The sequence below is a fragment of the Falco cherrug genome, chromosome 11 (genome assembly GCF_023634085.1).
Source record: "Falco cherrug isolate bFalChe1 chromosome 11, bFalChe1.pri, whole genome shotgun sequence".
Classification (NCBI taxonomy): domain Eukaryota; kingdom Metazoa; phylum Chordata; class Aves; order Falconiformes; family Falconidae; genus Falco; species Falco cherrug.
Genome location: NC_073707.1, coordinates 23,807,307 through 24,052,659, shown reverse-complemented (window position 1 = coordinate 24,052,659; position 245,353 = coordinate 23,807,307). Strand labels below are relative to the sequence as shown.

Below are 245,353 nucleotides of genomic sequence, written 5' to 3'. Positions count from 1 at the left end.
CCGGGAGCTGCAGTGGGGGCGGCCGGGGCCCGGGCCCGCCCGGCTGCCTCACACCCGGCTCCCTCACACCCGGCTCCCTACCCGCGGCCCGCGTCACCCCACGCCCGCTTTTCCGCCGGGAAAACACCTTATGTGCTTAAATATAAAAAACTAAAACCTTTTGCGAGGGCTGAGTGGGAGCAGCCTGCTGCGGCCTCGCCGCTGGGCTGCGCGGGCTGTGTCGGGGGCAGCCCCGGGGCACGGACCTTGGGACGGGACAAGCCCGCGGGCCGTACGGGATGGGTTGCCGGCGGAGGCTTGCGGAGCAGCCATGGAGCCCTGGGGAAGGTGAGGTCTCGGGGCAGCTGCTTTACAGGCGTTTCCTTATGGAACATTTTCCTGCTAGAGGCTGTGGTTCCCTTTGGAAAGCTGTTGCTTCCAAGTGGCTGTCGATAGATGCAGCCTTCTCTGCAGTAGCGTAGAAGTACAGCAAAAGAGGTTGTAAGGGTCAAATCACAGTTTGTACCGTGTCCCAGACAGTTGTTTTTTTCCCAGGAAAGCTTACTCTACCTACTGCAGGCTTTTGGCAGCTGGGGAGGTTTGGGGAAGCAGAACGTTTACTGATGAAGCTCACTGTAGTGGCAACCTGTAGCTGCGGAGGACAAAGGTTTGCGATCCAATTCTTGTTCTCTCATCTCCTGCTGAGCTGGGAGCTATTAAAGTAAGCTTCTGTATTTATATTACATGCCTGGTGTGAGTGCACACACCCCAAGGAAATTAAGACTTCAGAAAGCCATTCTTCATGATGGATGTCCACAGTTTATGTGTATGTTTTCATAGAAAAGGGTCCAAATTGCTTCTCACTTGTTTTACTAAAAACTACTAAAAAAAAAAATTACTAAGAAGCATAGATGGGAGTGTGAGGAGTTAAGAGTAGTATTTGGAGAGGAGAATCAGGCCTGTCCTGTGAAGTGCCCAGTTGTGCTGGTGTTCTGAAATAGACTTAATATCAAGACAACCCTTAATTTTACTATGGAAATGCGTGTGTATTCGGCTACCCTGAGAGACGCTAGTTGCCTGGATACCTTGGATCCTGCTGAGAAGGGTGTTTCTGAAATGGAGGATGGCTGCGAAGTGGCCAGCATAAACGGTCACAAACACTGCACGCCAGCCCCATCCATGTGAACCACGGCAGGGGAGACAAAGCCAAACCTGAGCATCTATTTCATCGAGTTAGCTAATTGCCATCACTGTAACGTGCTGTGACAGCCCTCCCACAATCTGAAGACACGATTTAAACCTTCTTGACAATTACTGTGACACATAACAATAATCTGAGAGATGTACTGTGACTGCAGTCGATTCCTCAGGACAGACAGGACTTTTAAATTACTTGTTTTTCCCTAGTATCTGTGAATCTTGCAGGTTTTCTGTAGTGTGGGGTCTGCTGGGGGCCTTTTTGAGTGTGGGTTTGGGGGCACACTGTGTTTATTTTTACCTGTTCTTTTAACAAGTTGTACATAAGATTCTTTTAACTTAAAAGAACATTGAAAAAGTATTTCTCATTTTGCTTCTTCTGTTCCTGAATAAAGTACTGAACATAAATTAGTTTTAACTTTTTCATGGTTAGGTCATTAAAAAGGTACCAAAATCGGCATGTTCCTTTGTTTTCCAATGAGTTTTAGATTAAAATCATAATAAATTAAGGCCTGATACCAGAAATATTTAAGAGCACAAGGAACTTAATATGCAAGAGCATTCATAAGCTTTAATAATGTGCTACTTACATTAGTAGACTTACAAGTATTATCTAGAAGACCTGATTTTATGCATTCAAATTATATTTACTTTAAAAAAATTCCTTGAAAAATTCACTACTGCTACAACTTTTAGTTCAATCCATTATTTTCATCTTGTGTCTTGTTTACCAATTAGCAATTAGTTAGCTGCAGGTCTGTGGAGGTTGTTCTCAGTACCTTAATGTTCAGAAATTGTTCCTGCTGTACCATCTTTTTTTCCTGGGAGTCAGGACATCAGGACATTTGAGCTCTTCTTCCAAACTGTACTGACTTGGGATTTGATCTTACTAAATTCTTGTACATTATGAATTCTTATTGTATAAGGTATGGAAAATCATACTTAACTGCTTTGCAGAGGCTTCTTAGCAGGGCAGACAAAAATGGATTCAGTGAAACACAAGTGAAACAAAAACAACCCTGAAATGCAGATTAATGCTATTCCTAGTATGCACGCTATCGTTTTGTGTTTGGTGTTTTTTTCCCCCAATTCAAGTTCAGTTATAAGGTGAAATTGTACATGAGAAAAGAACAGGAGTGGCTTCCTACTGCCGTTTAAGTTGTAAGTCTAGTGTTGCTGATTTTAGTGGGAGCTAGAGTATGCTCTTCTGTCTTGATTCCCAGAGTGCTTCCATGGGTACACATGAACTGTTGAATGAAAGGTAGGTTACCCTACCCAGAGCTGCTGGCCACCACGGCCAGGCTAGCTGGTGCCTCAGCCTGAGCCAGTTTGATTAGACTGTCTCAGTTATCTTCTGCATACATGGCACACTGCAGGAGGCATATCCTGCAGAGCACGCACTGCAGGACAGTCAGATTGCCCCAATTCCACTCATGTCCATACGCCTGCTGGCTGGCTGTACATCTGCAGAGGTAATCTGTACTTCAGTGACGTATGTGCTGACTGAATCTCACCCTTTCTGAGCAAAAATAGATGCTTTATAAAGCAAGAGGCACCACGAGGCTGCCAAAAAGCATATTTGTACATATTCAGAGTAAATTGTCTAAACTGGGCTTGTTACATGGTACCCTTTGTACAGCTCCATCCAGGATGGCACACCAAGTCAGACCAGTGATGAACAGCTCTGCTATTTGTAAACATGACACATGCATTCAGTGATATAGACCAGAAGGAAATACTATTCATTGTGCAATCTCCATGGCAGCATAATCACTGTGACCGCAGCAACATGATGACTTGTTTAATTTACAGTAAGGCTGACGTGCTTGCCTCATTTTGTTGTGGTCCAATAATGTTTTGTAAGTCATGTGAGCCCTAGGAGAACCAGTGATTTTTTTAAAATCCAAGTGTGTCAAATGCCTAATTCTGAATGTAACATTGAGCTGTTTTACACTAACTTGAGCTCTCTTCTTGAGCAAATAGAGAAGCAAGTCTCACTTTCAGTCAGTGCAGAATCCATTTAGCATAATCCCCTTGCTGAGGACTTCCACTTAAAGTACTTTCTGAGGAAGAGGCCCGAAGCCTTATCAAGGATAACAATAACCTGGAACAGCTTGGCCTGGAAATGTCTAACCCCCCCATCTTTTTGTCAGCTACTTCTTGCTCTACAGAGTGAAACCATCGGTTCATCTTGCACTGATGGAATAGCCATGAACTGGTTATGACTATGGCCCTTTGCCTGCAAACCACGTTTAACTAAGAGAACAAAGTCCCATGAACTGTCCTGAACAAGGAGATTTAATGCCACTCTACAGGCATGAAGTTCCTTAGCATCCACAGGTGTGAAGCGTCCAATGACCTGCTCCTATCCCGCCGTTCAACCAATATGGTTGGAATGTCTCTATCAGCCCATAATTTTTTCTGCATTGAAAGAAGCACAGAGGAAGTAAACAGTCCGAGTCCTGTAGGTGTCTTAAGTTGTTTAACCTGCAAACTGGCACATCTCCAGTATCTGATGATTGTTGTTAATAAGTTGCAGGGTGTTCACCTTCTATTCATTTTTTCATCCTTCCTGTATTACACAAGAGGTTAACAAGTTACTACACCCAGTCCAAGGCACTCTGAGGAGCTGGGTTCCGCATGACAGTATCTCCGGGAAGGAGAGGACAGGTTTATGTGACAAAGAAAGAAAAGTCAGGTCAGTGAGCCTAAGAGCCTGAAAATTTCTCGGGTACCTAACTAGAGCCTGGCAGGCCTGAATAAACTGAGACTTTCCAGGACACCTAATGGGCCACAGACTTCAGGACTTGCTGTATTTTTTCGGAACTCATTAGAACTAGTGAGATATATACAGTAAAATCAAAGCATTTTAAGTAATATGCATTAAGAAATGAAAGGGGCAATAAGAACTGAGATAGCTAGTTGATTTTTATGAGATACGGGTATTTTCTTGGTGCAGAACTTCTGTACACAAGGTGTGATCTTTGTAAACAGAATGATCTGAAGTTTTCCAAGCTATAAACCAGACGGTGCCATCACAGCTGTGACTTAATTATTAAAACCTACACCTTTGAACCGTAAGCAGCTTTCCATTCTCACTACGAAGAATTACGGTGGGTGATTTCAAGAATACAGGAGCCTGTGACACACTATTATCTCCTTATCACAGTGATTTTCTGTATGTGCCATCTTTAATTGTTCAACTTCATAAGGCATCCCAATTCAGAGCACATATTTTGCTATTAATGTGCAAAACAAGATACATGTATGGGAAGCAGAGCCTTTTGTCTTGAGGTAAGCAGTCTGCAAGAGTAAAGCAGACGTACAAAGCAAGGGGAATTAGGTGATTCTTACCTCCTGTCACATGTCACACACATATAGCCTTTCCCACTCCTTACACTGTCTTAACAGCAAACTGGGTTTTGGGAACGCACCTACACAACCAAGCCAATATTATTTTTTTGATATTGTGGCAAATTGTAACCTCCATGCCCATGACTAGCTATCAACATATACGGGGGGGGGGGGGGGGGGGGGGGCAAACTTCAAGGAAAACGTGCACTACCCTCATCTGTGTATGACAGTTCTGGTCATATTTTATCTCATTTTATAATTCTATAGAGCAGGAGCTACGTCTTATGGGATGCTGAGCAGAGGACCCTGAACATGTATGGGCTCTTTGGCTGCAGTTATCATACCAGTACTGAGTGTTTCTGTGTGTGCCAGTGCAGGCTGAGTAAGCACAACAGTTCAGCCAGCATAAGACATCTCTTTTTCCCTTTCAGAGAGGCAAAAGAGGGATGCAGCTCTCAGCAGCTGTCTTTTTCACCACTCTGGAACTTTGATGGCTTTAGTATGTTAACATCTCCCACTTTCCCTACTTTTTGAGTGGATTGGCTGCCATTCACAGAGACCAATTACCATTTCAAAAGCAACTTTTTGGCACCAGAACTGTTTGTACAGAAAACAGATTAAAGCTAAAATCCAGCTACCACTTTAATTTCAAAACCCAGTAGGACTCTAGACATGTGTTTTACTTGCTTGTCACTGCTATAATAAAAAATATGGGGTATTCATCTGGAACATCCATGTTTATTTTAACATAGATTCATCATATAAATCAACAGGTTTTAAGCTAACAGTAAATGTCTCATAAAATATATTGTATTGCTTTCAGAACCCAGGCTGTCTTCTTTCAAGAAATACAATGAGTCCACATAAAAATAAATGCCAAGGTTTCAATTATAGATTTCTGCAATATTACTTCCTGATGCGGAAGGCTATGCCCCTGTATCATAAACTGATATATAGTTAGTATGTGATACATAATCACATACTAAGTGATATTTACCTATGAAGCATTTATGTGTAAAAATAATTTTGAACAGAACTGTACAAGCAGTTAAAAGTGTCTGTTGAGAACATACCTTCTGTAAAAGCTGTTCAGACCTTAATCCATTGCCATTGACTGTTCAGTAAACACATTCTACACAGCACTGTTGAGCTTTTTACAAATAGAACAGATAAGAGTGCAGCCAAATAATTCCTGATCTGACTGAAAAGAATAATAATCAACAGAAATTAATATACCTATGGTAAGTGCACTGGCTGATACGCCCTTTAAGATAGATACTTGCTTTAATGGAAAGAGGAGTGTACTCAGATCAACTCCTCAACTCCCCCCCCACCCCCCGACCAAGTTTTAACACTTGAGTATTAATTTTTTAATAATCATGAGGTTAGAACCTAGGATTTTCTGGTAACTAGATAGTACAACCATTATACTAAAGGATTTAATACACATTGGAAACTTTTACAATTCACTGGGATACATATTTACTGTATAAAAGGTAAGAAAAATAACCTTACGTGTAAAAATAGTCTACGTACAAAACTACAATTTTACTGGCAAACATGGGAAATAATTATTTATGAATCACTGTCCACAAATTTTGCAGCGTTTTGATTACCATAAACCTCATTAAATAAGGAAACACAGGCAAGTATCTGTGAAGTGACTTGCCTGAAGTCACAGTAAGTGGCTGAAGTAAGAACACAGTCCTGGCTTTCCACTCCCTGTGTCCCAATCACCAATTCGACATGAGTTTAGGCTCCATGCCACAGATCTTCGGTGGGTATAAGCTATAGAAACAGACTGTTTCTATAATATCTATGATTATATCAGAACTACAGCACTATTTGAAAAGTTATATTGATAGTGAATAACTGGCAGAGATAAACTGATACATAGTTAGTATGTGATATATAATCATATACTAAGTGGTATTTACCTATGAAGCATTAATGTGTAAAAATAATTTTGAACAGAACTGTACAAGCAGTTAAAGTATCTGTTGAGAACATACCTTCTGTAAAAGTTGTAAGTTCAGACCTTAATCCATTGCCATTGACTGTTCATATAGCTTTTATCAGTTCACATTTCTAACACAAGGATTTATTTGTAACAAAATGGAAAATTTCTGAATATTCTGTAAATTAAAATTCTGGGTTACAGGAACAACCTACCATTAGTAATCCTTTGTGCATCTCTAAGTTCAATTAAATCACACTGCAGCAAAACATTTCAAGTGCACAAATTCTGACAGCAACTTCTGCAAGAGATTTTATTCTGAAATAAACAAAACCATCGCTACTTGAAAAATCAATCTCAGTGGAAACGTACAGCAAAAAAAACCTGACAGCTAATTTCCAGAAGTGAGGGAAAATTAAAACTGGTAAAATTATTTGTCTGCTTTCATTCCTAAGGGAAGACAGCGTCCAAGGAACACATCTGGTTTCACTGACTGGATGAAGCAAGCAGCACAGACTTAGTGGACAGAGAACCTCATGCTGTGAGTTTTAATGTTTTGCTACAGATTCAGCGTAGCAAAGTATGTCTAGAAATGTAGCAATCTCACATGGAAAGAAAAAAAAATAAATTACAAGCTGCAGCATCCATTCAGGTCTCAGTTCATGTTCCTACATGTAGATTCAATTTTTAGGTAATACAAGTCCTGAAACTTACCTGCAGTGAAACCCATCACAACTGTCTGGATTGCTGCCTCCTGAAAGTGATCTGCAGATTGCGGTCTGTCAGATATCGGGTGATGATACATAAACAGCTGCTTAAAACCCTCCGATGTATAAATGCAAGCAACCAAGGAAAGAACAAAACGGAGAAAAACGAAAACAAACATTCAAAGTTCAGCTTAAGTTTTATTTGGCAGTAAATAAAAATCACTGTGACAATATTCTGTAAGATGATCACAGGAGTGTAATCTTTTGTTAGGTGGCCATTGGATTACAAGGAAAATTGAAAAATATTACTGTATGCTTTTAACATATACACCATCCATAGCCATTACTTTTTTACAATTTTTGTCTGCATTGCAGGCAAAGCTGCACAGTTACAGAATCAGATCAGAGAATTCCCCGTGACATTGTATATTGATTCAGAATAAGCATACGGATCCATTTGCACAGATGTAACTACAAGTTAGGGTTCACTGCAGCATCTGTCTTTGCTCCTTTCTGCAGTATAAACCATACTGTCATTTTAAATGAGTATATCGAAAGTTCATAGGGCAAGCAGAACTTCATCTTAACTAAAAGGTAAAAAGATTTTGCAAGTTTGCAACAATTAAAAGGTAGTTTTTCTTTCCCTTTTCCTGTTTCTCCTAGGTGCTTTTTAAACAAGTTAAAATAATTTACGGCAAATGATCAAGTATGCTGCATCTGAGAAATATTTTCTTTTGTGTATCAAAAAACCTACCAATTTTCTCTTCTGCAACACTGCAGATACAAAAAACCTAACTATTCTTAGTAATATTTCAGGTTGTTACAAAGACTGTGGTAGCCAGTAAGTAATATACTAGAATATGAACGATATGGGAAATGTAATAAGGATTTTGAAGTATTTTATTTTGGCACACTTTCTAGGTATTAAATAAGCTTATCATCATAAGCTCTCTGTGCTGCTACTTCATGTTTAAAGATCAAATGATATTTTTGGAAAGCAGTTAGGTTCCAGCGTTGATTAGTGTAGCAAATGCTAATATGTTAATATGTATTTGAAAAATGCTTTGTATCAGATATTTCAAGACACATTAAAATAATTTTTGAAATGCAAATTATTCACTACTTAATGAGGTAAATGAGCAAAAATGACGGAGAGGGATACAGGGCTAAGAAACATTCCTGAATTCCCTATTCAGGGAAAAACATAAGCCACAAACAGAATTTTGCCAGAGAAATGCTCTCATAAAACCAGTGTCACCTTTCCGATTTCCTTCAAACCAATGCTCTCAAAGGCAGCTGTGAATGAAAAAGTAGGCAGAAGAACCCTAGCTCGTTATAACGTACAGTCCTTGTTGCTATGCTCTCCCATCCTTTTTCCATCCCAATGGCATGGAAAAAAAGTTCCACTTCTTTTTCCATTCCATTTCACAACCACCAAACAACAATCACATAGGTCCACGAGTTGCATGTATACTATTACAGTATAGTGATATCCAAATTTCAGTAATGTCAGCATAGTTTACAGTGGAACTATGCAGGAATTGCAGAGGAAACCAATTCCCCAATCTATTATACAAAACAGTTCGCTGAAAACACGAAGAAATCTCCTGAGAGAAAATCAGCAAAGCAGAAAAAATAAAATGCACCTTTCCTTGAATTTTATTTTGACTCGGCCTCTTCATCCACGAATTCAACTAGCGGAGCGTGTCTGTTGGCCTGGGCACCTTCTTGGAAATTAACCTTTTTTATCACTCCTGCCTTTGGAGCCCTTATGGTATGCTGCACAGAAAAAGATCCATAGTGAACCAGCAGAGTACCTTCCCCACCCCCCACCAGCAAACGCTAATATTACTCTTTGGTGCAATTAGAACAGAACACAATTACTTCCTCTGACATGTAGATTTATTTGAAACCTTCTTATTAAAATGTTATCGTAGTCCTTTTTTAAGTTTTATTTTCTCATCGTTATTTATTCTGGTAAGAATACTGGGGACAAAAATGCTATATAATGTTACATTTTGAAGTATGAACAGTTGAATGTTATTTTACTTCACTAATACTTTTTGTTACTGTAATAAACACCAGGCAGAAATAAAAATTTTTAGTCCAAAATGTTAATCATATAGTAGATTTGTTCCCTTAAGAGGAATCAGCAGATTTACTAAATGTAATTTTGCTTGCTGGCCAGGAGGCATCTTTATTGAGCAGCTATTTTGCAAAATCCATATGAAATACAAATGCAGCTACTAGTGCCAGTAAAGGAACAGCATGTTTATATAGCAATCCCCACATTGGTCTACTTGTTACTGTATCAGGTTAGTTTGCCATTGAAGTTTTGCTTCTTTGTAGTTTTCTACATAAGATTAGTCTAATATCTAATACCAGATACTAAATCCTCACATCTAAGCAAGGATTCATTTTAAGCATAATTTGCTTTTTAAATTTTAGATTTTGTATTTCAATAGCACTGCAAAAAAAGAGAACAGCTCAGATAACAGCAGTCTTGAGATACCAGCTAATTGCAAATAATTTTGGGTGTCAATTTTCCTTAGTGCAGTTGTATTTAATGTAATTTTAGTGTCACTTATAAAAAGGGCATGATAAGGGAAAGGCAAATTTTCTCAACAATGTTAATTCTGCTACCGCAAACTGAAGTTTAAAATAATAGCCAAACCAAACCAGTTCAGGCCACAAAAACTATAATTCAAGCAATCTGAGCCATCATCAAGCAATATGACAAGATATAATGGGCAAAATGCTAGTCCACTGAATGCCGTGTGGGCAATTACAAAGAATCTTTAGCATACTCTTGGTAAAACTTCCAAGTAAATACTAAAAACGATTATAAACAAAGTAAAATCCTGGGCATAGTTACAAAGTCACCATTAGCTGAATTTCTGAATTAAGTAACTGCAGACAGTACAGATGCTTATATCGCAAACAGTGTGAACAAGAGACACACCTAGACAGTCTTCTGCTAGAAAAGTGAAAGGAGGAGAGAGAAGGATTGACAAAGCTAACCAAATTAATGTTAAAACAGCTGCAGAATAGCACGGATTATATAATCATAATTTGTTAATAAAGTAACAGCATATATAATCCTCTAAAATCTAGTCAGAAATAACACTTGTTTTGCAGCATATGAAGTGATACTGACATCTGCAAGCTACACTGCACCAGACTTTAATAATGCAACCAAAACCAATTAAATTCTGGCCAGATGCTTATTTTCTCAGTAATGAAAACCTTTTATATGTCACTTACCTCCATTTTCATAGCTATCATAACCATTAGAGGGTCTCCAATCTGAACCTTATCCCCTGCTTTCACGAACACCTACAATTCAAGAGAAAATTGACAAATTAATCATGCACGTCTGTACCATTAAAGATCATTAGCTGGATCTTGGCTAGCACAATCCACTCAGTGATTGTCGTTTACAAAACAGCCTCATAATTTCTTTGTTATTGTTGAATTGGGTGTCTGGGTTCTCTAGATAATACTCAAGGAAAGTTAGGGGCTACAGAAGAGAGAGAGGTTCAGGAGCAGCTAACAGGACAACCAGGAAGCCATCTGCGTATCAAAGAAACACAAGAGACAATGTACCCTTTCTGGGCTTAAAAGCTTCTATTTTGCTAAAGTGCAGAACTTCTTCTGGAGCCAGTCCCTGAAGTTTTTAAAACAAAATCCAGAAAGAAGACTGCAGGAGCCACCTAGTTTTTTCTGCAGTAACTGATTTAGGGTATTCACTCAGTATGCAAGAGATCCACATTCAACGTACTCCACCCTCTGAAAGGTTCATGACTTTTTATTGCTAGCAGAATCCGTCTGTTAAATGCTCCTGGAAATCTCTTCTATCAAAACTTTGTCACTGTACAGAGGAATACACAACACTTGCTGAGCTAAAGAAAAAAAAAATACAACCAGAAGCAGCAAAACACACAGCTTAACAAAATAGGCATTTCTGAGTATTTCTTTTCTTGCAAGTGCATCTTGCATCTCTCTCTCTTGGTTAAATGAAACCGACCAAACAGCTTGTAACATTTCAGGGAACTTCAACTTAAAAAGTAATTAAGATGAAGAAAAAATTATTTAAGCAGTAGTTAAATACTCAGATCTTCCATAGCTCTAGAAGACTAGAAGCCTGAAAAACGTGGGTGGATGCTGAAAACTCAGAGTAAACAGGGCGTTTTTCAACTGGGAGAAGTCACAGAGCACTGGCATTTCTGGCCCTGATTCTTTCCTGGCAGTACAGAAGCAAGCACCATTTCTGGAAGAGTGGACTTGGATATATATTGGAGAATTAATTTCCTACCTGTATTATTATAATTACCTTTTCAACTGTGCCTGTCATGGGTGCTACAGCACCACTCTGCATTCCCACTGAACTCACTGCAGATAAGTACTTGGGTACAGGAAGGCCGACCTGAGCACTACCTTCCTGCAGAAATAAAATCAATGACATGCGAGTTAACAAAATAATGCCACTAGTGCACATGCTGACACACAAGAAAAGAACAGATCCAGCTTTAGGCAAACCAGTCAGCTGTTTAGGGTGGCAGACTACTGGGGTCAGGGCAGCAAAAGGACTGTCAGCATGCTTATTACTTTTCCAGTGTCCTTAAAAAAGTCCTCTGATTCACCTAACTGTATTTTATCTTCTAAAAGTAATTATTTTTCTCACTCACTGACCATAAGCAACTAACTTACAATTATAGCTAAAAATTCAACAAGTATCAAAACAAGCAGCACAGAATGGTTTGGGTTGGAAGGGAACTTAAAGACCATCCAGTTCCAGCCCCCCCGCCATGGGCAGGGACACCTTCCACTAGACCAGGTTGCTCAAAGCCCCGTCCAAACGGCCTTGAACGCTGCCAGGGATGGGGCAGCCACAGCTGCTCTGGGCAGCCTGTGCCAGTGCCTCACCACCCTCACAGTAAAGAGCTTGAAATTATGATTCTCTCTCATATTCTCTTGCCATTTCTATTGTTCAATTACATGGATGAAACTCTGAAATATTATACTTGTGATAAGAAAGAAAGGAACTTTACCGGAAAGAAGAGATAAATGGTGTTGTCCAAAATGACCAATCTGGACTTACACACTGTTCCATTCACTGAAGACCTCAAGTAAACTGTATCATCTTCATTCACGATCTCTCCAGAAATCAGGAATGTTTTATCTTGAATCTGAAAGTTAAATGCTTTTATAAGGACAAAGGCTAACCTTTCATCAACAATAAACCAGAAGTTAGTATTTGTAGAATACACTCATAACCTGGGATTCTTCACAGATAATTCTGGAACTTAGAAAAAAAAAAAAGCAAAAAACCTTTTTAAATCTTATGTATCCTTAACTTTTCAGTTAACAGACTGTATTCTGTATCCAATGCAATCAGCCCAGAAGATTAGCTAATATGCTCTCCCAGGACAATTGTTTATTATAAACTATGCAATAGCACTCAGCAAAGTACAAAGGTATACTATTTCTCAGGAAAAAGGCAAAGAAAAAAAATCAGAATATTCAGTTTAGTGATGCTATTAGAATCCAGTATTTTTAATTTGTCCTAGCATCTTCTTCAAACTGAAAAATCCATACTATTCAGCTGGCATAATAAGATTCCAGAGTGCTTTCCAAAAGACAGGTATCTTCCTCAGTCTTGGAAGCTTATAATACAAAAACTACAATATAGTCAGTAAACCTATAAAGGAGTGGAGGAGAACAGTGATGGAAACAGTGTCAATTAGACACCAAAACTGCAAAAGACCAAATGGAAGGGTCCTTTATTTGTAGGTAGCCCTTTCATCTTCATCAATGGAAACTGCACCTCTGCCACACCTTCAGAATACAAAGACAGTAAGAATATGAATATAAGTGCATTACATTTAACTGGTATTTTTAGTTCTAAGTCTATCACCGAGCAAATAATCAGAGACTTGCTGGTCTTTCAGGATGTTGCAAGTAAAGATAAAATTTAGTTTTCATTTACATAGTTGCATACTATTTTTCTGCTGAATGAAGACCTTATAACATGCATTGAAAGGATACTATTGATCCAATTCCTCGGGGGAAAAAAATTGTTTGCTTCATCAGTATCCAGAGCAGGGGCACAAATTAGGGCAACACCCTGGGCAGCACTGTCAGTGCTTGTCAGTTCCACGGCCCAACAACCTGCTCTAGTTGATTGGCCTCAGGACAGGTTTTGCAGCACTCCAGAGGCACTGTCCTTCTCATAACCAGTTCCTGATTCTGCTTCTCCATCCCTTATCTCCAGCTTCTCTCCATTCCCATCTCAACCCCCATTCTTCCTTCTTCCCCGAGAGTCTACATTCCCCAACAGTTGCACTTCCCCTCCCCAAAAGGCTTCTATGGTCCTTCCAGCCTCTTTTTATTTTTTGCTGGTATTACTTATACGAGATAAACCTAAAGTATAAAAGCTCTCCTGCATTACATATGTAATCAATACACTCAAAATAACCTGGGTACTACTTGAGGGATGAGGGCTATCTCAGTATTCATATCAGCAGAAATAAGGGTTTGAGTTACCCAACATGTCATTATACACATGAAAGCACAACAATTTTCTCACTATTTTTTTTAGTACGTTCATCTCTACACAGTCTAAGCAGCCCATAAATACTGACTTATTCTCATAATTCCCCTTCTCTGAATATTGGAAATAACAAGCTGGCCCACAGAGAGACTGCATTCTTGGGCATGCAATCATCCTGGGTGCCAAATTTGAGAAAAACCCCATTTGACTCCAGGTGATGCACTTCGCAAAATACAACCCTCATAAGCCACACAACTGGAAACAATCACATATGCACACCCAAAAATACCTAATGTTAAAGGCATCTTTAGTTGTGTCCTATAGGACCTCTATAGCAGAGACAGAGAAAGAAGCCAATTCTATGGGGCATCATTCAGTTTTTTAACCAAATTTACTGCTTCCATCATTTCTCATTTCATTTGGTAATCACTTTCCAATTTCCATCTTCAAAATAAAAAAAGTGTTATCTTACAGATAATGCTCTAGAAAGCTTTTATTTATCCCACAGGAGATCCATCTCATGCACAGAATAAAGCAGAAGTCCTGTGGAAAGAAAGTCTTTTTAAATGCAGATTTAAATCTAATTTCTGATGTTTTAGAAAGACAAATTTAAGGAAAGGGAAAATAAAGATCTTTAAATACTGGGAAAACAAATGCTTTTGTTAGCCTTATTTTCAGAAACATTTTAGTAGCTCTTCCATGCCAATCCAGCATCTAGCACAGATAATTTCAGGCCAAAATAATAGTCTACAACAGCTACAAGCAAACCAGAAGTAGAATCCCGTATCAGTAATTACCAAGCAACTTCAGTAACAGTTAATACTAAGAAAAGTCTACAAGAAACTGAGTCTTCTTTTATCTAAAAAAATTGGACTTGTACCTGCATGTTGTATGACCCTCCTTGATTGTAACTTACAGCTATATCCACAACTGTTCAATAAAACAAAATACATACATGTGAGTAGATTTAATTATAGGATCTAGAAACAATGACATAAAAACAATATTTAGTCTAGCATTCTTGACAAAAAGACACCTACTAATACTAAGAAAAGAACAAGTATTTTCAGATTAGCTCAGTACACACTGCAGATTTCATACTGAATTCTAGAAAATTTTCTTCAAAGATGAACACCTGAAATTATGCCCTGAAATACAGATTTCGGTGCTGAGGACAAAAATGAAGTAAAAAAACTCAATGGCAGTCAGCTCTTTTTAAAATCTCAACCTTACTCATTTAAATTATGAACATTAATAGTGCCATTTGAATTTGGTTTATATCTCCTCAAGATCTAACAGTGCGGATTAAGCATGCAATTCTGTGAACTCTCAGCTTAAATTTCATAAAACTCATACTGCTTCTATTTGCCATTTCTTAGCCTGAATCTTCAAGCACCAGTTAAAATAATGTTATCCATAAAGTACGTCCTCTCCCTCCACGCACTTCTTTATCAACTTACCGTTTTCCCCATCCAGCAGAGACAGTTTTCTAGTATAACATATATTTATTCTTCTACCAGTACTGGATGCAAATGGTGAGAATTTATCTAGAACACAAAATACACAGAAACGTTACTTTCATTCTACTTTGGCAAAACACAGTACTTAGAACTTACACCATAAAATCACTGTCCTATTATTACTACCATCATACATCTATAATTATATCGCACATAAAAGATTGGGGAGCCACTGTAATAGTGACAATCCCTCCTCAAGCTTCAACACCGAATAAACATGCCGTGTAACCTACTGAAAACCTGGCAGTACCAACAGCACTTACTAAGAGTCTTAACTGTTCTCAATGAACACATCCTTGAACAGGACAAGAAAGGATGAGAATTCAAGTGCAACACAGCACAGATGGACCTTTAGGTGAAGGTTTCAACTCTAAGAGTAGTCAAATGTGGCAGCAAATTGCTGGGGAAGACTGAAGGTTTTTCTTTCCCTTGGTGTTTTTGAGAATGGATCACATATACAGCTCTCAGATGCTGCCCGATTAGTTTATCATCTCTTGAAGCAAGGGACTAGTGTATGGAAACCTTTCCAATCCCACTCTCCAATGTTTCCAGGATAGTTAAGTGGAGAAGGAAAGAAAATTAATGAGGTTGTTGGCAGCATGTATTAGATTTATATGAAGTTTTTGTTAACAGTAATCACATGCCCCAGTGGTATAGCCATTAACAGTGTTGAACTCAAGAACGCTCACCTCCCGGAGTCCTGTTCATTCCGTTAAACCCCACTGCCTCTCCCAACCCTAGCAGAGTCAATTTTATCTCTGAAGACCTTGGGCCAACTGTAGGATTAATAGTCGCACATACTCCCCTGTTCATGCTTGTAAAGGGCAGAGTACACAGTGACACCAATTACAAACGCCAAGGTCATTCAGATAGTGCCTGTCTGCAGTGCTGTGGGAAGCAGCCTGTACATTACAGTGGTGATATATTCAGTATCTGTCCCTTAACAAAAGTTACAGTCTGCTCTGCGTGTAAATATCTGACTGAGAGATGCCAGAATGCAGAACCCTGAACAGGCACAAAGCAAAAAGGGAGCACACAAGCTAAATAATTGCACATGAGCTCGCAGCACCGTCTCATCCAGTCACAAATAAAACAACACAAAAGAACGATCCTTACCATCTGACTGATCTCTAAAAGCATCTGTTTGCATCTTCTCTTTCAGTATGAGTCCTAGAGCCGCCTGACACATAACTTCAGGCGGGGTTGCCTTTTTGGTTGGAAATAGTTCATCGTGGTGTTGAGGAATGAAATTAGTGTGCACGTTTCCAGCCTCAAATTGTGGGTGTCCTGACAGGCTCAGTAAGAAATCAATATTAGTGCTTAATCCTACTATCTGTAAAGAAAAAGAAGCATATTGCCAAATTGAAATGAAGTTATGAATGAATATACAGCTTTCTGCTCAATTTATGCATAGATGAATCTTTCTTCAGCCAGCACCAAAACGTTTATCAATAAAATGTAATTAATTCAACTGGTCTGGTTTATTACATATGAAAACACTGCTTTTAAAAAGAAAAGAATAAAAACACAACACAAAAACAAGAGTGGCTTTCTCAAAAGCACTGTTTTCAAAATGCTACCTTTGTCCACTGTGAAGTCAAAGGATGTTTTCCAGCAATAGTAATGGGAAGTAATTTAGGAAAAAAAAAATACTGTTTTGGAAAATCATGCTCGTGAGTATCTAAAAAAACATTCCTAATATGAAAAATGCCTCTTATTAAAAATGAGTTACAATAGTTTCAGATATTTCACATTTGATATTTTAATAGTAACAAAAGGGAACAATGACTTCTATAAATTTATTAAATACTATCCATTTCCTGTACTGCAAAATACCTAAGCAAAAACCATGAACATAGAAATAATTATTTTAGAGGAATCAGTGAAACTGGTAACTATATTGTACTGTCAACTGTCAACTGTCAACATTTATTGACAGAACTACTAAGAAAGTTCTGAAAAAAATTAAGGGAATTCTTTTATCTCTTTCACTTGCAATAATCTTCATTTTTAGCTAAAACAATAGCGGGCCAAACATTTGCAGTACCTCAATCACCTTTATGTTGCTGATTTAAAAGTGTAAATTAATTCTGCACAAATAATATCAGTCTCACCTCAAGTTAAACCTTCTGAATTCCACTTCTGAAAATAGATAAGTGTAGGTTTTATAGGGGGAAAAGGGACCAGTTTTTAAAAAGAACTGACAATATTAGAAATCCTCCGTATTTCTTTATCACCCATATAGTCTAAAATATAGTTGTTAGAAATTACAAGCAAACATTGTCTGACACAAATTCCACCTACAAATTCCTTCGGTTTTGAGAAAGCTCACATTAAAATTGACGATGTTGTTTAGCCTTACTCTTCTACAAAGTCCCAGCTGCATCATCCAGCTGAAGATACCACAAACTTAAGAAAAATCTATGTGTAAAGCTGGACTTCCCACATACTGACTCCACCAATGAAAACAATTTGCAAATTAGGAAAAAATGCAGCTTCTGCAAACAAATAATGAATCTGAAATGGTAGTGGCAATGCAGGCTTCTTCTTGAAAGCCACTTTTGGTTTATTGTAGTATTTTACCCATATTTTGTTAGCTCAAGATGTTCATAAAGTTAGCTCCAGATCTGAAATCATACCAAGTTCTTTTTACTTACATTGTATCGATGCAAACTGTATCGCAACTTTCTCAGTGCTGCTTGACGGTCCTCGGCCCACACAACGAGCTTTGCAATCATTGGATCATAATGAACAGAAACCTCATCACCTAAAATATATTTTAAAAATCCTGTAACACTAAACCAAGCATTTCTGAAAGTTGGTAATGCATAGTACTGCACACCATATGGATTCAACTCTGACACAATTGACGGCCACATTTCTTTATGTCCTTTAAGAACCTTTGATGACGTGACCTGGCATTTCAATTCCAAGGACAACTTCAGTACAGACTATTGCAGAGGTAACATTACTCAACTTCAATTTTCTTTGTTGCAATCAGAACAAAGGATTGACAAATTGCGATGAGAATATAATCAGCATCATCCAATGGACAATAATTTGGATACAGGTAAATAAAGAGGTAAATAAAATATTCAGTAATTGACCAAAAGTACGTAGACAATCACAAGGAAGAATAATGCTGTAGAGATTAGTCTTTGTAACAACACCCTGTCAGACAAACTTGTTTAGGCCAGGGAGGGAAATGCTTATAAAGAAGAGCTTCTGATGTTAAATATTTCTCATCAGACCATTGCCTTCAGTTTTACCTTGTCTGACTCCAGTTTCTATCCTGGTGAAACTATCAGGTGGTGGGGTGGATAAGTGCAACAACGGCCCAGCCCCTGGCATAAAGTTATTATTAGGGTCTTCAGCATATATTCTAGCTTCAAACGCATGGCCCCGGAGTAGAATCTCCTCCTGCATTAAGGGAAGCTTCTCTCCTGCTGCAACCTGAAAACAGTATTTTTTTTAATTCAGGATCAATATTCTGGATTGCCAATGTATGAATTATTAAATATTTTTCTTCTAAACATGAACAACTAGAAAGCACATTAAAAAAAAAGCACAAGGACAAAAAAGTGGTAGGTCATAAAAGGCTAATTCTGAATTTAGTCCTTCCTTTTCTCTGGGAGTAACCAGTCAAAGGATTTTGAATTATTACTGTGTAAACTGACCTCCCAGTATTCCACGCAGCTGAAACATAACCGAAAAACAATCTAATATTTTTCTGCTGGTTATGTCAAAAAATAATTAAATGTTTAAATTAAAGCCTGGTCAACTAAGACAAGATTTTATTAGAGAATAATTGCTCCAAAAGCAGATGATAAAATGGATTAGCGACATATGCTGTTGATTCTTCTGCATACTGTGGGACCTGCACACTTACGGAAATATTTCTTAAAGGGGATTTCTAACAATTTAAGAATGTTTACTGGGGAAGGAAAAATTGTTTTATTACTCAAAGGAATTCACATGGGAAAATACAAGTTCCTATCAAAAAAATTTGTAGTAACATTTCATCTTCTTTTGAAATGTCAGGGATTTTCCATACTCTGCCTTCTGCCACCGAACTCTGGGCTTCAGCAGAGACAGCACAATAGAACTTAGTCTTCAAAGTACTACTATACAGATTCACAAACATAATCTCTCCAAGAACTGACTCATTAAGCCACATGTGAAGACCACCACACTTTTCCACTCTATCTCTTTCTCTTTCTTCCAGTATGGTTTGTTCCCTGCTCCAACTCAGCACTCAATTTCCATTCCCAGATGAGGAACCCAAAAGTTCATCCTTTTCGCATCAGCATTTGCCATTTCAGTTGTTCTTCTGGTTACACTAAACACTCCCCTACCCTATCTTTACTCAAGCTAAATGTGTGCTGCTATCCTCACTTTTGGATTTATCTAACCTAAATCATTTTTCATTGCAGTTCCCTAAGGTCCAAAACTTTTTGTTATCATTTGAAGATGTGATTAATCTCTCTGCAAATTGGGTGTGTGAGGAAATAACCTGTTTCCAGTCCACACAGCTAGACCTTTACTTTAGAATGTCACTACACTGGTAGAACATCAGACGTGTTTTTGTGATGAATCTCCAACAGCCTGATCTGAGAATGACTTTTGGGCCAGAGATACATTTGAACTAGAGTTTTAAAAAATTTTCAGCGTGGCAAGCGAAAGATCAGGACCCTACTCCCGCCACTTTCCACATTCTCTATAATCTCTCTAAATATACTTTAAAAATATTTTTTCTCTACACAACTGAAAGATGAGTTTGTTGGAATTCAAAGCATCTCCACAATGCTCTATAATCAAGTAAAATAATGTAAGATGTTTCTTTGGAGCAAAGGAAATTCTACCCTATTAGCTGAATAGGATCTGAAAACCTATCTGGTCTTTCATAGGCAACGCCAAAGAGTACTATTCACCCGAGAAGAGGAACTCTACATGTAGATTCAATTAACACTTACCCTTAGCTGCCACTCTACCAAGTCTGTTCCAGTGATCATCTCAGTAACAGGGTGCTCTACTTGCAGTCGGGTATTCATCTCCATGAAGTAAAAATTGTGTCGTGAGTCCATAATGAATTCCACTGTTCCTGAAGTATTTAATAAAAGGGCACTTCACCAAAACAAGATGTTTTCAGAATGGACACCTAAGACAATCAATTTATGCCTGGACAAAACTACTATTTCTAAATCAGATACACTGAATTTCATTAAATTCCACACAAGTGATCTTAAAACAGTCACACAACTGAGGTCTGAAAACAGAACGGTTGTTTCCTTGCACATGTATACATCCTGTGCTGTTTAGTAGCCATTCTCCTCACAGCAAGAGCTGCATTTTGTTAGAGCTGTAAGAAGTGCATCAAGATGCTTTTCAGTATTGCATATACGTATTAAGGCACGTAATTATTTTTGAAAAATAAGTATCCCAAGAAAGCAGTGAGAAAAACTCACAAATTATTTTAGCAGCTTGTTTTTCATCTTGGAAATAGTGTGGACTTTGTACAGACAGTGAGTGGTACTTTTCTTTTAAAGGCTTTACTATTATTTATATGCTGAAAGAGAAATTATTTTTCCCTTGCTCTGCTCAAATTTACTAACATTCACAAGGCTCACTTTCCAACAACAACCTAGTTGATAGAATTACCTGCTCTGACACCTTTTCTTTCTGTTCCTCAGCTGACACTGGTCTTAAGCTCAGACCAGGTATGCCGATTTGAATTTGTAATTACATCAAAGTCAACTATGTGATTACTTGCTTAAACCTCAAAAAATCTGGGGGATGTGTGTCATACTCTAAAACAATCAGATCCATTTGCTTTGAGACTTAAAGTCTTATTAAGTTAAAAGCATACCTCTAAGCAGCCATAACTCCACACTTACCAGCTCCCACGTAATTCACTGCTTTAGCTGCTTTGACAGCAGCTTCTCCAAGTCTCTTTCGAACTTCAGAATTAATTCCTGGCTGTAAATAACAGTAATACAAAACCCTATAAATTATTGTGAATTTTGGTGATATTAAACATACTGTGAATTCATATTTTACCGTATTTAGCAACGATAGTGAAATCCTTATTGATGTTACACTTGAAATCTATATAATTATTCCCTGAGAATCATTTTCCTAAAGAAAGTAATTTTTTCAGTTGGAACATTTTCTGCAGCAAAATTAAAACAGGTATTGAGAATTACAAATAAATCACCACCTGCTGAATAAATTTGATGGGGGTTAGCATTTACTCTAAAAATACGTCTGTTCATAAAAAATATTACAAGAACTTTCTGCTCACCCCAGGCGCCTCTTCAATGATCTTCTGATGTCTCCTTTGCACACTGCAGTCTCTTTCAAACAAATGCACTGCGTTGCCATGCTGGTCACCAAACACTTGCACTTCAACATGCCTGTTCCATAATAATACATGTTTCAAGGTATTTCAATAAAACTCCAATCCTGCGACTGACTTCACCAAACAGAGTTTGAATGTGTACACAGTCCTGTATGCTTCAGTAGGACTTCTTATAGATTTAAGTGTCTTCCCTTAAACAGCCAAAAATGCAGAGATGAGACTGTTGTTATGCAGGATTTCAACTCTTTCAGACTTCCGCAATCTCCTAAACAAACTAGCAGCCTAAATGCCAGCTACTGCAGTGAAACCTCGTAGGTCATAGCACAAACAAGATACTTATGTAAAGGCTGCTACCTCTATATTAGTTATTTTATCCACTTCACTATTATTCTGTAGCAACTCACAAGAGGCAGCAGCCCTGGCTCAGGAATAACATTGTTTATTTCAACACACTATTTCAAAGGACAACTATTAGGTGGCAGAACTCCATTCCATGTATAAAACTAACAAAAATCTCTCACTATTCTAATAATCCTCTGATGCTGGCAAAAAAAATTCCCCAGGAATTTAATGAGATTTTTCTCATGCCCATCTGACAGCGTAAGTAGGCCACCAGTTTCTTTAGAAAAAATGCTTTCTTTATAGTGATGCTTCAAGAAAAACAGATGTAAAGTACAAGAGCATCAAATAGACCTCTGTGAGAAGTTCTTTATAAAAAAATCAATCAGCTCAGTTTCACATGTCAGACATGAGCTAAAGACTATGGCTTCTGTTCTAATATCAAAATAGGAAAAGATTAAATAACTAGTTTAGGACACCTGAGGGCAGCAAACACACCATGTCAGCTCGATTCAGGTCTGTAGTTTAAGAACTATAAAGCGATTACTTTTTTTTCTAGATGCCAATTAAGTTTAGAAAGCTCACTCAAGGAGGAATATCAATATTATTAAATGCCACTGTCGTGTCTCCCAAACAGCAGTATTTTAATTCTTACCATTCAAAACAAAGTCACTACAAGAAATTCAATACATTATAAACAATCCTGACTAAAGATCTGTCATAGTGCAAATAAAACATACAAGACCCATTTTCATCCTACTACTAAAACAATTATGTTTATTTAACAGTAGAATAAACATTACAGTGTTTATATTACAACATCTATTTCTCACCTTGGATTATCCACAAATTTCTCAATCAGCATTGCATCATCATTGAAAGACTTCTTTGCTTCTCTCCTAGCTGATTCTAGTTGGTCCAGAAACTCCTTTTCTGAGTGAGCAATTCTCATGCCCTAAAACACAGGAAGAAAGCACATCTAAACGTCTTAAAATATGGTAGACAATAAAAACTCTTGTTGCACAAAAACAGCAAGAAATGAGCTTAACGATAAAAATTTTCCCTTCTTTCTTAAAACTTTAGCAAAATGGTGTATCAACTTCCAGTAAGATAGTTCTACCATGTCCCAGAAGTGCCAGAAGAAGTGTAAAAAAATAGGTATAACTCCACTGGTAAAGATGAGTAGGAAATTCAATTTTATTCTTAAAACATCATAGAAATTTTCCAAGGTTGGCAGAGAAAACTTGATTCCACTACAGAAAAAATACAGTTATTTTGGAAATAATTAGAATTCTCTATCATCGTTTTTATAGAAATTTATTTCAGAGTAAAATCAGATTTAGACAGTGAATTCACCATACATTAAAAAGTGTCTAGACACCAAATACTTAAGTAGTATTTCTAATCACTTCTTATGCAACATTTAAAACTGTTAGCAAAAACAGTCACAGAAACTATCACAGAGTAATTTCACACAAACAAATCCAGAGGACAACCTTTCTGCTTACGTGAATTACTGGAGGCCCATTGAAATAAACAAAACTCTTCTAATTATACCAGCTACTTACCTTGTGCCTGACTGCACCACAAAAGGAACTGAGATTTCATAGTGCTAGATTGGACATTAATAATAAATTTTACTGAAAAGTAGTTTGCCAGTTTCTTTGTTTTCAGATTTCTTTTAGAATACTCTATGACAGATACCGAGACATGCTAACTTTACACCATGTGAGGAACAGATTAGCTCCTTTACCTTTCCTCCACCTCCGCGAACAGCTTTAATCATTACTGGATATCCTATTCTCTTGGCATGATCCTTTAGACACTCATCGGATTGATCTTCTCCATGATAACCTTCAACAACAGGAACGCCAGCAGCAGACATTATAGCTTTGGAAGTGCTTTGACAGAACAGTTTTATGTTTAGAATGATGGTAATATTTTTCTCTTACTTTAAGCTCCAAACTTGTATATGTTCCCAATGTTAATTGTCCTCATAAAAGTAGTTCCTGTGACCTCAACAGGACTACTTACATAAATGGGTTACATACAATTGGATTGTAATTAACCAAATGCTTCAAACAGGGATTTCTTTTTTTCTCTCCAAGCCCTCCACATAAAAGCAGTAATTAGTTGCAGGCTTACTGTTCTTTCCTATCTTTTGACCCACATCATAGAGGCTAAAACCTAACATTTTCAAATTATAACGCCATATCCTGCCAAAACTATATTTAAAGTTGTACAAAGAAAAAACTCTTCATAAGGGATGGATTCACAGCACACACAAAACACTCACACATACAAATGTAATTTCAAATATGCATGCAAAACTAGTTACATTACAGAAGCAGTTTACTCTCACATTAGGAAGTGATTAAAAAAATTCTCTTAAATTAATATTACACAGTTCACGTATTAGTAACAACCGTATTTCCATATTCTTGATTCATACTTCATACCCTGGAAACATTCCTTTGATTTAAGTAACCAAGAATAAGATCCTCTTTAATGAACAAAACTTATCACCCCATTTTACATGATCCATGACAACACCTGATGATAAGGTGTTTCTTTTTCACCGTTCAAGACATTCAATCTGACTGCTAAACCCTCACCTATGTAAGACTGCAATGCCCCAATTCTGGAAAACTAAAATCAGTTCAGTATTTAATTACCAAAATCCTGGTAAGTGAACAATCTTGATTGTTTCTATGTCTATAGGAATCCCACATCTATAAACCAGGAGCTCATTCCTTTGAGGAAAACCATAGAAATAAAACACAATGAAAATGGACAGAATAAATAATTATGGGGCAACCGGTCATTTGTAAACTAATTTAACCCTGCCAAACTGTAAATTGCATAACCAAGTAACAAATCAGAAATAGATACCTCTTAATACCCATATCTCTGATAGCAGATGAAGGCGGACCTATGAAGATGATTCCCTCTTGCTTGCACAACTCTGCAAACTCTGTGTTTTCTGAGAGGAAACCATAACCTGGATGAATAGCCTAAAATAGAATAATGTTACCAGCCTATTTTTATATCAGTTTAGCTTAGAAAACCCTGAAACTTCAATAGAATGCTAAGGAAACACAAAATGGAAACACCATGGGCAAAAATAAAGAACTAAAGAGCACAGAAGTAACAGAAGATTTAAGGTCATGATCTATCTACCTGTGCTGCTGAGACCCTGGCCACCTGTATTATTTTCTCCATTGCCAAGTAACTTTGCTGTGAGGGTGCCGGACCAATGCAAAATGCTTCATCTGCCTGTTACAGGAAAAAATAGACTGTTTATTAGATAATAAAAAGCAAATTTAACTGAATTTCTGAGCTAATTATATTGCTTATCAGACTGCTAGCATGCAACAGTTTAAGTCGCTGCCTCTCTTCATGGAAAGACTCAAGGTGAAACAAATTCTCACTTTCTTCCCAAAATCGAGTCCATTCTCCAACCCCCTGTGGCTACTCTGGAGTCAGAGCACCAAACTTTAATGCACTTCCCCTGAAGTTGTCAGGTGCTGAGACAGAGACTAGGCAAACTTTTCATCGATTTAAAGGAAACTTGGAAGCAGCTCTACGGAAGTGAAAACGAACTGCATTAGCACACAAATCTACTTTCACATTAAACTTATTAATGAGAAATAGTTATGAATGAACATCAATCACAAACTTAATGAATATACCTCACCATTGCTACATGCATGGAATTTCTGTCTGCTTCACTATAAACTGCTACAGACTTCACACCCATTTTCTTTGCTGTTCGCATCACTCTGCAGGCAATTTCTCCTCGGTTTGCAATAAGAATCTTTTCTATGTTGTGACATCCTATTTAAAAAGATGAAGAACAGCAAACAATTTTTAAAAGAAATATATCCTTTAAAAAATTCCTGGAAATAAAACAATTTTAAAATTCAGGTTTCTTTTTCACCATTTGTAGTGTTTATACATTTCTTCCAATAATGAAAAAACCACATGCTTCACCCAAAAGCATTTCCATGCTAGTCTTGGAATTTTTCCTTATAAATGAAACTTACTTCTGCATAAGGACTTAAGTCTTTTCTTCCTTTTAGAATCCAAGAAATATATTCTAACCCTAAAATACCACTTAAACATAAAACTTGATGCTTATCTGTTTACTGTGTACGTTCTGGATCAACTAGAAAACAATTAACACCTGTCCCTGCCCCCTTGCCCCCCAAAACTGACTCACCTTTCTTTGAAGGGCACTACTCCCCACTGATACACAGCCACAAAGAAATAACAAGATATGAATTTTTTGTTGGTTTTCTTCTTTAAACAGTGACTTACAAGCATCTATTAAGTGTCACAAGAGCACTTACAACATGGTAGAAACACAGGACCAGCACAGCCAGAGACCTCACAAGCAGAGCTAAATAGCTTAAAACTAACTAATAATATATGTATCTCTGAGTTCTAGAACATGTATTTTTAGACAACATGACAACAGGATCAGTTTAAATAATGTTGCTAAATACTTTACTTTTCCTCATATATTGTTTGAATACCATTATGCCTAAAAAGCAATTCTCACAGACTTCGCAACAGAAAAGGACTCAGAGGAAAACATCAGAAAAATGAATAGTTTTCATTCAGTTGACTATAACTAAATATGACAGATAACATTATTCAAAATGTTGTTTACACATTAAAAGATGACTTCTGTTAGGTCACCTACAGACTACTGTTTTCGTAAACTGTGTAAGTATTGAATATTTATCTAAAAACCCCACAGTTTTTCAGCAACCGCTGGTCTAAAACTAACTGTAAACCCATCCACATTACAAAAGCAATTAAACCTAGTAACTAAAGAAGTTAAATTCCATACCTGTTGTTGAGGCCCATTTCACAAATCTTTGTAATTCGTTCCACTGCCTGTACAATCACAAACGCACAGAAATGTTACAAAAGTATAAAAAGAAGGGGCAAATGAGCTACTTTTATTTTCAGGTGAGAAGACGACAGCACTAAAACCAGCTCTGAAGCTGTGGATACAACTATTTCCACAGAACATACTCAAGAACAACACGGAAGGTTACACAGGCTTCACCAGATCAAGCATTTTCATTTGTGTTTTCATTTAGACGCGACAGAAATTATCCCCTTGCTTTTTTTAGCAGCATTGAAATATAACATTATAATAATCAACATATCCTATTAAAAAAAAAAAAGGCAAATAAAAGCCAAACACAAGACAACACTCTTAGTGGACAGAACAGCCAGCGGCTGGCATTTATTGCGGAGAAGGCAATTGGTGGTATTTGGGGAAAGGAGACATTAACAACCACCAAAAAAGAGAAGTTTAAAAAGGAGATAGGAATTGCTTATAGAGAGAAAAGGGGCAACAGAAAAGAACACGAAAGGCAGCAAGAAAGAAGAGCTACGAAGAATTCCAGCAATGAAAAGTTAAACCTCAAAGGACTTAACGCTGAAGAGATGGGATAGCGAAGGCTCAGCGGCTGGGAGGAACGGTAAAAGCAGACTCCAGGGCTGTTTCAATTAACATACAGATCAACTCTGGAATCCTGGATCGAGTCCAGCAATTCTTAAACGGTACCAGACAAAAATACAGCACCAAAAGGCAGTATCAGTAACCGGGGGGCAACCGGTGCAGCCCCCCCAGCTGCCGGCAGCTGCGGGCACCGACCCCTGCCACGGGCTCCGCACCAGCTGCTTAAAGCCAAGGGGTGGGGGTGGGTTGTTTGTTTTCTTTCTACAGAGGAGCCCGGGGTACGAGTATATCCCGCCCCGAGCAGCGGGGCCGGCCGGGCCCAGCTCCCCCGCTCCTCCCGCGGCGCAGGGCCCTCTCCCCTCCCGCCTCGGGCAGCCCGGCTCCGGGAAGCCGCTCCCGCCAGGCCCGACAGCCGCCGCCGGCTCCCTCCCGGCCGCGACCTCCGCTGCTCCTCAGCCCCCGCCGTTACCGGCCGCCGCCGCAGAGCGCGGGGAAGGGGCGGGGAGCGCAGCGGCAGCGCCCGCCGGGGCCGCATCCCGCATCCCGCCCCGCACTCACTGACGCCGCAGCGCCCGGAGGCAGCGACAGCCCCGCACGGCCGCCAGCACCAGCGCCATGTTGGCGAGCGCGGGGCCCGGCGGGACGGGGGGTGTGCGCGGCAGCGCGGCCGCCAGTGGCTGCCCGGCGGGGGCGGGCTGAGGCGGGCTCAGGCGGGCCGCGGCCGGGCGGAGCCGCCGGGAGCCGAGCCGAGGCGGGGCGGGAGGGCACCGGGAGGGATGTGCGAGGCGCGGGGTGCTGCTCGGTGCCGAGCGCTCTGGCGAAGGGGTGCAGGGGCTGTGAGGTGGGAGCGCAGCCGGGCCCACCGGCGGGGCTTGGGCAGCGGGAAGCTGGGCAGTAAAACAGCGGGTGAAGTAAACCTCACAGAGACGTGGGGCGCTGCGGGCCGCAGCAGGCTCCTGCCTTGCTTCACCGTGTGCCTTCGGGCGCGGCGCCGGGGGCTGCAACCGGGCAGCGGCACGAAGCGTGCGGGCGGCTGCGAGGGGCGCGGGGCGCTCCGGCACCGCAACGGCCGGGCCCGGGCCCGGCGGCCAGCCCGACACCGCGGCGTGAGCGGGGGCGGCGAGGGAGCGCCGGGCACCCCCCTCCCGGGAGCCGGCCGCGGGCACGGCCCTGCCGCCGCCTCAGCCCGCCAGGCTTGGCGGCCGCCGCGGTGCGGGGCCCGGTACGCCCGCCGGCCCTGCCCCGGCCCTGCCCCTGCCCCGGGGCCCGGCCGCTCCCGGCGCCGCGGAGGGGGGGGGGGGGAGGCCAGTCGCGCCGGTTTACCCAGCCCGGGCTACCAGTAACGTCCAGAGAAACCGTGGCGCTGGCAGGCGGCAATAAAGCACCTCCAAAGCAGGGTGCCACATGGCCGTGATACCAATATTACTCATATACAGAAATAAAACCCCCTCAATCAGTAGCAGTTAGTCAAAACACGGATTTCTAGCTTGTTTCCAAATTGCGGGGGGGGAGGGGCGGAGCGCGGCCCCCGACCCTCGCTGCCAGGGGTGGTGGCTCTCCCTCTAAAGAGGGGACTTTAAACTCAATTATTAACTGAAAATTCCCCTCGTTCCTAGTTCATCCACTTCGTTCAAGACGATGTGCTGACAGCGTAGAAACCGCCTTTTGAAACCCAAATTAAAAAAAAAAAAATAAAATCAGCATGTTTAATTTGTCCCTCAACAGAAGATGGCAGCGTTCTATACAGCTCGCCGCTGAGCGCTGGCAACACTCACAACACACAAACCAGAGGCGGCGGTTACACCCTGAGCAGCAGGAGTAGTGGTAGCTGCAAACTCATTGCAAATCTGCGCTTGATGCGGGCGTCCCACAAGTGTGGCTGCTGAGGCTTGCAAAGTCCAGTGGCATCGCCAGATCCCACACATGCGTATTTGAAAGTGCAAAGTAGTAAAACTGAAATGCAGAAAATAAGTTTTCTCATTGACACCAGTAATATGCTTAATGTGCGTGTACGTAGAGGCACTGTGATGAACCTAGTGATGCACTGGGTAGTAGAACATCATAATTTGTTTGAAATATTAATTCATTTTCCTTGAGGAGGTGGAAAAAAATGTCATTTTGTGGCAAAATGAATGAGGTTAAACATTGGCTGCACCTGTGAATCATATTATCCAGAAATTTCTGGGGTGTAGGAAAGCCCCAGCAAAGCTGAGGTTTAAGAGCAAGATCTGTGTCTGTAATCTGCACAGATCTCCTGAGTCAGACTGAACGCTTTCCTTTTTCCCAACAGCCATTTATTTTGTTTGCGCATGTGGGGAATGAATCCTACTCCTTTTTAAAACTCTGAAGAAAGAGTTAAGTAAGAAACTGGCCAGTTACATTATAATTTAATAAAATACTTGGTGCCTACCAACTCCATAGACAACAGGACCTGCAGAAAGAGGGAAATGCAGGTTTTGTGATGTTTTGTGGCTAGCTGGGAAAGGCCAGATGCTGATGGAAGCCCAGGAGTGTGAGCGTTGCTGTGGCTGACAAACTTCAGGTGTGCATACCCTGCATCACTGGCATGCAATGGCTGCAGCCACTGATGTGAGAAAGAAAGTGCAGTCTCCAAGTGTCTTGGCAGCTTACTAGCGAAGGTTTAACTGCATAGGAATCTTTCTCTCATCACTCCTCAAACTGACGCTTTAGAACAGTACTCCTTTTGTTGTTCTACACACTCTGATGTTAAAGCATTTCTTCAGTGAATCCCAAACTTCTTTGCTTTTGGGACAGTCGGTGGTGTGACTTACAGATGGGTTTTTTTGCCTTAAAAGGAACTTGGTTCGCCATTCCTCCATCTGCCATTCAACCTTGTCAAGAAAGAGAGACCTTGGAGACACCCAGCATCCTTCGAGGGTCTGCTTCAGAGCCGCCCCCACAGGAGATGAACATGCAGAAGGCCCCAAGTAAATCATAGTTCGTCAGCTGAAATGCATCTTCCAAGCGTGTATTTACCAGCCCGGCTTCCAAAACTAAGCCAGGAACCTTGTCCACTAAATAGGCGTATTGCTTAGGTGAACCTGGCACCCGATCTAACACGTTACCAGGCCAAGCAAGTGCGAAGAGCCAAACAAAGCAGCCCCGCTGCCCTGACAGCCCTGCTTTTCTGCTGCAAGGCCATCCAAGGGGCTTGTGAAGTTTTCACCTTGTGATCTTTAAATTCTCCATCATGTAGAGGTGTGCACCGATGCTAGAAATGGCGATAGCGAGTGTATCTGGTATTTTATCTCTGGGCGGCAGGTTCCTGAATCCACTGCCAGCAGCGAGGAGGTAGGTTTCTCTGCCCCATCTTTACCACGCCTTCTGCTTTCCTGCAATCCAGCAACCACCTTTGCTGCTTCTTTAGCAGTTTCAGAGTCTTGTCTCACTCACCACAGAGAAGTTAGCACCCCGCTCCCACAGCTGCCCACCCCGCTGCCGTGCACCTCCCAGCAGCAGTCTCAGAGCTATTGCAGAAGCCGGTACTCAGAATGGGGTCTGGCTGCAGTTATTAGCCAATCTAGATCCAGATCTAGACAGACTTGGTTTCAAGTTTCTCTGAAAAACCTTCAAAGATGAAGCTGAAGAATTTTTGAGTGCAAAATATTGAGATGTTTACCTCATACTGTTGTCCCATGGTTATGATATTTTAAGCTGGCTGTGGGTGTGACAAACAGCAAAGTCACAGAGAATCATAGTTTTGGGTTGGAGAAGGCCTTTAAAGATCATCTAGTCCAGCCCCCATCCTTTGGGGAATTCTTTAGACCAACACAGAAGCTGTTGAATTCTCAAGTTTTGTGTGTGGTGTTTTCTGAGCTATTTATTCCCTCTAGTTTCCATAACTACATGCTGAAAGGAGGCATTCTCCTCTTATCATAATTCCTAAGATTATTATCTGTTAAAGTTTAAACATGAAGTAACAAGCATCCATCACATCTGCTGTGAGTTATGGTCTGTGTTTATAGATTTAGTCATGTAAAGAAACACAGTGAATTCAGATACTTTGGAAATTGTGGGGAGATTAACAGAAAACCACATACTATTTTCAATACCCTTTTTGTATGTGTGTAATGCTGATGAAACACAGATAGACATGTCAGACAAGCTGCCTAAGCCACAGAAGAAATAATCACTAAAGTTATGTTAGGATATAAGTGTATCTGAACCTGTGGTGTGTGCTCAGAGCCTATAGGACTCTGCCTGTTTGTTAGATTGTACTTGTATTTTAAACAGTTTAGGTGAAACAGCACTTGAGAGGTAAAGTAATTGCATAGTAACGCACGCTATCATGACTAAATACAACCTTTATTATAGAAACACCAATAATAGAAAAATAAAGAGCATATCTTACTTTCATAGCAAATTATTTTTTATCAACCATGTATTATAGCAAGCTAGAAGTGATCAACCAAACCATCTTCATCCACTCAGGATGCTGAACTACATCTCTCTTCCTCTTTCAAACACAATTAACAGCTGTTTATTAATTTGGGCTTTTCCATCAGAGAGCTAAAGGGACTGGCAGAAATTAAATCTTGCTTTATCAACTTCTTGGCAATTTGTCTGACATCACCATGCTCATGGGATGCCCTCATACCTGCCTTGGGTGTGCAAGAGACCACAGTGAGTGGTCTGGGCTGAGAGCTACGGCAGGGCACTGGGGAGCTGCGGGGCTGTGCTCACCTCCTGGTCACTGTGAGTGGCCCCACCGCATCCCGACCAGCACAGGCTTACAAGCAAGTTAAGCATAGCTTCCCTGATGGGATGCATCATGACATCACGATCAGTATTTTCTTCAGGGATGCAACCCATCTGAATCCACAGCTGGGGGAAAAAGTGAGCTGGGGCTGTTGCAGATTGTCTTAAGTGTTACTGAATCCTTCTATATTTTGTGTTTGTTTGTGAAACAGTTAGCTATAGGAATATCTTGATTTTAAGAAGTTAGCCTCTACGTTAGCATTGTGTTAGCACTTACTGACCAATGATGTATGGGTTGCTGTGCTGCTTGTTATCAGAGGCTGTTACTTGAAGTCCCTATTCTCTGCACCGTGCTAGCCTTAGTCCTTACTCTCCAGACCATAACCAGAGCACCTAGGTTCTACTGTATATAGGATATATATTGGACACTCGGCAACAAAACTTACTTCTAAGGTGTTCTGAAGTGAACTACCTTCATTATAACACTAAAAAGCACACCTATAGGTCAAGACCACCCTTGCCCCGGTGAAGACCCTTCCTCTGCACAAGTGTAGTAACAGACGAGAATGACACATATTATAATTATATGCAAATCACTAACCAATCATTGTAACTGGGAGCGTAGTACCTTGTAATTTTTGTGTATAAATGTAACAGTGAAATCAGCACAGAGTGTGCTTGATTTGTGGAGATGCCACCTAGCACCCAGCGCTGCAATGAAGAAGCACCTGCTTATCTGCTTCGTGTAGCTGGGTTTTTGTTCCCCGGCTGACAGGGCTGCTGGTCTCACACATTGCTGGTCACTCTGGGACCCAGCTGCAGCCACGTCCCCTCCCACAGCAGACTGCACCCTTCTCTCGGCTCTCTGGGTATACGTGCTCATGCTGACCATATGAAGGGTTTTGGCATGCAGACTTTTAGGGCAGGTTGGTTGGTAAACCCTTGTCCCAAGCAGTGAGCAAGTTACTGAACGAAGGTCTGACTATGGCAAAGAGCAGCCCTGGAAGGGAAGCAATCTGCCAGCCTTAGAAAATACAGTTTTAATTTACATCCATATTGACAGGAAGCAAAGAAGCTGTGCACTGCTGCCCTATTTTACAACTATTATGGCCCAGCTAGTGTATGACTAGTTTACCATAAGAGCTTCTCCTTTGTATGGTGCTCTTTTAAGGAGTTTTTGCTCAAAATGTTTCCTCAGACAAGATACTTAAAAGAGAAACTCTGGCAAGACCATGACCAACTACACCTGTAGAGCCTCCCCACTGGGAGGAGGACCTTCAAGCAGCTCCCTTAGATAGCAAAGTGTCAGCCAAATATCTACCTAAATTCTGGCAGAAAATACAGGCATCAGCTTTAAAAGCTGCACATGACAACTCAGGGAGCAGCTGGGCCATCTAATTCTAATTCAGCACTAAATTCAGAGAGGCAGCCCTCCCTGCTGTGCTGGCACGCTGGCACGCAGCCCCGCTTGCAGGCTGTTGGTGTGGTTTGTGGTCAGGGAAGGGAAGGAGGTGATGGCACGCAGGCTGGGCTGCAGGGAAGAGAAAGGTTGCACTTAGGGGCTGGGATCTCCTCATGCAGAAAGGAATTCTCCAATGGATCCTCTATGAATGTAAAGCACTAACTCCATTGGATTAATTTTGCTGCATTTTGGCAACGTTTCATGGGAGCATCCAATTGTTTCATCGGTTTATACCATGTGCACTTCACTCGTGCTGTCTAGAGCAAGCCCAGGGTTTTATTTATCTAGAACGGGCAGTATGCAGCCTCATAAAAATAGCGAACATAATAGCAATAGAAAGCGTAAGAACAAATCAGGTAAACCTGAATCCAAACATTGTTCAATAACAAGTTTGCTTCACTGTAGAAAGAAAAATGTGTGGGGAAAAAGACATTAACCTTGCATCATCAGTAAAAATGCCAGAGGGTGTCAGAGGATTAAACACAGAATTATCAGTCATAAAGAACAGTTTTCTCTCCTCATGTTGTTGATATCAAACATTGATATCAATGAGGATGGATCAAACATAGAGATTTTTCAGTACAGAACATCACAAGAAAATGCTTGGTATCGTATTAGTAGAAGTAACTGTACTATACAGATCATAAAACCCAACAATCCAAAGAACACATGAAATAGGACACAGTTTTGAATGGGAAAGGTGACTATTGATCACCAGTCAGAACAGCTTAGGCTCAGATCATGTGCGGTCCTGAGCTTTTTAGGTCCTTCTTGTTAAAATGTCCACATGTAACTGTTGGGGACAGTAACATCACTATTGCATATATAGGCTCATTTTTGAAGGGAAGCTCTTTACACATTTACCTTTCCCACTGGACATCTCATCAATTCTTTTGTTTTTTAAAAGGTGATTGCTTTAATCAAGTATACAAATCTGCTTTCTAAACAACAGATTAATAGTATTAACTAACCCTGAGAACTTAGAGGGATTTTATTAAGCCAAAGGCGTGATCAATGCCACTGAGCTCAGTGGGCTGCTTGTCCACTCACTGTGGGGAAAGGTAGGGAGGTGAAAATAAGCTAGGTAAAGTTCACTAAGCGATGTTAACAGTGCTGGTCTTTTACAAAAAAAATAATTGAAATACATTTCAATGTGAGTATTCAACTGAATACAGTTCAAATCACTGTATCCGTATTAAAGGTTTGGGAGTTAGGTGTTGTTTCTTGCGCCACTTTACCTTATAATCATATTCAGCTGCCTCCGTCGCTTGCCGCTCATTCTGACTTCTGTCTTATGTTTCTCCAAGTGCAAAGGTGCTTCAAAAAGGTATTTATCTTTCTTATTTATTGGTTCATTCAGACTCAAAGGGAAAATTTCTGGAGACTGTTAATTACTTCCACAGCTATGTATTATGTCCATTATGGAACCATATGACCATGTTTCCTGCTTGACACAGACCAGCATCTTTTAGTAATTCATGGAACAGAGGGATTTCTTTCCTTTCCTAATTTAAATAAGTAATTTCTCAATGGTTACATACTAGTAAAATATCAAAACTATTTAAAAATACTTAAGGGAAATTAACCTCACAAGATACTATCATCAGTTTTACCCAGTGAAAATCCATTGAGGTTCCATCACGATTAATAATTGCTCAGGATCTGGTCTATTATTCATGGAAATTAAATTAGCTCCCAGCATTTCTATTTTGTTTAGGTCCAGATTAAATTAACAACACGGAACTTTTGCAGATGACTTCAGTCTTTCTTTTGTTTAATGGGTACTACTCCATAGTCCTTTTCCAGGTAAAATTTAAGCCATTGCCCTAACTCCTAAGGGGGAAGTGTGCTCTTATTTGATATTATTTTCTCTTTTGTAAATTTTTTTAGATATAATTTCTTATCATTTTGATGTAATTTTTTGCAGTGAACAGATTGCATGGTGCATGCGTGTGTGTCTGTGTGTGTGTCTGTGCACATTTGTGCATAGGTTCAGCTTTGTAAATCTTCTGTGACAAGGTTTTCCTTGTTACAACAGGGAACATTAGCTGAACCTAATCTCACAAGCAATTACTACTTTCCTGCCTTCATCATTGTCTTAGCAGGAAATAGACTACACAGTATTTCAATTACTGTGCTTTAAAGCAACTCCAAATTATTTCCATATGAAAATCCAGCCGCTGAGCTGGAAGCACACTGGTAGCGTTCTCTCCTGGGCAGAGTTTGCCCGAGGCTGCGCAAGCCCTTATTTCCCACAGAACCCTTGAACTTACAGCGTCAGTGGACTTGCATTTGCTCATGGACCTTGTGCAGGTCTGCCAGAAGTGTGGCCACCGAATCCCTGGCATTTCCATGAGCGTGGTGTCTTCCCAGATGAAGAGAGGTCACAGTGCTGCCATCTCAGCAGAGGGGCAGATTTACTGAGTTCAGTGGCGGTCACTGTAACAGGTCCATGTCTGAATAGGAAGCGGGTGATTCATGAGCTCTAGCAAGACCATGAAATATTAAATTCCTTGAATTTATCAAGGACATTCACGCCAGTCCCCATCCATCGCACTGGCACCCTTAGTACCAGCCCACGTGTCACTGTGCTTTCAGACCCTCGTGTTCGCTCTCTCCATGTCGGGTTGCACACACGTGGCAAAGGGATGCTGTGCCCGGAGCACCCACCGGCGAGCGGGGTGGCTTGGCCAGGCGTGGCAGATGGATGGAGTGACTGCCTCCAGCTGCCTGCCCAGTTCTGCTGCGCAGACAGCTCAGCTGCCCGCCTGTCAGCTCTAGAATCGCGCAGTTTGCAGCATAACACCTAAGGATAAACTTACCAGCATCAGGTTGTTCTGACATGCTGTGCTTTAGGAGGCTGCAGTTCAAGAACTATTGGCCAGAAGTTCAGACATCTTTGCAGCAAGGCTGAGACGAGCAATGACAAGCAATAACATTGGCACATACTGGTCAGGCAGACCCTATATGACCTCAGTTGGGTAATCTTCCCTTATTTGCATACACAGTCACTGGAAACTGGAAAATTTTCTAAAAATACTGCCTCCAGAGTAAGAGTCACATATTTACCACTGTGTCCTTGTGAAGGGCTTCGCAGGAAAAAGCCACGAACTGAGGAAGTGTAACCCTGTTGTAGGGCTGGTGAGAACTTGCTTGTGAAGGGACGTCACACTTACACTTGCTCCGAGACTTCAGCACACACAGTGTTCCCGCAAGGCTTTCACTGAGCTCTGATTTAACGGGGTTGTCTGTAGCTGCGGACCTCTGGTTTATACACACGAAGGTTGCATTACTGGACTCATCTATTTCAATAAATCTAAATGCTATCTTTAACAAACCTGATGGATTTTCTGGGGGATAGTGATACAGCTCGCTTTAAGCTATTGTTAGGCATCTGACTTAGGTGGTCTGAATTGCCTCCTTTGTCAATAATATAAAGAACTTGGGCCCCTCACTTTCGTTGTCTGGACTACATCTAAATTAGATGCTAAGAATAGCTTAAAGTAGACAGTGTGAGTCCTCTCCTTCCCACCTTAAAGAAATCGCTTCCAGAAACTTCCACTAGCTTTAAGCACATGGTGTCATCCCACTTGAAAATGTGGCTTCAGGCCAGCGAGATTGTCAGACAGAAGCTAAAACTCCTCTGACTTCTCTGCTGGCTGCGCACATTCGGAAGAAGGGCACCTCAGATACGCTCATATCCTCTATGCGGCTTTCTTCTGGAGATCAGGAAAGTGGCAAACACAATGACAAACAATCCCAGGATACTCAGGCCCACTGCAATGGGAGCTGCTTTGCTGTTTTTATCAGGAATACATTCTTCTTCTGAAAGTAAAAGATCAGAGAACGTGTTATAACAGAACACCATACTCCTCGACTATAAATCTATATTCCAGAAAAGCTAACAAATATAAAGCCTGAAGTTCTCAAGACCTTGATTTCTTTTCTTTTCTTTTGTTTTTTCTTTTCTTTCTTTTCCCTGAGCTATACTTACTATATTTTCATCTGTGGTGAACATTGTTTCAAGAAAACAATACTTGCCCCTTTTGAAATAGCTACATGCTTTATGGGAGAGTGACTCTGCTCTTTCATGCCCGCAGTAAGTGTTCTGCCATCAAGATCAGCACACATGCAGCAGAAGGTTTTCCTGCTGGTAGCAGATGTGGAGCATCACACTACAAAGTGCAAGTCTAAAAGTAAAGAGCAAGACACACCCTGCATGGACAAAAACGGCTCCTATGTGGCACCTAATTGCTTCTGCCCAGTAAAAAGGATCAAGCCAGAGAAGGAAGCCCATAGTCCAGCACATCATTAGCGCAGCAACGATCCTAGTTAAGGCACTCTTTCCTAAGAAAAAACAAATTCTAATTGTTCTCTGTGTTTAATTCAGATTATTTGTGGATAATTGTGGCTGACTCAGAACATCAAGAGATTAGGAAGGCAGAAGCCTTGGACTTAGCCCAGGGGATTGCTTTAGCAGTATCATTGTAATTTTATTGTACATATGATGAAATCAGAAAAAGTGTTGACACAAATAATATCTTTTAAGAGCCATCCAAAGATACATTCACTCCAAACATACCTCTTAGCTACAGAGGGGGCAAATTCTGACTTCCTCAGCCACCCCCTACCCAAATGAATATTCAAGCCATCCTCTGATTAAATGGAAACTCATTATGTAAAAATGAACTGACAGATTGGGGTAAATTGACGGCTTTCCTACGAAGAGACTGCACCATCTGGGTCACTGACCTAAATGGAATTTTTACCCAAGTAACAATGGCAGGATCAGTCTCGAATTCACAATACAAGTGTAGCCCTGGGAGTGAAGGGAAGGTCTGGGAATGATCACGAATGTGTTATCCTGGAACTGGATCAGACAGACCTACATCTTCCATCTGATCTACAGGAATGGACCTTCCTTGGGCTCCAGGGAAAGAAAGACCTCTAGTATGATGCTTTGAGTGGGACCTGAGTAGCAAACTATCTTCTAAGTCGGGTAGCTTGATCAGCTAAACTCCACAGCATATCCCAGCTCAGCAGTGAATCCAGTTTGTACCCAGATCATGAGGGAGATCCAGCACCCTCCAGCCCTTTCACTCTGTGACTGCTCCAAGGCAGATCTCAGCAGTGCTCCAAGACAAAAGCCTCTGGTGTTATTGCCTCATTCTGATGACTATGCTGGCACAGATTGTAGTTTAGCTTTGGCTTTTCCCCAAGGGAATCTTTATGCTGAAGGTTGGCAGCTAGCCCAGGGAGCATGTGGAGTGCATGACATCACGCCACAGCTCCAGAGCATCCGCACAGCTCTCCCCAAAATCTGATCCAGATGGTGATTTCATGTCATGCAAAGGCACAAAGCCAAAGGCATCAGCCCTCTAGTAGATGCTGCCTTTTAAAAGCTTTGTCTGGTTAATGTAACCTGCTCTTAAGGAAGTGAGCTGAAAAATATTTGCATTTGAGTATTGCAAAAGCCAAAGATGTTTGAATTGGCCATTTGGAAAAAGCCACAGGTGTTTGAACTGGATGAAACCTTGGGCTGTGAACTCTAGAAATTGTTTCTGATACACCAAAGTGTAGTTCAGAAGACACTTCTACAGCTTTCCAGACTCAAACAGGCCAAGGTATTGATGTAATCCTTCTGCAGTCTGTACAAAATTGTTAGGAACTTGAAACCAATGATCATTAGCGTTTTCTTTTTCTTCTCTTTTTAAATGTAAGCAAATCATGAGCAACAGAAGTGAAACTACCATGGACACCCGTGGGGAAGAGACTGGTGATATGTGTAGAGTCATTCCTTCACTGGGGATTTTGCCTTTCAAAACATGCATGTACCGCAGAGGTACATAACAGTTTCATAACTATTTCATGGCCACTGGGGAATTACTTCAGAGGTGGCAGCTGCTATCTCAGCCATTTGATTAAGAGCAAAACTAATTTAATTTTGTATATGGTATTGATTAGCAGAGATTAGCCTGGCCTTGGTGGTCGTGGAGAGGTCTTCCTAAGCTCTGTCTCTGCTAGAGGTGAGGCCATACTAAAAGCTATAATTGAACACACTCATTGTACAAATTCAAATGGGAATGTAGGAACCAGATGGGATCCCATGAGTTGTTCCAGTTCAGTATTATCCCATGAAAACCTATTCATGAGAATGAAAGCATAGATTGGATTCTGTGTGGCTTTTAAGAACTTAAAAGAAAATCATGCAAAATAAAAGGTCCATGTCTTAAGCCCCAAATGTTGTTTCCCATTATATTCTTTTGAGAATAAGAAAGGCAGACAAAATGATGACTTAACAAAAGAAGAATCATCAAACAGAGCCAAACCGCATCAAATGACAGATCTAAACTGAAAAGGTGGCAATATTTTGTAAGCATGCAGAAAGTCAAATGTCAGAAGAAGGGAGCGTTGTATTAGTGCATGTGAAGGGCTGGAGAGCTGATAAGCCTATCTGTCCACCTGAGTTCTTGCATGGAAACATCCTGAGAAGTCACAGATGTACAAGTTGAAAGAAACCACAGGGTCCTATCTAGTCCACCTCTCTGCTTTTTGTAGGATCTTTCATGCATCTCATAGGAAGTAGGGCAGCAGACCATGAGAGTGTCCATACTGTGGGACACAAGGGTTTCCTGGTGCACCCAGAAGTCCTGGACCCCACAGCCTGGCCAGGTCCTGGCTACATCACTGGACAAGAAACAAGGATGACAACACCTCACTTCCCTGTGGAAGGAACCCCAGATGTGGGTGCAGGGTAGAAGCTGTGATGAGCCCCAATACGTTCTGCCAGTGTGGGCAATCCAGAGACCAGAGGAGTCAGTACTGGTCTCTCTCCGTCTTTTAGTGAGCTACATGGTTGCCTCTTTGTGGCTGTACTCAAGAAGACAAACTGCAGAGATGAGCATCACATTTAGTTCTGAAACTGGAAGCATGCCAACCGTGCTTCTCCTCAGAAGCACATTTCATCACATCTAGACACAGCTGCTCTGGAAGCATCATCCTGCATTCAGAAATATCCTTTATTAGCTGGCAGTTTTGCTGCTGCAGCTGTGGGACATCATGAATGTTGAGAGCCTTTCAAAATAGCTAAAATCTGACTATATCAAGAATAGTGACTTTAAACTGACCCTTGGGCAATGCAATGGTGGTGAACACACCTCCACTTGGTCTGGGAGAAAATGGGTGAAGGATAATATTGTGGCTGTAGAGCTGAACATATTTAATGAGGAGGTGAAACAGAAGGTACTGAACGCAGGAAGGAAAGATAATTTTCCGTCTTCCATAGGTACTAGCACTGTGTTGAAATGACTCAGAAAAGGGTGAGAATACAGCAGCAGGCAGGCCACGTTACTTGGGGACCATTACAGAGCTGTGATTGTGCTGTAGGTGTAGCAGAGTCACCGCGTGTGTATGGTGATGATCTAGCAGACCGTACCTGCCAGGCTACCAGCACTGACACGTAGATCTCGGAAGGGTGGAAAAGGGGTCATTCTACTTACCTTTTCCAAACTGGTTACCAACAATATCAAATGCCTGCAGCTGCATATTAACAAAGAGCAGCTGGAAGCCCTTCTCCAAGCCGAAGGTTTGCTTGCTGGCACACTTAAAAGAATTCCCCAGCTTTGTTGTAAACAGCTTCTCATGTATGCTTGCATAATAAAGCATACCTGGAGGCCATAAAGAGAGAGAGAAATAAGAATCCACGCTCACTCTGTTGGAACCAACATCTTTCTGAGATCAAACGGAGGATCCCCATTGCTTTGGCAGAGCAACAATCCCAGATGTAACCAAAGCATGGACACTTTCCCCACAAAGTATCAATTACATTTCTTCCACATTCAAATGAGTGGTTTTTCTTATTTAAATTTAAATAAAAATTTAAATAATTGTCAATGGGCAACTCAGCTGAGCTTGGGTCTGAAAAAGTGGCTAAAATTTCAGGTGCTTTTTCAAATCTTACTTTAACAACCTGAGTGTGCAGGAAGGGGTTAGGATTCTCACAGGAGCAGTCAACTATCTTAGATCTCCAGCGTATTTCCAGACAAGAAAGATACCGCCTCTAGCGTGGGAATCTGACATATCTAGTCTGTATTGCTTTATGTATTAAATATGTTTTTAAACATATTTCAGTGTCACGGTACTTTATGAAAAATATGGCTCAAGTTCAAAGCGTGAAAAGATCTTGTAACCTGGGCATATCCTTCATGCACATCCTCCTTTGAAAGCAGATATACCAGCTTCAGACAAAACCATCCACATCGCCAGCTCTGCATCACTGATCTCAACCGCACCTGCCGGCACAACAGCGCGCAGCATACTCTTGGTCCTCTTCAGTCAGAATCAGTGCGCCAGTACAACAGTACACCAACACACCGGTGTGCACTGATACAGTTAATTCAGTCATTTTTATCTTAGAGAAGATACGGGCTTGCTCACAGCAAAAATACTGCTGGCGGACTGTGAAATGGCAATGTCTGGCAGAGAGGGGGTAACAAACAGCGAGGGACAGCAATGTCTCCTGCCAGCAGCACTGCGAAGGACTCAAAGTATATCTGAGGATTTAAAAACTTACAATTAAGCTGATTAGTTTGCATTTGCTGCAATTTACACTTAGCAGTGCACAGGAAAACCTTGGTCATTTACACTGAGAACATCCCTAGGAGGCATGCCCTCTGGATCAGCTTTTCTTTTACTTTAATTGCTGTAGATCAGAATAGGCTCTGCTTGGGCTAATGAAAGCGCTCATCAGTGAGGAAAAAAATAGGCACTGAGCTTCCAAAAAGCACAGTGGTATTAGGACACACCTGCATGAGCCCATGATTTGTTTTTCTCCTTTAGGGACAAAAGTCAATCCAAATACTTATGAGTAACAGAGAAGTAACATAACATAATCGTTAACCCATCACAGACTTGATATATTGGGAAGAATTTGTGCAAAATTAACGTCAGAAAATCTGAAGCGATGGTTCAGATTTTGTCCCTCTGACTTAAGTGATGTTCTCTTAGCATTTGTTCAAATGGCAAGAAGCAGGGCTATATAGGAAAAAAGAAAACCCAGTCCCCTGAGAAAAGCACAGACAAGGTCTAGGATTTCAGGATGGTTTGAAGAACCTCAGCCTGGGTCCAGCTCTTAATTTTGCTCAACCAAAATGTCAGACATCCCTGTCCATGTTGGTGTATTTGAAATCTGGATCCAGCCCTGCATTTCTGTGATCCAGATACTGTATTAATTTAGTTTGCTAATGAGATTGGAAAGACATGTGCACCTGAACTGGCGTCACAGCATTTTTGTGTGTTTGCAGATAAAAACTTAGAGGACTGTTTTGTATCCTAAATTTAGGTTTGAAGTAATGTCTATTCTGAAAGAGGTGGGGCAGGTGAAGTTTCTGAGGACAAAAGAAAAATTGATCAATTCTGATGCAACTGCACCCTGGTCCCTTCTCTTCCATTTTCATACCATAAGTTTTAAGTGAATGACTTGTTGAAAGCCTGATAAAACACATAATTTGCAAAAGCCATTGTTTTAAAGGTATGAAAGCCTATCCCACACCCAGAACAGTATGATATGAAATTAATACCGTGTAAAAATCACTGACCTTCGGAAGATAACTGTAATCTGGACTCAATTTTACTGACGTAGTACACTGGAGCTTGCTGTAAAAGAAGATACATCTTTTTTCATCCTCGTAATTGTGAAAAACATACAGTTCAATACAGTTCACCAGAGCAAAATGGTCATGAAGAATTTCCCAAAGAAACACATTTTAAAGCATCGCTTTCAAGACCCAAGAACCAACTTGCTTGGATGTATTGCTTTTTCTTTTCCAAATCCTCCATCTAATAGCTAAGACACAGGGTAACGCAACAGTCTCGGCTGCATCACCAGTACTTCTCAGTTCCATGAACCTGGACCACGCAGGTGCCATTTCACACGCTGCTCAGGCCAGATCCTGTGGGAACCAAAAGTAAGAGGGAGCTGAGCAAATTGTATACGTGGCACAAATCGACAGACACGTGATAAGGCCATTTTATTCTTAATCACCTGTTCTGCTTTCATTGCAAGAGCCCACAGCACTCTCTTGAGCAATCCTGCGCTGAATTAACCCGCGCTGACCTGCAGCCTGGCTGCTGGCAGGACCCCAGCCCGCACCTTCAGAAGCACTCGGGACCCTTGGTGCTGCAGCGCGCTTTATGCACAGATGCCCTGTGGGTGAGCAAACCGCAGAAAGCAGCAGTGCCTCTGCGTTCGTCACTGTTTTGAATGGGGAGAGGTCAGCAGCAAGCTGAGAGCTGGGAACTCACCTCATGCCAGTACCACACTCATTTCCTATTTTGCCAACCGCCATCACTACAAACGAGGAAACAGCAACCTGGATGTGCAGGGGAGAAATAACTCTTTTTTTCCCCCCTGCTGACACTGTTGGTTCTGGCTGGCTTTTTTTTGAATGTCTATGGACTGCTGACATGGAAAGCACCTGGTACAACATCAGAGAGCAAAACTTCCAGCTAAGTGTCCTGTCTGCATGTGCCCTAAAACCCCGGTGCAGCCTGAATGCTGTCCTGCCCCGGACTGTCACTCAGGGAGAGCCAGCCCTAGGAGCTTCTCCCTGGAAGTGGTGGTGGAGCACAATGCGAGTCTGTGTAGCAGCCCTGCCGTTCGTTGTCATTCCAGCTGCGAGCACACAGGCACTGGTGAGTGCAGCTGGTGGATAAATGGCAGCAGAAATGAATGTACCCAGTTTTAACGTTACGCAGTTTAAAAGCCAGTAGGATGACTTGGGAAAGTTTAAGAAAGAAATACACCAGAGAAGAGGTTCTCAGCGTTAATCCTACTTAAAGAAGTCAAATATTGCCCTTTTTTTGGTGGTGGCAGCACTATGTTCTGTTTGTTAAGAACTTTGCTTGGGGAAAACACCCGCTCCTACTTGTGGGTGGGTTACAAAACCTCCTTGTTTCAAGTTCTTGGCCAAAGGCAGCTGGCAGGGTTGAGCACCGAGCCAGCCGCTCGCCTCCCGCAGCACCAGCGCCTGACCCAGCTCCTCCTTCACCGGAGAAAATCGGGAGTGCCACCACTCCAGGTTCAAAGTGGTTAGAAAGGCTGTGGGAGCCAAACACATAAAAAAACCAGCAGCAAAATGACTTCTTATTAACCTGAATTTCAAAGTCTGAGCCGAGTCCTGCTATGCTCTTGAGGGTTATCTGTAAGCGAAGGGCGGATTGCCCAGTGCTGTGCCCATAACCACCTCCTTCAGGGCAAGACAGGTCAAGTGCCCCCTGAAGGCTCGCTGCCCTCTCCTTGGCTGCCCAGGCTGGGGCTTTCACGGGTACTTGAATCCCCAGACTTTTTCTAAGGATCCTTGTAACACAGAAAACGCTCCCTTTGTGCAGGAAGGGCACGTTTAAAGCAAACACTCACGTTCTGAACTGAACGTTTGTTTTAAAACAGCTCCTTGATTTTTTACCTCACTTTTCCTCTGTAGCTTTTAGAAAACTTTCTGCTGTAAACTAAGATCAGGACCATTATTAATTGAAATCTCTTCTCTGCTCAAGCATTAATGACTCAGGTGTGGTATAATTTGCCTCTTGGACTTTCTATGGAAATGACTGATGAACCATTTGTACTTTTCTTGATTCCCACTGATTTGAGCTTGAAACCAGGCTGTAAGGTTGACGTTTTGGCTTGGCTAACTGAAGGAGGCAGATAGGCAGTGGTGGCCAGGTGCAGCTCCGAACTGCAATGGAGCTCCGGGACACAGCCCTCATGCCCAATACGCTCAGTCAGAGTCTGATGGGATCCAACCCATGCTGTATTCCTCCCTGCCCATTAACGACCTTATACACGGTATTAACATCTGTCCTTAGCCCTGCCGGCATCATCACCCAGCCCTTATTAGCTTTCAGACAAACAGTACTGCGTGCTGCCTCCCAAAAAGTGTAAACTGTGTAAATGTCTGAGGGAGCGAGAGGATGGCAGCACTCAGCAGTTTTTTCTTGTGGTTACAACAGCAGCATCATTCTTGGCAGCTTGTCTTAAAGACTCACCCACATACGACGTGGTCCTAGTGGGGAACATGGTACCAACAGCCACAATGTCAAAAAAAAAGCTCATTCTCCCATTGTGTGAGCAGGGCCTCTCTCTCACCCAGGTTTCTCTGTGTACTTACAAGTCTCTCTGGTGTGGAGCGTTTTAAGGGCACTTACCTACAATTTTGTTGCTGTAGTTCACTTGTTTGGAAATTTCCACCCAGAAATTAGGCCCCTTCAGCTGCAGATGGACTGTGGCTCCTTAAAATTGCACAGGTCACCCTTTGGATTGAACAGCCACAGCCGGCTTCTAGTTGGGCAGCTGTGATACTTGGCATTTATGGGAATCAAATGAGTCACCTCGTCTGCCCTTAGGTGGTCCCTGAGACACCATTTCCTAACAGCAACCTGCTAGTGCGAGTCAGAGCCCCCGGCACACCCCCCTGTTCTGTGCAGGGACCCCAGCCCAAAGCCGTTCCCTCTGTCCCACTCCAATGCAAACACCAGACCTGGCCATGCCTCCCACTAGATTTTTACCTCTGTAAAAATGCGACTTCTGTGTTGCTCGAGGCCGTGTCTAGACTGTGTTGCTAGCGAACAGCTTTAACACTGTTAACACAAAGGATGGCAAGGCACTGCACTTCCCCTTCATTGCACGTATGAGCCTTTCCAAACTGAAAGTTCAAATAGACAAGACCTGGTTTAACGTTGAAGTTAGCACTGCACTGAGCAGGGGGTTGGACCAGGTGGCCTCCAAAGGGTCGTTTCCAACCTGAATTATTCTGTGCTGCTGTGAATCTAGCCTCTTGGGAACAACAGGAGTGATAGTGCCTTATATACAGGTTTAAAACTAGCATAGAGATGGATAAAACACCTTCTCCCACAGCGCAAGCTGGATCAAAGGCAGCCTAAGCTCCAGCTCCCCAATCCCAAACACTCCTTCTCTCCAAATGCAACAAGTACCTTTGCAAAGGTGAGGTTTATAAACCCTCCGCTGAAAGTTATGCTCAGCTCAGCCTGCACCGTCCCGCAGCTCCCAGATGTCTGTGTCTCATTGGGGTTGACCACCATGTACTCCATCTGCTTCTGTGGAGAGAAGAGACATTGTGGGGCTGCTGCTGAGGAGCCGGGGGGGAAACTTAATCAGAAACATGCAGAGATTTATAGCTGCTTCTCCTCTGCACCCCCTCAGGGCTCTGTGTGGCTGAATGGCCAGGCCAGTGGTGGTGGCAGCCTAATTGCTGTCTGCCAGGGGGTCATTCCCCACTCGTAAACCAGCACTAGCCCTTGTCTGACACACCACCGAGCCGTTCCAGTGCATTAAGCTGGCAGAAATAAGAGTTTTCTGCTCATTCGGGTGAAGTGATATGATTCAGAGCAGGGTCAGATGAGCATCATTTTTGATTTAAAAAGAGAGAGCAGTGGGAATGCATGCCTGAAGGCAGAGGGAAGATCAAGACAGAGGCAGGCAGGGGTTAGATTGGCTTTGACATGTGTTGCTTCCTTGTACCACCCCGGCCTCCTCGTTATGCCCGCACAGTTCATCTCCAGCAGCTGGCAACCCACGCTGTAGTCTGAAACGAGAGCTCTGCAGCCCTGAATGTGGTCTGGCTCCTCCAGTCTCATCTCAAACACACCTTACTTTTGTAATAAACACCTCACCATGCTCTGGTGAGGCTGGGAATCATGCTCCCTCCCTGGCTTCTGCCAGGACGAGGGATGAAAATTACTTTTACCAATACTAGTTACTCATCCCACGTTAGACATATTCAAATGCCAAAAAAGAATATTTGAATTTGTAATGGGGATGGCTTGAAGCATATTAACTCCAGAGCCTGAGGATGTAACCCCACATATTGTATTAATGGAGGCTACAAAACCATAAATCTGAGGGACATCATCACCATTTCGAGTTTTATGACACCTGTTGTTGAATCATTCAGTGGATTACTGCTAGGGGAGGGTACCAGCTCTCCAGGACCCTTGCTCTGATCCAGCCTGGCAGCTCCTGTGATCCTAAAATCTCCACGCACCAGCATAAAGACAACCCACCCCTGAATCCCAAGTCTGTGATTTCTTGCTTTCATTGCAACTTGCAATGGCAAGCCCTTCACTGAAGTCAATTCAGATTTTAAATAGTCTCCCATTCTGGGAAACACCAATAACGCTTAAGGCTGATCCCCCCCCAGGATTGCTACCACACATACACCACTGAAATAAGAAAGCGCCCGTACACCCTACTGACGCCACCATACAAGCCAAAGTACAGCAGCTGAGATGCAGTGGCACAGAGAAGGCCCTCGACTGGTAGCAAACCGCTCACTGTTATCACACAAGCTAACTTCTCAAAATTGCTTTGAAAGAAGAAAAATAAATTCCAGCTAGCGAAGAAACAGTCACTACAAAGCTCAGCCTTGTAGGGCTTTTACCTCACCTTCAGTGAATTTTGAGCCATCAGCTGCAAACCCATGGCCGCTTTGATGCAGGTCCTGGTCCCATTGGAAACTGTGTACGTGCCAGTGGGGATGGGAGAAGGCTGTGGTGCTAAAGTGGGTCTGGCTGTCGTCGTAGTAGGTGGGATGGTTGTTTGAGTTGCTGGAGAAACAGTTGTTGTGTTGGTCGTGGCTGTGGCTGTTGGAGTTCTGGGCACTGTTGTTTGATTTCCTGACCCTGTGGCAGGCTTTACAGTTTGCATGGTGGTGGCTGCGGTAGTCGTGGCAGTAGCTGTCAGTTGCGTGTTTGGTGTTGTATGGTTTATGGTTGCATTTGTGGCTGCTGCTGTTATTTCTGTGCTCACACCTGTTCCAGCTTCCCTGCTGGAGGACGTAGGGTGTATGGTTGTGTTCACCACTGCAGGTGTAACCGTTTCCATTGCCTGGGCTGTAGCCTGACCAGCTGCAGTTGTGTCGTCTGCTGATGTTGTAGATGTCACCATGGGAGATACCTGGCTGGTCACGCGCACGGTGGCTGCTCCTGCCTGGGCTGTCGTGTGATGGCCTGGTGCTGCTGTGGCCTGGTGCTGGTCTGTTGGCTGTGCAGTTGTTCTGTGGCTTGTGGGTGTTGTTTTAGGAGAGCCGGTGCTGTTAAAATGAACGGTGCTGTCTTGATGGGGTGAAGGATGATAAAGGGAAAGTGGCTGAGCAGAAGTAGCCGTATGGTAGAAGGATACGGTTCCTGGAGACAGCTCGGCCCCCAGGGCCACTTCAGCAAAACAGGAGGAAAATGCTGCAAAGAACCAAATAAATCAGTAGTCCAGAAACCTTTACATTTAACATTTCTGTTGATACCCACAACATAGCCGCACCAATTTTGTTATCAAATGGGTGATATTATTTTATTCTTTCTTTGGCTCCAGTCATGATAGGAGAGTGAAAGCAGACACGCTGTGCAATTATCCATAACTTTTCACCACTCCCCCAATCTCCACACCTCTGAATATACCCATTGCAGTGGAAACACGTTGGCTCCCAGCTCCCCACACACTGCCTGTGCTGCTGAAGAGGCCAGAGGATGCCGGGGGTGTGAGCAGACCTTACACAATCCCCAGGCAGCACAAGAATTCCCTTCCAGGCAGTAGTATAGCGAGATTTGCTGGAAACAGATTTCATGGGTCTCAGGAAGATGAAGTAGGTGAAGGGGTGGTTGGTTACTTCCCAAAGAGCGTGGGGAAAGGGAACATTTTGTGTGTGTGAAAGCAGTGAGGCAGTGTAATGGTCTTACAGTGATTCACAATAGTCTGGGAAACCAGTTTGGGAGACAGGGAAATTCCAGATACTTATTTATGTTTTTGTTGTAGCCATGCCAGCTTAAACCCCAAAGTTCCTCCTGCTGGGAGGCACCCAAGGGGATGCTCCAAACAAGGCAAAACCAGCCCTCTTAGTGATGGGACTTGAGCAACGAGAAACAAATCTCAGGGTACAGCATCCAGGGGTGTTTTGGATCACACCTGAAAATAGTCACAGCACCAAAATTATGCTTCCATCTTATAACGTTTAAGAAACACGTCCCTTGCAGAACTGAAAAGGCTCCTAAATGTAAATAACAAAGCAAAGAAGAAGTAGGGAAAGTACACTGTAGAATAGAGGAACGTTACAACTTTTCTGCCTGAGTCTTTGCTTGTAGTAACCAACAACGTTCTGTAAAGATGAAGTCAAGCGAGAAGAAATCATAAATCACTGACATATATGAACTCCTTCCTGTGCATGAAGCTTCAGTTAAAAGCTGAATTAACTGGAAGACAGAGATGAATTCTCCAGTTTGGAGGCAGAAGGGACCCAAAAGTCCAAGACACCTCCTGTTCCTAGCAGTATGGCTCCACAGAGGATGCCCCAACATGTTGTCTAAGAATTTTATTGTACAATGGTTCTTCCAAAGGAATTTCTCACGGATCGATGTCAAAGGTTTGTGGCAGGCAGGTTGCTGAGATTCAGGTTTTAGGATCGATTAAGGCCAGAGGCACATTCAGAGTGGAAATGGCCGAAATCTCACAAGCTCTTCTTTCATTTATTTGTTTGTTTTCACTCAGCATGAACAGACATCTACAACAGTAGCTGTGTTCACAAAATCTCACCATTTTAGTATATATATGCACTACATAAGAATAATAAAACCTTCCGGGTTTTGTCTCAAATTCAAGATCAAACCCAAAGAAATGAGAAAAGGTATATAGATCTGAACCTACACCACAATTTTCCTTTAAAAATGGCTATGCTAGAGAAGAGCAGGTGTATAGGTATATACTCCATATTCCTAAAACTGTCTGGGTTTTGCCTCTGTGCTTTAGAGAAGACACTTGACTGCCAGTGCAGCTGTTACCAAAGAAGTGCAACTTGACACAGTTGAAAAGCCACAGAAAGGACAGGACAGATCCTTCTGTGAATTTTTCAGAAGGAACCTAAAAATGCCATAATTAATATGATACTTCAGTTAATTTTCTCACTTTCCCCTAGACTTCACCACACCTGCTGGCAGGGCTGAAAAGCAGATGACTTGTCTCCTTCTCTGTGTGCCAGTGGAAAATCAGAGCAGTTGCCACATACCAGCTATAGGTAATTGCATCGAAGTGTACTGGCACAACAAAAACAGAAAGGAAGAAGTTGCAGTTTCCACTTTATTTTCCCCTATGAGACTGCAAAATAACCCGCATTCAAATTCAAACAAGTCGTAAATAGTCTGTACTTCTTAGGGTTTTTTTAACAGATTGGTTTTGATTGCTGGCCAGGTAACATCTTATAGACACGGAGAGAAACGTTATTTCACTGACGTTTGAAAGCCACCAATAGCTTTTAAATTAAACTTCATTTTCCCCAAAAGGTCATTTCAACTTAACGATTTATCATTAGAAAAACACTCAGCCTGACAGGGTCACTGAGGGGTGAAGTCAGAAATGTCTTTGGGGTGCCCCGTGGCTTGTGGTCACCGGGTGACCTGCCAGACTGCTCCTCCAGCCTCCACGGCTCTCCCAAGCATCTCGGAGCTTCTCTCGGGGCATGGCCACACTGCTAAGCCTGTTGGCTTGGGTTGTCTTCTCTAAAGGCCTTTGGCTCCATGAGCTCTCAGGGATGGGTGAGGATTGCTCTCTGGTTGCACCTAATGGTCTTGGCTCGTCTTGGGTGGCTCTCGGGGGTAGTTCGGTAGCTCTGCTGTGCGAAGGGGCAGGTGGGCCCCTGGGGTGCCTGACCGACTCACCAGCTAAGGCCTGGGAGGCTTCACCATGGCTCCCACCGCATCGCAGGGAGCCTGGCACAGCTCAGCAACGGTGCTGCCTACACAGCTCCCAGCCCTTTGCATGGCTCTGCTGGAAAAAGGGGCCACAGAACAATGAACCAGCACAGCTCTGCACCCCTCTCTTAGTCTCTGGTTTTTTTTTTTCTTTGTCTATAAAGCTAGCTCAAAACTTCATATGACCAACATTCTGCTCAAGGGATGCATGCTCCCTGCACAAATCTTCCTCAAGCAAGCAGCTGCAATCCCCTCGTCTCACCTCGGCTTCAAAGTCATGTGTTGCAAATGCCAAGGGCTGTGCTCTGCCTAGCAAGCCCCCATGCATGCAGCGCTCCACAACAAAACTCTCAGAAAAGGATCAAGGCAGCTCTCAGAAATTCACTGTTCCCAGTCTGGGCTTGGAGCACCTATTTTCATGCTTTGGTGACAAGTTTCAGTCAATGCCAGCAAAGGAACATCACTGGTCTGCTCCCAGGCATTACGGTGGGAAGTGGAGTGCTCGGTGCCATCATCTGTCTGTGACATTTCTTAGCCTGCCACCCTGCAACGGGCTGGGTTCAAAAAGCCCTTGCTGAGGATTTCTTCCTCTTCTCACCTAACCACATGCTTGTGTTGCTCAGCAAGTTTGTTCCGCTTTATGCTGCCCAGAATAAATGCTCGTGTTCAGCTGACTGATTTTGTGTGGACGCAAAAATGTGCCCCAGCTCCTACAGTCACTGAAAACACTCTCACCGTCTCCAGCTGCTTTTAGTCCTTGAGAAACTGGAAAAAGCACCAGGGTTTTCTGAGAGGCTTTGGTACTGCCAGAGTTTCCTTCCAACATAGGAGCAGTTTCTTAAACCTCCAACCCATCAGACCTTTATCCCTTAAACTCTAGTGATGATTAATTCCCTGTCTGCACTGAAAGACGTGACTTTGTGGCATTAATAAAACGTCACAAAAACTATTTAAAGGAATGATCAAAAATGGATAAGGAACTTTCCAGTCAAAAAGATACTTGCTCACCACTGAGTTATTAGTGTTATTTCTTTCAGTCTGATCTCGCTTTTCTTCCCATATAATTTTGGGGCTACTTCAGCGGACACTGGCTATGGGGTGGGGGTGGGTAAGCAGGGCAGACACAGCAGGGGCTGCTTGTGGCCGAGTTCCTGGGCTGTTTCCCTGCTCACTGTGCTGGGAGGGGGACGGCTGTGTTACTGGTGTGATCCCAGTCTGCCGATGGCAAAACACACTGCAGAAATGCAGCGCCCTGCCAGCGAGCTCCAGCCTTTAGCTATTACACATTACATGCTCTGTCCTTCCTCATCTGGCAGATTTTGTACCGCTGCAGGTGCTGAGGGATGGCTTAACGTGCTGGGACATGTCCTTAATCAGGCTGGCTCCACAGATTTTCACAGAGCAGCACTGAGGATTGAACGGTGACTTTGATGTGCTTTGTCGTTGGGACAAACCCCAGCCTGCCTCCCCCAAGTCCCCCGCTTGCTTTCCTGATCACGCTCTGCATCTTGCAATGCAGACAAATGCATGGCTTAGGCAATGCTTCCTTGGTTTTTCTTCTGCTTGTCTCACTCAAGACTTTCAGTTAGTTCTGCTGCACTGGAAATTATTTTTAGTTAAGAAAAGCAGCCCAAAAAAGTCTGCTTCTGTCACCACAGAGTGCAAGGGAAAATACACAGGAAAACATCAGACTCGGTCTATACCAGCTGCAATCAAATGTAGTTACAGCTCTTTCTTAGCAGTGAGACTTAAGCACCCTTAGTGCTAGCAACAGAACTAAAGTTTTCTGTCTGTTAGGTGCTGTCCTGGCTGCAGGGAAACAAAACTAGCACAGTCTCTCTCATTTTTCTGATAGAACCGATGGAGGATGTTACTCACCACAAGTGAAGGTCAGCAAGATGAACTGCCGTGTGCTCCTCCCCATGGCCAGCACAGCTGCAGGCTTGAGAGATGAAGCTTCTCACCGTGGAGCCAGGTGGAAGGGAAATCAAGGTCTGGGGACTGAAAAGTTTCACTTGATGCAGGGAGCGCTCGGTCACGTGGCTGGAAAGGAGGTGGAGAGAGAGTTCTGTAAACTACTGAAGAAGGAAATAAATTATGGTTAGGAAGGAAAGTGAAAACAGAAAGGGCTGCTGTGCTAACTGTGGGGGCAACAGTCTCTCGCTCTGCAAGGCCACATAAAGCTTCACGCACCTCTCTCCAGTTTTGATAACCTGGTCCAGGCTGCACCTGTACCCCAGTAGAAGGTTACAACCTGTGAATCAGTACTTTCCCTGTGTTCTTTAAAAAAAGTACTTTCTTTAGTTCAAACTCTTTCTTTCATGCTGAGGCATAGAAGGGAGAGTTGTGACCTTGAGCCATCTCTGCAGGGAACGTGCTAGAAGGGAGACAGGGCTAAGCAAAACCCCCGAGGGGCTCTGGTCCCAGCTGGGGACTGTCAGCAGCCTTTGCTGGCTGGTTCAGTCTCGCTCCAAGGACTGAGTTTGTTGAAGGTGCATCAGCTGGGATGGCTCACCATTAGTGTTGCATCTAAACACACTCCTCAGCAAATAGCAACGCCCCACCTGTGTCCTGTAAGTGCCTCCTGCAGACCTGGGACAAGAGCTGCACGGACAGGTCCTGGCATGTATAGCCACACGCCAGAGATCTGCAACAGGAGAGCGTTATGCCTGCTCACATGTGCAGCCGGATTTCCAGCCCTGGGTCTTTGCCACGGGACCTGATTGGTGTGGGGAGACCAAAGCAAGCCCCGTACCTGGGATCTGGTGCGGTCCTAATCCTTCATTCTACCATACCAACACTGCACTGCAGTAACAGGGCAAGGCCAATGACCTGAAAACTCAAGTGAGGTGAAGTTTGCCCCCAGAAACCTGGATATTGGCTGAAAAAGGTTCTAATGTATTTTGCTCTCTCTATTTGCATTCCGTTTCTATATTCCCATTTGTACCTGCTTGCCCTTCTACATGATCCACAACACGCATCTGGGTCAGCTAGCGCTCCCTGACAGACCACTGTAGTCAAAGGTACACAGGTCTCTTGGGGGTAACTACGATAAAGTTATCCTACATCTTCCTTGCCTTACGGCTGCATCATTAGCACACGCAACAAGGACCTGCCAGCGCGAACCTTCGCACTCGGGTCCTAAGAGAGTCCCAGGGATTCAGGAACATGACTAGGGGAGACAGAAAAAACCCCCGCTGTGCCTTTTGTGACGTGCATGTTGGACAAATAAAGTTATATTGCACAAATGTGTGGATTTTTTTTCAGCTGTGATGATGTGCCTTTACTAAGACTTGTTTATTTTGAATAGAAAGAAAGCTCATTTGATTTGTTACTTCGTACAGAGACATCAACCACAATGTTTTGTACTAGTTATCATTTTTATAAATTTCAAACAAAGTGTGGTTCTACACAGGTCAGAATGGCCTAATTACAGGAAGTTCATTTGCACACTTTTTTCTTGTAATAAATTCATACATTCTGTCTTGACTGGAAACAAAGAACAGGTAATTCTGTGCTCTTTCCCTGTCTGATTATCTCTCATCAGTCACAATATACAAATACATCATTATCAACACCATGGAAAATATGTAAGAAAAACAAACTGTACCAATTCTCAGCTGGGGAGAGGAAAACTTAGCAGTTATTTCAGCTCCAGCCGCAAGAAGAAATAAACAATTTGGCTCTTTTTTCTTCTTATTCTTATATATTTCTAATCATATATATATCTGAAGTTAGGCCTAGAGTATTTTTGGAAAGGAAGCGCATGGCCTTTCTCATACCCAATCCTGTTTGAAATCTCAAGAGTCTAAGAAAATTATGGATAATAAAATGGCTTTTCATCACATACACAACCAGAATATAAGACATACGCACAGCTTTGTTGCCATTGGCAAGGAAAGCCAGTGTTGAGACACGGTTTGGCCACAGCTGTTGATGATCAAGACAACCACTGGCCTGATTCTCCACCCAGAGGGGTTAGACGTGAGAGGAGGAGAGGATCAGGCCTGATGACATTTCAGCCTGGTTTACTGAGAGCAAGACTTGCGTACCACAGCAGCTGCCCCCCTACCTGTTTGTCATTGCCACCAGCAAGGAAGGAGTCTGTTGCTCCACTACACCCAACTGAGCAGAGGGCAGAGTTTTGAGGATGTGAAGTCTCTGCGAGTTTCACAGAAGATGGCAGCAGAGCAGAGGGAGGAGATCCAAGTCAAAACCTCAGCCTGGAGGGCAGGTCTCGCTTCCCGGACCCGGAGAGAACAGCCAGGCAGCTGGCACGGACTGGCGGGTCACGCAGCGAGGGCACGATGCTCAACCACAGGTGCTGCCACAGTACAGATTTACCTTGGACCTTGTCTCTTCTACAACTGAAACTTGGTGGCAACCATTACTTTTAAATGACTTTCTGGTCACTATGTTATCTCTGAACAACATTGAAATTAAATTCATATTTGAAAATTATCATTTTATGTCCATCTACCTGAAAATGATAGTGTCAAAGACCTACATACAGAATAAGTATACCTTAATGTACACATTAGTCTTGCTGGACATTACCAAATCATATTCTAGACTGTACGTGGAGACTCATTCCCTTAATTATCAGCTTGCTTGACAGAAATACACTTATTAAAAGGCTATCCTGTCTACAATTAAAAAAAAAAAAAAAGTCATCAAGCCTCATTTTGCCTCATCAGCAAAGCCAGAAGGTTACTTCTTGTTGGCTGCTTTCAGACATGTCAGCAGCCTGATCTGTCATTGAACTTCATGCTTTAAAAAAGCAAAGCCCGCAGCGTGGCACCGCCTCACCATCTGCACCGCAGGCAGCAGGCAAAGCGCCCGCTCACCTCCCAGCAGCAGCGGCAATGGTTGCGGCACGGTCTGAGTTTGGAACGTGAAGAAAGAAACAGGCAGCTGTCTTTGGCCTGCTGGCACTGCAGGAAGGCTAAAGACACAGTTAGTGGTTGTGGGCTCCCTGCTCAGGTTCAGGAGTGTCTGAGGATAACTGTGATACAATCGGCTCCCAAAGACCACTGTGAGCCCAGGGTGCTGTGCCACTGCTGCACACAGCCACAGGGCAGCGAGTTACTTGTCATCCTCAGGACATTCATGGTGCAAAAGTGATTCAGACTTTGGTCCAACGAGATAAAATATGAGATTTCGAGGAAAATAAAAAAAAAAGGGAAAAAAAAATTGTTTTCAAAAGCTAAGTAGGGAGGATAAGTGTTATAATCCAGCCCATACTTTTGCAGTTGTCAGGATGAGATGGTGAGCTGGGAGACAGGAGACACTTCTGCAGCAATCCTCTTGCCTGCTCCAGCTCTAGACTGCCCCACAGGATGCCGCCACTGACACTCATGGAGGACACAGTGGGACACAGGGTGTTGAATGCTTTGCTGTCCCCTGGAGGTGCCCCCCATTTCTGCATACATGCTACAATTTAGCATCAGAATTTGACACATGGGAAATCCAATAGCTCCCATGTTATAGAATAGAAGATATCGAGGCACCAGGGGATATAGGACTATCACACTGTCACCCTCACATAGCAGAGGTAAGAAATGGACTGACAATACCTGATCTTCCATCTTCAGTTCAAACAGAGAGTTCCCACTGCCATGTCACTGTTAGAATGAGATTCCTCCGAAGAAACTCCAAAGTGCAAGTTTGCATCTTTCCATCTGTCAGCAATGTCACAAATCCTAGTTTTGGCAGTTTCATATACCCAGGGTAACCCTTCCCCATCTTGCTCGCTCTCTCCTCTCCCCATCCCACCCCCCCACCCCCACCCCCCCTTCCTAAATGTGCAATCAAAGCTCCCTACCCTTTTCCTCTCCTATACTTCGGGCAGGGGTATACAGAAGCACTGTTATCAGATTGTGCAAAAATTACTGAAAGTAATAAGAAACCAAAATGAACTCATTTTAGGGAGAGGATAAAATAATTGCACTACAAGAAAACATCACTACATGTTTCCTTAGGGGACTGAACGGAATCAGTTCTTCCCTCAAGATACTCATAACTACAGTAGACTAATAGGATTCATGTTCCTGAAAGCCTCTGTGTCATTTTTAAGGTAAATGACTAGCACAAGCCAGAGAAGCTGTAGGACAAAGTCAGCTTCCAAAACGGTACAGAACTCTCAGGTCCTTTAGTCATGAATGGAAAACATCAGAATCACAGAGTTTTGATATTGAGAGTTAGAAGAACCACAGGAATTAACCACCACAGTGCAACTCATAATTAACCAAGAAGCCTTCACAGGCAAACATAATCTGAATAAGCTTTTACGTACTCCAAGGCCATTTCTTGAATGGGACTATCTACCTGCTTCACAGCTATCCTAACTCACACACTAAGATATTTGCAATGCCAGCCTCCACTGAGACACAAAGAAAAACATTCAGGTCCCTGCAAAGATGATAGCAGAAATGATACAGACTCTACTACTATTTTGCTCATAGGTTCAATTACTAAAGAGCAGGTTTTGGTTTTGCTTCATCTCCATTTTTAGTGCTTTCGCCCCCTTTATTATTTACATAGAGCACCACTAGTCTCAGGGTTAAACAAAAAATCCCTAATGATGAAAGCCAATCACTCACTCTTGAGCTTCTAGGGTCATGTTTACCACGCTGATCTTTGCCTGTCTGCAATCCTTTGTCAATACTTATCTAATTTATTAAAGTATTAGCAGCTTATGTGGGACCTAAGACCCAATTACCATCAAAATGCCTTCATGCCTTAACAGCTGCTCTAAATGAGCTAATGGCTTGTATAGGAATAATAATATCTGTAATCACTTTATATTATACATTACATCCTTATGTGGCAGAGATTTGGTACAGTCCTTTAATCAAATGTCCTGGAAATAAGTATTTAACAACAACACTTTATCCACTCATTGGAGCATCTAATGTTCACTGCCTATTTGCAATGCTTAAGTATATTCCAAATGGGGGGTGAAATGTATCTATTCCATAGCCCAGCACACAAAAAAAGCATGCAGTCTACTCAAACATATGACATTAAATGGCATTCAATTGAATTCTCGGCACCAAATGCAAAGGATTGTGATCCAGCAACCACAGACTGTAGAGGGGACAGAGGAATGACTTATATTGTAAAAAGAGTTCAAAATGTTCTTCGTCACAGTAGCTGTCACACATCTTTGCTTCCCTGCTAAGCCCTGCACCTCCACCTCATAGCCAGGAGTTGCCACCTCGTCTCCAACGTAATGCTGTATGCAGCAGGTCATTCACTGTGCTGCTGCAAAAGTGGTCACGTCATTGCTGCACAAAGCCTCTCTGATGATCCAAGCCAGAAGCTTTCTTCCCACAGCCACCCTAAAATGGGATGGTTTTGGTGTTGACCATCATCAGAAAGGGCACATTTGTGATGCATCAGCTGGAATTAAGGAGGACAGGGAAGGCACAGCCAGAGGCAAGCAAATGGAAAAACCTCCAGGCGACCCCATGGTAGAGCAAGAACTCGTAACCATGCATGTATCCCTCTGCAGTGACTCGGTGTTGAAGCAAGGTTGCCAAAAGGTGCGTGCATAGTAACTCTTCAGCTCTGCTGTCGACCTAATTTAGGCCACATCCTCCGAAACAGTCTGATAATCAATGCGAGAAGCATTTTTCTCCTCTAATACTGAAGGTGGGGTTTGATGCTTTCTGGATGTTTAATGCTCCTTTCAAGTTTGATGTTCCCAGCTTCCATGATGTTCTCACGTGTTCATGCTGATAAAGTTTGAGTGAATTGTGAACCTCAGAGCTTGTGAGAAAGGCAACTTTGATCCAGTGTCCACCCAAAGGAAACAGAGATGGATGGGATCCTGAGGAAGGCCAGTCCTGCTGTTCAGCTGCCAGCCCGCTGTTCTGCTGGGAAGCTCTTGGCCACCTCGCTCTCCTTGGTGTCTGACTCTACTGAGGCTGTACTGCAGGAATCGTTGTACATGTCTGAAAAGGAAGACAAGGGCATTGTCACTACAGTAAGTCTAAAGGACATCTACAGTCTTGAGGTTCATTGTTAAAAGCCTGAAATAAAATAAAAAATAAATAATCACAGTTCTATTGCCCTCCCAATTCCTTCACTAAAGGCGAGGGAGGCTCTTTTGGCATGTAACTAACTGTAATGTGCGTGTGGCTTTATTTATTTTTCTTTTGAAGCATTAGACATGCCAAAGAAATAAGAGCTGTAGTTAGGCACTGAGGGTGGAGACAGAACTGACCTGCCGTGGAGGTGAAGGAGCAGCAATTACCAAACTCCCTTTAAACAACAGCAAAGAATCCTGGTTAACTTTCAAAAAAAGGTTTTTCTTCACTTCAACAAACTGACTTAAAAAAAAAATAAAATCAAAGAAACCAGTAACTCAGAATAAAATGCTGGTAGCTCTCTACCACAGGTCCCCAGGGAATGGCTGTGCCAGATTTTGCTTTCTTCTCTTACCAGAAGAAAAGCAGGACACATTTTTGGTAAACTATATTTAAGGATGGGTAAAAATTAATCTAAAATTGTAAAACTTTGATCTGCAGAGTTGCTGAGGCTCAGCTTTTCCAGTGCAACCTGCCTGGCTGTTAGGTCAGAACCAACGCTGAGAAAGGATGACTTTTAGTGCTGATTTGGCTGAAATCTTGCCAGAGCAGCCCTTCCTCCAGCCTTTGGAGCCAGCAGCGAAATATGATGAAAGCAGTAATGGTACAGGCGATTTCAATGTTTTCAAACCTAGACCAGAACTACAGCCCTGATGCTGATCTAAATCCAAAGCCTACGCAAGCCAGGATGAAAGCTATCCTGCAGTCACAACGCACCCTGCCATATGGCACACTTGGGCTAGCTGTAAAGTAGCTAGCCTGGGTACTGGTAGCCACAGGAGTTTGGTGGGAGATTTGCATTCTGCCCAGGAAGGGGAAAACAACTAAACCATGCCAAGGTAAGCTGCTGTGCCTAACTAGCCGTGATACCCGCGGCACCGAACTGCAGGCTAGCTCAGCTGCACCACCAGAGGCTGCAGCACGGACACACACTCAGGCAGAGTCCTTTAATACAGAAAACACACTGGTTATCACATCCTTTTTATCACATCCTTTTTTTGTATGAAAAAGAGAATTAAATGCCAATAATACATTTTCTCTGTTACCTGCATTGCTGTTCTTAATTAGGTTGTTACTTTCCCCCTCTGCTGGCTGCAATATACTGGAAGGAACCCAGTCGCTTTTCTCAGAGACCAGTTTCTTCACTAACCTGAAATTCAGAGAAGAGTCATTGAATTTCCCCACTTCCCTTTCCCTGGGTTGTGTTTCTTAGAGGTGCATGTTGGGCAGCTATTTTCTCAACTAAGGAAGAAGGCAGAGGACCCAGAGCAGTCCTACAGGTAGCTGGTGACTAAGTTTCAGCAGTTTCAGTGACCCAGTATCCCAGATCAAGCTCACTTGCAAGCAGATTGTGTGACAAGGAAGCAGTGGCCTTGGCCTGTGTTTGAGACCCTGGGCCACATTCAGAGCTGAAGAAAATGAATCTCTCATATTGTCCATCCCCCTTCCGTCAATACCATCCTGCGTGGATGTGTTCACTTCCCACCTACTTCATCTGATGGGACTTGCTCCCATCTCAGCTGCATGTCAGCTCTGAGTGAAGGGTCTGACTGCACAGGCACTTCAAGGAGGTCAGCTCTTCTTCCTCCAAACTACCCATGGAAGGAGAATTCAGATGTCCAGCCAGGTCAGTTCCTAACACTCATTTGTAAGCAAGAGAGAATAAATAGACCAAAATTTGTGTGAGCTCAAGAGGGCCAGATTCATTCCATGTTGTCAATCTCATCTTATATCTAAGCTTTTGGGGCTAAAAATGCACTCTGGTTAACTGCTGCAGCTTGGTGGAAGGAATGGGGATTTTATTGATGTACCTTATGGCAGGGTGCTGCCTTTGACAGTTGTCTTTCCAGCTAAAAGGTGTCAAAACCCCAAATATTCCCCTCCATTTCCTTTATGCAAACCTCCGTCCTCTCAAGGCTCGTGTCACAAGCGTTTGGGATGAAAGCCCACCAAAGCTGCTCGTATGTTCATGCCTTCTACTGCCTCTTTCACATTGTGGTCAACGGGGTGAGGGGATTTGGATTTGATTTTGAAGAGGCTTTGACATTCTTCTGAATATTTTCCATCTTTTCCAGGAGGTTATGGCTGTTGTACCTGTTAAATTCGGTGTCTCTGCTGTACTTACCATTGACCGTTCTCTCCTTCCTGCACAAACTGCACCAAATCGCCATCCTCAAATGTAAGAGAATCTGGGAAACAGCTGTCAAAACTGCCTTCTACCCGAAAAAGGTTGGTCCCCTAAAACGGATGAAACAATGCACCAGAAATACAGTCACTGTGGATGAAAGAACACTGTGCGAGAGAGTGAGTTTAGTTAAATGCTGAATTAGACATTTTAATCTGGCAGAGGTTTCTTCTGTAGGGAATTCTGTCAGTTTATTCCTTTTACCATGCCCAGGTTAACTACGACTCAAACTTAGGACAAAAGTATGCTGTGCATTCAGGCTTTAGAATTAACTGGCCAGCCGTTGTTCTGATACAGAAATTAGGTTTGTGACACCAGGTTTAGTTATCTGGAAAAGTCTGAAATTACTTTTTTAAAGGCTCAGCGTTTTTCCTCACTTTTATAACAGGTAAAGCTACAGCTTACAAGTAAGGGTGACTTTTTAGGGTACAAATGATCAACAAAATAGCCTTGGAATAACCTCCCAACACCCCAGATCAAATTCCCACCTTCTGTATTCCCACACATCCATGAATTTAAGACTGGTATGAACCCAAACTTCAACAGGTTAAATTGTGATCTTTAGAGAAGAGGAGGTTGCACTGGGAAAGGCAGCATAATTTGAAAAAGGCATTACATTGTTAGGGTTGGTCTCTTCCTCCAAGTCAGAAGAGTTGGAGAGTTCATCTGTGCTGGAGGGGATCGCTTCAAAATCTTCAAATGTGTCTAGAGATGGCATTTGCCTGCTGGGCCAACCTTTTCAAAGGAGATAAAACAAAAAGTGTTACCTATCAGTCATTAGCCTCTTTCAGACTCAGTCTTTTAAAAACAAACACCACCGGTTCGCTTCCCACTATTCTGCTTACTGAATTGTTTGTACCTTTTTACAGCTTGTTCCCTGATTTTGCCATAAAAATGTCATTGCAACCATTACTCCGTCTCTAAAAACATGTACCACTTGCTGTCATTTGCGGGAAGGCAGACTGTGTGGCCACAGTGTGCGTGCCCATCAGCACCTTGAGTGTTCAGCATTGCTAAATAACTTCAGCTCAGGATGTACGAAAAGCAAGGACCAGGAATATTTCTGAGGAGTGAGAACTGTAGCAAATGATAACTTTTGCCAACATGGTTTTCAGAAGGCCATGCTCATTCAGTTCCCAGATTACCTTCACATGTTTACCCATAAAATGAAGTCCAAAGCCACTGAATTTTGGTTGACTTCTTATCTCCATCTCACGCCAAGGTGATATTACCACCTAAGCAACTTACAAGACTATACCCTGGAGCAGACTGGAAGTGCAGGGAAGGGACGGAGTAAACAACAAGGGCAAAAAGACAACTAGACCTTGGTGGTAGGTAGAGAAGATCTCATTAATATTTCTGCTGTTAACAGACTTATTGCATGCTTTGCACCCAAAACCACCCCAGCCCAGTGGAAGGGACTTAGTGAGAGATATCCAGCCCAAGCACAACAGCTGCTCTCTTTCCTTACAAAGGCATGCCCAGAGGATGTGTCCTGAGGGAAATTCAGGCTAAGCCTTATAAGACCTGCCTGCCTGAGGCTCCCATGATGGAAAAGTAACTCGGCCTCTTCTGTACAGATGGCAATCACGATACAACTTTCCTTCACGCTTGATGTTTGTCCCTTTTCTGATGGGGATGACTACAGTCGAGCTAGAAGGAAACAGACCTTGCATCTACCGAGGGATTCTGCAGCCCTGACAGATATAAACTGAATGGAGTCAGTCGAATCATGATGTGCCTTCCTACTTCATCTACCCGCTGTGCAATAGCTGATTCACAGGGACTTGAGGTGAGCAGCTGCTGAATCAAGTTCTTTCCAGCCTGTGGGCCATTGCTTTTGGCAAGGCAAAGCAGTGCTCTGACAACAAGGCGCCAAGACAGATGGTCACACAGTGGGATTATGCATAATCCAGCACCCACAACCAACCTGGCCTGAGACAATACAAAACACGAGTCAGGCAGTTCAGGCAGTAAACAGAAAAGTTTTGTGATCTGGGAGAAATAGGTTTATCAGTTGATTTATTTATTCCTTCCCCGTGTACATTCCCCCTGCTACAGGCACTGGTTGGTGCAACGTGTGGTCATGCAGCTCTGCAGCCCCTTCTCCCTCCTGTTACACAAGGACTGTGACTCCCCCGACCACTGCGGCTCAGTTACAGGAGAGGCAGCGACCGCCTTCCACCAGGGCAGATCCCCAGCTGTAACCCTGCAGGTGTGGTTAGGTCACCCGCACTTTCCAAGATGTAAACTAGGCTCTGAAGCAGCATTCGTGTGCTCGGCTGTGAGTGTCCCTGCCAAGGTCTATACCAACAAGAGTCACAGAGTTTTAAGGCAGAAGAGGCAATTTCAGTTACAGACCATGCAGCATACAGAACTGGACCCCGTATTCTGCATCGGCTGAATCACACCAGCAAAATAGTAACAACTGTCTAAATGTACAATAATACATAGATGCTAATGCGTTTCAAACTGCTACAGCAATTGTACTTCAAATTCACAGGTTGGAATACAAACACCAGAAGAAAAAGATATCCCCCTTCCCCCTTAGACAAAGCTTCAGTGACCTTTTGCCACTGTCATTTGTAGAAAGCATCCAAAGCAGAAACCTAAACAGCAAGGATTCCTTACAAATACATCCATTGGCTTTCCTCTTCCATTCCAGAACTGCTATCCTCATTTCAGAGACTAAGAAATAGCCTAAGTTTTACGTACTTCAAGCTGTGAAATAACACAGATCAAACTCTGAGCCCTCTCACGTCAGTTAAAAGAATTATTTTCAGCTGTGCCTGACCTACAGAGAACCAGAACCTGGGACATTGTTTCTATACCTTGTTCTTACAATGCTTTCATGGGAAATAATGTTATTTAAAAGAGAAAAATCTCTTTAAGTTATAAAGAGTAACTATTATCATAAATTTACATTACACTCTCAAATTGAGATGAAAAATGTGTTAATTTTGTTTACCTGTCTGTGAAGCAGATCTAGGTACAGGTCTCGCGGTAGAACCAGTATTACATTTAGTCTGGGCCAATATGGTGTTCTCAAAAGCATCTGTGACAGGAAGTACAATTTGTGTCTTCAAGGTGAAACAGTGACCAGACAACCAGTCCAAAGTGAATTCCTGAATCACCTCTGCAACTGGTAGTCTTTTTAACAAACATGTGGACTGGGGTCCAACAGTTACAAAAGAGGAGACACATGACCAGCACAAATGAGTGAAAAGACAGCAGCATTCCACAGAAAAAACTGTAAGTCTGAGAAGGACAGAGAACAGCCAAATGAATCAAACAGAAATACGGATGTTAATTAAGGAAAATAATTGCTGGGTGAACAGTGCAGTGTTCTATTTCGCTACAGCTTGCTCACATGTTTTTAACATCTTCCTTGCAGCATTTCAAATCATTCTGTAGGTGATGATATATGGCTTTGATGCCCATCCATACAGCAACGAGAGGGAACCAGGGAGGCTCTTCTTTCCAGCCAGATGTGAATGATTTCACTCTTGATGAATGCTATGCAATTGTGTGGGGGAAGTTTTTATCTATGTACATCAAATCCTTTGTGTTATTAACTCTGTCAGGGCCCTGGCAATAGCGGTATTATCTTCTGGTAAAGGGGTGATAATGTTCATTGTTTCCTACTTAAAGAAACTCGGTGTCGTGAGGGATGTTGTGCAGTACCACCATGGTTTCAACCAGTGAGGACCAAGTAAGCTTTATCCTACAGACAGTACTTGCACCTTGAAATACCCCCTACCTACCTCTGCAGCCACATGGTATGCTGAGATCAGAAGTATCTGTCAGTGAGGAAAGTGAGGTATGAATACCACAGCTCCTGGTGCTGGGTGCCAGGATGATTCCAAACATAGTGCCAGGGGTCACTGACAAAAGGAAAAACTCTGCAAACAGCAGAACTACTATTTCCCCTGCTGTCTCTGAATTGCTTCTTGCAACCTCTGTGTTCTAATTTCCTCTTCTGTGGGGAGCGACACAGGAGATAGCTCTGGTATGTCACTGATTCCATCACTGACCTGGCCACCTGCCCTTTCTACCAATGTTTTGTGCAAAGCAATACAATCCCAAGAAAGGATTCCTCAGCCGACGTCTCTCTCTCCCCTGTCTTGTAGTAGGGACATCTGACTGCTTTTGCCCCACAAGGCAACATGCTCTGGCAAACGCTTGTGTAAAGGGGAAAGCTGCCAATGGAAGCTGGTGATCTTTTGGTGGCTGGGGAAAAACTTCCCAGTTTAACTCTTTGGTATTGTTTATTAAACAGTAATTGATGAGTCTGTTCCAACAAATAGGTGGAAATTTTGCTTGGCTGAAATGAAACACTGCACCTTAAATGGATACTAATGCACAGTAGCCTCTTCTGTAGTCTTTAGGCTCCTGCTCCTCTTATTAGGTATAGATACTAAGAAGGGAAGAGGGATGCAAGCAGCCAGATGCAGGTGAAGGTGAAAAGTAGCTCCTTCTCTCCCTGCTGCTGCACTCTATGGAGTGAGGTAGAAGCCAGGCAGAAAATCCAGATCCAGATGACAGTCTGTTTAATTTAGACAGTTTAATTTAGGGCCATCCCTAGGTGAAAGCTGGTAAATATAACATGAGTGCAGGGGACAGGCAAGGGGGTGACAAGCTGTGTTTATCACAGTTAAACAGATAATGACACCAAATCCCTAAAGGACTCCAGTGTCGTCTGCCAGCAGTGATGAGATGTTAATTGAGTGAGTAATATCAAAAGAGTGCCGAACAGGTTTTCATGCAGGATGGAAATACTCATACCTTCAAACCCCAGGGGAGTTGGGTCACTCTTTATTTCATGTCTCTTGACTTTAACTGCAGGCACAAGGGGACCTGTGTGAAGTTTGCAGAGTCACAAGGCTGTAAATATTGTTGAAGGAGAAACTTGCTTTCCCATTACCTGGAAACACTACCTGCCTAATACTTTGTTTCACCCGGAAAAATTACCAACCCTTAAATTCTAGGTGGTGAAGATAAAATAAACACTTCTGTGATGTGGAAACAGATCCCTTTTTGCAAAAGACATTAAGACATAATAAATGTTATCTGCTTCCCATCAGGTTTCACAGATGCTTTCTCTCTCGTCCGGGAGATGGCACTAACGCAAGCAACTCACAGTCTCGGTTTTCTGCCCACGAGGCTGGCGGGGAAGAGCCCACAAAAGCCAACGCTCGTGCCCCACAGAAGTCGAGGGCATCTGTCACAGGTCCACGTACAGTGCTCCTCCTGTGTCCTGACTCCACATGTGGAGGACCGGCGATGTGACAGAGCTGAACTGTCAGCAGTGAGGACCAGCACACAGCAGTATGCAGTAGCCTTGAATGTGATGATCCACACACCCTAGCTAGATCTGCACTTGACTGATCCTGAGACAAGGCTCAAGCTTCGGTTCTTTTGTCATCTGAAGTATTTCCTTAAAGCACATGCTTTATTTAACACTTAATTGAAGAGCACTGATTTTGTTTTCTAGCTTTCAAATCATTACAAAAGTAGTTTTCTCAGCATTCCAAGAAATTGCCAACAGCTTTGTGATAGACAGGATCCTAGGACAGGATTTTTTTATATGAAACTGTAAAGAAGTTTTAATTTCCTTGTAATTCACACATGCTCTCTTTGATAAAACACACGAAAGAGCAACCCTTGGTTGCCCATTCTCTTTGTACATAAGTGCTTCTTTCTGTTCCCCAACTTTGGAAATAAATATTAGGAAATAATTCAGTCTTCCCATAACTTAGTAACAGTTACATATTTCTGAAGTTGTTGCCAATGACAGAAAGCTCTAAGAACCTCTTCTCCTGTGCTATACCCATCATTTCCACATAGTGATGTTTTAGTGCTATAATCTGAAGAGGATGGCAAAGAAACATTTGTAGGAAGCCGAAATATCTCATCCTTCCTTTGCCAATAAACCCCACTACACTCTCATTTTGTGACAGCCTCATTGCACAGTCAAGGACACGGTGTGTATCCTTCGTAACTATTTAGAATGCACTAACTACTGTGCAACCTTTTTTTCTGACAAATATATAGCAAAGGTTTTTATACAAATGAATTCAGCTGTTGTTCTTTCTATTTTAGTTTGTGAATTGTCCCGCAAATCTTGAACTTGCAAATCAGTTCCTCCATTCCAGGAACTGCCAAAAGACAGTATATTCAGAATTTGATGTAAGACCATATGTTCTGTTCCCCAAACAGAACTCTGTAACTCTGACACGTAGGCATAGGTGCCTACAACCTCACTGATTTTCAACACAACCAGTTTGCCCAAATGCATGGGTTGCTTTTGAATTTAAATATAAGCACTGGTGCAGTAACTTAAAGCAAATTTTGTAAAAGTGCCTTTTATCAAAATAATCACAGCTCAGAAGTAAAACTTTCAGAAGTTCCCACACAAACTACATAAAGCTCAGTACATTCTGGGCACCTGGCTCCCTTACACACATCTGAAAATTTCCTTGAAAACATAATTTCTAATCATAACTGTGATTATGCTAAATATGCTTAAACCCAGCATCTATTGCTACTTCATTTTTGGCTTGATTTCAGGCTTTCTTACCATCTGATGTCTGTTGAGGCTAAGCAATGAGGAGATTCTCTCCTCCTTGAAAGCAAAAATCCTAAACAGCTTTAAGGAAACAGAGAAATAATTTCTATTGAATTTCACTTTATCCAAACCAGGAAGAAGTTGGAAACCTAACCCCACATCAGCCAAAAATTAATCCAGTTTCCATGGAAACCAGAACCACTCCTTGAAGCCTATTATAGAGAAACTGAGTCACTATATATGCTGGCGGAACACCTTGATATACATTCAAAATGTCTTGGCCTGCCTCCCTGCAGGTGTTCTACTGGTTCTGACTCTTCTTCTAATGGAACCTCCTGCATTTATAAAAACTGAGCCTGATGTACTCACTCTGATAACAGCATTTGGCAGTAAATGTATCAGCCAGCAGGAAGGGAGAAGGGTAGCTAAGCAAGCAGCATGACGGTACCTTTGGTCACAGCAGAAGAATTAACTGTGGTGCTGGTGGAGGAGGCTAGGGAAAAGCGACGGGTAACTTCTCTTTCCTTAGATTCTGGATCTGGGAGGACAGACAGATGCAATGCAGGGCAGAATTAGAGGTTAATAAGCACTAAGGGTAAACAAGGTCCAAAGTAAAGCAGCAGCTGGAAAAGGTAAATAGAAGGTAGGTTGCTCCTCTAAAACAGCCAGGAAAAATGCCCTCAATGAAGTGAAAGCACAGAAAGGAGTTTATATGAACATATTTTCAAAGAAATTCCAATTGTATCAATTTTAATACTTCAGAAAGGAGAGTTATGCCAATTGATATTTTAACAACCAACTACTGTACAACTACAGCTACAAAACACAGAGAGATGAGCATGATGTTTAGAATGGGGTGTGTGTGTTTACAGATGAGGCTTGGATTATTTCAGACACACAACTGCTTGTTCTGTGATGACTGACCTGAAATACACCGAAAACCAAACTGTGGTTTGGAGCTCACATTTGTCATTTCTAGAAGTTAACTGTGTGAATGCCTGAAAGCATCTCTGAGCCTCCATCCTTCACTGTGCAAATCACCTTGGAGAAAGTGAAGGCAACAGAACTTTTTTTTGTTTACTCCAATCAGGATCCTGCCTTTTCTCAAAGCCCATTCAGAAGAAAACACAAATTCTCCAGACTACAGTATGAGATGTGAGTAGCATTTTTTACTCAAAATATTTCATAACCAGATCAGAGGTATAAATGGACTAACTGTTCACCAGCTTCAGAGAGCACATGATGTTTCAAAACACACTGAGGTCATCACACAGCTCTTAGACTGTGTCTACACATCTACAACACATCAGTACACTTCTTGCACCTACCAACTACAGCAGCACCACTTGGGATAAAAAGTTGCCTGCTTACAAATATTTCAGAATTAACTTTTTAGTCACTTCTGCTGAAAACACTCTAAGCTGCGCTCATCAAGTGAGTATGTCCATTGAGACATGAGTAAAGCTATTCACATGCTTCATATCTTAAGTCTCAGTAAGGTACTTGAATGCTTAACTCAACCAGGACACAACCTCAGTTGAAAACGTTATTAGAAATGGCTTTAAATATTCTGTTGAAGGTTTTCAATTTGTCAAAAACTATTTGTGATTTTCATGTTTTGATTTTTAAAAACATCCAAGAAATATTTATGTAAAAATTAAGTAGTTGTTTCTGTTTTCACTGAAAAGTTGCCTGGGGTAGGTCGAGAGTTATTTCACGCAAACCCCTGTGTAGCACATGCTTACATGCTTTGCTGAATCTTTGCCCACATGTTCCTAGATGGTGCCTGTGGTTCAGAGGAATTTTCTGTTTCAGTTGTCCCCTTCCTCTTACCATGTCTATGTTCTTTTCTCTCTCTCTTACTTCTCTCCCTGCTGGTCTCCCCCAGTGTTTAACTGCCATACAGCACTGGAGTAAAATAAATTTCAGGTGATTTGATCTTTCAGGTTTAAATATCCTGTGCAGAACTATACTACTGTGAATATCTCCTTGCCAAGGATCTTAAAGTTCTCTTTCCCATTCTTCATCTTCACATTTTCTTATTGGAATGTTCAGTCACACAATGTTTCGCTTTACTTTTTTTTCCCCATATTTCTGCCTAATAAATGTCACATTCACTGTATGTTTCCAGTGGAGAAGAAATTTGTGTGACTGGTTGAACTGCAATTCCTATAATGTTTTATTATGCCAGAACATCAGGAAACCATATTAGCTCCTTAAAATCTCAGTGATTTTACTGTAGATTGGCTACTGTAAAAAGATTGTAAGTTCTGTACCTGCCAATGCACTTCCTTATCAATTTACTCATAAAAGCATATATATTCAAGTACATCCTTATCCGCACCTCCTAAAAGTCTGAAGAAAAATGACAGGTTAAACTCTGCTCTCAGTGATAATTACAATGGAATGACCCCACATTCAGACTGTTGTAACTGCCCTTATTAAAATACAAAGAAAATTCCACTTTATACTTATAGTGCTGGGCTACATTTATACCACGCTGTGCTCTTAGAGACCCTGTTCCACCTCCAAGGAATATGAGCTTGGTTCTGCAAACAAGGACATTAATCCTGACCCAGGGGTGGGGGAGATGCAGAGCGCTACGAGTGTGGGCTTTCGTACACTCGGGTGCCCGTTCTGGTACAGCTGTCTTGGTGGTCTCTGCACTGATGGAGTGCAGGATGGTAAAGTTTCTCCTCCAGAGTTCAGCTTTCTTTGGCCAAAACACCAAGGTGCTTATATACGTTTTCAACCCCATCATATCCAGCCTGGGCAGACAGTTCAGCAATGCTTTGAGCATTCATGTTCCACTGCCAGTTGATATCCATCAGGCAATTTTGTTTTTCCCCTAGTTAGTCCTGTTATTTTATTGTTTAAACCTTCCCTTTTACGTGTTTTGGACACGAACAGACACAGTGGGTCTGACCCAAAGTATGCTCAGCTCAGTGTGCCATCTTCTGCCATGACCAGTAACAAACCTTAGACAAAGGGGTCAAGAGCATTAAGGACAAGCTTATTGCACTAACTACCTTGTTACCTTCTTCAAGACCAGGTTGGATGGGGCTTTGAGCAACCTGGTCTTGTGGAAGGTGTCCCTGCCCATGGCAGGGGGTTGGAACTAGATGATTTTTAAGGTCCCTTCCAACTCAAACCATTTTGTGATTCTCACAGCTTCCAATCTGCCTTAACAGCCAGTCCATATAGCGCTAACATGGCTTTGCATTGTCACCAGCCCGCAGAAATCACAACACTCTGCAAATCATCCAGCCTATTTGCCAGCTGGTTTCCTTTAGGCCAGGACCGGATTAGTAACTGAACAGCACAACAAAGTGAAATGGGACATCGTGCGATGGAGGTGTTTCACAGGAATCTCAAGTAACCAGACCAAGCAAGTCTTTGAGCTGAGAGCGCCTATAGCTTAGAGGGTATGAACTCTTCCGAACTGTGCTTTGCTGTCTGGAATGCTGAATACAACACATGACACTTCACATGACAAGAAAAATTCAGATAAAAGAGCAAGAAAGGCCCAAACCAAAAGTCCAGATCCAAACTTGCCTGAATTACAGTATTATCCTGCATTTCTGAAATCTGTATTTTGTAATTGACTTCCCCAAGTCACAGGATCTGAAAACCACTCCCTTTTTTGCATTCAGAACATTGAACTGGTTTGTCCATCTTGGATCTTACTACCAAGTGCAGCTTTAACCTTGCATCCAGAATGTTAACTGTGCCGGCTCTTAGTGTGTTCTCATCTACTTTATAACGTTGTCATTTAATGCTACGGTATTTCTCTTTTTATCCTTTCATCTTGCTTCTTCCTCCTTTCCGCTCATCTCCATCACTGCACACTCTGCCTTTCTCTCCCAGAGGAAATATCATTTATCAGAACAGGAGAAAAGCCATATAATAACAATAAAAAGAGTAATTACATCACCTTTTCAGAAAGTGATTGTAAATAGTCATTAAACTTACTTTCTATTCACATTTCTTTCTTTCCTCTAAAGTCTGCTCCTTGTACAGCCGTCACAGGAACATGCAATGCTCTCTACTCATGGTTATTAAGTGTCCTCTAAACATTTATGCACAAAGACTCAGAGCTCACCACTTTACAGTGTCATATAACATAATTAAACAGAAATGGCAATAAACCCCAGATTCTGAATTCCCATTCCACAGTGTAACCACTAGGCCATAGCTGAGCAATATTTGAAAAAACAAAGAGGAAACAAAGAGGTCCAACCAATAAGCAAATTAACACATAAAAACCTCATGCAGCACAACACAGAGATGATATTCTTCCCTTCAATTGCTAAAAGAAGTTAGATTGGTGGTTTAAAACAAATTCACACTTTGGCCCTTGAGAAAAACTGGAAATACATGTTATTTGCACTGTGCACCACTAAAACACCCAACCAGTCAACTCAAAGGTTGCCTTGCCAACACTGCTGTGGGAGCAATTTTTGGTAACAGTTTCTTTGAGAAGCCATATGCGTGCATCAGACAGGAGCATTTTGGTGAGATGCAGCAGCACTTTAGGAAATAGTGATGGATGGCACTATGGGATGGAGAGAATGTTGTGGAAGTGCGGGAGACAGATGGCCAGAGACCAAATGCTGCATGGGGTGATTTTACCTTTGGGTGGAGCTCTGCGGTTGGAAAGACCTTGCAATGTGAATCGCTTTCTAGCAAGCGCTGTGCGCTCAAGGTTAAGGCTGGTGGAAGCATCAACTAGGAGAGAGAGGGAGAGGGAAAAGAAATAAGGAAGGAAGGGTCAGCTGTTCAGCTTATGGGAAAGGAAAGGTTAGCACTGGATGACAACTAAAAATAAACAAATAAATAAATTTTGATTCAGTTCAAGGCTGAACAAGAGCTAATCAATTACAAAAGCGACATGAGGTCAGGGTGATTAAACCAGCTGAGCCAAACAGAGCCCCTGGGTTGAGTTTGGCTCACTGAGTTTTAATGGAGAACAACAAAACAAAGAAAAACACATGAAGGGATGTAGCTCTCATCAAAGGAAAATACAGTTTAGCAGCAAGCTTATTAAAAAGCATCTAGTGCCTTCTACTATGAAAACACACCATTGTGGTTGGAACAGCAAGGTTGTAGGGAGAAATAAGAGAAGAAGCCTTGCAGTGCAGGACATGGACAGACAGCAAGCATTGTGAGCAGTCTCACTTCTGCTATCCAGTATTAGCACCGAAGAGTCTGCTGTCATCAGTCCTGTGACTGATGTGCTCTCAGCCTTACCTGCTGAAGTCTTTCTAACAGCCTCCGAAGCTGGCACACAGTCATGCATTTGATCTCATGACCTGCTGGGATGTAAGGAATGCCATGCCAGCAAAGCTTACATGCCAAGCTCCTACATGAACAAGCCCGCCATGCTGCCTGACAGTCACTTTACAGAGGTAAGTCACAGCCAGATCTATGTCCTGACACTCTGGGTTTGAAAGATCCTCGGTTACGCTGCAGGAAACAGGTGGCCCTAGATCAACCCCCCAGATCCACACACTCCTGCCAGATTCTAGATCTGCCCCTTTTTTTGTGTGTGCAGGTAACACACAGAAGGTTTACAACAAAGGAGCAGGAAAAAAGCCACGTGTTGGCTGCCTGGTTCTGTGTCTTACGATTTATTTAACCAATAGCTTTTTCCTCTTTATTTCATACATTGCCAAGTGAAAATCATTAGAGGGACAAATGAAGACCAGAAGTACAAAGGGAACATGAAGAGACAGTGAACCCACGCTGCAACAAGCAACAAGCAACAGAGAGACAAGCTGTGCTTCCAAAGGAAAGCACATCCCATCACTTCCTGATTTGCAGCCAAGGTAATCCAGGATCCGAGGTGCCTGTAGATGGGTGTGATGAACAGATTTTAACAATACAGAAGTACTGTGTTGGTGAGGTCCAGCTCCTTTGACCCGGTGGCCGGATGGCAGCTTTGGGCCAGGCAGATGAACCTGGTGAGGAACCGCCCCTGAGCAGTGGTTTCATCTGCTCAAGCCCACAGCTGCAACTGGGAAGCATTTGGCTTTCAGACTGCCAGTGTCGGCCTAAGAGCCATTCCCTGCCATGGCTGCTCTCACTGGGAGGCAATCTTTGTAAAGATACTGTAGCTTATAAAGAATCCAGAAGCTGGTATAGAAAATATATTTACTTTCTGTTTGCATAGAGCAAGAAAATCCAGAGTATTCCATTGTAACAATCAGGCGGCAAGTACAACAGTGCATGTGTGTAGGGGTGGGTTTATATGTTAGTTCTTCAGCTATGCAATTACATCACTTCCCTGAGGGACCCCTTAGGATTTCACAAGTCCCCACAGCTTCTCAGCAGCGGCTGACCAGTAGACACTGGTCTCTAAAGACACGTTGTCCCCACCGGAGTTATTTCTAACCTTTTCCTTCATTCTGCAGGTATACCAAATAACCCTGGAAGCCATTCCCAAAAATAGTAAGAACTAGGTCCTGATGGGCAACAGGTTGAACATGAGCCTGCAATGCATACTTCAGGCAAAGGCAGCCAACAGCATCCTGGGCTGCAGTGGGCACAGACTTGCCAGCAGGTCCAGGGAGGTGATGCTTCCCCTCTACCCAGCACAAGTGAGACGCCCCTGGGGTGCCGTGTCCTGTCCTGGGCTCCCCCGTACAGGGAAGGCATGGACACACTTGAGTCAATCCAGTGAAAGGCCGTAAAGGTGATTAAGGGATTGCAGTGGCTGACATGAGGGGGAGAGAGCTGGGACTGTTCAGCCTGAGAAGAAAACGCTCAGGGGAATCTTTTCAAGTAAAGAAGATGGAGTCAGGCACTTTTCAGTAGAGCCCTGTGATAAGATGAGAGGCAACGGGTACAAATTGGAATATGGGAAATACCATTTAAAAATATGAAAAAACCCCATTTTTTCACTGTGAAGGCGGTTAAAGCCTGGGACAGTGTCCCCGAGGCAGTTGCGCAGTCGACATCCTCGGAGCTATTCAGAACTCAGCTGCACACAGCCCTGAGCAACTTGCTTCAGCTGACCCTGCTTTGAGCAGGGCACTCGAGTGGGTGGTCCCCAGAGGTTCCTGCAGGACCTGGCTCCCGTAGGGCTTCAAGTCAGTGAATCTACCGGTCAGGTCCACACACAACACTGGTCTGCACGTAGAGAACTCACCCGCAGGCACTTATCCGTAAGAACAATGAAACTGAAATAGCTTGCCCATAGTGCCCTCCCCCGCTGCGTTACGGAAAGAGAGCTACTGTTAAGTAACCCGTGTTCACGTGAACCGCATCGCTACCGGGAGCGCTACAGTCAGCAGGTGGCACACCCGTTGTGGCAGCCCCCAGCCCCGGCCGCCCCCGGCCCCCGGTGCCTGCCCAGGGCCGCCCGCCCCGCCGGGACCCGGCCGGGGGCGCCCCCGGGGACCCGCAGCCTGGGGGCCGTGCGGAGCCGGGGCTCCCGCCGGCACCGGCACGGGCACCGGCACGGGCACCGGCACGGGCACCGGCACGGGCACCGGCACGGGCGCGCCCCGGTGCGGGGGGGAGCGGCCGCATCCCCGCGGGCGGGGGGCTCCGGCAGGGCTCCAGCCACAGCCCTGGGCACTGGCCGTGAGAAAGCGCGATACAGGAGAATGACAGTCAGCTCACAGGGCAACCCCAGTTCCCACACTCGTGCGTAAGCGGGACCGGTTAGAAAACATCAATAATTCTCCCAGGAATTTGTTTAAAAGGCAGTCTATGAATTTCCAATGAACGACTGCTTTTCAACGTTCCAATTTCTTTCAATTTAAAAAAAAAGTTTATATTTTTTAAAATAAATTTTTACTGAAACAGGTTTTCAACACTGGATTTTTTAATGAAGAATCCATAACTTTCTTCCTGGAATGAAAACTTACCGCAATGAAAAACGTTTTGGTGAATAGGCTATTTTACAAAGAAAAAATAGTCCTTTTTTTTTTTTTTTTTACCATCTCCATTTATAAAGGGGCCTGATGTTACTTTAAGCCTGATTTGGACATTAATCTCTTAAGACCTCACAACTGTCTTTTTTATTTAGTAGAAAATTCTTTGCTCTAATATTTCAAAATGCTACCTAAAAAAGAAACTACTGTTGTAAGATTTTCTGTTCCTGTTACTGCCAGATGAGATCCCATTTCTTCTTGGTGTTCATTTTAACCTACATTGTATGGAATATATTTTACTGTATTTATGCCCTCAGATAATGGCCACATATCCATTTATTTACTACACACTAGAGGAGGCAAAAGAATTTCTTTCACATAAAGAAGAAGATTAGCAAAGTCCACAGACAATCTTAAAATTAAATATGGCTAGAAACCAACTTAGCCAGGATATAGGTTAACATGTGTATACTACTGCCCCCCCAATTCTATTTTTAAAAAACACAAGCAGCATAAAGAGAACTGTAATGCAACAAAAATCAGACTTAAAAAATCATAAACTGATAAAAAAAACCCGCTTTTTGGTGTTCAGGAAGTTTCATGGGACAGTCACTCAGCTTTGTAGCATTGGTTTTTTGATGTTGGGTTTAAACAACATACATCTAAAGTATCCTTATCAAACTCCAGAAATGAGTGGGCAAAATTAAAAATATTACCCTATGGAAGCAAAAAAGCTTCCTCTCAGAACCCCTACCTCTCTTTTGTCTGGCGCTGGGACTGGAATTCCTGTTTTTATTGTTAGATGCCTCCACGTTTGATGTCTCAGATTTGTTTTCATATATACTTGATGACTTCCTGCTATACCTTTGGACAAAAGAAATACAAAAATAGTTACATTCCTGCTTAATACCTAACAGAGCACCGAACACTAAGCATTCTTTTTTACCCTCAGATATGGAAGCTTAAGGAATAAAGGGCAGGTTCTAAAATTGTGTGCTATAAAAGTCTGCGTCTATGCAGGCATGTATGGTAGGAAAAGCCGTTCCAGTCCCTGCCCCCTTTCCACACCACACAGTAAGGGATGTGCTCAGTGAGAATTGAGAAGGGAAAAACGGAGGAATAAGCCTGTTGGCTGTACAAGCTCTCTTTGCAAATCCAACAGATTTGAAGAAAGGGAGTGGGAAACCACGCTGAAAAGAGAAGCCCAGTTTTCCATCCTTTGTAGCATAAGTATACTTAACTCCAGGAGAGAAATGGGTATGGGGTGGTCACATAGAGGTCATAGCATACATAGAGGAACACATGAATTCCACTGACTCCAGGATCCCCCAACTTCTTCGTCTTCTGCTCTTCGGAAACATGAATCCAAGTGGGATATCCCTGTCTACAGCTGAACCACAGACGAGGGGACCCATCTTGCCAGATCTGCACAGATACCACCCTTGTCGTCTGTAATGGGAGTAACCCCCTTGACCCAGGTTTGTAGGGTGTCTGAGCTGCAAGGTTTTCTCATGGTAACCTCATTGTTTTGCAAATGTCTGGTGGGTTAGTTTGGGTGTTTCACTGTTATCTTTGGCAGACCGCTCCTCACATTTCATCGTATCTACACATTTGAAATATTCTTTCCCAAAATGCTTATTATTAACATGTATCAGCAATTGCATTGCTGTTTACAATTAATACGTGAACCATTATGCTTAACATTCCCAGGGTCTCTCTTGCTGTAAGGAAAGGTCCAAGATATCATTAAAAACTTACAAAACATTTGGAATACTAGAGATCTGTGAATACCTTTTATAACTACAAGGCAGCCTGGGACTCATTGCTTTGTATTTCAACCTCTGACCTGTTTCTGATGGAACCTTAACAGGAGGTCTCTGTTACCTCCTGTACTAAATCAAAATTTTGATTTTGCAGTCTGAAGTCATGTACAAAATGGGGCTCAAAATACATATGGGAACAAAGCCAAAGCACACTCACATTTCCTTATTCTTTTTTCTCTGTTCCTTCCCAGCTAGGCTGAGATAACTGTGAAACACACAGCCGACAGAGTTAAAGATTTACAGCTATGAGAAAGACATGAAGAAAACACACAAGCTTCTCTGAAACAGCATCTGCAGTAAAACTCCAGGTGTTTGTGTATATCTATAGGATATTTTTACATGGATGTATGACTAAATCAGTCATTTCCAATAAAGCAGATAGTTAAGCAGCTAGAACAATAGTCTATTTAAGTTTTGTATGTTTAAATAGATTAGAAAACAATACAGAGGGATCATTTCATTATCACTGAAATGCAGCAGCCATACCTTGAGAGAGATACAGCAGCAATAGGCACCATAGGGCATCTCATTTTAGGATTAAACAGTGAAACTTTGGGGAAGAATTTACAGAGAGAGAGTTTAAATAGATTAAACAGGACTTAGGGATGTTTAGTAACTGTCTGTATTAAGGACACTGGCTCTAAATGTCCCTTTTGCCAACACCTCAGCTCCAATCCTGAGTCAGCCCAGCCCTGCCTTATCTCATGGAACTGCAGCCCCAACTGCTGCGGTGGCATATAACCAAGTGACGGGAATGGTCTTTGTCACTGAACAGATAAGGCTCAGGGAGGGGAGAGCGTCCTGCAAACAGATCTCCCCAAGGTCGCAGTACAGGTTTAACAATTCCTAGTAGAATCACTGTTACACATGAGCAACCCAGGAAAGGATGTCTATTGGTTAGATAAAATCTCAATAATTAATTAGCCTCCAAGTACTAGCAAAGCTCTGATGATGCTAGTTGCTCTTTAGCTAATACTGTCTGCCACTGGCTTACTTATAGCACCTTCCACAACTGGGGCTGCTTAGTCATATCAGTCATAAACACAGATGATGCCTATGTGGGTGGGTATCACAAAGCCTAGCTTCTTCCTTCCTCCCTGTCTCCATCCAGCATCCCAAAACAGGATGCAGAAGGGGCTCCACAGTCTGGGGAATTCTGGATCCACTATTTCACATCAGCTAGTGCAAAGCCACCTTGTGCTGCAATTCCACTGTCCCTGCTTCTACCTGAGACACACATGACAGAGGATCAAGGTGGCCTCTGCTCACAATAGCCAATAGGGCACCCTGAACTTTGTTTCATTCATGAAAGCCCGGAGTGTTGCTCTTTCGTGAAGACTTCCCATAACCACCCTGTCCCTGTAATAACTCAGCATCTGGAGCAGAAGCATCTAACCTCTCCTTCTCCAGCACAGTTGACAGAGTGAAGACAACAAGTACTTCATTTTTCCTTTGGTTTAATCCATTCTAGGACAAATAGCTAATCATATGGCTTTTCTTCCTGGAGTTAATTAATTTTCTGCTTACATATTTTGTCTATAAATTCTGGTCTGAAAATTCTCACTTTGAGAGCCTTACAAGAGGGGTATACCTCTGGATTGATTTGAAACATTTTTGTGATTGCATTTCATATTTTACTGGAATAATTTTATCCTATCCCCAAGGTGGGTTTACTGAAAGTTTTTCACCCTTAAATCTTTCCAGCTTAAACCTTAAACAACGCAAATGTAACCAAGCCTAGAGAAAATATGGTGCAAGATTAACAGTATTGCATCTATGTAAAATTTCTTGCATTGAGCTGCACAACTCTCAGAGGCTGGCTGTGTTACCTGGGGTCTCTTGGTTTGGTTGATCCTGCTAAAATTTTACTGTTTCATCCCATACCAGCTTACATTAAATTTGTCCAGCATTTGGGTCATTACAAAAATTTGCTGGCAGCTCCACTTAACATCCTGGAAATGTCCCATTACGTTTTATCTAAACTGGAGTAAATCTGGAGCATATGGTTCTTTTGCAAACCCAAATGATCACCTTTGAAATGAATTCTGCATTCAGAATGAGTTTAGTTTCCCCATGAGCAAAACATTTACCTGCATTTACATGTCTCTTAAGAATTCAAAGACAATCAAGTAAGTTCGTACCCAGGAAGCTAAACACAGAAAACTAAGAATTTATGTACTGCAAAAGCACAAAGGCAAGACAAAAAATGGCCCTGATATGCCACAATAGCTGTGGTTACCTGCTTGCGTTGGAGGAATCCATTGGTGCATGGTATACACTTTCAGTAATTCTTTGGTGCAATTGACTTGCTTCTGTTAAAGAAAAAGTAAAAAGAAATTGCTCCAAGCTGTATAAGTTGCTTCCTTGTTTTCCCATTAATAAATATTACAAACTGTATCAGAAAGTCCCTAGATCAAGGCCTGAAACTGCACTGATAAGAATCCTGAGTTTCTTTGTCAGCAGTTCCTGCTGAAGTGACCGCAGCAGAACTCAGAGCAAAAAGGAGAAAGGATGAAGACAAGAACAGTAACAAAAGACCTGAGTAGTAAGCATTGTAAAGAATTGTTATTATGGGTTGGATTAAATTGCTGAGGCCAATGTGTGTAATTGTTTCCCTCCACTTAAGGAGGTTGTAAGAACTCATTGTCTGTATGAAACAGACAATTAAAATAAAGGTGACCTCTAAAGTTAAAGCCCAGGCACAGGTTTCCACTTCGGACAAAGTCTGCTTAGGAATCTGAAGGATGTGGGTGGAGAGGCTTTGCTGGCATCACTTTAAGGAGAGGGTGTCAATATTTTAGGTACTTATGAGGCTTCAGTCATTCACGGGTTTAGCACATCACAAATCACCTTAAAAGTGACATCTCTGTGAGAGAGGGAAATGTCAATCATGTTTTACAGGGAGATCACGAAGATAAAAAGATGGGATAACTGACTGACATTTAAAGCATAAGGTAGGCGACTAGATTTAAAATAGAAACCCTCAAACACCCAACAAAGCAAAACAAACAACAGGATGGAGAGCAACAGTTGGCATGTCCAGCCACATATGTGGAAGGAGATCTTTTGTGTCAGGTCTTGCAAGAAGGCACAGAGTGAAGACTGGGACCCCATCTGCTCACAGGCTATTGCAAAGGGGTGCGCTTCTAGGGCTGCAGTCTGAGAGGGAGAACAGAGGAAAATCACATTCCTCAGACTAACTGAACGGAATATTTTTCCATGCCATTTCTGAAGTTGAGAAATTTTATTTGATGAAGGACAAGGGTTTAAATTGAACAAATGCTGCAACCATGCAATGGATCCTCACACAGAAAGTCTGCTCTTGCTGGTTTCCCTGGTGGTACTGAATGGCACCGTAACTCATCCCAGCTCCATGTTGTCACACACAGCTACAGAAGGAAAGCAATGTTACCAGATCTCGCTCTGTGTGTCCTACCTCTACATGCTTCCAATTGTCCTGTCAGGACTTTGCGAATCTCAGAAATCCAGGTGTTTTTCAGCTCAACAGAAGATGCCTGAGAACAACAGAGGAAAAGGCAAAACAGATCTAATTAAAGCATGCTGCCAATCAGTTGGCTGCCCTGATCTACATTTGGTCTCGATTTTCCCAAGGAATAGAAGACTGTGGCCAGCAAAGCAGAGCACATTCTTCAAGATGGAAAAGTTGCCATGAATCTAAGATCCTGTCCTTGCTTTTCTGTCCAGCGTTCCAAGTAATTTTCCACTACTTTGTTTCCTCTTTCACCCAAAATCATGACCATTTTCAGAATGGTAAGTTTGTAATTTGAGTGCCAACAAACAGTGAAAAATTCACGAAACTGAAAACTTTTTAAAACACAATTCAACTGAAAGGAAGAATAGTCCTTGGGGAAAAAAAAAAGATTGTTGTTACCTGAATTATATAGACCTCTTCTCTGCCATTATACCAGATCTCAAACTTCTTGTTATCCCCTTTTACATTTTCTGTAATGCCCACAGTGCTCATCTGTTTCAAAATAGAAAAGAAGCAGCTGGAATCTGAAAAACGTCAATAGTCCTTAAACAATTTATCCTCTGAGAAGCATTTTTAAAAGGATGCATTCACTTCTGCACCTTAGGGAGTTATTAAAAGTAACATTCAGAACATGTTGCTTCTCAACATCTGATTTATCATTCATATTTTTTACTGTTATAGAAAAAAAATTAAGTCCTCAAAAGTAACACAAGTTAATATCTGATAATGAATTTATCCTCTTTGCTTTTCTTGCTTGAACTGTGCAACAGTTTTCAACCCTATCCTGGCTCTTGTCCATCTATACAAATTTTGAGTCTGAGGAAGATGGTATTTCAACTTGCCATCACTGACCTATTGAGAGGGAGAGGAAGAGGGCTGGAACAGGGCATTGTGAGATTTAATGACTCATCTGCAAATCCAGACAATACAAAAAATTCAATACAGTTTCGGGAAAATTTTAAAAAGAGGTGAGCAAGTAGCTAAGTGTGTAACTAGGCAAGACAAACAAGGAACTGAAGAACGTAATTCTAGGTTTGTTAAATGATAAGATTCTTAACCCAAATTTTGAAGTCCAGCTGCTACTATGCTTACCAGCTTCCCATCTTCTTCCTGGATTTGTTTCTCTCCCTTGTTCTGATTTGCCTCAGCATTACATTTGAAGATTTAAACAGCTTTAATTATGTCATCATTTCTGCTGTCTCCACAGAAAGAAACTTCAAACCTTTGTATGAATTGGTTCGCTCCTTGAACTAGGTTCTGTTACAATTCCTGTCTGGTTACCCTGCAATAAGTTTGCAGCATTTACACTTGGACAAATGTTAGTTGTCTGAAGTCACACCAGTGGCACACCAGTGTGCTTAAAGGGAAAACTGAGCCTACTTGTAATTTCCATCTTAACAGAAAATGTCCTGACTCATATCTGGAAATGTCACTCTTGCAAATAAAAGGGCACTTCTATTGCACTGTGATTCATTTGTAGCTATTACCGTCACAGAATGTATCTGCTCAAATGATGTCAATAGTAAAGCTTGCAATAGTATGGAACTTAGAGGATGCTTACAGGCAGAACAACGAGAGATGCAGGTCCATTCAGTCTTGCTCCTCCTTATGGAACACTGGCCAAGAACACACAAGGTGCCCATTTGTATCAAGTTGCAAAAACCAAGGTTCATGTCTGGAATTGCAGGACACATGGCTGGGTCTGTCTCCAGATTTTCATTTACTCAGGGGTGCAAGACAGCTCCAGATATGTGTACCTTCCTCAAGTCTCCACATGGAAGCATCCCCATGTTTTGAGAACACCAGATTTCTTTCTTTCCCCACTATTACCATATTTATTACCTTTAACGAATTTTTAAAGCTGTATGAAGCTGTCTTCTCATGGCCATCTGTGTTCTCCTCCCGTTTCTTGCAGAACAGTAGCATCTTTGTATAGAGGAAGAGGTGTCTCTGCATTGGTTTGAATCTAGCCAAATCCTTCACCTTGTTGTGCCCCTTCTTGTGGTCAGTCCAGACATTGAAGGAACCTTGCATCAACAGCTTGCCAAGCTCACTGACATCCCCCTAGCAAGCAAGGAAAAAAGAGAGCCTATATCGTATTCAGACTAGGGTAATCCCAGGCACATTTCTTTCCACTAGTGGTATTTAAGCTTCCAGGCACAGGTATGTGCCTAGGCATCCCTTGTGCTGGAGAGTGGACACATTATAGCTGGAATCCCATCTGCACACGTCTCCTTCCTAAACCTGTGTGGTTTCTTCATATAACCATTAACACACTGTTTTCCACATTCATAAATCCCAGTTTGTCTCTCCATTCATAGTTAGTGTCTAAGGTCTGGTTTAGGACCTCTTTGGATCTGACACACAGGCTGTCTCCTCTGATGACCTCAGAGGAAGCATCTTCTATCAAGAACTAGATTTCAAGACTCCTGACTCCAAAGCAGTATGAAGGCCCAGTGCAGTCCAGATAGTCAGCCAAAGGCCTTGGCTCTGAAAGATCTAGCTTCAGTTTCTGCTCTGCTAGGAGCTTCCTCTATCCCTGGGCAAAACCTTGAAAGATGCTTAGGTGTCTGAAGACACAGATTGATGCCTAGAGGTATGTAGGTGTGTAATTCCCTCCCATTGCAAAATAGACTTTAGAACCCTTGTCAATAGCTTCTCAGCACAGCATCTGCAAACTGCAATGCTGCACAGCCTTGCGCAAAGAGGGAGTAAATGCACCAAGGAGCTGTACAAGTACCTGAGGGCAAGTGAAACTAAGCAGGAACTGGTCCTTTCTAAGTTAAAGCCCTTTTCTGAGGACCATGGATGGGTGAATACTTCACCTGGTATAAATATTTGGCTCAGATGCCACCAGAACAAATATTTATAGCACAGTTCAGTACTAAAGAGTATAGCAATGTATGGATAGAAGACATGGCAACGTCTATATGGTAATGGGCTTCAACAAATAATTATAAACATAATTATCCTAGCAGCAAATTTTTCTAGGAGTGCTTTGTATAATAAATTGAGAGAATACACTCAGTGCATTACTAAACAAACAAATGTTGAAAATCAGTACTTATGTTGATTATAAGATGAGGATGTTGGCTCCAAGTGGGAATGTCTGATTTCTTAAAATATGGATTGCAACCTGCTCTCCCTCCCACTCCACATCCTCTACCGTACATCCAACTGCAAAACCAGGTTTGATTAGGTACTTTTCAACTCCATATCACAGTATTATTAATTCTCCAAAGCATTCAAAAAATCTCAGTAATTGGTATAACCATCTCTCATCTCTAATATTCAGAGTTGGGATTTTTTTTGTGCTTACAGGACTCTGTGTGTTTGTATTTATGTGTGCGTGTGGGTGTAAACTGCAAACCTGTGAAAAGTGCATTGATGAGATGTAAAGCTGAATAAAAACCCAAACAAACATATTGCCTACAGAGTTCTGACAATGGTGAGAGGCTTCTGTCACTCCAGGCACTGTTTGATATGGCACTGAGATCCAAAAGCTCAGTTCAACTCTTGTGATAGGTCCGTCTCTTCAATCTCGGATATAGGATTGTGCTTATAACAAATGAAGTGCGAGGTTACCACTGCAAAGAGAAAGAGGATGGACAGGGATGGCACCCTGCAGCAATCCCGAAAAAGACTGAATATTAGCCCACAAGCACTGGACTCTCTCTTCAGGGTAGGCAGCAAATAGAGAAGTTGACACTGTCTCTGGTAACTTGTGCTAGTGGACAGCAATATTTTGTCCTAAAGGAAGTTTAAAATGGAAGGTTTAATCGCTTTCTCAAATATAATTATTCCCTGTTATAACACTACACTCTATATCACGTTTACAGAGGACAAGAGATACATATGAATGGCTTAGGTGCTGCATAATTCACGGACAAATTACCCAGGCCAGGTTGTATGCAAATGTCAGGACGATAGTAGGAAACATATCTAAAACTTCCTCTCTGCAAGATTTATTCTACTTTTTTGTGGCTTTGCCTAAAACAAACAAACAAACAAACAAGCAACCAAAAAAAACCCCAAACCAACCCCGGACTTACATGTTAGGAATTTCTTACACAAGAATTCAGCTCCTCAAGTCTACATGTGCACAGGTCTGAGAAGCAGAATATCCTATGCAATTAGGAGCATTCATCAGCTGCCATAAAACCTGCTTTTCTGCTGGCATAATTTCCTTCTCTGCAAGGTGCTCTAGGCAAGTATTTCTATCATACCTCTGTGGGAAAGACTCCACAAGATGGGGTATGGTTTCATGAGCTATGGGAGGTGTTTATTTGGCATCACAGCTGAGCAGCTGGGACAGGTGGAACAGGGAGAACAGATTATTGGGTTCATCCTCTTTCACACTTTCACCCAATTCAATAATCACGTAACAAACCATCTCAGGAATGCTGTCGGCATCAGGCTACACAGCAGCCATGTTCCACTTTGTAGAAGAGGCAACAATCTAGTCCTTGGAGGCTATCTGGCATATCATGGAAGGCCGACAAATTCAAAAGTGGAGGCTGAAAAGGAACATGAATGCTCTGGTTCCTGAGTACAAAACTACTCTGAGATTTGAAAGTAAGGAACAGGCGAAAGGATGACCTTTAAGTCACTTTAAGCTGTTGGCTTGTCTCTCTACATGTAAATATTATAAAATTTATATATTTAAATAAAATGTATAGCTGACGTTATTTTCTACATCCAATTACACCAGTATAAAATTCATTTTAAGACCAGTGTTTTCTTTTGTGTTACTGGAATTAAGATTTATTCAGTGAAGATTCAAAAATATACAGCATGTCTGCTCCATCAGAAGAGATAATACTGAAGAATCGTTTAAGAACTGCCAATGGCCGAAGCAGTCAGGTGCTGAATTTGACATTGTAGGTTGAAGAAATTACAAAGCTAATGAACTATTCCGGTTCAGCCAACAAATCTGAACATAGTAGGCTTCTCCTACCTTGAGAACACTTGGAAAAACTGAAAATTAGATGGAAATCATGTCAAAAAGATACTACTAATCTAAACTAAGCAGGAAAGCTTCATGTTATATTCTTAATCTAAACCCAACTCTTGGTGCAAACACATACAGCACAAGATCCCCTGGTCAATTCATAATGGGTGTAGCTCATAGCTGTGCAGAAGGCTGGGGTAAAGTACATGCTTTACTTAAGTTCGTCAGGTTTGGGAGCGCTAAGTTGTGCTTAGGACCTGTGGTGTTTCTCTGACCCACAGGCACTGCAGCTAGTCTGTGTGTGTGCTAATGTAACAAGGCGGCCACTGCTTCGCATTCAACCCAGTACAGCTACTGCAGGATATGAACTCACATTCCCATCTCAAATGTAACGTACAATCCACAGGAGGATCTCCAGCTGTGCACAGCGGTGGATCTATGACATACAGCCAAGCAAGCAGTTAAGTTCTTTTATAAAACAATGCTGACAGAGGGCATAGTTTCCTCAGCTACCAGGTGCAGATACACTTGCACAAGAGAACTACAGAAACTAAAACTCCTGAAGCAACTACATCCTGCAAGACACAAATAACTTCCCACCCAGACACAGTCAGTATAGACTCCAGCACTTTCTCTGAAAGTCACATTCTGCACAAAATACTGTTTTTCTAGTGTCCAGACTAAACCCTGTTATCCTGATCTAATAACTCTTCGAACCCACCTTCTCAGTGCTTTCTTTTTTCTTGACCCTGCAGCCATTTCAAAATGGGCGACCACATCACCCTCAGGCCCCATTTCACCCGGAATGTTTCTCTTTTGTGTGTCAGTCACTTCCACTTCTCACTTAAGGGCTCATTTTATGTAGGCAACACTAGTTCTTGGAAGTCATATGACTGCAATGGAGCTTCAGCAGAGATATACATACATCTGTGGCCTTTGATTTGTACTGTGGTTGTTATTTCACATTTCAGATAATGAGTTTGGCAGTCATTGGGATGGATTCTATTACCAACTTCAAATGGGAGCCAAATTTTCCTTCCTAAGTGCATAGCAGTCATAACTTAAGAAATTTGCTGAAACTTTATGTCCGTCACACTCGCTACCTCTCACCTACCAATGAGGTTTGGGTGTGATTACTCAGAAGGACTGCCTTTGTCCCACTTCTTCCCCACATTCACACCCCCGCCTCCACATGACAGGTATTCTGACACGTATTTTTGGCCACCACAACATGCCACTGAGTGACATCCTTCAAGAATGTGGCACAGACTCCTGCAAAGTTTATCAGCCATGGGCACAGCATGATCGATGATGAGAGGAACACTGGATAGGTCAAAACTAGAGTAAGAGCAACAGCAAATCATACCTCATATCCTGTGATTGCTATCTGGTGCATGGAGTCATTTACTGATTTGATGATATCAAGCACTGTGGCCAGGGCTTCTTCCAATTCAGCAGTACCCTCTGAATTCTTGCTGCACTTCAGCATTTCCTGATTTAAAAAAGATATGAAAACTACTTGAAAACTTCTTATACTAACTAGAAGCCACCCTAAGAAAAACCTTCCTGAAATCTGTACTGCACAGACAAAGTAGCAGAATTATAGGGAAAAAAAATTAAAAAAGATCAAACCCAAACAGGACACTCACCAGAACTGTCATTGAGGGCACACATTTTGACCTTTTGGACATTTTCAAGTTATATGGGTTCATTTAAGATGAGACAGGACCATTCTGACATATTTACAATGAACTTTTTGCATGTCACAGAGTGACATCCAGGTTTTTCTTATTCCACATCTGCTAGAAAAAAACCTCAATCTTAATGTAGTGATTTCAGGTGTTCGAGAATTCACCATCTCCCTCTGCAATTTGTTCCACAAGGTACTTACTACCACCATTAAAAATATAAATTAATTTCTAGTTTGAATTTGGCAGGTTTGGTGTTCCATTCATCAGGTCCTAGCAAGCTCCTGTCAGTTAAACAAACTGCAAGGGAGGAAGTCACTTCCTGTTGTAGGTGCTTGCAGACACGGTCAAATCATCTCACAAATCTCCCTTCCTTAAATTAAATGAGACTTCTTTAATCTAGAAGACAGGTTTTTTCAGTTTTTGGGTTTTTTTGGGGGGCAGAATAGGCCAGATTACTATAAAATTTCCCCACCTTTTAGTCTCTACCTCTACTATCTATAGATCTACATTTGCAAATTTGAAAACCTTTTTTGAGAGAGAGTAATTTTGAAGAACAATGCTGACCTCTAGCAAAAATTCATCAAACATTATATTCTGCTTGAAATAAGGAAAGTTATTCCATTCTTCAACCCTTGCACAAGGAACGAGAGACAAAGTTCTGGACAAGTTAAGAAACATGTGCCCAAAGCAAAGAAACAAACAAAATCTTTTGAGGGCTCAATTTCTGTAACCTCTTCACATAGAAAGACCCTATTTAGAGTTCCAAATATTCAGGGCCAACTACTTACATAGAATAGTACAGTTCCTTACTTCTTATTTCTAGATGTGTCTCTTGCTTGGAAAATTCTAGTCATAGCTCAGGACTTAATTCTTTTCTTGTAACCAACCATTATAACCTATGGAAGCCCTGAAACACACTAAAACCTTCATTATAAATCAAGTTAACTGCCTTGCTTCTTGCTCTTCCGCCTACAGAGGAGCCCTGAACCTGATTCAGATGCACAGATTGCTTTCTCCCCACTGCACTGTAGAGAAAGCAGTTACTGCCAGCGAGTATCCACCTGAGATCAGAGTCAGACTCTATAACTTTGCTAAAAGCATCTAGGGAAGCAAAGTTTAACAGATACAAACCCACAGATGGTAGGTACAGTCTTGAGAAGACGTGAATCTCAGAGTAGCTGGAAGATCCCAAGACTACACAACTGAATTTGAAACCAAAGCCAATCAGGATTCCTACCATTAAACAGAAAAAGTAAGATGACTGTAAGCAAAGGTAGTAAGATAACTGATCACATATAGCGAGTGACCTGTGATTTTGATGCTCAGAATCTGCATCCCTTAATCAGGTGAAAGAATAAATTTTTTGGTTGCTAATGAGACAATAGTTCCAGTGACAGAACCCATAATCAAATAACTACTTTATTAATCATATTGACTTGTCCCTGTCCTATATATCTAACAGTGGAACGAAAGAAGCATTTGGGTGGATGCAGTTTTCACTTCAGAAATGCAAGCTGTGAAGGAACTAAGAAATAAATTCCCGTAATAACAGAACCTCACCAAGAACTGTAAAGGAAGTGAGTTCAGTTTTGTTTCTTTATGCTGACTACAGCATCTACAGAAACTATGCTGCAGAAATATACCTAGGAATTAATCAAGTTTCTACTAACTTTAGTAATCTTTATTATAGTGAGAATTGGACCCCTTCAGCAGGGGTGGCCATTGGCATGCTTTTCATTCAGGCATATCTTTTTTAGCCACATTTTGAGTTTGGAAATTATTTAATCCAAAAGCTGAGGCACTTGTGTTCCTGTAAAACAGGGCTGCAAACAGGTACTGCTTGCAAACCCCAAACACCAGCAGCCTCTCCTCAAGTGCTTGGATGACCAGGGTTTAGAAGGTAAAAGCAGGATGCGTTCCTATAGTACCTGTTGCTCATTTTCTGGGGTGAGAATGGCTCCCTGCTCTCTCTATAGCGATATATATAGTATTAGCTAAACTGATTGAAACCAGAGGGCTGCAATAACTGTGACTCAGAATTTAAATCTAGTCTGCCCATCACTCAAGGCACACAGCTTGTAAGAGTCCTTGTTTGTCACCCATTTTTCAGTGACTCCCATTTTCCTACACTTTTAAATGTCCTGCTGCCAGCAAAGAGTACACCATCTTCACAGATCTCATAATCCCTGACAAAGTAAACATCCCTGCCAATGTGTTGTTGCTAAGTAGAAAACTGGTCTGACCAGCTTCAACCCCAATGGCTGCAACCTGTTTTGCCTGCAAATTTTACTCCTTGATCTAATCTTGGTTTTATTTACAGTCATATTTCAAATTAAAAGTAGAATCTGGTTTACTCCTGCTCTTCTGAAGACCTTGGCATTTTCTCCCTTGTCACAGAATAATTTCAAGAAATAGAGTGAAATTTACTTCTGGATTACGTTGATGTAAATCTACTGGAATCAGTGAAGTTGCATCCTTGTTAATATCACCGTTCAATATTTGGATTCTACAGTTTTGTTTGAAGTCAATAAACAGGTCACAGGAACACTGCACAAGTGAATGACCAGCCAGATCCCCACAGGGCTTAAACTGGCACAGTCTGACCAGTGTCATGGTAGCCATTAGAAAATAAAATTGCAGCCTAAAATCTTTATTGCAAATGACAGTACATGACACTACATTAAGTCCAGAGGCTTAAGAACAGCATGTAATTCACCTTCATGACCTTCCCATAAGGAAGGTCAATAAATACTATTTTTAAGAACTGAGAAGATGAAGCCAGAAATTTAAGCCACTATCTTCAAAAAATGTCATTGGTTTGAGAGCATGTATTTCCCATTGCCCAGTTCAGACCAGAATTTCAAGCGTGGACCACTCATAGTTCCAACCAAATCAACAGGGAAGTTCACATATTCATCCTGTGGAAAAGTTACAGACAATTTGCTCCTAGCTGGGTCTTTAAAATAGATGCACCAAAAGGGAGTGGCTCCTTCCAAAAGGTTTGAGTCACAACCATGGGAAAGCATCAGGTTCAGAGAGCTGGAAGTGTTTTGTTAAACAGGGATGGATGTTAGACACAGGATTTAAAGCGTCAATTCGAGTTTTCAAACTGTATGACCACATACTGATCCAACAGAGCCAAATTAAATTTCTGTTTAAAGATAAATAAATCAATACATAAGACAATAAAATACTATATAAAATATTTACTTTATACAGTATATAGCAGTGTATGTATAATAATAATATACTGTTATTGCTTAGTATATAAGTACTAAGTAACAGCAGTACTTATTCTGAAATAGAAGTCCTCTCTGACTGTTTCCATTTTACATCTTAGCATTAGAAAGTATTTGTTGAAGTGAAAGAGGATTTATTTGAGGTAGTCCTTTAGAAACTAATTCTGATATACAATTTTGTAAGTAAAACAAGCTCTGCATTGCAATTCTCTGCACCGTCATAGAGAACTTACCTTTAACAGCAACTGGTACTTGGTGATTCTCTGGACTGGCTTTAAGAGATAAGCATCTAGTGAGAGCTTATGATCCAATTTACGCTGACACTCCTGTAGGAGACAGCAGGGAAGAAAAATACAATTGTTTCTTGAAACAGAGGCACGACAAGAAGATCGTTATCATTTGGTAGTTTGTGAATTAATAGGGAGATAAAATTGTTCCATCTGCATAGGAGTTTCCAGGTTACTTATGCCACAGTGAAAACATATCTAAACAAGAGCTAATGTTTAGATTCAACTTAGTGTTGAAATCTGTCATGCCCTGCTTATAAGATTGCAATCATCCGGGGTTTGTAAAGAAGCCAGCATTTCTTTGGTTTGGGTATAGCCTGAAGAGTTAGGCTCCAGTCCAGGAAATCTACTTACTTACTTACTCTACCCACCCAGTATCCTGTAGAGAGCACCTTGACACATACCAAGCACCTGCCATCAATATAAGAAGCATGCAGAAAAGTCTGAATATTGCTCTAAGTTTTCTAAAGAAAGAGATACAGAAGGAAAATAAGCTTTGATTGTCTTGAACTGTTAGTCTGCAATGAGATTGTACCTGAAAAAAGATGCTGTCTCCACACTGTCTCCAGAGAGCTTCGGACCTTGGCTTGTTCTGACAATACTTTTCATATATTTGGAGGTCCTCTTTCTGCAAGGAAAGGAGAGTTTAAGTAAGGTAAGAAAAAAGAATCCACAGAGCTTCTGCCTTGAGTTAACTTTTTCTTACTTTCCATGCTAACATGCGGGGATAACTGTATGTAAAAATATACTGGAGCTACCAAACTCATTTTTTATCCTGCAAAGTTAAATACACCTGAAAGTGCAGTTTTTGGGGGTTTTGTCCTCACTTTTTGCACAAAGCTAGGAGACTGCAGACTGTAAGACACATAAGCTAATGGCAAAACTGTTAGCTTCCAGAGAGGTGATAGATGACCCGAAAACAAAAGACATTAGTAATGTAAATTTTGTTGACAATTGGCACAGATTGGTAATTGCTAATAATGCTCACCACTTAGCTAAGGTTTACATGTCCGAGCCACTTTGAAAACAGCACTAGCTCTCAATAGTACAAGAATAAATTAAAAAGTAGCAAGTTTGTCTTCTTGATGTCCCAGGCTAGGCAGGGGGAAGTACTTAAATTCTGTCTGTCCTATTCAAATTAGAAGTAGGTGGATTCACTTGACCTCTATTTACCTTTGACTACATTCCAGGTGTTCTTACTCAAGTCCACGGCGAAAATGTCACTGACTTCAGCGAAAGCAAAGGCAATCTTTATAAAAGCCCAGAGAGGTGTATTTTGAGTTCCCTTGGCTATAGGGGCGGACGCTGACAGACAAGTGTTCCTCTGGCTCAGTCGCTGTGTGCCCACCCAGCACAGCAGCCTTGCCACCACGGAGCAGTGCCGTACAGAGTCCTGAGCAGGGCTGGCTGTGGCTGACGGGCTGAGAGCTTCCCATCTTTGTCTGCACCTACTCTAATGGATATGACCTCAGTGAATCAAAGATTCAGAGCCAAAAATGCATCTTGGCAATTCCTGGCTCTTGCCTCTGTGCTTTCAACCCACTAGACAGTGCCTACACGCTCTTGGTGCGGGGAAAGCATTTTCTTTTGTACAGTTACTAGAAGAAATCAGTATTGCTGCTGTCTTCCTCTATAGACCTAGATGGATGTCACCCTGATGACCCCGATTTGAAAGCAGAGCTATGCCTTGAAAAGGCCATACTTTGTTAAGGATTATGCAATGCAAAAAGTTCTGTTGCAACTCAATACAGTATTAATGGTGCTGTTCCATAGCAAGTGCAGCTTTCTCCACACAGATAGAATTGTTTGTACGTGTTGCCTTGGAGGGAAGTTAGCAGGGGGTAAAACCCACAAAGCTAAAAGTAATAACAAAGTGGAATCAAGCATTACAATTTGTTCCTGGCCCACAGAAACCTAATTGGACTGGGAAAGAACAGAGACAGGAACAGTCAAAAGCACTATCAGGAGTAAGAGAAAATTACCAATTTAAATTTAAAGAAAAGGTACAATAACCACCAATACCAGTAATTTGTCATAGTGGAACCACCCTATGCCAATGCAATCTACTGCTGCCTAAATCAGTGGTATCTGCTCAGGCAGATACTTAAATCTTTAAATACAACTTTAAGATTTGTAATAGTGTAAGGAATAGGAAATTCCTGATGAAATTACTAGAATCAGACTCTAAAATGCCAATAAATAATTAATTGCCTAATTACTCCAACTCCAGTCTTAAATGTTCCACATATCTCTATTTTCATATGCAGAGGTTCTGACTTATTGCTGGTACTTTTACACCACGCTCATCTCTCCTGTAATGCTTTTCCTTTCCATGGTGGTTTGCATCCTGAGATCTCTGTAAGTTTTCACACACATGGTATTTATGCAGAGTTCCAATTATCTTTTTAACTGCTGATTTATGAATAAATTTTGCTTAATTAGAATTTAGCCCTTTGAATCCAACTCACAGGTTTCTGGCCAGCTCCTATAGTCCTGTCAGACCAGCTCCTACAGATAGCTTCCTTTTCTAAATACTTCTTTCTCCCTGAATGACCAAACACCCCAGCTGCTGGCTCCTATTAATTACTCTCTTTTTCCAAGGTTAGCAATATGAATAAGTAAACTGGTAATCCACAGTGAGTCACACCTCACCTGGTACCTGTTGGTAAGCAGTCTGACACACCTTTCCTTTCTTCCTGAGCGTTCTTGCCTGGCTTTGGTAAGCTTTCCTTCTTCCCAGCCCCATGTTTAGCAGATTAGCCCAGAGTGCCTCTCTTTCTGCTGATAAAGCACGGGAAGACCCATCCTGCAAGGTATTCAGTAACATCCCTCCCCTCTTTGAGCACTTGTGCAGTCCTCACCACACAGAGCTTCAAGCAAGGTCAAGCATCTTGGTGATGGTATAATAGCTGCCATGTGGGCAAAGTTGAGCTGGCTTACTTGTGATTTAGTTCATATGAAAATCATACCCTAAGAATGTCAGGTGAAGTGGGAGGGAGGACAAGAGGGGCTTTCTGCCTCATCTTTCACCTGATTCTGCTACTATGTTGCAGGAGAGAAGTTAGAGAGGAGAAAGGCTGGGACTCCACAGACTGTTTCTGCCATCACTTGAGAAAAAGGGTTCACATCCATGGGGACAGCTGACCAGGTGGCACTGGTGGAGGTGGGAGAGTGTGTGGGGATGTGGCAGACTAATGGCTGGCAGGGGATGGAGGGGTTCAGGCACCGGGATGTCCTGCTGCAGCTCTCAGGACTCTTTCAAGCAGCTCTGGAATCAGAGCTGAAGAGTCCCAGCATGATCAGACAGAGTAATATTCTTCAGGTATGAATCTAAAAATCAGTCTGTCTCTAATCACAGGCCCACCATGCTGCTGTGGCAGGATGGTTACACCCACACAAAGAAGGAGAAATGAGAAGTGAATCTGCAACAATGTGAATTTCCTCCCAGAACTTGGTACTACCTTGAGCAGCAGCTTTTTCAGTTCCTCCTATGCCAAAGCAAGCACAGCCATAACTCACGGCACAAGCCAGAAGCCTCCGCTCAGCAGGAAGACATAAAAAAACCTGCCAGATCATGGGGAACACAAACACACAAGCAGACTTCTGTTTGTGCCTCCTAAAGGCACTCCAACAGAAACAACACATTTCTGGACTACATGTGGCTTCTTCTAAAAACAGAATGTAAGGGCAAGTTCTTGAATCAAAGGTGCTACTGTGTGAGCAGAGACATCGCAAGAGAGAGGCTTTTGCTTTCTTAGCGCGAAATTTGAAATGGGGAGAAAGCAAATGCATGATTTAACCTCTTATTCAATAGATTTAGTGTTGTTTGACTAGGCCATAGAAACTGATAAGCAAAGGTGACAGAGGGACTGATTTTCTTTCACTTCACACCTGAACCATAGCTTTAGTGCTGCTAATTTCATATCGGTAGAACAGCGAGGAGAACTGGGCTCAACAGCTGTTTTTACAGACAGACATAAGCTACAACATCTAAACATAGAATTTGAACTTTTGAACTTTCTACAGCATTATAGGATCAACTCTGTATCATGAATTTCTTTTTAGCTCCAATTCCAGGGATATTTGGAAGATACAGTGCATTTTATGCTCCTTGGATTTCAATAGTCTGAATTCTTCAAAGACTGTTTATCCTATTTCACCACAATATTTTCCTGCTCAGCATCTGAATCTTAGGATAACAACATATTCTGTACTAATGTCACTTATTCAAGCTCTAAATGCTTCACTGTTAAAATAATTCAGTGGACTTATAATCACATTTATACTTCTATGATGCTCTTCAGCCTGACCTGCTTGTAAACTGGGGGCATACTCTTTGGAAGTACCACATGTTCATGGCTCCCACTGAAATCTTAGAGATGGGGCAGTGATCAACACCTCTGGCAACTGGGGTATGCATGTTTCACCCAGATCTGTCTGTATTTCATACAGTACCTTGTTAAAAAAAAAGTATTTCACATGTACCCTGGAAAAGCAGCAAATGCTAGATGTAGTATACAGTAGAAGCAGGAGGTAGCTTAGAGTACAGTGAAGAGGACAGATTTTCCTGTTTCTCATGCCATTTCCATGCAAAACAGAGTCTTATTCAAGCAGTTTTGTCAGACTATGAAAATGGCAGCAACCCACTAAACCAGCTTTTTTCATATTAGTAGGGTCTCTGAATGAGTTTTATATAAACAAGCACCTTTTGTTATGTTACAGGAAACCAAACTAACAGTCGTGCTACCTGGAGCGGTGGGAAGGACACAACAGAAGCTCTCGGAGGGAGCTGCAGCAGTTAGGCACTGAAAGTCACAGGAAGAGAAGACACAGACACATGCATCTGACCAAAGCCTGTTGGCTTCAGGCTTTCTCAGAAACTGAGCTCACTCTACTCTTAAACAGCTAACCCTCCCCACTTCATAAGAGAGGGGAGAATCCTACATGGTTGTTGAATTATGTGAACGAGTAAAGGAATCAGCCTCACAGAGTCTTAGGGAGCTGGTGGGGTTTCACCACACAAGCAAGGTGGTAGACTCTGCTGGACCAGTTCCAGGTGTCCTAAGTCCAAGTGTCCTGAACGGCGCAGAGGAAAGACAGGTAAGACAAGGCAGGAACAGGATGTACTGTCTGCGCTCAGAGCAATCTGCTGTGATACCATTCTCTGCTTATTTACAGTAGGGTGGTGTCTGGGCTACACCAGATTGCTGGTATAGATTTGTCTGATATGAAAGGCACGTTAAACATTTGGATCACTGATTCTTCTTTTTGTTTTTAACCAGGGCTTGAAATACATTGGTAAAACACCAGTAACAGATCTCTTCCTGTCAGTAAAACAGGTAAAGGTTCAGATTTCAGAATAGACACTTGTTAACTGTGGCTCAAATTGGGAATATCTGCTTATGTGAGTTTCCCCTCATTCACAAAAGCAGAGTGAAAGGATAGGAGTAAATCTGTAAGTACTGTAGGATAAAACCACAGATATTCATACAAACCTGCAAGAGGATTTACTTACTCTTTTCAAAAAGCATCGGGCAAGAAGCTCAGGGTTTTCAATGCAATTTTCTATTTCCTTAAGGAAAATCCTAAGAGGGAGAAAGGAAAGCAAACAGTAATATAACATCCCACTTGCACTGTGTGCCAGCTTCTGCGTGCATCCAGCTAAAAGACTACATTTTTGTAGTAAAAGGATTCAGTGGGGAAAGTAACAATTCTGACACAAATAAATATATATCTTTTAGAAAAATGGAAGGTGGTTTACAGCTGATTGCCTGAGTCACCAATATTATCAAGTTTTCATCTGCTCACAAGCATCTGATACATCTGGCTCCTTTGGATGTTAAGATTTGTTTCCAATATGTAGCCCAAACACCTGCTTCCCATTTGGTTATGAGGATTTTTCAGAACTGCTAGAAAAGACAGAAAAGCTCTGTCAGATGCAGTTGCTTAATCAGCAAGCAGTACAAATATGGGATATAGTCCAAAGGCTTCTGCAGTGGCAGTCAATCCACTAAGCCTTTAGGGAAAGAAAGACCAGGCTTTTAAAGTGAGGGGAATGTCATTCTCCAAATGGAAGACATGTTCTTTCAAAATAATATGTAAACAGGAAAATATTTTTTTCTACTATGTATCAACTAATCTGGCATAATATTTAAACTTTCAAGAGAGGGATTTTTTGATTTATTTTGTTCAACTGTTTGTTACAACTTACAGGCAATTATTATCCAAAAGAATTCCTAAATTCTCACTTTGGTTACAGCCAGTTTTACTTAATCAAGGCTAGGAAAAGCAGGAAATTTACAGTAGCAGCCCTAAGCTTTTGTTTTGAAAAAGGATCGAAAAGAGGTTCATCTTGTTCATAACTGGTGTGCTGCAGTTAAGCACTAGATCCCCTTGTCCACAGCATGAACAAGGCTTCTGGAAAGGTTTATGATCATGTGAAGAATAAAATCCCTTAAGAAATATGCTATCAAATCTATCATGTCTTCTGATGTGATAACAAAAATATAGGACAAATAAACTGAACACTAAGAAAATATCCTCACAGAGTTTTACCAGAGAATGAACATCAGGATTTTGTCCTGTGACATCTACCAGTGTACCAAGAGAGGTAGTAAAATGCCATGAGGGACGTTCAGAATGGATAATGCCAGGGGAAGTCACTAGTAAATGCACAAAAGGGTATAAACTTTCACAAAAAAAAGATGAAATAGATGATCTCGGAAGTGTTCTCCACACATGGGTTTTATAGGACACACACAGAGGCAAAGTGAGGATGACTTTTCCTGCCTGCAAATGTGTGAATATGACAAAGCACCCCACAGAAAGGGAGTAGAAATGACAGCAGCACTTGAGGGCACAGGACAACCACCAGTTCCCACATGCCTGTTGTGGAATTCGTAGATTTCTGGGAGGTTCCCAAAAAGAATTTCCTTCTTATTCTGAAGTGCAGATGGAATCAGATGTACTAAATTGGGATTGTCCATTTCTGAAGCATACCCCTGCAGAAAAAAGTGGAAAATAAAACCAACCTGTTTTTACCAGGGAATTAGTACTGTGTCTGAGATACTGAAAAGCCCCAAAGCCCATGTGCTTTTTGTTCTCAACAGAGTATACAAAGGCTTCTCCTACGCCTGCTTCTTTGTTGCTCCCATTACTTTCTGATGCTTCTGATTTTCCCCAGAGCTTTTACCCCTGATAGTTGCGCAAACATATTTTTAACCACAAATGGACAGATTACTGGGTCAACGAAAAAGATGAAATTATATCCCTAGGATTCAAAAGCCATTTTGGTCACGTAGGGATGGAAACTGCTAAAGTTGATAGACACTTATCTTTCTGCTATGCAGCTTCATTGCAAAGGGGTTAGTTTGGGTTTATTTGTTGAACAGTAGTATTTGGCTTGATTATTTAGTTGTTTCTTGTAGAAACTGGATTATGTTTATTCAATAAAAACTTCAAGAGAACATTCTGAGCGCAGATTTTATACTCAAGTCATGTATCAATTACCAGAGCCATAAGCTCCCACAGATCAAATCCAATAAAGAAGCAACCACGTGGCTGTGAAAAGAAAATACTCAGTCCTTCAAGTCCCACCCAAATACAAGAATGATTGAGCCCTACTCAGCCTCCGCCCTCCCACAGACTCCACACACACTGAGTATCCTGGTATCCTATGAGTTTCCAAAGGTCAAGAGTTACATTTGCAGGGTGAGCTGTTCTTTTCTGTGTTTGGACACTGCATGGGACAATAAACAAGAGGCGGAAGGGGGCCTTCGTTTTTCTTAATGATTTTCCAAACCTACATTCCCAAAAAATTTAGTGTCTGGCCCCACAGAAATCAAGGGTGATGTTTCTGAGGCCTGTTGGTGAAATTTTGAAAAGGCACCTTATTGACTAGTGCTCTGTCCGTAACTTTGAGAACCATGCAACTTTTATGATGCTGTGGGGTGGGCTCAGGAAAGGTGACTCTTTCTTTAAGCCCTGAGGAAAGACGTTCAAAACAACCTTCTCATTTCCCATCTCCAAGGCTGAGCTATCTTGCTACCAGAGACATAAGGTGGGGGGTGAGAGTTCAGCCCATGAAGGATGTGCATCTGCAGTGATAACTTAGAGGTTAAACACCAGAAGTCATTTCAGAAGATTTTCTTACCTCTATTATACTTTGAAGCTCTTCTACATAAACCCGTTCTGTTTCTATCAGCTCATTGATTATGTGGCTAAAAGACAAGAAAGGTGGAGAGTTATAATGTTTACTAACAGTTCAACGAAGCACACATGAAAGAAAAATGGTATTCCTTGCATGTTCCTGTTTACGCCTCTGACTACACACACAAAACCCAAACCTCTGAAGGTCATTTCTCCATACTTCAATATTGTGCTTTGTTGATAAGCTTGAAAGTCCTAAACATGCCTTGGACTATTATTTTTTCAGCCCATTTTGAACTTCATCTCGGTCGCTTCTGCCATTCTTATACATACAAATCTGAATAAAAAGATTTAAAATGCCCCAGGTGGTTTTCTCTTCTAATAATAACTAACAATACTCAGTAAAAAGGGATTACATTTCCCAAGGCTGTGTTACATTTCTGTTTCGCTTTCTTCTATAAAATAAACAAAATTGGTGGAGCCTCTCTTTACTATGTTGCAAAAACAGGAAACAGAATGATGTCAGAGGTCTGAAAACATGAAAGTAATTTAGAATAAAATACTTATACTATGTTTTGGACATTTCATTTCTAATATTAGTTTAATGCTCCTAGGTAACTTGAGGACATATATTGAAGATAATTGATTTATTTCACAGAAACATGAATGTAACCAATTCACTTTTGGAAAAATAAATAATTAGACTTTAAAATAAAATTGCATGAAATCCCTCAACTTTTTTATGTGTTAATTGTCTCATATTCTCAAGAGAACGTTGTCTTTAATATTCTTATGAACAAAACTTTCAGGGTAGCTCTTCTAGAAGTTTGAGCATTTTCTTCAAGTAGAAAGGGACTAACGCCTAGTATCCCTTTCCTGCTCCATGCTCCACAGGAGTCTGTAACCACACAGCTACATCAAGCCAAAACACATCACCAGAGGGATGCTAGGGAGCAATGTCTAGAGGAATGGGCTATGGTCAGCCATCAGCAGCACACAACATGAGCCTAGTAAAGTTTAGGCAACTACTGGCGTCAATACCAGCATGTGCATTTGTCCAGTATCTCCCTGTACATACATTAGGGTAAGGATGGAATTAGTAATGGCCAGAAAGAAGAAAAGTATCTTGTGCTTGGAGACCCCTCTACCTCATGGGGTACCTGCCACTTTATACATACAATCAATACTATCAATCCCAGGTTTTCTGCTGGAAATGTACTAGTTTAGCACACTACTGCCGAAGACACCATGGTGTGCCTGGAGGGTAGCCTCCAGAGTACATGCTACAGAAACCCTGTTTTTTGGCAAGAACACAGATCTCTGGTATTACGGTAAAAAGCTCTCCAAGAGGTTGGTGGAGATAGAAATCTGCTCCTCTGCTGCCAGAAGCTTGAAGCATTTCTAGGCTGCTTTCTAGAGGAAAATACAAAGACTGCAAGGTCACTTCTATCACACCTGCTCAGAGTTTGCCATATTTATGTCTGGTTACCTGTTTTTTATCTATCACACAAGTCATGTCATCAGCCAGACCCCATTAGCCCTTTACGTCATGAACCACGTTTATACTGTTGCATCCACTGTAAGGGGATTTTGTCATTCTCTTCATTTTTTAAGATGTCCTTTCTGAGATTAATAAATCAATCCTGCTTCTGATAAAGCCTTCTTTAAATGGTTCAGACAGGCATTTGAAAGTAAAATACATCTCGGGCAGCTTGAAATGCAAAAGCACTGACTAAAACCTTACCAGGTTACTAAAATAATTCATTGATTTGCTTCAGGTTTACCCAGTCTTTTTCAAGGCAATATGGTTTTGCAGGCTAGGTGGGGACCAGTTACACTGGCTATTACTGCTTTATGGACCACTGCTTGAGAAACATTATAAAAACTGAAAAAACTAGACTTTACCTTCAACTGACACATAACATTTCAAATTTTGTTGTAAAATAACTAGGATTTCATAGGTACCTTGCCACAATGCCTTAAGTAAAAACAAAATTGCAGAGTGTTTACCACAAGGTAGGGAACTGGGTCAGGGCTGCACCCTGCACACTCTGGGAGCCCTGACTCCAATTAGTTAACCTCCACATTGATCTCAAATTGAGATATTTATGCACAGGAAAGCCACACCTAGCAACGGGGAAAAAAATCTTATCGCCCTTCATGACCCAGCAATACTATTGAACAAACACAAGTGCAAAGTGATTCTGTAGTACTTTGCATGACCTGATAAAGCCACATCATGTTGGACTCTAACCCATGGAAGAACTCTGCCCACATTCCCCAGAATTTGCACACCTTTGAGCTGGAAAATGTGTTTGGGATATGCTGAAAGTACTAGATTACTCCTCATGATATAGCTACATATACTACTTTAATGCACCTTCATGGGAATTGCACAATGGCCTAAGGGGCCATTTGTCCCCAAAATTATTTTACAAATATTAGCACTTGTTTTTACAGTTGACTGAAATAGATAAAACTTTCATGGTTAAATACACTTTTCCTTTTAACAGCTGTTGAAGTTACTGCACAGACCAGATGTAAAGGGAGACAAGCAGATTGCTACTGTTTTAGCATCACTACCACTTGCAGTGCTAAAGAAATCATGAGGACAATTAACAACTTGTTTCTGGAGTAAAAAACTTAGGTTGGCTATCAAAGTGAACTATCATACCTCATCAAGCTCAGGCCACTAACGGTTATCAAGCTACAACACAAGCTCTAGTGGCAGAAACTTGCTGAATCAGACAGATGTTTGGTGGTCACTATCTACTTCAAACTAAGGAGCTGAAATTACATATGTCTGGTTACCAGCTTCCACAGAGAAAATTGGAGATTCAGTTGTCCAGGTAGGCAGCTAATAGTAGATACAATAAAACAGACACAGGCAAGTATAATTTCCTATGCAAACCTTGTATTTGCATTGGGATGATGGTGTGGCCATAGAAACTGTGCATATGTCCTACTTGTGCACACAGCTATGGTCTTTGCACTGGTACACAGAAATATTTCAACTTTGAGCACTCTTCAGAGCCAAAGGATGGTTATATTCTAGGTTCCCATGGTAGACCCAAGAACTACTGCTCTGCACTTATTTAATGAATTGGAGAACAGGTTTGACACTGTTTGAAAGAGCTGTTCCATCAGTTAGAAGTTTTGAAATATAATTTTTAACTTCAACTCTAACCCATAATTATTTTAAGGAAACCTCAAATTATGTTTATTATTTCTGTTCTCCAGATACAGAAGACTTAAAATTTAATGTTGTGGCAATTGGAACCTCACGAGGTTTATTTAATGCTCATGGTTCATATTTCCAAAGAGATTCTGCATTGTTTAAAAAAACAATTTAACAGAGCAGATATGACAAAGTCATCAGAGAAACTTTATGCTTTTCAGTTTTAAATTAATCTTTAAATTAGCCTTACTGTTGAAAGATGTTTATTTACCTGCAAACAAGATATAGATCTTCCAGTTGTTATTTAGTCTGTTACCTAACAGATTACATCAGGACCGACTTCGAAGCAAACCCAATACTTAGTTGACAATTATACCTGAAAAGTAAATAATTTGTCCATAGGTTTCCTAGTAACTGTCATAAACAAACAACAGTCGGTGCCTGTCAAAAGCACAACTCACAGTAATTCAGTAAGTAGAACAGAGGCCTTTAAGGTATTTTACTATCCAGCTTTCTACTAAAGATGAAGCAAAAATGAATTATTTTAATCTTTTCTGAATCCTAGTTTAACATAGAGCACCAGCTCTTGAATCCCCATTGTAAGAAATCTGTTTATTGATTTACTAATTCTGGTTTTGTTTGGAAACATTGCCTATTCAGGGCATTAAAAAAAAATCACGTATGAGGAATGTTTTATTAGAGGAAGTTTGGTAGAACTCCTAAGATACTGCCACTGTACTTACGGGATTGTCATAAAATCTAACACGATTCTCTAAGACTATTTGATTTTATTATTTAACTTAATTGTATATGCAGATTTATATTAAAAGTAAATGCTTTGGCTTTATAAATGTTATGAAGAATTTGTCTAACACTTTCACTTCTTGTAAGGGTGATATTAGCCATTTTATCATCTCAGTTTCAATGACAATGAAACTGAGACAGAATAATGATAATATTCCTTCAGCTCCTGGTTAGAGTTCAAGAGCTTCATATCTCTGAACCGTGAGTCTGTACATAAAGGGTAATCATTTTCCAATACCTACCCTCAGTGAGATAGCAGGATTTGCTGCCCAAGTAAGACTTTCACTACTCAGTTTTTCTGGTGGGTTTGTTGTTTTTTGTTTGTTTGTTTTTAACTGTAGTCTTTTCCCAACCACAAATTTTGTCCACATGAAAAAAGAGAAATATGACCCAACATCCAGCATTCTGTCGGACTCAGCACACATGCTTTAGAGGTATTTCTACACCTGCCTCTCAGTTCCCAGGACCAAGTACATCTCTGAGATTTCCTACTTGTAACATAGGAGCTTTATGCTGAAGATTCCCACTGTCCCCAAGCAGAATACCTCTCTCTCATGCTTCTGCAAAAAGCTGGTGGGTGCAAATTCTATTTCCAAGGCTGCCTGGTTGAAATGACGATATGAACATGATATAATCCATCCATCTATCTGTGCCCATCCTACAGTTTCCCGATGTTATTTCACACGATTACAACACTATTCTTCTGAAAGTGTTATTCTGTATTTCTTTCTTTAACAGGGCTGGTGCTACAGCTGCCACCAGGAACGCTCAGCACAAACCCATCAGAAACGAGCCTTCCTTAGCTCCAGTGCTCCCAGAGTAACTTACCTGAATTGCTCTCTAAATAATAACCAGAGTAGGAAAATCTCAAACACTAAAGGTTGTTCACATAAATCGTTATCTTGTCAAACTGTTAACAATATAAAGCTGTGCACTTGGTCAAGGGCCTTCCACAGGCCTTAGAATTGGACTGACAAAGATGCAATTTAAGAACAGTAAATTAAAGAACTACATAAGTATGTCTTGCTGCTGCAGAAGAAAGCATTGAGAGAGTATAAAGGAGATACTTTTACACTCACTGTGTGAGCATGCGAGGCTGGTAAATGATGAAGTAGAGAGCTCACTATATGGCACAAGGGACTTAATGGCATTTGAGGTACTCTTACAGCCTAGAAAACTGGTAATGACATAATCAGATTTACACCAAGCCATGAGTGGTGAAATGTGAAATGTTTATCTGTTCCAGGATGTCACAGAATCGTTGAATTGTTTAGGTTGGAAAACACCTTTGAGATCATCGAGTCCAACCATTAACCTGGCACTGCCAAGTCCACCACGAAACCATGTCCCTCAGTGACACATCCACTTGTCTTTTAAATACTTCCAGGGATGGTGACTCAACCACCTCCCTGGGCAGCTTGTTCCAATGCTCGACAACCCTTTTGGTGAAGAATTTTTTCCTAATATCCAATATAAACCTCCCCTGGTGTAACTTGAGGCTGTTTCCTTTTGTCCTATTGCTTGTTACTTGGGAGAAGAGACCGACCCCCACCAGCCTACAACCTCCCTTCAGGTAGTTGTAGAGAGCGATAAGGTCTCCCCTGAGCCTCCTTTTCCCCAGGCTAAACCACCCCAGTTCCTCAGCTGCTCCTTGTAACACTTGTGCTCTAGACCTCCACCAGCTCCGTTGCCCTTTGGACACGCTCCAGCACCTCAGTGTCCTTCTTGTCGTGAGGGGCCCAAAACTGAACACAGGGTTCAAGGTGCAGCCCCACCAGTGCCCGGTACAGGGGGACGGTCACTGCCCTGGTCCTGCTGGCCACACTGTTTCTGATACAAGCCGGGACGCTGTTGGCCTCCTTGGCCACCTGGGCACACTGCTGGCTCACGTTCAGCCGGCTGTTGACCAGCACCCCCAGGTCCTTTCCCACCAGGCAGCTTCCCAGCCACTCTGCCCCCAGCCCGCAGCGCTGCGTGGGGTTGGTGTCACCCAAGCGCAGGACCTGACACCTCACACAGGTGGCCTTGGCCCATCGATCCAGCCTGTCCAGACCCCTCTGCAGAGCCTTCCTGCCCTCCAGCAGATCAACGCTCCCACCCAGCCTGGTGTCATCTGCAACCTTACTGAGGGTGCACTCGATCCCCTCGCCCAGATCGCCGATAAAGATATTAAACAGAACTGGCCCCAGTACTGAGCCCTGGAGAACTCCACCTGTGACCAGCCACCAACTGGATGTAACACCATTCACCATCACTCTCTGGGCTCGGCCATCCAGCCAGTTTTTTACCCAGCAGAAAGTACACCCGTCCGAGCCACGAGCAGCCAGTTCCTCCAGGAGAATGCTGTGGGAAATGGTGTCAAAGGCTCTACTGAAGTCCAGGAAGACAACATCCACAGCCCTCCCCTCATCCACGAAGCAGGTCACCTTGCCGCAGAAGGAGATCAGGTTAGTCAGGCAGGACCTGCCCTTCATAAACCTGTGGTGACTGGGTCTGACCACCTGGCTGTCCTGTACATGCCACATGACGGCACTCACGATGATCTGCTCCATAACCTTCCCCAGCACCGAGGTCAGACTGACAGGCCCGTAGCTCTCGTAGTTCTCCAGATCCTCCTTCCAGCCCTTCTTGCACACGGGCACGGCCTGCTCCTGTGCCTTTAAGATTTCCTTCTTGAAGAACGTCCAGCCTTCCAGGACTCCTCTGCCCTCCAGGACTGTCTCCCAAGGGGCTCTGTCAAACAGCCTCCTAAACTGGCCAAAGTCTGCATTCCAGACGTCCAAGGTAGCAGTTGTGCTGATCCCACTCCTTCCTTCTCCAGGAACTGGGAACTGTACGATTTTGTGACCACCTATGCCCAAGACGGCCTCCAACCACCACATCACCCCCAAGTCCTTCTCTGTTCACAAACAACAGAGCCAGTGGGCACCTTCCCTAGCTGGCTCCCTCACCGGCTGGGTCAGGAAGTTCTTCCACACACTCCAGGAACCTCCTGGACTGTTTCCTCCCTGCTGTATTGTGTTTCCAGCAGACATGTGGTACGTTGACAACAAGGGCTAGCGATTCTGAGACTTCTCCCAGCTGCTTACAGGATATTTTGTCTGCTTTTCATCCTGGTTGGGTGGCCTATAACAGACTCACACCATGTCATCTGCCTTGTTGGCCTTCCCCCTGATTCTTACCCATAAACACTCAACCCTATCGTCACCGTCATTAAGCTCTAGACAATCGAACACTCCCTAACGTACAGGGCTACCCCACCGCCTCTCCTTCCTTGCCTATCCCTTCTGAGGAGTTTACAGCCATCCACTGCAGCACTCCGGTGCTGTGAGTCATCCCGCCATGCTTCTGTGATGGCAGCTACATCACCGTTTTCCTGCTGCACGACGGCTTCCAGCGCCTCCTGTTTGCTGCCCATGCTGTGCGTACTGGTGTGGTTGGGTTATTAATCCCGGCACCTTTTTGGTGGGGAGAAGCCTTAATTCCTACCTGACCATTCTCAGGCACTTTCTAACACATCAGTAACCCCCGTGTCCACTGCTGTATGGATCTCCACCTGAGACAGCAGACCGAAGGACCTCGCTAGCACACCATCCCTCAAACACCGGCGTGCTGCCCCCAGGCTCATCTCTAGCAAGCCTGGTTTTATTCCTTTCCCCCTTCAAATCTAGTTTAAAGCTCTTTCAATGAGCTCTGCTAACTCCTGTGCAAAGATCCTTTTCCCCCTTTGAGACGGGTGTACGCCGCCTGCTGCCAGCAGGCCTGTGGTGAACCAATCCACGATCATAAAACGCAAAATTCTGCTGGTGACACCAGGCTCGGGGCCAGGTATCGATCTGTCGGCTCCTCCTGTGTCTTCCCCCCATCGCTCCCTGCAGCTGAAGGGGCAGAGGAGAACACTGCTTGTGCTCCCGATCCCTTAACCAGTTGTCCCAAGGTCCTGGAGTCTCTCTGGATTGCCCTTGGACTTCTTGCTGCAAATTCATCGCTTCTGCCTGAAAAACCGGTAATGGATATAACCTGAGGGCCGCACCAGGGCAGGAAGCTTTCTCTTCTCACCTTGAAGCCGGGCCCCAGGGAGGCCGCAGGCTCCGCTGAGAGGTGGGTCCAGTCTGCACGTGGGGCCTTCTGCTCCCCTCGGGAGGAGCTCCTGCAGCGATGGCCTTGTGACGCCGGGCACAGGCTGGCTTAGCCAGGGCGGCACCTCCATGCTGGATGGACTTTGGTTCCAGTGGCAGCGCCTCACACACGCTGTGCCCGGACGCCGGGGCAGGTGGGGCAGTCCCAGAGGAGACGCGCCTGCTGCGCCGGGCAGGGGCTCGTCGCCATCGCCCCCCGCTCCGCCAGCCGCTGCGTTCAGCCGGGCGGGGAGAGGGCAGGGAACCCCCGTGTCTGCGTCCTGTCCGCCTGCGGGGCCTGTCCCAGGGAAGGTAGGGAGCCATCCCAGGTGCCTCTCGACCTCTTGCTCTCCCTGCTGTCCTCAGCCTACCCAGCTCCCACCGGAGCTCGGTCCCTAAGCCAAGGTGCTCCCCTCTCCCCGGGCGCTCCCACCGCCCGCTCCCCGCTGCCGGCCCAGCACCGGGGCGGCTGCGTGTTCCCGCCGGGCTCTGCCTGGGCAGCCGCCTCTGGCACGGTGGGCACAGCGCTTGGTGGGCACCATTGCTGCCTGGTGGGCACCATTGCTGCCTGGTGGAGCTGGCAGGGCTCCAGCGCCCTCCGTGCGCAAATGGCCACGCCAGGCCCTGTTTGCCCACCCTGTTGGTGGCTCCTGGTTGCTCACACTCCCCGGGGCTTCTCTTAATGTGTGTGTGGGAGGGGGAAGGGGGCTTGGCCACCGTTGTTCCTGGCCCCGAGCAGGTCCCATCAGCTGCTGTCACAGGAGCTGCCAGCTCCTGGTGGCTTGCTCCGCTCCCCTGAGGCTCCCCCAGCCTGGGAAGCCCCTACGTGCCATGCTGGAGTGCTCGGCTGCCGACCCCGCTGGCACCAGAGCCGCTCGCCTTGGTGACTGTCACAGGGCAGCGAGGGTAACTCAACATGCACCTGCTGTGAGTATCATGTTTAAGGAAAATATGATGCGGCAATTGACAAGGCTATTGTCACAGGCAGTTCTTCCAGCTCCCCTTTTCCCTTGTGGGGTCTTAACAAGCATGACCAGGTTAAAAGTAATTTCTGGTAACCAGCTGCTTTGTAAGTCCTCTTTACATTTGAATGCTTCCTAAGAACTTCTTTACATTAAGGACATTGTACTGTTGATAAGAAATTAAGACAAATGTAGCACCTATTGTCTTTCTAACTGCTAAGAGGAAAGTACAGCCACCAGGGTTCACCCTAACATCCTGCCAGTAACATCAGAAATTAAACAAAAGTTGAAAGATTGAAGGAATGAAAAAGCATATTAGAAAAATTAAGAATATAAGCTAATCAATGGCAGATGAGAGATATGGGCCCTTACTGTATTCGAAGTTTCAAACATAACTCACAGTTCCTTCAGTCTTTCTTTTTTTCTGTGTCCATGTCCAAACCACATAGCATAGTTTCATGCAGATTTCTACCAGCTTCCCAGGGCTTCGCTAGCCTCCACACTGCTCACTCACCTAAATCAGCAGGCTGTTCCCTTGGAGGCAGCAGCAGACACAGCACTGATGTATCTGCCATCCTACCTGCTCTTGTATTTGCTTTCCCCTTCACAGAGCAGCATGAAAACGGGAGATGGAGCCAGGAGGGACCACTTGAAATCTTGCCCTTGGTGCTAAGGGACTGTTCGTGGTTTGGCCAGTAAGTATGAGAACTTGCACCCTATAAATGGGCCCGTTGCAGCTGGCTGTGTCTGACAGGATTTGGAGGTAATTTCAGAATAGAAGCAGCTTGCAGCCTCGACTTTGGACTCAGCATTGTAATTACAGGAAGGACTCGAACACTCCCCTTAATGACTGGGAAGTAGAGAAAAAAAAAGGTGTAACTGGGATGTGTGAGTAAAGGGGGGAGATCTTCCACATTCCATTGTTCCTCATTTCGGAGACATTTTACAAGAATATGAGGTTTGGATGGCAACAGTCCAAAGACAACAAAACTCTGAGTTGGCTGAACTTTATGAGCAGCTCTCACAAGGACAGGTCTTCATAAGAATCATTCCCAAGTAAGCAGGCCATCTCAGCACAGATGGTGAAGGATAAGACATGCGACCTGAAGGTCTAAGGTTTCCATGGAGTTTGAGAAATCCCTAAGGTCCTATCTGTAGGCATCCTTGTTACCAGTAAACCTTAGTTCCACTGGAGTATACTTGCTCCTTTCACAAAGAAACAGACTCCCCAGATTAGAAGAACTCCAAAGTGGAATATTCTGGTCCCAGTAATACCTGACCCACGAGCTTTCCTGGTGTGGAAACAGTGATGTGAAACACTGCTCGGGAAAGCAAGGCCAGCTTCCCCTCTGCAGAGGGAGTTTACTGTGTGTCCTAGCCGAGAGGGCTCAGCCACCACTAACCTGGCACGGCACCCTGTATGGCTGGGCCTTTGCTACTACCATAACTTGGCAGAATTAGGACGTGGCTGTGGCAGGGAGAGAACGCACACAGGCCCACTGATGCGTTGTTGTCAGATGTTCCTCCAGCAAAGGAAACTTCTTGTTATGGGAAACAGTTACAACTAGCTCACATTTCTGTGAATTCTTGATCTGGGTTTTTAATGAAACATCATGGCCTTGATTACACTAAGACCACATTTCCCGCAGGTATGAGTTCACAACAGTTTCCTTTGGGCAGATTATTCTTGCTTTGGCAGCCTTGACATCCTGTGGCCCTGCAGCACTACTAAGGTCTCACACATTGAGCCAGTTTCCAACACTCCTAGCTTTGAGAGGCACTGCAGTACCAGCACAAGAAGTATGATAAGAAAGGCAAAAGTAATAGGAAAACTTTCTACTTTGTCGTTAGTGCTCTCTCTGACCTCTGGCCAAGTTAGTCATGCCATGCTAAAGTGAAAAAAAAAATAAAAAATCATTGCATAAAGTATTCTCTCCAACAAGGGTAAGAATACAGGGGCTGCAAAGGACAGCAAAGCATCAGGAAGAGACTTGGTTTTAGCCAAGGTCATAATCAAAACCTTGAAACCAAGGTAAATGCTGGTATTAATTAGCACTTCTAGTGGTGCATTTCTCTTGTCACTGCCTGTGCTGACAGACCAAATGTAGCTATTGATACTGCTTTGGACTGTGCAAATAGCAACTAGCAATGTTGTTAACCAAGTATAAACTAATGCTGCACTGCATTGACTTGTTGCAACAAAACTTTGCCAACAGGTATTTATATGAGCTGGCTTCTTCTGGTAACTGTAGAAATAATATCTAGAGACTACCGCAACCTATTATTATCTCCTCTGGCTAAACCTCAATGGCTTTTTGCTCATACAGTTATTATTTGTTCATCCTGCTCAGATGGTAACATAAAACTACTTCAGGATTTTTGTTTCCGTAGCTGTGTTTCTTTTCTAACAAACTCACTGGCTCACTTCCACTCCCAGATCTTGTTTCTGTGACAGGATTTGCTATCACAGGTGCCTGTCCTGATAAGCAGGAGTCTTTCCCCCAAAGATCAGTTAGAACCATCAAATAGAATTAAAGCTGTGAGCTCCAGTGAGCTTTTCTGGAAACAAACAAACAAACAGAAAACCTCAACAAAACCCAACAACCCACATCCATAAATAACAGCTGGTGTCCCAAAATTATTACACTGCAGAAAACCTGTCTGCATGACTGATGTGGAGCCAGCAAAGGTGGCACTTGTGCATGGGTACTCCATATCTGTCTTGCAAAACCAAAAAACGCACAGTGCCTGGAAGATGAGAAGTTAAAATTTTCAATAGCTGAAACAGCAAAATACCAGTGTGTAAGAGCAAAATACTCAGTGGAATTCATTATGTTAATAAAAATTAAAAAAACATTGCTTTTATAAATATATCTAATTTAGATAGAGATCTAGTTCAATTGAAAATAGCAGCTTTTTAATATCTGAGGCTTCAAAAACAAGAGAAAGAACCAAACAGAACTGTGTGCAGTGCAACGGATTCCTATACTTAGAATAAACATCAACATTGGATAGCGTTGGACATGAAAGAAGTGAGAGTGAAACATCTACTGACTTGCAAAAATTAGCACAGTGGTAAAGACCTTCTTGGCCTAGTACTCTGGCTAGTTTTAAGTGTTGTCAAATTTCTATTTCTGAATGTAAATCAAATATTTGTGATATTTTTTGCAATGGTATCTCCTTTGTAGATAGTAAATGGTGAAAATTTCACTGTCCCAATGGAAATAGAATCAGCAATAAATAGCACAACCAGTTTTGAATTAGAAATTGCTACAAGAAATTCTAAGACTGGCCTAACCGTAAATCTCAAAATTAACATTGTGCTATGAAATCAAAAGAAATGACAGCATGTCAACTGCTGCGTAGAGGAAAATTCCATTCCACCTACATAATGGCTTTTAAGAGGAATTTTTTTTCATTTCTCACAGTGCTAAAAGTGCCTCTTCCAGTCAAAAAGTATTCTCAGCTGAGATTGTGCAATAGCTCAAGTGAAATTTAAGTAATGAATCAGTTGCTATACTTTACCTCCTAAGGTGGAATTAAAGATAATTTTGGACGTAAGAACATTTGTTTGAATGGAACTTTCTATTTGTTAGCTGGTACAGAAAACATTTCTGATTTCTCTGACACATATTCCTTTTTTTTTTTTTTCTTCAAATGAAAGAGAGAAATGGCTTGAAAGAGCAATGACTGTTCTTAAAATGCATTTCATGGCTGCAAATGAATCCCAACTAACTAACTTCGAGAAGCATAAGGGATTTAGGTAGTATGCTCTATCTCATCTGAAAATTAGTGAAGATACTGTAATTGCCTGCCTAGGTGATCCTATTCTGCTGCAATGTCAAATGGATTTGCTCAGGTTATTATGGAAGTTCTTCTCAGCAGAAGGACTGTATCTTTGTTAGAAATATATTTCTCCAGCTAAGTCACCATTTATAATATTTTGCTGCTTCTGAAATGATCTGATCTCTTCACACATAAGGAATTGTCCCACATTAATTGTTCCCAAAACAAACGACCTTGGGGAAATATTTTTATATATCTTAATTAGTTGACCTACATTATAGGAACCAGAACATAGTTGTTAATGGAGAGGCAAATTAATTAAATCACCTACAGAGAGGAATATAAGAGTAGAGAACTAAAAGTCAAGCAAGAGTTATTTCTCATCTCAGCTGCACATCCATACTGAAATGATGCAGCTCTGCACACAAATTTGAGCTAGCTTTAAACAATGCAGATGCTGCAGACTGGTCCTCACTTAGGCCAAAATAACATGCCAAGTAGCTGTGTAAATATTTGCCAGCTACCCATATTTGTGAATATCCATCAGGACCACCTTATGATTTTGGTCTTTTAACCTTGTAGCTATTCCTATTTGATGATACACATATATTGAGCTTTGTGATATCTCAGCATTGAGTAATCAATTAGCTAAAGCAGGTGAATAATTTATAGATCAAATCTGCTAGTAATGTAACAACTAAGTGTTAGGCCATATTTTAGTAGATCGTAGTATGTTGCTAGAAGATTGTTATCCATACAAGCTACTACACACACGTTTGTAAAATATCTGCATGGAACTGAGACATTGCAGGTTACCAGGCTGCTCCCATATTGCGGAGACTTTCATGTAATTCCTTAGCATTGTTTGCTTGCTTGAGATTGTCAGTAATTACATATAGGCCACAGAATTAACTGAATTACTCAAATTTCACTATTCTTCCTTAGAAATATTATCCAATCAAAAGCAAACCTTCTGATTTCTTAGGGGCAGGCAGATTAGTACAGCTGGATCTTCATTTACTACAGCGAAGTATATTGCATATAGGACTCACAAAAAGTGAGGACAGGGGAGAAAGAAATAATTCTTCACTACACTTGCCTAAGAACAGATTTCATCTGCTAAACTGAAATCATTATGGGCACTCAAGCTTACCAGCCAACAAAGGAAGCTCACTGCTTTTTAAAATATAAAATATAAATATATGCATATATGTATAAAACATAAATGAAGGTTATAAATATGCTCTTTACCCTCTTACTTGTTTCTAGCTAGTAAGCACTAGAACATACAGTCACAGATTTAAAAGATAAGACCTCTAAAATAAAGCACTCTACACTTTGCATGTCCTATCGTTTGTTGGAAATTCACAGAGTTCCTGTGTCCTGGAAGCCATTTCCTTCCTAGAGTTTTTTCCTTAAAAATTGGAAGTAGAGTAGGTAAAAAATCTCTAGATATGCAGTAGTTTCTGACTCTTGCAAAAACTATTTAACAGCTTTTTTCTATGCTCAACCTGACTTTTAAGACAGAAACTACTTTCGGTTTACATGCAGCATACTTTTTCCACTCCTTTGTAAGTAAAATATAAAGATATCCAAATACCAGTTGACCTCACTGAGTAAGAAATCTGATAAAGGCTGACAGTGCTGTGGATTTTCCCACACAGGGTGCTAAAGCATGATATCTGAAAAAGGGCTTTTTTAATAAAAGCAAAAGTTACAGCAGTAAAACCCCAAAACTTTCAGACAAGACCAAAAAAATAAAACCCAAAAGTAGGTTGAAGGAAGCTTAATGGGAACTATTTATACTGAGAATTCATGTTGACAGCTAGAGCTCAGGCCTTAAAACATGCCCACAGCCTCTCTCCAGAGTTCTGTGTAATCTCAGGCGAGTTCCCTTGCTGAGCTGGTGTGACAGAGGTTTTAAGCACATGTGACTCTGCTCCATATAGATTCCTACACCAACCTAATCTCCTACCCCAGAGCACCTCCATTAGGTGGTGCAACTAACATCTCTCATGCCTGTGGTACTCACTCTTCCTCATCCTGTCCCTGAAAGGCCCCTCATGCTGTGCAGAGCCATTCTGGACTGGGACAGAGAAGTTAAACACGAAACTGTTGTTCACTTCATGCAAATGGCAACACATACTGCCCTGAAGGGCCCACTGCTGGAGGAGGAGGAGAGCTCCAGTGGCTTTGATTCTCATAGCAGATCTGCCTTTGATAGCTTTGTCCTGCGAGACTTTGGAAGGCCGTTTGGGTAGAATGAGGAATTAGTTTTATTATTACAATTATGGATTTTACAGACAGCCCTGAGTTTATGTTGGAGAGGGAAGACCAAAGAAGTGCATGTTGCACTTGGAAGAAAGGGGATGGGTTTGACAGATGCCTGGTTCCTGGGTGGGTTTGTATTTCAAGCACTGGAACAAGCTGCCCAGGGAATTGGTGGTGTCACCATCCCTGGAGGTATTTAAAACACACAGAGATGTGGCACTGAGGGACATGGTTTAGTGGTGGACTTGGCAGTGCCAGGTTAACAGTTGAACTCAATGATCCTAAACATCTTTTCCAACCTAAATGATTCTATGATTCCATGATTTCAGTCTGAGATACAGCCCTAAGGAAACTCCATCCTGCAAAATCTGCTTCTATTTGTAATAGGACACAGCATTGTGCCAGATCTAAAATCTACGGTCCTCCTGCCCAAGCTTTGGTAGATCTCTTGGGCATACCCTGGTTTTAAATGTCCTCAAGACTCCATATTTTGTGGGGCTTGGGGCAAATAAACCAGGTGTTAGTTACACAACAGTGGGAATGGAACAAGGAGAGAAAATCCTGACAAGCTAAACCAGAGTTTATGGGAGCAGCTGGAACACATGTTCTGTTTTAGCTACTCTCTTCTTGGCATGTTTAGATCAGTAAATTCTGAACTGCCGTGGCTGAGGAGCAAACACATCCTTTTTTTGTGGATCATGTTTTCTCCACAGCCATAATCTGGGGCAGAGGGGCAAGCAAGGATCATACCATCCGCAGCTATCACACTCCACCCAGCAGTGACTGGGAATCGCAGCTCTTAGGAACACCCATATCCATTTACTAAGCCATACTTCGCACAATCCTCTCTACCATACCTCTGGAATGCAGCTTGCAGAATTTAACGATGAACTTAAAGAAAGAGGGAGAGCGACTGTAATATTCCAAACTTAGAAAGCAGCTTTAGAGAACCACAGGGCAGATTCCAGCTGGACAACCTGTTCAAAGGGCCACTTTAATAAAACCTCTCACAACTGTGGATTGCAAGAAACTGAGAGGGTATTACCCAATATTTCGGTAATAGTATTATCCCTGCTTCCTACTTTTCTCTCTAAGCAGCTGCTAATGGCCAATGTCCAAGATCATACAATGGACCGATAGATTTCTGGGCTCATCCAGGACTGCCATTCCTCTGCTTTTTTCCCTGGAAGAATAGGAAGCTTGGTTTATCAGCCTCAGTGGCAGTTACAGGTCTTACACAAGCCTTGCCCATGTGGGAGATGTCTAGTTTGCCACTTCGGTGTGTGGAGCTAGAATTGGGGCTGGGTGCAGTTCCAATGGTGACTGGAAGAGGTGTGAGCACACCACCCCAGGAAGAGCGATTACAGAGGCTGGAGTTCTTCATGTCCCCTACCCACGCAGTAAGTCTGGCCTGAGAGTACTAGTGAGGGAGCCAGCACAGACATACAGAACTTACGCATTTTTACCAAGAACAGCATGCTCACTGCCACGTTATTTAGCTGTAATTCAGGTCAGATGCCATAAAGGCAAGATTGTCCATACTAGTTTGTCCAACATGGCTATTAACCAGGGAAAAGCATCTGAAGACAGGTTTGCAATAACTAGAAATTGAAGTAAAGCATCCGTGCCTTTGAGCTAGAGGCTACAGAGAAAGATCAGCAACAGTGTTTTGAATAATCTGGATAGGCACAGGAACTTTGCAGTCTGCAGAGGATCTGCTTGACAGACAAGTGATACCATATAGAACAAAATTCCTGTTTAGACCCATATGAGGAAGGAATGTTCCTGCTGGATGAAAAAAGTATGCGTATTTACTTTTCAGAAGTAAATACAGAATTCTAAACATGAGTACGTCACAAATCTTCCAAACCTGGTATTATATTGCTGGTCAATGAGCAGCTTGTTAAACACAGCAAGTAAAGTCAGTGGTGATTTACTGAACAGTGCACTCGATAAATCACTGCTCCACTGCATCACTAGCTGCACAGACTGAGTGATCTCTGACCTGCTATGTCCTGTCTGCTACTGTCCTGCAAACCACGCAATTATTTAGATCAGCCCAGTGTGGGTGCAAGTCACTGACATCCTGGTTAGGCAACATGACATGCTCTCTGCGCTGCTGTAAATGACAACGAGAAGTGCTCAGCACTTCTTCATGAGCTAACTGACATACAGAAGCTGCATGGTTTTAACTTCAGATCAGTTTAAAACCAGATTTAACCAGAACTGGTGTGAACGTGTTTGGGGAGGACAGGTATGCTTCGGTGACTCTGTCTGGAGCATTTTACACCCTGAGAGGCATGATTGCTCCTAGCTTGTTTCAGTAGTTTCTTAGCCTGGAGACTGTCACTGTCCTGCCTTTTAAAGAAAAAGTGGCACCATCTGAACTGAGGTAGCATAAAATCATACCAGTGCCTCTCCTCTGCCCTCGTCCATCAGCTTGGCAGCGATAACAGGGCTGAGTAACATCCTCTGCTCCTTGGCTTGTGCCTATGCTACCTAGGATTTCTAGGTGTCCTTCAGGCAAATACAGAAAGGCCAAGGACTGTCAACCTGCTATGTGAGAGCCAAGTGAGGTTTTTGTTGAGGGGTGATATAGCTACAGTTAGGGGAGAAACAAACACAGAGACCTTCAAGCCCACACATGCTTCTTCAGGCAGGATGCATCCAGTCCTAGGCCAACACAAAGCAGCCTTTATTTGCACATGCTGTATAGACCCTGAGATGGATCGGGGGTGGGAGAGGGCAGAACTTTTAGTAAAGTCCTGGCTAGGCATAGGAAGTGGCCATCCAACAGAGGATGCAGATTGCCCTCCACTGACTGCGCGCTTGCTGAGGTTTCCAATGCTTTTGCAGTGGAGCACACACACTCCTGTGACACACGGCAAGACAGAAGATACCTCTGATCCCAACCTCCCCATGTGCCTAAAACAAAGCAACCATCCAGTATGTGCATGTGGCCAGCTGCATTCCAGGAGCCTGCCCAGAGCCAGCAGGCAGCAGAACAACTGCACAGAAAACAAGTTGAGGAATTCCTGGAATTTCTGAAGAGTATTAAAATAACCTTAATATCCAATAGAAAGCAGGTATGAGAGACAATAGCAAAGTGGTTGCTTGCCCCTCTTTGATACTTGATTAAGTGCAAATTTTGTCAGAAAGCACGTGAATGTTGAGAGTGTTTATTTCAGCTTTTCTCTACCTCCCAGATTCTTTGGGAGCAAGGACACAAGGACTTCTCGAAGCCTCCAGAACACTCAGTAAACCACTGTACTGTAACAATATGATTATTTTTTTTCTCCTGTTCCAGTTCCCAGAAGTATTTGGATCTATAGTATGAATATGTCTTCTCTTGCTATTTTACACACATTTCTATCAGCAGGAACATCTCCCTACATGGCAGCATACACTTCACTTCAAAGATCTTCCCAACCCTTTAGGGTATAATTAGACTTGTAAGTGCTGGAGCCAATCTGCCCAACAGGGAAACTTCTCTGAAAACAAAGATTTTGTAAAGGTTGAAAGAGATGATGGCAAACAAGAAATGGCTAGTGGCTTCTTGAAATTTCTCCTGCTAACTGCTCTTTCATTAAGTCTGGTGAAAGAAAAACAGTTCTCTGTGCCCAACAATGAAGTCAACAACAGAGTTTCTCTTTTAAAATGTAGGCTTTAAGCTCTTCCCCTCTACCAGCTGAAAGTTTTCAAGAGTCCGGAAATTAGACTGGAAAGGCATGCTGTTAAGGCTCTACTGTAACACTTAATGTCTCAGCCACTCACCAAAATCACCTTATCTCAATTGTAATACAAGTCTATATCATATTACATTATATTATGTTGTGAAAATTGTTACATCTTTCATTTACATACTGTAGGGAAAGCTTTGCAGTGGATCTTACTAATGCCATACAAAAGAGGAAACTCATTCCCCCTTTTGGGGGAAAACCTTTTGGGGTTGTTCAGTCTGGAAAAGAGAAAGCTCCAGGGAGACCTTATTACAGCCTTCCAAAATATAGAGGGGGCTTACCAGAAAGAAGCATTTACCAAGGCCTGCAGTGACAGGACAAGGGGCAATAGTTTAGAACTGAAAGAGGGTTGATTTAGATTGGACATAAGGAAAAAAAATTTTATGATGAGTGTTATGAGGCACTGGAACAGGTTGCCTAGAGAAGTTGTGGATGCCCCATCATTGGAAGTGTTCAAAGTCAGGTTGGATGGGCTTTGAGCAACCTGATCTACTGAAAGGTGTCCCTGCCCAAGGTAGTGGGGGTTGGACTAGGTGATCTTTGGGTCCATTCCAACCCAAACCCTTCTATGATTCTATGATTTACCTCTGCCTCCTGTAGAAGCTCTGCATCTTTGGCCGGCAGCTAATAAAATCAGGGATCTTTGTTCCTCTCTCCTGTCATATGCAGCTCTGATGATTACAACAAGCACTTGCACACCAAAGCTTTTAGCAGCACTCCCTGAGCTAGTAGTATTTTTGACACCAGTCCACACCTAAATTTAGCAATTCCCAGACCAAACGTCAATGCAACTTTGCTGTTGCTGATTTAGAATAGGGCTCTGGCACATTATTCTCATTCTGAAAATAGCTTCTAATTCTTTACCCAGGGCAGAAGTGCTAGCCTGTTCTACCCACGCAACCTGACGATTCAGTGTTATAGTTATTCTCATGTTCAGAGTGATGCACAGACTGATTTATGAAGCTCCCAGTACTTGTTAGATCAATTAAAACTGAGGGTAGGCCTGACCCAGATATCAAGATACACTGAATTTAAAGGACGCTTAAATTTAAATTGTATCCAAATCTGCAGTTGGAACCTGTCATTTAAGGGTACAAACACCTTCAGGCATATACCCGCAGGCGGCACCTCACTCCAGGATGTGAGTTTGCAAAGTGACAGCTGGCTGCTGGTGTGCAGAAGTGATGCCAGATGCTCCACAGATTTTCTCAGCACGTAAAGCAAACTTTATGTGCATGTTCAGAGGATAAGCAATGAGTTTGGGCTGTGTACACGCCTGGAGACTATTTTGCATGTATACAGAAGTCCTCTATGCAAACATGATAGGTAGGTCCATCCCATATTAAACTTGACTCTCTCATTTGAGTCCCATAAATGATACCTCAGTCTCCAAATCCTAGAGCTGGTTATTTATGAAGTTAATTCTATCTGAATATAAGCTCTAGGAGAGCTTAAAGTCTCATTAGAGTTTAATTCAGAAAGAAGGGATTATGCTGCTTATGGGACATGTCACATCTCAGTAAAAAACTACCGATGCCTTGCCATCATCCATCTTGTTATTCAGCAGTATATTCAGCAGACATGAATGAAAATTAGACACAAGTAACGCTACTGTAACTCCTGCCACTGCACACCTACCACTTCAATATACCTGGTTTTGTGCTTATAAGTGATCACAGTCAAGGCCACACTGACAACCCACTGGTAACATCAACACCATACGCAAACCCTGGGGGGTCATCTCATGAAAAGAGTTAAGCTGTGGTCAGAAAGTCCAGGAACAGTTGTCATGTGTTTTCAAAGAGAAAGCACCAACCTTGACTAACCAGGTCCCCTAGCCCTTGTTGCAAGGTGATGGACGAATCTGATCCAAAAATCAACCAGAAAATATTCCAAATTTACAGGAAATTCAGATTCATACCTGACATAACTGTTTGGATGCAGTTTCTTGATCCACAAGTACGACAGAATAACTATGCACCTTTGCACACTCCCAGTCACTCCCTCCTGCCCCCCCTCCTTGCGTTTGACAGTGATGGCACACCAGCATGGACAGTCAGATAAACTGGTGAGCAAGATGAGTTGATCCAACTCACAACTAATTTCACAAAAAGAAAATAAGTCAGCTGCACAGTTGCTAGCCCTGTATAAGGGATAGAAAGGGAGAACGTGGGGTGGGTGTGGGGAAAGAGGAAGAAAGGACAGCAGCAGCAGCCCTAAATGAGCTTAGACTGATTATGAAACTGTCATCTGAACAGACTTATGAATCAGATTTCCTTTTTTAAAATGGTACCACAGAACATCTGACCAAATCAGCTCCCCATCATAACATTTGAATATATATTGCAAAATATCACAGTAATGGAGTTAACGCATATAAGATACTAAGGAGTGCATTAGTTAGGACTCCACTCCATGAACCTTTTGATGCAGTAACATCTATACAGGCTGCCTACAGCCAACTGTGTAAATTATCCAGAAAGGGTTGCCCTTCTTGTGGTTTTATTAGAAATGTCTATTTCATACTTACAGTCTGGGCTCAGGATCATGTGGTTATGAAAGACCATCAGATTTCTCATACAAGAAACATGTAATGAATACACAGAAAGATTTGAAAATGAAAACTAAAAGGCTGTCAGTTAGATTATGATATAACAAAAGCACTACGAAGGCCACCTCAAAGTAAAGGCAATGAGAGTCCAAAATCACGATTTCTGAATGGAGGGTGCTTGTTCAGCTTATCAAACAGAACTGCACTTCTAGATTTTAAAATTGCCTTTCTATTGATTAAACACCTCCTCCCCTGAATCTTAGGCCCAGGCTCTGTATACTGGACTGCACTGGACAACACAACAGTTAGGGCACACAGATGCTGTTTGATCACGCTAGTCCATCCTGTTGGAACGGATGTATGTGATGAAGAAGGCAGCAGGTGGCCCAGAGGCAAAACCCTCTGAGAGCACTGCACGGCTTGCTCAGGGCTCCACATAGACTCAAAGGCTCAGAAGTGTTAAATGACAGATCTCTGATCCCAACCTTCTTGTAAAAATACTACATTGGCGAGCAGGCTTCTGTGTTACTTACAAATGGCTTTAAGTGAATTCCCTCCTACCTTCCTCTCCCACCGGCCAAGAACAGCTAGAAGCACATCGCTCCTACCAAGAGCAGGAAACAGTAACAGCAGAGCAGCTGCTGTTAACACAAATCTGCAGGAACTGCAATTCATTCTACAGAATTGTAACATCTAGGTATTTCTCCCCCTTTTGTTGAATCTTACCTACTCATTATTTATGCTGAAATAGGGCCTGCAGTCTCCAGCCAGACGTGAGGCCAACTGTGCCAGATGGCCGAACGCGTACAAGGAATCAGCCTGTCTAAAATCCCATTCCTGCAAGCATGCCACAGTACTTTCCTGCATCCGTTCTCAAGTATTAGTCCTTATGCCAATAAACCACTTTGCTCTCTAAACACCTTAGAAGCCCCGAGCCTGTGCGCGCTGTGGTGGTGCACAACAGAGTGTGATAAACACATAGGGTAGGTGTTTCCTGGAGAAAAACATGTGTGAAGTGCTTTTTAGAACAGCATGCTTGACAGTGCTGTTTCCTCTCTTGTTGGTTTAGCTATGTAACCTGCTATGTGCTATGCATCTCTGTCAGGGCTGAGGCCAAAGTGGGCAAGATAGAGCTGGGCTGTTAAAAGATTTAATTTATAAACAAATAAGGGTGATGTTTTAAAAACACCCCACCTAACAACATTACTGGGGAGAAGGATGAGGTGAAGGTTTATTTCTAAATAATTTTTATCTCAACAGAGGATCTGACCCTAACAGAATTTTTGTTTTTTAAAAAAAGGAGAGAGGGGGAAGAAAGAGAAGACAGTAAGTCCAGTTTTTTCTACTGGAAAATAAAAACCCTGAAGAAACACTTTTACTGTAATTTCAGGTTGAAAGCAGGATGAAGTCTGCTTACTTCACTGGCAGAGATGTCTCTTAAATTGGGGAAAATTCAGATCAACCAAGATGGGAAATTAGTGAGCACAAATGAAATGTGGTTGATCCTTTGAGCAGATGTCACTTTTCAGGAGAAAAGCGGACACAACTGTTAAGACAAATAAGACAAACTCAGTCACGCCAAACTCAGTCTGTTAGTAGTGCTGATCAGAAGCAGTAACTTTTGTTCGATAATTTAAATACCTTTGACTTTGCCTTCTATGGACCTAGTTCTTAGAATCCTGTAGTTATGTCTGAATCATGTTTCCCCACACACGCCCCTTAAATTTTAAAGGTACCTCCTGATTTTGAAAATGTGATTCCATGATGCTGTGTTTTCTGGAAGCTGCATTATCAAGACACAGACAGCACAGAAATATTTTGGGTTTAAATTTTAAATGTCTTTGGAAACAAATTGACTTTGGAACGCTCAGAGCTGAGACCTTTTCATGCTTGTATTTGGCAAGCTGGCCTCCTACATATTAAAAATATTAAGTTAAAATTGCAGGCTTAAGAGTCGTATTTGGTTGAAGCATAAATGAATCACAGTTTGAGGGGGTTCTGAGTTAGGTGTGGAAGGAAGAATCCAGGTGCTTTTTTTTTTTTTTTTGCTGTCTGGTTTACCAATTTCAACTGAAAATGAAAACAGGAAAAACTGGTATTACCAGCCAAGAAATCACTTCTTTAGAGAGTTTTGAAAGTATCTATCATTGAGAGTTTCTCATTCTGAAAGGGACCCTTTTATCACTGATAAAATACTTGAATGGGTTGACAACTAAAAGAAAGAATGAAGAATAAACTTATGAAAAAAAATAATTGTGAACTAGGAAGGAATCAGCAATTACAGTTTTGGTAAGAAAAATGAATGACACTTTGTTTATAAGGGTATTTTTACTGTTATTTAAACACTGCTTAGACAACATGCCAAATTTACACAGCGACCTACAAAGTTTTTCTGCTAAGATGAACCGTGAAGAATTGTATTTTGTCTTACTGCAGAATCAGATGAAATCTGGGAAGGCCGCTAGTAAGTGTTTAGTCATCTTAAGACACAGAACAGGAAAAAGGAGAGATCAAGTGAAAAACTCCTTAGGCCTTGAAGTTTCCCCAAACAAAACCTGTATTACAAAGCAACCCATCCTTCTGTGGGATTGCTAACTGCCCAGGTTTTACCCTTGCTCTACTTCTGCCGGGTGCCCTGGACAACAGTATTCCCATCTCTGATTTCCTCTCGTGTGTGTAAAAAGAAAACAGTTCCTCATTTCACAAAGATGTTGTCAGATTTATGGTTGTAAAGTGACAGACACCAATTGTCATGATGTACCACAGTTAAATTTCTGTGAAGTCAATGATGAGGTCAGGAATGATTCAGGTCAGTCCTGAAAGAATGGAAGATACACAGTGGACTTGTGTTTGATACTTATATTCAGTGAGAAATTTCAGATTTCCAATAAATCATACAAGGCACTGCATTATAAATGGCTTTTCAGCTTAACATGAATGAGCTTTTTTTTTTTTCTCTTTTTCTCCTTTTTTAACCTCATTTCTCTTTTTACGAAGGTTTGCAAAAGTGTATTAAAGAAGGCACATTGCTGGCACTTACACCTTGGTTTGCTTTCTAAGTACTTCCATCTCGGTCTGCTGCCTACAGTGCCTGCCTTAATGCTGATGTACTTCAGTGAATCAGGCATCCCCCTCAAGACAATGCAAGTAAGTCACTAATTACGTGGGGAAAGTAGAAAAGAAAAACCCGCTAAAGCCCACCGTTATTTCTCCTCTTAAGATTTCCAACAAGAAGTAAGTTTCACTGCGACCTTAAACTACCTACCCAGATGTTATTTAGCACCTCGGAGACTTAGCGCAGCAATTAGCTAAAGCTTTGTCGCGTCCCCTGAGATATTTTTAAGACGTATCGTTGAATTTCTAAGAAGCGTTACTGTTAGCAGTCCGAGCGTCACCGCATTGCCGTTTCCCCACACAGCTCACCGCCGCCTCACCCTCGCCACCTCCTCAGGAGAGAGGAACAGGAAGAGGGAAAAGGGAGGAGGAGAGGAAAAAAAAAAAAAAAAGAAGAAAAAAAAAAAAACCCAACCCTGCACCACCCCGGCACGGGGAGCACGCACGGCGGAGGCGCCCCGCGCCGGGCGGGTGTTTATAAACAGCGGGACACCCGCGCCGCGCGCCGAGCGGGGCCGAGCCCCGGCGCGCGGCGGAGGGGGAGGAGAGGCGGCGCCGATTGGCTGCGCGGCTCGCGGGCCCCTATATGCGGCGGGTGATTGGGGCGGCCCGCGCGCGCGGGCGGCGGCGCGAGCCCCCTGCCCCGAGGACGGAAGCGGCAGCGGCTGCCGGGGCTCGCCGGTCAGGTACCGCCGTCTGCGCCGGGCCGGCCGCCCTCCCTCCCGCTCTGCCGGTGCGTTCGCTTGCAAAGAGCAGTCCGCCTCCCTCGCTTTCGGTGTGAAGCGAGTAGCTGGGTAATTAAAGTTAGCGAATGTACTCTGCTTTCTCCTCTCCGTCTGGCTTCGGGGGCTGCAGGGGCTGGGCTGCGCCGGGGCGGAGGGTGTCTCGCTTCTCCGCGTTTCTGGAATTGCGGTGCCATGCTTTGGGCAAACTAGTTTTCCGACTGCTTTGTTTAAAAGGTTTCTCCGAACGCGGCTGTCTTACTCCTGCCGTAAAGAAAGAAGGGTTTTGTCCGGCTTTTGGGTTTTCACATTTCTGCGATGAACGAGACCCAAACTTCAGCGCAGTTTTTCTGTGTTTTGCGGAGCCTTCCAGCAGATTCCCCCCGGGTCTCTTGCCATTGTCTGATTGTCGATTGTGTTCAAAGAAAAGAAAAAGCAGGGAAAACTCTGAAACATTTTGTGGCCCTTTCGGGGTATTACTCACGCCCCGAGCCGCGGAAGGAAAAACTCGCAGCCGCTCAAGGTTTGCGGGGAAATCGCCCATTCAAAGCAGTGGCAGTGCCGCCGCCCCCCGGCCCTGCATCCGGCAGCCGCTCCCGCGTTCCCATTGCTCTAAATATTAATTTTATTTTTTCCTCTACAGGAAAAGTGGGTGTGGGGCTTTTTTCTTCCCCCGCCTAAGGAACTCGCAATTCCGGCTCGGAGTTTCTCCGCTCAGCCCTGGGTTGCAACACGGGGACGCGCCCCCGAAGGCGCCGGGGCAGCCCTCCCGCCCTGCCCTCGTTAGCGCTAATGAGCGCCGGGAGCTCCTCTCCCCGCGCGGAGGCTGGCGGCGCCCCGCCGGGAGCACCCACCCCTCTCCCGAACTATTTCTGGGGACTCCGTAGGAAAAAATCGGCGTGAGGAAACGCATTAGGCGAAAGGGGGAGATACCGAACGCTTTCAAAAAGCGCCTTAATTTTTTTTTTTTTTTTTTGCGGCGGGGCTGCGGAGCCGGCGGGCGGCGGTCGGGCGCGCCGCTGCGGCGGGGGTGTGCGAGGGGCAGGGCCGCGCCGGCCCCCTCCTTTGTCTGCCCGAAGGGGCGGCCGCATGGCCGGAGCTGCTGCCGGGGCTCCGCGGGTGCCCGGGGCTCCGCGAGTGCCCGGGGCAGGCGGGGCGGGGCGGTCCCGAACGATCGATCTGGCTCATGTCGGGATCCGCGGGCGCCCCGCAGCTGGCGGTGGCGGGAGGGTGGCGGTGCTGCGGCCCGCCCCAGTGCCAGCGTCCCAGTATTCCTGAGCCTTCTGGGTTTCACGGGTTTTGGGAAGAGCTTGGGATGCGCCGGCTGCCGCGCCAGGACGGGGTGTGGGGCAGAGCCCTGGGGTCCGGCGGGGGAAGGGGCGGCGGGGTGCTCGCCCTCGCTGGGGGCGCATCGGAACGCCTGTGCTTTTTAGCGTCTTGAGCTGCTGCTGAGCAAGATGTTGGGAGTGTCCAGAGAGGGGAGACTGGCTCTGTTGTAAGCAACTAAACTAAGTGCAAGGCAATGCCAAAAAGAAAAGCCTGTAATTGTGTTCTGGCCGTGCAAAGCGGTGGAGGACTCTCTACGTGCATCTGCATCTAGTGACTCGCCAAGGATCCCTTAGCAGTAGTGTTGAAACGCCTAGTGTGGCTGTTGAAATCTGTTTTGTATGATGCTGTCTTGTTCTCGCTTCTCCTCCCCAATTCTTGCATTCCTCCTAGCAGTTGGAAAGGGGAAGGGATGGGGTCAGCAAAGGGATAGATTATTTTAAAAGAAGGGAAAACAGTTGTAATCTAAGAGAGGATAAACGCCAGCTTTTTTTTCCCCTTGTTGAGCAGGGCAGGCAATATTAAATCACAGTTGATAACAGCCATGGAGTATTCTAGCAGTATTCCAGAAGGCTGGACTGTCACATAGAGCTGGGTGTTGCTCTGGTATTATGGGAGTTACTGGTTGTTCTGCAGAGAACTAGTTTCATAGAAGCCGACCATCTGTTATATACAGAAATATATCATTTTGGTAAAAATATGGGCTTTTTTGCTGGTAAGGTTTTGGGGGTTTTTTTTTCTGCTTACAAATGTAATAGCAATATCTGCTTAGTCGCTCTCTTCCATTGAGTCAGTCAAAACTGTATCGCTTTGTTTTCTCTAAGATCCATAATTACTGAGAATCAAACTGGTTGCTCATTCTGCTCAAAGCCAGCAGTTGGGACAGTCTCTCTGGACAAACTGGAATAGTGAGTACTGAAGCTAGGAATGACAGTTCACCTACAGATCAGGGAGAAGCATGTGGAAAACCCTGCAAGTCATAGCTTATCATTTGAAATGCCAGTGGCTTGTGTGTTGGGTGTTTTTCTGCACCTACAAGTGTTATGGCATCCAGGATGTGCTAAGCATTGCCTCATCTCCCATGGTTATCTGTCTGTACCTGAGGAATTGTCTAGGTAATCCTTTAACTTGATGTTGCTTACTAAAAAGTACAGAAGTGGGAGGGGGTTTTGCTGTTGGGAAACCTCACTGCAGTTTTGCTGTTACTGCAGTGGGTCTGCTGGGCCTTGGAACTGGCTAAAAGTGATGGATTAGTGTTGTGCTGCTAGAACTTCCTTCCATACCAGCCTGCGGGGTTTCGTAAAGTACCTTTATCAGCTTCCTGGGATACACACATCTTGAGTGAGGCTATCTGACCATTTAGCAGACCTCAGTAATAACTACTCTTTAAATTCCAGTGCAAAGCAGCATGGTGCACCTCTGTCAGGTTGGCTGGAAGTGACAGCAGGATTTTCCACTGATACAGGAGACATTGCGTATTTGGAATCTTTGCAATATTTGGGAAACACCGCTCCAGATTCTGAACAGAAATCTGTACATTCCTGAGTCTTCAAAGGCTGAAATAAGTCACAGACACTTGAGAGGTTTCCCTTTTCTCATAAGTTTTGAGAATAGGATATTTGCCCTTGGAAAGCAAGGGGAGGAATGCTATTGAAGGACCTGTGAAAGATGACACCAGTTAGATTCTGTAGTCAATGGAGAAACCATCAGAATGTGTGGAAATAGGATGATGAAACAACCCCTTTGCTTTAGAGTTGCAACTTTTTAGTATGAACCTGTACCAGTACCTGTTGCTTGGGTGACTGCGTAGTCTGATCTTCAACATAGAACTGTGGCTTGGAGATGCTGCTGCTACATGCCCAAATAACCCAGAAAATCTAACAGATCTCAGGACTGCTTAAACATCCTGTGGACAGATGATGTTGAAAGTAGAGGATGTTGTAAGCAAAAGTAACTCCGGTTTGAAGGACTGTTGAAGAGGGGCATAGGTCTACGTATTGCTAAAGACCGCAGACTGCCTTGTAGTGCAGTGCAAGTTTACCTGCTGCAAACCAGTTTCATGAGGTCAAGTTTGGTGCCATCTCCAGTTTGCTGGATATAGTCTTACAGTCTGAATAAAAAGTGTTCGGTTACTCAACTTCCAGGAATGCTGCTGGTGCCTTGAAGGTAAGCTGTCACCTTTCAGATGCAGCAGCTCAACCTCACCCACTCGGGTGCAGCAACTTTGAAATAAAGAACCCCTTCTGCCAACACAGATCATGTACTGTTGGAGGTGCCTTGGGACATACCAGCAAAGGAAGAGATTTTTAGCTAGTACTTTGGCATTTAGACTGAGGAAAGTTGCTTCAAATTGAACTTGCTGTTGGGTCAGTAAGTCACTTTCTGCTCACATTTCTCCTGCTGCATCCTGCAGCTTTTTTCTTCCAGTTGCGCTGCTGCTAAGAACCCGAAGAGTCTTGTGCTGATTGACGTAAACTAGCCTTCTGTCTTGGGGCAGGAAACTTACAGTTTTTCTTGTTCTTTAAACTGCTATTCATTGTACACCACTGCAGCCCCCTTCCCTCAGCCCTCTATTAGTTGTGGTTTTCCATGGAATATGAAATAGAGGATAGATGGATTTTCTTCTACTTGACTTGGTTAACTAAAGGAAGATTAGCCTTTCATTTTGCACTGTATGCTCAGGTATGTAATCAGTGTGTTTTATTGTTAAGACTAGACAGTGCTTTTTGCAACTCTTCCTTGTAGCTTTCCTGACTTTCCAATAAAATACTTACTCACTACACTTTCAGTAGGAAACCCTTGTAATGGGTAACAGGGGTGGTAAAGGTACCATACTTGCGACTAATTCTTTTCTGAGTTTCTGGCTGCTTTGTTTGAAAGACCCAAGTGAAGTCTTGTGGTAATTACAAGTACTGACTTTCTATTGCATTGTTCTCTAAGCTCAACTTTCTAGAATGAGCAGGCATCTTTAATGGATTTTTTTGTTTTTCCTTCTGCCTTAAGTCATCCCTGTCTTTTAAGCTTCTGCTCCCATCTTTGTAGCTTCCTTCTAGAGTCCACAGACTGGTGTTTTGTGGTCTGCCTCCTAATGAATTCCATTTGTAGTTTCTACTTCACTCTGTTTCACTAAACTGTCCTCGCAGCAGAGCTTAATCTTGTGCTGTGTGCAGTTCAGTTACATTCTTGGCCTTACATCAGTCTTGCATATAAATGTGTGTGCATATACACACATATATACAACAGACACATTTATAAATTTAAAAATACTATTTTTACTGGCTCTTGATATTATGAAATAGTGTGACCTACTATCCATTTCTCCTAAGCAGAGACAAGTACTTCTGGTTAAATGCAAATACACAAGTTGCTTCATGTTAATTTACAAAGTAGTCTTGGAGAAACCTCACTGCTTATTAAACATGTTGGGAGTGTTTTGCAGCTCCTTTGTTTGACTTTTCTTATCCAATTTGAATCTTGAAGCTAGGCCTGAGGAATTCTTTGTGTAGTCTTCTGTTCTGCGGTGTGTTACGGCCATTGACTTGTTAGCAGCTCTCAGTGAGGGTACTTCATCTGTGGTGAGCTAGAAACTGCAGGATGCTGTTCTTGAGTTGCTACAGCTTACTGTATTGTCACGTTTCTCGCTGGTGCATGTGGGGGGTGCTGGTTCTGTTCTTCCACTTTTCTGCCATGAGCCTGTGCTGTTCCTGCTCCCCATGTTTTGTAACAGAAAAAAGCAGATGAGTGTCTCCTGTTTAGTCCCTGGCCTTGTTGCCTTGAAAAAAAAGGCTGTATAAAAGGCCAAAATTTTCCTTGGTTCCCACAGAAGTAGGAGAGGATTAATGGAATTCATCCCACCCAGTCTGCAGACAGGCTTAAACAAAGCCTTGTGCCGCTATTATTCCAGCCAATCTGCAGCTCCTTTGTATATGTTGAGGTGGTTCTCGATCCACTTTATGATAAAATCTGAGGATTTTGGCTTTCCAGCTTGCTTGAAACAAACATGGAGACCCCCAATATGTATGTAGGATCTTCTGTATTGAGTCTGTTCTTCAAGAGCTGTTGGTTCTTTGTAACTTTATGTGAAATACTTGACTGTCTTGAAAACTATTCAAAATGTGAAAACTACATTAAAGCCTTGAACTTATGTAGTCATATAAAATAATTGAGATAGACCTTAGCTTAATGCTGTACTACTGAAATAAAGGAGGCTAGCTAGCCATATGAATCCAAATGTCATGGAAGTGCAAAACCAGTAGTGACTTCTGTCAACAGCTGTTGCAAATGCAGAAAACACTCTTCTACTTTTCTGGTGGCTGGCTCTTCCAGTACACTTAAATTTGGCAAAACTTTCTTTGCTGTTTTCTCTAACCCTCTCTTCAAACTGACTGCCGCTCCTCAACAAGTGGTGTCTTGGAGAGAGATGGGAGAGCACAAACCTAACAGGTCTGGATTGTGTCTGTTTGCTAGGAGTTTGACTTAACATACATGTACCTCTTAATGTAATGCTTCTAGCATGTTTATTCAGTTTCAGCTTTAAAGCTGTTTGGGGCTTTCTTATGGCAGTGAAGACTGTGTGCAGTCTGGAAGTTGGGACTTAGGAGAAACCGACAGTGTGGTGTGTTTGCTGTTTCTAGACTATTTGCCTGAAGTTAGGGTGACTCTTTTATGGAATTCAAGGTGCTGTTTATGTAACTTCAAAATTGAATTAATTAAAAATGAAGTTTCTTAACTTCTGTTGATGTATCTTGAATGACTAGTACTTCATGCTTCTGTAAAAAGTGTGGGTGTACATACACAGTGTGTGGAGAGAGAGACTTCTACACTGCATTTGCATTTGGTGCCAAATTAGTGCTGAACTACCACAAAAGGGAATTAATCTCTTAAGAAAACACTGAACTACAAATACTAAACAAGAAGTGAATACATGGTCAGATAGCCTGCTTGCTTCATTTGAATAGATTGATTTCCTATTAATAAAAGAAGACAACTCACTAGATGAGATTATCCAAGAAGCAGACAGGGTTATTAATAACTCTCCTCTTCCCTCAGCCTCAAGTAGAATACAACACTTCTTTCAGCTTAAGATTTGCTGGCAGCTATGCACAGTGGTGAACGGGAAGGGTTGAGAATGAACAAGGCATGATTCTGTTAAGGGCCAAGGGAACAGAGCATGCAATGACTGTCTGTTCTTAAGTGCTTGTCGATCTGTGGGTGTAAGGAAAGATAGAGTGGCTTAAGCAATATTTGCTCTTTGTGATCTCAAGAGGAGGGCTTTGAAGTGTTGTTGCAATGGCAGCCCCATTACGCTTGTGGGGGTGATGAGCTGTTAGGGAACCTCTTTAAGATTAATGATCCCCTTTCTCATGATTTTTTTCATTCATCGGAAAGCTCGTCTCTGAATTATATATGTAGATGCTTTCTTAGGTATTGATAGAAGTATTGTTTTTTTTCCACAGAGCTGCTTCTTTTCTAAGCTGATCCTATAGTTGCTTTAAGAGGACTGCCTTAAATTCCTAGGACACCTTTGTGTGTAGATGTGTGCTTTGCTTGAGGTACATCTCTGCATGGTGGATTCAACCTAGTGTTAGACCTTGTGCTTGCTTGGGGGTGTGTTATGTGATGAGGAAAGCATGGCCTTGAAACTGAAGACCCGGGTACTTCCCAGGCAACACAGCAAATTAGTCTGCACTGTCTGGTGTCCCTGTGCATAGGACTGGGACCTGATTTGCTCCTTAATTTCTACAACATGTATAAAGAACTGAAAAACAGGCTGTGTTCCTGACTATGTGACTTGGGTCATCTAAGTGGAAGAGTCTTTAACAAAAGTGATGTTGGCTCCTACTGACCCCAGGTACTATTGAGATGGGAACCAGCACCAGTGTTCTGCAGCCCAGCTTCCTTAAACTTTTGTGTGCGTGGTTTGCGGGTAGACAAGTAAACCTGCAGACTTGCTTCCCAGGGCTTTACTTGTAGGTTTAGGAACGTGAACTACTGGAGGAAAAGATTTGATGCAGAAAGGGGTGATCCAAGACTTCTGCCATGCTCAGTTGTGTATGGAGTATAAACGCCTGGATGGTAGGGCAGCGTGACACTTGGCTAAGGTTAATAAGCCATGCATAAGAGAGGCAAACTTAGGCAGCTAAGCTGATTTGGAAAGTCTAGATGGGATGTTACTCGGCTGTGTGGACCATGAGTTCACATATCTCTGACCTGTGCAAACTTAAATCTGGAAAAGAGAGATGTAAGCCCAATAGAACACGAAAAAAACTCCACTATTTCCTGTACCCAGTAAGTTAACCAGTATTTGACTCGACTTCTTTTTAATTCCAACATGTTTTTTCATTGCTGGTCTAACTGAAAGAAAAAAAAAATGCAATGCTGTGGCACAAAAAATCCCTGCATTTTAATCTACAAATTGAATTGATTTGTCTTCCTGCCTTAGTGCCTGCATGCTAGTGACATGTGTAACATCCAGATTTTGACTAAATTTTTGCCGCAGTAAGAGAGATCCATCTGGAGTTGGATGCTGAATTGGGATCATAGGCTAGAGTATTATCTGAGGAAGAGAGATTGGCTGCAGAGCAGATGAGAGAATGTTTACTCTGGAATGAAAAACTTAAAACATGGAACGAGGATAGCAAAAGTCTAGCATGGTTTAGAAACAGCCATGGTACAACAGTATTGGCCTTCTGTTTAAATGAGTTCTTTGCGCACTTTCTAACTCACTGTATTTTTTTGAAAAGTATTCTGAAAAAAAAAGTGAGGCCCCATAGAAAAGCAACTTAAACTAGTCATCTTGCAATTAGTTGTCAGTCTTAAATTTTTGACTTCTGCATTTAGCTTGGCAGCTGGCAGCTAGTCTGCCTCAGATACTTGTTCAGCTTGATCTTCAGGTATGGCCTGGAGACTGGAAATCACCTTAGGTTTGTGGGGAAAGCAGGCAGGAAATAACATCTCTAGCTGCAAATAAATATTTGAATGGGCTTACTTAATGGCAGCAGAAGGAATTACTGATTAGGCATGACTGTAATGTTGTAGCTCTTCAACTTTTACCATGCTATGAAACAGGGATTCAGCATTACTGTGTAACTAGAGAATTTGCATTCTCTTGTCATCCAGTATTGAGCTTTGGACTAGATCCATAACTGCTTGCTTATTCAAATTTCTTTGGCACAGGCTGCCCAGGGAGGTAGAGGAATCACCATCCCTGGAGGTAATTAAAAAAATCTGTAGACGTGGAGCTTAGTGATGACTTGGCAGTCCTGGGTTAATGGTGTGACTTGATGATCTCAAAGGTCTTTTCCATCCTAAATGATTCTATCATTCTATGATGCTAATTGCTTTCTTTATTGTGGGCAAAAGAGTTTTCTTCAGCCTTCAGTTTGAGCCAACTTTCAGCTGAGAGCTTGACCTGTGTAATGGGATGTCCTTCTGAAATACACATTTGTAAAGAGATGAGTACGCTAATGTGGGGTAGAAAGCAGTGGCAAGCTAGCCCTCTTAGTAATGCCTTTTGCGATCCTCACCCACTTTGCATACTCTGAGACTGATGTATAGTCACTAGAAAATTCTTTACACCACTTGTACAGAAGGTTCCAAATATGAACAGACATGACCTGCTATAAAACTGGGGGGAAGCTTTCTGGAGCGCGTAAAAAGTGCTGACTGAAGTGCTGCTCTGAAGCAGAAAGAGTAGCGCTGTGCAAATGGATTTGATACTTAAAGCTCTGCCACCTACACCCAATGGGTAACGTGAGCAGCTGCAGTTAGTGTGCTCTGCCCCTTTGCTGTCTATTTTTGCCTTATTACATGGGAGTTGAAAGGAATGTGTACCAATCTCGCACGTCTTTAAATACTGGCACTGTAAATGTGAATTTATATAAATACAGACTGCTGTTCGGTGTAGTATTAGAGCTTATCACTGGCATCTGCTGAAACGGGTGCAATGGGTTGTACAATAGGTACCACTATGGCCTTTGTAGTTGTATCTTAGGGCTCTGACTTGCTGCGTGGAGGTTAAGTGCTCTACTTAGTCACTCTTCTCAGAAAATGAGGGCGTGTGGCCTCAATCAGGTTGCTGCCAGACTCTGAAAATTCGGAGTATTATCCTTACTGTTGGTATGAAGAACTGGCTCTTTTCACCCAATCTGCTGCACACAAACCAAAGAATTGCATGTTGGTGCTTGTGCATTTTGTGCAAAATCCCTTGAACTAAATTACTTGTATTTTGGAGGTTTTCATGCTGGAAAATGCAGTCCTCCTTTTTAGCTTGTATGGGGAAGAGTCTGCAGTGGATATAGTAGGTTAAAGCAACTGAAAACTGCAGTCTAAGCATAGATTGGTGCTTGAAAGGTGTGATTCTGCTCCTCTCCTGATATCTGCACAGTAGGTGTTCTAGGGGACTGACTGATGAAAGCACCTTAAGGCAATTCTGTCCATACTGGCAGATGTCTCCATTTAGATTTGTTTGTAGCAGCTGGGAAGCTTGCTGCTCCTTTTAGGGGAAACGGAAGAAGTCACCCTCTTCCTTTCCACCCAGTGGGCACAGCAAGTGCAAAATCTCTGTAGAAACTACATCTCTACTGGCACTTAGATGTCTCTTGGCAGAGTTGAGTATTACAATCTGTTTCTGCTTCCAGCCCTGAAGGAGTTGAAATGCTTTGCTCAATTGCAGTCTAATGCTTTGCCATCCTTTGAATTTCTCTACCAATGAACACTTCAGAGATTGCCCCAGCACTTAGAAGTGTTACACATCAATGAGAAGCAGTAAGTGATTGCAGCTTTCAGTGTCTCATTTTTCTATATGATGCTGCTGTTATCTCTGATACAAAGCTCTCCTGAAGGAAGTGCTATACTTCAGGACCCGTTATTTTTCATAAGGGGATTACTCTTGACTGAGCAACTTCAGAATCACTCAGGGAGTCTGTGTTTTGGAAGGTGTTAAGTTTCACCTGAAAAATCAGGTGTCTGCTCAATCTGAGAGATCTTCAATGCATGCACAAAAAACATCTAAGAATGCCGATTCTAACATCCCAGGAAACTGTCCCCTGCCTGCTGCTGGCAAACTAAAGAATTTGCAGGCAAAGCCTGCATATGAGGCTGCAGAAGGTGTGTTAAATGTTCTTGAAACAAAATTTTCAAAGCTACCGTCAGTGATCCCTGCATTAATGTTCTTTATTGATGCAGCATCTATGACTTTAAACTTTGCATAGATCTTCATAGCAGTAGGCTGGTTCTTTTTGTTAATCCCATTGTCATTGTGACTATATTTTTCTATGGGATACATGTCCAAATTGACATCCATTTCTCACCAGTTCTGTACAGAAGATGGTGTAACAGTGGAAGTTTTGACAATACTTGAAATTATTTTCTTTGCAGGCTGTGTGCTTATGCTGTCTTTCCATCCTGGCATTTGTGAACTACGTAGGAAGGAAGGTTTAGCTAAGTACCTTAATGCATCTTTTTTTCCTTAAAGTGACCTGTCACTACTGCAGGAAATCCTAGAAGTGTCACAGGTGTAACTTGGTGTTTCTGTTCAGTTTTCTTTTGTGATACAGCTCATCTATGAGGAACTTGAAGATTAGTTTTAAAGCAAATTATTAATGTATAAAGAGTTCTTCAGATCTTGGGGAGTGAAGGAGGACATAGGCCAGGGTAGAGATGGCAGATAGCATGACTTGTGAAGACATGTCAGCAACAGAAAAATGGTGAGGAACCTGGATTATGTAATCTTGTAGCTAAAGCTGTAAGCAGCAATGTCCATTCAGGCTTTGCTCCCATTAACTTAGGCACATACTTTCTTACCCTTTAAGTAGTCAATTGGAAGGGAAAATATTGATAAACGTGTAATTTTGTATTTTGATGGCTTAGTTGATGTGCTAACTTGACTATGTTTCTGTTGGTCTTTTGGTGTAAGCAGTATATAAATCAGTACAGCTGGAGATGGAAGAGTTCAATTTCATAGGAATTTTAACTGTTTAAATTGCTCAGAAACCAAACATTGCAAACTAGTTTAAAATTCTACTTAAACAAAACTGTCAAACGTGCCAAAATGTGTTCTTTGAACCCTGTAACTCCTTTCTAAAGAGATTTTGAAAGCTTCAAGAAAATCCGGCTTGCTCTTTTCAGGATTGTCGTAGTACACTGAGCTTGACAAATTTGTCTGAATTAAATCCAGGCAGTGCTAATCTTGGGCCATGCAGCTTTAACTGCAGAGTTTCTGCTTCTGGTCACCTCTGTGATTGGGCACATTCCTTTGGTGCTGCAGTTTAGGTCCATGTGACATCTGAAGTCTTCCAGCAGGATGGAGCATCTCTGCAGTGTGCCTCCTAACCTGGACATCCCGCTCCATTATTAAAAAAGTTCTATCTGGAGTAGCTCATGTGACAGGACTAGTCTGAATTCAGACCAAAAGCCTGCCCTAGACTTTAAAGTTTTCTGTAGTAACACAGGGCCTTGGTAGTAGCCTTAAAATTGAAAAGACTGAAAACTTCAGAAACGTGTGTTACATCTGGTTCTGCAAAGGAAACCGTTGAGTGCTGTTGTGCACTTAGGTTAGGCTCTAGATACAGCCTCTAGATACAGTGAATTAAGCACTCTGATCTTTCCTGCAGGGTTTCAGCAGGTTGCTTTCTGAGGGGAAGATGTTGGGAGGAAGCTGAATTTGGCTTGTTGAGCAACTGTATAAGCTCCAGAGCTGTTGCAAGCTGTGGAAGGTCTGTGTGGTGAGGATGGGTTGGGGAAGAGTGACTTTAAGGCTGTTCCCAACTGGCAGCAGTTAAGCTTTTGATGTCAACCATCCCATAGGACTGCACCCTTAAAGTGTCTCTTTGGCATAGCCAAGGTCAAGACATGGACATAAGAGATCAGCAGCTCTTCAGATGACTTCTGTTTGAAACTAGGTAATGTTTGAGGTGTTCTTTCTTGTAGATCTTCTGAACTTCATCTAAGAGTTGTTGATGTGAAAGGGACAGTTGCTACAAGCTGATAGTGCAAAATGGTTCTATTTAGAATGGTGTTTCCTGGAATATCCTGCATTGCCTGGGAAAAGCCACTTGTGATTTAAACATAGCTTCTGTCCTAGGCAGAAGGAGTGAAAATAACTGTATATTATGATCTCTTTGTCCTAAAGTGTGTCACACAGGGATGTGGTATGTCAGATATTACAGGTTAATTAAAGCCCAGCATGTGTATCATACCACATGACAGAATTTGTAGCTGGGAGTTGTGGGGTGTTCCCTCTGGGTGGTCTTAGTTGGTCTCTCTTGAGTTTAGGGTTTTTATCAGGGTGGTGGTAGTTGGAAAAAAATTTCCGTGTTGGAGTGCCTTATGTGTGAATGTTGTCCCTTCATGGCTCTTTTCCCTGCAGGTCTGTGTCTCTGGTGTTTCATGTCTAAAGTGTCTCTGTTTCTTTAGGATCTCCCATGTCTGTCTCTCCTCAGAGGACTTTCCAAAAATGTTCTGTTTCTGTCCTGAAATTAACTTCAGACTGACTTTTTTCAAATACTGACTTCTGTGAGCATTTAAAGTAGCTCTCTAAGGATCTGCTTTTCCACAGTGGTCATTCTACAAGATATCAAGTTTGCGTAACAAACCATGGTAGCTCCACTTTCATCCTAGAACATCTACTGAATGCAAAATATGGAAGTGTAAATAGTTACTACATTCAAATGACAGTCATGCTTGTAATACTGAAAGGTTAAATTACAAAGCCCTTTAGGAAAGGTAGGATCGCTGCAGGGTGAAAAAGGCTTGCAGTACTTGCAACTAGACTGCATGAGTTGTGAATCTTAAATCTACCAGAAAGGAAGGCAGCTACAGGAACTGTGTATGGGTGCTTGGTTTTTCCAGTCTTTCTCCAATCTCAGTGGATCTAAAAGCTTCCAAGCCGCAAGTAAGAAAATGCACACCAAGAGGCAAAACACTTTTAACTATGGTCAGAAAAAATGGCCATCGAGGATGGTTTTATCTCTGTTCCACCATGTTTCCTCTTGCTGGGGAGAACACATGGGTATGGTATGGTGGTTGGGTTTTTTTCTTTTCTCAGAATCTTGAGAATTAGTTGTCAGTGAATAGCTCCTGTGGTGAGTCAGCCTGTTCCCCTGTTAAGGGAAGGAGAGCATGACTAAGCCCGAAGGATGGGTGTTGTAAATGAGCTGTAAAAAGTTCTGACAATGAAAGATGGGATGTTTCTGAGAGGGGATTCTGAACAACTTCTGTCTACTAAAGGCTGATCTAATTCCCCTGAACTAGATCGAGGTAGTGATACACCAGACTGTCCAGCCTTTAGTCAGGTGATTTCATGGCTTGCTTTTTCTTCAAGGAAAAGCTTAAGTTTTCTTTCCAGCATCTCTGATTTCCAGGAGGGGGGGTGCAAGGGAGCAGAAAATCTATGTGCATCTCTTGTGCCCTACTATCTGCTCCATAATAAAAGCTGTTTCCGTGGTGACTTCTGTGTTTTGTGGTTGCTGGTTTTTTGTTCTGGAGGTGCTTACCCTTCCCTAGTGGCAATAACTGTCATGTAGGCTAGTCTTCAGCGACTCTCACTTTTGTGTTTGTGATGTTGACTGTTGTCTCTTTTTACCAGATGACTTGGGCAATTGCATATTGTTGCCAAAACATGTTATCCAAGTGTAACCTAAAAAAGTTGTATTTGGTGACTAGGATTCCAGTGTTTACCAGGGTAGACTTTGCTTCAAGTGGCTAAATAGATTGCCTCGTGCTCTTTTAACTTTCAGAAAAGTCAGTCAGCTGTTTTAAGCTGTCACGATGATCAGGCAACCTGACCACCTAGGCTGAGCTTACCTTTTTTTTTTTTTTTTTTTTTTGTAAACTTAGTTGGGGGAATAATGCTGCAGCATTAGTGCTAGCTGGTCAACTTTGCAAAGAGTACAGAGTTTTTGGAAAAGAGCACCAATAAGTATCTAGGTTGGAGGAAAAACCAGAACTTATCCTCACTCTCAGGAAGTAGCGGGCATCTTCAGACCCAGTCCTCCAAAAGGAGCTATCAAATGTCTGGATTTCTGTGACATGCCAGCTTGCCTGCATCTCTGTGCTTCATCTGAAACCAGTAAGCTTTGCACTAGCGTTCTATTGTAAAGTTGCTGAGTTTATAACTCTGAGGTGCATTGTTTAGCTTCGTGTTTCCAAAATAAAAAGGGTTTAAACTGATACTATAAAAAGGGCTGACTTTTATTCACCAAACTGCCCATACAGCTTTTTTGTTATGCACTACAATTTGCAAGCCTCAACTGCACCAATGCACAGGTTCCATTTTTAACAGCCAGTCCCCTTCCTGTTGTAGATAACTACAGCAGAAAATTGCTGCAGGTTTTCTTATCTCTGTATAATCTGTTCTGTTCTTGTCATGCTATCTAGTTGCAAGACCTCAAATGGGTAAAACAATGTCAAAACGTTTGTGTTGCGTGTAACTTTTTTAACATAATAGTGACAGCTTGTGCTCTCTTGCTTCAGGGGCTGTGTGTCTGTTTAAGTAGTGCTTAGCTTGTGGGGTGCTAGTCCTGCATTTCCTCTGGACTGAGAGCTTACTCTGTTGTCAGGTTTTTATGGGATGAACAAGTACTTCTAATTCAGGCTGGTTTTGTTTATTAGATAGGAGAGACAACTCTGGCTGCAAGAAGTGAATTTTACAAATTGCAGGGGGGAAGGCTGGGTTTGGTTGGACTTTCTGTGCTTAGGATTATTTTCTTCACTAAAACTCTGGCTGGTAGCAGAGACAGGAGCACTGCAATGTTAGCGGTCTGGTCTTAACCGGTGTGTCTGTGAGAGGGGTGCCTAACTGGAGAGTCTGTGTGGTGCTGTCTGGTGTAGCTTGCTCGTAACCTGCCTCATAACGGTAGCTGGGATTACAAACAATCTCTGTCCGCACCATCAGTTAAAAAGTAGAGGTCCTAAGCTGATACATGGGATGTTTGGTAATGGGTGCCATTGGAGCATGGTTGTACTAGTGGCACTTTTCAGCCAACCTCAGGCTGGCTGTGGAGGTTTAATGGCGGCTTCCCTTCAGCAGGCCTGCCCCGGGCAGAGGCAGGAGAGCAGCGCTGCCCTGGGCTCGCGGCCCCTGCAGGGAAGGTGCTGGATGAGGCCGCTGCACTGCTACCAGGGCTGGGGCAGGACAGACCAGCTCCGGCAACGGGGTAACATGGAGGTGGCCCTTTCCCTCAGGGTGGAGGCAGTGGGCTTGTGCGGGGCCGGGGGCGGTGGCACTGCGCTGGGGTACGGGGGTCCTGCCTGACCTGCACCCCCACAGCCCTTGGCCAGCCTGAGGGCTGCCTTGCTCGCCAGCGGGCCCCGGGCCCCTTGCAGAGAGCCTGGGTGCAGGCTGTGAGGCGAGGCCTGCGGGGGCTCCGCCATTGTGGCCTGGTGCTCCCACTGCCGGCCTGGGTCTCGCTCTATGAGGCTGCTTAAAGACAACTTGTAAACTCCATCATTTGTAGGTGTGGTTTCCTTCCTAGCTTAAAAGAACTAAGGGCAGTGGGATTTTCTGAGAAAGGGTTTCTTGTGTGGGAACTGAAGCCTCTGTGCCAGGTTCCCCTTCTTGTCCGGCCTCCCGCAGCCTGCGCTGGGGCCTCCAGCTCGCTGCCTGGGTTTGGGGGGGCGTAGGTAGGTATGGTGGGGAACGTCTGAGCAGTCAGCTCATTTCTGTGGCCAAACTTAAAACCTAACCTGTGTTAATAACAGCTCACTAAAACTTTTCCCCTCTTTCCCACCCCCACTTGCAATTGGTAGGTGTTCATCTTCATGAAGGAAAGAAGCACAGGAGAAGACCCAGTCAGAGCTGTAGCGTTCACGTCAAGATGCTCCAAAGGGAAGACGCTCATCTGCAAGTCTCGTCTTTCAAAACTGTCTGTGTTCTTTCCATGAGACAAAAATCTTTTTTGAGAAAGATGACTTGTGAAATCTGTGAGCAAAGCTGGCTTTGCAAGGATGCCGAATGAAAGACAACGTGCCTTACGATGGACACTTACCTTGGAGTGACACTGTGCTCTTAAACTAAAACACAGGCACTGTAAAAACACTGATCCCAAACAAGAATAAGGATTATAGAAACTGCATCAGAATGTTTGTTAGTCCCAGAAGAGTCAGAAAATGCCATTTTTTGCAGATATTTGCCACCTGCTTTGTATTGTGTCTTATGATTTTTTGGGCACCATTTGATAATCATATTGTGAGTCATATGAAGTCCTATTCATACCGATACCTCATAAATAGCTACCATTTTGTGAATGACAGCCTGTCTATCAACAGGGATAACTTGGGCAGAGTATCAAGCTACCAGTACCTGATCAACCACAGAGAGAAATGTCAGCAGCAGGATGTCCTTCTCCTATTGTTTGTGAAGACTTCTCCTGAAAACAGTCATCGGAGGGATGCAATTAGACAAACTTGGGGTAACGAGAAGTATGTTCGTTCTCAACTTAACGCCAACATTAAAACTCTTTTTGCTTTAGGGCGACCAGCAGGTCAGCAGCAGCAAACACAGCTGCAAAGAGAACTTCAGCTGGAAGACCAGAAATACAATGATTTGATTCAGCAAGACTTCTTGGATACTTTTCACAATCTTACTCTTAAATTGCTTTTGCAGTTTAGCTGGGTGAATGCGTACTGTCCTCATGCCAAGTTCATTATGTCTGCAGATGATGATATATTTATCCATATGCCAAATCTTGTTGCTTATCTCCAAAGTCTAGCACAAATGGGTGTTCAAGATTTCTGGATTGGTCGTGTCCATCGTGGATCACCCCCCATAAGAGACAAGAGTAGCAAATACTATGTTCCATATGAAATGTACCAGTGGCCCTCTTATCCTGACTATACAGCAGGAGCTGCTTATGTAATATCAAATGATGTAGCAGCTAAAGTATATGAGGCTTCATTGACCCTCAATACAAGTCTTTATATAGATGATGTTTTCATGGGTCTCTGTGCCAATAAAATGGGAATTGTACCACAATATCATGCATTTTTTTCTGGGGAAGGAAAGGCTCCATATCATCCCTGCATTTATAAAAAAATGATGACTTCTCATGGACACGTAGATGATCTTCACCAGCTCTGGAAGGAGGCTACAGATCCCAAAGTTAAAGAGTTTTCTTCAGGGGTTTGGGGTAGAATATACTGCAGACTAGTTAATATTGTGCTTCTCTGTAAACTATACTATGAGGACACGTATCCTTGTTCAGCTGCATTTTCTTGATACTTGAATATCTGCATTGAAGATCGACTGAGCCAAAACAACTGTAGCTGTTTATTCAAAATACGTAAATGTGGAAAGAGGTAAAACTTACATGTGAATAGTTGGGGTTTGGGGGGGGAAAGATGGTCCCAAATTCTGTTCACGATCTCTTATTGGAATAACTCTCCTATTGTATTGCAACTTTTTACATTGTATCCTCTTCCTTTACACTCTCCAAGGGATGCAAATCTGGATTAAATGAACTATAACGGACTTCTAGACTTTGAAATGCTTGGTGAAAATGTCTACTACTTTGAAATTGTCAGTAAGTCTTAAGTTTTCTTTAAAAAATGTATGTGAACTAAGGCATATGATAAAAAATAATCTTCTATATCAAAATGGAGTAGACCTTTCAAAACATGAGGAAAATAGAACTTCTGACTTGATGAATGAGACTATTGCAGTAATTTAGAGCAATGTTAATCAGTTACAAATATTCACCAGTTCTCAGTGCTTCATGGAAAGTAAGTATGGACCTGCACAATTGACAAACAGTGAGTGCTAGAAGTGAAGACTACTACAACCTTTTCCTCAAAGCTTGCTAAGTCTTTGAAATAGGGAAACAGTGTTTGAGTGCCCTCTGACTTGGTTGTTTTAAAGTAACAAAGGAGTTCCCTCTAGAACCTGAAAGAATAAAAATCAAGCTATTGCTTGTGTAACTCTTTTTGCTCATCTTTCTCTGCCTTCTGAAGACCGAGGCAGTATATTTAGAGTCCAATCTTTAATAAGCAAATAAGCTAAATGTGTTTTTTTAACAATACCTGTGCTTTCCAGTATTCGTGGTTCTGAAGGTGAAAAGCAAGAAAAAGTCCCCAAAAATATTACTTACAGGTATTTTGAAGCTGTTAAAGACTGTAAAAAGCAAAATTTCATGCTTGTATAACAAAGGAGGAAGATACTTGCTGCACAAAGTTTGACTTCACAGTGAAAGGATAGGGAGATGATCATCCACAGAAACTTAGTACACAAACCAAAATCACTAAAACTTCTGTAGCCTTAAGCACAAGGATAGTCTTTAAAATTTCAGGGTAGTTTGTGTCCACAAAACCCTGTATCTTAAATATATTTCAATGTTAATATCAGCTGCAGGAGGAATAAAACACCTGTGTGTTGTAGATCAGGATAGAATTCAAGTGATATTTAAACTCCAGCTGTTTCGAATTGTACTGTGGTGCCATATAAATATTGCAGAGAATCAAAGTTCTAGGATGTCTGCAGTCTTTTCTTGTGTAGCTCACTAGTGGTGTTTTCACAGACTCTCAGGACAGATATTTGAGTTGCTAATTGCCAAACCTGTGGTAGCTCTTCCTGGATTGGACGCACAGCCCACAAGGTACAGTCAGATACTGCTTACGATCTGATCTGATGCTGGAAAAAGTTCGAGCATGGATAGTGTCAGAAAACTACTTCTGAAAGCTTGAATGAGTCAAGCTTACCCAGCAGAGCAATAACAATGCAAAAGCTCACAAATCATCAAGCATCTGTTGGAAATGTGCTAATTACAGGAGCAATACTACTTGTTTTCTGTCTGAGCCTAGACTTTTTCCTTCTGCCTGAAGTTCCTCCCTGTGTGGAGCAGTGAGGTACCTGACCTGTGTTTTCTGACTTTTCTGTGGAACAGCTATACAGACTTAAGTAACTGCTACAGCTGTTGGAGCTGTGCTGCAGGTTTTAATGGTTTGAATGGCTAATGGTTTATATTAGTGTAGACAGAATCCAGGAGTGAGCTTGCTGTTCTCTAAGATGCCATTTCAGATGTATGGTAGGTAATTACTGGAATTAAGTGAAATAGATAGCTTTCTGTAATTGGTTTTCCAGAAAGAAAAGAATAAGAATCCTAACAGGACCCAAATGTTTGGTATGTACAGAACCCACAAATAAATCATTTATCAGTTTCAGAATGATTGAAGAATGTAACAGCTGCTACTTTAAAAAGAACAAACCCAGCCTGTACAGATTGATTACAGTAATGAGGATGCGGGTACTTTAAAAGAAAAAAAAACAAAAGACGGCGCTAGATCTATATAACCTGTTGGCTTACAGAGAAATAAAGGCACATATAGAGAAAGTAGTATTCTGTGCTGAGGGAAAGCTGCTTCATCAGATCTCTGACCATTTAAATCAACAAGCTGCACAGCAAAATGGCGCTAATAGAAAAGGCCACCCTGTTCACTGTGGGGAAAGAGGGTCTTCATACACAGTATGCAACCGAAATGTACTAATAAGACATTTTTTCCAGCATAACTATGTGCTGGGATTTATTATTTTCACTCATACAAAAAAAGGTAAAATAAGTTTTAACTAAGTAGCTTAAACTTCTATGGGGTAGTGACCTAGCTAACACCTAAAACACTGCTTAGATGTAATTTGCCATTATCTGAAAGTCATTTTTTACTATTGTAACACTTTGTTTTACAGCTGGTTTGAATTTTGTTTGGTTTGTTTTTCAAAAGGGCCCTGATGTTTGTAGTATGCATTTTCTTTTGCTGCAGTGAAGAGAAGTTGCTTGTTGAATAAAAAGGAAAGCATGAAGGCACTCCTTTCAAAAAATGGAGATGCTGGAAAACTTATTTTCTGGTTCTAAACGGTGACTTAAGATTTGTACACCTTCATCTGGATCTTTTGTAACAATAGTCTCAGTGCTCCAATGCAGGGCTGTCAGGTTTTACTTCTACAAATAAAATTCTTGTCAGCCTGAATGGTCACTCCTCATTAAGAATTTGACATTGTTGCACAGCATATTTAATGCTAAAATTTTTTTACCTGTTTGTTTGGTTTGCATCATTTTCCCTTTGATACTACTAATTTTTATACAAATTATTCAATATTTATTCTTAAACTTTGCTCTGTACCACAAAGACAATTGTTTTATAAAATTTGTTTTGAATAAACAGTCTTATTTCTTTTTTTAAAAAAAAAAAACACCACAATGAGGTTAAATATTTCTTGTTGTCGTCTTTGTAACAGACAAGCTGAGCTCTGATGCTTTTAAGTGCTGTTCTGAGTTCCCTGTCAAAGAGAGGACTTCAAACTGCTTCCCCTTCTGCGCCGTTCCTCATATTCTACCTTGAACCAAACCTTTTGTGGTGTCTTCAAGAAAGGAGAGGACTCATAAATTTGTTTACCAAGCTTCTAGGTCTGAAGTTGTATAAAACTGCCAGATGTTAGAAGCTTAACCTGTTGTTAATATTAACTCCAAATGTGTATGTTCTTTTTAGGCAACTGTTCCTAAGAGATGTGTATCTATCTAAGTAAGTTCTATTTCAGATGACACTCTGCAGCTTTTGAAAACTAGCTGATGGTTTGGAGACCAGTTGTATTTTCATAGGGTATAATTAAATTCAGATAGGAGTAAGTTGCACTTTTGTATGTTTCTCTCATTTGCCTAGCATAATGTATCAAGCTGGTAGTTTTAGAAATGCAGTCTTTTGCATCAAGTAATTTCAGCTTATACTTGAGTAAGATAGAGGCATAACTGAATTGTACTGAAGAAAACAAAGGAAATTAAGTCAGTGAAGACTGTGGGGTTTGGTTTGTTGCAGGGTGAGTTTTGTTGTGGGTTTTTTTTGGTTTGCTGGTTTTTGGTTTTGTTTTTCTTTGCTCTTCTTGCCCTAGAAACAGTGCAGTATAACTAAATTGAACTGGGTTTTCATTGCACCTCTTAAACTAAAATGACTTAAGTATTTTAGACTAAATCATTAATAATCCCTTTCTCAAGACTTTGCAGAAAGGGAGAGAAGATTTTTGCTTGCATTTAAGAAACCAGAAACTTCTTACAGGCATATAGTCAAATGTGAATATCCTGAATGCAATGAGATGATCTTTAATACTGCTTTTTTTGTACATATATGCAAGGCTTATTCTAATGATTTATTTTCTCATGCCATGTAATTAATACTTCTAAGAAAAAAGGAAATTGCAAAAAAACCCCAAGCCCCCAACTGAAAATAAAAGATAAATCTTGCTTGCGTTTCCAGCTGACAAACTGTGTATAAATGCATGTCTGAAGCATTTCAGTAACTTGACTATATCTAATTTTAATCTTAGTGAACCTTCACCATAGTTGTAGTGAATGTACTATAAACGCAGTTATCTTAATTCTAAGAACAAAACAATGATACTGGCTCATGTATGCAGCCTTACCTCCTCCTTGTTGACAAGTTCTCATCACTTTCACTCATCACCAGGACTCTGCTAGATCCTCCTTGACTAGCTTCATGCATCACTTCAATCTGAATAAAAAGGACACATTAGAAGTCAAAATACTCAGTTGCTGATCTTTTTATTAGAAAACATCGACTCTTTAAAAGAATAAAAAATGGATCCTGCCTAGTCTAGTAAGACACTGGACAAGTTAATTGAATTCTGTATATGCAGCTTGTAAATTAAGAATACCTCCTCTCCCTTTTTCTGCTTCCTTGTTCAACATTGGCATGGGAGGCATTCTTGAATCCAGACAAAGTCTTTGTTTTTCCACCGTGGAAGGAGGGTTATCCCCTTACGCAGATCATTATAGGCATAGCAGCCTGTTAGAGTCTGAAATACTGGGGGTTTTTTGTTTCCTGCCTTCACGTTTTCAGAGTTCTTTGTATGGTGCTGTATGGAGAAGTCTAAGGGAATCCATCTTGTGCCTCTGACAAGTATCTTTGCGCTAGTAGCAGTGTTGGGTAAGTATATCCCCTCAAACACAGCGCACAGCATACATGTGCAAGGGCTGTTCCCAGGTTGAAATGGACTGGAGTTTTTTACGTAATATTTTGATAAACATTAACCTACTTCCTTGTCCTGTCTTGCAGAGTCAGATCACTTCAAGTGTGCGCCAGGCACGTTTTACACAGGCTTTTCCTCTTTTGTTTTTTTTCCCTGCAGCTTTGAAACACTACTTGGGGCTTACTCAAAGGCAAACTCTTCAAACTCAGTAAAACAACTCAGCTGTTGAGTTTGCAGTTAATCCAATATCTAAACTCCAGCAGAGTCTTTTAAGTTCCTGAGCACTTTCATTTTTAAGGGCTGATTGTGGGGAAAAAAGCAAGCAGTGGCCTGCCTTACATTCTGTGTAACTAAGTTACTTAGCTGGTTGGTGACAATGATGGGCTCATTAATAAGCTATCCTCACCTGAAATATTGCCAGAACAAATAAAATACAAACAAATTTTATAGCAACAATGGAAAGGGAAGGAGAGGGGGTAATACCTTGCACTGTAGTCTTAGAAAGTAGATTTAAAAGTGCATTAATGGATGTTTTTATAAAGCCTGTATCATGTTGTATGCACTTAATTGTGGAAGGAATGCAACTGATTACCTGCATTATTGGTGCAAATAAGACTAATTCCAAAGTTACTTTCTGTGAGTTCAAAGGTGAGACCAGCTGTATGTTCCTGCTGATAACTAGATTTTATTCTGTGCTTATTGCTGAACTCGTTGGCTGTTTTAGCCATTTTGGGAAATGGGCTGAATATAATTTTTGCTTTTCAGCTTCAGGGAAATAAAGGTCAAATGTACAAGCAAGTCAGGGTGTGGATAACAGAAGAGCCGGGTTGAAGTAGCTTGCATTATATCAAAAGGTAAATAGCACAATTGTGCCAGGTAGACACTTGATACATTTCAAGCTTTTTCTACCTTAGGATAACACTATTCCTCCCCTTCTTGCCCCTAACAATACCCATACCACCCAGAAAACAAACTTAACAAAACCCCAAAACAACTAGTTCTAATCTGTGTAGAATTTCTGCACTAACAGGATTAAGCCATTTTTTGGATAACTGGGGCAAAGCAGCACATCCACTAATTGATGCTGTTGCACAGTGAGGGTGCTAACTTATTTCCACTAATGCTTAATTTTTCAGAACTGGGAGTGAATTTCAGAACTGGGAGTGGCTGTTACTGGTGTAAGAAGCGCTAATGTATGAGGTTTGTTCTGTGAATTACTTACTAAAAATCAGGAAGTCTAAAATGCTTATTTTAAGAATACCTTCAATAATAGTGGACTAAACGGGAAAACACCCAGAGAACTTTAATCATAAAAGGTGATCTCTGCTATTGGATGTGTTCTTTATGTAGAGCTTACCTTTAAAAATCCTTTGTAAAATAACTAAGGAACTATGAAAAAATTAACAAGTGCAGGGGCTAGTGCGTCATCGTCTTTACCAGGTATATAACCTGTTTTAGGTTGGGGTATTTCATTTCCCCAGAGACGTACTGACAAAGCTTATTCCTTTCTCCCTCATCTGACCCCAGACTGCTGAAATGTGAAGAAGGCTACTTGTTGGTTTTATCACACTTCAATGAGGCAGCTAAATCAAGATCATACCTCTTTCCCCTACTACTCAACTTGTTTTGCTATTCTTTTTGAATATTAGTTGTATTATTTCCCTGAACACATTCAGGACCCTCTCAATTTTTTGTTTCTTGAAGCATACCTTAAATTGCACTTTTTTTTTTCTCATTCTAGTGATACATGCTGCCCTAACGAGCTAATAACATGAATCATAATGCAGGGAAGATGCAAGAAAATTACAGCAAAGGGCTGTTACTATTTAAAAGGTTGTGAGTGAACAGCACTGCGTATGATTTGACTTCAGTCTTTTTTTTTGTAAACTTCTAACTGAAAGGATGTTAGCAAAGTTACATAATACTTGTCCACAGACCATTCAGAACACAACTTGAGTGGTACTCCTGTCCCTTACAGGTGTATTTGTGTGGTCTAAACTCAAACAGATGAGGCATTACTTGAATTTGACAGGAAAAAAAATAAGTTTGGTCTCTGAAAGTGGCTATTTCAGCTAGCTCGGGGAAATTAAAAGTTGCAGGATGCAGCTGCAGTTCATTGTAGTTACAAGAATTGCAGATGAATGAAGTTTCTGGATCCTTCTGATTCCAGTCTTAAAATACCGAAGGAGGGCCAAATGCCTGTCTTGATAGCTTATCATCTCAGTCAGTTTCTACAGCTTAAACAAACAAGACTCTGCTGTAATGGCAGGGCTCTTAAATGCTGTCAGGCTTGGGAACAGGGAGGAAAGGATAAGGATGTCCAAGGAGTCCTGAACAGAATCTTGCTGCAGAAACAGCAATGCTACAAATATCATAGAGACACAAAAGCAAAATACATTTCCCTGAACCTTACTTGCCCATGCAGCAACAAGCAACAGTGGAATTTTTCTACAGGTTTTTTGGTTGGCCAGTTTTGAAGTATTAAGCGTCTAGTATTCCCTCCTTTGCATGTTACCCTTAGAAATCAGGGAAAATACATAACTTGGTGAAACCTGGAACATAACACGTAACTTCAGAGGAGCTAGAATAAGATTCTAGTTTTAGAAACAGAATAGTTCATATGCTATAAGGAAGGACTTTGGATGCACTTGAATGTATTATTGTTGGACATTAACTCCACATTTCCTCTTTCATCCTTTGAAAGTGATTTCTGCTGCAGTATAACTTGTTTTTTCTATGTACTTGAGCATAAATCTTTAACACTCATCAGAGTAACTTTCAAACTGCAACATGAAGTGTAAAAAACCCCAGAGAATTCTTCTAAATGTTCAGTTCTTTAATTCTAAGTATAAATATGTAAATCTTTTATTTATATTGTTTTGAGTTCTTTCACAATATGGGATGTCCCCCAAACACAGATACACCTACCTTAATTCCACCTTTACTCTTCTTAATGTTTTTCTTTTTTGATAACTCTACTTCAGAAATGGTCTTAGGAGGGCAGGAAATTTCTGTGGACCTCCTGTTGGTAGCTGAAGGAGTCAAAAAGAAAGTAACATTAGAAAATGCGTGCTAAAAGTTGAAATCCTACTTTGTAATAAAAGCAATGAGCAAACATCCTGTCACATCAGTGGTAACGGAGACCTGGGTTGTGGCTGCAGAGGTGAAGGACCAGCTGGCACAAGGGATGGGCTATGTTCTTCCGTGCTCTGCTGTGTCTTGAATTGACACCTACAGCCCACACCGTAATGACTGCGTCGGTTTGGCTTCCTTCCTGCCAACCATCTTTAGCGTAGCACAGGCAAACGTAGCCAGCTGTATCAACAATTGGGTAATTTTCATTTGCATGGTTTTTCAGCTCAGGTGGTATTGCTTGTGTGAGCTCCCAAAGAGAAGAAAGTTTGGTTCTGGTAACAGTTTGCTAATGTCAGATCATAAGGAATTGTGCCCTATAAGGTTTCATCATGTGAACAAGTCTCAAAAGAGTAATCATACAGGTGTTCAACAGGTAACTGTGACCATGTATGTAATGACAGTGAATCCAGGGAGATTATTTTAGAATATGCTCTGTCTTGTCAGGTTTGTTGGGCCTTACAGGCTCTGTAAACCAGTTGACAGTGAGTTGTCAGAGAAAATTATCCCTAATAACATAACTGCTTCTCATGAGACTGCTGCCCAGAGAAAAGGTTTAGAATGAATTATGAGAAGGGGAATCATACATCTGGCTTGAGTGGAATGCATTTGGCTTCAGTAGAAAAATAATCTCTGTTACAGTTTGTATCTTTATTTTAAACTGATCCTGAGTTCACAGTGCATGTTATGTGAGTATGAGGCAAACAGTGCTCTCCGTGTTCTTAGTTGCTGAATTGATACAGGCAACCATGCATGTCATGATAAAAACAAATATGAATACCAGATGAAATAATGAAAGAATCCGGGTCAGGCAACAAAGAACAAAATTGTTGTAATTCTGAGATTAAGTCCTTTTTAGTTTTATTCTGGGAAAACTTTCTCACAGAACAAGAACTTTTTCAAAAATAAAAGCTGGTGTTTTCAAATGCATCTGGTAACATTGTTTAAGATGGTTTCACCAAGTTTAATGTTTTGAGGAGTTTACAGTCTTGGTGGTCACCAATAACTTTTTCTTCTTCTCTGGGAGAAGCTGAGGGATACAATAAAAAAGATGCAGACATCTTTGAATGAGGCAGCCACAGTAGCAAAAGATTCATGTAGGAGAGGACTCAACACTTTTAAAAAAGAAACACATTTAACAAATTTTCAACTGCCTTTGTCATTAAATTATTCTTTTAACGTAAAGGCAAAAAAAAGAAAAAGCATCAAAATACCCCAAATTATATGCAGTTAAGAAAATCAGTTTCATAGACAGAACAACTGAAGCTGACATTTCTTCTATCCTGTGTGTTTTATTGTGCAGCTGGGAAGAGAATTAATTAAAGCAGCTTCTCTCTAACTCTTTCCTGAATCTTCCTGGGTTTATCCCATGCTGAATGACGTGAAGACTTGGTAATGTCCATGTCATGCCTATTACTTCCTCACAATGACTCCATATTAGAAAGTTTCTTCTAAAGAACAGCAAAGTCTGGCAGCCACCAACAGCTATAATTGACCAGTAGAAGATTCTTACAGTTCCCAGGACTGAGTAGAAATGCAAAATGTCAACTCTGGTTCTTCCATCACTCTCTTCAGAATATACAGCAGGGGGATGGTTTTGATTGAGCACTGCTTTCAACAGATGCCTTTTTCCCCATCCCCAAGAAAGCTTTCCATGAAGTAGTAACTGTTGTCTCAAAAATATTGTTATTTCACCTAAAAAGTGGTGTATTGACATTCTGAAACTAAGGGAGGGGAAAAAAAGCAAGATAGAGCAAATAAAAGCTATTTGACCTTATTGTCAAAGTTCTTCATACCTTTCTAATCTGCAGGGAGGATGATTTCTACCATTGGCAAAACCAGAATACCAACCTTCATCAACTATTTGATAAATTTTCAAACAGGCCCTTTTCTGATTTTCCCTGTGAATCCCTGAGTAAAGTGGTTACAATCATCAGTAAATTCACTTTTTTCCATACTAATGCATCCAGAAGATTTTATTTAGCCTTAAATGCTCATCTAGCATCATCTTGGCAAGACACAGGCTGCAATCATACCTGTCACACTGAACAACAGTCTCTTCTGGAGCTTCTCCCAACTATATCCTATTTATACCTCGAAAAATCAGCATTAAAATAGATACAGGACTTGATCACAAAAATCCTGATTCAGTTATAGAAAACTGAGACTTTTCATGCTTTTCCCCACACACTTAAACACTCCTGAATACCAGTTACCCTATCTAAATCAGAGTTCATTGCTCTACAAAGTCAATTCCCAAGTTTTATATATACTGGATGTATTATTAAAAGGAATAGAAGCAAAGAAAGTAATTTTAGGAAACTTAAGAACTTTTGCTTAGAACAGCAGTCAGTAATACCAAGCTGTTTGACCTGTTTATTAATAAGAAAACTTTAGCTTGAAGGGATGGTTGATACTGATCCTGGATGAAAGCAGTCAGCAGAAAACGTGGTAATCTGTTATGACTGATGTTTGGATCACAACTTACAAACTTGAGACAGATGTAGGTGATCCAGGAAAAAGAACACTGGACAGTGTAAGTGAAAGATGACATTCACAAAAAGCCCAAGAGCAGATCCTCTTTGATCCAGCAGCAGATTACTCGGGTCACTTTATTAGCTTAGTTTATTAGCGTCATCGGTATAACATATTTCAGGAAAGAAGCAGGGAGAAGATAAGAAAACAATCAACTCCAACTGCTTATATTTCAGAGATGAATTTGGTTCAGATTGATACAGCAAATTTTCCCCTTCAAATTTGACCCAGAAATGAATTGAAAACAGGAAGCAATCTGTTTTCAGTTATGCTCCAGAGTATTTTTCAGTTATAGACTGGCCCATATTCAGAGACTGCTGCGTGTCACTACACTCAAGTAGTTTCTGGAGCAATATAGAAAGAAACAGCTCAAATACCTGCCAATAATTATTGCACTAATTACTATGGAACTGAAAGGATTTTATAAGGGAAACTCCCTTATAAAATTCTGTACAGTTGGCCGTTTCAAGGTCATCACTGTACTGTACTGCTGAGGAAGCTGAAAGTTACAGTGTTCAACTGCCTACTGAAAGAACAAAGTACAGGAACACAAAGGAAAACTATATCTATAAACAATCTAAGGTCTACAGGGTATCAAGGTTGTTTTCATCCTATTGTTTCACAGCACTCCTCTGGATAATGAGTAATGAAGATTTCATTTTGAACTCAATATTTTAAATTGCTCAATGCTGCTTTTAAAACAAATGTTAAAAGGCATTGTATGCAAAGGTAAACTGTTTATTGCAAGGATATTTACCGTAGAGCAGGGTTTGGGTCTATCACTTGCATTCACCTGGAGCACCCCTGTCCTTTTCATATGGGGCTTTAGTACTTCTCACTAGTTTTTCTATGAACAAGTTGCACGATAAATATGGAATTACTGTTTTACTACTAGCCTACAACAAATGGTAATGTGGGCTGTACTATCTCTGAAGTTTCTAGGAAAGGAGATAAACTCATGTGCTCAATGTTGCTTTGCAGTCTCCCCGCCACTCCAAGACTGAAACAAATTCAGTGAGGACAACTTGCTGTGCTGCTTGTGAGGAAAGGATGTGGTTTCACCCAGTTCCCCACCCTGCTCTTGCATGGCAGGGTACAGGCACCATCTCTCAGGTGTTTGTCTCTCACGGCGGGGGCTGCATCACACAGCGAGGCGCAAACAGAACAGTACACAGCTCCCGCGTGCTCAGAGACAGCTGAATTAGTCCATCTGGGCATTGGCCTCAAGTTTGCTCCTGCTAGAGTACATGTAACTTGTTGACCAGCAAGAGACACAGACTCGGTAGAGTCAAGGGTTATGACACACCCCCAACACTTGTAAGACATTCAAAGCCCCCCTCAGATTTAAATACCATGCTTTACATTCAGGTCTTGTGTGAATTTCCCAGCCACATGCTTCCCCATTTGTTTTCTGCAGAGGAGTTTGTGCATTCTCACAAATCACCTAAAGCAGAAACAAAGTCCTTTGTCAAGAACAGGTGTGGAAGCAACTAGTCTGCTAAACTGTTTATCGGGGCTTGCAGTTCATGCTGTACCACAGGAACATGAGTTTGAAGATAATGCCTTAATAGTTGTTTTGAATGCTGGTGATGACAAAACAGCATGCTTAGGCAGCTAAAGAAACACCAGAGCACCTAAGGGTTTATCATTTAATGGCTTAATACAGAAAGTCTTTTCCATTCTTAGCAATGTAATCTATACTTCTTTGCTCTAGCAAAATTGCTATCAAGCCCCCTAAAAATCTACCCATATAAGAAGCATACAGCAAGGCCCCTGTACATGGAGTATTGTTCTACAAGGAGACAGACTACTTGGTTTCCTCAAGAGTAGCCCAAGCGTGATAGCAGCCCTACAGCTGCACAATTGAAAGCATCTTCTCCTTTTCTCTACTTCATATATAGAAATATCTTGAACTATAGAAATTGGTGGTTTCCCCAAACCATTAATGAAAATCATATGCACCATCTTTTCTGAGTCAGCTAATCTCTGCAGCCTCACTTCTCCTGCACACATCCCCAGGCTCTTGCAAGACATTCTTTTATCCTCTATCCAGATGTTATTAGTTAGTGAGCGTTATGCACTAGTGACTGTGAGGAATGCTGGAATAGATCCAATGAGCAGTAGTACATATTTAACTGAGATTGAACCAGTTTAAATTTTGTTATTTAAGGAACTGAAAAGGCTCTAGCTGTGTTCCCCATATGAATTTGATGATCCAAGCTGGCCTTATGAGATGTTTGTAGGGTGAGTCATGGATTTTTTATGTGCAATGTGCTGTTAAACATGTTATTTGCTTAATGAGCTCACAGAAACTTTGACATCTCTGCTCCTGTACTTCACATTTATGTTGCACACAAAGAAATCCCTAGGTGAATATTTTACAGCATTTAGAAGACAGGAGATGCCAGAAGCAAAGCTGCATGTGCAACCCTAATTTTGCCCGTTTGCAGCTAAGGTATCTTGGCCCACCCCCCTCTAAGAATCCTTGTTTCATGCAGTGCATGGAATCAGAAACAATTCATGAGCAGCTATTCACTATTTTGATTTATCTGTATTTCTCAGTGGGGGCCCAGAGCCTTACTATCCGTATGGTATTTCAGTCCCTGCTCTGAAAATAATTGTCTTTTTTTTTCTAATAATCATTTTTACAATTCAAGTGCTTCATAAATACTTACTGAGCTGTTTTCACAACACTTCTCAGAGGTAACAGGCTGTTATCAACCACACTGACATCTGAGTTCCATAGATAAAGATCAAGAGAATACACTACTCTGGGAGACCAACCTGACATTTTTAGAACTGAATTTTCAGGTTAGTGAGTATTACATGCCACTAACTGTTCGAGGATACTTGCCCTGCCCAGTAATTCTGATTTCAGTCTTTTACTGCTTTTTCCAGTGTAGATTTCTTTATGTAGTTGCACAAGTTAGTGCAATTTTGAGGGGGTTGTTTTTAGTAAGTTGAATCACGTTAACACCCACGTGTGTTTTTAACAGGGTTGAGACCTTTACACCTACAGCACCAGCTTCTATTTCCCATGTCATCACGAGTAAAAGCAGCAGTAAGTAGTCACAGTTTCAGGGCTGACTCCACAACAGCTGAAACCCATCTGACCTGGGTCTGGTACACTTCTCCCTGTCCTCCCAACCTTTGGCCATATACTTTTCCCTTCTTTTTTTGTCAGCACTGCAGTTCAGGGAACTAGACAATGAGGAGCTGAACTAGCCAAAACAGAACAACCCCACCACCTCAGTGACAGTTTTCAGTTCCCTCCTTTGTTTCCCCTGGCTAGGTAACCAGAAGTACTGGGGGAAAGCACAGTCAGAAATGCGCTGCTGTGTGGGCAAAGACAAGAGTAGAAAGGGAGACTGTGACAGCCTTGCATTAAGCAGGCCTTACTTAAGATGCTGCAAGATCATACTGTAAGGAAACAAGTGGTGCAGGGGATAGGAAACATATTTTGTCTCTGGGTTCCAAAGATTTTTGCTGACAACAAAGGAAGTAAGACTATAGAAGCCAGAGTGTAGCAAGTTCATACCTAATTAGTATGTTTGAACTGAGATATTTTTTTTTGTCCCCCAAGTGCTTATAATTCTGCCAAATCTGGACACTTTAGGAAAGGACAAAACTATTTTGTATTGTCATGTTCCAGTTCTTGCCACAAAGGTAACTAAAGCTAGACAATTTTCCTAGCCTTGTTCACTGAGATGGCCAAAATAATTTTTTACTGAAGTTTTCCAAGAAAACATCAGGCTGAAGAAGATAGCCTTTGGGAAAGCTTCATTTCAAAGATTTGGAGTTTGGGAGAATTACAATCAAAATAGAGAACTGTTAGTTACAGTCATCCATCCCGAATAGCTCGTATTATCTTTTACAGTTCTGTGGCTTATCCCACTCTGCCTGACAGCCTGTGGGCAATGCTAGCCTGCAGGACTTGATTTTGTGGAGCTATGCCAATTCACTTCAGCTAAGGAGTTTTGTACAGAAATACAGACCAGAAATACGTAGTCAAATCACAAAAAATGATACCCTCAAAAGTGAAGTAGAGCAAAGGAATTTCTCCATCAAGTGTCACTTCTTTCCTCCCAACAGATGCAGGGACAATTTTAGCCCTTAGCAATATTCAAGCAGCTTCTATTGGGACTAAAGAGAGTTCTCCTTAAAATAAGGTGTCGTATATACTACTAATATTTTCAAGGCATTTATTACAAAAGGGTCAGCAGTTTTCTGCCTTTTCTGGGTTGATCTGTGAGTAACATTTAAGCAGATTCCCACAGCTAAAATGCACACCAGGTCCAGCTGCCATAGACTTTTGAGCATCACGATAATTCCAGTAGCAGTTTTTCAACGTTGAACAGGCCTGTCCCTGCAAAATTTACAAGCTCTTTTGTGAAACTGAAAGGTTCAAGCACAAATGGGATGACATTAAAATTTTGCTTCAGAATTTCCAACCCACAGAAAAGCATTGGGTGAGGGAGAGTTTACAGTGCAGCTCTGAGCTGCCTTTCTGGATCTTTACTAAGCTAAGACTATTCCAAGAGTGATCAAACACCATAAGGACATAGACATAAGAAACTGTCACAGTTGTTTCCCTGATAGAATTCTGCCCTTTCTCTCATACATGGTATCAGCTCTGCCTGTATGCACTAATGATTATGTCCGTGTAAAGTGAAGAGTGGCACAGCTATAATAATGGAGTATTTCATGCCTGAGCCTTCACATCTGTTAAGATTTTTCCATTAGCACCCTGAATTGGATTGAATTTTCCCTACCAGTCCTTTTTAGGGGAGCAGATAGTCAGCAAGTAAAAACAAAACAAAACAAAATCTATTCTGGAACAAACGTAACTTTTTTCCTTTCACAGACAACCATTGCAAGGCTGCCATGGTATTGTTACATCTGCTGCCTGGGGACAAAAGCCTTCCTTTCTGGTCTTCTATGTCTGTTTACCATATTGTATTGCCTTTGCTTGCTTTTGTATTTACACAGACTAGGAACATGGTATTTTCCCGTAGCTGTATTCTGTTTTGCAAGCTGTTCGAAATATTCAGGTACGTCCTGGTAACAAATAACAATGAGTTACAATACGTTTCAAGAAGGTGCTCTTAGCCTCTCTCATTTTTCTAAGATGGTACTCAATTCTTCTAAAAAGACCCGCTGATATTGCATTGATCCTGTAAACGTGTGAAGAAAGGACACAGAGGAAAGTCCAAATGAGGGTAGCTTCAAGAAGAGCAGAATTTCACAGCCTCATTTTCAAGGCTTGGAATAGGACTCACTGTCCCTGTTTCTATTCTCAGCCACATTTCAGACTCAGACTGTGAAACCCCTTGATGAATCAGTTTATCTGTGTTTATCAGTTTATCTTCAGTTTTCTTTCTGAAAAAAAACAGGGGTTTAAACACCAGTACTTGCCAAGTACTTTGGCATTCTGAGGGGAAGGACGCTCAGAAAAATTTAAGTATAACTCTTTGTAGCAGACAATTGGATAATACACAAAGGATGCCATTACACAGTATATGTAAAGATCCATGTATTGTTTACAGCAGTTAAAGTAACTTTCTGAGCCCCAGGATAAGCTGTAGACAGTCAGGGACTTCTGTTTTTGTACCGAGGTACTCTAGGTCAATCACCTTCTGGCACAAAAAATCTGAATGAGATGTTACAGTCTACTTACCAATGTCTGAACAAGACTGGGTTGCACTTTGCATCTCCTCAGAGAACAAATGGAGTAACATTTTAAAATAAATTTCATCTACCTATTAACATGCAACAGGACATCAGAGGCTATCTAATCCTTGTCACAGTTATCCTGTATTGTTTGTATAACAGGAAACTGCAATGCAAGGGTCAGAGCAAGGAAGCATCTCACGATTTTCTGTGAAAGAGCTGATAGTATGGGATTGGCAGTATGAACAAGCATTGTCATTTATGTCCTAGCGACTATTCTTTAAGATTCTGTTTGTGCCAAAAGTTTAATTTAAAAAATCTGCAAGCGCTCTAAAGTGACAAGAAAGTTTGAGAAACACAAGCAGTGACCGCATGCATAAACAGAAATGCAAGACTAGCTTTTAGCCTGAAGATGCAGTTACATGATAGCTGAAAACTATTCTAAAACTGTACTACCACTAGCAGCGACTAACCGGCTCTGACCTACTGACCCCATAACCCTGTTTTTTCTGCAACTTCTGCTTCAGCACTAGTGGCCACACAGTGAACAATCTGATCAACTTCAAAGTTAGTGCTGCTTTGGGCAGATGGTTGGGCAATGTGATCTTGAGAGGTCCCTGCGTTTTTGTAACTCATGCAATGGAAAACCAACTACCACATTTTTGCAGTCTGATCGTTGAGTTTTCAAGGTAAATCACAACTTATACAGCTAACTGACTGCCAACAACAGTGCAAGAGGGGAACACATGGCTGGAGGACGTGTGGGCGGCAGAGCAGGACCCCTTCAAAGGCATTGTGGTCCCTGCTTGCCTTAAGCCAGTAGTGAAGCTGAAACTTGAGGTAGCAACTCAATGTTAAGAACACAACTAGCATGGTTTTGGGGGAAAAAAAAGTACAGATGTCAGACTGGCAGGTAACTGATGACAATGATTTCCCTTGACAAGGAAAGATGAGTGCTGGGGAGCAGAGAAGAATGACAGGGACATTTGTGTGACCTTGTGATAACATGCCTAGAAAGCAAAGTGATCAGGCTACTGGCCATCCTAATCTTCCTGTTGAGAAAGCAAAGTTTATTGCATGTTCTTCATGCAAATTAGTTTTTTCAAGGCTCTTTGCTAAAGATTCCCCTTTTAAAAAGCCCTAAGGTTCCATTTTTTAGTTTCTTATAAGCATCTCTACTGAAAATGGACAACCCCTTCCCACCACCAAGTACAGGGTAGCTGGTCTCCAGGATGCACTGTTTCAAATTGGCTTCATCCATGTTCTTTCTGCAGAAAATAGCTATCTTGATTAAAGGCACATCCTCATCTCAAGTAAGAAACTTCCAATAAATTCTGAACTCAAGCAATGTTCAACTTTTATAGTTAGTAGAGGACAATACTAGAAAGTGAATAAACAGTTATGTAGAGGGAAAAACAAAAATTTGCACAAACAAGTCAGTGTTGCTCACGAACCCTTAACCTTTGCAAGTATCTGACTAAAACTCGAGGGATTGTGACCCTTTAAAGCCAAATATTCACACTAGAGTACATGCAATGTAAAAGAGGTTCTCATGCTTTTTGTTTAGGGTTTTCAAGAGTTTGCACTATAAGACATACTGAAAAACAGTGTAAAAATGTACCCTGTAGATTAGGCCCAGGAAGAGAAGCCAGAATTTTTTTTTTATTCATCCTTGTTTGTATGTTTGCAGTGACAGATATTTCACATTTGTTTTTAACAGCTAGGCCTGCAAGGCTGACACTGAACATCAAGTCTTCATGGTGGCAACAAAATTTAAACATGACTATGTGAACAAAACATTGGTGCGTATCTGAAAGCAGGTGTGCATGGCCTACCTACTCCTGCTGGTCTGGTAATCTTTGGTGATGCTCGCTTTGGGGAAGATTCAGGATGCGGGGCAACAGGTTGTACTGGCCGGGTCTGTTTGGCTGCCAGCTTCTTTAGACTTACTTGCCTCTTGTCAAACATTTCTTGTACATCTTCTAGTTTTTGTAGAATTCTTTGGGCATTGGCCTAGGTAAAGAAAAGGCAAACAACAGATGGTTGTCAGTGCTGAACTAAGCAAGTTAAGAAAGAACTTCTGTTACTCAGATTCAGACTAGACCTGAAGATCATAATGTGCTGCAGTTTACTGCAACCCAGCCCATGCACTCACACAGATTTGTTTCACTGAGTAGGTCACGCAGTCTTTATAGCACTATGAAGAAAAATCACATGTCCCATGACTACCCATCTGAATAAAACTTATTGCCCTAAGCGTTCACCTCTATGCCCTTTTGGTGTAGGGAAACTGGCATATTTGTGCAGACTCAAATATATAGCCAAGTATGCTCTCATGTACAAGGCAGTTGGTAATTTTGAAATTTTAAATCAGTGCACGCATATCTGACGGGTTTTACCTTTATTTCAGGGGTGAGGATCATGTCAAACTGATTGTAGAACTCCTTCGGGTTAGAGAGCTGATGTTCCTTAGCCGTTACCAGGAACTTCTCAATTTCAACGAGTGCAGTTTCAGCTCCCTCTTGTGACTGGCACTTGTCCACAGCTTGGGAAGCTAAGAGGTAGATCCCAGCTTCACACCATTGGCTTGCCTTTAGAGAAAAACGGGGCCAGAAAGACTTCATCACTGACAGTCCATGTTGTGAGGTGTTGCTTTTACTCCACGAAATATGCATTTGGCCTAACGTGGCCCTAAAGGACTTCATAGCACCCAACAGTTCCTGGCCATAAGTCACCCCACCTAGATACACAGAACCAATAGCAAGTTAAGTTCAGTTGTCATGGGCTAGATGGTCCAGTAATATGTAAAGTAAAAATATTCTGAGCAAACAGAAGTGTTACTATGGTTGCTGCAAATCGAATCTGTCAGCTGTACTACCTTCATTTCAGTGTTCAGTCACCCAATTATCCAAAACCCGAAACAAGTATTTGAAGCATATCAAAACTCCCCGAAACTTCTTAGGCCTATAAAACTTAGTTAAAAATACTCCAAAGCAGGTTTTACCGTAAATTTTCAGTAATTCCTGTTTCAGATGTAGCTGTAATAGCATGCAGACATTCCCGAAGCACTTAGCTTGCTATTCTAGCTAGATAAGAAAGTGAAAACTGTTAAACTGAAAGGGAAAACAGTAATTTTTAAGCACTGTAATACATTTGATTCCCCTTTCAAATTTAGGCCTATTTCAATTTTTTTCCTTAGTTTTATCTTCTACTTTTCATCATTTAAAGACCATAATTATGGGAAGCTACTGCTCCCATTTTTATAGTAACAGTTTCTGAATTAAATGGAGGGAAAAAAAACCCCAACTTTTTCTCTTCATCCAAATTACCTGAGCATATAAAAACTTTCATTTTCAGTAGAACCTCACCTGGGCTGTTACCCAAGAAGGTTCACTCACCTTATCTAACTGCTTATGAAGCTCAAGAGACTTTCCCAAAATATCACACTTTTTCTTGGTCTCATTGGTAAAGTCATCACAAATACGCCTGAGTTCAACACACTTTGGTCTAATGGAGTCAACTGCATAATGGTTGTTTTGGATGAGCTGTTCTCCATGGAGAGCTAGAGACTGGGCCTTCTCCAAAGGTTCCTGTGAAATTAATGAGAAAGAAATCCAAAGCTAGATCTTAAAATGACATGTGTAATAAAACTAATCCGCCTCTGTAATCCCGGCTGTAGCCTGCAGGTGAAGGTTTGGGATATTAATTTATCTGATATGTCTTACTTTATATTTATACCAAAGACCAACTTAGTTGTCAGTGAGTATACTGAAACACAAGAGGCTCCATCCCAACATCAGGAAGCACCTTTTTACTGTGAGGGTGACCGAGCACTGGAACAGGTTGCCCAGAGATGTGGAGTCTCCCTCCTTGAAGATATTAAAAGACCACCTGGACAACCTGCTCTAGGTTTCTTTGCTTGAGCAGAGGCATTGAACAAGATGGCCTCCAGAGGTCTCTTCCATCTTTAAGCTTTCTGTGGTAACTGTGATTATGTGAGCACATGCCACCTTTTTTTTCCACATACTGGGGACATTTATTATACAAGTCTTTTTTCCTGCAAAGTTCCCAGTAATCAGAAAAACTGTAAATTATTTTTTTTTCCACTCATTAATTGTGATGTTTATAATGCTTTAGTTAATTTTTGTTCCAAGATATATTTTGGAAAACTCTTCAGATCCTACTGACTGACTACAATTAATAAACTTAGTCACAATAGAATTAAATGAGAGGTGGCCAACAGGAATAGAGCACACATCAGTACATCATGCATTTTCCTTCCATTGTCCACATCACATGTTACTATAACCTTTGATCATGTGCATCCTCCTCTGATTTAACTTACTCATTGTTCAATGCTTTCTAATAACACTTAAGTTTGATGTACATCACAGCTGACCAGCTGATGGAATTACAAAGTCCAAATGTCTGCAAAAGAAAGGTGTTTATTGGAAGGCACAGGTATTCCTCAAACTGCTACGAGTCTGAATAGAATGATCTTAAAAGTTACCTGGCCAAGTTAACCTGTGAAGTGTTCTGAGCTTTTCAGATTCTAAAGATGGACATAACCTTTTCTGGTCTGAAATACCAGTTTTTGAACTGGATTCTAGCTTTCCAAGTAACGAACTGGAACTACCAGTCTGAACAACCCTGGTTTCTGGAAATTAGGATCTGAGTTTTGCTATTTAAAATAATGACTCATGAGACATGAATAAGCATGATGTAAGGACAGTGACAGAGAAGTGTCTAGAAGATCATGCCTATAGCAGCTAGAATACTACATTGAGTGCAAACCTGTCCTTTCTCTTCTAATTGTTTCTGTTCCCTTAGGAGGTGCTCCACTCGAGTCACACTGTCTCCAATGTCAGCAAAAGCTGCTTGTGCTTCCATGAGATTATCCAAGGCCAGTTTTACCTAAAAAACAATATAAAAATTTAAAAAAACCACACCAAAAACCTGCACCCAAAGACCCATCACAAAATACTTATAAAACAGTAACAAAACTATGGCTTCTAAACATTTGCCTACATCTTTTAGAAGAGTCTACACCTCTGATTTAGTCTTTCAGCTCATTCCAAAATAGAAAAACCAAGAAATAACATCCAAAATTGAAAACCCAAGGAATAATGCAACAAATCAACTATTCTTCAAAGAGTTACAGTGCTTCTCACCATTTAGGCCCACACAGTTTTGAAGACCTGTAACTCTAGAGTCTATATTACTCCAGAACCTGTATTACCCCAGCCTCTGGGCTGACAGCCGGGCTTTCTGAACTGTGTTTCATTGATCTGGAGCACTGTGTTCAGCTCTGGGGCCTGCAACATAACAAGGACATGGACCTGTTGGAGCGAGCCCAGAGGAGGCCACAAAGATGATCAGGGGGCTGGAGCACCTCTCCTGGGAAGACAGGCTGAGAGTTGGGGTTGTTCAGCCTGGAGAAGGGAAGGCTCCGGGGACACCTTAGAGCAGTCTTTCAATACTTAAGGGGCATTTATAAAAAAGATGGGACAGACTTTTTAGTAGGGCCTGCAGCAATAGGACAAGGAGTAACGATCTTAAACTGAAAGAGGGTAGATTTAGATTAGATATAGGGAAGAAATTCTTCACTATGAGGGTGGTGAGGCACTGGCACAGCTTGCCCAGAGCAGCTGTGGGTGCCCCATCCCTGGCAGCGTTCAGGGCCAGGCTGGATGGGGCTTTGAGCAACCTGGTCTAGTGGAAGGTGTCCCTGCCCATGGCGGGGGCATTGGAAGCAGGTGGTCTTTAAGGTCCCTTCCAACCTAAACCATCCTATGATTATATGACTCTGGTGGAATCGGCAATTTACCATCACAGAAGTGATATTTGATCAATCATTTTTCATTTGTGTGTGATGTTATCAAGAAGTTGGTGTTTCACATTTTGGCATAACAGGCTCTCACTTTCCTCACTGTGCCTTATTCAAATGTTGTAAGATATCTGATAGCTGTCAAGAATTTAATTTTTGAATATCCACTTGCTATTTCATAATGAAGGGCTTCTCTCCCAATCTCCTTTTTGGGTTGTTTGTACCAGAGAAGGCTAGACAGAACGAACAGATGAAATACCTCTCTAAAATCATGTTCAAAGTGTCGAAGCTGCAGGCATTGTTCTAGTTTTAGGTGATGCTTGGTCCAAAATTGATCAAAAGCCTTTTCTGTTTCATCCAACTGAGCCAACAACCTGTTAAGAAATTAAAATGAAAATAACTTACTACTTTCCTATAGTTCATTTCTTTTGTAAGAAGGATCTGTACCAACTTCCCCTTAAGCAAGAGAGAATGAAAAAAAAAAAAAAAGAATGACATGAGTGTGATGAATGACAGCTGCATGGATCCACTGTGCCAGCTGATCCACTGTGGCAGGCAGTCCTGCCTCCTGACTTACGACAGGAGCACAGAGCTGTTCCATGTGCTGGCAGCCAAAGGCAGCCATCTCTCCCTAGCTTCCACCCAGCTCTTCTTCTAGTTCCACCTAGTTCACCCCAGGCTAATGCAGATTTAATATAATGCTATTGTTGTTTCAAGGAACGTTTAAAGCAGAACTCTACAACTTCTTCATTTTCTTCTCCCACCAGAAATAGGCAAGGACTGAATAATTTTTCCCAGTCCATTAAAAACAATAGGTTAGAAGCTCATAATGCCTTCCATGGACATTGTTTCACTTTGTGTAAACAATGAAACATTTATTGGCAAAGAAAATAGCATCAAGGTGTCATACATCTTAAGTAAAATGACACTAGACTACTGAGTCATCCTCACAGTCTCTCAATAGTCTATTAATTACATTACAAAGTAGAACAGTTTAAACAGGAAAAAAATTAAAAGGAAGTATTCTCTGAATATCCTATATTTCAATAGATGGACACTCTTTGGGCAGAGCAGGGGACAAGGCCTTATCTCCTACAAGCCCAGTGAGTGCTGGAATGAAGTTACTGAGGCAAACATCAGTAGCTCCCTCCTATTCCTCTAAAAAAAAAAATCTGTTTTTAATCTATCCCTGAAAAATGTTGGTTTTTTTAATCAAAGCTAGTTGTTGCATTCAAGATGAATTCGCAAATTCCTTTGGGATGACTGTTTAAAGGATTTTAAAGTATTCAGTGAAAAATATCAGCTCAGCTTTACTTTTGGCAGCTTTGTTCCCAGTGAATGCAGACACACTGAAATACTAGCATGGCATTTCTCTTTCCACTGCATCATGTGGCAAAGCAGAAACTTCTACATGGTGACTAAAAGCTTTATGGTAATAACTAGCATTGTAGGAAGGAATAGGGTTTTTTTGCTCTCCTCTGTGCAGCTGTGAAGTATGTTTCAGAGTATCATCTTCATCTGTTCCTCTCCCAGTGTTTCCACAGGCATGCACAAACACCCTCCCATCTCACGTGAATTCAGATGACACTTTCCAACTAGGCATAGAAGTTTGGAGGATGCATATGGGCAAAGTAAGTCCCACACTAAGTCTTCAGCCAGGTAGTTAGTGGTCCAACAAAAAATCCTAGGAAATTGAGGACTTGTTTGAACTTGTCTTGGCAGTTTAATCAAGTAACTTCCTCAAAGTTTTTCCCTTCTGAGTTACCCGACCAAAAAAAATCCCAAATAGCTGAACCAGTAGGAATTTATAACTCAAATATTTAAATCATTAACATTACACTTGCATTTCTTAGGAATAAATTAGCAACTTGCACAAGGTAATCTAGCTTCACTGACCTTTCTACTGTTGCCACATTTTCCAGTTCATCTGGACTGAGTTTGCTGTTGGCACTTCGGGTGACTGGCTCCCTAATGCATGTCAGTAGGGTGGCCCCCTGCTTCACAGCTAGTTTCAGCTCATCCTGAGGGGAAAAAAAACAAGCCAAACAAATTATATGTACTTTGACAACACTCACACCTCTTAGATGGACAATATAGTAATACTAAAGGAGAATTCTTTCATAGGTATTAAATACTTGGAACAAAATATAAATGCTTACCAAATTTTTCTAGAAAGGCAGAGACTAAATCTATTCACTTTGAATAGTAGATATATTTCTGAAAAAAGGAATCGTATATAAATTCTAAGCAGATTGTACTCTTGACCAGGCAACTTGCAGAATGAATTTTTATACCATAAATTGAATGTGTGCTGCAGATCATTCAGTTCTGTAAACAACATTGTGACATGTTGAGCCACAGTATGTCAGCTATCAAGGAGTCACCCACAGAAGAAGGTGTCTTTCTAACATGGAAGATGAGCAATGAAAAGGATAATGAGGCTCAAACATTAACACGTCATCTGAGGAGTCCCCACATCACTGCACACTTCTTGCGTAAAAATTGTTCTTGTGCTAATATAGCTTAAGTAGTATTTTTTCTCTTCTGTTTAACCTCAGGTGTTTGTTGACAGCAGTAATGGTTTTTTTTCTGAGCCTTATTCTGCAAAGCTAAACTTGCCCCAACTTTATTTAAAAAAAAAAAAAACCAAAACAAAACACTAGTCATCGTCTAGTTAGATCGTTCTGTTTATTCCTGGATTATCCTCACAGACATTCTCTACAACTGCTCCCGTCTGAGTTCATCCTTTCTGATGAACTCTTCGTCAGCGCCCATGCTATTCCAAATGTGATCCCATCACAACTTCTCATACAGTAGAAATGATATTTCCCTGTTCTATCACTCCTGAAGCTGTAAGAAACCCTTTTTCATAGTTGAATCAAATCGACCTCCTGAACTCAGGTTTATCTCCTGTTCAGTAGTTTCCAGACAATGGACTCCCAAATGATGGCAGAAAATTTTGTTAAATCAAGAAGTCATACATTATGCTGATGGAGCTGTCATGAGACAACATTCACCTTCAGCTTGCTATGGTGATCAGTGTGTGTGCAGAGGAGCTCTTCTGTGCACTGCACATCGTTGGGAAGTTCAGTCTCTGCTAGGTCTGTTCCAAAGGTCTGTAGCATCTGTGCTGTTGTTTTTACTGTCATTGCAAAGTTTTCAATAGCCTGGAAAAGCAAGAGCATAAAGTCACAGACTGGTTATTTACCCATAACCCTTTAACAGTGCTTACTTAGTCCCTCAGGCACACTGTGCTGCAAGTATTACATGCCGGTAAAGCTGGCCATGTTGCCTTTCTTTGGGTGGATATACTAAAAGTTATAAATTAAATCCTGTGTCACAAATGATCTTTTCACAGGCCTACAAGTATTGTCATCTCAAAGAACCAGCCGGGGAACTCCCAGAGCTTTACAGACATAATGAAACCACAAAGGACATAAGTTTCAAAGCCAGGACTGGAACTTTAGATCCTCTGCCTGTGCTTGCTAGGAAATTCTGCTGTGTTTAGATGTTTAATTAAGGCTTTATTTAAGTTGAGGAAACTCTGAAAGTGTATAGGGCAAAGCCTTTTTACATTTATATTTACACAGCCATTGTTCACTCAGCAGCAATCTTTCAGAAGCCAGGGGGAAGGCAATGTGCATCTCCGTCCTGCCTATCTGTACAAGATGCATTGCAGGCACTCCCTCCCATCTGTTCATGTTAGTACAATACAAGGACAACTTACTGCAAATACAGTTAAAATGCATAAATTAATTGGAGCATTGCTGTTTCTTTATCACTTTGGTGCACTAATACAAACCTTGTCAAAAATCAAAAGGGGAAGTGAGGAAGGCTTAAAAACAATGCTGCCTTTAGAGTAGAATATATTGTTCAGACTTGTGAGATGTGATTAAAACCATTTTAGCTAGTAGCAATTAACTGCATGGGATGATTTTTCATTATCATGTCCCAATTTCTTTAGGGACTGTATTGTTCTGTATAGCTTTTTGTTCTTTACACTCTTTGATCTAACCCACCCAATGGCTTGAGTCAGTCAACACTACTAGGGATGCTCTTACACCCAGCCAAACACTACATGGTTGTTGCAAGTTGCATTCCCTTCTCCAGCAGCGATGGGAATCCCTCATTTGCAACCACGACAGTTAAAATTATGCTGTGTGCTCAGTGAAAAACAAACTGGAGGTAGATCATCATTCAAAAGGTGAAGAGAGAAATTACATCCCACGTATGTGATCTGAAACATGCCCCAGATGAGGCAATGCTAGCCGAGTTCATAGCCTTCTTCTCTTTTTTCCCCCCATAAATTCATGCCTGCTTTCAGCATAAGCAGTACAGACCCACATAGGCTCTGGTTTACTGCTTAGCAGCTGTAGCCTGCTGTTCTCAGCACTGAAACTATGGGATTAAAGTTGGTTGAAATGTCACACTTATGGAGCCATTCAGGACCAAAGGCGGCTTACTAAAAGCCAAAACTGTACTCTGTGGGCAAGAAAGCTCACAGGCTTCTAGCCATTCAAGATAAGAAAGCAGAAACAAAGAACAATGCATTGAGATTGCTGTGTCATTACCATTCAGCAACCATTTAAAGCCGTTTCAGAAAAAAAGCACTGGCAGGACAAGATATGAGAACATGATGAGAAGCAGGAGAGGGGATGAAGACCATAGCTCAGCAAGACTGAAAGTCATGTTGTTTCAAGGCTGACACTTCCCTGCTGACAACCCTCTTATCCAGCAGAGACTCCTTGGCTGGCTGCGCCATGCACCGTGAGTTTATCAGTGTTTCGCTTCATCACATGCTTGCCTCTACCCTCCTGCGCGTGTGAGTAACGTATTGTTTCATATACGTAAGTTATGTCTGTAGGGTATTTTTCATGTCTCCGTGCTTGGTAAAAGTTTTTCAAACAAATTTAACCAAAAGATCTGGGGATTACATAGCCACACACCTCAAATCTTGGCTCGCTTTTATTTATGTAAAGCATATACACATCGTTTGGTAAAATACGCAAACTCCCATCATTGACAAACAACATAGCCTTTCTTGTGCCGCATTTTACTCCCCCTCATTTTTTCAAACCTTTAGCTGTTTGAAAGTTCACACAGATGATTCCTTTAGACTCACCCCTCCTGCAAGAACAGTTTCATATTTTTGATACTCTTAACATGTAAGCCTGTTCACTCACTTCAATTCTAACCTTATTGTAGTCAACACAGCTATAAACATAACAAGTGTTAGAGGAAATTCAGACTCTGTGTTTGCATATTTAGAAACCTGAAATATTTAGTGGTTCTCAAGGAGAGTAAAATTTAATTTTATAAGGAAAGTAAAGCACAGAAAATGATAGCAGGAAGGTGACAAGTGATTTGACTTAACAAAGCCACCTCAGAAAAGCTCTTTTCCGAGTGTCAGACCTAGCCTGCAGGTCAGCAACCCCAGACTCAAACTCGAGGCTGCTCAGGACACTGCAAAACATTGAGGCCAATTAGATGTGAGCTCTAACATACCAGTTTTCCAAGCAGACCCACAAAGACAGATGCAAACATTGCATACAGCCTCTGGAAAACTAATTCTTTATTCAGGATCAGGACCCAGCTTTGCCCATTTTTGCTTAGGTAGGATGAGACAATATTTTGGCTGCTAACGTGCCAGAGTTTGGGGTCTGTTTTTTGTAAACCGTCACCTTTTTGGGGTGCCATAATGAATTGTTTATATTGTTTTGAAGCAGCCACTGAAATGTATTAACCAACCCAAAAAGGGAACAATCAAACCTGTATCAAGTTTCCTTAAAGGCAATAGAATAAAAAGTCTTCCTGCCTTCATACAATTAATAAGTGTTCTTCAGTTATGCAAAATAAGACCCAGCTGGAGTGCATGTTTATGTAGCATGAGAATGAAAACAAAGGAAAATAAAATCTAGTACTAGCCTTAAGTGTATTTCTTCCCTTAAAACATGGACACAATGAATCATTGAAGTGAGAATTCTGACCTTTGAGTCCATTAAGTGCTAAAGCATGCGTTCAGCTTCAACCATGAACCAAAGGCCTATGGATTCTCATCAATTATTCAAAAGCTAAGAATGTGCCAAAGGGCCTTGCTGAGTAAGAATACTATGACACTATTGAGCCCTAGTCTAGGCCAACGGTGAGATACATGTTACCACTACTGTTATAAACTTTTAGGGAATCTTCCTTTCTCTATTTGAGTCATAGATTTCCTCTTTCCATGAGTACCTGGCAGAATCTGTATGCTGAAATGCAGCTGAAAAGTTGCTTAATGGTTGCTCTACGGTTTTCATCTGGACAATTCTGGGTGTAGACATCTGAAAGAACAACACCAACACTCACGGTTCGGTGATGTATCCACTGACTGTGGCCATACTCCAGGGTTCCTCCCAGCTCCCGTGTCAGCTGACTTTTGTCAATATAGCCATGCAGATCAGACACAGAATTTAACATGATGATCTGAAATGAATCCAAACACAACAGACTGAGAGAAATAATGAGCCCTTTTCATCATTGTTCCTAGGATCTGGGTTTGCCTTAAACATGCATGACCAAACTGCAGTCCCACCATAGGCAGTGTATGTTTGTTCATGTAACAGCCATAGTTTAGTTCCACTAGGTTTTGCCTTCTCAATATGTACATGGCTATTCTTGAACTAACCATAATTTGACATCATCTCGCTCCTTACTAGGCTGAGGATGCAGTCATTTTGCATGTGCATCAAGAGCAAAAGTATGGTATTTATAATGTTCACACAGACTTCCATGAAATAATTTATATATTTTCTAGGCAAGTTATTTATAGAGAAGTGGAGGTGTAGGCAGGTTAAACAGCTTCCTCAACACCAACCACTTGATTCAGGGAAGTGCTGAAACGAGACCACTGAGAATAAGATTTTCCTTTCAGTTGTACCATTTTTATGGCACTGTATGTCCACTGAGTTCACTGGCTTTCTTCTGTTCTAGGCCATGATGAAAGAAAAAGGAGAGACAAACCTAAATCAATTTTCTTATTTTAAAGAGTCTCCTTACCACTAGACCTACTTAATGAAAGCAAAACCAGATTTGCATTCAGCTTCAGGTAGGCAGTATTACCTTTTGGCAACCACTGTAGATCTGGCAACACAAGTGGTTACACAAATAACATATATATGTATATATTTAATAAACACATGTATCTCCTTGTTCTAACAGCTAGAAAATACACCATGATTTCAGCAACAGAAAAGCAAGATGTTTTTCTTGAGCATCTTGAGAAATTTGAAGCCTTAGACTTTAATATATGTCAAATGTATTACTTCACTGCCGCTTAAAGAAAGGATAACTGGCTACGACTGTTAGAAGGCTCTAAGGGAGCATGGTAAGTACACTTGCACGCACTGTGGACAATGAGACGAGCATAGATGTATGGAGGCAAGAAGATGTATATTCTGGGCTGATAGTGCTGTAAGAAAAGCCTTGAGAACAAACCTGAACAGATTTTTAGCTGATCTTTGTTACAGAATTATTCTAGAATAATTCAGGTTGGCAGGAACCTCAGGTCTCTAGTCCAACTTCTTTCTCAAAGCTGGGTCAGCTGTGAGATCGAACCAGCTTGCTCAGGGCTTTATCCTCCTGGGACTGAGGTTTTACAGCCTCTGTGGGCAGTCTGGTCCACCGCCTGATTATCTTTGTGGTTAAAAGTTTTTTTCTTATATCGAGTCCTTATATCGAGCCCTTGTTTCACTTCATGTCAGTTATCTCTTGTCCTACTGCCATGCACAACCTGGCTGCATGCTCTCAGTAACCTGCTGGGAGGAACTGGAAAGCTGCTGCTATGTCATATTAACCCTCCCAAGCCTTCCCTTCTCAAGGCTAGACAAGCCCAGCTCTCTCAGCATCTTACAGAGCCCTGACCTTCTTGATGGCCCCCTGTTGACCTCAACCCAGATTAATATTTTTTCTTGCACCAAGGGAACTAAAACTGGACAGGATATTTTCAATGTCATCTAATGAGAGCCAGATAAAGGGGGATAATTGCTTGTCTCAACCTGCTGGCTGTGCTTCTGTTAATACTGTTGATGTTAATGTGGGATGCTGATAGCTTCCTTTGCTGCCAGCGCATACTGCTGGTTTACATACAGCTTGCCGTCTACCAAGTTCCCAGGTCCCCTTCAGCAGAGCTGCTCCCCAGACAGTCAGGCTACAGCCTATATTGTTGTCAACAATACACACTGTTGTGTTCTTGAGAAAGGAAGTCCTTCCCAGCTGCAAGACTTTGCATATGTCCCTTTTGTATTTTATAATATGCTCATCAGCCCATTCCTTGAGCTTATGTTCCAGCGGCCCTGTCTTTGAGTGTACCAGCTGCTCCTCTCAGTTTAGTGTCATCTGCACACTTGATGGCAGCACACTGTCACCTCTTCCAGGTCATGGATAAAGATGTTAAACAGGGCAGGTCGCAGCAGATATCACGACACAACCCCACTTGTTGCCCACCTCCAGGAAGAGTATGACCCATTAACCATCACCTTATGAGCCCAATCATGCAACTGGTTTTTAAATCTGTCTAGTTGTCCACCTATCCAGACTTTAACATCCTATCTTGGATACAAGAATATTGTGACAGATGCATCTGGTCCCATGGACCTGTATGGATTGAATATTCTCAAGAAGTCCCTGACTTCTTTTTTCACTTCCAGCAGTTCATCTTCTCCTTGAACCCCGCTTCTAAACACAGAGGCCAGGAGACCTTGCTGGTGAAGAAACTGAGGCAAAGCAAGCACAGGGTACCTCAGCCAAAGCTAAATGGAAAAATATTCCCTGGATGTGTTACCAAATGCTGTTTTGTTATGATCAAAGCCAGAAAACTCAAAGAACTATATCATCTTGGAGTAGCCTCAGACTGGAATGTGAAGTCTATGTACTACTTTCTCAAAGGTGCTTTGCAATTCAATAGTAAGTCTTTGAGCTTTGTAGCTCTTCCCCATCAGAAATGTTGCTGACAAGTTGGAAATCTTTTCATACTCCAAGCTTCACTGAAACTATAGAGGAACACTCTCAAGCACTTTTCTTTTATGAAGATGTTTGCTTTAACCTGATATGCTCAGCATGAGCCACAAAACAAGTCTATTAATGTTGCCAGCTGTGGTGCTACCCAACAGGGCACAAGTCTTTGCCCTGAAGGCATCTCTGCAGGAGAAAGCCTAGGAGTAATCCAGCCTCCATCTAAGAAACCAATCTTGCAGAGCATTAGCATCTTCCACTTCTTGCCACATTCAGCAAGCTGGAGAAAGAGGAGGGCCTGCATAAGCAAGTCAGCACAGAACACAGAGCTGCAGTGAGGTTGCTTCATGGTGGGTTAGGTCATCTGAAAGTCACAGTCTACAAAGGTCAAAGTGCCTGCTACAGACAGGTTATTCAGCATTTTGTGTACACTTCGAATACGCTTTAATTCAGTTCCCAAGATGGGAGGTTCCCTTTGTAAATCTCTGGGTGTTCCTTTGGAATTCCCAGATTTTATCTCAGATGAACCCTGGTGTATCTGTATCTTGCTCCTGGGTAATGATATTTCACTATTCCAACAGAGTTTTACCTCAGGAGGTTTTGTTAACCAAACTTGTAGGTTAATAAATCATATAAATCCTGCATTTCCTTATTGCATCTGGCTTATTGTTTCAGCCTTTATTTCCTGCTCCTGTTTGATATTCTGGCTTCAACTCAATCCAGTGTTGATTTAACCCAGCAAAACTATTTTACTGAACATATTTGCAGTCTGATAGTTCGGATAAACTCTTTAACAAATGTTTCCTTAACAAATCCACACCATATTCTTGAAGCCCCTTTTGAATGCTTGTGTCCTGGCCCTGACTGACTCATGGTTGTGACAGGAAATGCAACACACTCACAGCCCAATTGTGACATTAATGTCATAGTGCCAAACACACCACGTGAACAACCAACACTCAAACAATTTAAAAGATGATGGTGGTATTAAAGATAGGTGCTGATACCTAACTCCTTGAGTAAGAATATCTCCCGTGGGACAAGAACTCTCTGGCCCTGTTCTCATGCTTGGCATGTAGGATGCTATTTTCAAGGGGCACAAATAGATGTTGCTCTCAGTCACTTACTCATTCTCAAATCGGGGTACACTGGGGCATGCCCAGACGGTCTTTTTAGGATGGGCTGCAAACACAGGTGAAAGGCCCCTCCAGAGAGCATGACAGACCTAGGAACTTAGGACACCTTTAGCACAACCCTAAGCAATTTATAACAGAATCAGGCATATATGAACAGCCTATATATAAATCTGACAGGTTTTCTACAGATATCTGGACAGGAGGCAGGCAGATCTAGCAGCAAGCACATCATGCTCTTAGTTTTTGTAAGACTGCTCTTTAAGAGCTCTGTGGACATACCCAAGATGGCTCAAAATCTGAACATCCAAGACTACCAGAAACTAAACTCATACCTTCATTTTCCTGCTGGTTAGATAATTCTTAATGCAGTGCTTGACTCCTGCCAAGAATTAACCTCCCTTCCAACTGTCATAATTTCAAGTTGGATTTGAAATGCAACACTGTTGTCAAACAAACTGCTAAAAGTATAGAAGATGCTGAACTGTTAGAAAATGCTAGTCCTTGATGAAGTTGTCCCTTTCAGGACTACAGTAACTGGCACAACAGTTGCTATGGTAACAGATCATGGCTTACTAAATACAGGAATATCCATTTTTTTTAAGGTGCTATAAAATTAAAAGATTCTGTTTTGTAATCAAACACACATTTTTCCATCAATTTTGCATTTTAATTACCAAAAAGCCACCCTTGCCAAACTACACTCAACATTACAATTTAATCCACGATAACCAAATGACTGTTCAAGGTTCCTTTTCCATATGCATTGTAATAAATGGGCCGCTGTCTCTTACTTCAAAAGAAGCAAGAAGTGTGTCAAATACCTGAACTTCAAACTTGGGTATCAACAGAGCTAGATTTCATTGGAGGAGAGCCATGGGTCTTTTGCAAAACAATATAAAACCACAAGCAAAATCCAAAACAATCATATGGAATGACTCCAGTAAAGTAATTGTGGAACACAGTATGAGTCTGGTCCAGGATGAAACACCTGAATGAATGAATCATGGTTATTATGAACCAATAATCATGATTCAAGTTTATTTATAAAACACTTGGAAACCACAGGCAAACATGCAGCTAGGAACTCCCGAAAGAGCTCTCACAGAATAATCTACAACTTAAACTCTTCCAGGATTGATAACCTGCTTCAATCTGCATTCTCATCAAGGCACAGCATATGCCAAGTGCATATAAAAAGAAGTAAAAACCCTAAACTTTGAATCTTGAGGTCATGGGGAATCATAAAAGGCATTAATAATGCACAATGCTATGCAAGCACTTAACAGGGGCACTGTCAGCGGTCCCATGGATAATACATAAAATAGAGCAGAATTCAGCCCTAGCCTTTCACTGCTCTGTAGTCCTAAATACTTGTTTGTTGCTAGGGTGACAAGATCTACCTCTTACTACATTGGGGAATAGCTCCACTAAGTTAAGAAGTCAATACTTAAAATCCAAGTCACATTTTATAGCTAGACTGACCTACATGGGAATACAGAATCATAGAATGGTTTGGGTTGGAAGGGACCTTAAAGATCATCTAGTTGCAGCCCCTCTGCCATGGGCGGGGACACCTTCCACTAGACCAGGTTGCTCAAAGCCCCATCCAGCCTGGCCCTGAACGCTGCCAGGGATGGGGCACCCACAGCTGCTCTGGGCAAGCTGTGCCAGTGCCTCACCACCCTCATAGTGAAGAATTTCTTCCCTATATCTAATCTAAATCTACCCTCTTTCAGTTTAAAGCCATATCTATTAAATATTAGGAAGCATCCACTGGTAATTAACTCTTTGGTATGACTCCTATATACACCATACAGACCCAGATAAAAGTCCCCAGCTGCCACTTGCAATCAAATTTCAGTTACTGGGTTATGAGAAATTGCTGACACCTAAGAACTACAGACATGGAGATAGAGAACACACGTGGACAAAAATAAAAGCGCATGCTTACCGGTACCTTCATTTTAAAGTCATCTCGATAGAGTTTAATGCCAATGTCAGCGATTGTCCTTTGGATAAAGCGTGAGGGTCGTAGGACAAACACCAGCTGCAGGTTTCCTGGAAATGCTCCCTGCAAGAAATATAGAACTATTAGAAGGCACAACTCTGCCTTAAAGGAAGGCCAAGGGAATTCTCAGTCAAGTGTTTCCTAAAGAGGGCAAAGCAGGTAGCTCATATTGAACCTTGCTCAGTCCAGCTGCTAATATCAGCTGGTCCCTTCAGCACGTGCCTACTGCCACAGCCTCCAAAGCCAATAGAAAGACTGGCCCATGGATTTTAGTGCCCAGCCATACATTGTTTTCTGATATGGATTTAGCACAGAGCTCTAAAGTTTCTGCACTGGTGCCTTCCTTCCCAGATCTGAATCACACCACGCTCCCTTCACACCACCACGCCAAGGTTTCCCATTCTTTTTAGGCTGCAGCCACTAGAGGGCAAAACTGGCTACCCTCGTTGGACTGGGTGGAAGAAGCTGGTGGCACAGATTAATTCCCCAGGCTGACTTACCTTCTCACTCTGGAAAAGGTTTTTAATCTTTTTAACCTCACGTATTTTTTTCCCTACACACAGGCACTCAGCACACTCATTAGACATGGCCCTGCCTGCAACACCCAGCCTATAACTCTCATGCACTCCTCAGAGCTCCTCAAGCGTAAGGAAAGAACAATTTCTAGAAGAGAGCAGCTAGAAAGAACTGAAAACGAAATGCAGTTCTGTCTAAATTCCTTGAAGGGACTTAAAGTCACCTTGGTCATCCCTCCATTCTACACCTCTGTGTATAAGCGCTTGCTACTCACACAGCACATGCTCCTGGCAATAGATGTATGAAACCAACTGCTTTTATTAGCACTGAAAGTCAGTGCTTAACTCCAACTTTTGCAAATGAGATATAATAAGTTATTAAGAGTTTCTGAACAGAGATCACTTACTACCATGCAGACACAAGCCCCTTGGGATCCATTTCTTTCATAAGCAGGCCACGTCATCACTCCTTAGGGCATAGAAGGCTACTTCTGCTATCCACTTCTAGGAACCAATTTCAAATTGCTATAATTTATATTGCTGTCAACCCAGCAAACAAGCAATTTGTCCTACTTCATCAGTAAAGGCGGCTGTGTAATTTGTTACTGCAGCTTCCTCCCTCTCTTACTTAACACTGATGAGCTTCAGGGCAGGGGAGAATCTGCATCCACAGTCAGAAAATGGGAGCTAAAAATGAGCATGTGAGACTGCATCCTGTGCCAAAGTTCAGTGGATAATTTTAATTTCTAGAAGATAAATAATAAAAGCAAGCACTTACTGCTATTCGTGTCAGGGATGCCTTGACTGCACTCCATTTGTCCCGTCGTCTGTCTATGATGATGATGAATCCGATGCTGGCAGCTTCCAGACTGCAAAACAGATGAAATAAGTATGCTGGGTTACATGGAGATACTCCTGTTCCAAGGAAGTGTACTGCAGCAAAAAAACCAGGCTCCGTCAGATCACCCTCTAAGCCCATTACAAAAATGCAACGTACAGTGAAAAGTATAAGTATTGGGCAGAAATTCACATGAAAACGAAAGCCAGCAAATTTTCTTTCCAGTGTAAAGCTAGCAGCTTACACAAAACATGAATATTTTATCTGCTAAATCTGTCAGCTGCTATGCTATTCCGTTGCCAAATCTAGATGATATGAATAGTTCAGGATCACAAATTACACTGTACTGTATTGAAGACAAAAACCTCAGATCTTGTTTTCTCTGCAAAATAATTCAGGTTAATAGACACCCCACTTCACTCTTCATTCTCCAAGCACGCTGACATCTGACAGGGGCACTTAGCTCCTTGGAGTCAGCATCCCCCTACTGTCACCACCTCCCCTGTGTACACAATGCCTCAGAAATTCTGAGAGGCAAAGCAGGAATGGAAGAGTTGTATCTTGCCAACCACAAACTGGTTCTAAGGTTACAAGTCATTCAAAAGCATCCTTTTAACGTATTGGCTAGAATAACTGTTACTGTTCCTTCCCAGTACTTTTCAAGGAGGATCTATGAGGCACTGCTGTGATGCTCCATCCCATCTATGTAGACTGCATAAATATCCCATCTTCTCCCCGTCTCTCAAAACCCCCACTTTGGTGTGCAGGGCTTCAGCAGGACTGCTCTACCTTCTGCCTTCCAAGAGTGTTCAGAGTTGGAGAGAAGTTCTTGGAAGCTAGGAAGTACACATCAAGAAAAACCTCCAGAAATGTCATTATAGCAGGATGACTTAGTCATCTCTGGACAAACCCGAGGCAGGCAGAAAGAGTAAAAAAGTTATAATCAAAGGACATACTGCAATCAAACATCTAATCACAGATTAAGATCAAAGAAATCTTATAAGACATTTCCTTGATCCCTTTTCCATTGTCCGTACAAGAACAACCCAGGAACACTGTTTTCACGGGTCATTCTATGCAAACTCATGTCAATAATCCACCAAAAAGCACCAGTGTTAGCAACTCTGAGCTTCTGCTACAGCTCTGCAGGATCAAGAACAGCAACTTGAAAACCAAAGTCACACAAATCTGGGATGCTATGCAATTGTTCCTAATAGTTCATACCAGTAATAAGAAAACTCACTGAATTTCCCACTTCAACATTTTTACAGCATTGCTCTGAAAATTACAAAATTTAATGACAATAGATGATCTTTCCTCTTAAGTAGTGCAATGTGCAGCTTTTCATACAAAGGATAGAAAAATGTGTTTGCAGCAGTGCCTCTCAAGCACGGGGAAGATAATTAATCAGGTTTTCCCTTTTATATATATATACACACACAAATACATGCATATGCTTCAATAGCTTGACAAGTGTTTCAAGAAAAATCTACGTGTTTGCTGTAGATGTTAGGAATCAAAGGTTCAGATGAAACCAACTAAGAAATTGTGTGTATTGCAGATTGTTACAGAAAGGGTGTGAGAAACTAAACACAGAAGTCTCAACTTGGGGCCTTCCTAACCTGCCCAAAAACCTGCATTGATTTTACCAAACTGCTTCAGCCAATTGGGACCAAAAATTGCTTTGGAAGTCTCATAGGTAGGAAAGGCCTGGGAAAATCAGCCTCAGCCTCCAGACCACCGGGTAGCATCTCTGTGGACAGGGTGCCTGTCCTACCTAATGAAGACACATAGAGCAAGGTCAGGCTTTTTCCTGTCTGCCTTGACAACCAATGCTGCAGCATTACAGGTGGGGTGCCAGGAATTTTGCCAAGAAATATTTAGGTCACTACAGAAAGGAAACAGCTGTTAGAAACCAGAGGGTGCAAATGCCTGTAGGAGTCACAGAGGGAAGGAAAGGAAGGGTGGGGTTTTGCTCCTCTGTTCCCATTTAATACCCCTGGCACAGCATCTCACTCCAGGCAAAAGGCTGGGGGTGGCGTAAATCGCCACTGCTCAACATCAGAGCTGCACCTCCCCGGGGCACATGGGTCTGCTGGTCCCCGTGCCAACAAGAGCCCCAGTTACTCCATTTACTGCAGATGAACCCCAAAGCTACAAACCCCCCGTACTCCAGCTAATACAACCACCACCCCAAAAGGTAAAAAAGCCACTGGGAAGCCATCAAATAGAAACACGCCCTAAAAAACAGACTGGGTTGCAGCCAGTTCCCCAGCCTAGGGAAGAGGAGGCCATCCAGTGGACACTGCTGTCTGACCATCCAGTCCACAGAAAACTGGCTTGTTAAAGACGGGATCACACTCACAAACAGATACTTGAAAACTCTCCTACATACTATCAATCAGTTCAGACTAGTCCAGGATAAAGTTTTATAATATTTGATACTGATAATACAGTTATCACAATCCAGTGCTCCCAAAAACAATCCCAGCACCCTTCCTGGCCTCTTGTTAAAGCACAGATTCAAGCACGCTCTGGCCTCATACAGGTGGAGGTTAGCCCTTCTATTTGCAGTTCTTCAAATGACCAGAGAAATGAGTAATCACACGACAAGTGTCCCACTTAGGTTTCTTTGCTCTTGCAGGGAACAGCATTTGATCCAAATATCCATCTAACCAGAACAAATACAAAAAAACCTTGTTGTGACTAATTATTTCAGAAAACAACATTACAATTCAACATCCATGTTGCTTACAGTGTGTTAATGAAAGTTGTCTGTTGTTTGGAACAAATTTGTTAGTGAAATAGTGAGATATGAAGGGGGAATTAAGTCAATGCAACACTTTCAACGCTTATATATTTAGATGACCTTTGAAAAGGCTGTCTCTTTAGTATTCTTTATATATTTTTGACAGCCATGTTAATTTTTGAGAACCACATTAAAGCAGCAGGAAAATGGGAATGTAAGAGAACATAATTTGAATTAAACAGATCACCAAAATATGACCTCTACTCCAAAGAAACAAAGAATATGTATTAGAATCAGCATCTAATTATGTTTTCAGCTCAGACTCCCACAACCACTTTGTAGCTGCTGAATATCTCTCAGACAACAATTTGACACACAGAATCAGGTTCAAATCTGATGCAGTTCCATTGAAACCACTGATATATAACAAAATGACCAAAGAAAGCATGTTAGCTAAAGTTAACAAAATGCTGATATTGGTCTAAAGAAATATATCATTCAACTAATACTAGGATAATAAAAATGAGAACAATCTGTTCTTTGCAAAATTTATAGTGTAGCTAAACCACAACTAACTATACCTATAAGCACCATATTCTCACACACCGATTGCACTTAGTAATTGCTTTCTTTTACCTGTCTACTTGGTTTGAGACTGACTAAAGGCTTTCTAATAGGAGTGTGCATGGAGAATTGGAGGCCTAAAAGAATTCAGAATCAGACCCTTATAACGATACCTTGGCGAGCAAACTGCAATGGAAGTAACTGACAAGAGCATCTGCCAAAAGTAACAAGTACAACTGTGATTTAAACAAACAAAAGTATTTGTGTCAAGTAAAACTTGCCTCTTGACCTCAGCTCTAGCTCTTAACTCCCATTTTTAAAAGCCCCTCTGACATGTAGAGCCAAAGTCACTTAAAAAGGGACCTTTGCTGGTTTTTCAAGTAACATGTCCATGATCAAGCAGTTCATTTTTCCAGATGTTCTTCTGCATGGGGATTTGTAACAGCATCCAAACCTTCAGGCATCAGATGCAACAAGAAAAATTAAATTCATAGAAAACAGGAACAAAGGCTTATGAAATACAGAGACAAGAAAATGCAATAGAAGCAGCAGATTAATTTTCTCATGAAATTAGGCTTGGCAAGACTGGTCTTGGGGGTGGCAAGAGCTGGGAATAGCGAACACATGGGAAAGGGAACACTGCTTATCAGTTGCCACTGCAAATCACAGTGTTTCAGGCCAGTTAAAGAGACAAACTGAGGAAATGAAAGATAAAATAGATGTTGATATAACAAATTGGATTTAAACATGACAAAAGAACAAAGGACAGCAAAATACCACCGAGTGTGCAGCCTAGCTATGTTGGGGCACTACTCACAGTTTTCTTGCTACAAGACCAAGTGTAGTAAATGCAGCTGGCTGGCAAAGACAAAACCTGCCAACAAGCCATGCCTGGCACATAGGGCTGTGGGGGAAGGCACAGGCCAGAACACTTTACTGCACAAACAGTGCAGGTACGATCCTAGCTGCAGAAGTGTACGAAGAACAAGTCAAGACATGAGGTCTGAGAGATTTGTCAGAGTAAAATGAGAACCAGGCCATTAAGCAAACAATTGAGGTACCTATTCCAGTATATGTAATTTACAATGTTGAACTTACTACATTGTCTGAGATGAAATGGGTAAAAACCAAGAAAGAATAGGCTGGAAAATTACATGATTTCAAGGAGGAGGAAAAGAGTAGGCAGAGAAGACAAGAAAACCACGTGCTGCTTTAGCAAAACAGCTGAGCAGCGCACAAAAGAAAATGTGGGAGAACATCTATATCACTCAAAAATCACTCCAGCAGGCTGCACAAAGGCAAGCAGCAAAAAAACCCGTTCACAGATACACCCCAGTAAAACTTGGCTGCGACATGCTGATGGATACAACACAAGGGTCTAGACAAAAGAGGTACTTTGGACAAGAGAAAACTCAAATGGGCCTGTAACTCTGACAGAAGTCTAGACCTCCACCTTCTGCAATGTTATCCCTTGGTTTTCACCTTGATGTTCAGGATTGTACTAATTGTCTTCACTGAGATAAACCAATGGTATTTGTATGTTTGGCTTTTTGTTGTTCAGTTGGGCTTTTTTTTGTTTGGCTTTTGGTGTTTGGTTTTGTTTTTTTTTTACTAGATAGGCCTGGCTGATGTAAGAGCTAAATTTAACCAGGGAAACAGAAAGAGTGTCAGCAAATGATCCTATTTCGGTCAGCATGCTGAAAGGAAAGGTTATACCAAGGTCTGAAGGTCATTTGGCGCTAAGGGATGCATGCAGATAAGCAGCAGTGGGAAGAAGCCCAGCCAAGGTGGCAGCATCAGCACAAGTGGTTGTACAGCTGAGAAACACCACTCGTGTGTGTATCCAGAGGAAGGGAGTTTGTTTAAACACACACACCCTATCAGTAGTTTCTCTGTGTCAGTACTGTAATATCTCTACCCTCATAATGGAAACACACTGGGATCTCTCCAGTCCTCTGAAAAGAGGGATTTGAAGACAAGCGCAGCAGATAAACATCAGGCTTACCACCATATTGATTTCTGGCATATTTTTCTAGATCTACAGACGTCTGGCAGAGAGGTTCCCTTTCCCTGAACAGAATGCATGCAATCAGCAGAGCTGTTTCATCCTCAACTCTGAATTCAGGTTAGCCCTTAAACACCGATTTGAGGAGAACAGAAGATGTCAAATTTCCTGACCTCTTCTGGAAGGAGAGAAGGGTACCTGTTTATCAAAGTTGTTGATCCATATCAATTGGAAGAGAAGGGAATTCTGGCCATGGAATAAACCAAGTAAAGAAGAACTTTCTGGAGCTATCTATTGCAAGTGTGCACGCATAAAGGTATACATGAGTATACGTGGTGTTACTCAGTGTTTGTGGATGTGTATGTATGCAGACTCCCTTAGCGGAGCACTCTCATGAGCAGGTGTTGAGCCAGAGGGAAAATTAATCATATTACAAAAGTCCCAGTGGGCTGATTTTCCACCCAGGAGAACAGTTAATGTTTTAAAGCCTGTAAGTAAACTGTGGTATGCCACAGCTGGTAAAGCCAAATTTGCTCAGCAACATCAAAGACAAGTGTATGCCTGCGCATCTGAATAACAACATTTACTGTCTATCTTTTCAATGTTTTGTCATATAGCTGCATAAGAGTAATCGTTCCAGAGGGACTTAGAAAGTTACTAACTTACTGGATGATGTCATCTGCAATTGCAGATCTTATCTCCACAACTAGCATGAATCTTTTTCTATAGGATGTGCAGGAACAGACACTACAAATGATAGATATTCTCTTTATGTTTGCCTGAAAATCAATGCTGATTTGTATGGTTCATTGAGCTATGAAGAAGTATTTCCTATGATAAACAAGGCAAACTCCTTTTCAAACTATACTTCCTCTTACCTGATTCACGGCCATGCCCTTTGTAACGCCACAAGAGTTAGAGACTATTATCTTCTCTTAGTCACTTTGATACCTGCACCTCTTCATTGAGAATTAAAATAAAGGGTGAACTACTAGCAGTGAAACAACACATACAAGAAGACTGTTGTAATATGCACAGTAGTATGCAATACAGTAGTGCTGATGAAAGTAACAAATGCAGTCCCTTTACTGCTTGCTGAGATGTTATGATAGAAGCACTCTCTGTGCATGGACCAGCAAACTGCAGACTAACAAGACTCTGCTGCACCCAAACAGGTCCACTACTTATGCCACATTAAGATTGTACATCATATAATTATGTCACAAATCACACAACCAAAGCTTGCTGCTCAGGTTCTTCCTCCTCTAAGTTAAAACCTTTGTCCCTCACTATCTACATAAAGGATGACAAGCTTCAAATAGTGACTCAAGAAATGTGGTCAATCTTCCTAAAAGCACTGCAAGAAAAACTAGCAAACTCCCTGGAAAACTCACATCCCTACAGTGTGATATATGACTGAACCCAAGAGTCAAAGCAATGTGCTGGTACACAGAAAATGTAGGTTCAAACCCCAGTCTTTCACTGACCTTGAACAGGTCATTTAAATCAAACTGAATAGGCACTTACTCAAGTTTTGGTGAGCCTATCTGTAGTATAAGATATTACTTACACATACCTCATCATCTGTAAAATAGGCACATTGCAGATCTCCTGACTTTAAAAGTTTTGAAACTTAATTTATCATCTTTTGTGCATTGCTCTGGGATTCCTCAGGGGAAAAGAAAACACAAAACTGATAAATAGAATCAAAGCAAAGGTCCATCTAGGCCAATACCTTGTCTCCAATATTGGTTGGCAGTGCATACTGAGGCAAAAGCAGAAGGAAAGCAAAAAGGGCAATCTTTCTTCTGGTATATTCTCCCAAGTCCCAGCATGAAGAAATACAAGGATTTCTTCAGCCAGAGTTTGCACCCGAGCCATTGTGTTCAGCTGCCATTGATGGAGCTATCCCTCATGAATTTGGCTAATTGCTTTTGAACCCATCTCTACTTTTGGCTTTCACACAGGCTGAAGAAGCTTAATGCATTTCTGTCTATCACGTTGACAATGTAAAGTGCTAGATTCCCAACATGTGACAACATTACTGGGAATCACCCACCAGCATACCAAATGCAGAGAACTGGAAAACTAGGTTTGTGTTTTTCTCAGCTACTATTGCTGTTTTGTTAACCCTGAAGCTGGTCATCCTCCCAGTCCCAATGCTAGTGAAGAAATACCTAAGACAGAGTTTCTTCTGGCAGAACAAAAGCCCTACAGAGCAGAGCTAAACAATGACACTGTTAAGTTCACAGTATGTGGTTTCTCTCAGCTTGCTTTGGCAAGTCTGTACGGGGAATACATGTAGGTGGAGCTGGAAAACTTACTCAAACTTGAAGGAGGCACGTTTTCCCCTCATCATCCTCTAAGCACCTTTATACACAAGACCACAGGAAATAATAAATCCCTGCTGTGCTTCTAACTTGCACAAGCAGCCATAGTCCAGAGGCAGGATCAGGGGACTGAAAAAATATTCAGCGCTTTTTTTGGATAAACAAAAAGTAATTCAGCAGCCAGGCCTTAGAACGTTTCCTTAGCACAGTGGAAATGCATTTGTTTCACTATCCTAGACAAACATCAAGGAAAACATCTAGAACAACCTCCCAATAAACAAAACATCAGAAAGCACATTGTGCTTGCCAGAATCCTGTCACCAGGGCACCTGGCTTGCTTTCTCAGAAAAGAGAAAGCTGCACAGAAAGGTGCCCTCAGAGATAGGCAGCAGCAGGACTTATGTAAGTTTGGCTCCTTCCACATGCAACCCTTCCCTTGTTACACCTAGTCCTCCTGACAGCTTTCACAAATGCTCCTCAACTCCCTTTTGATCTGCTATTTTTACTGCTGCTCTTCAGATCTATACCCCCTCCCACCCAGTTCAAGCCCTGAACAGAAAACCTGTCCTGTGTAAAGCTTTCTTTCCCGTGCAAATGACGCAAGTGGCTCCTAGGGCCTCCTGTACACAGCCAAGTTCCACACTGACTGGACGAATGCAGAGTCACTGGCACATCCTGGTAGCACCCCTGAAAGCAGTGAGCCGCTGAGAAAGCAAAGCTCTGGGAAATCAAGACATTTGTGCGTAGCCTCACCTGGGAATGCTGGTTAGATATGTGACCACATTCAGAAAATCTTCATCAGGTATGTCGCTGAATCCTGCAAATTCTGGAAAGGTTATAATGGGTGCTCCATCCTTCCCTCTTCCTCCTGCAAAAGAGAGGTTGTAAAAATTAGAGTATGATTTTATGTCTTCGGACAGACTGGTCAGTACTTAAATGGGAAGCACTGGCATATACCTCATTGAAAAGCACCCAGATCCAGTACACATGATCAGTGTCCCACTCGATATTATAATTGACTGTAGTTTCACCAGCTGAGATTCTAGCCTCTGCTGTTTATTCTCAGCTTTTTCATGAACCTTCTGCATAGTTCTGGTTAAGTGTTTTCTTTGGTTCATATTTTCAAGTAATTTCTTGTGATAATATTACATTTTTCTATGTATAGGTAGAGGACTCTGGTTTCTTCTAGACATTAAATGAAATTAAGTAGTAGAGCTTATAAGCTTTGAATACACACATATAACCCATGACACAGGCATAGGACCAATCAAGTCTTAGGTTTTTCCTTAACAAAAAAAAAAAGCATTCAAAGTGCATGGAGTATTTAATCAATGAATTTTGCTCATCTTGTTTATTTGCATCTAACCTCCATTAAATAGGACAGAAAGGTCATAAGCAGCAAGGTCAAGAAAAGTCCCTATCTGAGGGACTCCATGATCCAAACAGCAGTATTCAAACTCTGGTAGAGCTACGGGATGCATGGAACCCAGCCCTTTATAACTAAGCAGCCTTTACAGTTCTCCTGAAACAATGCTCAGCCCTAGTAGATGGTGCAGTACGCAGCACAAACCCCGTTCCCTTGCAGGACCAATCCTAACTTGGTTCTGCTAATAAATCTGGGCATCACTCAAACCACACAGAAGTTAACAGGACTTTTCTCACCAACTTGGACTCAGACAGAGAGCAAACGAGGCAGTAGCATGTAAAAGTATAAACGCAATGAAACAAAGCTTTTGTTACTGGTACCTTATTGCTTAGTGCTCCTTAGATACTGTATTAAGGACATGCTTTTCCCTGAGTCTTTCTCCTTCCTCTGCAATCTCTCTGTCAGCCTTTTTTTTACACCAGCCTGAGGAATTCTCTATTAACCCAATACTGAGCCTAGTCCTGCAGTACAGACAGTTTTCCTAGTCATTTACTACCCAAAGAAGATTCTTGTCCAAGGAATAGCCATGTCCTGGGTTTCCCCTTAGTGAAAAAGAAACAGTGAGGCAGGCAGAAAATTACCTTCCGCAAGGAAAGTATCAAATAGATTATCCCATTAGGAGCATGAGAGGAAACAGAGACTTAGGGAGAAAAACATGAATTCTCATTCCTCAAAATGACCCCCTAAATCTCTATAAACGAGCCCTGTTTCCAGGCTGCTCCCACAGATTATTGCCTTCTGTTGACAACCACAGCTGATGCCACAAACGACTTGCTCCTGCTTTGGCGGCTGTTGCAAAAAGGTGCTCCAGTAATTCCTATAGCTACGTCTGTGTAAAGTGGTCAGTCCCTTGCTAGTCCTGATCCTCTCTCTGCCCACCCCTCCCAGCCTCAGTTGGATTATTTAAGGTCCCTTCTGTGCTGTCCAGCCATGGAGCTGGGATGCTGAGGACAAAAATACTTGCATAAAGAAAAAGTTAGGGCTCTAGAAAACAGGAATTTCTAACAAGGAAACCCTTTTCCTTCCTGACATTTGGTGACACGGTAGCTGCATCAAGACACTACCTTTAGCCCCTATTTTCCTTTCTGAAAATTGATTGTTGCTTTGATGACACCTGAAAATGACTCAGTTGTGTTACATCAACAACTAAACTCACCCTGCCAGAGAAAAGAGAGGCCTACAGAGCCTCAAGCAGCTTTCAGCCAAAACGCAAAGAAAGAAAACTATCACCCACATGACACTTTTTGAATTGGATGCTCAATTGTTGAGCTGAGCACTTTTCCAGCCTCCGCTTTGGCAGACAGCAGCGTGGTCTCGGGGCAGCCTCTGCAGCCCGCAGTGACACTAATTGTGCCATCACGCAGACCTGAGTGCTCCAGCCAGCAGGGACCCAGTCCGGACGGTTTGTTGCAGGTTCTTGGTGACACGTCCTGGACACTGGCACTAAAAGGCAGGAAAACAAAGCCACTCGCCTGCTCTGCCTCTTCTTGCAGAGTTCGATGCGTGACATGGTGCTTCACAGACGGTATCTTGTGTGCGTGCACAAGGTTCCTTGGCACCACGGTTTCCCATTCACATGTTTCGGATGCGTGTAGATACCCTAAATGGGGGAGGGTGCAGTAACCTGGAATATTATGGTTTAAGGCAGTAATATTTGTTACTGGAGGAAATGATTCCCCTGGCTCCCCTGCTTCAACGCCTGATCATTTACCTGCAGTTATCCTCAAGTTTTGTTTAAGCTACAAGTTTCACATGGCACTTCTAATGCTCCTGCTGATGAGGATCTCTTTGTGTTTCTCTTGCCCTCCCTTTCTCTTGCATCCACATTCAAACGTGCTCTCTTCCTCCGGCCTCTTTGCCCCAAGCCAGATGAGGCAGGTTGCTGAGGCACTGTGTGTATGTGGGTGTGTATTTTTATGACAGGATCTTCTCCTACAAAAAGCCATTCAAGGAATGAATTAAGCAGGCTGAACACTGACTTCTTCACTACCAGCAACAAATCTAGATGGACACTTAGGAGCAGCCTCACACTGAGCATTCATCTAAGAGCCAGATGCTCCTTGCCTATGACTAGGCCACATGCCCTTGACAGTTCTTGGACTCCATCTGATTCTCCAAGGTGAAGGCAGTACTCTCTGCTGCAACCAGAACAGAAGAACACTCCGAATGTTCTTGAGTACAGCTGTATTTCAGACAAAGGAACAAACAAGGAAACCCTCAGTTCCTGCCACACCATGAAATCAGGATGAAGTTTGAGGGAGTTCTGCGATCAGAAATTGTTAAGTGCTATGACAAGGAGAGAACACAAATGTCTGAAGTGTTGGATGACAAGTAATAACACAAACGTTAAGAATGGATTGTTCCTACCCATATCTGAATCTTGAGCAGCAGCTGAGTTACAAGGGAAAATGATCCATATATCTAGCAAGGCAACAAGAGTAGATGTTAAGGGATATAAGGCCAAGGGTGTCTGGAAAACTCTCTCCTCTGGATGAGAAATCAGTTCCATACATCTAAACGTTAATGCCATTTTGTTTCCTTACACTAAACCAAGATTTGCTGCAGTACACAAATTTCTGCAGAATGTGAACTGACAGGCTGCAGCCCTTTTTTTCCTAGGCCACCAACCCTGCCTTCTAGGCAGTTGCCACTAGATTTCTTCCAGTCCTTAAAATACTTCAACTGGCTACTATTCAGTGTCCTGGAAGGGCAGTGAGCACAAACTAAAAACCAACAGGGACAGTCTTCAGCCAGTTCCACAGCCATAAGGACTAAGTGCATGGAATTTGGCCCCAAGGACTCTCTGTACACAATCCCTTCACTTGCTGGGACTGTGCACCACCCCTACACTCCTGGGCATCACTTGTGAAAAGTGCAAATTGCTGAACAGAAATTTTACAATCCATCATCAGTAAGGGAGACAGGGACAGAATGAGCTCCAGCAGCTCAACAGAAGGCCAAAAGAATTAAAAAAAACAAACCAAACACTTCTCAAGGGAAAAGGAAAAAAAACAAACCAAACATTTCATGTAGCAAGTGAGGGCAGGAGGAGGAAGGCAGAAAAGAAGTGCTGACTAGAATGAGCCACATGAACACAGCATAGAGCTGAGGGGGTTACATTATGGCTACTTGAGGTACACCTGCTCCATTCAGCAGCATCTCTGCAGCAAGATAAGGGGGCCCAAGGACTGCCAGGAGCAAAGGAGCTTCACAAAAAGCCAGGGCAAGATGAGGCGTGAGCTGAGATAAAAGAGTCCCATGGGAGATGTGAGCAATTACTTGAGTTTAGTGCAGTCAGAAGGACAAAGATATACTGAAAAATAGGTGTCGGGAGCAAGGCTAGGCCTGGCAGCTGTGCTTAAGCAGCACACAGGCCTCTCTCACTGACTTGCAGCTCCTCCAGGCACCATTAGATGCCACCCTGCAGCACTCTTCAGGAGACCCAGCCACCTCAAACACCTCCTGGTAGCTCCAAATGCTGGTGCCCGGCCAGGGAAAGAGCAGCTGGTGGCAGCAGCCACAAGAGTTGAAGGTTCCTCTGGCAGGAGGGGAGGTTCGGGGCTGTTCTCTGGCTGAACTGACATGAGGCTGACTCCTGACCCTGCCGTAGGAGAGCCAGGCCATCCCGCTGGCAGTCTCCGTGTGTCACTGCTGCTCAGCCAGCCCCAGGGTTTTGCCTCCCAAGGAAACTCGACTCTATTTTGCCTACCTTCTCCTGATGCAGACCTGAACGCCCCTCCCAGACATCACCCATGAATACAACACATGCCATCACCCTGATTCAGCTCCATCATTTTCCTTCAGGAGATCCATCTCCTTTCTGCTCTCTACCTGTGCAGATAGCAACCTGCCTGGCATTCAACCCAAACTCATTCTGATTACAAATTTTGATGTATGATCAGAGTTAAACTATCAGCAAGCAGTTAAATCATTTGCATTCCGGGTCACACACAGAGGTGCATCAAACTCAACAACTTGGAGCACAAATCAGAAGCTGGAGGAGTAGAAGGCTGGACTGCCTGCAAAAAGGCAAGACTTAAGAGGAAAAGATTACAGTCAGCTTAGCAGTCTGCCTGGTTTGCCACTTAGAATGACAGCATCCCTTTCCTCCTCTTCCTGGGCGCTTTCCTTATTTTCCACCCCAGCTTCTTGCTCAACTTTTCCTCTTCTCTCGTGGCCCAAGGGCAAAGGAATAGGGAGAACCTGGGTGACAGAAGTACAGAGTGAATGTAGAAGGGAAAAAGAAGTAGGAGAGATGGCACACAAGCTGCATTAGGGCACAGTAATGGGACCATCACCCACTCTCATGTGTGCCAGTCCCAGGACGCAAAGCAGCATTCATAGTTGCTCCTATTAGATAGACTTTCCAGCTGCCAATGCAGCCTGGCTAGATGTTGCAGTGAAGACAGGGCCAGAATTCCACTGTGGAAACAAAACAGCTGAAGTATTCAGGGGAGGAATATGCAGGGGGTAGAAACAGGATATAGTGGCACAGAGAGTTTAATTTTGCTTTGCATTGTAAAGGGTGTGATTGACAAATGAGGTGCGAGTGCTGAATTCTGAGAGCTCTCACAGCTGAAGTTGCACATTGGTATGACTGATGTGAAAGCAGCAATCACGATTGCAGGCCAAGTTCCTGGACGCTATGGGGATCATAGGAAATTTCCCATTCCTCATTTCTAGCCCACCTATGCCTCCTGTCCAGGGACCCCAAATATCCATGGTTTAGACAATCAAGGGCTACACTGAAGCTCTATTCCATAGCCAGCAGCTCTTCTTGTAACACTAATAGCAGGTTTCATAAAGTAACATCTAACTAGAGCTTACCAAATATGCTGAATCCCATGGGGAAAAAAAACCAAAACAAAACCCAAACCAACAAACAGGCTATGGGCAAGAAAAGTTCCAGAAAAAAACCTCCCCAGCTTGCCACAGACACCAACTCATCAGTATTGGAAACTTTTCTTTAAATTTTGCTGACACATGTAGGCCAACTGCTTGGGCCTGCCCATACGCAGAGAGCTCCTTAGTCATAGCAGATGTGAATACAATTCATCTCCTGGGTCACACAGCAAGAGAGGTCAGTGATATCCTGGCTGAAGTTTCACTGCCTTGGTCAAGTTTTGCTTTTTACTCAACATGGAAAACTAAAACAGAGCATGTAAGGGTTGTGAACGCTGAATTTCTCATTAAAGTTAAACGATGCTTCCTGGGTCTAGATTTTTACACAAGGTCCAAACTGTCTTTTGGCGAGATCAAGCCAGGTTTTCCAAAAGGCTCAGTTTAAACAGGAAGCAGACGGCCAAATACCCTCCAGGCTTTGGAAATCAAATAAACTGGCTTGAGTCAGTTACCCTTTTCAGCTATAGCCTCCCATCCACTGAAGTCCATGGACTTAACAAGAGCAGAACACAAAGGAAATTAATCTCTGCTAAGACACTTCTTGACAGTTTGTCTAATAAATTTATGATTTAGTAACAGGATCCATTATTGCTGCAAATGGCAGATTGGGCTTTTTGACAGACTAATTACAGATAAGAACAGGTTGTGAAGCCGCAGATAAAAAGGGAGGGGGTAGTAGAGGTTCCAAGAACAGATTGGTACAGTGGGTTATTAGTCAGTCAGCAGGACAGGAACAGTATTTTACCACTGGTTCTCCATACTTGAGTAAAAACTGGTTTGCATTCAAATAGCCAGGTTTTCAGTGCTACCCAGCTTCATGATCTAGCTCCCTTAACAGCTACAGGAAACACACAAACATAGCCGTGCACTCTTATGTTGTCACAGCTGGAGTCCCATAATTGGGAGTTCAGTTTTAAGGGAAAGGAAAAAGGCAGTAGTGGTTTCAAAACCAGAATTTAACCACAAGAACTAGTACTCCCAACTAGATCTCACAAGCTAAGCAAGGCTAGAACAGCACATGGAAAAAAAGATGACCAAAGCAGAACTATGTGATTAGGACATTATCACATTACACCACAGCCTTTTCTGCCACTACAGTGGACCAGGGAAGGCTTTGGAGAGTTTCCCTGTTCTTGGCATGGACAGTACAGTCTTGATTAGTCTGGTAGAAAGAAGAGGCTGTTAGTATCTAATACATTCATTATAACTAGACCCTGACACAATCAAACATCAAATTCATTAGGCTTGTTATATAATTCCCACCATCTGCTCAGACACTGCAAGATAGTCAGATTGTCTTCTAAGAAGCTTGTACACAGCGATTGTCAGGAAAATGTTTCTAATGAGTCATGTCCAGAGAAAACAAAGAGCCTTTGACTCCAATTGTTCTACTCTTTCTCTTTTGCTTTACTTGCAAGGGAATAGTATGGTTTCCCTACATCTGCCTTAGCTGCATGCTGTTAATACTACCATTACAAGGAAAAGCTGATACTAACCAAGTAAATATTTACTTGCAACAGTCAACCATTTACTTTCATTATTGCTGAACAAATGGATGTGGGGTCCACAGGATCCAACAGGAGAGCTTGACAAAGCTAGAGGCTGTGCAGTAGCACAAACCAGACTCACTGCTAACATCCTCTGAGCTCTGCGTGTGCATGCATGGAAGAGGTGGCTAGTGGCCCTCTGGAGGCTGCAGCCTAAAGAGTGAAAGAAAAAACCCCAACTGGTATAAATCAGCATATGCCATTTTTATAAATATGTTCAGAAAAACATATTATATGCCCCAAACACTCTACAAGTATGTTGGGAGTGGTTTTTACTGCCCACTGTGACAGGGCCAAAGAGCAGAGGGATTTTTTTTTCCCCCCAGACGACAGCTACTAAGCTGGAACATATCAGCATGGAAAAAACAGGAAATAGGCTAGGTATCAGATTTTCAGTCTCCATGTAGGCAAGCACTGAAGCACCAAAATATTTGTGGTGAGTGTGCCTAATGAAAAGCAGCATGCTTTAAGGAAAAGCTGCAGAGCTGCCTAGAAAATAAAAATCAAAATCAAATGAGGTCATTTATGTGTGAATTACTTTAATAAAGTGAAATGAGGCAGGAGAGTGCCCAGATCTGTTTTCATTGGATGAAAAAAACCCACACCCAATCTTTCATTAGAGGAAAGAGAAAGTCACGCTTTTTTAGAGAAACACATGTTTGAAAAGTATAGTAATTTCTGGCTTGTACCTTTGTACCTAAACCTCCATTTGCAGGAGACAATAAAGGGACAGTAAGGAATATTCCTAATGTTATATTTTACCTATTACCCACCAGCTGTCACCAACAGACTAAGATATTGGGCTAAAGAGACATCCGAGTAGATGATTTTACATTTATGATCATCTTCAAGGGCTGCCACAGGGATTTTGGACTGGAGGCACCCAGATTTCCAAATGCAGCTGTAAACTTCAAACTGAAAACAATGTAGAAACTATGAACTATACTGCCTTATTTCTTGTTAGGATACTATTTCTGGACTCTGCTGAGGAGATTTTAGATAAGCCTGAAAATTCTTCAAATGGGATTTGTTATTTCTGTAGATGGGGACATGAAAGACTCGTTTTCACTCACTTTTAGTATTTGTTATTAGTAGTTGTATGCCAATGAACCAGTTATTTGCCAACCCCTAACAAACAAGCTCCTCAGCCCTGCTTTCTATGAAGAATTATTTTCAAATTCTTTAAGCACCTTAGAATTAAATAGTCTTATTAAAACATCTTTCTGATCATTTCCAAGAATAAAAGAATTTGATCAAATGCGAAGGGTTGAATTTGCTAAAACCGCAGGTGAGAATACAGGCACTGCTGAAAAGATGAGTTCATAAAGAAATATGAAAATGTTTTTATATTTACCCTTGACACTTCTGTGCCATGTTTAATATTCTAGCTGGAACTCAAAATGGGTTTTTCTTCCTGTTCAGCAAAACCACTTCCCACAAGTTGCTCATGACATGCCATGTATAGCTTTTATTAATGGTCTCAAATGTTGCAAGGTAACAATAGTTAAAAGAAGAGCAGTCCTCCATTTTTTTACTGGATAGGCATTGCACACAAGACACTGAAATGTCACCATGCATGATTTTCTTTACACCAACATAGGTTGTTTCAGGCATTTGTGTACCAGTCAAAAGCCTTGAAAACAAAATTGGTTTCAGCAGCTCTGCATGCCTGGTAAGCAGAAAAAGCAAGCAGATCATTCTAAAGACCAGCTGATAAGTATTTTCTTGCTTACAAGGAGCAGACAAGCATCCCAGTGGTGATATGACTGAAGTTAACATCAAGACCCAGAAGGAACTGAACAGTGATTAGATTCCCTGTTCCCTTCCTTGTATTTAGACTATTTTAGTCAGTTTAGCACTCATAAAATGGATGCGAGTAGCATTCCTGAAGCAGCTCTTTAAGTGAGGATTGGTTTCAAACTTGACAACAGCCCCCTGATTAAGAACTTGTCAGCTCCCACCCATCAGTCATTAATTTTTGTTGTTAAGCAGCTAGCACCTTAAAGGAAAGGGGTGCCCATCTTCACCTGACTACCTAATGCTTCTGAGACCTTGTTGTGGCATCTGTGCATTGAAATCTCTGGCAGTCAGGTGTGAATCACTTAACAGTAATACCAAGTTACTCACCATCCTCTTCAGTTCGGCATGGCAGAGCTACACTAAGCACATGGTATGCAGGTGAGTACCTGGACAGCCAAACGAGAATACTGCAACATTACCCCTCAAAAGGGTCTTGGGATAGATGCTACAGTAGCATTTCCTAGTTACCCTGCACTGAGCACAATGATGGGATACAAAAGGTTTGAGCAATACTATGCAGCTGCTGAGACTGTTTTGCACGGAGGTTTACGTTTATCAGGAATTCTAGGAAGATGTGACCCTGAGATCCATTACTGTAGATGAGAAGGCAGCTGTTCCACCTCTGCTCAGTCAACACACTCTGACGAATGCAGAACAGTTAGTTATTGAGCTTATGAAACTGCCACAAGATGCTACCTAGAAACTTGAAAAATCAAGTTTTAATACTTAGAGCCCCATAAAGAACTCTCAGTAACTTAAGATTTGTATTTCATTTGGGAGCTTGGAGTGTACTTAATGTGAGGATGCAATAAGGATTGGGCCTGCTGAGTTGATCATTTACAGAGCTGGGTCCTTGTACTCACTGCAGCGTGTACCCAGTGCTCCTCTCCACCAAGCAGAGAAGGACAGGCTGTCCAAGAGTACCTTATTATGACCATCTCAGTATTTTGTGCAAACTCATGACACTTCACTGTGTGTCTATGCAGAAGAAAGAAAGCAAATTCTTAATTCCCTTACCTACAGATCAGGCAGAAACAGAGACAAAAAGTGTTGCCAGAGGCCATACAGTCAACAGCAGAGGCCATTTTAGGACCCAGATAAGGATTTCTTTTCTACAGTATCCAAAATAAATATATTAAATACTTTGGCAAATATTTCAATATCAGCTATTTATTCAGGGCAGGAGCTGCATCACTTTGTGTGACTGCAAACTTCAGGCAAAAAAAGGAGTATGTAGTAACCAAATCTTTAAAAGATTAGAACCTTGTACTTCAGAAATGAATTATTTTTAAAACAAAGGCAGAGGGGGAAGGCCATAAATAGCTCCCTGATAGACCAAAAATCTTTTCCCACAAACAGAAGGCCTGGTCATTGTGCAAGGATATGTACACAAAGTTCTGTTTAATTTCTTACCCTCTAAATCTGTTCCCCCCACCCCACTGTGGACAGCATGGAAAACGAGCTCACCTTAAGACAAATAAGCACAGCAAGTTGGCATTTATCAGTTCCATGCACTGTGAGTGTCTGAATGTAACAGCACTTTTCATTAGCAATATAAAAATACAACTGCAACTGCTGTACACAGCTGAAGGGTGACAGCATGATAGTTTCCAATATGTTTCAAAGAGAATCCTGGAGCATGATTACCAGCAACTTCTTACCTGACAAGATAGCAAATTGCCTGTGGAGCTGCTCTATTATATCCACTGCAACCAGCGGCCGTATCTCCTGCTGCATGATTTCATCTGTGCAAGTGAAAACAGAAATCTTAAATGAGTTAATAAAGCCTTAATGACAATTTTCCCATCCTTTAAGAATCCAGAAAAAAAGACAACACTCAAAGGAAAAGAGCCACACTTGACTATTGGTTCAGATGTTATATGACTATCATGGAAAAGTTTATGATACTTACAGTCTCATCTTCAGCCTACTCACTTTATCTATTGCCTTGTGATTTTAGAGATAGGTTTTCGTAAAGCAGCTCCAGTAGATTTGCCAGCGTTTGTCACAGGTTTGCTCAAGCTGACAGCCTGCTCCTTACTACTTCGTGTTTCACATTAAGCCACTGCATTTGGCCTCCCACATAAAGCAGCTTTTCAGTCTTTTAAACAGTAACATCTATTTCAGATAGAGTGCCACGTTCCACCCTGAACTCCCTGGTCTCTGCTCGAGGACTTTATGTAACTAACCAATCCAGAACAGTTTCCTTTGCTGGTGCTTTTTCCGCTACAAGCAAATACATAGTAAAAGGAGGAAATAAGGGGCTGTGAGGCTTTATTCTCACGAAAACAAAGCCTGTTCTTCTGAAGTAAACACTGAAAAGTTAAAAAAAACCCAAACCCACACACACAAGTTAGCAAGCAGCTGGGGAAAAAACACCACAATTTTGTGTGATCTATTCAGTGACCAGCAACTACAACCTTGCATTGAGCTAACCTGATCTTTCTGTAATAGGTGCACCCAGCTGTTCTCCCCACTCTTCACCCCAGTCTAGACCAGCAACATTTACTGGGGAATATCTGCTTATCTGCTGTCTCAACTGGCAGGATAAAGGTTTATGTTACAATAGCACCTACTGTAAGTAGGCCTTTAGCCACTGTACAGGTACAGAACACCACCACCACTTTTTGGCCTCCATTTAGCTTGGACACAGACTAGTTTATTTTTATTCTGAGAAGAGATATACTCCAGGTAACCAAGCTGGGTGTCTGTAGAGGACTGAGCCACACAGTTATAGCCCGAGAGTCCAGCACATCAGTGTGTGAGCTATACTTACTTATTTGAATGTGTGATTCCTAGTCACCAAAGTGTATTTTATACTACCTTTCTCATCACCTGAATGGAGCCCAAGAGTTGTCAAAGGTCTGGGTCTATGTCAGGTACAGCACATATATAACAGAAGACCATCAAGACTCAAAATCTCCTGAACTGGCAGGGGCTACAAGTAGGGAAGAGAACAATTTGTTCCAAAAAGCATAGTGGAACAACTTATATTTGTGGTTTATTCTCTGTCAAAACCCGAATACACAATTGTCCTGGTTTCGGCTGGGATAGAGTTAACTTTCTTCCTAGTAGCTAGTACAGTGCTGTGTTTTGGCTCTGATGTGAGAACAGTGCTGGTAACACACTGATGTTTCCAGTTGTTGCTGGGTAATGTTAATTCTAAGTCAAGGACTTTTCGGTTTCTTGGACCCCAACAGCCAGAGGGCCGGAGGGGCACAAGAGGCTGGGAGGGGACAGAGCCAGGTCAGCTGACCTGAACCAGCTAAAGAGATATTCCATACCATGGGACATCATGCTTGGTATAGAAACTTGGGGGGTTAGCTGGGGCAGGGAGGATTGTTGCTCGGGGACTGGCTGGGCATCGGTCAGCGGGTGGTGAGCAGTTGTACTGTGCATCACTTGTTTTCCTTTCTCCCTTTTCCTTTGGACTTTATCCTTTCCCCCACCTTTCCATTGTAACTGTAATTATTATTATTGTTGTTGTTCTTAGCTTTTTATTCTGTTTAAATTATTAAGTTGTTCTTATTTCAACCCTTGAGTTTTACATTCCTTTCTGATTCTCCTCCCCACCCCTCCAGGTGGCAGGGAGTGAGCAAGCAGCTGTGTGGTGCTTGGTTGCCAGCTGGGGTTAAACTACAACAGCAGCAGAGATCACAAACACATCAGAAGGTAGATACAGCCTCTGCAGGAAAAGCACCATATTTTCTCCCCACTCAAGGCACAAGAAATGCAACAATGAAAAATACACCCCAACACATCTTCGCACAGCATCTTATGCAGACTCATGACAACCTCCAGAGATGACCCTGTCAAAACCAAGAGACTTTGCCTTTGCTTAGGATGACAAGAACCCTTGCAAAGCCCTGCTGCCCTCAGCTGATTGAGGTAGCTTGTAATATAAGGGAGCCTGGTCATTCTGCCAGGTACAAATACATTCTGACACCAGCTCTGTGCTTGCTTTTCTCTCCAGACTTCACAGAGCAGGAATTAAGAGTGGGATTTGCCTCATCTCTGCCATGACATCAGGGCAACTTAACCTTGTGCTCTAATGGATTGCACTACTTCATGGCAGCCACAGTGCAGTGGTTGTCTGGACCACCTCACCACATCCTCTTTCCTCCAGCCTGGATCGCCACTGCCAAAAGCAATACACATCTACCTGTAGAATTGCCCTGTACTACACAGCGTGCCACTGGCAGATGATCTTCCAGATATTACTGACATTGTTCTGAAATCTACTTGGGGAAAAATAGACCCATGTCCTTTCTCTCAACATCACCATCATGACTATATTTCACAAGGTTTCTATAACAAACAGGCCAAAGGAACCAGTGATGCACCAGGCCAGAACAGGGCTGGTCTCTTCCGCTCGAGCAGCATATGGTCTTCTCTGTGCTATATTTTTTCTAGAGGCATTGAAGGAAAGCCATTCTCCAGTACTGGAACAGCCATTAGGACCTTTTCACAAGCAGGGCACTCATTTGCAATTGATTTTCAAATAGGGCAAAACCTGTGAATTTTTAGACAGAGCAACAGAAAGGCTAGAACAGTAACATGCCTTGAGTCTGTCTGCAGACACCTTAGACCTGAGATAATTCAGTGTTATGGTCTGTGGAAATCCATTGACATATATAGTAAAGCTAAACTCAGTACCTTATATTCAGCAAGTTATGCTCAGTTTCTCAAAGGAAAGACCACAGAACAGCTAGGGACAGAGAACCGATTTCCATTCTGTGCCTTTACAAATATAACCAGCAATTCTGTTTGCTGAGCTTTGCTTCCAATAGGGCACATGGTCATTTAAGAGACTGAAGGACTGAACAGCCTCCTGATCTCCCGGCAGGTATCCTACTGACCCTAGCTGACATTATTCAAGGCAGCCAAGTACCATGCTGCAGTAATCTCACCTCTCCTCCCACAGCTTTTTCTTGTCTTCATATCAAACATCCATAAATCCTTAATCCTTACACATCAGGATTCCCAGAGTCTGTTTTATACCCTTGTCCTTCCTATGCGCAAAACCATTGTCATGTGAACTGGCACAGCATCACCTGTTCCACGCATCTGTCACAGACAAAGCAGGGAAGTCAGAGGACCCACAAACCAGTTTACAGCCTGCCACCCTGAGCTGCTGTGTTTACCTCTTCCTCTAGCACACCTGAAGTGAGTTTCATGCCAATTCATGATCTATATGGTGGCAGCACAGAGATCCCAGCCAACAGCCACGTGGCACTCCAGGTTTTGGTGAGATAGAGGTAGGTGTATGTTCCCAAAGGAAACTAAAAAACAGTAACCCATTAAGTTTTTCCTTTTTAACTTTGCGGTTTCCCCATGCATGCCCAGAATAGGATCTGTGGGGGAAACTACAGAGTATAAAAAGGCAAAATAAATAATGTTGAATATACAGGGTTATTTATTAGAAAGCAGAGAACACCATAAGCCTGATTTCTCTGCCAGCTGCTCAAGAACAGCACGTTAATAGCCCTGTTTACAGTCAGATAAATACTACACCCAAGGAACCAGCGAGAAAAAGGTCCTGTAATCTACGAATATAATTCTCAACAGATATGACAAGTCTCTCCAAATTTCTGGTTAAAGACTTCTGTCATCATTCAGACTCTACTTGAAGTGTTTCTGAATCACCATAATATTAATAGATCTGCCCTTTTCAAACAGGATGGCAGCAAGACGGAGGCAGAAGAGAGAAAAATGGATGTTTAGAGGTGGCTATAGCAGAATCAAAAAACAGGAAAAAAAAACCCCAACCAACCCAGAAGGGGGGGGGGGGGGGGATATCAAAAAAGTAATAAAACAGAGCTTAGATTCTCAGAACTGAGAAATCTTGCAGCATCCATTGAAGATTACACTGTTGATTTCCGCATCCAGAAGATGTAAAGATACTGTGACACCTGTGCAGACAGGTGCACCCAGGTTTTGGTGACCAGGACTGAGCTTATGCCAAACAGTTGCAAAAATGCAGGAAAGTTTTCCACAATGGATGAGACAATCATAAGGAGGCTCAACAGAAATGGAAAATGAAATAGAAAATGTGCCACCATCTCTAGCCTCTCAGAGACTTGCTCATCCCTCCAGGGTAACAAATCTGGCAGTATAATAGCTTGCTTTTGATGTTTGCCAATATGAAGGCATCATCAATATCAACTAGTCTTGAGCAAAAGCGAAATTCTCCCCCACACCTTCGTATAGCTGCTTTATTAGTTTGCCCTAAAAAATAGTTATTGGTTTCTAAATATTCTTTTTCTACCAAAAGAGTTTTGTGGTGTAAAGATAAGATAAAGTAATAGAAACAAGAACTGCAGAGTGCCAGTTAGTTCTCATCAAATCCCCTGCCTGGGCAAGACAAGGCACATGAGATTTTCTGTAAAGCCCACACTCAGCAGGAAACATTCAGATGATGAGAAGGGGGGTATAAGATACATCTGGTGACTAGGAATCACACATTTAAGTGAGTATAGCTCACACACTGACATGCTGGGAAAAGAAATTGTAGCAGAAGAAACAAGCAGGAGAAGGAGAAGAGGGAAGATACTTCATGAGCCCAAATGGCAAATCACATGGCTAAGAAATGTCAGCAGCTGAAGCCAACAGCACAGAAGGTCACATTTGTACTCTTGCATATTCCTCTAGGACAGTGCGTAAAAGGTAGTTACTCTCCAATATCGATGAATTTGTAACACCATCACAGCACAGAGCTTGCAATATAAGCTCCTGTCCTTGGAAACATGATTGCTTGGGGATGATGAAGGAAGTTTTTAATCTTTGACTAAAAATAAAGCTTGAAAAAAGTTCTTAGTGAAAGACACAGGTCTGGGTTTGTCTTAAAGCAGGGGTCCTCAAACTATGGCCTACAGGCTGGATACAGCCCCCCAGGGTCCTCAATCTGGCCCCCAGTATTTACAGACTGCTGGGGGGGGGGGGGGGGGGGGGGGGGGGGAACAAGCAGCCGCAGATGGCTGCCTGCCACTTCATCCGTGCCGGCCCCCTGGTTAAGAAGTTTGAGGACCCCTGTCCTAAAGCTATGACATTTTGCCTAGCATTAGTGAACATTAATCCACCCATATCTTCCATCAGCTTTACCCCAGGAGGCTCTGTAGCCTTCCTGGTCTTTGTACGGCAAGCCACAAGTCTGCAGGAAGTGGCGTCCAGCCTCTTGGGCAGAAGCAACATCCCTTTTTCCTGTGGGACAGACAGCACAGCTGAGAAAACCCTGCTTTAAGCTGACATTGACCTAACAGCTGCATGCTCGTAGACTACCTCAGAAAAACTTATTGATGATAGACATGTTTTAATTCACTACACAGGGACCCAAAAATCAATGGGAAAGTTTTAGGAAGCTGACAAGCAGCAGGAGCTTGACAACAACTGTCTTGTTTCATTGCACCGTGCCAGTTCTGCAGAAGAGACTGGACAACACCTGGTCACTTCAGAGCAGTCCTGTCCTCTGATAAAAAGTCTGCATAGCCATGCAACTAAAGATCATATCAAAACATACACCAGGCATTTCCTAGCTTCTGTGCTATTATTCTTGTGGTCTTAACAGTTTTAACTATTTTTAATTGAAGGGGCAGTTACACACAGCTTCTCAAAAAAGAAAAAAGATTTATTGATCAATCAGTATGATGTGAAAAAATGCCAGTCCTCTACATGGGTCACCAAAGTTGAATCTCCGGACATACCATGCAGTTCTTCATTACTTTGGCTAACTGAATTTGCCAGGACAATTAAAATGTGAATAAGGATGTGATACTAGAGAAAAGAAATCCACCAGAAAACCAAAACAAATAAAATAAGTCAGTTAATCTACTCCTGGTTCTCCTCTTAAACTGGCACAAATTCAATTCCTAGCAGAGACCAGATTTGCCGCAGAAGAATTAGGCCTTACAGTTTTGCTTCCCAAGGTTTTCTATCAAGGGGGAGAAAAAGAAAAGCAATTACTACAGCCATCTGTCTGACAACTTCTCCTCCCTTCCAGACCTGTAGGGAATGTAGCTGCAACTGTGCTGTCTAATCTATAAGGGAAAGGGGAAAGCCGTTCAGTTAACGCTTCATAATTCCTCGCTCAAATGAAACATGCTTGGGCTTCCCCACACACACTTACCTATTTTACTTCTCACCAGAGCTGCACGTGTTCCTGCAGCAGGTCTGGAGCACAGCCCACAGGGCGCTGCCTTCCAAGCTACACCAACCACAGCTAATAAAAAACAATGAATATAATCATGTTTCTTTGTCTCTTCTCTGAGCAGATTGAAACTAGTATACATGCTCATGGCAATTAATAGTTTCCAACAGTGCTGGAAACATGACCTACTGGAGCAAAAGATTGGACTGGGCCAAGCAGATTGACCCAGCAGTGCCTGCTGCTCCATGAGAGACAACCAAAGGCAGCCAGCCGTGACAGGACACTGGGGGTTCTTTGGTTTTTTGGTGACTGAATGCTACAACTGCCTGACCTTCTGTTGACAAGAGGAGGGGGTTGCTTTAATCCCCGCTCTGAAGTCACTAAACTTGGGTTACAAATTTCCAGAGCAAAGTTCCTATCTTCTTAATGGCAGCCTAGTACTTAATTTACAGGAAAAGACAACAGCTGGAACTGAAAATAAATCTCCACTAAAATCTCAGAGTATATTGGCCTACTTCTACTGTGTGCAAGCTCAGTCAAAAACTACCCTCACTGCATTCAAATAAAAAATGTGGATTTAGCAGAAAATCAGATTGCTGGTGTGATGGAAAAGTCAGATAGGTTAAGCATAACGCCAGAGATTTCCTTTTAAGAGCATGAAAGGACACCAAATGTATTGTGTTCTTATTCTTAAAAAAAATAACAAAAGGCAACACACAAATCCAGAGTTTGAAAGTTGCAGAGTATCTACAATTAAAACATTATCCTGTGTCAGCTTGCCATGAACGACAATAGTTAGTTAAGAGTCTAGCAGAGCTAAGCTACATTTCAAGAACTAAACACACTAAAGAGACAAAATTGCATGTCTTCACTGATAAGTTTTAGGCAGGCTAAAGGATTTGAAAATATTCTGTCCCATCAGAACTCCCAATACCAATGCTTAAGAAAAACATTTCCCCTCCTGAAGGCCAAAAAGAACTTCAGAGTTATTAAGTCAGAGAAAAAAGCTCTTATTTTTGGTTGTTTGGTTTTTTAAAAAAAAACTGTTTATTTCCTTTCTCACCATTTGTGCCCTTTGTTTACTTTTTGAACAGTTTTGTTTATTCTTTCAGCCCAGACAGAGCAACAGAAAGATCAGTCACTGATACAAGCTGGCTGTACTACAGACTGTTTGCATTAAGAGGAACTAAAAATCCAGCAATAAACAGAAAGGAAATAAATCCCCTCCTTTCTCTTTACTCTTCTGCACATTCCCACCACTTATCTTTTTTTGCTAAACCATGTTGAGTCAACTGAAAACTAAGCCAGGAAAAAACGTGGTGTACACTAATGTGGTAGAAATCTGGACAAGCAAGGTTAGGAGCAAGACTTTGACTGTCTTGAGTGATGCAATGTCAATATGCTCTGATCCCTTGAGAAGGGACCATGGTGTGGATGGAATTGCCTTGCAAGCTTTCCCAAACAATGCCCATGAAAGAAAGAAAGGTTAGAAATGCACACCTTGCTCTGAAAACCTCAAAAACCTGTGATCCTCAGTGTCTACCTGGGCAGAAGTTGACCTACTGCCTGATGTGATCTTCTACTGCACAGAAGATCTGAAGTTTTCTCCTTTTGTTATGCTAAGTTGCAATCAGTATTTCCAAAGCATTCTGTGCAGCCTAATGAAGGATGTACAGCTTTACCTGAGCTTTGCTCTGCAGGGACATGAAACATTTATTCCAATTTTAAGTCTTTCAGCAATGATTGCTCAAATTACTTTGGATCACTGCATTTTTCAGTTCATCTCATTCACTACATTTGATGTTAACGTTTAACATAAAATACAGGAGTGGAGAAGTCACAGATTGAAAAGACCTGTTTAGTGGTTGTGTTCTCCCATGCTCCAGCAGCAGTTACTGACTTAATTTAAAAGTTGTTATAGGTAGGCATAGCATCCATTAGGAACCTACTGTGGCTGATTTGGACGGGGGTGAAGGGAAAGCTGTTTATATCAAACAGCTGAAATCACGTCTTCCCAACTGGAAATCCCCTCACTTTCAATTTCTTGGGTAGGTATATTGGGCCACTTCGGTAACTGGAAAATCTTACCACTCTAAAGATGTAAACCCATTAACATACACCTGTGCTTGAAGTTTACTCAACGAACAATTCAAGAGAGGCTCAGCGGCGACCTCCAAAGGAGATGTTTGAATACTGACCAAGTAACAAGGCAGGGACTACACAGACAGGCAGGCATCGAGGCAGCAGAGACACGGGAGAGTAATTCCCAGATATTTGCGGGTCAACGTTGCCACTGCATAAAGAGACATTTCTTCTAGCTTACACTCAAGATCACACCAGCCATTAGCAATCTGCAAGGACTTTTCAAGGACTTGCTTGCAGTGGCTTTCAAGTCAGAGAGTCCAGCATGCTCCTTCACAGTGGAAGTGCAAGTGAACCACAGGTTTTTTTAATCCAAACCTGAACTTCACCCAGGCTTTACATCCAGGCATTCAGGTGCTTGCTAATTCAGCAGACCCCTCAGGCATGTGTGTAAGGCAAAGTTAAGTTTATGTGCAGCTGCACAGAAACTGGAGGACATGTACATATGCTTGGAGTACTGTTTGTTAAACGTTTTAACTATGTATTCATCTAAATCTAAAATGATAGTAGATGGCCAGGAAGTTCAGATACAGAATTAAAATCTGAGTCCAGGGAATTCTGAGTCGGAAGTAGCAAAGTTGACATTTCTCAATCAGGCCTATTTATAGCTTAAAACTCAATTATCCACTTCTGTGTCAAATTGGCAAGCAGGCTGTTACCAACCCAGGCAGGATGGGTCCCTGCGCTTTTATATGCAGTGCTGGTACTGCTAACATGCACCCGCTACGGTTTATTTCAACTTTCTAATCCAGCTTCAAAAGATTTTGGTATAGACTTCCTTGAGTGAACAAACACATATTGCCACTTTTTCCATTTAACCACTTCTTGAAAACCAGTCTTTTGATGTTCTTGTTTGGCTGGGGGTTTTTTGGTTTGTTTTTAAAGAAAGTGTCTTAAAATTGACAGGTGAAAAAAGTCTCTCTCCTACGTAAGTAAAGTAGAACAAGTGAAAATAAGCCAGTGTTTTGATTGACTGTTTATACGTTCTACAAAAACATATTGGTGTGTACAAATTTATATCTAGAGTCACACAATGGATTTTGACAACTACTTATTGTCAGAATGTTCCATACATTTATGCACACATCTGAGAATCCTTGATTAATAATCCCCATAAAAGCTAAATTGCACAAAACAATATAAAATTCTTAAAGCATTACTCTCAGGGTTTGGTTTAGGTGACTTCATATTCCATCCTGTTAGACTTTTTATAATATTCCTGTAAAATCATAAGATATAGATATGAAATTATTAACAAATCTTCATTATACATTATGAACTATCTATAATTAAAGCGATAAAGAAACACACTATACTCAGCAAATCATTTTTTGTTAGACAGATATTGCTTGATTTCACTGAGCATACACTGCAGTATTAGAGGGGGGATGTTATATCCTGCTTTCTATAAAACAGAAGCTTCCCTAATAAAAAGGCATTAAAGGCCAAGGTCTAATCTCAGCATCACCTTCGAGATATTAATCCAGATTTACAGCACCATGGCACAGCCCCTTTGCCTAGTTCCTCAGTAGTAAAAACTTCTTCATGGTTTCTAATTTTTGCCAGAGAAAAGTTAATTCATCTTCTTCCCAAAAATCTGTGCTTCACAACAATGCTGGATTGCTAGAGCATAAATTCCTGCTCAGAGAACACAATGCAACAAAAGAAGGTTTCACATTTCCACATTGTCATCTTAAAATCCATCATGAATAACAAAAACCGCATGTGCCAAACTGCAAGGCTAAAATACATTCACTACAATACCCTGACAGTAAGCTAATCAAGAGACATGGCAGACTGTATGGCAGGCTTCGTTCCTTCCTCCCCAGAGCTTGCCAGTAGTTTTACAGCTGAAACAATTATCTTCGAAAAATTATAGCCACTGGCTCTGCTCCAAACTATTGCATCCAGCAAAATCATTTCAGAGCCTATTCATGTAATTTTTGAGTGACCACTCTGCTCCAGAGCTGAAGGACTGTTTTCTTGCTCACTCCTGAACAGAGGCCAGTTAGCTCAAAAATATTTCCCTGGTTACTGCCATTGGAGGCAATGAGCCATAGCAGCCATCACTGTTGCCAGTAGCACTCTGAATATATATCTCAGTAAAAGGACAAATACTGCTCACAGCCAACCTCTCTGCCTGAGGAGCCCCAGCCACCCCCCCAGCTGCCTTCTCCAAGCTGTCTCCACCATCTCAGTTCAAATGCCCGTTACAAAAAGCAACGGAAACACACTGCAAGGCATGACACCTCCCCTTTAGACCCACACACACTCACAAGCATGTGCCCTCCTATGTGTCACAGGCTGGCTTCTCTGCAGTCTAGCTGTGGTAATGAGTTTGCAAGAGGCAGAGGGGAGGGATGGAGGAAGGCAGCCTTCTGTGGAAGCAGTCCTGGATCTAACCAACGGTGCACCAAAGAGCTGACGCTCTCCCAGAGGGGACTGCACAAATTGCTTAGTAACTGCTTCAGTGCAGACCACAGTGGAGACCTCTGACACACATCATACCCAGAATTTAACCCTCCCCAGCTCCCTCCCAGGCAGCATTCCACTTGGACCCTTAGCCACTTCGGAGGCGTTCACAGCTTAGCACAGAGGTACATCCTAACAAGAGACAAAACAGATTCACTTGCTCAGACAAAGGCATGGAAAAGGCTCTCATTAAAGTAACTTCAAATAGTAGAGTATTCAAGGCCAAGGGAAACCAACAGCACTGCTCTGAATAGCTGTCTTGGAGTACTATCCCAAAGGCACACCCACACGCCAAAGCATAGTACTGTTATTTAAAGACAAAGGAGAAGACTGCACAAGACCTATGAATTTGGTTGGAAACAGAACAACAGCTCTTGAACAGGAGATAATCTGTTCTTCAGGACACAAGTTTGCACAGTGCACAAAAGGAGTACACATGTACTTTCACATTGGCATGCCACTGGTAACAGGGCACCTATAGCTGTCTGAAGCAATACTGGGTCACCACTTCAGCATTAGGTTTGTTGATAAAATTGTCCCTTTAATACCACAAACCCTAGTAGCTCAGTAACTTTAGATACAAGTCATTCTTTACCTAGGGTACACTCAGGGCAGCTGTCCTCTACTAGATATGATGTAGCAGTAACATCGTGCTTCTTCTCCATGTCCTGCCATCAGTCAGGCTCAAAAAAAGACAAGGGTAATTAATTTTATAGATAGGGAAACTGAGGCATGGGGAGAGGTATTCAGGTCACCAGCCAGCCTCAGTTGCCCCCTGCCTGTAAAATGAGGAGCCCAAAGTTGTCTATACAGACAGGCTATTGGAGTGGATCCGTCTTAAGGATCACACAACCAGTGTTTCCATCCTTCCCCTATCAGCCAACCAACACAAACCATCACAGTGTTTATAGTACAGCATGAGAAAACTAACAGAATTTTATATGTAGTTACAGATAAATGCCAAATCAAAATAGAGCATCACCATGCTAGGTATGAGGTAAGTATGAAACCTTAAGACACCTGTAGGGTTACAGACAGGTACTACTAGGGGGATAAAGGTGGACTACAAGAGCAGCAAGATGCACAGTATGTTTTTACATTGCATTTTCTTTCCCCAGCCTCTCTTAAACTGCATGCTAACCACATGAATTTACCAGCTGTAGTGAGTGTGTAATGTTACTCTCTGCTGCCTGTACTGATATAAACTTTCACATATAACCAATTTACAATCAAAATCTGTCTCACACTGTAGATGTGTTTTGCTCTCAGGTGGGGATGCTGTGGGTGGAAGATTCACCTCCACCTCTGTTTGGACAGTTAAACAGCCTCGTTACGCACCGAGACCCAGCTCATCTCCTGTGGGAGCCCCAGCTCACAGCAGAGTTCCCCAGCCAAGGTCAGTGTAGTGCACTGCCCTCTCCGGGCAGCATTCACAACCTGCCTGCGGAGACTCATCCACTCTAGCAGCAGAGGTGGAAGAAGCTCCAAAGCGTTATGGACAAGTGTCACATCAGCATAAGCAGTTGATAAATGCACCAGATTACACTCTGAAAAAGTCATTTTAATCCTCTGTGTAGAGATGCTGTACAAGTAGCAGATCCAGCTGTGGAGTTAGAAGACTAAACACTACCCTGCAAGTGAACGTAGATCACTAACTTTATGCTGGGTTCCCGAGATAGAGAGAGGAATGAACTCACCATAGAAGAGGCACCAAGAAATTCCTCTCAGTCCACTACATGCTCAAAGGAAAGCTCATCAGGCAGCACTTCCAGTTTCATAAACTAGATTTACAAGTTTTAGACATTTTTCATTTGCATGATTAGTAAAGGTAATTTCAGTGTGCATCTGTAAAATGTCTTTGCCAAGCTGAAAAGGCTTAATTGTGCCACTCTCAGTAGAACAATATTTGTACTAGTCAAATATTACCCCATCAGCATACAGCATAATGAATAGACTAATGCTGAAGTTTCAGATTTCATTACTGGTAAGCATCTGCAGTACATATGGAAGTTTACTTAAAAAAAAATAAACCCCCCTGATCTTCAGCTGCTATAACACACCCCAGTTCCATTGAAATAACTTGCACCACTCAAGCATCTGCCCCCACAGGTTTGTGTGTTCACACCTATGGGTATGGGTCCCAACAGATGACAAGGAATGGCTCATACCCAAGTGCCTCTAACCCAGAGATCTTCCTCCCAGATTCTTCCACTGCAGGACCAGGGGGGGCCGCTAGGTTCATTGTGTTTGACTTGTTGAACACACAAGAAGTTCACAGAAATTGGATTAAACTAGCATTTAGCTCTTTAATCTTATGTTAAAGACTCCAGGCAACTGGAAATCCTCTGTTTCCCCTACAGCTGGCCTAACACAAAGAAATTGGCTTCAGTTTCAAAGTTCTCACTTTAATTTCCATCTTATTGTGGTTTTGACTTAAAAAATTGTTAGTTGCCCCCAATTTCATCCTTTCTCTGGCAGATCTCCCTTCTTGAGTCTAGTGGCAAAGGAAAAAATGGAACAAAGTATCCCATTCCTTTACCTCTTTACATCTCACCTCAGCTTTTCCCCAATGCTAGCAGAGGATGACCTTACTAGTTAACAGTATCCTCGTTTCATAATCAGATCTTTAGTCATGTAGACCCTGGCTCCTCAGAGGCCCCTACAGCAGCACACTGTATCAAGGTGGTGACTCAAGAGTTTAGACAAATTGCCTGAATTCAGCAATGCCCAATTTAATGACTCACAGGAAAAGGTTCTGCATATGAATAAAGTGATGTCTCTGTGGAGAACAGAGCTGCTGACACATCCTGGCTTAGAAAGAGGGGGGTGGGGGGGGTGGGGAAGTGTTTGGTCAATAATTCTTGTCTGTTGTAAAAGCCTGGATGACTTTTTTGCTTGCCCTTGAGAAATGGAATGAACTAATGGTATCAGAAATCTGTGCAACAAGACATTTGGCATAGCCCAAGTATTCATATAGGAGACTGGGCTGCTACAAACAAGCTTTAGTTATCATTCTTTTATACTTCAGCATGAGTAATTCTGCTAGATAACATCCAGGTGGTGAAGGAGGAGAGTCCATGGCTCTGAAACCTCACTGGGCAGGCTAATCCACAGCAGGACGCAGATAAGGAAGCAGCACAATTTGTACACAACATACTAGCACAGCAGAATTGGATCTTTAAGTGGGGCTTAAAGGAGCAGAACTGGCTGAAATTGGACAATAAGCTCTGTGAGCATAACCAGGAAGAGCTCTGCACAGATCCTCTCCAACCTCCCTGTACATTCCACTGAAATCTTCTCCCCAGTTTACACTGCAATTTAGGCAATACAAAAAAAGCAAACTGAGCTATTATCTTGTGGTAATAAGTCCCACAAGTTAACAAAACATTACCAATTACAGCAATCTGTCTATCTGTGTTTAATGCTTTTCCATTTCACCAAGTTGTTTCTTATTCTTTTGTCGTGGGAGGAAGGGAAAAACATAAATACCCAGAAGGCCTCTGCTATAACTTGCCCTCTGAGAATTTGTTCTCTTGATCTTCTCAGTACTACTTATCTCTCAAAACTAATTTTAAATGGAAATCAAGCTATGCTTTCCCTATTTTCATCACCATTTTCTAGACTTTTCTGATTAGGTCAACAGGGTTTAGTATAGCTCAATAGCAGCAGACCAGGCTGCATATCAATGGGAACAGGTGAAAAGAGACAGAAGCATCTAAGATAAGGATCTTTTCTTAGAAAAACCTCTATGGAAAACAGTATATCTTATTTTAGCTATTTTCTTTGCAGTGAGAGCCAGATTAAAGTTATCCCAGGTTCCCTAGGTAGCATTTTACATTAAAGAGAATAGATATTGAATGCAAATACAAGAAAAATTGAGCTATGCACAAGGAGGCACTGTGACTGAGTCTCAAGGGGTTTAGAAATACCTTCTACTTACACTGAGGATTTCAGTCTTTCATGCAACAGTCACTTTCCCCAGTAACCAGCACCTTTATGGTAAGGTCAGCATTTCTCATTTATTTCAGTATTGAAGGTGGAGAAGCTCCAAGAAGTCCAATAAATTCCAGCCTGAACTCATTCAGCTGGGATTTCCTTCCCAAGATAACACTATAAATCCTTAACTGCTCTAAAACCATTTCCAATACTTAGTCCCTTCTTCTCCCTGAACAGATAGATCTGAAAAACCGCTTTTCTTTTCCAGCAGTAAGAGAGACACAGCAGCAGAACTGAGAACAAGCAGCCATGATTACTGGGCAGACCGAACTGCGGCATGCCTCTGTCCTATGGAAGAACAAAATCAGTACTCTGTCAGTACAAGAGGCATGTCCCCATTTTACTGGCAAGGAGAGTCTTGCCTGGTTTTGCAGCAACAGCAAAATCCTGAAGAGCCTCAGCAATGAGCTGCATTCTCCTTAGTATCTGCAGATTCATTACCCTGGTTTATGCAGCCACCAGCCTTGAGCACAGATGAAAAACACACATTTATTCATTTTAAAATATATAATCTGCATGCAGCCTCAAGCTCCACAGCATGCAAAAATACAGTCTAACCAGCCAATGCTCATCCATCCATGTAAAGCCCCAGTAGATGTGTGGTCCCACTGGAGGACACGAGCATCACAACAAGGCAGACTAATTAAAAGCATCTGGGGACAGAGGGGGCCAGTTCAGCAGGCAGTGTCCTCAAGCATAAAAGATTTTAACCAGCAATTGGGTAACATGAATAGTCATGTCAGTGCTGAAAAGGTACATGAGCCACTGTACAAAAAACGATGCATTTCATGACAAGAGGCTAAGCTTTGCTTTCAGCTTCAGTGTCTCTTTTGTGAGGAACTGAAAGGGCTACTACAAGAAGGATCAACTCTGGACTGGAGTCCCTGCCACATTTCTTGCCTGGCTTTCTGGGGGCTCTTTCCCCTCACATGTCAGTTATAGCACCTTGGAGCTGCAGCTCCCAGGGAAAGTCTCAAGGTCATACACTAGTACTCAAAATAGCACCATTTGTACATTAGACCACAGAGGGGACTTCAGCACCCATAGGCCAGCTCATACAGCAAGGTCCTTCCTCTGGCTGTTACAGGGAAGCAGGGCTGTGGAGCTCTGAGCAGACATCACATGGCCATAGCATAGGGAGACCATCCTTCAAACTGGCCCCCCACAGCAGCACTTCCTTTCCATAAGCATTCACTATTTTCACCTCTTTACGTGAACAAAAAGCTACAACCACACTTTCAAATGCTCACCAAAACAAATAACATTGATTCCAAGGAAGCTTTGAACTTGCATGATCCAGGAGCTGGATTAGCTTGGCACAGCATTGTTTGCTATGGGGTACTGCTGATGGCAGGTAGGTTACCTGCGGGTCACTGCAGGCCTGACCACAACCACATGGTCTCTATTGCTGCTGTAGTTACCTGGGTGCCTTCCATCTCTTCTCATTACAATATTTAGTACAAGAGATAAAATTGCCACAGAATATTCACAGGGCTCCATAGATGTGGCCTGTATGTGAAAAATGCTTCATACTTTGGAGCGCCTGAAGTACTGAGTAAGCACTAGCCAATTAGTCCTTAACAATGCTCCAGTTAGGTCTTTACATTGCACAAAGCGTACCCCTAAGGGAGAGTCAAGTCAGAACATGCCACAGAGATCCTGCATTGGCCACTATGTTTAGACAGAGCCAGCCTGAGAAAGAGGCACACATCCACCCCTGGAGCTTGTCAATGAATTTTTGCTAGTAACAAAGGGCTAGCAAGATGGGGCAGATAAAGTTCAAGTCCTCCAGGACAGACCATTTTTCTTTCCCTGTGTTTAAGCAACACCTAATGCAAAGGGAAACTGGTCTAAGCTTCAAATGATAGTCATAGCTACATCACCAGGATCCAATATTTATGGAGGCGGGTAATTCCCACTTCTTCCACCTCACAGATCAGAAAATTATGGCCAAAACAACACAAGAGATGAGTACAGAGTCAGTTCAAAGCAGGAGAAAAGAACCCAGGCAGTGGTGGTGGTATAAATTCCTGTGCCACCTTGCCAGCTCCTTAGCCCCCTTCTAACATCATCACCGCATGCAGAGCTGTCACTGGTGTATTCTCACAGAACACAGCTCTGATGCACGCAAGCTGAAGGAACTTGACCCCAACAATAACCTAACTTCTGCCCCTTCTGCAGCCTCATTCGTCCAAATTTAAAACACACACAGCAAAGATGCTTTCTGCCTTACAAAATGGCAACAGGCTCAGACCGATTTGACACACTGTTCTCTAGCAGAAAATTTTTTTCCAAAGGATTTCCGCCCATAATACTATGCCAGGTCATCTCTCAACAGGAGAAGCAGGGACAGTTTCCCTGGGAACAGTAACCATGGCAAAGCTCTTCCTAGTGTCTTCCCTTCCCTACCTACAGGAAGAAAAAGAACAGCAGATGCCTGAGCTCTGCCTCCAGCAGGCCCACAGGCCCCCAAAGCCGTGAGCAACCTGGAAGCACCTGATCAAAGAGTCAGGAAGGAACTTCAATTAATTCTGTTCTCTCTTGTACTCAGATACCAGATATTTCTGCCATGCTACACAACTCTGAATGCCTCGTTACAAAGACTGGAACTGGAAACATTAGAGTTACTGAAAGGTCAGCCAAATACAACACCACATAGGTAGGCACTGAGCCCAAAAATCAGCACGGGTAGATGGCCAACAGAAGCAGAGGTACAATGGACTGGCTTTGCAGTTTTCAAACCGTGGCATTGTGCATTAGAGCCCTATTAAAGAAAGCATCTGCAAATCCCAATTTGTAAGCAGTAGCTGCCAGCAGATGACCTGCTTCTGGTCCACCTCTTTTCTGCAGAATATTCTCGATTTACCAGATTGAAATGCAACTCTCTTATGATTTAATTGGCTCTTCAGCAAATAAACAATTCAACCTGAAAGTACAATCACATTGCATGCTTTCAGGGATCTTTTTGTCACATACTAGTGAACATGTTATGAAGTTCTGGATTTGAGGTTTGCTAAGTATTTATTCAAGTTAACAGAGCAAATAAAAAACCAAAGGGTTCCTTGATTAATCTTTCTCTCAAATGACACAGAAAAAGTGTTCTATGATTCAGCAATCTTGCTGTGTGACTGAACAGTCAACAGCCTAGATTTCAACTACCACCACTCCACTTCAGAGTTAACATGCAGTTAGCACAAATTGCCAGGACACCAGCAACCCACTCAGAGTAGAATACTGCCCTGTACCCAGACTGACCCATGCAGAGCACAAAAAGCTTGATAGTCCAAGTTTGTCACGAGTAAAGTGAAACCAAAATCTTTACAGTGAAAAAGTTATCAACCTTCTACATCATAATTTAGGAGCACAGGATGACAGAGTCAGCTGGGTCATGAAACCCACTGCCCCAACTCCTTACATTCATTTCAAAAAAGTATTTTACATTCACATCAAATACCTGCTCCAGACATATACAGAAACCTCAGTGTCTAACACTCAAGCAAAATAAACATTTTTCAGAATGAGTCTAGCATTCATTTTAAACTCCTTCAGGTCAAATCACTGGAAATATTCCAGAAACATACAGCCAAGTAAAATGATGCACTTATACCTGAGTTAACATTCAAACCCAGCCAGCTGTCTTTATTTACCACTGACTCCTCAAAGCATTAGAAAAATAATCTTTTTGCAAATCTCCAAGGAATGCAATGCAGCTAACACTATGAGAAGATGCTATTTCTTTTAAAGATGCTGCACATACCTTTCTTTGTCATGCGTTCCAGTCTAATGCATCCTCCTATAAAATCATGATAAGATTTCATTTCTCCTTCTGTTATCCGGACGGCAGTGAAAGGTGGATTCCTGGGCACCTGTTGTCCACATTTCCGACATCGAGAAGCCATTGCCACAGCTCAGGAGACTCTTGCCAGGAACCTGCTCTCTTGGTTTGCTGGAATCCAGCCTGATTCTTCAGCCGTCAGTCCAGGCTGGTGACTTTATCCCACTTAGTTCATTCAAGGTCACCCTTGCCAGCAGGATGTTCGCCATTGCAATTGGCTAAGGCTTTTATAGGCTTACTGACTGCGTTTGTTTCTCCCTCCTTGCTTTCAATATCAGTTTACTTTATTCTCTCATTCAGAATGAAAGCTGTGAACCTCAGCACAGCCCATGGCCTGAATGACTTCCTTATCATTAATTTAAAGCTATCTTATAAGCAGCAATGAAGAGAGAAGATCCCAGAAGCATGTTGCAAGATCACAGAATGTCTCTTAAAGAGCATGCCGGATATATTCACAAAGAATTTTTCTTTAAGAAACGGTTTTTCTTCATAGGTTTTGGTCCCTTTCAGGCTTATGATTTTATGATTCTTCATCACCGAGATGATTTTTTTTACTTCTGCATTTCAGCTTGGACAGTACAAGGAGACTGCTCTGCAGAGCTGCTCAACCAATTACTCATATGTCTGGCGGCAGTTACTGGGAGGCTGCAACTGTACAGAAAAGCCCTCTGCTGCTGTGCACGGTCCCTGCTCATAAGATCTGATAATCTAAATGAACACAGTAGCAAATAGAAGACAGAAGAAAAACACTGCTGTCAGACATGCTCTGCTAGCTGTGCAACCCCTCACCCAGTTTATTTTTTTTTAAAAAAAAAGAAGTTTGATCCATCAGTTTGACACCAAAATGAGAGACTTGAAACATATGTTTAGAAATTTCCCTTTGAAGGGGCTTTTTCACCTTTGAATAATTACTATAATACAACTCACTGATCAGAGAGTCTTGGGAAGAAACTAGCACTGGGGAACTGAGTGCAGGGAGCACTCAATCCTGATGCAGTGAAATAAAAAGGAGCCTTCCCTGGGGTCAGGAGGGGACTGCACAGGAGATGCAAGAACAGGCACAAGGTCAGTACTGGTGACAGGGCAAAGAATACAATGAGAACTTAATAAATCAGGGCTGAGCTGCAACCCAGAGCTCAACTGCAGGGACTTGAGCACAGAACAAGCTTCCTCCAAGGATCTTAAACAGAGGCCAGGAGAACCTTTGCCTCCCTCTGCTTCAGCCGCTACCACCTGTTGGCACTTTACATAGCTGCATCCAGTGTCCTTCAGCTCATGGCCCTCTCAGACCATATCTGATAGCCCTAGACATGGAGTGGGAAAGGAGAAGCCTAACTAATACAAATCAGAGACTAAACTTGAGGGAGTAAAGATGCCCAGGAGAAAAAAAAACCTCACACAGTGCCATTACTAAAATGGTGAATAACTAAATAGACTGGCATGAATGCCTGAAGCATACAGAAGTCAATACCCTCCTACTTCCCCGTTCCAAAACCTTCTGCAGCTTCTCCCCTGCCAGGTCCACTGCTCCTCAACCAGTGAGTTGTTCAAGCTTTCCAACGTGCACAAACTGACTACGGAGAAAAACAGCTACCAGACTTGAGGAGCAGGGAGTCTCAGAACCTCTCCTTTTGATGAAAGGAAACTATAAAGGGGATTTCCACGCTTAAATGAAAAGATTTGTGCTCCCTTCCACTCCAGCTTTGCTGCATGGCATAAAGCTGTCACCCTCCTGCTCTTTGCCAATACCCTACCTGCTAAGTGAGGACAATGATGTACTGAGCTGTTGGGTGGCCTGATTCATTAGCATTTGTAAAATATTTATTAGAGCTTCCATACAGAAATCCCCAGGGGACTGAAATATTTTACAGATAAGGAGAACAGTGGTACAGAAGGCAAAATTAATTTGTAGAAAACTGTCATCCTGAGATAAGAAAACTAGAAACACAACCCAGCAGTTTTATCTGAAAGCCTTTCTTCCATCCTCTTTTCTTTCATTACAGGGCCTCAAGGTGTCCTTCCGTATACAGGCAAACACGATGTACCTTGGAAAATAAGCTTTTCTGACAACACGTTCATGTGTATGTCTGAAACAGAATAACTGCACTTCGACCTTGCCCTTATATAAAAATACAATGAGGGAGAATCCAGCATTTGTGGCAATACACTTCTGTTTGCCATCCTCCCTCCTTGTGTACACTGTTCCCACTGGTGTCCACATGGCTTCACAACAGGAGGATCTATGAGACACTCTGTTCCAAGGCAGGGAGATTTGATGCTGAAAGTGGGACAAGAAGATATCTGCCCTAGGTGTGAACTTTTGAAGCACAGGTAGCCACAGCACACACCAGGAAAACGATCTAAAAAACATCTTTCCTTAGGAAACACTGATGCATCACAACACTAAATACACATCTCTGATGCCTGGGGTACCATTGCCATCACCCAACTCCAAACAAAACCAAAAAAAAGCTGACTGTAGCTGCTATGCATTTAGCAACCAGGCACATGATGTTTATTTCAAGGACTGAGTGCTGTGCTGCAAGAACTAGGATGGATGGACAGAAGGATCTGTTTCTTCTCCTGCAAGTTTCATTTCATTCACATTTCACAGGCAGCTGGGCTAGCTTCTCCTGACATATGGGAAACCTTTGACATGGGAGCACTAAGACCTGCACTGTTTCCTACCACACAAATTACCACTTCTGTACTGCACTGGATCTATCTGCACAGGAGCTACTGCAAGAGCTGCCTTGCAGGAACACTCATACATAATGTTACCAAACATGCACTCAGCACGGATAACAGATTCTTCACAATTTTCCTCTGTTAGTTAAAAGGTATCAGTCTGACTGGAAGCAAGTTATGCTCTTTGCATGCAGAAGATTGTAGTAGAGGGAGCAGGTACAGAAGATGGCGAGCATGCTTACTTGGGTCTTCTCCATAGATCACAGAACAGAAGGGGGTTACTTCCCTGCTGCTCCAGACAGCCACAGCAAAATGTTTGGAAAAGCTAAGGAAGAGGACATTTCCTACTCATGAATTGCCAGCATTGCCTAGCAACATCATCTGGGTTGGTCTGTCAATGAATAAGCAAGTAAATCCATGTAAGAAAATGTCATCACAAATTAAAAAACTCAAACCCAAAACCCAAACAAAAAACAACTAAACAAAAAATCCCAACTACCCAGATATCCCCAGAGAGATTCCATTAACCAAAACAAACTGAGAAACTAGAAACTAGTGCAGTTCCATTAGAAATGCCAGTTTACCTTGGAACTGGAGCTTGCTAGGAAGTGCTTGTTGTCATGACTGCATAGCCAGAGGACTGCCATAAATTTAAACTGATTTAACTAATTTGCCTTTAAGCCCTATACCTCTTTTCATGAAATAACATGCTTCTGCCTCAAAAAAGCAGCGCTCCAATGGCTGGTACCACATTAAGCATTAAACATGCAACACACACATTGGATCTCAATGGTGCTGGGCCCAATGGACATTATTTCTGGTGAAAAGAACTGAGTTTTGAAACAGCATTATGTGCTAAAGGAAATTGGGAGAGAAGTCTGCTTCTGCTGCATGTGTAAGTGAGGCAACAGAAAAAATACTCTAAAACACTCTCTGCAACTTACCCCCCCAGTCATTAAAACAATTGAGACGAAACAGACATAGCTTTTCCCATAGAGCCTTGTATGAGCCATCAAAGTTCTTACACTTCATCAAACCAACAAGTAGATGTGACTGAAAAATTGCCTCTATCCACCAATGATTTAAAAAAAAACCCCACACACACAAAAGAAACCACCAAAAAAACCCCCAACCCAGTGAGATCATCAGGAGATACCTTATTTATTCATGAAGACTAGCAGCTCCCCTCACCTATATATAGTATTCTACAAGGCTGAGAAATAAGGAATCTAAATCCAATTACACTATTAAGGTTATGCACATGGAGGCTAAGAAAAATATCCATATTTCATTCTTGAAACCCCAGCTTCAATTTTCCTATTTTTTATGTGAAGTTCTATCTTAAGTTTGAAGTGTTCTTAGATAGCTGTGCTGAAACACACTAGTCCTTTTGCATATACCTTGGTGACCTTCTTTCTGCCTTTCCCACCACCCCGGTCACGAATCTGATAAGCCACAAGGCAGCTTGACAAAAAAGGTTTCTTTTCAGAGCACACTTAGTGCTGTTACAGGTTACATCCATTCCACTTTTCAGCTAGAGAATGGAAACGGGTCTTTTCTGTTAACTTCCATTGATTTTGTTCCAGCTAATAAAAAGCAGACCAGGACTCCCACTCCTTCCCCCTCCTTTTTTAATAAAGGGCTGCATCCCAGGCATTGTTTTAAGCCCCAAGGAGTTAAAGGAACTAGCAGAGGAATCTCTGCTCTTCAAATTACTTTTAGCATACAGCACCGTTGCAATTACAACATGCAGTTACTGCACTAGAAGGCACTAATTCCAGTGCCATATGGCTTCAGAATCTCATTACACTGATCTGCTTAAAGTGATTTCCTAACTGACAAGCAAAACAGTTTTGGTCATGTTCAGCAGCAGAAAACAAGAACTCTGCCACTGTTGGTGCACATTTACTCCCACACAAGCTGCCAAAAGCAGGAGTGAGTATAGCAAAGATCAGAAGACAACCTACCCCAAAAGAACTTCTGTTGCCATCTCAAAGCCCTGTAGGCATCCAGGGCTAATCAAGAACCATTACCATCATTATTTAAAAAAAAACTAAATAAGCACCAGTACCATCACTGCTGGATTGGAGAATCTGGGAGATCAGGAGATCAGTGGAAACTTCATAGACCAAGCAGTGGACCAGACTTGCTGTTGCACCTGCAGGGTTTATTTTATCTAGCTCTCTTGACCTCTGCAGCTATGCACAAACAGAATGCATTCCTGTTCTGCTAGGCATCTGCTTGGCAAGATAAACAGATTCCCAAAGTTACCAATCTGTAAGTGGTACAGGAGTAAAAAGCAGCTAGATCCAGGGTTTGGGTTTGGATGCCAAGTTATTCCAGTCTTGATGATGAAAATGCCTAAGTAAGGCTAAAAGTCTTGCTGTGCATTACATACCCAAAACATTGCTCTTGGCTTAAAGAGTAAGTGGAATAAAATGAAAGACAAGTAAATGCAAAAGGAACAGATGAGAGAGTTACTGGGTAACCCAGAGGTTGTGATCCATAAAATTGGGCATGTCAGGCCATCATTCTCCCACACTCCCTAACACCATGATCACCTTGCCACCCATGCAGCATGTGAGAGGTGGATGCACAGGCACGGTCCTTGTGCCATTGCCCTCCAGCAGTAGCATAAGTGCTGGAAAAGAAAGTTTCTGGACATTAAGACAGGGACATGCTTTTCTCCTTTTTGTACTCTGCCACTGACACACTGAGTTACCTCCAGTGTGATGGTAACCCTGATTCTCGCTGGCACCCAGAACCCTGCACTGTTCCTCTTTCTCTCCCCCTCCTTCATCTTTTTCTCCCTGCAACCAACCACTGGAGCACTTAGACTGCAAAACAGCTGCTGGATCCATGCAGCCAAGACCACCAGGACAGCTTCTTTCTCTGAGAAGCAGCTGTGCACATCCCCTGACAGAAACAGCATTTTTGTTGTTGTTGCAATTCATAACTTGAAGCAGATAAAGAAGAACCAGAAAGACACAAGGATAAAAATAGGATCTGTAAGAATCACAAGGGCTGTTGATACTCAAGGCTTTTGAACACATGCCAAACATTAGCTGAACAGGAAGAAACAGCTTCTCACATTACAAAGTACAGTAAAGGCACTTCCAATATTTTATTGCCATCTCTCAAACACTCAACATCATTACTAGTAGGGTGGGATATTGGACTTTAGGGACTATTGATTTTTTTTTTCCTGTCTGCATGTCTGTGCACTGAGGTTCACTCAGTTACTCTGAGCAGTCCACAAAGAAAGAGGAGCTCCTATCCAGCCTTTCATTAACACCAAGGCTTTGACAGATTGGGCCCTCTCAGCTGGCAGATATACATCAAACACACTCCTTTCACATCCCCAAGGGCAAGGTTTGCATCCTTCCAGGGAACCAAGGATAAAATCAGTCAATCACACAGGACAGCTGGACACTTGCATACACCTACACTCAAGCAGTAGGAATTTGTCCTGCTCAATGCATGATGCTTCAGAACTGTTCCTTCCTCATATCCACTCACAGACTGAACCCATGGGCATTCCCAGTTTGCTCTCCTCAGCTTTGTCTTTAAACTGTCAGCTGTAATGGATTATAAGGTTCTAGAAAGACACATCTACAGGCTGATTTCCCAAGTTACACCAAAGTCTGGCATGTAGCAGAAAAAATAAAGATATGGATAAACTGCTAGCATGTGCATCAGTGTACATCATATGTACACTTCATTTACCTCCTCCCCACCCAGAGTACTGCATCACACTTGGTCTTGCAAGACCAAGACACTGCCTCACCACACACAACCACGCTCCCAACCCTCCTCCTCCCCTCCCCAGTGAGCACAATTACTGGCTTTCATCAGCCTAATCTGTCTTGATTCTGTAATGTCTTATAATAGGGAAAACTGACAGGAAACCAAGAGTTTCAATCCTCTGTCAAAACGAAGCAAGAGCTGCTAAAATTATATGGAAAAGAGCCAGCTGGGACAGACAAAGCTTGAGCATAAAAGCTGTCTTTCCTTTTGTTGCAAGCGTAAAATTATCCAGGGACCATATACATCAACAGGCAAGTATGTCCACACAATAAAAATAAGATTTCTAAGTCAGCTTCATATGCAGAAACGTAGAGCTGCATCTGAGATAACTTGTCCTACAAGATGCAATGCAAGGGTTCCGCTATATCACACCAATGCACAAAGACCTTCCCTGTCAACTCAAGTGTCCCACTATAAGGACATGCAGCGTTCACGTTGCGATGTGTTAACCACTGCCTGCACCAGGCCAGACCGCCAGCCAACAAATTAAAGACAGTGCTTCGACTTCAACAGTACTATGGGCTTAAAATCACCTAAAGCTGAGTGGTGCCATGTTCTGATGAGGTACAAAAAAAATTGCTCTTTAGCCTGCCAGAAAACCCCACTACAAATGCTTTCTGCTGACCAACACAGATTAACTCAGTAAAACACATCTAAATCCCACATCCGTTTATGGACCTTAGTCCCAATAGGCATAAATCCACTGCATGGAATATAACATTCGATAATGCTTTGTACTTCTCCAGTGATTCTCAGCTGAGCACTTTGGTACCACAGAGAGATTGTTACTCCCATGAAATAGGCAATTTCCCATTTAATTGCCAATAAAAGGATACAGTTTAAGAATAATATTTTTGTTTTGTTTTATTTGAGTATGCATCTGAGAACCATTTGAAAAAGGGGGGAGCAGAGGGTAAATAGGAAGTATTTTACCTGAAGTTTTGCCCCACAAAAGCAAAAATTTGGGGATGAATGTGCTAAAAGCAGATATCCATACATCTCCCACAGGCTCGAGAACCCTTCAGACTTGGTTTATACTGAGGGATATCTTTACATACAAAGACATTCTGCTTAAAGAAGCAACAGCAAAATAGTTTGAAAGCAGCTAAAAGCAGTAGATTCACAATTAGGATTATTCTGTTGTCAAGAATGAAACCACATCAGATTCAGCATTTGAAGTGACTCACTGTTGAAGTGACCTCAAAGTGGACAGGGGCATAAGGATGAAGTAGCATGCCATCCTCCTAGTTGCACCCAAATATTAGTCTGTCTGCACTGGACTTTTGACTCTCTGAGATACTAATGACCTATGCTTTCACTGGTACCACCTGGAGTCAGAGGTATCCAGTCCTTGTTTCAAAGTTCTATAGCAACACTGACATAGATCAGCATGTTCTCTCCTGCATCTGCAAACTAGAAATATTTGCCAGCACTGTCTCAGTAGCAGAGCACCCTTTCCAATCAGCTGTACTCACAGCATGGCTCCGAAGATACTGACAGAGGCATGCTGCATACAGGCGGCAGAGAAGGTTGAACAGCACATTATCAGTACATATGTACCACTTGAAGAAGAAGTGAGTAGATGACACATCTGCTGGAGCCTGCACTGATTTAAGAGGGATTCCAGCTCCCAGTGCTTCTGCACTAATGCAGTCAGTTGGTAGAGACCTCTCTTACTGTGAGGACTTTCGTGCCAGCTGACTCCACACCCTGGCAAAGAGCAACACCGCCATAAGACAGACCCTGCTCACCTAACCAGTGCTTCTAGATAGCATTAAAAGGCAACTATAGCACCCAAGAGAACACATGAAAGCCAACCTATCACTCACATTAATTCTTAAGTGATATAAAGACATTCAAAGGAAGCAGCTTCTTCTCAAATGCTGCTTCCTCTTAAGATATTGTAATATCTAAAGTCTTTACTTTTTCTTCCACCTCCTATAACCCTGAAGGCTCCAAGAGCTCTAGGTTAACAACTAATTCCACAAAATTACTATCTACAGTCATTCTGCCTAAAAGAGAATCTAATTGTTTAATGTGCTGGTGAATAAACAACAGTTGTTTCTTGCATCCCTAAGCTCTGGAACATCCATAGGAACTCTTACAAGTAATTATTTTTCTGTCTTTCTTAAGTCTCCAAGCCACGCAAGCTGATAACATTGGACTCGGCTCACATTCCCAGCCACCTGCCTGGCCTCCAGGTCTCCCATGCAGCTTTTCCAGCTTCCTGGTAGCCTTCACCCTCCTACACACCCTTAAAGCATCCCACACAGCATACAAACTTCATTCTTCAGATAAGCCTTCCATACAACTTTCAGGTTACCCATACAGCACACAACCTTCCAACCCCTCTTTTATATTTCCTTCCACACCTGAAAACTTACCTTCTTATTTAATCTCTTTCAGCTGGTATCTCTTTCACAGCTTATTTGGAACAGGCCCTGTAGCAGTTCTCGATGCCACTATTAGTGATAACACATACTCCTAATTGCTACCTGCTTTTCAGGTGGGGATATAATAGTTTCACACCCACTTTAGCCCTTTCTTTGCTGCTCCTTTGTAACATAAATTCACATAATTCTACACAATATTTTTGTCTGTCTCTTGTTTTAAATATACTTGCTTCAAGAATAGCAATCAACTGTGCAAAAAATAGAGCAATATTTTTAATTACTTCAGAAGCATCATAAGAATCCACCAATTAACTTTAAAATCTTAATACAAATAATGAAGCAAAAGGAAAAAATCCTCAGCTGGGAACTGAATCTCAAGGTAATCATACAATTTGTCTAAGATCAATTGCAATAACTACAGTAAAGCTGGAAGATAAAAGGGGACATACCAAGAAATATCCCTTTCTTGGCTGCACCCTTGAACATGGCACACACAGTGTTTCTCTATTTTATATCATTCCTAGATACCTCCACCTTTTCAACACTGTATTTTAAAACAGCATCTTGCCCATTAAAGTTTTGCAGTGTCATTTGTGTCAGGCTAATTACTACTATGTACACTTTCAGAGGCAGCATGCCTGGTAGTGAAGGCTGCTGAACTGAAACTGCTAAGAATGAGCTAGTTTGTTGAAAAAAAACCAAAACCCTAACAAGCAGTTTTAAAATCAGGCTCAATGACTGATCCCAAATATCAGCACTGGTAGTGGACATGGCAGGTATGTTAGAGCATATGGGTTATACTGCGAAAATATTTTGCATTTAGTAGCAGCATGTAGTCAGGATCCTGACTGCGCTAATCAACCTTAACTGCCAGAACATTTTTACCTGAGGCTCCCACCAACTCACTCTCCACCCAATGCTCCAGTTACACCATTTAAGAGGACCCCTAGTCCATCCTTCTCTTATGCTGTGGGTAATGCCGTTTTCAGCTGCTTTTTCCTGCTGCTCCTGATGTGTAGTTTAGATTTGCTAGATTAACTCATGCCTGATCTATCATTTGAATGTTACCATCTCCGCTTGGGTACTGTGGAACTGCTCTTTGAGGCATGAGGATGATCATACCAATACCAGCCTTATTTTCCTGTGAGGTATATATTTCTAATCTTTGTATTTCCTGGAAGATGTTTATGACTTTTAGTAACTCTTGTAGTGTTCAAATAAGTTATAAAAATCACAACAGACGCTCAGATTTACTGAAGGAGAAGCTGCTATAAGTATAGGCTTGCTTTTATATTTTCTAGAGATTAAGATGAAGGTATGTGCTTACTCTTAAACAGAGAAATGGCTTTTACATAAGACTTAAACTATGGTTCCTAAAGAGATCAAGAATTACACACATGTAGTCAAGTGATGTCCTTCTCTAGTGTATCCCAGTTTAGATGAAAAGCTTAAATGGAGAACTTGTGTACCACAGTTTTCAAAGGTTCAGCACTCATCTTACAGGCTATTTATCTCTGGAGACCATGCCTTTCTTTGAATTCGTGCTGTCTGGGTATTTTGCACCTTGATGCTACTGTAGCATGAACAGGGAAATGGCCTTGCTCCCATAGGGTTTGTGCACAGACATGGTTACACCCTCCTGTGCCCTCTAGTGCCTCCTCAGCAAAAGAGGCAGCAATGGGGACCATCTGAATCTCACTGGATGGGGCTTTATCAACAGGAAGGAACTCCTGGGTACCAAACCCTGCAGTGCCATAAAATCTCTTGGAGACCGAGTGAGGCTCCTCTGTCCAACTATAACACCTCACTTTTCAGCTGATCTGAGAAAGAAATACAAAATCGCTTGACTTTGTACTTGAGGGGCTTTGAAAATCAATAGAAATTGATTCTATTTCTGATGTGCCCTCTGCTGCCCTCTCCCCTGCGGTGGACAAAGCTGCTCCAGCACAGCTGCCATTCCTGAGGCCAACAGACACACACTGTCCCTTCCCCAGGCAGCAGCCCTGCTCTGGTGTCCTGCTGGACGGAGGAGGACGCAGAGGATGACTGCTTGTGTGTCATCTCTCCTCCTTCTCATGACTGTACTGGGGAAGCCTTGCGTGGTGGTGGCACCCCAGCTCTGCAGGGGAGTGTGGGACAGGCAGAGCTGCTATTGCAGATATTGGGATAGAATGGGCACAGAATATCACTAACAAACTCCTCTGCTTCTGTCCAACAAAGTGCACTTGGCTGCTAGCTTCTTTTCCCATTCAAGATACAGCTATGCACGAGGCTCTGCTGTACAGCCAGAGTATACTACAACATGATCCAAAACGACAATTGCACGTTGCTGAAACTGATTCTCCACTAGCTGAAAACAAAGCCAGAAAGTAATATTTTTATGAGCTACAAAAGAAGGACCAAAACGTTTACCTCAAATTGAACTGTGACTTCAAAGTCTGCTGTGGAGCCTCTCCTGGCTTCTGCAACGTGGAAGGGGATAAGATACTAAACGTTGACAACAGTGCAAAATCTGAGACAGATGAAATGGTGGTAGTAGCTTTGAATTTCTATTTTAAAACATGAGGAATTTTGTTTTCACAAAATAAGCTGATCCCCATAACAAGGATTAATCAGATTTTGCCAGCAACCCTCCTGTTGGGAACCTCCACAACTACTGGCATGTTACTGCTGGGAGCTTTCCGATTAGTTATGCACCTAATTACAGCTTAGGGTCATACTAAGGCCATAGCTATTTCTGTTTGAAACAACATTTTCTCTGAATATTACAAGATCAATAGTATGGCTTCTATGTATGTCATCAGCTTTGGCTTTTATGCTGCAAACACCAATATTGATCACTTCAGAAATAAAGCCTTGGCTTCAGAGACCTCTGAACCAAAGTGTAATGGGTAAGAGTGAACTTCAGACTCAAAAGGGGGAAATATTTATAGTCACGCTTTGTTATGTGAAAGATTATTGATTAATAACAAGAGGCAAACTCTCCTGATAGTAATTCTAGCCACAGCAATTCTATTAGAATGTGAGCTCCATACCAGAAGAAAATGCATTTGAAGTGTTGAGGTTATAACATACATAATTAACAGATGGCATATCCAAACTTCACATCTCCAAATCATCTCATTACTACTTATCATCATTACAAGAACTGCATGTGTCTGCTGCAGTTCTTTCCGCCAGTACCTGTCAGCACTTGCATATCCTCAGAAAATCCTAACTAATCTATAGATATCACAATAACAATAATTAGAGATGCCAGCAACTTCGGGACATTCCTCTACCTATTTGTAATTAAAATATGGCTGCTACCTTAAAGGTCTTCAAATTTAAAGGCAACAACCACTCTCCTGAAATACTGAAAGATACCATTTCTGGGTTTAGACTTTCTTCACCTCTCCACGTTCCAGTATCTTGAAGTGGTTCTCCAGTGTTAACTGGGAGTAACTCCTATAAAATCTCTGGAGCCCAAGGCATGTATTCAAGGAGAGGAGTCAGATCCTGCCAGCAGCTGTTGCCAGGCAGACCACAATGCTGTATGTTATCATTGTTTGTCTTGTATTTATGTCTTGCAACTGCAGATAACTGCTCTCGTATCCAGGGCCAGCTGTAGAGAATTCATTGCCCAAGGGAAACTGGAAATCACACATCTCAGAGTCGTGCAGAGAAAGCAATAGCTAAATGGTTCGCAGCCCCTCATATCTCGTTGCCCTGGGCAACAGCCTGCACTGCGGAAGTGGCAGATCCAGCCTTTCTCATATGAAGTCTGTAACATATGGTGTTAATATATGGATTGATACTATGAAAACCCTACTGTAGTACCTTTGTTTATGCACCCACCCATATCACCTAATATGTGAGCACCCCAGTTTCAGGATAAGAGCTGCTGGTTTTCATCCAAGATCTCTGAGACACAGATGGAGATAACTGGGAGAACAGAGATTATAGCCTGCGTTCACGCAAGTTGGGTGTCTGACTCAAGATCCTCTCAGCCTGGCTTTCCTTGAGCTTTTACAGGAACCAACCCAAGATCCCCAAATGAACCCGGGGCAACTCTGACAGTAGGTCATAAGTCTCAGCTCCCAAGGCAGCGCCTGCACTGTGCTGCCTCTTAAACCTGTTTGCAGCAGGGGCTACAGCTGAGTACACTCAGATGAAAATATCTGGTCCTGCAGAGTGCTGAGTACCAGCAGTTATCCAGTTATTCACACAGAAATATAGAGCTCTTTCCACCTTTCTGGATCAGAGACACTCTGTTGTAATATTGATGAGAGATCATTTCCCATCACCTCTTCACAATGTTTCAAAGGATTTTGGCTTCTGCAGCAATTTAACCTTTGCTCCCATGCTTGAGTAATCCAGGACAGGAATCCATTACTTTTAAAATCAAAAGCTGGGCTAACATCCCAAAAAGAACTTTTGTATCTCTGTTTAAGCTTCCAGAGAGTCAGCTTTGCATTCACTGTAATAGTCCTGCACTTACTGCAATGGGGTCCTCAGGGAACTTCATCTCTGTTGCATTCGTGTAGCTCTGGAATCAGGGAAGCTCTGCCAACGTGAGGGAGGGCTGGGCTGGCTGCCTTGACGTGTCAAACAAGCCCCTGTGTCCCCACATCAGGAGGGCACTAGGTGGGAGTACCTTATACCAGAGCCAAACCATGGGCGCACCTTTGAGGCAGGCAGGGTACTGATGTTGAAATGAGCGGCAGTGCATCTCTATGAAAGCATGGGGAACCAGTGCTTTGGCTGTGCTTGTTTAGCTCTTGACTGTCTAAAGGATGCAGGACTGAAATTTCATGACAGCAGTGATTTCAGAACAACACATTTTCAAGAACACCCCAAATACAATGCACAGCAGGTGCAAAACAGTTTTTGAGCTATTGTGTATGTGTTGTTCTGGTAAAAAAAATAGACAATCATTTCATGACAGCATGGATTTTTGATCCTGGTAGCCTGTCGTTCCTTTGGCCGTATAGTTTGACATATTGTTCTGTACTGTCAGGTTACTCCAATGGCTGGAAAAGATGGAGACAGCAGCTTTGAAAACTAAATCACAGGGTCCACTGCAAATTGAGATTGTCTGTCTCAATTCAGCACTTCATTCCCTACTACACTGCAAGGAATATTCTAATAGAAAACAGGATAAAGGACTATTCACTAATGTTGAATTATTTGTAGACCTCTGCTGAAAGGGCATCAGCCTTCTGTAATGTTGCACTGCAAACAACAAGAAGTGGGTGTGTACAAATGTAATGTAATTTACCCTTGAATAAACTCTGTTGCTTCAGATTTATACCAGCCTGAGTTCACATACTGGACGTGGCTCTTTTCCAGTACATGAGCTCAATCACTCCTCAGAGGCAGTTATGTCTTTAGACTCACAGATGTTATCTATGTTGTGCTTACATGACAGTAGAGCTTGAAGATACTGTGATCTCAACCCAATTGTCCCCTACACATCTGTCCCTATGCCAAAGTGGAGCCTGCTGTCCTTTCCTCCACTAAACTCACAAGCTTTTATTTACAGTGTTTCTGCTTTCAGAGCAGTACCTCCCTCCATGCCATGATTTACAGATCACTTAAGGTATTTACAAGTGATGTTTTTCCATCTATGCATGTAAGAGTTGGCTGTTTCTTCACCCTGTCTCCCTCCTGTTACTTGGTTTCAATTATGGCTGTCTGGTGTATTGGTTAGTGTGAGTCACCAAAGCTCACTGACTAATAATGATCCATGCGCCACGTTATCCCTTTCACATCATTCTCCAGCATTTTGTCATGTAAGTAGGAGCAGGCAGTTTTGTAGAGAACTTGGATTTCTGCCAGTCAGTGACCCACTGACCACCTGGGGAAATCCAGATGTTACTGTGCTGAACATTAAAGTGAGGTACAACAGGCTCAGTCTGTGGGCTACAACACATCAGCATTAACACCAAACATTTATGGTTTATCTTCTCCCGAATGCTTGAAACAAGCCCAGTACTGAAAACCAAGAGAAAATATATAAACGGAGCTAGTGTCATGTACCTGACACTGTGCTGTGAAAATTATTTTAGCAGTCATGCAAGCCTCACCCAGAAAGGTTCACCCTAGACTGAATGCTAAGTCATTCCTTGGAGGCTAAGACAGGCCTCAAACATGGTGTAGAAACAGGGAGAAAGGAGTAACAGCAATGAAATTGATGAAACAGATGCTCTGGTGCTGCAAGCCTCCCAAGCACTGAACCTTTTCCCCCAGGGAGATGTCCTCTCAGGGGATCTCTTGGACTCAGGCACCATATGGAAGGCGACAAAAGGAATTAAATAAAAGATGAGGCAAGAGGTGGAAAAAGGCCCTTGTATTTAATGAGCTGCCAGGAATCGTGATAGATGTCAACTCAGTTTAATTTTCAGCAAGGCCATCTGAGCGTCCCTCTACCACAGAGATGGGAACAGCCAGGGGCTCCTCTCTACCTCCTTTTGGCCTATTTGCTTTTTAATCTTGGGACTTAGCAGTGCAGTATTGGTCACAACTGCTTACTCTGTTAGCAAGCGATGACTTCTGTCAGCACCAGCAGCTTTCATTGTGCCTGACCCAGAAACCTCACACAGAAGGAAACCTCCTACATTTGCGTTCCTCTGGAAAGTCCCCCTGCGTCCTCCTTCCAGGTAGCCCTGGGCTTGCTCTGGAGTGTTTAAGAGGAGAGGGGAAGTGCCACAGCCTGACTAGCTCACTGAATGATGCTGCAAGAAGTAATTTTTCCTTTGCCTGTGACCTAAGCTACCTCTTTCTTCTTTTATTTAATTATTATTTAATAACCAACATCCCCTCGCCTCAAAAAAAAAAAAAAAAAAAAAAAAAAAGGCAAACAAAACCCAACAGAAAACCACAACATAGTGTTTCCAAAAGTCTGCTCTGGAAGGCAGTAGTTTCTGCTTTCTGTCGTATTCAAACTGCCACAGAGGGCTAACACCGTCGGAAATACGGCCCTCAGACAGAGGTGCATTCACGAAAGCCCTGAGAAGAGCCAACCCAAACAGCAGACACATTGACTTGTGTGCAACTGAATTATGCATCTTAGAATAATTCTTTTGAGTCCCTACTACTAATGTGTGGCCACATTAAGGAGAGTGGACTGAATAGAGACCACCAATAGACAAACTACAGAGCCCAGCAGAGCCTTCTAAGGATGCACAGGAGCCACTGCCTGGTATGCATAGCTGTAGAAGGAACCATGGGCACCACCAGTACTAACAGCAAAACTTGGATCCTGCCACCTGACTTTCCTTTAGTAATTTCCTCTCATGTTACACACTCCTCCATGCATTCACTCCAAGAAACAAACATCAACAAGCCATTACTGAGGTAGGCTAGAAAATAAAGGGCAGAGGAAGACTGCTGTAGCATTAGATTTAACAGCAGCAATGTGGAAGCTTTCAAAACAGACAGTGACCCACAGACTGACAGATTGGATCACACCTCAGTTCCATCCAGCCTAGTACCCTGTCTCCAACAGCCACCATCTCAAAATGCGTAAGTGGAAAGTGTGAAAAACCTGCAGCAAGCAGATGGTGGATGGTAGCTACTCCTATTCCCTTTTCTCCCCAACCTCCTGGTCTCTTGCTGACTTCAGAATGAAAGCCCAGGGTTTAACAGCCAGTTTTGGGGAGGTTACCAATAAATGAGAAAACAGCTAGGGCTGTAAGCAGCCTTTCAGTTCTGTGGGGCTCTGCATGGCTCTGCTTATTGCATGCTGCTGTAAAAGAAATTAATGGTAACACACCTGGATATTGCAGGATTTTTCTAACTTTCTCTTGAATTTTGTTAAGGATGGTAGAGTCAGAGTCACATCCCATAGGAAACAGTATTCAGCTAAAGCAGAATAGGCAGCATGTAGATAGGAAACACCTCTGAGCTGTTCTTTCCTGACACAGAGCAGCCTTAGAGCATGCAACTGTTTCTGCTGGTTCTGGGAAGCTCTTCAGTCACCTCTGTCTCCCATTGCCAAACTGTCATGTAAGTATTTTGCCTTGAAACAAAGACAAACTGGACCCCCAAGTCATAAAAATTTCTAATGGACTTTATTTCTGATCATGCCTCGACAAACCAGGTTAGAATGTGGGCTCTGTAATATTCTACATTTTGGGGAGTGCACTAGGCACATCTGCACGTTTTTCATGGATTTCTGTGAAAGCCTGATTTCCACTTTTTATAGACACAAACTTTGCAGCATTAGCAAAATACTTTTAAACAGTGACTTATTAAACAGTTCCAGTGAAACAGGTGCACAGAATGGGGTAAAATTAATAACCACAATGTAGAAACAAAAATGTAAATAAGTAGATTTTTTAAGCTGTGAAATTACAAAAAGATAAATTGTTATTACCTCTCTTTTCTCCCATTCCACTTTCTCATGTGGATTCCCTGAGGTCTAACCAAATGAGCTTATTAGCCTTTTCTTCATGAATTGCATCTTTCTCTTCTCTTCAGTCACTATTTTTGTATTTTGCATGAACTTAATATTTTATGAACTTTGTCACTTCACTAAATTTGGCTAAAATTGGCCAACAGTTCAATCAAAAGTTTTATTGGGGTACAGAAAGAAAGATGCAGCTAACATGATCACAGAAGGTAAATTTTTTAATAGGAGTAGGTTAATGGGGAAAGGAACTCCAAACTACCACTTCTCATTAGCATGAGATCCCAAGCAAATTTTGCAACTAAATTTCTGCAGTTTTCTGTTGCCCTGTTTCATTGGGAATGCAGTGATAGGTGCACATCCCATGTTGGGTAAGGAAACCTGGTGTGCTGTGGTTGATGGAAAAGACCAGTTGCCCCTAGATGCTCACCAGAAAACTAAGTAGGACAGAGCTGTAGAACCAGTGGTTCGAAAACAGTTCCTGAAATGCATGAATGCTCTAAAACAAAGGGAAGCATTTTCAGTTGCAGGCAGGGGAATTTCCATTGCCTTGATTTAAGCCGTTGCATAGAAGTAGCAGAAGGCCTATTTGATACGGTACCTTGAAATCTAATTTCTTTTAAAATCTCTTTTGAGTGTCCTTGCTGTAGATCAGACACAGATCAGAAACATTGCAATCGTCTATCCAGCTGTGACATACTAGATTATTTGTGGCTTTGCAGCATAAAACAGATTCTGTGACTAGTGATGCTAAGCCCTTGGCCTCGGACAAGTGCCAGCTCGGGTTATTCCATTCTGCTGACCTAAATTCCTCTCACACAGTCAAGTGGATGCAGTATCACCCTTCGCTTCCTGTCCCAAATTGTAGCACTGCTTCTCTTCATTGCACACTGATATTTTGCAGTGCTCCTCAGAGCTGGTGATTAAGTCAAGAGCAGTAGGAACTGACCCACTATGGTTAACAAATAGGAATGTTAAGTGATTGTGTAAGTCCTAAGATTTCCATCCTAAAGCAAGTTTTGCCACTGACTTTCCTTTTGATCTCCATCAAGTTGCTTAAATTCTTTTTTCTATTCATAAAACGGGAGATTGGGCAAATATGAGTGTGTAAAACCAGATGAAAGCTGACATGAATATATGGGGGTTTCATTGCATATATTATTTGTGCAATGTACGGCTTTCTGCAATTTCACATCAGCGACTCCCCTACCAGGGACACTGACAGACGGCTCATCTGGATTCAGTTGTCATCTGAAGATGTGAGGAGCTTTCAACTTAATTGTAAGTTAAGGGGAGCCTCTAAGAAAACCCTGCCTCTAATGTGCCGCGGAATTCATTACTGGTAACAGAAAAGAGCCACACTCTGCTGTTTCCTTTTGAGACAGCTGATGTCAGTTCTGGCAGCTCCATCTTATTACAAAAACATTTTAAGAAAAAAAAATAGGGAAAATGGGGCACTGGGTGGAGGTGCTTATGTGCGTAACTGCACCCAGAACGTTGCCCACACAGAGCAAAGCTGGCATTAGACTTCTGGGAACCAACTGCCAAGTGTGAGTGGGTAGCAGGTGCACAAAAGCATATTGTGGTGGGCTTCACAAGCTGGAAGAGCTGTACCATTCCCACATGCAGACAACCCTGTTGTCAGCACCAGACATGTCACCCAGCAAAGCTTCCTCCCTCCCCATCACAGAAGAGCTGCCACTTGCCCACCTACCCAAAGGACACACTTTTTTCAAAAGGGATGAGTGTTTCCCCAACACCTCCCAACAATCAAGTTTAATGAAAGTAGGTTAAATTTAAAAAAGAATGTTGATGCAGTTTTGGTAACAAGATTGGGTAACATTTTGTGCTAAAGTTTGGAGAGCAAGCAGAAAGCCTGCTAGTATTAACAAATTATTCTGTCCTAGACACCTGTGGTGGCCCCATTACCTCACGCACATCAGGGCAATCGGGAATAATCCCAAAGAGGCTGAGAGAGCACAGGGCTATTTACCAGATGTAATTTGGTCCTCTATTCTTTGACACTGCGTAAAGACCTGCTACAGGGCAGGGTGCATAGTACTAGAAAAGTACCAAGTTAGGACAGCTACTGCGGAGCAGGTAAATAACTTCAGTGCTTTGATTTTAAACTGGGCGAAGCAGGTAGCTTATATGAAGTCTGTAGCAGGATAAGAGGCTTTTTAACAAGCACGTGAACTGTCTAACACAACATGAGTCAACTAATGAGGGATCAAAGCTTCTGCCCAGGACAGATAAGTTAAGCTCCAGGCAATTAACCATGTTTGTGACACTCTTATTGACACATTAAAACTAAACTCATGTTCTTCATGAGTTCTTCGTCTACTTCATACACACCAAAATGATTCCATAAAGATTTTATTGCAAATATAAAGGTTTTTCTTTTTAATATTGCCATAAAGTTCTTGTTTGGCTTTTTGCAGTTTTTGTGAATAAGCTTCTTCCCTCCTGCTATTGACTGAGCTGAGAGCTGTGCTCCTAACCAAGAGCTGGCTATATTCTAGACAGGTTGAATGCCATCAGTCCAAGCGGTAATAAGAGGGTGATAAATGCTGTAAAAATACTAAACATTCTAAGGTGTGTTCATGGTGAGGAATCCCCTCAGTTTGCCGAGGATAACAGCCCTTTCACTTGTCTGAGCTGTGAAGATTCCCACTGAACTTTCAAGAGACCCCTGCAGCTGCCCAGGAATTACTGTTTCAATAAGCTACTGCTGATTCACTTAATGCAACTCGTGTTACAAGGTGTGATTCATAAACATGGTGCAACATCAGTAGGTTTGGAAGAAAAGTTCTGCCTTCAGCCAATAACTTTTTTTTTTTTTAATATTACTTGCTTCCATTTTTGTACAGGTGCTTTTTCTAGTTGCATGATTCAATAAAAAAGTGAGCACTGTCTACAAACAGGCAGGCAGAATCCACAAGTAGGGTCTGTTTTCTAGGTCTTGAATGGCTGGGAAAATGGTGGCATTCTCCTTCCCCGTTGGAAGCTGGTGAACTAGGCTCTTGCCTCAGTGTGAAATGGAAAAAACACAAGATCTGTGAGCTTCATGTCTCCCCCTAGTACTGACCTGCTGATTGACCTCCAGGAAACCAATGAGACTCTCTAGCTTCAGCCACATGACCCAGAAACCTCTCTATTTGTCAGGGAACGGGGGAAAGTTCATTAACACCTTTCTTGTGTCCAGAGCGATTTCCTACTTCGATAAATGCTAACAAAATACTGTTACATCTAACAAATCTCTCTTAACATCAAGGAAGGTCCTTAATATGGATGATGGGGATCTGTATTGAATCTAACAGGAAAACCAGGAGATGCACAAATCTCTGGCTCCACTGAAATACTCTTCTTAAAAAAATTAAGTGTGCCTCATATTAATCTCTAACCTTCATAATAAAAATGTGCATTCATGTAACTTTGTGTCAGTCTGAATGTGCTTCATATTGAATCCCAAATCTTCATAATAAAAATGTGAATTAATGTGACTTTATGTCAATCTGAATTTGTACAATTGCAAAGCAACTCATGTTGGCATCACTGGGTCAAGAGGCTGACACTGCAAGTTCTCATGGAAATCATACTCTCTCCCCCACACCAAACCCCTGCTGAGGTTATGAGAAGCACCAAGACTGACCCCTGGATAAAAGCCTGGAGAGATGATGGGACCTGGTCTTAAGCATTCAGTTTAAATCTGCTTTTGTGCCATTTCTTTAGGCAAGCTATCAATTTCATTTGCTTTCTTAAACTTAGTTCAGCTGCTACAGCTAATATCAAACCCAAGAAGCATTTTGGTCTAAAATCTTAATTGTATATTCTCCAAAAGCCACATTTTGGACACACTCTGTTTCATATACAGATTTAGCAAATTCAATGGCAAAGGCATTTTGGGAGCCTGTATATCTCTTTAGCATTCACAACACACAATCCATTAAAACACTGACAGCTATAAAATTTGCTCCCATGCAATTCAGCTAAAAATGTTCTCCTTGCATGATTTAACACAGCCACAAACTGCTTTAATTTAATTGTATGTAACAGAAAAGGGTGTCCCAAAAGCTTTTCTCAGTTGGTATTTTAATCCCCAGCATCTCCTACTATCTTGCTAGTTTTAGGTTATTTGGTTCTTTGTAGTTAGATCACCAAAGCCAGCAAGTGGGTAGCCAGCTCAGACTTACAAGGATGCCAGTGCATAGTATGGGCCTTACCTGTGTTCACTAGCATTTGAAGGTTAGCAAACAGTAAAATCAAGCCCAACATGGAGCTCTTGGGATCCTGTCCTAGCACCTTCCAGAACCCTTGAAACAGCAATGGTAATAAAAAAGACTCTGAGAATGGGTTGTTCTTCCAGTATCACAGGCAAATGCAAAGCACATTAGCAACATGCTGTTGCTTTAGCATCCTTCCACCACCCCTTTTTCTCTACCACCTCCCTGCAAGCAGGACTGTGCTTTGGTGTTTTACACAGATCAGTTCACAGGTAGGACACTCTCTGCTCTTGTTTCTGTGTTTCAGAGAACGGCATGCTTGAAAAACAAATGAAACCATCAATAAAAGCTGTCTAATTGCCCAAAGCCATGGGTTTGCAATTTGCTGATGGCTCCTATTTCACGCACAGGTGTGATATTGTCACACAAAGGTTTCCTGCCTGTACAGAGCATCAGCACCTCCTGGGGGAATAGGGCCCCCAAATCTACACAAATGTAGTGAGAAGAAAAATAAAGGTGTCTTACCCACATGGGTGATAACCGTAGTCAGTCGCTGGGTGAGCTCCTGATGTGACATCTCTTCTTCTTTTAACCAAAAAAGCATTTCACACAGGGAACTGCACAGCATCCAAAAAAAGATGCACCCAGAGTGGGAGGCTGCACACTCACTGCCTCGCTTGCACACAAAGCGAGGACCACTCCCACAGCACGGCCCTTCCAGCTCTCACATCTTCTGCCGGCTGCTCACCTCTTCCAATTTGCTGCGGTCCATGCATGGACCTAGAAAAGCTCCTTTCAAAAGGGGATTTTACCCCCTTTGACAACAGGAAGGGAGCAGGAGTGGGGAAATAAAAAAGGAAAAAGGAGCAGGCAAGTTGTCTGCTTATGGCTTTTTTTCTCCCTTCTCCCGCGGATGAGGCAAAGGATAAAGAGACAAACCAGCAGGCAGATACCTTCCTCCAGGGAGACTTTTGGATGGTGATGCTGTGAGTCAGGGAAAAATCCTGGAGGTAGGAATGGCATCGGGAGGAGTGGAGCTGGCAGGCGAGCTCTAACAGCAGCAGCTGCTCTGCGACGCTCTCTTCACCAGCGTGCCTGGGAATCGAGAACAACCCACCCGCAGCCTCCAGCACTCCCCCTTGGCCCCTGGGGCCCAGATGCCTTGCAGGTTGTCCCCAGATGAAACCCCCAATGTCCCCAGAGACCGTCCTCACACCCCCTCTAAAAGCCCTTGCCTGACAAATGGGGCTGCCGCATACATGGAGGGGGAGAGGGGCAGAGGGTTTGTTGCCTCCTGCGGGGATGGAAACCCTAGGATCCTGGCATGACCAAGCCCACAGGACCCTCTCCAGCTGCATGTGTACAGGAAGGGTGAATTAATTAGACCTGGTTGCTGGGCAGGACTCACCTGCAATCAGGGCCACGCAGCTCTGCTGTGCCCGAGGGCAGGCAGGCCCTGATGGACTGCCCGTCAGTGGGCCAGAGCAGGTCTGTGGGGAGTAGCTGCCCCTGGGCACCAGGGACACAGCTGAGCCTTGCAGGGTTGCGCGGCTGCCATAGGGCAACTGGCTGCTGAGCTACTGGGAAGCTTCATCAACCCTCTTGGCTACAGACCCCAGCTGGGATCTGAGATAAGGAAAAGTGAGGCAGGCAAGGAAGTGAGAGAGGGCAGGGCATGCCAGAGGCTTGTATGTCTCCATTCCCTTTTTTGCACTTCCTCCTTTGAAGCCTACCTGAAGCTCCAGGCAACATACTTCTGGGAACACAGAAAATTTATTACACCTCTAAAAACAAAAAAATAAAATAGAGGAGGGTGCAGCTGCCTGCGAGATCTGCTCTATTTCTGCAGAATGCATTCAGCTATAATTCCAGATTTCCCCACCCATCCACAGGATTTTACTTGGGTTCACCTTTCCAGACATGCCAAAGAACATGACAACATGTATACACAAAACTTGAGCTGTGAAATACCCCTGTGGGCTCATCAGATCTTACAGCATCATCAGTGCGTCAGTACTGGTGTTGCAAAAGGTTTTATCTACCTCTGTGACGGGAAAATCCTATAATCAGCTGACTGACCTACAAGCCAGTCTGAGTATCTGTGCTGCGGTTGTCACTTTTGGATGATTGACCAACTGTGCTGAGAGGTTCCTTGCATACTTCTGTTGAGTTAGTTTAACAGCAAGTCTGCCTGAAAACAAGTGAGGAGGATGACTTCAGAGCCACCCACCTGCCAACATTCTGAGATTAAAGCAAAAAGCCATTTTTTTTCTGACATCCTCTTTTTACTGCCCATCTAGGCAATAAAGTTCAGACTGTAAAGTCCTTGACTAATGTTAAAAGGATTCCCTCAACCAGGGAACAGATGCCATCATGGCAAAAAAAAAAGCATAAAGGAAGCAGACTGACACCCAGACATAATCTTTGGAGGTGTCTGAAAGATCTGGGATGCTTTATTTTGGTCTTGGAGGGTCACACATTGCAAGTAGGAACACAGGACTAGAAAAGTCATTGTGTTTCCAGGCACTTAACAGATTTTTTATTTTTTCTTTCCTTTTTTTTTTTTTTTTTTTTTTTTTTCTGCAGGCAGGAACATTGTATAATCCCATTCATAAATGAAATAAATTCCACTGAAGAGTGGTGTAGATGGTACGCTCTCACTACTCCTACAGCAAGGCTGTTCAAGAACATCAAGGATAGCTAAGAGCCTTTGTCTTATTTCTAGCTAAATCCACTCCCAGTTATTTTAAGACCATATGCTCCTAATACCAACATTGTTATTCAGCATCAGTAACTGCAGACACATCAACATTTGCTATTTTAAGATCCTTTTTCTCTTATCATTTTTCTTGCTATGTGAGTCTGCTTTCCAGTCTTCCACTATACCTTCAATAACTTTTGAACCTGTTGGTCAATTGCAATCCAATTCAGGAGACAGAAATTAGTTCTTACAGGTTCACTGAAAATCAGCAAGGTGTACAAAGCCTGAAAGGGGAAAGGATGCAGTAGGGACTGAATAATTATGTTTTGTGGCTGCCCCCTGCCCAGCTTATACCGTGGGGTGGGTTACATAGGATTCAGTTGGAATTGAGGGTGCTGTCCTACGATGTGAGTTACAACAAAAGGGAAATTTGGGTTATTTTGGTGGGAAGGTTTGGGCTGCAGCACGCAGCCATGCAATAGCAAACTCCATTAGTTTTATCAGTCATGGGATGACTTCTTTACACTGCCAAGATTCAGTGGTGCCTGCATTAAAAGAGGCTACTGTTCATAGTGCGTATTTGCCATTTTCCATTATAAATTCCCAAATGGAAGGGTCACAGAGACTCAACCAAGTCAGAAATACTGCAAAAGCACTGGTGATCCACAGTTCAAGACCCAAGTTGAGAGGAGGAAAAACAGGAAGCTGGACTACAGGGATCTCTTAGAGATGGAGAGAAATGAAAGCCCTGTGCCTGTCACTCAAGGAATGGCTGAAGATGAGGAAGATGAGGTGCTGAAGCAACTCAGTCCGTCACTGTTAAGGTAACAATTTCCAGGGCTGCAAATATTTGTGAAATTGAGCCAACACTTTTACTACAAATACAGACATCCTCTCTGAAGGATAAAAGCCCTTGCAGATATATACGTGTTAGAAGTACAGAGGCTGATAATTTACATTTCAGGCATGAGCCAGGGTCTCACCAGATAGCAGGGCCAGGGGCTGTACGAACATGATTCCACTACTGAAATGATTGCCAACAGGCAAAATAATTTTATTTCTCCATAGAGTGACAGCCTGACAAATCGCCAGCTATTTATTAGATCCTGAATCAAACAGCTGAGGCCAAAGCATTATAAGCAATTTTAATAAACAGTAAATGGCACACTGCAAACAAAAAATACTTACAAGATCCTATGGCCTGGCCAGATGGAAGGGGCAACTCTCACAGCAATATATATATATATATATACATATATATATATATAAAAATAAATCTAATCTTTCCTTCTTTTTCACCTTCTGTAGCTATATATCTCTTTCCTGTGTCACTAAAAAACATTCAGCCAACTGACTGAAGGGCTATTAAAGACCAAATGAGATCCATCCATGAAACTAGCCTATCTTCTTCACTTTATTGATTATTGCCATTTTTCCAGTCCTACATAACCTTTATAGGCTCACCCATCTCTTTGTTTTTCAGGAAGATGCCCTTCCAGAACAAGATCACAACATTTTGGTATACAGAGTGCATCTGAAGACATTTTCATACCAGAAAAAAGGCAGGCTGATGGAATAACAGAAAAGTTTATAATCACTTTCCCAATTTCCTTCTTTTGCAGACAAGCTATTTTGGTATCATATCTCTTCCTTAACTTTTGTCTAGAGACTGTCTGATCCCATATCAAAGTCTGGGGCATTATTACTCACTGGGAAGAACTGTAACATTGTTGGCACAACCAGGAAAGGTAATTAAACTGTCACCACTTCTGGCTGGTTATGGCAATACTTCAGATCTGCAGCACATCTCCATTAGTAGAAGAATCACAGAATCATAGAATATCTCGAGTTGGAAGGACCCATAAATATCATTGAGTCCAACTCCTTGCTCCTCGCAGGACTACCTAGAACTAAACCATACGACTAAGAGTGTCATCCAGATGGTCCTTGAACTCTGACAGGCTTGGTGCTATGATCACTTCCCTGGGAAGCCTGTGCCAGTGATCGACCAAGAAACTGGTAAATGAGTCAGACACTTCTTTGACGCATACCTACAAAGAAGGCACACAGAGTGCTGTTTCCTTTCTATAACATGTGGTAAAGGAAAATACCACTCTATATTTAAAGTTTTCTTAGTTTTGTTCTTTTTAGAACACTTCAGTCAAAAGTGTTGTTGCCTAGCTTTTAAGAGGGTCACAGTGCTAGTACTTCTGTGGCTGTACTTGGCTTTCCACTGTCCTCAGTAAGCTCCTGTGACAAATCTAGACTTCTCTGCCGAAACTTGCATGTATACTTTTTCTCGAACACACAGCTCCCCTGGCAATGCCTAGATCTCTGCCTTCATGCTTAGCCTCTTGCTTAAGCTTTGCAAAGCCTTACCTGCTTTGCCTCAGATGCTGTTTCAGCTGCTTTACTTGAAAAGGAACACAGCTGCTTCTAACATCTATTCTGAAAGGAAAGAAGCTGCTGAAGAAACTAGTTTTACCAAAGCTCTCTGCTCCTTTCCCTTTCTTCCTTCCCCACTGTAAACATTTTTGTCACCATCATTTACATTATTCACTGTCTATGCTCCAAAACAGCTGTCCTGACACAGACTGGGGCAGTAGCTCATCTGTAAGACCATTAACATGGTCCTTAGGAAAATTAACACACCCTTAGGAAGCGTGTATGAAACAGGCCACTTAGAGAGAGTCACTCTCCAGTATTTCCCTTTCAGATTGCAGCAATCTGTAGTTCATGGGCTTTCTGAGCTTAAGTTTGCATTTTCCTGGTCATATTTAATACCCCATTTCTTCATTAATCTATTTATTTTTTTTAATCTCTTTGTAATTTTGACACCTATGAAGTTTCGTAGCAACAAGATTTTCAATTTAAATACATGTTGTGTGAAAAAACCCACTTCTTTCAGTTTTAAAACTGAAGCCTGATAGTTCCATTTTAGGCCTCCGGTTCCTGCACCTTGAGAACAGATGAATAACTCTCTATTCGAAGCATCCATCTTAGCCATAACTTTCCATACAGTGATCATATCCTTCAGTCACTCTTTCCTGAGCTGAGCTGAGCTTAATGCTGTCTTAGTATCTCTTCATTAAAAAAAGCCAGTTCATACCTTTCAACACTCCTGCCATCTTGCTTTGAACCTTTTTTTGTTTATGCAGCTTGGACAGTGAAAACTTGCCAGTTTCAGTCTGCTCTGTGTTGATCACATAATTCTGACAGAAGTCTTCCAGTGCTGAAAGTTATTAGATAAATGTTTGCTGTTAAACTTTTAAGAAAATCCATATATACCTATTTCTATTGTATTCATTTCTCTCAACACTTTCCTCTTTTAAAAACAAAGCCTGAATTTTTGACAAAGCTGTTGGACAGTGATCCTGTCATTTTTAGGGTCAGCTTACTTCCTAAACTTTATGTAGTTTAAGGAAGTCAGTTGTCCACTTTCAGTGTCATAAAAAACCTGAGCTCATCTCCCAGGAAGCATTAATGTCAACTAGCTGAAGGTCTAGATTGATAGAGGCATAGGCAGGTCTTCAGGGCAGCAGGCAGAGTAACATAAAGACAGATGTCCTCCCCCTAATCAATTCTTGTGCCATGCTACTGTTCCTCACCTCTTCCACCAGATGAGCTCTTGAACCCTCATTCCATGGTTGTACATCTGCAAATGCTGACATAAGACTTGGAAGGAAGAGGACTAGGCTTCCCAATTCCCAAATTCCCAATTCCCCCCCCCCCCCAAAAAAAAAAAAATAAAAAAAAAAAGGTCAGCTCAAGCTGCTAAAAAACTGCCCTGCCACCAAAAGACATAGTCTTCACCTCCCTACCCATCCTGCCACACGCTCCCACTTCTACCTTCTCTCTACTGTAGTGAGTAGTAGTCCAATGTATTGGACTATTCACTGAGCTGCTGGATCTATTTGTACTAGTTGTGAAACTAAACCTGAGGTACTTGGGAGATCCTAGGTTCAAGTGTGGCTGGAGGACCTGGCTATGACGAGAATGAAGAAGGTTGCCTTCAATCAGTATCAGTAATGAGGCACCTGCCTCTAGGGTACTACGTTTTTTAAATACCAATACATCATGGATTGTATAGCTTTATCAATTAAAATAAATAGTCTTAAATAGTCTTGCATAAGAACAAATCCAGCATGCACCAAATGACTAGCACTTAAAAGCTAAACTGGCCTTTCTATGCATTAGGCTAGGTGTTTCTATGGGCCTCATTTGAGAAGCACTGACAAGGCTAGTGAAAAACAGTCTTTGCCATGGGAAACACTAAGGGCAAGCAAATGAGAGGACATCGTAACTGAGTTTGATCTGTTGGACTTTAAGATGGTGAGTGCATGCAATTTGATAGAGCAAGCATAATTTTCAGTCCTTGTGTATCTGAGGGGGAGGGAGAGAAAAACGGAGCAAGAGAGAAGAGCTTGGGTTTAATTATTCCTTTCTGGAATTTTTAACTTTTGTTAAGGTAATGAAACAAAAAGTTGTGTTATGAAGTTAATCCACTAGACAGGAAGTTCCATTGCTGAACTGAACCTGAGGCTCATACATAGTTAATAAAATGCTCAAATGTCAAGTATATTTGAAGTGGCCACATTAAAGGAAGTGGATTGAATAGAGACCACCAAATAGAATGAAGCTTCAAAAATACAAGGCTTTATACAGCTTCAGAAAGCAAACCAATCAGTTCTAGCTGTTTATACATCCTGATTTCCAAGTTACCATGAATTGGAAATACCAAATATAACCACAGCAGGGAAAAAAAAATAGTGTTGCATTTTCATCTAGAACAAGACAGCTTTACTAAATATACGTGTGGGCATTTCTTGCTGCTAAGGCTATGATCTGAATGTCATGCTTCAAGAGCAGAATGCCAGATGAAACAGTTCATTTAAAAATTGTCCAGATGAGGATTACAGGTGTCTCACTGATCGAACGAGATATTTTCAGCCTAAATTCTTTCCTGCATCTCCTTTTCCAAAGACTGTTCATCTGTTGCCATAGAGACCATTTCCAATCTACTCTTTTCCCTTGCCCAGGTTCTATTTTGGGTGATCACTACCGTGGCTGCCCAGGTCACTCCGGCTGTGCCTCATGGCAGGGAGCAGCCAAGGGGAAACAGTAAAGCAAAACATTTGCAACCATACAATATACAGCTGCTGGCCACAGAATTACTTCCATATTTTTATCCACAAAGCCGGTACATCATTGGGAGCACGAGCTGTAGCTAACCAGCTCATAAAAATGTGGGCGTGCATCACGACTGCCAAATCTACTAGGATGCTTTTTTGTCATTTAAAGGGAACTGTCACATCAATCACA

At 42.2% G+C, this 245,353-nt stretch overlaps 4 protein-coding genes and 1 long non-coding RNA gene across 14 annotated transcripts; 2 read left to right on the top strand and 3 right to left on the bottom strand.

Moving 5' to 3' along the window:
• Positions 1–7,372: 7,372 nt before the first annotated feature.
• Positions 7,373–28,114, bottom strand: MCCC1 (methylcrotonyl-CoA carboxylase subunit 1). The gene is made up of 19 exons (XM_055723689.1): positions 28,005–28,114; positions 26,823–26,869; positions 25,662–25,801; positions 25,145–25,240; positions 24,857–24,978; positions 23,718–23,865; positions 22,798–22,919; positions 21,569–21,680; positions 21,162–21,243; positions 20,241–20,368; positions 18,537–18,720; positions 17,925–18,034; positions 16,384–16,600; positions 15,208–15,294; positions 14,628–14,677; positions 12,246–12,383; positions 11,528–11,635; positions 10,459–10,530; positions 7,373–8,973 (listed from the first exon to the last, which is right to left on the bottom strand). The coding sequence occupies exons 1-19, from the start codon at positions 28,061–28,063 to the stop codon at positions 8,854–8,856; spliced, it is 2,142 nt and encodes a 713-aa protein (XP_055579664.1). The 5' UTR covers positions 28,064–28,114; the 3' UTR covers positions 7,373–8,853.
• Positions 28,115–31,753: 3,639 nt separating this feature from the next.
• LAMP3 (lysosomal associated membrane protein 3) lies at positions 31,754–53,431 on the bottom strand. Of its 2 annotated transcripts, none has more exons than XM_027804264.2 (6): positions 53,251–53,431; positions 48,086–48,876; positions 46,615–46,734; positions 43,224–43,281; positions 41,127–41,294; positions 31,754–37,452 (listed from the first exon to the last, which is right to left on the bottom strand). In XM_027804264.2, exons 1-6 carry the CDS (start codon positions 53,294–53,296, stop codon positions 37,313–37,315), a joined length of 1,323 nt encoding a protein of 440 aa, XP_027660065.2. In that variant the 5' UTR covers positions 53,297–53,431; the 3' UTR covers positions 31,754–37,312. The 2 variants fall into 2 exon arrangements, with proteins under 2 accessions (XP_027660065.2, XP_005438540.2); XM_005438483.4 differs by having other exon boundaries at positions 46,615–46,737; positions 53,251–53,428.
• A 3,742-nt stretch (positions 53,432–57,173) lies between these two features.
• On the bottom strand, positions 57,174–238,260 carry MCF2L2 (MCF.2 cell line derived transforming sequence-like 2). 6 transcript variants are annotated; one of them, XM_005438482.3, is made up of 34 exons: positions 215,750–216,085; positions 196,901–196,984; positions 186,318–186,432; positions 177,857–177,947; positions 176,507–176,626; positions 170,777–170,893; positions 167,449–167,598; positions 166,328–166,452; positions 164,691–164,805; positions 163,399–163,518; positions 162,003–162,194; positions 161,004–161,195; positions 160,440–160,617; positions 150,196–150,299; positions 146,701–146,789; positions 99,735–99,801; positions 98,468–98,583; positions 97,098–97,167; positions 92,118–92,210; positions 91,529–91,621; positions 87,732–87,857; positions 83,257–83,478; positions 81,814–81,906; positions 81,358–81,436; positions 80,161–80,233; positions 76,853–76,962; positions 72,851–72,946; positions 68,667–68,756; positions 66,436–66,507; positions 64,619–64,705; positions 62,267–62,385; positions 61,591–61,703; positions 60,512–60,615; positions 57,174–59,330 (listed from the first exon to the last, which is right to left on the bottom strand). In XM_005438482.3, exons 1-34 carry the CDS (start codon positions 215,889–215,891, stop codon positions 59,230–59,232), a joined length of 3,858 nt encoding a protein of 1,285 aa, XP_005438539.1. In that variant the 5' UTR covers positions 215,892–216,085; the 3' UTR covers positions 57,174–59,229. The 6 variants fall into 6 exon arrangements, with proteins under 6 accessions (XP_005438539.1, XP_055579552.1, XP_055579551.1 ...); XM_055723577.1 differs by lacking the exons at positions 72,851–72,946; positions 215,750–216,085 and adding an exon at positions 237,856–238,260; XM_055723576.1 differs by lacking the exon at positions 72,851–72,946 and having other exon boundaries at positions 176,513–176,626; positions 215,750–216,084.
• On the top strand, positions 73,347–76,844 carry LOC129737050 (uncharacterized). The gene is made up of 3 exons (XR_008734447.1): positions 73,347–73,626; positions 73,895–74,046; positions 74,632–76,844. It is a non-coding gene; the product is annotated as an uncharacterized LOC129737050 (long non-coding RNA).
• Positions 124,697–146,521, top strand: B3GNT5 (UDP-GlcNAc:betaGal beta-1,3-N-acetylglucosaminyltransferase 5). 4 transcript variants are annotated; one of them, XM_055723579.1, is made up of 2 exons: positions 124,697–124,940; positions 141,051–146,521. In XM_055723579.1, the coding sequence occupies exon 2, from the start codon at positions 141,382–141,384 to the stop codon at positions 142,516–142,518; it is 1,137 nt and encodes a 378-aa protein (XP_055579554.1). In that variant the 5' UTR covers positions 124,697–124,940; positions 141,051–141,381; the 3' UTR covers positions 142,519–146,521. The 4 variants fall into 4 exon arrangements, with proteins under 4 accessions (XP_055579554.1, XP_027660061.1, XP_027660060.1 ...); XM_027804260.2 differs by having other exon boundaries at positions 124,697–124,987; XM_027804259.2 differs by having other exon boundaries at positions 124,697–125,048.
• Positions 238,261–245,353: the final 7,093 nt, after the last annotated feature.

Excerpts from the sequence above, each read along its gene's own strand:
- MCCC1 (XM_055723689.1), bottom strand. The coding sequence starts at position 28,063 with ATGGCGCTGGTGCTGGCGGCCGTGCGGGGCTGTCGCTGCCTCCGGGCG. Across the intron at positions 18,721-20,240 it reads TGGTAGAGTGGCAGCTAAGG|GTTGCAGCAGGAGAGAAGCT; the intron begins GTAAGTGTTAAT and ends TACTGTTTTCAG. Across the intron at positions 14,678-15,207 it reads TCTGCTGGATGGGGAAAACG|TTGTGGATATAGCTGTAAGT; the intron begins GTAAGTTGATAA and ends TTTATTGAACAG.
- LAMP3 (XM_005438483.4), bottom strand. The coding sequence starts at position 53,296 with ATGGGGAGGAGCACACGGCAGTTCATCTTGCTGACCTTCACTTGTG. Across the intron at positions 43,282-46,614 it reads TAAACCTCACCTTTGCAAAG|CAAGCTCCAGTGTACTACGT; the intron begins GTACTTGTTGCA and ends CTTCTTTTACAG. Across the intron at positions 41,295-43,223 it reads ATTACAGTTATCTTCCGAAG|GTATGCTTTATTATGCAAGC; the intron begins GTCAGTGATTTT and ends TATGGCCTCCAG.
- B3GNT5 (XM_055723579.1), top strand. The coding sequence starts at position 141,382 with ATGTTTGTTAGTCCCAGAAGAGTCAGAAAATGCCATTTTTTGCAGATA.
- MCF2L2 (XM_005438482.3), bottom strand. The coding sequence starts at position 215,891 with ATGGCTTCTCGATGTCGGAAATGTGGACAACAGGTGCCCAGGAATCCA. Across the intron at positions 186,433-196,900 it reads GCAATTTGCTATCTTGTCAG|GAGGAAGAGGGAAGGATGGA; the intron begins GTAAGAAGTTGC and ends TCTCTTTTGCAG. Across the intron at positions 61,704-62,266 it reads AAGAGACCAACCCTAACAAT|GGGACCAACCTTTTTCGGGT; the intron begins GTAATGCCTTTT and ends CATCCGTTTTAG.